The sequence below is a fragment of the Toxotes jaculatrix genome, chromosome 3 (genome assembly GCF_017976425.1).
Source record: "Toxotes jaculatrix isolate fToxJac2 chromosome 3, fToxJac2.pri, whole genome shotgun sequence".
NCBI classification, from domain to species: domain Eukaryota; kingdom Metazoa; phylum Chordata; class Actinopteri; family Toxotidae; genus Toxotes; species Toxotes jaculatrix.
In genome coordinates, this window is record NC_054396.1 from 10,292,760 (window position 1) to 10,577,427 (window position 284,668).

General features: G+C 41.3%; 15 protein-coding genes, 1 long non-coding RNA gene, 1 other non-coding gene and 1 pseudogene across 30 annotated transcripts in view; 13 read left to right on the plus strand and 5 right to left on the minus strand.

The window, feature by feature from the left end:
* Positions 1-1,460, minus strand: part of LOC121179763 (RNA-binding protein Musashi homolog 1-like) — a 23,498-nt gene extending 22,038 nt beyond the window's left edge. The window contains exons 1-2 of the mRNA XM_041034784.1: positions 1,334-1,460; positions 768-808 (exon numbers count right to left, since the gene is read on the minus strand). Of these exons, the coding sequence (XP_040890718.1) occupies positions 768-808; positions 1,334-1,398 (106 nt within the window). The 5' untranslated portion in view covers positions 1,399-1,460. The remainder of the gene's footprint in view (positions 1-767; positions 809-1,333) is intronic.
* Positions 1,461-8,985: 7,525 nt separating this feature from the next.
* LOC121179346 (protein unc-119 homolog B-like) lies at positions 8,986-13,830 on the minus strand. The gene is made up of 5 exons (XM_041034138.1): positions 13,510-13,830; positions 12,451-12,564; positions 12,092-12,191; positions 11,705-11,877; positions 8,986-10,149 (listed from the first exon to the last, which is right to left on the minus strand). The coding sequence occupies exons 1-5, from the start codon at positions 13,739-13,741 to the stop codon at positions 10,037-10,039; spliced, it is 732 nt and encodes a 243-aa protein (XP_040890072.1). The 5' UTR covers positions 13,742-13,830; the 3' UTR covers positions 8,986-10,036.
* A 1,387-nt stretch (positions 13,831-15,217) lies between these two features.
* On the plus strand, positions 15,218-34,105 carry tnks1bp1 (tankyrase 1 binding protein 1). Its single transcript, XM_041033451.1, has 11 exons — positions 15,218-15,543; positions 17,660-18,682; positions 19,595-20,423; positions 20,805-21,671; positions 29,497-29,609; positions 31,077-31,173; positions 31,404-31,548; positions 31,696-31,829; positions 31,932-32,104; positions 32,242-32,327; positions 33,266-34,105. The coding sequence occupies exons 2-10, from the start codon at positions 17,670-17,672 to the stop codon at positions 32,315-32,317; spliced, it is 3,447 nt and encodes a 1,148-aa protein (XP_040889385.1). The 5' UTR covers positions 15,218-15,543; positions 17,660-17,669; the 3' UTR covers positions 32,318-32,327; positions 33,266-34,105.
* A 175-nt stretch (positions 34,106-34,280) lies between these two features.
* On the plus strand, positions 34,281-36,706 carry LOC121178943 (annotated as a pseudogene).
* A 962-nt stretch (positions 36,707-37,668) lies between these two features.
* cita (citron rho-interacting serine/threonine kinase a) lies at positions 37,669-72,055 on the plus strand. Of its 4 annotated transcripts, XM_041034670.1 has the most exons (50): positions 37,669-37,754; positions 37,971-38,093; positions 38,235-38,376; positions 38,783-38,958; positions 39,486-39,587; positions 41,930-42,072; positions 42,405-42,498; positions 42,584-42,790; positions 42,990-43,143; positions 44,518-44,707; positions 48,697-48,802; positions 49,363-49,506; positions 49,702-49,821; positions 51,195-51,365; positions 51,465-51,518; positions 51,616-51,669; positions 51,872-52,012; positions 52,156-52,281; positions 52,787-52,882; positions 53,533-53,649; positions 54,360-54,469; positions 54,842-55,016; positions 56,703-56,900; positions 57,066-57,119; positions 57,458-57,655; positions 57,995-58,188; positions 58,312-58,447; positions 58,628-58,732; positions 59,044-59,184; positions 59,417-59,524; positions 59,681-59,873; positions 60,292-60,453; positions 61,304-61,327; positions 61,839-61,976; positions 62,386-62,566; positions 62,658-62,749; positions 62,898-63,002; positions 63,208-63,377; positions 63,754-63,798; positions 64,991-65,071; positions 65,201-65,336; positions 65,472-65,611; positions 65,743-65,835; positions 65,979-66,087; positions 66,281-66,409; positions 66,622-66,702; positions 66,819-66,897; positions 67,120-67,302; positions 69,057-69,444; positions 69,886-72,055. In XM_041034670.1, exons 2-50 carry the CDS (start codon positions 37,992-37,994, stop codon positions 69,907-69,909), a joined length of 6,411 nt encoding a protein of 2,136 aa, XP_040890604.1. In that variant the 5' UTR covers positions 37,669-37,754; positions 37,971-37,991; the 3' UTR covers positions 69,910-72,055. The 4 variants fall into 4 exon arrangements, with proteins under 4 accessions (XP_040890604.1, XP_040890605.1, XP_040890606.1 ...); XM_041034671.1 differs by lacking the exon at positions 61,304-61,327 and having other exon boundaries at positions 52,153-52,281; XM_041034672.1 differs by lacking the exons at positions 61,304-61,327; positions 63,754-63,798 and having other exon boundaries at positions 52,153-52,281.
* A 1,910-nt stretch (positions 72,056-73,965) lies between these two features.
* myl2a (myosin, light chain 2a, regulatory, cardiac, slow) lies at positions 73,966-76,955 on the plus strand. The gene is made up of 7 exons (XM_041033671.1): positions 73,966-74,048; positions 74,655-74,747; positions 75,282-75,357; positions 75,658-75,762; positions 75,851-75,929; positions 76,126-76,174; positions 76,450-76,955. The coding sequence occupies exons 1-7, from the start codon at positions 74,046-74,048 to the stop codon at positions 76,552-76,554; spliced, it is 510 nt and encodes a 169-aa protein (XP_040889605.1). The 5' UTR covers positions 73,966-74,045; the 3' UTR covers positions 76,555-76,955.
* A 4,935-nt stretch (positions 76,956-81,890) lies between these two features.
* Positions 81,891-109,608, plus strand: LOC121179872 (paxillin-like). Of its 2 annotated transcripts, XM_041034963.1 has the most exons (14): positions 81,891-82,094; positions 97,237-97,418; positions 97,594-97,679; positions 97,933-98,072; positions 98,276-98,471; positions 98,601-98,748; positions 99,698-101,062; positions 102,003-102,272; positions 102,551-102,877; positions 104,169-104,327; positions 105,119-105,292; positions 106,440-106,521; positions 106,650-106,798; positions 106,888-109,608. In XM_041034963.1, exons 1-14 carry the CDS (start codon positions 82,082-82,084, stop codon positions 107,152-107,154), a joined length of 3,558 nt encoding a protein of 1,185 aa, XP_040890897.1. In that variant the 5' UTR covers positions 81,891-82,081; the 3' UTR covers positions 107,155-109,608. The 2 variants fall into 2 exon arrangements, with proteins under 2 accessions (XP_040890897.1, XP_040890898.1); XM_041034964.1 differs by lacking the exons at positions 99,698-101,062; positions 102,003-102,272; positions 102,551-102,877.
* Positions 109,609-111,922: 2,314 nt separating this feature from the next.
* Positions 111,923-115,101, plus strand: rplp0 (ribosomal protein, large, P0). The gene is made up of 8 exons (XM_041034965.1): positions 111,923-112,022; positions 112,322-112,429; positions 112,565-112,740; positions 113,005-113,092; positions 113,743-113,889; positions 114,066-114,251; positions 114,383-114,523; positions 114,744-115,101. Exons 2-8 carry the CDS (start codon positions 112,376-112,378, stop codon positions 114,897-114,899), a joined length of 948 nt encoding a protein of 315 aa, XP_040890899.1. The 5' UTR covers positions 111,923-112,022; positions 112,322-112,375; the 3' UTR covers positions 114,900-115,101.
* Positions 113,501-113,630, plus strand: LOC121179967. Its single transcript, XR_005893912.1, has one exon. It is a non-coding gene; the product is annotated as a small nucleolar RNA SNORA63 (small nucleolar RNA).
* An 897-nt stretch (positions 115,102-115,998) lies between the features above and the next one.
* Positions 115,999-119,357, plus strand: LOC121178876 (golgin subfamily A member 7-like). The gene is made up of 6 exons (XM_041033311.1): positions 115,999-116,083; positions 116,571-116,693; positions 116,773-116,925; positions 117,062-117,163; positions 117,708-117,766; positions 118,027-119,357. Exons 1-5 carry the CDS (start codon positions 116,075-116,077, stop codon positions 117,753-117,755), a joined length of 435 nt encoding a protein of 144 aa, XP_040889245.1. The 5' UTR covers positions 115,999-116,074; the 3' UTR covers positions 117,756-117,766; positions 118,027-119,357.
* A 602-nt stretch (positions 119,358-119,959) lies between these two features.
* Positions 119,960-127,813, plus strand: r3hcc1 (R3H domain and coiled-coil containing 1). 6 transcript variants are annotated; one of them, XM_041033304.1, is made up of 9 exons: positions 119,960-120,075; positions 120,350-120,521; positions 121,518-121,655; positions 121,988-122,561; positions 122,776-122,951; positions 123,277-123,347; positions 123,444-123,539; positions 123,710-123,840; positions 125,952-127,811. In XM_041033304.1, the coding sequence occupies exons 2-8, from the start codon at positions 120,478-120,480 to the stop codon at positions 123,817-123,819; spliced, it is 1,209 nt and encodes a 402-aa protein (XP_040889238.1). In that variant the 5' UTR covers positions 119,960-120,075; positions 120,350-120,477; the 3' UTR covers positions 123,820-123,840; positions 125,952-127,811. The 6 variants fall into 6 exon arrangements, with proteins under 6 accessions (XP_040889238.1, XP_040889239.1, XP_040889242.1 ...); XM_041033305.1 differs by having other exon boundaries at positions 120,354-120,521; XM_041033308.1 differs by having other exon boundaries at positions 119,966-120,239.
* loxl2a (lysyl oxidase-like 2a) lies at positions 124,141-152,923 on the minus strand. Its single transcript, XM_041033303.1, has 14 exons — positions 152,836-152,923; positions 150,543-150,856; positions 147,857-148,032; positions 138,206-138,414; positions 135,638-135,854; positions 134,673-134,856; positions 132,576-132,727; positions 132,322-132,489; positions 129,538-129,703; positions 129,096-129,336; positions 128,697-128,812; positions 128,304-128,440; positions 127,751-127,862; positions 124,141-125,628 (listed from the first exon to the last, which is right to left on the minus strand). Exons 2-14 carry the CDS (start codon positions 150,823-150,825, stop codon positions 125,558-125,560), a joined length of 2,232 nt encoding a protein of 743 aa, XP_040889237.1. The 5' UTR covers positions 150,826-150,856; positions 152,836-152,923; the 3' UTR covers positions 124,141-125,557.
* LOC121178877 lies at positions 128,679-129,244 on the plus strand. The gene is made up of 3 exons (XR_005893832.1): positions 128,679-128,805; positions 128,926-129,000; positions 129,120-129,244. It is a non-coding gene; the product is annotated as an uncharacterized LOC121178877 (long non-coding RNA).
* A 2,589-nt stretch (positions 152,924-155,512) lies between the features above and the next one.
* Positions 155,513-183,390, minus strand: tacc1 (transforming, acidic coiled-coil containing protein 1). 3 transcript variants are annotated; one of them, XM_041034688.1, is made up of 13 exons: positions 183,253-183,390; positions 165,949-166,058; positions 162,566-163,931; positions 161,584-161,647; positions 160,776-160,965; positions 159,849-159,913; positions 159,240-159,380; positions 159,052-159,128; positions 158,877-158,920; positions 158,186-158,349; positions 157,989-158,095; positions 157,754-157,874; positions 155,513-157,098 (listed from the first exon to the last, which is right to left on the minus strand). In XM_041034688.1, the coding sequence occupies exons 3-13, from the start codon at positions 163,858-163,860 to the stop codon at positions 157,033-157,035; spliced, it is 2,334 nt and encodes a 777-aa protein (XP_040890622.1). In that variant the 5' UTR covers positions 163,861-163,931; positions 165,949-166,058; positions 183,253-183,390; the 3' UTR covers positions 155,513-157,032. The 3 variants fall into 3 exon arrangements, with proteins under 3 accessions (XP_040890622.1, XP_040890621.1, XP_040890620.1); XM_041034687.1 differs by lacking the exon at positions 183,253-183,390 and adding an exon at positions 179,112-179,263; XM_041034686.1 differs by lacking the exon at positions 183,253-183,390 and adding an exon at positions 167,733-168,640.
* aggf1 (angiogenic factor with G patch and FHA domains 1) lies at positions 172,342-178,131 on the plus strand. Of its 2 annotated transcripts, none has more exons than XM_041034690.1 (15): positions 172,342-172,552; positions 172,764-172,957; positions 173,329-173,428; positions 173,528-173,733; positions 173,997-174,128; positions 174,253-174,453; positions 174,638-174,707; positions 175,798-175,906; positions 176,188-176,239; positions 176,341-176,442; positions 176,534-176,699; positions 176,804-176,883; positions 176,978-177,105; positions 177,186-177,285; positions 177,397-178,131. In XM_041034690.1, exons 2-15 carry the CDS (start codon positions 172,772-172,774, stop codon positions 177,634-177,636), a joined length of 1,872 nt encoding a protein of 623 aa, XP_040890624.1. In that variant the 5' UTR covers positions 172,342-172,552; positions 172,764-172,771; the 3' UTR covers positions 177,637-178,131. The 2 variants fall into 2 exon arrangements, with proteins under 2 accessions (XP_040890624.1, XP_040890623.1); XM_041034689.1 differs by lacking the exon at positions 174,638-174,707 and adding an exon at positions 175,185-175,617.
* Positions 178,404-192,228, plus strand: LOC121179716 (neuronal vesicle trafficking-associated protein 1-like). Its single transcript, XM_041034693.1, has 7 exons — positions 178,404-178,505; positions 179,206-179,328; positions 186,439-186,775; positions 187,094-187,247; positions 187,533-187,649; positions 189,197-189,307; positions 190,869-192,228. Exons 4-7 carry the CDS (start codon positions 187,119-187,121, stop codon positions 191,067-191,069), a joined length of 558 nt encoding a protein of 185 aa, XP_040890627.1. The 5' UTR covers positions 178,404-178,505; positions 179,206-179,328; positions 186,439-186,775; positions 187,094-187,118; the 3' UTR covers positions 191,070-192,228.
* On the minus strand, positions 192,182-209,922 carry stx18 (syntaxin 18). Its single transcript, XM_041034694.1, has 11 exons — positions 209,735-209,922; positions 199,386-199,453; positions 196,336-196,451; positions 195,996-196,073; positions 195,741-195,807; positions 195,527-195,618; positions 194,703-194,797; positions 194,228-194,286; positions 193,663-193,732; positions 193,476-193,556; positions 192,182-193,361 (listed from the first exon to the last, which is right to left on the minus strand). The coding sequence occupies exons 1-11, from the start codon at positions 209,885-209,887 to the stop codon at positions 193,266-193,268; spliced, it is 975 nt and encodes a 324-aa protein (XP_040890628.1). The 5' UTR covers positions 209,888-209,922; the 3' UTR covers positions 192,182-193,265.
* Positions 209,447-212,843, plus strand: LOC121179715 (myb/SANT-like DNA-binding domain-containing protein 4). 2 transcript variants are annotated; one of them, XM_041034691.1, is made up of 4 exons: positions 209,447-209,558; positions 210,315-210,616; positions 210,790-210,922; positions 211,169-212,843. In XM_041034691.1, exons 1-4 carry the CDS (start codon positions 209,494-209,496, stop codon positions 211,545-211,547), a joined length of 879 nt encoding a protein of 292 aa, XP_040890625.1. In that variant the 5' UTR covers positions 209,447-209,493; the 3' UTR covers positions 211,548-212,843. The 2 variants fall into 2 exon arrangements, with proteins under 2 accessions (XP_040890625.1, XP_040890626.1); XM_041034692.1 differs by lacking the exon at positions 209,447-209,558 and adding an exon at positions 209,970-210,083.
* Positions 212,844-284,668: the final 71,825 nt, after the last annotated feature.

Consider the following 284,668-nt stretch of genomic DNA (forward strand, 5'->3'; position numbering starts at 1 on the left):
GGAATGAGAGACGTGTCCTACAGGCCCATGGTGAGGTGGTGTGCTGGCAGAGGCTGGAGAGAGACAATGGGGTCGGGCGGACCACGTTGTGTTTGTGTCCCTCCGGCCCTCAGAGGTTGTACACGGGCTATCTGAGCGCTCAGCATAATAGCCCATTAGGCCCTGCGGACCGCAAACAAAGCTACACTTGGTGACGATTGCTGTTTTGCAGCAGCAGCAGCAGCGGCGGCGGTAGCAGCAACAGCAGCAGCACTGGGATAATAACACGGGCCATCGCAACAAGAATAAACTGTATTCATGCATCAGTCTGCGCTCGTGGGTCTTAAAATAAATGAATGGACGCAGCGGAGTGCAACAATAAGGAAAACAACACACGAGCGTGGGCACCGATGTGAGCTGAAGTTCTGCTGAAACGCCAAATAATCGATCACCTCTCTACTACAAATGCCCTTCTCTGTTATTAACGGTGTAATGAGTGCACAGGGGGGGTGTGGGGGGGTAAGGCAGGCAAGTCGTTGTACGTGCACGCATTTCCAGTGTTAATCTCCCTGCGTCTCGGCAAGTCTAAATCCTAAGAGCTGATCCTTACTGAATAGGAGGCTTTGATTTAACTATTTACAGTGTTTATGCTTAACTTCCCGGGAGCCTCGCAGGTAATATGGGAGCTATAATTGAGCCAAATGTATATACGGGGGGGGGGGGGGCGGCAAGGAGTAAACAGGAGCCTTTCATTGAGACTTATTAAAGTAGCGTGCGGGACAGCTCACCTTGTGTTGTCTGCCAACTCAGACCCCCGATGAACATTTTGCTGAATGAGAGAAACAGAAGCTGTAAGTCACACAGAATAACACGCGTCTTTCAAGCACAACACAGGCACATTGAATGGGGGGGAGAAACTGGAGGAATTATCTGTAATATAGCATCAATAAAGTAAGAAGAAAGCATCGGCCATGTTGCGAAGTCACCAATCGGCCAGTCGGGCCGTTATAATCCCCTAGAGGAGGAGGAGGAAAAAAGGAGAGGATTTTCCAGATGATGGAGGAGAAGTTGCAATGTGGCCTTCTGGAGGAAAACCGAGATAAACAAACAAACAAGAAGGGGGAAAAAAACAGGCGGAAAGAAGCGGTGCGTCTGCGTCTCCTCCGCTGAGTGGATCCATCCCACACATACACACACACACACACACACATACATACATACACACACACACAGCGTGCTTGTCTTTTGTCTCGGCGCGGCTCCGCTCCCGCACTGAACTCAACTAAAGTCCAAGGTGAACTCAAACCGGGCCGAGAGGCGAGCAAAAGGCAGGCGGGCGGGCTGAGGCTGTTACCAGGGGTCGTGGGGGGAGTTGTCCGTGCCGGAGGACAGGCTGCTCTGGCTCCCTTCCGTGTCCATTCTGCTCTCCGCTGGTATATTCCCGCACTGTGAGGCGAGGAGAGGCAGTGAAGCTCCACTGCTGCTGCTGCTCCAGACTCAGGGGCGGGCAGCCGAGGGAGGGAGGGAGGGAGAGAGGGGAGGGGAGGGGGGGCAGCAGAGATGGGGGTGGGGTGGTTAAAAAGAGGAGGGGTGAGCGAGGAAACACACACACACACATGCATACGCGCTCGGTGAGAGGCGGAGCCTCTACCTCGTTTTCCCGTAGCCTACCCCAGCCTCGGACCTCCCTCCCTCCCTCCTGCACGTTGCTTGCCTTTATTCATGCTGCCAGTGGCGCTCTCTCTGTAGTGTTTCCCCGCCGTTCATGTCATTGGTTGATCGCAACAGCATGGTCCATTAAAGCATTTTGAATGGTTTGAGATCTTCAGTAGCTTTTTTCAGTTCAACTCTATAGCATTATAATAATAATTAAGAAAAAAAAAAGATTAAGAAACAAAAGCAAGGGAGCAAATTAAAAGAGTGAAATAAAATTATACAGCACCAACATTCACTCTATGTATATGGACAAAACAGGTTTTTTACTAATTTCTTGTCCCTTACAAGTAATTTGCATGTCAGTTGAAGTTATGAGCAAGCTCCGAGGCATGACTAATGGGAAATGATGTCTTCCGGTGGTGCCAGGTTAGGCCTCAGGTGAAATGAGGCATCTGTAACCAGGATACTTGCTCCCAACCCATTTAGCCACACACTGGATTACATATTCAGCAAGCTGGCAATGGAGTCACCTCTGTAGTTTCAGCCCCACCGTAGAGATCCTGCTTTCTGACAGGATGTGATCTTATATGATGTAATGTGATGTAATATCTTGTGATGTGATATGGTATGATGTAATCTTATATGACATAATGTCATGTGATATGATGTGATCTTATATGATATAATGTGATATGATCTTATATGATGTTATGATGTAATGTGATGAGATGTGATCTTATCCAATGTAATACGATATTATACAATGTTGATGTTACACGACTGGATGTGATGTGATGTTATTCTTACCTGGTGTCAGGCAATGTAATATGGTAATACATTTTACATGATGCAACATGAAACAATGTGTTGTGATCCTGTATGATATGATGTCATAGCATGTGATAGTATTCATTACCTTCATTCAGTTCAACCCTCAATGCAATCCACAATGTGTTTTAAAAATTTCTTTGTAGTCACCACCTGGACCCATTTTCATCAGCTGCAGCTCTACCTCCATATCCACAAAGCCTTTCAAAGCCTCATGAAACCACACTATTTGAGGCCATCTCCATCCATCAATCATACTTGCCTGGTCCAACCCTCACACAACTCTCTGCCCACCTGCTCCTGCTGCCCAGCTCTCAACCTAATCCATCACATTCAAAACAGCTGCACTCGACATCTTTCATCCCATTCTTACCCAGTTACAGTTCAACCCTCCTCTAAACCCGATCATCTAAACCCACTTCCCCTCTCTTTCCACCCACGTGACGGACTGCCCTAACCAGCTAAGTGGTAGATTAGCAGCATTACCTCTAAGTCAGCCACTCTCTCAAACAGGGCAAGCCTGGTCAGCTGAGTGGCCTCATCATGTACCTCAGCTGCACTGACAAAAGTGAAACAAGTGAAGCGCTCGCAAAATCATGTGAAATGCACTTTGCTTAACTCATCAGATTGTGACCTTGATACACAGGAAAACCAAAGGCTTGCAGTATACATACAGTATAATGCAGTCAAAATACTGTGAGTGAATACAGACAAATGTAACTTGTTGGGATTTCTATTAATTTTCTGATTACAGTAGCACAGAACATCCCTTCAAATTAAACTACCTGAGTGCATGTGTGTCTGTAACAAGTTGCAAGTGAAACTAATCTAGAGCCCTCCCAAAACCCCTCATTCACTCTGCACCTGACTAAAAGTTTTTTGGTAGTGATGAGTTAACATTCCCAGCACCACATGATGATCTGTGCATGTGTCTGAGACGGGCCGCAGGGTGTTTGTGTGTGAGTGAGTGAGTGAGTGTGTGTGTGTGTGTGTGTGTGTGTGTGTGTGTGTGTGTGTGTGTGTGTGTGTGTGTGTGTGTGTGTGTGTGTGTGTGTGTGTGTGTGTGTGTGTGGCAGTGGGGGAAGTCAGTGAGGGGGGGGGCAGATCAGGGGGAGGGTGTGACTGTGGCCTGATGGACCATAGCAAGAGAACAGTATGTAGGACAGGGCCTTGCACCAGCTAACCTATCCTGGCTGGAGCCATGGTTGGGCGTGCTGAATTTCTGCATGCATGATCAATGGCACCGAATAAAAAAGAGAGGAGAAAGACAGCGGCATGGGGGAGGGGGAGGAACAAGTTGGAACGATGTGAAAGGATACCGGTAGGAAAGAGCATAACCACTTGGCTTTTCTTTTGATTATAACACTAAAGTAAGTAAGTTGTGTTAGTGATTATCAACTTAAATACAAGAGTTTCAAGATGAACTGTTAAGAGGAAGATATTTTTGGTGTTTGAGAAACTTTAACTAACTTGTTTTTTAGGCTTAAGCAACAGTTTTGGCAGATTTTAAAATCTGGTTAAGTATACATGCAAGTAAAATTTATACAATTGTATTTATATGTATATTGTGTATGTGGTTGGGTGGATCAATGTGAGAGAGAGGTTTTGCCCTTTTTGTGTCTGCCCTTGCTCCATCCCATCTCTCTCCCTCTGTCTTGTTGTCATTCTGCCACCTTAAAACACTGTGATAGTTTGTCCAATCCAGTTCTTCACTGCTTTTGTTTCTTTGACCACAGCTGACCCAGAGTGGGAAACCATTGTCTGTGAGCAACCTTTGACCTGCCAGGGCCTGGGACCTGCTCTCCACCACCCCCGAGGCAGTTTGAAAGAGAACCAAGAAGGAGTTTGGAAAGAAAAGAGTTAGAAAGGCAACCCCTGACTTTCCTGACTTTGCCAGCCATGTGTTTCAGTTGCAGTTTTTAGAGCCAGAGGCTATCATTTGCATTTGATGCAAAATGTAAACAAGCGACAAGTAGTTCCAGTATGACCTTACTGAATTGAATGCAGTTAATGGATAATGAAAAGGATAAAATGAACTGTTTGTTGATGGATAAAAGACAAACAGAACAAGCAAAAAAAAAAAAAAGTCTTTTAAAGCGGAAGCCAGGAGGCCATTTTAAAGCGCTCCATTTGCAGTGGGTGTTTTCTCCACCTGCCAGGTGGTGAGCCAAAGAAATCATTACATGAGAGAGGAGAAGGGAGGAAACAGGCACACCTGTGGTAGCGCCAGGAGCCCCACCTCCGTTCTCCGATCACAATCCCTCCATCCCCCAGGGGAAGGTGTGGCAAAGGGAGAGAGACAAAGGGAGGAGAGAAAGGGAGAGGAAGGAAGAGATTGTGAGGGAGATTTACAGACCTCTTCAGCAGTTGACTGAGGGTTGAGTTAACCTTTTATTAATCGTGCGCCACACAAAACAAACTGGACTGACGGTGCTGAAGAGGCTTCCAAAGGCGGCTGTTGGCTTCATGCGAGCACAAACAGACCACAACCTATTCTCTGTCTCTGTCTGTCTGTCAGCTGTATGAGTGTTAAGAAGCAGCAGAGGTCTACGCTGTTAATACCACACAGAGAGCTGAGGGGACGAACACAGGGAAACACACACACACACACACAACACGGAAGCTGCACAAAGGCTTCTGGTTGCATTTCAGCAGAGACCTAACACTTATAGACAGATTGTCAATACTGCACTTGCCACCATGAAAATTTGTATGGGAATCACAGTTAGTTAAAGGACTGTCTATCCATCACTGCTGTACTGAGTGCATTATTAACTCTCCTGTAACTAATTATGTGTAATCTCTTGTCACATCAAAGCTTTGCTTGGCATGACGTTAAATTGCAGCATCCACACAGTCCAAAATGAGATGTTCATTCAAAAGTGACACATATTTAAATACATATTTCATTTTTTTTTCTAAGGATGTTTGTTTTTATTTACATACACCGTCCTGTATGTTTGCAGCTTGTTGTCTGCCCTGACTTCACTCTGGGGTTATGAGGTGATGCCGCACAGCAATTGCTGGAAATGACATCATGACACATAGAGATGGAGTCACGACCATCTTTGAGAGCATCGTTGTGCCGACCTAATAGAGAGGACTGCGCGGTGACTCATCATCTCTTTGTCGGAAGACGTGCTGCGGGTAATGTTAAGCGTTAACACATGATGGATTTCACACCAGGGCCTCAGAGGCAAGACGACAGAAGAGGGGTGGGGGGGTCTGGTTGGGGGAGAAAAGGGAGAGTGAGAATGATAGTGTGTATGTCAGAGAGAGAGTGGATGGATGAATGGTGTTTTTTTTTTTTTTTAAGTGTGTGTGTCTGTGGTGGGGGGTCCCAAGAAATCCATACCACCTCTTTTCAAAGTACCTTACAGACACACACACACGGACAAGTGGAGTTGCTGTGAGTCCCTGTATCTCTTTTAATCCTTTTTCCACTCCCCCCTCCATTTCTTTTCACAGGACCTATCAACGCCATTCCTAGCTGCTATTTATAGGCGACCACTGTCGCCCCTGTCCCCCTGCCTGACTGTAGATCTGTGTGAGTGTGTGTGTGTTTCAGGGGGAACCTCAATAAACCAGTGCTTCTCACTCCTAATCTCAATGTGGTGTGATTCACTGAACAGGATATATGGGAAAGCCAGTTACAAAGATAGGTGTGTGTGTGTGTAGGGGGAGGGGTGAATGAGGTTGATTTATCCCACCTGTCCAGTTGTTTCCGGTGCGTGTGTGTCGATCCACAACTGACTGCTGAAATGTATTCCACGAAGGCCTGGGAACACACAAATCATCCCTGGAAAGTTGGAAAGTGTGTGTATTTATTGCTGTGAATGTGTCTCTGCATGTGAATGCTAATTGTAGACACTAAAATTGGATATATTGAGATTCCTGTTATACCAACACATGGTTCAACAGTACAGCTGCTTTACTTGCGTGCTGCAGTGTGCAGGCCCGACAGCCTGATAGAAGGCTGTGACTATTGATTTATGAGCACACAGTTAAATTGCGCTCAGCTTCGTTTTCTAATCTGCTACTGACACATTAGTTCTCCGCCCCATTATTCTATTTATTTATCTATTAATTTATCTATCTATTTATATATTTATTGCATTTTAAAGGGATACTTAATTCTTTGGGGAAAGGTGTGAGTTGAGTGAACTTATGGATTCCTTCCTCTACAGGTTGTTCGAAGCTTTCAGTGATAAATTGTGAGGTTAGCTTAGCTTAGCTTTTGCTATCCTTTTTTCTTTTACTCAGTGTCTGTACAATCATGTAGGAAAGTAGTAAATTACACCTTTAAACTTGTCCAATGGTAGCACAATAAAACTGCATTTTGTAACTTATGTGTTTCTAAAGTTGTCACCATTAAAGCTGCACAAGTCAATATTTTTATACAAACAAGGGATCAAAAGATTAAGTGTACTTTGAGAGGAACTGTTCACAGTGACGCGAACCCTCACTCAATTTTGAACCAACTCATGCTAACAGAGTGTCTTAGCATCTCTAAGCTTCTTGTTTTGGTCCAGTCACATAAATAATAAAATCACTGCACACTTCCAGCCCAGCACCAAACAGACTCTGTTATCGACTATCTGGTGAACACAGCGGAGCATTTAGCAGTTAAAGGGCCAAATATTGTTCTCAGGAGTTGGTGGAGAACAAAAATGCGGTAAAATGAGAGTGAAAGTTTGACTTAGATTTGCCTGATGCACACAAACCCTACTCCAAGTAAGATAAGATAGATCTTTGTCATTGCACAATTATACTTTGTACAAAAGTACAATGAAATTGAGGTACTCTCCCACATCAGTGCAAAAAGAAAGGTGTACAAATCACAGTATAGTGAATGCTAAATTTGGTTTATGTCTGTTGGATGTGTAAATAAGGAACTCTTTGCTAACATGCTGTACGGCTGCTGAAACATTCTGACACTTTATGAGCTGATAATATGCCAGTGTTATTTTTATAGCTTAATTCTGCTGCCCCTGTCATTGCTGTAAGAAAAGAAATGCAAACTTCTGACTACTTCTTGTTTGCGCGGCCTCTCTACCACAGCTGCAAAAACAAAGATTCCCAATAATATTTTAAGATTACTGGAGACCCCACCAGGCCACCAGCAGTCTTCTTGGCTAATTGTGCCACAGCCCACAGCAAGACTGTGACAAATGAAATCTCAGTTTTATGAGGATGTAAAAGGAAGAGTAGGGTGGAAATTGATAGCATTTGTCAAATCATACATTTTATAACTGATCAGTGTATCAATGAGAGCACCAAATGTATAGGATGACAGAACTCATACAGGAATCAAATACAAAGGATTTAGCTGAGAAAAAATATGAAGGAAGGAATGAGGAGGTAAGCAGGACAAGGTAAATAACAAGCAGAGGGTGTATGTATTGTTCTGTATTTCAGTGAACTGTGTGTTTCTGTGTATGTGTGTGCAGCTGTGCAGTGACAGAGTGAAGGGAGGAGAGAGAGCAGAGGGGGTCCATTGTGGGTCTTTGTGTGCCTCAGATTGTCCTCTTCTCTGGGAAAGTGGAAACTCAACACTCCTCTCCAGAGGTCTGGTTACCAGGTGAGAGAGGAGGAAAGAAAAGAGAAAAACAGAGCGGGAGAGAGCGAGCGAGGGAGAGCTGCATAGGTGTGGAGAGAGAAACAGAAAAGCAGAGGCAAGAAAAGAAAAGACCATGAAAGTTTGGGCATGGGAGCTGGAAAGAGAGATGGAAACTGAGAGAGGCTGAGAGAGATCAGGAGATGAACACAGAGATAGGAGGAAATGGCCTGAGAAAGAATAAACAGAGAGGGGCTCAGATTTTGGTTTAAATCCCGTAAGACGCCAAAAATGGATGATCAAAGTGTAACAATCCTGAACGAATTTCAAAATGTTCTGTGTGCTGTGTTAGCCCTGTAGATAAAGTAATGATGAGGAATTAAAATATTACCAGTGTTGCGTCCCCTCTGTAGTGAAACCATAGACAGAGACAAATAAAGGAATCAGATCATGACCTCATCTGAAGTAATTCAACTTGTTTTAAAGCAAACACCAGATATGAATGTCAACATGTCCCAACATCATAATAAAAGCCTCTGCTGTGATCTTTTCCACAACCAAACATAAAACTAAACCGAAACCAGTGCCACTCTTCTGTAGCTTAGTTATAATGCAACGCCTCCTAGTGGACACTTTGGGTAGTTTTTGTCCTTGAACTAAAATGAAGTCGACCCTCTTCAATTATTCTCATCCTCTGAAATGAAACAAGAGTGACACATCTTGTATCTGAAAATGTACATTTATTTTCTTTTATCACTTTTTACAAACTATATATATATATATATATATTTTTTTTTTTTTTACAAACACCACCTTTAACCCTGAACACCAAAGTTTACAAAGTACAAAGAGGAGGTACACTATCTAGACACTCATTTTCCCAACATATTCTAACTTGGTTTTGATGTTTTAAGACATTATGTAATAAGGGAATGATTTAAAAAAAAATACACCTAACTAAACTAAGATGGAGAATAAGAATATTTGATGTGACTTTCAAATCAAGAAACCCAAACTCTTCCTTGGACCAAGTACGATTATTTTTTTTTTTCCATAATGAATACAAAGTGATTTATAAAAAAATCTTTCCCTTTTTTTTGTTTGTATCATCACATGTATCATGATACCGAATATGTGCCCCTCTCTGAAATGATGAGCATTTTCTAAATGAAACTTCTTTTTCGTTTTCTTGCTGTTACCTGATCTATTCCCATGCTGCTATCAACCAGAGAAAGCTGTAAAACAAAAATGAAAAGTAAGATCTCAGAGACCTCTGATCAAAGTCTTATACAGTACTATTTTTGATGTGTTTATGTGTGCATATGAAAGTGAAAGAAGAGAGGGAGGTGGGGAGAGGATCACAGGAGTGACCATGTGGGTTTGACAGGAGTGTTTTTGTGGATGGCTTCTCTCTTTCTCCCCCGATATTGTCTGGAGTGGATTGTGGAGGCGGTAGCTCTGAGAACAGCTGCTCCTGACAAACACTGCGTAAACACTATGTGTGTCACTTGGGGATTGAGTGTGTGTGCGCAAATATGTGTATGTGTGTGTGTGTGTGTTTTGAGTGGGTGGTAGGACACTTTTAAAATTGCTAAGAGGAGGCTAACCATCTATCTAATAACCATTTGGTCTATTTGAGACAAACAGACATGGCCACTAGAATGATGAGTCCTCTTTGGTTACAAAGCGATCTGTCCATAATTAAAAACAGATTAAATTAACCCGATTTGTACCTCTTGCTAACAGCAGCTTCCTGTTTGGATGTCAGAGTACAGACTGATATTGGCCTTATGCAATATCAAAAACATCCCCTGAACATGGCAGCAAAGAATGGAAATTCATCTTCACAAACTTCAGATATAACGCAACCATGTCTGGAGATGCTTGTGCGTGTATAAGTGAATGATCTGCGTGTATGTGCATGCATGTGTGTATATGTATATCTATAAATGAGAGTATGTGTGTGCATGCACATGTTTGTGTGTGTGTGTGTGTTTGCATGCAAACAGGCAGATATCACTGTCCTCCATTATAAGCATAGTCTGCCTTGTTGTGCATGACCAGTCTGTTCTCAACGAAGTAGAAGCTGTCTGACCGGGTCTCATAAGAATGCTCCACCATCTGACGGACTGCAAATCAGACAATATATACAAGTCAGTAACTGCAACAAAGACTTTTTCTTTACCGTTCCTGCAATTAGAATCGACAGACTACAAAACACCTGAAATAACTGGGTCAGTATTATTGAATTTTACCTATATAAACTGTTGAGAAAAATAAAAGTTTGTACATGAAAAAGCACCATTTCAGATTTTGAGACAGAGTAAGCAACAAGATTCAAATTCTGAGTAGTAAAAGACAAACAGAGTCGGAACATACCGCATTTAAATCATTAACATTAAAATGAAAATTTGTCATTGAACAATAAAACTTATTAAATGAACTTCATAAGTAACTTTGTTAACTAATTGTAAATGTAATTAAATCTGCTTATTGAAAGACTTTAAGAATGTGTCCTTTTCATAGCAGGCAGATGATTGTCACTTAAAAGTGTCTGGCATGTCCACAGGGGTGAACCTCAGCTTACATGCATCCAGCATCACTCATTGTCTCACCAGATTCCCTGGTACTATCAAAGTGTGGAGACTTCGCAGAGCACAATGTTGAAGAAACAACACCAGTAACAAGACAAGACAAGGCACCCACCTGACAGAACTGTAATCATACGATCAGCACTCATCCAATCATATGAATACTGATCATGGTTTCAGCTCTCTACTCATTTTGCCTTTACTTAAAATGGGAGTGGAAGGTAACCTCATCTAGAATGAACAAATCAACCCCTAAGTTGCTTTCAGAGAGCCAAATTAGCTGTACAAGAGTAAACAGGATTATTTTAGCCTGATAACACCGTGTTAGCCTGACTTAGTTAAGCCACATTTGAAGCACAGGGCCATGAAGTTTCATGTTATTTCTGACTGAATTCGAGAGTGTATTTTTTGTACAGGATGACAACTGTGGATTTTCTCCTCTGTCTTTTACAGTGTAGTCATACTATGAAGGAATCTCTTTATGGTCAGTAAAGTGATCAATAACTCTTTCAACAGGGAGCCAGTGATATGAGTATCATGTATCATGTGTTTTCACAAGAGTATGTCTACACACAGTCAGACACACAGACCACCATAAAGCATACCCCATTAATAAGGGTCAAGAAAATGCATACATTCACAGTGCAGGATGTTATTTTGGATCAAATTATCCAACACACTGCTTAACTACAGTGTAACGGGGTGAAGAAAATTGTGAATTTCATGTGGGTAGCACAAGCTGCTAAAGAATGTGTTGCCCGCTGTGAGATGCGTATCCAATTAGTATCCAAAGAGTCGCCACAAAACGATGAGCTCACCACCAAAACGGCTTCTGAAATATAACCTAATGTTTACGTTTGTCAAGTGTTCCACTGTGGCACATGACAAGGCAGGAGTCAAGGATCTCCTGGAAATATCATTAGTAGGAACTCATCTGTTTTCCTTGTATTTCCATCGCTTCTAAATGGCAGCATATCAAACAACATACAGCAGTGTACTTTGATACAATCATAATATTCTTTCATTTTCAAAATGACACTAACCAAGGCATTTTTAGGTTTTACCCATAATAGTCATGACAAATGAGGCTCACCCAGACTCTCAGACAGCTGAGGGAACTCGTAGATGTGCTCACAGGTGTTGCGGCTGTTTGGGATACAGAAGCCAAAGTCAAAGTCAAAGCTCTTCAGCAGGTGATCACGGAAGTAGTGTCTCTCGATCATCCGGAAGTTGTTTAGAGGCCGGTTTCCAACTGTGAATTCCACCCTAATGGAAGAACAGGGAGAGAAGGGAGACGCTGCAACATCAAACCCGTTCTTGTGTATTTATAATGTTATTACAGTCAGTCCACAGGTAAGACAAATTGTCTGCGAGTGTGTAGCTGATACAAGACAATGCAGCAATTGTCTTCATTGTTTGTGCATGGAACAGGTGAGTGTGTTTTTCTTAGCTGTGTGTTGCTGATGTGTGAGTCACTCACGTAGCTCCCACGGTCCTCAGTCGCAGGAAGGCTGGGGTGAACTGGTAGCGTACGAAACGGCCTGCGCTGACGTCTGCCTCTCTGTTCTCCTCATCATCCTCTGAGAGCCACAAAAGAGGGCCGACACTTTTCACATCATTCAGACAGAGGACAATTTTCAGAATAACCAGATATGAATGTTTTTGAACCTGGTAACCTGTTTGTAGTCATTCATTTCAAGCGAATAACAAGCTGCCAGCAGAGTCAATACATTGATTTTTTTTATGTGCTCCATAGCCACGTACTTCACAGGCAACAGATGCATGTGCATTACAGAACAAACACTTAAACTAAACAAGAAAAGGGCTGATACACAGTACCTGTATGCGGGGGTTTGGCGATCTCAAACAGGACAGTGCCGGTCTCAAGGTCTCTGATCTTAAAGCGCACAAAGTCGATGTTATAAATATTGTCCTCGGGTTTACAGAGGTACCCTGCAACAACGACAGGAAGATGACAGGAGTGTTATAAACACTGAAGCGATTTTCAAGCCAATCTAGTTAATATGCACTCTGCTGAAGCACACACACACAGGCTGCTCTGACATGCACCAAGGTTACATGCAAAACACTGTGCTTGACTGTGTTAACACTCAGATGACATTGTTTTGTTTGAACACAGACAACGCACACAACGTTGCAACCACAAGCTGTAACGATCACTGTGGGGTTACTGCGAGTTCACAACGATAGAGCCAACAGGAAAATCCGGCATTAATGGAAAATAATGGAAATGACAGAGAGATTGAAAACCTTGATCATGATTTCATGATTTAACAGCCATACACAGTGCTGTTCTCTATTAGGAGGGAAATGAAGCATTAAATTCAGTCTCTCTTTATTTCCTTTCTGTTTCTCCTGTTTCCTTTCCTTTCATATGTTGCAACAGCTGTAGGCCACTACACTGACTATGACTACATACACACATACATGGTCAGTCCTGAGTGTGATGTCTTGGTGTTGCTCTGTGAGTTCATTTTATCGGACATTTTAAAGAGTTTTAAGTGTAACATATTTGTAAGTTAAACTGACACAGAAGAGGACATTTAATATCACAACCATCATTAAATAAGTATTCATTGAGCTGCTTCAAAATACAAATAACTGTTTTTTTTTTTTTATGAGAGGAAGATTGTCCTACATTTGTGATGTCAGATATGTATCCTCTCCTATAACAAATGTAATATAGAACCATATTTGTCTTATCTCCATTTTTAAATGACAGCCACGTAGGACAGTGCTCTGATTTCATGTGATGTGCAGAGGTGATGTGTGCAGAGGTGATTCTCTACAGTAAACTGTAGAGAATCGGTCACATTATGTTCAGCCTGGGCAGCACATTGAGCATCAGTGGGGAGAGAGAGAGAGAGAGACTCAAACCTCGCGTAGCCACCCGCAGTCCTAACACATCCTCCGGCGTGATGTGTCCACTCTGTGTCCGCAGGTCTTCCTCCGTCACGGGCCTGCTGTCCACCTGGCTCCTCCGGGACTTGAGCCTCTTCAGAACCCCTCCGCCGGGCTTGCGGTCCCGCGGAGGAGCCGCAGTGCTGTGCCCGCCGCTGGAGACATTTTCAGCAACAGGCGCGTCGCTGCGGGCTTTGGCTCCGCTCATGTTCGACTGTCCTCGGGCTCCTCTGTGCCTGAAGGAGCGTCTGCTGTCTCCCCCTCTGATAAAAGCGAGAAGAAGAAGAAGAAGATGGCGTCGTGGATGTCGAGTGTCGAGAGAAGTGTCGGTGAACGGTCAAGCTCTTGTTTTTGTAAACACATGCTGTACAGTTGCCATGACAACTCGTCCGATGAGCCAGAGCAGGGTGTGAAGAGGTTCATCGAAATGTCCACCAGGGGGCGACGGACACAACCCCTTCACACAGCTCTGGAAAACACTAATATGTCATTTAATAGTTTTTATTATTGTAGTAGTAGTAATAATTATTATTATAATAGATATTATATTATAAAAATATGAGCTCCATACATTACAGTAGCATACAGATGTACCTGATTGAGATGAAGCTAATTCTACTTATACAGTTAGGTAGTTTAGTTCGGGGGTTTCAAACCTAGGGCTTGAGCCCCTCCTCAGGGGTCACAGGATATGGTTGTGAAAAGGTTAATGGGGGGTATAGCGAAGGAGAAAAAAAAAAACAAAGTTGTGCAACATAAATCTGTCTTTTTGTAAAATATTACACCATACAGACATCTCAAACATGACGAGGGGCCCAAGTAGAAACTGCACTTTGACCCAAAATGATTGGAAACCATGAGCAATGTAATTTATAATCTCTTCACGTGTTTTTACCTTATGTAAAATAAATGTGTGTGTGTGTGTGTGTGTGTGTGTGTGTGTGTGTGTGTGTGTGTGTGTGTGTGTGTGTGTGTGTGTGTGTGTTCATCTAAGAAGTCCTGTTCCTCAGATTTGTTGAATCCTGGTCACTTTTACCGGTGTGGTGTTTCCTGCTCTGATACAAATGAATGCAACGCAAATGAACGTTGTAAAGGCCCAGGTGTTATGCAAATGAGGGTTTACACTGTGTGAGAGCCGATGGGCGCTTCCTGCTGTGAAGATGCCAGAGGTAGCCTCAGCACTCTCCATAAAGAAGAGAGAGCTGCATGGATCCAATTCCTTTTCACTCTGGGTAAATTAGCTTTTCGCCTCAGTCAGAACCTGTTTGTCTGGTCAATTGAACTGAGTACAACCACCAAGTTATTGAATTTACAGAACACTTCCGGTCCAAATTTTCATAAGAAAAGAGTCTGCTGTAAGAACTGTGCCGTTTAGCGTTCAGTTAAATTAAAGCCCATTCACTGAGTACTTTTTTTGTGTATATTCCTTCCATTATATGTCAGCACGAATAGCCCAGCTTTTCCAATGTATTGCCTTAACTGTCATATTTTCTTTGCTAATATTACCTGATATATAATAGTCACTGCTCTGTTAACATAGTTTGAAAAAGAAATTAAAAATGCGCCGATGCTTGATATTTGGAAGTTCCTCTTGGGAATCAGGTCTTTAATTTATTTTAAGTCTGTGACACACAACTGATGAAAACATCTCCTCAGTGATGGGCTAGTTTAGCTGTGGTGATCTAAAAGTCCGTGCATTTGCCTAACCCAATTTAATGTGGTTTTATTTTGAAATAAACACACCGCGCTTCCCGCCTCCTCGTGTCTGACTGTGTGTGACTTGACCCCGGAGCAGCGTGGTCCGACCTGGGGGCGGCGGGCAGAGGGAGTGTCTGCAGGGTGTAGGAGCAGTCTGACGTCTTGTTAGTGTGAATGACTTGAAAAAAAAAAAAACTCTGACAACAGCTCAGCAGGCGAGACCATCACGGAAAACTAAGAGCCAATTTTCTTTTGTAAACTTCTTCCCGCTTCCTTCCTTCCTCAACCTGTATGACTGCGTGAAGACAAAAGGTAAAGACAGAAAAATCAAATACTTTTACTCTGCTAACGTAATGTAAATATCTGGACCGATGGGACAGAGGTTCATAAAGCTATTTTTTTCCCTTTGCAGCAAGTGCACAATCCTTAGGATATATGTTTTCCTACCAGTGTCGCGTAGATATTTTGGGTAACGTTATATCCAGACATGAGTATCTACATACATGTATCCTTACAAAAGACTCACAGTTTCCTTCACAAGCCTGAAATCCTCGCTTAAATTTAACACAAAGTTACATCCATTGATCTCAGCTTTCTTTCTTCAGACACAGAGGACGCGCTGCTGGTTCAACGACTGGGAGTTCATTGTTGACGCGTTTATTAGTTACTTATTAACAACCCGAGATGAAGCATATGTATTGATACGGCGTTAATTTCGCCGTTTAATCTGCGCTACAAGTCACTCCATCGCGATGTTTTGGCTCCACGCGACTCAACTGATAAGAGTTTAGCTTCGCAGCATCACTCAGAGGAGTAAACAGATAATATAGAGGACATCAAAAAAACAAAAGGCACCGAGTGTAACGACAGCCTCGACAGGGTAACAGGCTCTAAAGGCAAACAAAGATAAAGCAACTCTCAAAAGCCCACAAGCTCAGTGCTGCTGCGGAGTCCTGCAGCGCATGAATGTGGCCTAAACTAGCAAATCATCTATCAGCTGAAGCTTTATCTGCTAGACAGTGTTTATTTCTCAGGAATTCAGCTGTAAAGAGGGAAAAGAAGAGGAAAGCAGAAACAAACAGAGCGCATTATCTGACCTCACTGGGTGGTGTTGCACAGCTTAAGGAGCCCAATCTGATCCCATTACACAATATAATGCACACCCAAAGGTGCCCTGTGTTTGAGCAATGATGCAAAAAAAAAGGCAATAACAGCACATATCACATGCAAGAATAGTTTTGTGCATCAAAACTGTTCAGGCTCACCAGCTGTAGACTGATAATGTGAAAGTGACACAGTGAGCATACTGCTGACACACTGAGCGTTGTACAGTATTAAATTGTGGGGCGTGGAGTTACCGGTTTGTGCAAAAGTCTTACAGGTCAAACCAGATGACATGCTGATTACAATGGCTGTGGTATTTAGTGTAAGCATTACTGTTATCTTTTTTTTTTTTTTTTTTTTTACAGGGTGTAGAATAGAAACTTAGTAGTTCTGACACCAGTGTTCATGTGACGTGTTTGTGTCTGAAGTTGCTTGCAGCTTTTCATCTGTCAGTGGTTTCAGTTCAGGAGATCTGACTGTGTCATTACTGCAGATCATGTTGTAGATGTGTGATGACTCATCAGGTCCTCTTCAAGTCCCCTGACAACATGTCTCCGGCCTGCCTGCTGCGATTCCTATTTTACCAAGTGTTTCATCATGAGTTTTCTAACGTTTTGTGGACCATTCAGCCAGTCAACAAAGTAATGGGCGTATTACTCTATAAAGGAAATAGTTAGTTGCAGCCCTGCAGATAATTACATGACCACAACCGTTTTGGATGCACTATGAAGTGATGGTGAAGTTATCAGAGACTCACGACAGAAGGTTAATGGCCTGTTATTCGTTAGCTATAACATGTTAGATTCATTCTTGTAAGGGTATATATAATATAATAATATAGAACTGAAAAAACGGACACACACCAAGTGTATGTACACACCTAATGTTGCAAGTGGCCTTTGAGAGACACTTGCAACATTACAATTATCCCCCAGGCTGAAGAAAATGACAGTGACGGATAAGACTGTGACTGTGAGGGAGAAACTGCTTGTTTAAAAGGTACACTAATAGTGTATTCATTGTCAATACATTTTTAGTATTAAAAAGGTAAAAAACTGAAGAAGGAAACTGAGTTAGAAAACAAATATGGTTTTAACAGCAAGACTTTTCATGGTTTCTGGTGTGTGTTCAGTGTAATTGATTAGTATCCCTTGGCTCCTGCAGAGGTAATATGCTTTCAAAAATCTAGACCGACCGGACTTATCTGGTTGTCTTTGTAACAACATTGCCAGCTGGCTGTGTCTCAGGTGAGAGTGGTAATGTATTTTCAATGTAAATACAGAGTTTTCTGAATGTAAACACATCCTCTCCTCTCCTGTTTCAGCAACTCAGTTATGGAGAGCGCCATTCAGACTTCCCAGGCTGTAGGTGCCTCAAACCCCAAGCCGACTCTGGCCCCCAAACCCCGGCTCACTCCCAAGCCCTTCTCTCTGCAGAAGAACACCACCATTCGCTCCATCCATGCTCCAAAGACAGTTGCCAAAACTATAACAGCAAACCAGACTGGAAAATCTGAAGCCACAGGTGTCCCCAAGCCAACTCTGACCACCCATGCTCAAAAACCTCCTCAACAAACCACCACGTCTGATTCCAAAGCCAGTTCTGTAAGTGTGCAACCCAAGGATAAACCAAAAACTACCACAGAAAGTAAAGCAAGTGCACATGAAGAGGATACTCCTGATTCTACTGTAGCTCCAGGAAAATCTGAGCCTGTCTCACAAACTCCTCCACCCAAAGAGACACCCAAAGACGAGCCACTCCAGAAAGACGATGTCATCCAGACAAACCACAAAGCATCCATGGATTTTGTAACTAACTCAGAGCAGAAGGACGGAGAAAAGAAAGAAAATGCAACTCAGGCTTTTGTCGTCCAAAAGCCTGAAGAATCAGGGAGTGACGGTTCTTCTACAGTCAATGCAACATGTCGATGGGGCGGCACCAGGAAGAATCTGCCCGTGGAGCTCACCTCAAAGTTCGAGTCAGGTGGTCCATCCCTGCCTCCCCAGCCCACTAGAACTGAATCTACAGGCAGCACCAAAGATTTAAATAAGCCAGCGTCCTCTGAACCAGAACAGATTCAGACTACAACAGAACCATCAAACAGAGAGAGTGACGAAGGGGGGCCGAAGGAGGACTATAGCGGAGGGGGAAGCATAAAACGCAGAATCAGTCTTCTGTTTGACTCCCCGCTGAAGCCAGAGGTCGGGACGAAGAAAGAGGAGCCAGAGATTGTAAATAGCACAGGATGTGTGAAAGAGCGAATTAAACACTGGGCGGTGGAAACAAGCTCTCCGGGTCCGAAGACTGCGAAGAAGCCTCAGGTTGCACCCCGACCTCGCTCTAGAAGGTGAGTGAGCTTTTTTTTTTTCATCTATACTGTTTGTGTTTGGTGACATGACCAGACAAGAATAAAAGGAAAAGAACATACTCTTGAAAGTGCAGCTGAGCAAGAAGCTTATTTTATGGTTAGGGGCACATATTATGACTGTTATGTTTATTACTGGCCATTGGTAATGTTTTCTTTCTGAGAACAATTGGTGCTTTTTTATTTTATTTTATTTTTTTATGGTATTATTTTCTTTTATTTTCAGAGCTGGGGTATAAAATACAAATATTATTTAGACCACAGTGCAGATGTGAGCTTCCTTAATGTTTTTTTTTTTTTGTTTTTTTGTCGTTTTGGTTCCCTTGGAAAGAGCAAGTCCAGAATCGCTGAGGCAGGAAAGTTTGAGTGACACCAGGACTGTTTTCTTTTCCTTTTTGTTTAATGTGCACAGTGTGTGGACAGTAATTGGGGTGTGGTAAATGAATAACGTTGCTTGCAATGTTAAGATTGTGGCCAGATTTGTGTCCTCAAATAACCAAGTTCAGATAAGAGTGCAAACCATGCCACCTTGGATTGGGACTTTTTAGATTAGATGTCCAGCCTATTACATGAGCACGCATAACAGTTAAGGAGTAGTTCACCGATTGCTTCTATCACCCAAAGTATGTGGATATGCGGATAGTTTTATTTTTATATTTTGAGCAGTAGTGGAATGTAACTAAATATATTCACTCAAGTAATGTAAATACCTGAGTGTTTCCATTTCATGCTGCTTTATTCTTCTACTTCACTACATTTCAGGGGGAAATATTGAAGTAGATATTGAAATACTGAAGTAATAAACCCTTCTGTGGATAATCCAGAGTAATAGGGACACTGTTTCTGGAAAGTTACATTGTCCTTGAAGTTTTTTTCTTGTTGTCTCCTCTACAGCTTTGAGCCTGCAACTTCTCCCTCAACAGAGAAAACCCCCACAACGTCACTTGTGAAACCTTCTCTAACCAGATCGTCATCTATACAGGCTGTGGATCCACGCTCAGAGGTCTCCCCAGCAGAACCACCCTCAGATTCCTCAGAGGAAACATCCAAAGAACTTCCTACAGAAAAGAAGTCTTTGAATAGCTGGTCAGAGACAATGGGAGAGGACAAGCAGAACAAATCAACAGAGGGTGAGGATCGACCACGCAGTCGCAGCTCATCTACAACCCAGACTGATCAGGGAGACTCAACCTCAAGTGAAAGTGCCCAACGTGCTCTAAAGAGAGACAATGTTAAACGTCGCTCTGTTCGCTTTGGTACCGTGGAGAGAGATGATGGTGGCCCTCCAGTGAGCCTGGGCTCACCGTCTGAATCCAGCTCAGAAGAAGAAGAAGAAGAGGCTCCTGAGGATAAAACTGAGGAGGACACTCCTGTTTCTGTGCCCGTCTACAAACGGGTAGGAATTTTTCAGAAGAAGGATGAGGAGATCCACAAACAAGAAGAGGAACAACTGAAACATTTGGAATTTGAACAAAGGCGGAGAGCAGAGGAGAACGAACAGGCAAGACTTAAGTTAGAAGAGGAGCGTAAACGAGAAGACGAAGAAAGGGAGAAAGAAAATGTCAGGGAGCAGGAAGAGCTTAGGCTCAGGGAAGAGCAGAAACTGAGAGAGGAGGAAAAGGAAAGAGAGAGGTTGAAGGAGGAGGAAATGGAGAGACAAAGGTTAAGAGAAGAGGAAAGGAAAAGGCTACAAGAAGAGATGGAAAGGGAAAGAGAGATAGAGGTGATGCGCCAGAGACAGAGAGAGGAGGAAAGAGAGAGGGCGAAGCAGAAAGAGGAGAGACTAAAGCAAGATGAGGAGGAGAGAGAGCAAGAGAGACTGAAGGAGGAGAAAAGGGAAGAGGAGAGACTGAGGGAGGAAAGAGAAAGACAGAAGCTGAGAGAAGAGGAGGAGAGGTCAATTACTGAACAAGAGGTATACAGATTGGAGGAGAAGCTGAGAGAAGAGGAAATTAATATAGAGAAACAGAGAGAGGAGGAGTGGGAAAAAGAGTGGGTGAAAAAGACAGAGAGTTTGAGAGAAGAAGAAGAGAGGGAGAGAGAAAATGCATTGGAGTTGATGTGGCAGAAACAGAAAGAGGAGGACAGAGAGAGGGCGAGGCAGAAAGAGGAAAGACTCAAACAAGATGAGAGGGAGAAAGAAAGATTAAGAGAGGAGGCTGAGGAAAAAGAGAGGGAGAGGCAACGGATCCTGAAAGAGGAAGAGAGGATGAGGGAAAGACAGAGACAGGGCGAGGAGGATAGAAAAAGAAGGGAGCATGAGAGGAAAATGCAGCAGGAAAAAGAGGAGGAAATGGAAAGAATGAGGCAAATAGAAAAACAGAGAGAGGAGGAGGAAAGGGAAGAGGAGAGGAAGAGGCAGATGGAGAAAGAAAGACTGGAGGAGCTGGAGAAAAAAATAGAAGAGGAACTGGAAAGAAAGCAAGAAAAAGAACTGGAAATGCTAAAAATGGATGAAGAGAGAGGAAGGGAAGAACTTGGGTTGACCAACAGGGAACAAGAGAGCACAGTGGACGAGTCAAATTTAATCAGCTTTGACTCTGACGATGAGACTCAGAAGTCAGAAACACCACATTCCCCCTATGAGCCCACAGAGAGTCAGATCGAAGTTGTTTACGATGACTTCTCCGTCAGAAAGCCCCTGATCGAGGTAGAGTTTGATGATTTTTCAGTCAAATCAAAGAGATGGGGCTCACAGGCAAAAGCAGAAACCAGTCCAGTCGTCCAGAGCTGGGCTGCCAGTCCCGTGGATAAAGACGAGGTGGAGGAGCTGGTGTCCCTGAGACCAGAGCAGGACAGCCCAGAGCCTACACCTACCATGGAGAGTCCAGAGAAGGAGGAGGTGGAGGAGAGGCCAGAGGAGGAACAGCTTATCTCCACTGAGGTGGAGGGAGAAGAGGAGGAGGAGGAGGTGGACGAGATGGAGAGGGAGGAAGAGGTGGATGAATCAGAAGAAGAAGACAATCAGAAGGTAAATACTAAATTCAATCCTGTTCGCCTGCAGCTTGATTGGGAAACCATTTTGTCATTGTTGTCGTGAGCACCAGCATATGAATGGCAGTTACACACAAAGGGTGATGTTCAAAGAACAGAGACAGGAGTGTACACGTAAATGTTATTTCACCTCTGAATCATATCAGCCAGGCAGCCGCACACACCTCACCTGCACCAGCGCAGCGCCGTTTCTGTAGCACGAGGGAAAATATCTTGTCATACTTGCTTCAGCCTGATTAAGTCACGACGCAAGAACGTGTGTTTGTGTTGTGTGTGTAGGTGTGACACTGAGGAATGAAACAAGCGTGGCCTGAGATCCAAAAACTAAAAATCGGAGTATCATAAGTGATTCAGGAGGTGTGAGGATTAAAAAAACATATTGTAAGTGAATGTGCACGGTCCTCATGTAGTACTTCCCTTGAAGATTTCAGGGTTGACAAAAAGTAAGGATTCACATATTTTACGTCCCTAATGCACTGTCTGAATCTTCCTGACATTTGCAACTGCATGAACTCAGTGTTCTGTGGTGTACGTATGTAGGAGTGTGGTTATGATAATCAGAAATCTAACAAGAACATGAGGTTTTGACTTCCTCTGCAACTCTCCCTCAATTTTCTTTCTACTGCTTTCGTTTTCTCCTCATTTGTGCGTACGGAAAATATTATTATTGCATGTAATACATAATTAGGTCTAATATTTTTTAAAAATCAGTCCAAAAGAAAAGGATGATGTTGGAGCATGTAAAGGAGAGCATGTATTTCACATGGGCATCTTGGATGGGTTATCTCCAGCAGCTCTGGGTGAGTGTTAGCACACAGAAATGTTACCTCGTAAGCGCTAGTGGTTTTGCAGTGAATTTAAGAGCCAGTTCAGCAATTTGCACTGAGAGAGTTCCCAGCTCACATGTTTTAGATTTATTTTTGGTGTTGTTTTGCAGTAATCTAGCCTTTATTTATTACTGTAATCAACAACTTGAAGAGGGATTAGTCAGCTGCAAAGACAACCATCTCCTGAACTGTTCAGTGCCTCGCCGAATACACCACATGTTGAGCACAAAGCCCATTCTTGCTAAGATTTAGATGAGAAAACTGATAACCACTCTCATATCAGTATGATATATATGAACCTGGAGCCATCAGATGGTTAGCTTGTCTTAGCATAAAGAGTGGAAATGAGGGAAACACCTAGCCTGGCTCTGTCCAAAGATAATAAAACCCACCTACCAGGACATCTAAAGCTTATTAATTAACATATATCTTGTTTGTTTTTAGTTTATTTTTTATTCATAACGAAGTTGTAAAAAAATTACTATTTTACATGATTGTGTCGGCTTACAGACTAAAGAAACAAACTATGCCAGCTGCTTGCTGTAGCTTTATATTTGATGCATAATCGTGAGAGTGGTGGAGAGCTTCTCATTTAACTGAGCATGCATGTGAGTAAGTATATTTCCCAAAATGCCAAATTATTCTCTTAAATTACTGGCTTAACCAAAAACAGACATTCATTTCTTTTTATTTCACCCATTATAAGTTTCTGAGCTGTAAAGCACAGTAGACACAAACAAGTGTGGGTGTGTGAACTTGTACATCTATCTTTGTGAGGACCAATTTCAGCATAAACCTTGGTCGGTCCTCACAACTTTAAAGGGCTCACAAAGATGTAAGTACAAGTGTGTGTGTGTAATTGTTTCAGTGGTGAAATGACTTAATTTGTGAATCTAAAAATGACCTTGTCAACTAATTTCACTCCACAGATTTCAACATCTGTGTAGTGAAATTCTTTTCATCACCCCTCCACCCTACATGTAATTCTGTCATTAGTTTGTTTTAAGTCTAAAAGTCCATAAGGTCTTTAATCTTACAAATTCTACAAGTGTTGACTTTTTATTCGTTCTAATTATAATTTATGCTTTAAAATGAACAAAAACTATGTTTATTTGTGCAAATTATCTCATATGATGAAATATTTGAATAACATAAGCCAGTTGCTAAGACAAAGTTTATTTTCTGGTTCAGCCAGTTCACATTCAGGCACACATTGAAGTTGTAGTGCAGGTGCAGTCAACAAACCATGTCCAAACTAACTTCTGGGTGGATTCACAAATAAATGTAATCGCTGCACCGCTTGAAAGAAGTAGTCCTAATCAGCTGGGAGTGTAATAGTCAGTTTGTTAATGTTAACTGTGAGATTTTGGCCATGTTAGCAATGTTAGCCTTGCTATAGCTAACAGAGTAAAAGGCTAAAGTGGAGATTTCTGCCTAAAAACAAACCCACAAATGGCCTGAACACAATTTAAAGTGCAATGTCATGTCCAGTAATTAAATAATTAAACTAACATGACCTACAGTACAATCTGTATCTCACACTTCGCCATGAAAAGCAACAAGGCAGCAAACAGAAATAATTCAACGTGAACAGTGTGAAGAGTTTGTGCTTCAGAGTGAATGAACGGCTGACGGGGCCAGTGCTGTCGGGACAGATCAGTTAACCACCTGTTTGAACATGCAGCATTTTTGCAGAGTTAATGAAAACACTGAATTCTGGAGCCCTAAACTGCGTGAATGTACTGTACTTTGTGACGTTGTGTGTCTGTTTGCGGTGTGCACACTTTAAACAAACAAGCAAACAAACCATAATCCAAGTTACTAGTAAGGGAGCATTGTATATAACCACTTTTCTAGCATAAGGCCATTTGTATTGAAGCTGTGTTGGTTGTGACTGTGTGAGTACATGCTTGTTTTAACCACTGAGTGGAGCTGCTGCTCTTAAACATTGTACTTCCTTATGCTTCCTTAAGTTTATCTCATATACAGTAGCTTACACTATAACATAGTCACCGCAACATTAAACAGTATGGTTTAATGAATTAAACGTGTCCTCTTTAGGCTACAAGTAAAATCTCCACAGCAAAGACTCTATTGTGTTGCAGAGAAAAGCATTTCAATTTGACAGAGCAGAATGAGGAAAATGTTTACTGGGTAAACACAAGCTGTGCAGCCGACCGTGCACCTTCATTCAGGCTACTGACTAAAAGACAGACAGACAGATGGATGGATAGATCTTATAGCGAGTAGGGCCTAGGTGCTATGTGGTCATCGTGTCCTCATTTGGATCTGTCCAACAGGGAAGCGTGTCAGAATGACCATACATGGTGCCCCTGTCTGCTTTCTTTCTCTGTCTCTCTTCTCAATCTCTCCACTCCGTTTTGAGAGAGAGTCCGTCACCCGCGTGCACATATACACACACTTTCTGGCACACGTACACACAAAGAGGATGGGCTAAACCACGGACAAGAAAGTGCACTTGTCCACTGTTCATTTTTTCAGTCATCTATCCATTGCTCCGTGTTGCTCAAACTTTCTGTCGACTGTCGGAAAGTCTTCCTGTTTTCTGCTGTCCTCTCTTCCCCCTCCGCTCACAAAGACCTGGTTCATTCATTACCTGCATTTAGCCACTGGAAGAGAGCAGAGGAGAGGGAGGTACAGAAAACACCTTGGCCCAACCTGCCACACCTTCTTTCTCTCGGGATTTTCCACATCTGAGCACAGACCTCCGCTTTGTTATGACATTCTCTGAAATCACTCAGGTCTAGAGGAGATAAAAGGGGGGGGCGGGGGGTGATCTACCTCTCTGTACCTGGCTTCGGATGTTTGGAGAGGAAGATATTTCCCACGCTGCTTTTCCTTTTTTTTTTCTTTTTTGGAATGGAAAATGAAGTTGCGACGTGACCTGGGACGTAACTTACACAAGTAAACAGGCTTGACTGTGGCAGAACAAGTCTCAGCGAAAAAGAAAAGAGGTAACACAAAATAGTTTTGTGCAGGACTGAAAATCGCTTTCCTGTTTTTTTGCGAGCTAAAGGAAGTTTTTGATTGAAATTTGAGACCTGTCAGTGTCTTAAATGGATGATAATGTGATTGTGATGATGGGACACTCTTTCTTTGGGACACTTCTGTTTAGCATGTCACATCCATCACTGTGAATGCTGCAGTGGAGCAGTGTTGTCACAGTGTAAACAAATGGCTGGTCAGATTTACTTCTTTACTGATAGCAAATAATAGACTGTTCCAGGAAATCTGTGTGACCTGAACCATAAAAATATGGGAAGGATGACCTCACGCTCAAATCAAATGAGGACTATTTTTCGCTTTGTATGATGTCAAATGTCGTCTTTCTGCAAAAGACTATTTGAGTTCTTCACCTTCTGCTTTCTGAAAATGACAACTGAAAACCAGATCACACATCCAGCTTTGTGACTCACCCACAAAATCCCTTCATCTCTAACAAAGCTGAACTTTAGTTTCTCTGGTGACCCAGTTCCCATGGTGACCCTAGTGCTAGGACGACCAGCTGTGTGAGCTTTTCAACCATGCAGTACTTGGGAGGGAAACTCTCGGCCGCCCAACTGCAGGTGGCGGGCTGGGTGGGCAGCGTACGACGCTCCTTGCAGGAGGCTCTGGAGCTGGTGTGGGGCACTGCAGAAGAGAAGCAGGAGGAGGAGGAGGAAGAGGAGGATAAAGAAGAAGAAGAAGGTGGAGACGGAGGAGGAAGGTTTCAGAGAGCCATGTCACCGCTTCGTAGCTTCGCCAGACGTAGCAGGAGATCCCTGCGCCGCTTCTCCGTCAGAAGTCGGCAAACTCTGCAAAGGAGAACCACTGAAACCTGCTCAGTAAGAGCTGATGCTTTAACCCAATAGATGGAAATGAATTCTCTTAAATGTTCTGCACCTATCACATCCAGGATAAGTTTAATTGTAATATACTGTTTAATGAAAATCCTATTTTACTTAGCTCATTTTCATTGACATTAGGTACAATGATAAATGAACACAGCGGTTTTTAAAGGTTGGGTTCATTGAAGTAATACATAAGTGTAGGCATTTGTTACTTTTTGCTCCATGTTTCCCATGTAACTCATTCCTTAGTCTAATATTTCCACACCCATGTGTCACCAGATGACCATGCAAATAAAAAAAGAGAGAGTGCAGTAGGCAGTGGCAGTCTGTTTCAGGAAGGACACAGTTATGTGATAAAGTTGTCCAAATGTGGGGTTTTATCAGTGTACATGCATGCCGGTTCCATCTTTGTCTGTGGTGTGTGTCAGAGATAAAGCAGAGGACTGTAACAAAGTGCGACACACACAGACAAGGTTTATCCAAGTCCAACTGTTTATCTCTGCACCCTCTGTATCTACATCTGCCTTTTGTTCCCGCTGCACATTTAATTTCACTCAGTCGTGGCTGTTTTTCACAGCAGAAATTGATAGTATTATCACCCAGTTTATTACATTTTTTACATTGTAATATATTACTTTTAAATGAAAGGATTAATGAGCATACATTTTAGAAGTATGAATGAAACCTTCACCCCAGTATAAATGTTTATCTGTATATGATAATATTGTCTGAAATTTTGTTACGGCCCATAAATAGGTGTCAAGATAAAGCATGCACATCATAATAGACTTCATGATGAAATAGCCCTCAATGTAGCACTTTGTCCAATGGATCTACAGCAGATATGATGATGCCAAGTCAATCATCTGCTCTGAAGATAAAAAAAAGGTATACTTGGGTGCCAACTGCAACACATGAGGAAGTTTACTTATTCATGTTTAAGACATATCTGTCTCTAAATCTTATTATTTTTTCAAGTGTTAACTATTGTTGTTGCCTGCATGTGAGTGTGAATGTGTGTGTTTGTTTGTTTATATGTAGGTGCACATTCACAGAAGACAAAGACATTAAAAGGGAAAATAACCTGCAGGCTATTTCCACTCTTAATTTGCTGATCCATCACTTCCCTTTATTAGAGGTGATGTTTTGTCGACGGTCTTCCTCTATTATCCTGGATTAGAGTCTCAGTTAGTCGTGCTTGTGGCATCTTTCGGATGTTGTCCTCTCCACATCGTAAACAAGCTCTCCAACACATTCCACTGACCGTGACAAAAATGTGATGCAGGTAAACTATAATGAAGCCGACTCTGTCCTGACTTGTACGTCCTCTACCCGAGCACATACTGTTCTGTACATTCACACATACACAGGCTCAGTGAAGCATACATGTGTAGTGTTTTTGTGGTGAAATTTTTAACTTGTGTCTGTACAAAGTGGATGTTTTTGTCTTAAATGTTCAGTTATTTGTAGGAGTATGTCCAAGGAGTCCAACAGTATCACAGTAGAGTTCCCATAGTGTGGGTGCTTGCACCTCTGAATTTATATGTGCATATAGCAGATATTTTTATATTAACAATGGCTCAAATGACAGTGTGTCATGTGAATGGGGCTGCTCATGGTGGAAAAAACAGCTGGGTTTATCACAGTTCCCCTCAGCTTTATGAAGCATTTTAGCATCTTTAAGCTCATTGTTTTGGTTTTTTTCCAGCCACAGCCAACAGATGTTTTTAGTGAAAAGTCTTTGACCCATTACTTGCCCAGAATGTAGTAGAGCTGGTCAACACAGTGGAGCTTTTAGCAACTGAAGACCAAATATTTCCCTCAGGAGTTGGTAGAGGCCAAAACAGAGCTAAAAGGAGAGAAATAGTGGACTTAAATTTGACTAAAATATCTCATTTGCTCTGTGGCAAAGTAATCTTTTGCTTTTCTCAGACATAGGCTTGAGAAAAGTGGATTGGCAGTTTCCTTTGCATCCTCATATCTGAGACTGAGACACTCTGTCCTGCTCTGTCACTCATTGCTGCATTCATTGTTGATGCATACCTGTACCACTGCCAAACAGGAATTATTTAGAAGTTTGATGTAGTTTCTCTTTGAATTCACCAGAGGCTTTTTGGAGTAGTATGAAAGGGAGGCGATACAATCATATGTACTGAAAAATTATCAAAGTTTACAACGTAAAAAATTTTGTTAGCTGCAGTAGCAGAAGCTCTTCCTCAGTGAAGGTAGGACATGCATGATGGTGGAATTGTTCTACTGTAGACTGAGCCTCTGTTAGACCAGACTTTGTTTTCCTCTGGAACTAAACACAGTCTGTGGTTATAGGAAAATCACTAGAAGCCTATTCATTCATGCTGTGATGCTGCCAGATAACAGGCATTGTGCAAATGAAGCTGCTCTGTGAGTCCTGAGTGATAAATGGACTCAGGAAGGAGATGAAATGGCTATGAGATAATATGGAGGGCAGAGGTGTTTACTCGAGTGTTGTCTTGTATCCAGGTGATAATATTAGACAACACAACACTGGGATGTGCCCCTTGACAAAATGTGAAGAGAGCTTAAAGGAATGTTTGTGAGGACGTGCACAGTAGTTGCTTTTGTTTTGAGTTTGTTTGTGTGTGTGTGTGTGTCTGTATCTGTGTGTGTGCACCCATGCATTCCAACATGTGGGCGTGACAGCATGAGTGTGTTCAGTGCGTCTCTGTATACGCATGTAGGTGTGTGTTGCAGAGCGTATGTGTGCATACACACGCTCATGGTGTTTATTGAGGACAGCCCAGCCTCTGTGACCGGCTCATTAAAAGATGCATGCTTGGCTGGTCCTTAGTCCTCTCTCTCCCTCTGTAGTTAGTGATCTTGGCTCAGCACACAATCCATTTTCTCCCTGCTTTAGGTCCACAACGTGAGGTCCTAATGTGCTGATTTACAGAACGACGAGGTGCATTTCACATTATTTGATTTCATGTGATAAAGCAGTAGATCCAAAGAGAGGTGAAATCAAAGTTTACAAAATTACATCCCACAAAATCAAATTCTTCTTCCTTCATGTTTTTTCTGGCTATATTGTATAATATGTTTCTCTTATTCATGTTCAGATTAATTTAATAGTCTTTCTATCTCTCAGGTACAGGTTAACAGTTACTGTATAAGCGGAGGAGACAAAGACACTGATGCGTTGATTGACAGTGAGCCAGACCAGCAGAATGGGGGCCGTGATCAGACATCTGACAATGACAGGTAGGAGAGAGCTTGCACTATAACACAATACAAAGCCCCGTTAATGTGGACTACAGACTGATGTCTGTGTTGTATGTTTAAGTGACTTCCTTTCCTTCATTTACTCTGACAAACAGGACAGGACAGGTTTAAGTGTCTTTCTTTGTGCCTTGTGCTGAAGGTGTGGCTCCACATTAAAGTGATTTGATTCTGACTGAGCACTCCTGACAAATTGAAGCCCTATAGCTATTTGACATTGGAGTCTTAAAGTATGTAGCCCAGAGGGAGTGCTGGGCGGTATACCGTTTCCCATCGAAAACCGGTTTTTATTTTATTATTTAATTATTTAATTATTTATTTATCTATTTATTTTTTTACCTGTTTAAATGGCCCAAACATGTCCGGAACGCTACGCGGTGGTAAATTGTTTCACGGGGGACGTTTTTCATTGCTGCGCCGCTAAGCACACATGGAACAGAGTAGGAGTATTAGTGGAGTTGTTGAGCGTGGTGAAAATGGACAGGGGAAGTTCTGAACCAGAAATGGTACCAGAAGTTGAAGTAGAAGACCCAGGAGAACTTTTGCCGAAAAAAGGAGCCGTGTCTGTTGTCTGGAGGTACTTCGGGTTTAAAAGGTCGGACGTGGACCAAACAACCATGTACCGCAAATGCTGTCAAGCTAAAGTTGTCGCCGGAGGTGGTAACACGAGCAATTTGCTGCACCACCTTAGCCGTAAACATGCTTTGGAGTACCAAGAATGCCTTAAACTAAAATCATCGACTTCCACACCATCAGGTAAAAGTGACAAAGCTGAAGGACAGGCGAGTCAGGTGTCACTTGTTGAAGCGTTTGCTAAAGGTACGCCGTACGAGAGAAAATGCAAGCGGTGGATGGAGATAACCAACTCCATAACACTTCATATAGCTAAAGACACGGTTCCTATAAGCACAGTTGAGAAAGACGGGTTCAGGTCGTCAAATACCGTGAAACCGATATAATTTTGCAAAATACCGTGAATTTTGGTCATACCGCTCAGCACTACCCGGAGGTGCAGGTTGAAGGGCCATGTTTTGCTCTGGTTTATAAGTAATCAGTGGAGCATGTAAAAAATGGCCCAGTGTGATTTTTAAAACCAGTTATTTTTCCGTTTTCCATTTTTTTTGTTTGACATTTACACCATGTGTGATTTGGACCTTACAAATGTTGACATTTACGTGCTCAACAAAAATGAAACATGCAATTCCTGTTTTTGAAACGGAAATCCTGTAACAGCATAACCAACTGCAGCTGCACATTAAAAGGTGCCAACACGTATTTTCAGGAGTTGAACTCCCTGTGCCCCCTTGTGGTCAATAGAGCACAACACACAAGACCAGAAGAGTAAAACTTGGACTAAAATTAACTGAGAAAATAAATGAAGTGAAAGCATCTCAACAATACACTTTGCCTTTTCCTCTTGTGATTCTAAATAACTTTCTCTCTCTTCAGTCCAAAGCCGATCCCTGACCAAGTTCTTGAAGCCTCCTCTCAAGATGCTGACACTACTGATTTACACAGAGAACCAGAGTTTGCTCCATTCCCTGAGGTTGGTGACTCTTTGTTTTGTAAACTTCCCACTTTGTGAATGGTGACAGTTGATTCCTGCGTCTTCTGTCGCAAATATTTAAATGTAGTTTGGTTTTTGCTTTGCATACCCAACTGGGAAAACATGCGCTCTTGTTAAAGTGTGGTGGAACATTAATACACACCAATGAATTCAGTCTACTCTGTATATTGCTTGCTAGATTCTGTGTCTGTGTGTGTATCTGTGCACAGAGCTCTGCTCCTCTCCTCGACACCAGCGCACAGAGATCCAAGGCAGATGTGGGTAAGAGGCGAATTCGAACGCGCCCATCACGCTCGCTCCGTGCAGGGTTGAGTCAGAGGGAAAGCCCAGACTGGAGGGCTCATGACTCCACAGGTTATTACAGCATCCATTACATTCTCTAATCTACACTGAGTGCTGGAGCTCAGTGATTCTTTTAATTTAGAGTAAACAAGCAATTTACACCATATACTGGAAATATTGATTTACTCTCTGTTTTGATTCTTAACTCTGTGGATTTAGATGGAAAGGAGGCATCTCCCAAGCGGAGGGAGTCAGATTCAGAGGAGGAAGAGCCAAAACCGAAGATCTGTCCTCCTCCTCCCACCTCTCAAAGAGTCCCTGTGTTTCCTGGTCTGAGCCCCACAGACTTTATTGTGAGCTTAAATATAATATGTTTCCTAGTTTTTAATAAATGTAACATGATGTAAAAGGGCAGCATTTGCATTGAGTAAAGTGTGCTTGACTTGTTCCCCAAGGCTCAGCTAAAAAAGAGAACAGCTGTAGGAGGGGAGGAAACAGAAGAAGACAAGGGCCGAGAAGAGAAGGGAAGTCAACACGAGGAAACAGCACCAGCACCCTCTCCTCGCTCTGCCGCTCATCTCGCTGGGGCTGCACGGGTGCTGCCCCCCTTAGGCGGCACGGACAGTGGGTAAGAACAGAGCATGACAGCACTCTTCCAAAAAAATATATATTTTAATGAATTGAAATGATGAGAAAATTATTTTAAGATGTGGTATGCGTTTTAATTGTGACACTGAATGAACTGTGATTCTGTGCGTCATTCAGTGCCAACTCTGCTCCTGAATGGCTGAAAGAACTGAAATCTAAGAAGCGTCTGAGTCAGCATGACAGCGAGGCTTAGCCAGACACAGGTGAGTAATATGGATAAGACACATAATATAATAAAATGAAAACTTAAAATAATAACCTCTTGCTTCATTCGTAAACATACCTTTCTTTCTTTTTCTCATTTTACCAGCATTCTGAGTTTGTCAAAGCACATTTCAACTTTGTCTCACAGAGGTGATCGAGTGGTCACCGTGTGTCTCAGGAAAGAATGTCCTCCTTATTTCTCAAATACCAGTATAGTTTCGATACTGGTATTTATAAGATGCACATTACAGGTTCATAACCAGTGAATGGTTTGTAAATGTAGAACATTATAGGACTTAACAGGATCAGCCATAGATGCGCATCGACCCGTGAAGGTTTTGACATTTGGCTTATACAGTGAATTACTGTAGGAGTGAAGGCATTATTTAACAGGACTAATTTGCTTATGAGTCATAATGCAAGGCAGCTGAATAGGTTCACAGTAATAGAGAGTGAATGGTTTAAACTTTTCTGCGGTGCTCTCGGGAACACTCTTGTTATTTAATGCAGACTGTGACTAAACTGACAGCAAAAACAATAAAAGGAAATGGTCCTTATTATCTCTGCAACACTTTCACCTGTCATGTCTGCACTGTGGGTAAAACGTCCTCATTGAACCCGAGTGCAGTTTCCTCTGCTTGATGCTCTTTTACTTTTCTGTGCAATTACTGCTTACAGCCATATTTTACTCTTGACTTCATTGTTTTTGTTATGTATAGCTTAGTAAAAAAAAAAAAGGTGGATGCTAGTGTTACAGGTTACAGGGTTATGGATTTAAGCACCACTCAGGTCATTGATGCTAAAACTGAATGCACTTACGATAGCAAAGAAACCTAACAAATGTTATGTGAAGTATTTAAAATAGATTGCATAAATTAGATGCCTGCTTTGGTTTGAAACTTTATTCTGAACCTACTGTCTCTTCTGTTGCGTTTAGGAGCTGTGTGCCGTTGCTGTTAAGCAAGAATCAATCCATCTCTGCTGCTGCTGCTGCTTCACCCTGCCATGATTGCTCCAGTTTTGTGCTTTGAGTGCCTTATTTTGGACTTTTTTCTGGTATATGCAGAAGGGGAATTTGCTGAATATAGAGGCCATCAAGAACTTTGCATATTGTAAATGAAATAATGGTGCCAAGGCCATGTGCCGTCTGTGACACGTTAATGCCAAGTACGTTTTGTCAGCTGTTGTACAGAGGCTCAATGGAGGGTGAATACCCCAAAATATTTTAGAGCAAAGCCGTCTCACACACTTCCACTGTATATACAGGAAATAATGGTTTGCACCTTGTGTGTATTTAGTTGAAATTGTATAAAATCCTCTTTACATTATTTTACCAATCACAGATCGTCTCAAGTAAAACTACCTAGCACTTTAAGAAACATCATAACAAATGACCGTCCATACAGTGTATCTAAGCAATAGAGTAATTAAGTACATAACTGTAGTTAACAGGGTCAAGGGATATTTTCTGTTCTTTTTGAAACACCATGAATGCCTGTCTCTTTAAAATAAGGTTCCACACTTGGGTTTTATGAAGACACTGAGTTGCTGGTCAGAGCATCAACAGTGAGCTGAGAGGAAATCTTGGCATGCTATAACAGATTCAGGAAATGTGTTTTGTAAAATCTTTAACCCAGAAAAATGCCTTTATCTGCTTCAGAGTCTTTTTTGAGTGCCTTTTTAATGTTGACAATTGACTATCATTAATGCTGTTAAGGCTACGGTTAATCATGTAAGATCAACATACTGTATGATAAGAGGAAATTGAGGGAATTTTATTAAAACATTTTCTATGAAATGCAATGGAGCATGTGTTTTTTATGGGAAACTTGCCCTGCATATTTGTGTGTTAAATAAGATAAGTGACTGTGGAGGATGAAGAATCATGAACCTATGCATCACTTTTAAGTTAGAAAAATGTATAGTCTCATTTTTATTTTGGCAAGCTGCCTTTTCCACACCCATCACAGCTTTTGGCCAAGTCAGTAATAATTAAAGTACTAAGGGAAAGAGAGCTGAGGAATCCAAACATGGAAATATTATTAATACTAGTATTTCGGTGGATGGCACCAGAGGAAAGCAAGCTTTCTGGATGCTGAGTGAAGAGAAAGATAAAGAAACAGGTAGAAGACAGGAGAGTGGAGAGCAAGATAGCTGGGTGGGGCCGATAGTGCTGAGTGAGACTGATCTCTTGGCCGGCAGTCAGTGCGTGTGCCCACTATAGGATCATGGTCAGGATGGCAGCATGGGCAGAGCTGGGCAGCGTTTGCCAGTGTGCCAGGGACAGAGGGGCAAGCCTATTGAGAAGCAGTGTGATGGACACAATGGGTGCGACAGACTTGCTGCATCAACAGGCTTTTTGCTGCTGTGGCCAGAAATAAACCATAAATACCCCCACTGGCCTCAACCGACCCGCTCGCCAGGCCTCCACACCCACACACGCCCTCACACTGAGACAGACAGAAAAGAGAAAAGAAAGAGGAAAGACGGAGAGTGTGGCTTGTACGTGGTGCAGTGAAGCACAAGCCATCCAGGTAAAAAAAAAAAAAAAAAAAAATCATCCCTCTCCCTGACAGGCCTTTCTCTTTTATGCTCTCTATTCCCTCTTCTATCTGCAGCCAAATGCTTGCTTCTTAAGTAGCATTTTGTGTGTGCACAATTGATGTCTTATTCTTACATATACAACTGACACAACTAGGATTTGAGTAAAATAAAATATGCAAATGTCTCGCTGCTAAATTTGATTTGTGACTGAATAGATTAGGACCAAGCAACTCTATTAAAAAGGAATTATTTTTGTCTCTGCAGTTGTTTAAATCCTACTTGTGACAATGTATTAAAGTTAAATGAGTTTTCCAGCGTTGCAGGAAACACAATTTTCTTGTATTCATTTGACAAAATAACAACATGAAATCACTAAACAATGTGCTTTGTAGAGGGAAAATGACAGAACAGCAGGGAACCCCAGACCAGCTGCCTGCAGAGAAGGGCCAAGGAGGGGCCGGAGCCACATATAAGGTAGCTATCAGAAAAGCCCAAATGTATATATAATGTATGAAGTCTGTCGACTTCACAAATTACACACACAGAAAAATAGGGTGTATGGAATGAAATGAAAAAACCACCAAGGAAATGGGACTTTGCTGATCACGCCATCGATGATCCGTTCCTGTCTTGCAGCTGGCGGTTTTTGAGTTTGAGAACTTTCGTGGGAAAAAGGTGGAGTTGTCTGGTGAATGTAAAGATGTGCTGGAGAAAACACAGCGAGTTGGCTCAGTCATTGTGGAGTCAGGACCGTGAGTGATTCAGTTTACCTTCATCACGTGTCATCAGTTTTTGCTAGATCTGCATCCTGTTTTCAACTTGCTTCCCTTGCTTAGGGCATGAGTGTGTGCGTTTATATGCGTGGCATTTTCTCCATGTGCTCAGGTGGGTGGGGTTTGAGCGTCCAGGTTTTGCAGGAGAGCAATTTGTGCTTGAGAAAGGAGAATATCCTCGCTGGAGCACTTGGACCAACTGCCAGACTACCTACAGCCTGAGCTCATTCAGGCCTCTGAAAGTGGTCAGTATTGTGGATGTAATATTGGCAGATATAACCTCCTGCCAGACACACTCAAACCTGTTGTTTTTCTCTTCCAGGACAGTGCAGATCACAAGCTGCACCTGTTTGAGAATGCAGGCTTTGAAGGCAGAAAGATGGAGATTGTTGAGGATGATGTCCCCAGTCTGTGGGCTCATGGTTTCCAGGACCGCGTGGCCAGTGCTAAGGCTATCAGTGGAACGTAAGCTGTAACCTTCACAGTGATAAATATTATTTATCCTAGTTAGAATTGTTTTGTTTCCAAAGAGGATTTAATAGATTTGATTTTTTTTTCATGCATCCTGATATTATTTTGCCCAGTTCACTGTCACAGGAAGGTGATATGCAATTCTTTCTCTTCCCTCTGAAGATGGGTGGCATACATGTATCCAGGCTACAGAGGGAGCCAGTATGTGTTTGAGCATGGAGACTTCAAGCACTGGAATGATTGGGGAGCCACTGCACCTCAGATCCAGTCCGTCCGACGTGTGCGGGACATGCAGTGGCACAAGAAAGGGTGCTATATTGCCCCTGCCCCTGCCCCTACACCTCCCAAACCTGACCCCAGCCCTGCTCCTAGCCCTAATCCTAATCCTGACCCTACTCCTGCACCCAATCCCAAATCCCAAACTCAACCTCAATCTTAACGCCACACCTCCAGCACCTCCTACAGCAACTGGGGCAAGATGAAGGCAGTCTCTCCACCATACCCCCTGTTAGTTTAGACTATCTGACCATGCAATTTTGGAAAACTGGAACAGACAATAATGAAACATGTATCTCTGCTGGAAATAAAAGTTTTGGCCCTGATTTTGGTAATCTGCAAATTATTGCATCTTATTTATTATACGTAAAGAAACTAGAAATGTGTGGTATTGATAGTATTATAGCAACTCCAAGAGTGTCTATGAAGCCGAGAAGGAGCAATACTGATCATCTAAACTGGAATAAAACTATGAAAAGATTGGGGTAATTATGGTAGGATTTAGTGGATTTACTAACCACAAAGGTTAGTTTACTTGCCATGAGGAGTACCTCTCAACATGTGAAAAAATTGCATAATGTTTTCTGTGGCTGTGGAGAATCTTTGTCAAGTCTAAGAAAAAAACCCTCATGATGTCATCAGGAGTATCTTGGCTTTGGCCAGAAAACGTTTTAGGATATGGTTTTTGACATGGGCACTCATCAAGCAAGGAGGGCCGAACAAAATGATGCTTCTGGTTGAATTATGGGAATTGTAGGATCCAGTGTTTTTTAAGCTTGACCAACACCGGGGAAGTGAGGATATCTCAGCCTCTGCTGCTTTGATTTGGGCAATTCTTTTTATTTTTAATCAGTTTTTTTGGTCCTCAAACTTTACAGAAGTGCAACACTAAATGACTGGAATACCCAACAAATAGGCCTATTTCATGCAAACAGAAACTTTGTTAGATGGTCATAGTATTTTTGTCAGAAAAACAGTGTGCTAATGCTAATGACACAGTCGTTGCTATATTACATTTTTTTCATGTGCTCATTTTACTGTATATGTTTTTTACAAATAACAAATATTTCTATTTCCTTGTGTAAGAAACTTTAATGGGAATCCCTGCTAGATGCGGTGAAGAACAGGGGTGAACCATCTGTCATTGGTTAAGAACAACCGTTGGACCCGCCTACAAAAATATAACCGTCCAATCAGACACCATCTTCATTCAGCAAGCTCGAGGAGTGGGTGGGGAACGCGCAAAATTTGAAAGTTAACCGGAAACGACGTTTACTACGAGGAAAACAGTGTAGTGCTCTTAGCCCATCAATGTTTTGGGTGAATTACAAAGAATATTATATCTACCTGCATGGCACTGTGGTGAGTACTCTCATAATTTTCTGGTAAGGGCGTATATGTTTGTCGTGTCAATTTACTCGTTTGTGTATGTTAGCGGCGTTAGCAAACAGACGTTAGCCAACGTCAGTTTAGCTTATCAAAGGGACACATTGTTGATATTTGTTGCCCCACTCCAGTCTTTACCTTTGTCCGTACAAACTCCCATTCACGTTGACCAAATTTGTGTCATTTCTCAAGGTTATTTGTTGTTAAGAGGCCATGCTGAAGTTCAAATACGTGAGTCAGGGAAGCCTGAAAACGCTGCCTTCCTCCTCGGATCCCATCGCCAGCCGCAGCTTGCGACTGAACCAGGTGTTTCAGGTAAAGTATGGCGTATGTGTCCTGATGCCATTAACTGTTCACATGTAATGTCTCAACTGCTTTAATTTTACAGTTTTAAATCAGCCGCACTAGCTGTTAGGCAGCTAACTTCCTCTTCCTGTGTTTATGCGCTGTCCTCAGGGCCGAGCCAGCCTGTGCGGGCAACAGGGAGGATGCACTTTGGGTCGGGAAGAGTTTCTGGAGGCTCTGCTGCTCCTCTACCAGGAGTGCACCTCCCCAGAGCTTATGAAGATACATCATGTGGCAAACTTTGTCAACAAATGTAAGCATACATTTTACACGTGAAGATCATTTCTTTGTGTGTTGTTTATTTTTGAGGCCGTATGACAGTTCATACAGTTGGTTCAGCTTTTCATACACGCTTACTCACAGTAAATGAGTACCTGTCTCTAGTTTTTTAAGTCTAAGTCTAAAATGACTTTTATTAAAGTGAACACTAAAATGCATAGTCCACAAAAACAAAAGTGATTCATTCATGGAACAGACCATGTTTTTCTCAATACCTGTCAGATAGACTAGACCATATATGTCTGTGTATCTAAAGGCATAAAGTGCTGTATTTTTGTTGTGGTATGTTTAGAAACTTACATTCTAAAAGTTGTTTCACTTCATTTCTCAGAAACAATGGGCATAAAACCTCTGTGTTTTTGTTTGTATTTGTGAAACAGTTTCTGAAGTGGTCTCAGAGCTGCGGGCCCTGCAGCCTGGCGCTCATGACTTTGAATTGCGTGCAGTGGTGGGCCGTGGTCGCTTTGGTGAAGTCCAAGTAGTCAGAGAGAAAGCCACTGGAGACGTTTGTGCACTGAAAGTCATGGACAAGACAGTTTTACGCTCTCAAGAAAATGTAAGATTACTTTTTGTTTTATTGCGGCATTTTTTCCACTGTCTTTGCAAGCGTTGTACTGTGTATATATCTATTTTGTGTTCCAAAGTTGCAATCTGAGAAGAGTCCACTGGGGGGTGCTGTAAGGTTGAATGCATCAAAACAAAATCTGGGTACATTATTTCACAGCTGTGCTCTCTGGCATGTGACTAATAGAACAGATCTCAGTCAGAATAGTACATGAGCTGTGACAGGAAGAGATCTGAAGTGAGCAATACAATGAACAACTTGTATGTACAAGAAGTGTTTTGCTCATGCCACCTGTGACTACTTTGCATAATTTTAAATGACATCTAATTTCATTTTAACTGAATAAATTGCTGAGATTCTGGATCACATTTAAACACCACTGAAGCCCTAAACGTGTTTCCTTCTCAATGTTTTAGGCCGAAGAATTTATGTGGGTGATACACTACTGCTGTTGCATGTCTTTGATGTATATACTGTATGTATATATGCTGATTGCATGCCTTTTCAATTCCTCTCAGGTGGTTTTTCATGAAGAAGAGCGGAGGATCCTGGCTCTGAACAGCAGTCCCTGGATCCCACAGCTTTTCTGTGCCTTCCAGGATAAAGAACATGTCTACCTGGTAAGACTGCAGGTTTTTTTCTGATCTTGAGGATGGACTGAAATCGTTTTTTTTTTTCCTAGTTAAACTAGTGTTTTATAATGGAGGCAAGTAATTAACATGTAGTGCCAGCTGGATGAAGCGATATATGTAGTAGTACTGCCTAGTGCAGGGCAGGCTTTGTGCCAGAGTATAGGCCTGGGGCTAGCTTCTTTATTTAAATATACTAAGTGAGATACTGCTTTAATACCACTGTGGTTCCTCGCTCAGCCATTGTTTACAAAAGACACTGTTTTTTAACTGCATTTTTATGTGTTGTCTGAATGTATTCGTAGCCCTAAACTAAACCAAGCTTGGGAACAGTGGTTCCCAGTCCATATCTTCTGTATGAGCTGTTTGGGAAATATGCTTGTTTGCCATCAAAACCATAGTTAGGTGAGAGAAGAGGAATAGATGAGTTTAAAAACTAGAGACAGGGGTAAATGGCTGGTCTTCTTCAAAAGTGAAAAAGAAAAACTTCCAACAACTCCAAAATTGTAGTCACTGGGTTCAGACATAGTTAAAGACAATCAGCTCCAATGTATCTAACTTACCTGATCCTAATATATGTCTTCATGTGTTATTCACAAAGTACAATACAGCTTTTTTAATTTGTATATAAAGCAGTGTACTAGAAAGCTGTGCTGCAAAGTGTCTTTTTTTTTTATTTTCTCTCACAGCTGTGGTTTCCAGAATGTGACTAATAAAACAGTGGGATCAGTCAGAATAGTACATGAGCTGCCACAGGAAGGGATCTGAAATGAGCAATGAAAGGAACAACTTGTTCAGGGAAGAAATGCTTTGAAGCAGGAGGGGAAATAGTTAGCCTCCTTCAAAAGTGAAAAAAATTAGAGTAACTGGCTGCCAGTACATTCAAGAGTCTTCAGGATTTCGTTCATATTAATGACAGTATTCAACGCTGGTACCTCCACTGGACAGGAACCTCTGATTTGCTGTTGGGCAGTCTTTGGGCCTAACTGTTATTGTTCACAAACACTGATTTTTGTAGCTAACTGCTACTTAAATCACAGTGGCACATTCCAGAAACCACATCTGTTTAAAAAAAAAAAAAAAAAACTCAGAAAAATAACAACAAGAGCTGAGCTAAGAGTTTCCCAAAGCTTCCAGTGTTTCACGTGTAGGTAAAACACCTCTGTACTTAATGCAGATATCTATTATGAATATATAATCTTCTCATTTGACTTTGACATAAGGAGGTGATCAGGCATTTTTTCCCCAAAAATGTTAGTGTATGTCTAATAGCCTAATCTTCAGACATGAAGTAGTGTCAATTTTCTCTTCACATAGAGCGTGCAGTGTAATCATCATGATGGCTCTTAACCTCACAAAGAATTTATATTTTCTCTCTTGACCCATTAGACTGGCATAGGGTGTAGGAAAAGCATTTCCTGTCTAGCCAAGCCTTGTACGGCATACTGCCCTTTGCTTTTCTTTCATCCCTCATCTCCTTATACCTTCCTTCATGCCCCCTGCACGTCTGTCTCCATTCTTCCTCATCCTCTCTTTTCACTCCCCCTCTGTCTCACCCTGCTCCCTAACTGAGCATGGAGGAAAATACAAAGCATCCATCTTTATCCGTGTGTCAGAGAGGCACCCAGTCTCCCTGTTGCTAGGTAACACTGGAGAATGCTCCCGTTCATTCAGACTTGCCGACCATTCATGCACCAAGGGCTCTCGCCTGTTATGGCTGTATGACTGCCATCATATAGCTGAAATCAGCCTGACCAGTGCCTTTCACCTCAGGATGCAGACAGTAGAAAGGAGGATTTGAGTCAAACATGACCAAGGTTGATTTGTTAATTTGTCCTCCCAGAGTTTAAAAATGAAATACCTGAGGATGAGACATGTTTTTTTTGTTGTGGCATGTTGCTTGACTGAAAACATGTCTGCTTGTTGCCTGAAATCACATACACACAAGCAATACAGGGATCTTGCAGTTATTATCGGTGTATTTTTAGCTATGGAAGACCAGTTCTTTGACTGCAGTATCACAGATAAATCTGCAATAGTCTCTGGTGTTACATAACTGAATCTATAATGAGGAGAACCACCCTATTAGCTTAAGCTAAAGAGAGCTTTGATGTAAGCTCAAACACATGTCATCTTACACTTGTTGCTTCGTTTTTTTCTTTCTAAATATAGCCCTATTTATAGGCACTCAGAAATGTTTCAGCAGTGTGTAATTCATTTTAATCCTATTCAAATACACATTCATTCCAATTCCAAGTTCTGGTCATACTTTTAATGCTTCCACTTATTATTGGCAAACACTTCAACATGTCTCATTACAAATATGTCTTCAGGCGATGGAGTACTTGCCAGGCGGAGACTTGATGTCCCTGCTAAACCGATACGAGGATCAGTTTGATGAATCCATGGCTCAGTTCTATTTAGCTGAACTGGTAGAAGCCATTCATGCTGTCCACCAGCTGGGCTATGTCCACAGGTAAGACACCGGCCACTGAATTCAACAAACGTTTGTGTAAAGGCCATTCGAGGCTTCTGTAGTTTTGTCCTTTTCTTAGATTCTCACTAAATCATTTATTTTCACTGGAAAGCCAAATGCACACAATTCAAGAAAACGTTAACTGGACATGACAAATGTAGCATTATAATTTAACCTAGAGCGCTGACTGTGATGTTGTGTAATACAAAAACATTGCAGGACTTTCTAAATGTATTCCATTATCATCAGAGCGGTAGACATATTACTGTACTCAGGCAACAAACAGCTCTATAAAAGCAGTATCACATCTCCTCTAAACTATCCGCTTGCAGAGATGTCAAACCAGAGAACGTTCTCATCGATCGGACTGGTCACATTAAGCTGGCAGACTTTGGATCAGCTGCCAGGCTGACTGCTAACAAAACAGTAAGTAGATTACAGAGTTGGCTCTGTGTATTAACTTCAGTATCCTTGACAGTGACATCATTGTGTTTTATCAATGCGTTTCCAGGTGGCAGCTCCCACAGTTCCTGTTGGGACCCAGGACTTCCTCTCCCCTGAGGTCCTGATAGCAATGAATGGGGGCTCTCACAGCACCTACGGTGTTGAGTGTGACTGGTGGTCCCTTGGGGTCATAGCCTACGAGATGATCTATGCCAGGTCACCGTTTTCTGATGGCACTTCTACCAAGACCATTCACAACATCCTCAACTTCCAGGTATGTAAACTGCTGTCTTGACTGTTATTGATATTGATCATTAGTTGTATCTGATCAGTTATTTTCTGCCACAAATAATTCCAGATGATTGGAATAATCAACTGCCTGCTTAGCATTCCAGTCATACTCAGGGAAAATATGCAGTCTGATCAGTCTGTTTATTATGTAATGAATCCTTGTCCATGTCGTTTGCTTACAGCGATTTCTAAAGTTTCCGGGGGAGCCGCAGGCCAGTAAGCAGTTTGTAGACCTGGTGCAGAGCTTGCTGTGTGGAGCCAAAGAGCGACTGGGTTTCCAGGGACTCCGCTGTCACTCTTTCTTCTCCAGTGTAGACTGGAACAACTTAAGACACGGTGAGGAGATTCCTCTCCCTGGAGACTCTGTTCTCCTGTCTGTCCAGTAAAAATGCTCAATTTGGCTTGAAATGACACAGTGACGCTGTAATCACGTTACTGGACAGATGATATAGGACTGGTTGTCAAACACTAATGTTTTTTTATTATATAAATAAGTGTAATGTGTGTGTGTGTGGTTGCACATAGACAACAAACAGCGATTGCGCTGCCAGTGGTGTTGTCGGTAGTAAAATAATGAGATTCTGTGCGCCGTTGGCAGTAAGCCAATTCTTTCCTGAGGAGGAGAATGGGAGGGAGGCAGAGACAAGAAGCGACACAGACGGAGTAAAGAACTGCAACTCATCTGCTTCTCAACAGATGCAGCACAAAATCATTTATGCTAGCGACACCAGACAAGCTCTCTGTGGCGGAAATACATGTGTGTTTGTTGAACGTTATTGTTGCCATCAAACCTGAGACTGCACTGAATGACAAAGAGTTTGACATTTTCACCTGACCAGCTGTGGGAAAACACACCCGTAACATTCACATTAATGGACATTTTCAGTGAAGCATAGTCACATTAGAGAGCCGCAGCACTACAGTAGTTCTGTAATTCACACAAGTAGCTGCAGGGGTGATGAGTGTTTATTTTGCTTTGCAGAAACCCTCATTTTCAGATGAATAGATCCTCCTTTTTGTGATTGTGAAGCGATTATGAAACATTGCTATGCCAGCCATTTCCTCTGAGCTGTTTACCAGTTATAATATCCCTATCATCGCTGAATATTAATGAATCTAGTTTTTTTTTTTTTTTTTTGAGAACCACATGATTATTGTTTGACTATGACACACAAGCTTTTTTGCCTCTTTTAATGTGTGTGTGTGTTAGAAATGTTTACAGATGTTTCTTAATATTAACTGATTTACTGGTTGATATTTGTAGAGTTATAATTCTCAAATGCAACATAAAGAAAAGGATCACACATAGCCATGCTTGTATTGAGACAACAGCCCTGGTTTATTGATAATTGGGCACAGATAGAACTCTGTGTTTCAGCTTTGGCTCCAGCTGATTAGCTTGCTCTGCTGCAGTGAGGGAGAGGGAGTGAGCATGTGTGTATGAGAGAGAGGGAAGGAGAGAGAGAGGGAGGGAGGGAGGGAGGGAGGGACCGAGAGGCAGCATGTGCATCAACGCGCGACTTACCGCACTCTAGGCTCCCACCGGTCTGCTCTGTACCTCCTCCCTTCCTTTCTCTCCCCTTTCTCCTTGTTGTATTTTATTTTTATCTTTAACATTTTTTTTACTGCCTTGTTCATAGCTGCCTCCTTTGTTTGTTTGTTTTTTCCTTGCCCTCTCTTACTCCCTCCTCTGATCCCTTTCTCCTGCAGTTCTCCCGCCTTTCGTTCCTGCGTTGCACACTGAAGATGACACCTCTAATTTTGAGGAGCCGGAGCAGGCAGCCCCCCGGCCAGCCTCAGCAGCCCAGCGAGGAGCTCAGCCAGCGGCCTTCCAGGGCCAGGATCTGCCCTTTCTAGGCTGGTTCTTCAGCAGAGCATTGACAGCATTGGCTAAAACTGAGTAAGTGCTACCTGTTTACAAAGCATTGTTTGGCTTTTTTTTTTTTTTTTCCTGAAGACGACCCCCCCCCTTTTTTTCTGTAGTCAATGCAGAGACCTCCTGCATACACCTCTCTAGCACACCTTTGTTGGTTAAAGACCCTGTAATACCCTTTCCTGCTGTTCTGCCATTAGACTCCTCATTACCACGGCAACAAATTCCAGGTAGCCTTGTTTCAGGTGACCTAGTGCGGTGCCCTGGGCAGTTGGTGTGGTGTCCCTGTCATTAGTGTTGTGCCTGTTGGGGCTGAAATGGGTTTGGCCATATGCTGTGTCAGACAAGGAATGAGGGAGGGGAGGGATCCCCCTCTTCTCTGGTGCTCTCTCCTACTGCTTCTTGTTTTTGTGCGTTGGGATCACACATAGTGAATCCGATGCAGAGATAGATCAAATGAATGGACCAGAGGATGTGAGCTGGCGTTATCTTGCCATCGGCGCTGATTGGTATGCGGCTGAGTGTGTCAATGAGGTTTGCTGAGAGGTGGAACCCCACACATAGACACATTCCAGCCTTCGCTGCTGTTATTGTGCTTTCTCTGTTACTGTGCGGCATAATGGGCTCCTGACTTTTATAGTATGGGTTTTGGGACTGTAATTATCCCTAATGGTGTTTGGCTTCTTAACCTCTGATGATAATAATGCAAGAGGATAGGTTTCATTTCTGTAGCCCCATGGCAGTGTTCTAGCAGGTTAATGGTGCTGGAGACTGCGGATCATGACAGCAGCAGCAACAGAAAGGGAAGAAAAAGCATGAGCAGATTAGACAGGGAAAAGGATGAGAGCTCAGATTGGGGAAGAGAATCTATTTCTATGGTTACTACCGTGGTGTTTTTTTTTCTCTCTCTCTCTCTTTCCCCAGTCCCCACCCCCATATTTACTCGTCTCATCTCTTCCTCTTATTTTCTCCCTCTTCTAATGTCTCTGTCCCTTGCTGTTACACCATCAGTCATCTGTTCATGGTTTTTATCTGAAGCCAGTCATTTTCTTTGCTGCATTTGATTAAGAGGAGCTCAGAGCTCATAGAATGTGTCAGATTTGTGTGTGGGTGCATGCATATGCGTGTACACATTCTTCATTACAATGCCAAAAAGGAAGGAGAAATGAACCCAGAGCCAGGCATAATGAAATGCTAATCATGTGTTTTGGGGGTTTCTGCTGTTCTTTTTTTTTTTTTTTTTTTTGGTTCCTTGTGAACTTGTCTGACTCCTCATTAGTAAAACTCAACAACAAAATCCCCTTAACAGCTTGCCTCAAATTTATAAGAAGCCGACTGTGGTTTAGTGTCAGAAAATCATCTTTGCAAGATGGCTTGAATGTAGGCTCATAGACTTCCACTAAAATAAGCCTTTTTGAGCAATTTTCAGGGTGATATGGGACGCTCTGAGGTGGAAAATGTATATATATATAAAATATATAAAATATATTTAAAAGAAATATATATGTATATGTATATGTAGACACACACACACACAAATAGTGGGTATGTGTCTGCTTTTTGCTTATAAGTTGTGCATAAGGACAACAGTTTCAGGTTGTCAGTCTGTCTGGTCAGTCATTTGACACTTTGGTCAAGAGTGGAATATCTTGACAACTGCTGACCAGATTGCCATGAATGTATACTGCCAGATGGTTATGATATGGGTGTTCATAGTCCCCAGAGGATGATTCTTGATGAGTAGATGATCAACTGGCTTTTCGTCTAGTGCCATTATCTGGTCAGAGTTTCTGCTTGGGTGTCTCAGCAACTAATGGCCAGATTTTCAAGAAATCTTTATATTTGTCGTCTCTGGAGGACGATTTCTTACGTTTATACTGACCCCCTGACTTCTCCTCTGCTGCTACCGATGAGGCCCAGCGGAAATTGCTGACCACCTTTATGCACCATAGAAGATAAACGCTTTTGATTTTAATGACCCACAGCCATCTTTTAATAACACCTACAGGACGCACTTTAATTCTTAAACCTCATTACTTGTTAGGAAAAGCAGATTAGTGAGTATGTTGTTCTTAATATGTAATCCTTCTAAATGATGTTTTAAAGACAGACTTGTTCTTGTTTGTTTATGCTTATTTATAAATAAATAATAAATAGACTTGGTTGATAGACTGCTACATGTAATTTTTAGGGACACATTTCGACAAATATGATGTTTCTGTACACAATGTAAAGACATTTATTTAAATGCTCTCTTTAAATACAGTTTGGCCACAGAACGTGAGGAATTAGTGAGGAAATATATTTTAATTATCTGTGACATCTCAGGTGGAATATTCTCTGCTTCAGTCTGCTTGTGTTATTGCATGTGGTCTGTTCTGTTTGTGTACCTGTTTGTGCTGCTAAGCCTTTAACTTGCACACTTTCCCTCAGTCCCTGTCTTTCTTTGATTCTCTTCAATAATGCAGTCTGCACTGGCTACTCATTTATTTTCCCTCCACATTACAGAGACATGACAGCTACCATATTCCTCAGCCAGGAGAAAAAAAAAGTGGCCAGGGTATTTTCTCTCCTGTAAAAAATATTTATTTTCTATTCTACCTACATGATCTTTATAGCAGTAAGAATATTAGACATGTATGTTTCCTCCAATTTATGGTTTAAAACAAGATGGTTGAAGTCATTTGATAAAGGTGAAGAATAAGTCCCATCCATCTGTCCTTCATACAAAATTCACCTCGTCTTTTTTCACATTTAAACACCTGTAATGGAGAAAACACTGCAACTCAGTGCAGAAAGACCCCAGCTGAGGAGTTCTAAATTGCCACATTAACTATATCCCCCCTAAACTGTTAGACTAGGCTCTCAACTAGGCGCTGGGGAGCTTTATGAATTTTGATGTCTAACATAAATTTTTAATTGGCAATAGTTTCAACTGGCTTCTTTTTTTAATGTAGATTCCTATGAAAAGACTGGTTGGGGTGTTGTGTGGTTGTGGCTGTGTTTGTCAGTGATGTGAGCCACATCTCACCCAGCATGCACACGCACACACACACACACACACACACACACACACACACACACACATATATATATACATAAATACATAGTGCTTGTATTCATGCTTATTTTTAACACTCTGACTCAGTGTGAGTCACTTTTATTAAAGATCCCTCTACGGTATTTGTGAACTCATTCATACAGACCCATTCATTTATTTAGAAGACTTCTATTCAGCATTGCTTTTTTTCTGGTCAAGAGATGGAAAATTGACTTTGTACTCTAAATTATTCCCAAAGAATGGAAACAAAATAGGACATCACCTTTAATAAACAAGAAAAATTGGTGCATTGGACTCACTTCAGAGCTCAGTGTAGATAAACCCCAAGCAAGAGCATAGCCTAAATTCTCCTGTCTCATTATTTTGTTGGGCAAACAGCAAATATTCCCGGGTCTACACAACTGTTATGTTCATATAGTCTATTTCATCCTGAATAAACCACGATGAATAAAATATACTCAGCTCTTTCTCACTTCAAAAATGCTCTGTTGAATGCCTTATTGTTATGGGTAGATATTCCTCTGTGTACTTTTCTTAAAGTAGAGTCGGTGCATATTTTGCTGCTCTCGCGTCTGCTGCTCATTCATGATGTGTGGGTGTTGTTTCTGCATTTCAGCCAGCTTAATTACAGCTACAATACTGTCGAGGTTTGCCGTTACACGATGCCGCTTCATGTCATGGTATGACACTGTCGGTCGTCCTCATTCTGGTTAGCTGATATGATTGGAGAATTTGCGATACCTAAAAGTTTTTGTAATGTTTTTACACAACAAGACACATTTAGAGAAAGCAGCACTCATGCTTGCTTACATGACGTGGTTCAGAATATGTTCGAATGTGGCACTTGACCTTGATGGATTGGTGGACATTTCTGTGTAATACAGGTGAGGTATTGTGTATTTGTGGCTTAAATGGTACTAAACAACATCTATACTGTATATGTTGCTGTCCTCAGGTCAGTGTCCGCAGGCCTCAACTCTCCTGCAAAGGCCAACTCCATGGAAAAGAAACTGCACCTTAAAAGCAAAGAATTACAAGAAACTCAAGACAAATGTCACAAGGTGAGCATGTACTTTGCTTTTTCAAATGTGTCTTATTAAAGTTCTTCATCTCTAGCTTTTATGACAAACACTTCATTGCTACTGTATTTGTAAATGCAAGAGTAAGTTAGCCAGAGATGACTGGAATAAGATGACTGCTGGCTGAGTGGAAACTGTAAATTTGTTATTTTTTTATATTCATGTTGTAGAAATTTGTTATCAGCAAAAATGATTCCATCATGGGTTTTATTAGCAGACGTCTTGTGTTTATTCTGGCTGACTGGCTTAACACAGATCCAGCAGGCTTCTGGTGGTGCTGTAATAAGCCAAGTTAATCTTGTTGTGTGTACAACATTACAGCTACTTCTTTTTTTAAGCATTCACGGTTGGTTGATAGGTCAAATATATCAGCTGTCATCAGAACATTTCGCTGATGGATCCTTTTCACTGATTTAAGTCACCACTTTAAGGACCTTTACATTTCTGCCACACAGTCCATCACCATTTCTACTGTAATTTGCTAACCTTCAGTAAAGTTGCAGTGAAACTGGTGATTATACTGTTTTCTCCGGTGGATTCAGATGGAGCAGGAGATCTCCAGGTTCCAGCGTAAAATGACTGACCTGGAGTCAGTACTCCACCAGAAAGATGTGGAGCTGAAGGCGTCTGAGACTCAGAGGAGCATCCTGGAGCAAGACCTTGCCACCTACATCACTGAGTGCAGTGTGAGTCACAATAACAACTGTATGTGTGTAGAATTTAAACAGATGATCAAAATATAAGAAATAGTCTTACACCAATTTGTGTTTTTGGTGTAGTTTTCTGTTGCTGCCCTCAACACTAGTCACAAAGCTGCTGTTGGTTCAAAAAAATTTGAACCAACAGCAGCTTTGAGTTTGTGAGTATGTACGTGTTTGCAGAGCCTGAAGCGAAGCTTGGAGGAGGCACGTGTGGAGGTCTCCAGAGAGGATGACAAGGCCATGCAGCTGCTGCACGACATCCGCGAACAGAGCAACAAGCTGCAGGAAATTAAAGAGCAAGTATGTAAATCTTCTCATTCAGAAGATCTTCTGTCTCCTCCCTCTCATCACGATAATGATGTGGTACATTTGGAGATTTTTATAAACACTTAAAGGTGCTTATACCCCAGAAAAAAATGCGTGGTGAAAAAGAAAAAAATGCTATATACTGCATCCATAAAGCCGTCGTCTTATTTGTGGAGATTTTTCTGCTTTCCTCAGTCTCATCTTTGCACTGTCATAACTGATAACAGAGTCACTGAAGCAGCCATGAGATTATACTTCTCTTCAGTGTGTCCCTGTTACACAGGCAGGGCTTCCCCTCTGAGGACTCCCTTGTCCTTAGCACTCATAAAGGTCATCCCTGCAGATGGCATCCCTTCAAGGTAGAAAAGTGAAGGAGACTTTGATTATTACTCAAGAGATTTGCCCACCCTACTCTCAGGGGAATAACACACTATTTATTTTTATATACATTCATGATTTAAGTCACAGGTTAAAGTTTAACTCAGAAATTTACTTCGACACAAAAAAACACATTTATATAAAGAAAATCTGAGTTCTGATAAACATTTCACCCCTTGTGATAAAAATCCAGACTAGTCGCCCATTGTAAGTAAATGCATTTTTCTTTCCATTTATTCTATCTCAGTATGCAGGAAGTGTCAAATCAAAGAGTGAGCTGTTTAACAACATCAGTGTAACATGTTGTCAGGGACTTTTACAGACTTAAGCAGTTATTTTCCTTTCATTTGGTGCTCTGTAGTGCTAAGTTGCCAACTACAGCTTTAAAGTGGTAATTCTTGAGTTGTTATCTTTGATTTTGACACTTTGGGTGATAAATGGTCATTGCAGCAGTGCACTGCAGTTTCTATAGATCACTGCACAATGAAACAGTGTCAGCAGATCTGTGAAGTACATCTTTGTCTGTATAGCACTGGCAGCAATTGCTGCCTACACTAACAGCACAGTTCCTCTGTTCAGGCGGATTCAAACAAGCTCTCGCTGCTGTTGCTGCTGTTCTTTGAAAAAACATAAAAAATCTGATAATTGATTTTTTTTTTCCCCAGGAAAAGCCTGAATAGAACAGTTGAGCATTTATTGAAGAAAAACACACGAAGCAGCATAAACCAAATTACTGAAATTTGGTTTATGCTGAAACACAGCTGCGTTAAATTATTTTACTATAGCACAACTTGAAGAGCTGTACAGCTGGGATATAAGATGATCACAATGATTACAACACAAAAATGAAAAATAAGATCTAGAAATGTGAACTTGTCTTGTTTATCAAAATGTAAGTTCAAACTTGACCTCATGTGTTAATGAACCCTTTCTGTTTTTGGAGTTTCTTTTCCATATTGGTCACCACTGTGTGCTATCTATGCCCTCAGGAGTACCATGCCCAGTTGGAGGAGATGCAGGTAACCATCAGGCAGCTGGAGGAGGACCTGTCAGCTGCCCGACGCCGCAGTGACCTCTACGAAGCTGAACTTAGGGACTCCAGGCAAACAAGTGAGGAACTGAAAAGGAAAGCTGTGGAATACCAGCAGAGAATCCAGAAGGTATGTTTGATAATGCAAATGGAAATGGGGGTCAAGCCTAAGGCTGAGAATATACCATATATATATATATATTTCCAACATATGCTGTTTATTTTTCAGGCCAAAGAGCAGGGCAAAGCCGACGTGGAGGAGCTCCTCTCCAAACTTGAGAAGGTATCAGTTCTTCTTTTCTTCCCTTGCTGGATAGATCCTCATGGCTAAAGCTGTGGTGACTCTTCATGTCTGAGCTTACTCTGCTCTCTCTCTTAAGACTAATTCTGAGCAGCAGGTGAAAATCCAAGAGCTCCAGGACAAACTGTCCAAGGTAAATTATTTTTACAGCTGCTATAATCTCTCTTTTTTAGTGTCTGAAAAGTGGTGAGAACAGTATTTTGCCTGCTTTGTGTCTCTGTTTACGGTCCAGAGAAGCTTTTTTGCAATGTCTCAGGGGATAGGAATTGCCCAAGCATATCAAGAGGTTTGTCTTGGGATCCACTAACAGCCTTTGAACTCTTGACCTCCCCAAGGCGGTGAAAGCGAGCACAGAAGCCACTGAGCTGCTGCAGAATGTTCGGCAGGCCAAAGAGCGGCTGGAGCGAGACCTGGAGCGCCTGCGAGGCAAAACCGACTCTAGTGACACTTTAAAACGCCGCCTGAGAGAGACGGAGGTACCAAACCAAACCCATACCACTAAAATGATGCAGTTGTTTGTTACATACCATTTCTCTATCTGGGCCACACCAGCACAAGTCACTCTTGGGAAATTTTCTTTGTGGTTAGTCTTATGTTATTCTCTTTGTTGTGTAAGCAGGAGGGCAGGAAGACCCTGGAGAATCAGGTAAAAAGGCTGGAGATGGTTGAGCGGCGGGAGAATAAGCTGAAAGATGACATTCAGACCAAATCCCAGCAGATCCAGCAGATGGCTGAAAAGATCCTGGTGAGAGAGCTACAGATAAGGCTTGCTAATACTCTGACCCACTCCACCCCTAATTTCACCCCCCCCCCCCCCCCCTGCCCACCTCTTCCATTCATTCCACCCTTTCCCAGTCCATCCTCCTCAGTTATCTTAGAGCACACATGTACATACTGGACACACTTGTCCACAGAGAGCTTCTTGCTAGCTGATCTCACAGAAATGGCTACTAGTCAATAAGTGTCAGTGCATACATAGATTTTACCAGCGTCAACATGAGCAGGCACCGCTGCAGCCGACTTGTGGATTTCCAGCTTTTCAATGCAAGTTTCTTCTTCTAGCCTTAGTAGAACAGCTTTCACTGTGCTGTCATGTCTTTTGTAACTCCAGGGTTTTAGGCTACTTTAAGCAGTCGTCAGGGTGGTAGTTTGTGTTTTTTCTTCTGTATTATTTACATAAATGAGCAACTTGGAGTGCATTTTATTGTGTTAAATGTCTCCAGTTACCTTTACAATGTTACTTCCTTCAGGAATTGGAGGAGAACCTGCGAGATGCCCAGTCGACAGCCCAGAGGATGGAAACCCAACTGGTTCAAAAGGAGAGGCTTTATGAGGACAAGATCAAGGTGGGGACCTCTAATATTGTCCAAATTTAATAAACGGTCCTGCAATAGAACCTTCATTCATGAAGGTTTGGTTCAGCTGTTGAAAGAGAGGTGCTTTTGTTATTGTGTCCACCCCATTAATACCAAATAACAGAAACACTTCTCTCTACCGTGCAAAACAGTTTAACAGTATTACAGACTACAGCCTACACGATGACCATGAAGTTGAATCAACACCTCTCTGAAGCACTTTCAACAAAAGCCAACATTATAACCTGCATGAAGGTTGGATTTATTGCAGGACTGTTGTACTAGTTTGCATTAGTTTTAGCTAGATTTTCCTAATAAGCACTGTGTTTATGCAGTGTATTTAAGTGTTGTACTTCCTAGTCATTGCTGCCATTTTAAATCAGCGTTGAGGTGGATGTAAGTCAGAGCTGTCACATGTTTTACAGTGAGGCTTGACATCGCACTAATTACTGCTTCCACACCAGGCTGTACATTTACAACCATGTCAGTATGTTTTTATTCTTCTCCGTGCCAGTGGAATTTGTGATGAAAAGGAGGGGTGTCCTCACCACACTTATAATGTAGCAGATCATAGACTTCAACCTAAATGTGGTCAAATCAGCATTGTCTGGTCTTCTGTTCACTGATTCCGTCTGATCCAGGTTCTGGAGGCCCAGATGAAGGTAGACTTGGCTGACAAGGAGAGTCTTGAGGCCAGAAGAGCCCAGCAAGAGGAGGAGTCGAGGGAGAACTGCAAACTTATCAGTGAACAGAAAGCAGTAAGAAAACACAGCGGGCTTTTCAACACTTATATCCACTCAGACATTTGCTAGTAGATTTAAAACAACTAGTGGGTTTAAAATATTACGTAGGTCAAATACCATTATTTTTTTATTGAATTATTTTGCAACATTAGAAAGTGCAGCAGCAGTGTACATAACTGTCTGATTTTAAGTTTGTTTATTTTTTTTTACCCTATACCAAAAACAGTCCAATGTACTTCATAAGTCTCACTGAGTGAAAGCAGTTAGTGAACACGTGATACCTTCTCATGCACCTATGAAGTTGTTCTGAGAATTTGACAACTAGAATCCATCAATGTTTGTTGTTGCTTGACACAGTAATTTGCTGTAGTGGTTCAGCTGTATTGGAATGTACAGTTGGATTAAATTGTAGTATACTTCATGTTGCACTACAAAGCCTGGGCTCAAGTCCTAATCTGGTTAATGTGGTAGAATTGAAGCGGTTAAGAAGCTTTCGGAGGCAGTCATCTGACATTGACAGTAGAGGAGTCAGGCAACACCTTAATGGACTCTAATAGGATTTTGCTGGAGTATACAACTCTCCTATAGAAAAAAAAGTGCTGCTGAAATATGTGTCTGCATCTCAGTAGGATTTGGTGATCAGTCAAAGTGGAATATATCACTTCATTCGCCCCTGTTTGTTTGGATTTGATTTCCACTGTTATTGTATCTCCGTCTTCCTGCAGACCATTAATGCGATGGATTCCAAGATGAAGAACCTGGAGCAGCGCATCGCCGAACTGTCAGAGGCTAACAAGCTGGCCGCTAACAGCAGCATCTACACCCAGAAGAATATGTGAGTTAACTAGACCTTCTGCCCACACTGTGCTTTCATGATTGCCCCCACCCACACTCCTCGGGCCTCAAATTGCTTCATTAGTGTGCACTTACATCTTTGTGCACCATGGCTGATCCATCTCCCTTGAGTGTAAACTGTGACTCATCTCTCAGGTTAATTGCAGAAAATATATTTTCAACTAATCTTAACTTTAAAATGTACTTGTTTAAGGAATTTTTAACATACTTTTGTTAATATAATGCACATGTCGTCACCTGAATTAAATTTTGTTTACCAAGACGAATTAGTCACAGTGAAGGTAACTATTTGAAAAGTATTTGAAAGATTATAAACAGTCATTATAATCTCGCCTCTTTATATTTTTGCCAGGAAAGCCCAGGAGGAGATGATCTCAGAGCTACGGCAGCAAAAGTTCTATTTGGAGTCTCAGGCAGGCAAGCTGGAGGCCCAAAATGCCAAACTGGAGGAGCACCTGGAGAAGATGAGTCAGCAGGAGCAAACCAAGAGGACCCGGCTGCTGGAGCTGGAGAGCAGGCTGCGGGAGGTGAGGCAACAGGACACTGAAGATAAAGTACCTCACTTTAAGTAGCATACAGTGGAGCCTCATTACGATCCACAAAAGGGATTACAGCAGCTGATCAGCTACCGAGCTCAGATCCCTTTCAGATAAGCAGCTAATTAAATACAGGAGGGCTGCAACGGCACCTCTACAAAATTGCCATTGGGCCTGTACTCAAGCTGTATCTGGTCTATTGGAGTGTACAGAATTCATTTGATATCTCTGAGACAATGTTGCTGCATTGGCTGACAACAGGTGAGACCCCAGGTGTTTAACTATTTGAAAATATAACAGGACGTTGAAAGGTGAACAGTTTACCCTTAAATCAAAGCACTGAAGTTAAAGCCCACATGTTGGCAAGCATCCACCTTGCAGAGGTATCCTAGAGGTCCATGAGCTCTGCTTCTGAAAGCTTTATTATCATGAAAAGCTTTTCAAGCCTAACATCTTTAATTTTACATTAAAGTAAATTACCAAGAAATGAAGTGCTTGTTTAAACCTATTTCAGATGTTTGACAGTCACCTGTAAATCTTTGATGCATTACATTCGAGTTAGGAGTTGTAAAAGCACAAAATGGTTCTGAACCACAAAACCCATCAGCTGTATGTGCATTCAATACAAACTTATTCTATAATAAGATGATTGGACACAATTGAGGACCATAACGCCCCTTTTTCCTGTTTGAGAGCCCTCACCCCCCTGGTGTGCTGTCTCACCACCTCACTGGTGGACAACCTGCTGACTGGATGTCATAGCTCTACCTCCACACACTCTTCCCCGCTGAGATGTGATACATAGACTGGCACTAATTGCTGGCCTCTCTGCACATTCACTTACAAACACACACTCTGTCCTCTCACACACACACAAATATGTACTTTCAGTTGAGATCAGCCTTTCCCTCTCTGTAACAGTAGGATCTTTATGGAGAAGCTAAATGCACCCTTGTGTTTCAGCTTTATGTTGTTTTGAACACTGCCAGCACATAATGTACATGTGTTCTTCTAAGAATCTTGAAAAGGTCTCAAATTATTTTATTTTTAGGTATTAACAAGTACAACAGTTTATATCCAGTCACCAGAGGTCTTTTTTTTTTCATCATACACTTTTAGATTTCTCTGTGCTTTCCTATTTTTAGGGTATGAATCTGCATTTCTTTATCTGCTGGTGGGTTTTGTGTCCCCTCACATCCTCTAATTAATCTTCTTTTATCCTTTTTTAAATACTGTCCATTTGGCTTGCATTATTTCAGAGTAATGTATTATTAATTTAGTAATTTGAACCTTTTCAACTTTTTATTTGCTCTGTTCTTTCAATGGCTCTTAAATTTTATGAAGGCCTTAAAAAGTTTAAAAACGTCTTGGCTGTAACCAAAGAAAAGCAAAGCTATCTTATATATAGTTATAGAAGTAACTGCAGGTTTCAAATTCATATCAGCCGTATTACAAAGTGTTAGCACTACAGACAAATGCAAGTTTCAAGCAGTCCACTATGCTGACTTTAACCAGTATGAGTTTGCCTCCAGTTTCTAAATTGCCCTGATGGTCCTATAACATCTATCATGTGTTACTCTGAGCATGTTAAAAGAATTCCGTAAATGATGTGCAAATACAGTCATTTAGGTCTGATGTACATTTCACAACATTGACATTAGTCCTGTCCCCTTGTAGATGGGCCTCGAACATGAGGAAGAGAAGCTGGAGATCAAGAGACAGGTGTCGGAGTTGACCCTCTCCCTGCAGGAGCGTGAGTCCCAGATTAGCAGCCTGCAGGCTGCACGTCTTGCCCTGGAGAGCCAGCTGCAGCAAGCGAAGACCGAGCTGGAAGAGACCACCGCTGAGGCTGAGGAGGAGATCACCGCCCTCAGGGTAAGACAAACAAGTGCAAGCATGGGTGTGCAATCGGAGTCACTCGTAGAAATATAGGTGCACATACATTCTGCATAAATGTATTTAGATGTAGATAATCTGTAGTGTCCTCACTATATGCAGCAGTCGGATGTGGTTGTATTTTTGCTTTCTGGTTTCTCACAGAATCACAGAGATGAAATTCAGCGCAAGTTTGATGCCTTGAGAGACAGCTGCTCAGTAAGTGCAGCCACAGCCTTTTTGCCTGTTTTCACGCTCAAGAATTTTGTGCATGCAACATGGAGAACTTTAGATAGTTTTCAATTATTTATTTTACTGCTTTTCCTAAATCCTGCATGCCAAAGATATTTCTCTTACCAATGAGACACTGGAAGTAACGTCAGTATTAGAACTCACATTAATTAGAGTGATTGTAAATATCAGTTTACAGTCTTTATCAGTAGCCCAACTGTGCTATTACTGAAAGGATTCCTTTTCCCTGGCTTTTTGGACAGAAACTAAAATATCTTTTCACTTCCATTAGCAGGGCTAACACAAACTTGTCTGTATTGCCTCAGGTGATCACTGACCTGGAGGAGCAGCTTACTCAGCTGAGTCAGGAGAATGCTGAGTTGAACCGCCAGAACTTCTACCTGTCCAAACAACTTGACGAAGCGTCAGATGAGAGGGAGGACCAGCTACAGCTCAGCCAGGAAGTGGACAGGCTGAGGAGGGAGGTGGCTGACCGTGAGATGCACCTCAACAATCAGAAACAGGTAATGCGCGTACAAGGAAATGCTTGAAAGTACTTGAACATGAAGAACTACAAACCCACAGTCCCTCATATTGGTAGATATAGTGGAAAGTAAAATATATTGTTTTTATGTCTATTTTTTTTTCTTTTTGCTTTATTAAATTATGTTCCAGCTAGGGATCACACGGTAACAAGCTTATTCATGTTCCAAGCCAAATTACTGTGCATTATATCATGTAACTTTTCAGCCTCACAATAATGAGACTGTGTGCTGTTATCGAAAATGAAATGCAAGTCACATGGTTTCACCAAGAAACTGAAAAATGCTCTTTTCAGTCTGGTCTTGTGTTTATCTTACCAGAACATCGAGACACTGAAGACAACATGCAGCATGTTGGAGGAGCAGGTGGTGGAACTGGAGTCCCTAAACGACGAGCTGCTGGAGAAGGAGAGGCAGTGGGAGGCTTGGAGAGCAGCCCTGGAGGATGAAAAAAGCCAAGCCGAGAGACGCACCAGGGACCTGCAGAGGCTGCTAGACAATGAGAAGCAGAATAGGTAAGATTCAAGCATGAATACTTTGGAATTTATTTACAGTGTGTTCATTGGCAGCTCAGTGTTATTCAATACATTCATTAAAATATATTACCATTTTAAGACTTGTTATTCTGCTGTTCACAGGCTGCGTGCAGACCAGCGCAGCACTGAGTCTCGCCAGGCAGTGGAACTGGCAGTCAAAGAGCACAAGGCTGAGATCCTGGCCTTACAGCAGGCTTTGAAGGAGCAGAGACTGAAGGCTGAAAGTCTGTCTGATACTGTGAGTCACACATGTTCATATGTCTTACTTATAATTTAACTTTAATCTCACTCTGTCGAGTGAAATGTCTTGCCTTGCCTCAACCAACAAATATTTGTCTTACTTGTGAGACAGAAAATCAGCGCTGTGTTTGTGGCTGTGTTGTGTTATGTTTTAACATGCACTCACATGTTCTCACAGCTCAATGATCTGGAGAAGAAGCACGCCATGCTGGAGATGAACGCCCGCAGCTTACAGCAGAAACTGGAGACCGAGAGAGAACTGAAACAGAGGCTCATGGAAGAGGTAGAAAGTGAAATACGACCGCCCTATATAAAATACCTGATATTTTAATTTTAAGTTGCATTTATGTCCCCATAATTCCTTAAAATATACAACCAGTAGGACTTTTTAATCCAACTGTTGAAATGGACTGAAAGGACTTTTTATTTTTTTTAAATGGCACTATTGGGGAAATCTGTTTGTGCTGGAGGAGATGGTCTGTGTGGATGCATGTTCTCCTATTTGAGTTAATTAGTTTTGTGAACACTTTAAAATCTTGCTGGTTTTGAATTCATTGTCCCTATTTAAATATGTGTGTGCTGGTGTCCCAATAGCAAGGGAAGCTGCAGCAGCAGATGGACCTCCAGAAGAGCCACATTTTCCGTCTGACCCAAGGCCTGCAGGACGCCCTGGACCAGACCGACATGCTCAAGACAGAGAGGACTGATCTTGAGTACCAGCTGGAGAATATACAGGTGCCCAGTGCAACACCTTTGCAAACTGATAGAAAACAGTGGTCTTTAGGGAAAAAGGGAGTCCTAGTTAGATATTAGAATAGAGCAGCTAATGTCGACAAGTAATAAAATATCTCAGGGGGACCAAAAGGATAAAGTAATCATAACTCATGTGTACTCAGAGGGAATTCTTTTAAAGTTGTTCAGAGGTATTTTTTGTGATTTCTGTGATCTTCTATTTTCTTTCCTGCAGGCTGTGTACTCCCATGAGAAGGTGAAGATGGAGGGGACAATCTCCCAGCAGACCAAACTCATTGACTTCCTCCAGGCGAAAATGGACCAGCCCACCAAGAAAAAGAAGGTCTGGGAAAATCTTTTAATGCTAACTATAAGCCATGTTAGACTGATAATCACCTTCAAGTTAAAGATTTGAATGTACTGTAGTGTTCATGTATAATATTAGTAATGTCAACTATGCATCTATAGATGAATTCAGTACTGTTCCCTCTCTGAACAGGGAATATTTGGGCGGCGGCGAGAGGATGTAGGTACCACAACTAACGGGGCGCTGGCTCCACAGGCCCAGCCAGCAGTTCCCATGCAGTACAGTGACATGAAACTTGCTTTGGAGAAGGAGCGTTCAAGGTGTGCAGAGCTGGAAGAGGCTCTGCAGAAGATGAGGATAGAGCTACGGTCCCTTAGAGAAGAAGGTAGGGACAGCTCTCTAACTGGACCAGCTGTAGCGCAGTCTCATATGTTTTATATCTGAATGACATCTCCTGACTCGGAGAGATGTTGATTTAACTCTGGTAATCATATTTTCCATCAAAACCTACACCAGTATAAACTGAGCCCTGCCATCTGAGATGAGAGATGACAACCTCACATGACAAAGTCAGCTCAGGAAATCCTGCTTTGTGGCCCCTCAATTATCTGTTCCCAGACATCTTTTAATAGAGTTACCATGGCAGCATTCTGATCCATTGCCTACACCTGTCAAGTTCTATGAGATTATGAGACCCATCTCAGAATCCATGATTTTTTTTTGCTAATGGATTAAAATATTTCCCGCTAAATGAGTATCACTGATCTAATATTAGGTTGTTTTATGTGCTTGTGGTGATACAGCGGCTCATTTCAAAGCCCAGGAACATGTGGCTCCATCCACACCGGCTCAGGCCCGCCACCAAATCCTCATGTCAGCCATTGTCAAATCCCCAGAACATCAGCCCAACCCCAGCAACCTGCTCAACCCTTCCACCCGCTGTAAGGAGACCTCCACACCTGAAGGTTAGTCGCACACACACAGATACACAAACACCCAAGTAGGCTCAGTGCTACTGTCAGCCTCAATTTGGACCTCAGGTTTCCTGTTTTGAAGCTGCATATTTCCCCCACGCCAGCGTTCACCGTTATACTATCAGTGTCAACACAAGTGGAACTTCCTGTTCACTTATTTTGTTCATGTGGTGTGTTTATGTGTGTTCTTTCTATGGTTTGTCTCACCAAGCAGGATTATGAAGTTAAATAACGTTGGATAACTCTGTTCAGCACATGTTAAACCAGGGACATGGACTCAAGTAAAAAGAGCTGTTTCAGGTTTTATTCACTGTGCATTTATCCAGCTAACATTGTAATCCTGCTCGGGCCTGTCTCACAAAGTAAGAATAGTGGATTAGCTAGGGAACATTACTTTTAATCCAGGCTTTCCCCTATTACAAAGCTAAAGTACTTTTTGGTGGGGGGTTGGGGAGGTCGATCACCATGGAGACTGAACCTCTGTCGCATATATCATTGCTTCGTGGCAGGTTCAGTGACTCATATCAAAACGTGTGAACAACCCATCATCTTATAACAAAAGAAAAATGGAGAAACAATTTGAAAATTATCTTCCAGTGACAAAAATAAAGAATTCATATGCAACTGAATTTCTAAACACCATGGTGTCAGTAGTTATGATACCATGAGATACGCATTAATGTGTATTTTATCAGAGACAAATGTTTGGGTAACAGTTGCCTACTTGCAGGTTGAACTTGCTTTGTGATTCAGACCCCTGACTCTCTGTGTTCCTTTGCTTTCACCTAGCTATTGTTAGACTGCTCTCTCCTTTCTGTCTCTTTCCTCTTGCTCCTCACAGAAAAGAGGAGGGTCACCTTTGAAAGTAAGTTAGCAGTCACCACAGTGTGTCTTCTCACATGCATGAGCTCATCTACATGCATGACATACTGCAAACGCATTATGTTCAAATCATACTGTACATCTGTCCTGTTGTCCTCCTGTCCTGTTGTCCATAGACTTGTCTCTTAAAGGTCAACTTTGACGTCCTTTTTTTTCCAGCCTCATTCCTGGAGTCATGATTTAGATGGCATTTGGCAGGATAGGTAGCTTCTCACCCAGGAGCATTTTAATGCATCCCATGCTCATTGGCATGCATAATCTGAAACTGATAGACTATTTTAAAATACGTGAACATTCATACGCCCCGTACCTGCAATTAAAATAATTCATTCATTATTCAAATTGCCCCATGCTGCTTGAAAAAAACTGGAACTAATTCAGTTGTTGCTGACTTCTGAAGCGATTAAGCCTGTAACAAAGTGTTATGGTCCCACATTTCTCTTACAGTAACCTCCTGTCCCTGCCCACGTCCTTCCTCCCTCTTTGTATTACAGAGTTTGGTCGGCGTGTGAAAGAGAGAATGCACCACAACATCCCTCATCGTTTCACTGTGGGGCTCAACATGAGGGCTGCCAAGTGCGCCGTCTGCCTGGACACTGTGCATTTTGGGCGACAGGCTGCCACTTGTCTAGGTCTGCATCCTGCACTGTGGCTGAGAGTACCACATTGGAAGACATTTCAAAGGACAAATTATTGGCCAGCCCTAACAAGAATGCTGGAAATAGTTCTTGTAGTGTGGCCATCATATTAGTCTCCCTCATGTGATGGAATCAGATTTGTTGGGACTATCATTAGAATTCCAACTGTTATGAGTCCTAGAAAATAAAAATGTGGGATTTTGATTGATTCCCAAACCAGAGGCAGTGTGAAAGCACACGGTGACTTGAAAAACACAGTAGCCTTTCTCATGTCATCATCAGTCATTTGAAAGCTTGAAAAAATATAATATAAACTCCCATAGTAATGATAAGACTATTAAAAGAGCTTTTTAATAAATCCTAATCAGCTTGATTCACCCTCTCTCTCTCTGCCTTATCATAGAGTGCCACACCTTGTGTCACCCTAAATGCTCGCCATGTCTTCCGGCCACCTGCGGTCTGCCAGCTGAGTATGCCACTCACTTTTCAGAGGCTCTGTGCCGAGAAAAGGCAAACTCACCTGCGCTGCAGGTCAAAGAGGCCAGTGGGCATGTCCGCTTGGAGGGATGGATGAAGCAGCCTAGGTAAACTAATTCAGTCCTTTACTGCCACACTGACCATATGCACTGTGTTAAATTCACAGCATTCAAGGTGTGTCTGTGTTTGCTCACTTAGAAATGGAAAGCGTGGTCAACAAGGCTGGGAAAGGAAGTATGTGGTGTTAGATGGCACCAAAGTGTCCATCTATGACAGTGAGCCCAGAGAGGGTCAGTACTAATTTTCTAGATTGCATTTCTTTTTTTTTTTCATTTTTCTGAATGAGACAGTTTGTCATCATTAAACTGTTTATGATTCAATGAAGACCAATACAGCAGAATTCAATTGAAAGAAAATCATGTGGTGTTTTTCTTCTAGACTGTGTAAAGGCAGAGGAGGAGTTTGAGCTTTGTATGCCTGATGGAGAGGTGACTGTTCATGGAGCTGTTGGAGCCTCTGAGCTCATCAACACTGCCAAGTCAGGTACAGGATCAATACTGCCTAATCCTGCTACACTCAGCCTTTTTGTAGGATTTTAAGTGTATCATCCTCTCCCTAAATTGCATGCACATATCCCATCTATTCTTTTAATCCCAACTTACAATAAAATGTTGACCATTCCTGTCAGCTGTGAAATGAAGCTTTTAGCAAGATAGAAACCAATCCATCTTTCTGTGTTTGTACACAGACATCCCATATGTGTTGAAGCTGGAGTCACATCCCCACACCACCTGCTGGCCAGGCCAGTCCCTCTATTTCATGGCTCCCAGCTTCCCTGACAAGCAGCGCTGGGTGGCTGTACTGGAGTCTGTGGTGGCTGGTACCCGTGGATCTAAAGACAAAGTAGACGCCGATGCTGTAAGTACCGTGTGTATATTATATGTTTCTGCTTGTGTCAGGTCTGATTGTGTTCAGAATTTGAGTTTGCCTATCAAAGGTGTAAGAAAGACAGCTCAGTGTCTCGCTTATTACAGTATGCACATTTCGAATAGTAATTTAATCCAAGGGTGGCTGTAGTGCTTGGTGTGAAAATTGGGTAAAATATATTGAATGCCTCCATTAAACATCAGCCAGTGCCTTCACTTCTTTTTCCTCCCCCTCCCTCTTCTTTCTCTCTCTCTGCATGTTCTCAACATCCACGTCTTCTATTTGTGTGTTATCATCGTCTCTGTCGTTGTGATTATACTGTGCGTGTGCATCTCCATTCAACTCGGTTGTGTGGATCATATTATAGGCAGGTGTTTCTAAAAGACAGAAGAACCTATCCCCTCTGGTTCAGGTACAGTAAGTAGCTGCACGTATGCTTGGGCTTCAGTCGACCGACCGACTGAGCATGCAGTAGCTGTACACATCTACGCATACAACACTGATGCCGGTCAGTGCGGGTCAGCACGGTCCCGGGCTCAGTTACCAAATATGGTCCGTGGGAAGAGCTGCTCTTTGAAAAATAGCTGCGTTAACACATAAAACGTACATAGTGCATGGATGTGAATAGACGCTGCTGTGCACCTTTGGCCTGGTGTCATATGTTCTGGCATGCCTGTTTCTGCAAAAGCCATGAGCTGCTTTAGCCCGCTTCCACTGAGACACAGACACATGTACACACTCCTCTATGCAGCCTGAGCTTAACTTGAGTCTGCAGGCTTCAGTTTTTTGGTGGTTGTGTGTTTAATGCTGTTTTGGAAGCAGTTTGTCATCTCTCTTACATTCTGTGCCAAATGACCCTTGTAAATAGTATTAGATTTTCTCTAAACTGTATTTCAGTGTTTCCAAACCCCTGGCTCTTTAGTTGTATTACCTGTTCAAATAGGCATTTAAAAGTTCAATATGCACCTTTTTTCCCTAAGGGAGAATATACTACATGGCTAAAAATATGAGAACACCTGAAAAAACACCCAAACATTTACTTTCTTCTGGGAAGACTTTCCATAATATTTGCCTGCATGCCTACGTGCCATGCAGCCACAAGAAGATTAGTGAGGCTGGACACTGATGTTGGGCAGTAAGGCCCGGCTTACAATGAGTTTCCAGTCCATCCCAAAGGTGTTGGATGGGGTTGAGGTCAGGGCTCTGCCAACATTAAACCAATTTTTAATGAATTTAACTACTTCCCACTCTTGCTTTTGTCACCCACACAAGAAGTTGTGCAGCTATAAACATACAAATTAATTTGCGTTTGTAACTGAGTATCAGAAACTGCCAAGAACCAAAAGGTTTGAATCAAATGATTTGTGGTTTTGTCTTTGGAGGAAGATCTGACTTGTCTGGTTCAGACATCCCCTGCTTACATTCGCTACTTATTAATGTCAAAGGATGGCTTAACTAATTTATTGTTTGTGAAGGCTCCCTGGCTGTTGTCCTTGCTGGGTTAGCTTGTCTTGCTCTAAAGAAACTGATTTGCAAAAATATCCTCCTAAATTGCCTCCTTCCCCTGCTCCATGTCTCTGTCTTTCTACCTCTTGTCTTAATAGAAACTTCTGGGGAACTCCCTGTTGAAACTGGAGGGTGATGACCGTTTGGACATCAACTGCACTCTGCCTCTCACCGACCAGGTACAAGAGCAAAAACTTGTAGCATAAACAGAGTAATCAGTCATCCTTCCAGTTTCCTCTGACTGCTACACTACCCTCCTCTATGTTCACTTGTTAAGCCCTCATGATCTTTCTTATCCTTTACCTCAGATCGTGTTGGTCGGCTCAGAGGAGGGTTTGTATGCTCTAAACGTCATAAAGAACTCTTTGACCCACATCCCTGGGCTTACCTCCGTCTTCCAGATCCAGATCCTGAAGGAGCTTGATAAGCTGCTAATGATCACTGGTCAGTACATGACAATAGATGAGGCCCAGTATACTCAATTACTCAGACTTCATAAACTCCCTTTAATTCTGCTACATCAATGTAAGATCACTCACTCACTCATTCATTCATTCATTCATTCACATTCTCCTCCAGGAGAGGAGAGGGCTCTGTGCCTGGTGGAGATCAAGAAGGTGAAACAGTCTCTGTCACAGTCCCATCTCCCTGCTCAGCCCGACCTCAACCCCTTCATCTTTGAGACAGTAAAGGGATGCCACCTCTTCTCCTCTGGAAAGGTAGGTCAGGTTGTTGTTAGTTACACAGAACAAAATCATTCTAGTCAGGCTGTTATTTAGTCAGAGTTAATGATCAGGGTAATAGCCTAGCGGTGTTCTGTCCTGATTGCGGAATTGTTCCTTCTTTACAGATTGATAATGGGACTTGTATCTGTGCCGCCATGCCCAATAAGATTACAATTCTGCGACATAATGAAAGCCTCAACAAGTTCTGCATCAGGAAGGTGAGTGGGCCTTAAAGACGCATAGATAATAGACATGATGAAGATGAGGTAAGGTTTTGTAGCAGCGTAGATGGTCTAGTTTTGCTTCAGAGAGTAATGAGTTTGAAAAAGTGTCACTGTTGAACATTAGTTTGTATTTGCAGGAAATCGAGACGTCAGAGCCCTGCAGCTGTATCCACTTCACTGGCTACAGTATCATAATCGGCACCAACAAGTTCTATGAGATTGAAATGAAGCAGTATGTGCTGGAAGGTTGGTCAAATTCTGTAATGAAAAAAAAAAAACCAAGATATATATATATATATATATATATATATATATATATAAATTTCTTCTTGTCAACCAGATGGTGTTCTGAGCAAGTCTGCACAAGTGTGTTTATGTTGCTGGGAGGTTTGAACGTTCACACCTGAATGAGCTGACCGATACAGTTTTCCTTCCGCAGAGTTCCTGGACAAAAACGACGTTACGCTAGCTTCAGCTGTCTTCGCTGCATCCTCCCACAGCTTCCCCATCTCCATCATCCAGGTCACCACTGCTCCACAGAAGGATGAATACCTGCTCTGTTTCCATGGTTAGACGTTTATTTTCTGTCTGTGTGGGCACATGTGCTCAGTATGTTGTGTACGCAGTTAAGCATGTCGGCACATGTAGCAGGAAAGGAGCCGAAATTTAACCCTTTGTGCGAGAAGATTTCTCATCAGGAAAGAATTCTTGTGGAAATGTGATTTTGTCATTTATGTTTACAAATAGTTTTATATGATAACTGAAATATCTTTCTTGCAGAGTTTGGCGTGTTTGTGGACGCATACGGCCGCAGGAGTAGAAGTGATGATATCAAATGGAGCCGTCTGCCTCTCTCATTTGGTGAGTGTGGATCAGAATTTCCTCAATCTCTCTCTCAAATTTTCATTTATTTTTCCATTATTTAATGGTCACTGTGCTCTATAAAAAGATTTTAAGTGGGTTTTTTGGCCTTTCAGCCTACAGAGAACCGTACTTGTTTGTGACCTACTTCAACTCACTGGACGTTATTGAGATTCAGGGACATGCTGCTCTGGGGTAATATTGCCTTCTGTTTCTTTGTTAGCACCAGTGCCTCAGTTAAGGTTCACACCAGTAAATATATTATCATCATTTTGAGGATCTTTTCTGAGTATTATTGTTTCTTGTAGTGCTTGAATTACTAAGTTAAGGGCTCAGTAGAGAAGAACAAGAATCATCTATTTCATTTTCACTCCTGTTTTAATTGATAGAATGTCAAATCTAACTGTTTCTTTCCAGGCCTCACTCATATGCACACCTGGATATCCCAAACCCACGGTACCTGGGCCCAGCCATCTCCTCTGGGGCCATCTACCTGGCCTCATCCTACCAGAACAAACTGAGGGTCATCTGCTGCAAGGGCAACCTGGTCCAATGTCAAGAGGGTGGAGGAGACCTGCAGCGTAACGGCTCCGGGCGAAGGTGAGGACTATTTGCTCACACTGACATGCTCACATTTTCATGGTAGCTGATAAAATCTGAAATGTCTTTATTGTGTCAGCGACACTTTTAAACTACCAACACTCATCACCCTTCTTTTTACTCCAAACCACGTCTTGATCTTCGTTATTACATGTGCAGATGCAGATGCACATGCACGTGGTTTAGGAATGAATGAATAAACTAATGGAATTAACAAAAAATCAATAAATATTGTAAGTTTTCCATTAATCAATAAATAGTGTAAGTCATTTCCTAAGTGGAATGTGATTCCTTCAGCATATTATTTATCAGTGTTACAGCATAAATGTCTCCCACACAATGTAATGGGCACTGCAGCCACAAGTGGTAATTTACTAGACGCTGACACATTAAATTCCGTTTAGCTCTGAGTCAGAGCAGTTACCGGTTCTTAAAGCAGTGTACCACTAGAACAGCTCATGTACCGAAAACAAAACCCATCAATCACAACAAACACACCCATCTTTCATCAAAAGGGTTGATAAATGAAAGAAAAAATGACTGAGCTCGATGAAGACCCGTTGTTTGAAGTGTGTGACATGGTGCCATAAAGCGTTACACACTTCTCGCAGGAGCTCGTACCCGCTCAACCCAAGTGGCATAGTGCAAGAACAGCCATTCAGGGCACAGAGTGGGAATGAAAGAGGCAACATTTTCCATGTTAGAAGTCACAGTCGCTTATTTTAAGGTAAAGTAGTTGTACGATATTGCTTTAGAGAGTTAATTTGGCTTTAGCAACTGAGCTGGGTTTCCAACCCATAATAGTCTGACACCTTCATTATTTACATATTAATAAATAAATAAATTCTGCAATGCCTGCATTTGTCTGTTGAAGGGAAATAAAAGTGATGATCACCCAGAGGAAAATCCTGCTCAGTGGAAATTAATTTTGCTGCAGGAATAATAAATCCTGCAGACAGTAGATAAATCTTAAAGTAAAAAATACGACAATTATGTGCATTTTATTTGTTTGATTACTCATTTCTCGGTTTACTTGAGCATCTTATTTATTTATTCTTTCATTTCTTTTGGAGGGGTTTGGTCTTCCCTGCTACGCAGAGGATATAGAGTAGGAGTATTCCACTGCACTTCCTCACTCCATATACACTCTGTGGTGTTGTTGAAGGGTCACGGGGACCAGCTGGCACTGAGGGGCACAGGTTGACATCCACAAGTGGTGATTTTTAAACCGTGGCCTTAATGTTTGATTTGGAACAGAAGAGTAACAACTTCATTTTGCTCTTTGCAGGAGGAGGAGTTCATTTTTTATCTGTAACAAATCATAAGATTTTTCTTTTTAAATTCCAAAGTGCTGTTTAAAGTGTCTCCTGTTAAATGTAGAAAGTAACTTGTTGAATAAAGACTGACTTCCTCCTTTTATGTTCTGAGACTGGTCTATTACAATTTGATGCTCATTCACAACTGAGCTGTTCTCGCTCATCGTGGCTTTGCAAAACCGTCAACACTTTGTGCCTGACCTGTTGTCAGCCACTGTCTCTGTCTTCTCATTTAGAAAACCAAACGGAGTAGATAAGATCAGTCTAGTATAATTACAAATAGCAATGCATCCTATCAAATGAGCTTGATTATGAGCCCACCATCCTCACCACATTAGCTGAGCGACCTGACTCCCACAGTGCCAAGCAAAGCCCGTTTCCTCTTTCCTTTAACCAATGCTCCGTGCCCGTCTTTATGCCTCGGTTCCTCCCTAACAGCCCTAACAAGCGCGGGCCTCCATCCTACAATGAGCACATCTCTAAAAGGCTGGCAGCCAACCCCCTAGTCCACGGAGATCCCGGCACGCCTCACCGCTACCGAGAGGCTCGCACAGAGTTTAGACGGGACAAGTCCCCCAGCCGTCCACTGGAGAGAGAGAAGTCTCCTGGCAGGATGCTGGAGAGTCGGATAGTGGGGTCTCCGGGCAGGGCCATGGCCGACCCCCGGTTAGAGCGCTCCCCGGGCAGGGCCATGGCAGATCCGCGCATGGACCGCTCCCCTGGCAGGATGATGGACGTTCGCAGAGAGAGGTCCCCCGGACGATTCGAGGAGCGCCAGAGGCTTCACACTGGCTCTGGACGCACACCCATAAACCCTGTTAACAAGGTTTGTCAGTCATTTCTGTTGATTCTCAGAATTTGTTCAAGGAATAGGTTGACATTTTGGGTAAGACACTTATTGACTGAGATACAACTCTCACATCTGTCTGTTCAATATGAAGCTGAAGTAGCTTAGCATAGCATAAGTTAGCATAAGGACTGGACACACGGGGAAAGCAAGTTGTGGTTTAGGGGGGGTTATGTCCCAGGCTCTGTCTTCACTGAGAGCAGTGACTACCCCATGTCTCCCCTGGTTGCCTGGCAACCTGAAGATGAAGAAAAACCTGCAACTTTCTGTACAAGCTCTGAACAACTGTTCAGAGCTTGTACAGATAAAAACATGAGCTTTAGAGATGCTGGTAGCCAATTATCATAACAGCTGTTCTTATGCAGGTATGTATGTAGGTGTTTCTGTAGCTGACTGTATTTTGTTGACTTTATCCTCCAGGTATGGGACCAGTCATCTGTTTGAGACACAGCAGAGCCACATACCCGGCATGGACAGCGAAATTCATCTTTGAAAAGGGAAAGGAAGAAACCGAGAACCAGTGAGAATGTCACCAACTCATGATGAAACACTGCCACACATCTGTTTTGCCTGACATCTAAGCTGAAAAACCCACAGGGGAAAACAACTGTAGCTGTTAGAAGAGAGTGGGAGAGAGAGGGAATGAGAGAAATAAATAGATGTCATTAGAATCAGGTTATTTTTTCCTCAATGAACTGACCCGAGTCAATAAAGGTCAACAAAATGCCATATTAACAATTTGAGCAGGGTTTTTTTTTTGCGATGTATTTGAGAACGTGCTCTATCCTCTGAGATGGTAGGTAGAATTTGATTTGATTTCGTCAACGGCAACAAAAACAAAAAAACATCCCGGATGTGAGTTCTCACCTTAAGACTTGACTCATGGGTTTCAGTAGCTTCAGTCAACTCCAGACAGTAGAGACTATAATAGATAAGCACAGCTGTAGCAACTTTATCTTAAAAGTCAATGCCTAAATGTTTTCAAAGTCAGTCACTAGTGAAAATGGTAGAGGTTCACTCAAAGTAGTATTATTACAGCTGGCGCCTATCCACACTCAGCTCAGTCCACAGTAGCTACAGATCAGGGCAGGAGAGTAGCATACATCTAATAGCATTTCTGGCTCCAGCCCGGCGCTGACATGTCTACACACAATCATTATCAACTAATTACAATCATTCTCACCTAACCTCAGTCTTCTGTCGAGACTTTGGTTAGTTGCAGTGACAGGACTTGGCTGGAGCACAAACAAATTTAAATCAAATTTAAATACATGAACTCTCCCTGCCCAGTAGAACCACACACACAGATGATTGTCTGCCCTCCGATAGGTCGACACTAAAACTGCACTACCAACAAGCCCCAGCAGCGATGGAGCAGGACCTTTCTAATCCTTCAGAACGCTATCTGACTGTAAATAGACAAGACATAATTTTATATATATTGAGAAGGAATTTCAAGGCTGGATAAGCCATGTCTATTTTTGTTAAAGAAAAAAAAAAGTGATTACGTGTTCTCTTGAATGTCCAATGAGTATTCTTTTAACATGTCCAAACGTCTTTTATCAAGTGAGTGATTGTATCTGGATCCAACTCATGTATGCACTTCCATCTGTCAAAGGCAAAACCTCAGTGCTGAATTATATGACAGGAGGGAAAAAAAGATCATGTTTGAAGCTTACGACATAGTACTTGAGCATTTCTTTTTGTACAATGTCCCTTAATATTGTATATAACCCAAAATTGTTCAAGGTGAAGATGAAAATAATCTTTCTTTTTTTTTTTCCTGATTCGTATATGGCATGGATATGTATATCTGAAATGAAACGGAGTGCTGTCTTCTGCTTCTGCCTCATTCAGGTTATATTTTTATTCCACAATTTAAGAATGAAGCACGTAAATAACATCTCCTTTCTTTTAACTAATACCTATTTGCACAGTAAATTCTTATCATTATAATTAATTAAGCTCCTCTTTTCTTTTCTTTTCTTTTCTTTTCTTTTCTTTTCTTTTCTTTCTTTTTTTGATAAGGCACACTTGGCAAGTTAAGCATCCAGTTCAGACAGACACTAAAATCAGCTATTTTAGCTCTCGCTGAGCTCATTAAACTAATTGTATTTCTATATATCAGAATTTGATCTATGGAAATAGAATATTTTTGTGGTTCGTATTGATGTTTTTAGAATATAAACAGATAAGAGGCCACATTTTAACTTGTCCAGTGTGTCTGTCAACAGTAGGGCTCTTAGTAGGAAGATTTTTCTTCAAATTTCTGAATCCACAATCGTTCTCTTTAGAAATCTTCCTGAATGTATTTAAGCCAAGAAGAAGGAACCAATTCATTGGTAACAAATGTTCAACAGAAAGCACCCAATGCTCCAGATTGCACAAGTTTTCTACAGGTCTCTATAGGACTCCAAACAAAAGGGTTTCCCATCCTGTTTTATTTTGTTGTTATAGTCTTTTTAATTTGTATTTCTTTTCACATGATCCTGAACCACAATGCCGTAACGCTGGATATGATATTGATGTCTGCTAACAAATGTTTTATTAGCGTTCCCTGTAGAGATTTTGTCACAGAATATTAAATATTATAACCATTGTCTTTCACTTCTAATTTGTCTTCTTATGCTCTGCTCGGGTGAATTTAAATTGTAAACACAAACCCTCATTCACTTTATAAGGTAAAGGAAGTGAAACCTGGTAGTAATTGAAGCTCTTTTCTCCATCACCCTGTGCTTTTTTCCTCAACACTCAGACTTGAGTCTGCCAGTGAAATGGCCATTTGTCCATGTCCATTGTGTTAGAAGAGGTTAGCCTATTTATAGGTGTCTGATCCACTCAGGCAATGCGACAATGGCCTGCCATTCCAGTCCCGGTAACTGCAGCGGCTGCTCAGATCACAAACTGAGAGCAGAGCTGAAGGGGAGAAGTTTTCAACAACAACAGCCGCTGCCTCGTTGGTTAACAATAACCCGTCTAATTCTAACCTCCTTGTACACACCTATGCTGTGAGATGACACCAGTGACATCTGCTGTTAGTTCATCAACAAGCGTTGTGTTTGACAGTGAGTGGTCCGAGTGCAGGGAGGCTTTCAGCCCCTCTCTTTATATAGATCACACACCCGTGGCGTCACCTCCTGACCCCGGCCCATTCAGCTCATTTTCACACACTGTCACTTTTCTTGACCTGGGAGCAACAAGTGATACTGGACCACTTGTTAATGGCGCAGAGAGACGTGGCAACATTGTAAGGATGCGTTCAGTGTCAGCAGCGTGACACTTAAACATGTCGCACCTACTGCTGTTGACATCACTGAGCTTAGTTTCACAAGCACTTTCACTCTAACACCAGTGTAGTGTAAGAAGTAGATCAAGTGCCATCTTTGCCTTTTTACTTTCCCTTTCATGACTTTGACAGGTCTCTATGTTAATCTGTTGTCATGGACACAGTGGCTTCTCCAAATACTTCCCATCAAGTGGTTTCAGCCACTTTGCAGTTTAATTGCAGATCATCCAACCACTACAACTTGGGCTGTGGCAGCTTTTGGGACCTACATGCTCCAGTAGAGATGAAGCCAACAGAGGAGAGACAGTCAGACATTTCACTGGCACAAATATCAGCAAGTACATTCACCTTCACAGAATAAATTAAGTCACATTAATAGTTTGTGCTATGTTTGTTGTGCCATACCGTGCCATTACTTTGTCAGGGAAAGGTAAGCCAACGCCAAGCGTGTGAGAAATGTGGCAGAGGTTGGCGGTAACACGGTTCTGACAGGTCAATAAATTACACTAAATAAGCTGTTGATTTCCACACGCTCTCATCATGCCTCTTATCAGATCTGGATATGAGTGATTGGTGCATAGATCAGAATTGTAAAATCAAGAGTTGATGAAGTTTTTGTTACAGGTACATTGTCTCAGTTGCCTGTGCACTAGATGAGTGCTTTTCCTAACTTTCAGATTCCACCTTAACATTGTGAGTTTCAAGAAATACATCAAATGTTGTTCAATATAATTTAAAGAAAAGTGAATGATCATAATTATATTACTTTTGGAAACTTTCCAATTTCTGAATTGCTGTTGAAAAACTTCCAGGGTGCTGATCTAAGCAGTAGAAAGGTGAAAGATGAGAGACTGCAGTCCAGAAAAAAAAACCAAACTGCTTTTGTCTTTGCATTTACAGTGTTACTCAGTGTGTTAATACCATTGTTGTCTATAGTTTTGACAGTCAAGACAGTCGTCTGTGAGCAGAGAGCATTTTACAGTGATTAAGTGCTTTAACCTTCAGTCTGCTCTTGATATTCTAGACCAGTTATTCCACCCTCTTTCTCCAATGTCAATCATGGCAACATGGGGCAAATGGCTTCTACAGGGCTGTGTGTGTGTGTGCACTCTTTTAGTGAGTATGCAATACTGTATGTTGTGTATGAAGCATCATTTACCTGTCACTTCCTAAAGAGGACATAGTTTATAAATATCATCCAGTAGAGCTGAGGGTTGGAGCTACAAAAGGCCACCCACAATCTCCCCATTGTTCACTGGCATCACTGTTGGTCTGACCTCCCAGCTGCTCAGCCATGGTAAGTCAGTGTGTGTATGTGTGTATGTGTTTGCTGCTTGATGGTGCAAGGATAAACATGGGGTGTGCTTTTTATTTTGGACACATGAGTGCACTAAATCAAGTCTTATCTGTATATCTGAGTTTCACTTAAAACTAAATGTTTTCTTTTTACCAACAAATATTCAGCATTTTCTGAGCTTCAGGGAAAGATTAAAGCATCTTTGGATGGAAAGTAGCCTCCCGCTGCAGAGGTTTCAACTCAAGCAAACTTTTCACCAGACAGTAGATGCATTGCAATTTACATTTAATGCATCCTAAATTACAGGCCACATGCTGTATTTTACTGGGATATTCAATGAAAATGTTCCATTTTGTTTGACCCGTTGATGTATTTGTGAAATTGTCATCAAATTGTTACTGCCTCCATATGAGTTAGTCAACTCATTTTTAAAGATTTTATAATGCAGTTGTTATTGCCCAAATGCAATTTTCCACCTTTCATGAACGCCATCTTCACCTATTAAGCCGTACAGTACCTTTTTTTTTAATGTTGTCTGCCGTGCAGATTTAATTTAACTGCCATTTAGTGTCTGCCTCATCCCTCCTCCTGTCTTTATGCCAAAAGGCCCCCAAGAAAGCCAAGAAGAGGACAGCAGAGGGAGCCAACTCCAATGTGTTCTCCATGTTTGAGCAGGCCCAGATCCAGGAATTCAAAGAGGTGAGAACTGCTGAACCAATTTTTTTATTTCACTCATCTACATTTGCCTGAGAGTGACATGAGAATTGTGTAAATGGGGCAGGAATATGCATGTTAGCGCACAAATGCAGAGGATTATGATCCGAGAAACACACAGCAACACACACAGAGGTCTCTATTTCTTCATCCCTCTGTGTCTTTCCATTTCCATTGTTCATCGTTGCAGTATGCCCACCTGTCTATTTTCCCCATCCCTGGCTTGACAGCAGAGACACATTTGGTATGTTGGTATGAGGGGCAGTGGTTCCCAGACATCCAGACTGTGTCATCAGTGATTAGGCTGCAGATAAACTGCTGGGCATGCCCTGGATGCCAGGCTAAACCCCGGTGGACTTGCAGGTTATAAATACTTAGTGGTATTCATCTATAAAGATGGCACAAAAAAACATTTAAAGGAAGATGTACATGAGGCTGAAATCTGTTCTTGACTCTTGCTTTTCAAGGCAGAGGGACTCATTTACATGTTCCATAACCTCTCCTGTGCTCTGACCTCAGGCCTTCACTATCATGGACCAGAACAGAGACGGCTTCATCGACAAGAATGACCTGAGGGACACTTTTGCTGCTCTGGGTCTGTTGACATCACATTGTACATCAGTCATATTCACTCTAATAAGACACTGTGACTTGGTGATTTTCTATTTACAGACTTTTCAAAGGTTCAGTTCCTGTTGAGCCATACAAATCAATCAGCATTTTGCCTTCAGAGTGGTTGCAGATATAAGATTGTAGTATTTGGCAGCTAAGAGCTAAGGTGGAAAACAGATCTTAGATCAGCAACAATAAACATCTGTATTTTTCTTGACAGCAGCAACTGAATCTGTTCAATACGCTCATGTCTTTTGCTTCATTTGAATGACTGGCACCGTAGGACGTCTCAACGTGAAACAGGAAGAGATCGATGAGATGCTGAAGGAGGCTCCCGGCCCAATCAACTTCACCGTCTTCCTCACCATGTTCGGTGAGAAGCTGAAAGGTAAAGATGAAACTTTAACCATACAAACAAAATCTAAGCGGTGCATTGTTCATTTCGAGAAGTGTAAAGGCTGTTGTAATGCATCTAGGTGCTGATCCAGAGGAGACCATCCTCAACGCTTTTAAAGTCTTTGACCCTGAGGGGAAAGGTGTGCTGAGGAAGGATTAGTAAGTAGCTTAACACTCTCTTCGCCTCACACCACCTTAGTTTGTAAAATGCAAATTCATTGCAAGGAATGTTATGTCAGCTTTTACTCACAACTCGTGCCTCATGCGTCTGAATCTAAGACCATGATGACCTGGTGTGAACACAGGTCTCGTCATCTCACTGTGTTTTTTTTTTTCCCCCCTCTTTCCTGCCCAGTGTGACACAGATGCTAACAACACAAGCCGACCGATTCTCCGCTGAAGAGGTACATTGCAGTCCTTTTACACTAATTATCATTATTATAGCAGATTGCTTTGTGTGTGTGTGTGGGTGAGTCCAAAAAGCACAGAGGGATGAACGTCATCGTGACGATCATCTACATCCCCAGCAGACGCATTTTCATACCAAAAACAAAAAGCCTCAGTGGATCAGTGAATCATCACACCTTTTCACGCACTCTGAGCTACAGTTATGCGTTGTTTTTGTGAGGGGATAAAGCTGTGATAAAAGTGGTGATAATATCTTCTCTCTGTTGGTAAGATGGAGCAGATGTTCACTGCCTTCCCCCCAGATGTGGCAGGAAACCTGGACTACAAGAACCTGGTTCACATCATTACCCACGGAGAGGAAAAGGACCAGGAGTAAACCTTTTTACCCACGTATTCACCAAATAGAAAGTCTGTCTCTTGCCTGTACATGACCCACTGCCCTTGAAGGAGAAATGGACTGTTGTTTATTTACTCAGCCCTTATGTTGACTGCATTGTTTCTGTATAATACTCATTCAAGAGCACAAGAAGATCAAGAGAAAGTTTTTTTTGCCACAAGCCACCAAAATCGGACAATTGACATCATCAACATATTGATCTCTCTTGCTCCCTTCCTGCTTAATCCACAGTATGTTCCCACCTTCATTTGAGACTAATTAAATTATTTTTCCTTATCATTTTGTACAGACTCAAAACTGCTTGCCTATTGTTTTTTTTTTTTTTCATAAAAAATATCCATTTGTTAGCTCTGTGCATGTTCATCTAATAAAAGTTTTCCAAGACAGTTACCAGCCTCCTTTCTTGTACTGATACCCAAAGACAGTATATGCAACACAGAACCACAGTATATTCCTGTGAGAGATGCTCACAGGATCATGGGATTAGTGCTTGAACACATGGCTATACCAACTACTCTTTAATTCCATGTTAGGTAGTGAATGTGTGCACTTGAGAATGAATACCACTCGGATGTGCCGTTGGTGGTCCTCTGAAATCCCCCAGAGATTAATCCAAAACATGAGTGTGGCATTGTTTGTGTGTATGTGCCTTTGTATATTTGTGTGGATGCATAAAGTAGGATGTGTGTGTATTGTCTCTGTGTGTGTATTGTCTCTGTGTGTGTATATATATATATATATATATGTTTGGCTACTGAAACAGAGGGCTTTAGTGAAACAAAGCCCTGTTGTTATTTTGGTGCTGTGATGATCTGAGGAGGGTAATGCTATACTGAGGAGTTTGGGCAGCGGGAACACAATACGACACCATTAAGTAATTCTTATCACCCTCATCCATCCCACTTGCCAGACCTTGGCAGGGTGTTGGGGGAGGGCTGGGGGTGAAAATCCCTGGTTGTTCCAGGTGGGGGGTCTGGAGCAAGGGGGGAGCCAGTTTGCCAGACACCAAAAACAGAGTTTAAAAGGAGAGTGAATGCTGACATGACATTCATCAGGTGCCCAGAAACATATGAATATGTAAACTACATGCAATACATGTTTCCTGGCTGATCAAGCAGATTTTAGGGAGTGTGGAGACTTGACGCCCTCTGTTTCCACACCTGCTTCAAACTTCTGTGACAAATATACAGCATACAGCTCATGGTTGTACAGGATTATGTAAAAATGGTTATATGCAGTATTTTTGCTCAAGAAAGGTGTCAAATTTAGCTTTTATGAAATTTTATCACACAGTTTCACCATAGGGATAAAGGTAAGGTGTTTCATACCTGATAGCAAGTAAGAGTTGGCCAACAGCAGCTTCTGAGGAGGAAACTCCACCTGCTCATCTCCTATGTTGCTGGCCTGAATCAGCAGGTTACTAATTCTCTTCTCAAGGATACCTGAGGTAGAAAGAAGGTGACAACAAGGGTGTCAGCATGTGGAAAAATTTATATTTAGGGCCAGGTTCAGGAAGTTAAGGATTATCTCTTCCTCTTACTTAGAAGTGACAGTGATGGATGCTTGCATTTTCTCAGTAAAAAGGCCGGTGACGGCGGTTTTCAGCTGGTCCAGACTCTTCTGAACCACAGTGCACTGCTTTTGGCCTGGCAGTTATACCTCTCCAACAGGACAGGACGAAAAGAAAGAAAGACAGTGCAGGATGAGGTGATCTTTTGATAACCAAGGTCTCATTTTCTTTTCTTTATATAAAGTTTAAACACATATATTGTAATGAACAGATGTCACTAACACTGGGACATGCATACAACAGACCTTTAGAGCCCACATTTCAGGTCTTCCTTTGACCTCACTGTAGACTTGGAGGCCAGGCTCAGGATTACAAATTTGAAATTAGGGGACTAACACTTTCATATGTGATAGTAAACAGTCAATAAAAAGCTGCATAATATCAGAATGGCAGGGTCAGACTGAATATTTGGTCATTTTCATGTTTTTAGATAAAGACATGCCCAGAGACAATTCTCTGCTTTCCTGGGCTCATCAAACCCTTTCAAAGTGGATTGGATAACATCAAAAACAATTTTACAAACATAGCTGCTTTTTTTTTTTTTTAGTTCCATAAGAGCTAAGATTAGAGGGGATACAAGGTTTGCACCTGAAAACATGTTGCTAGGAAACATCTTGCATCCAAGTTTATTTCTTGTGAGCTACCTAACATTATACAATAATTATATGCTGTTATTATCCTAGTCAGCTGCAGACATTAGCAAACACTGCAGCAGAAAATAAACCAGGAGACAGTTGTAACATTTACGGTATGTGTGAAACTATTAAGTGGCCAATACATATTATTTGTGTGCGTAGGTCAGACAACATGACTCACCTGTAGCTCTGCATCGTACTCAGCTCACCGTGTCTTTTGCTCTTCCTTCTGGATAAACATGAGGCCTATCTGACACAGGCCTCTTTCTCCAGTGACTTCCACCAACACATGGAGACGCTGCATGTACATCTCGAGCTTCTGAACTCCATTCTGATTATGTCTGAAAAAAAGAAAAAACACGACATTGCTTAACATCAACTCATTAAACTTAATAGTAGCTGACATTGCAGTATGAAGGTGTGTATTAAGCAAAGTCAGGGTTAAGGTTGTGTGGTTTCATTAGCATTGTTACCTGGTTGAGTTTGTTTTCTAAGATGTGAATACATTTCCTGTGGCGGCGATGCTTCCTTCTGTGTTTGATGATTCCACCTGGGACTGTTAACGTCTCTTGAATCCTGCTCTCTGCCAGATGTATCTGGAGCCAACACAGAGAAGAAGATACAAGACTTACAATACACGCTGTGCAACATTTTCTTTTTAGTTGTCTGCCTGTAGCACGTGGAATCTAAAAGGAAACACCGACTGTGACTTTTAACATGCAAACTAAACACTTGTCTCATCTTTAGCCAAGACCTTTGGGTGGACCAAGTATACAGTATGTACATGTATCTGTCTAATAGATTACCTCCCTATCCAGAGAGACCAAATAATCCTTCTGCTGACTGATGAGCTGCTTATATTGGTCATTTTCCTTCTGGATCCTTCAGTGATTTCCTTCAAGATTGTGCTTTGTTCTCTTCACTCAAAACATGAGCAGCTTGGCAAACAGTCAAATAAAAACTGACACTGAAACTTCTGAAGAGAACCTACCTTCCAAATATGGAGAGAAATCCTAATTAAATCAAGGAAAAAATATTACATAGAAGGAAAATATTTTTTCAGGTTGATTTTCAATTGTTCTCCAGTCCTCAGACTGCGGCCTGCAGCATTTCTCAATTTCACATATAAACATTCAAAAAGGGTCTGTGTTTATTTACTGTTGAAATGCTGGAAGTACATGAGCAATAATATTAATATATATGTAACAGAATAACAATACTGTTATCTTGAAATGGATAAGATCAGATTGGAACTGAAAGTCCAAACAAAACCCAAACATTTCTAAAACATGTGAGCACTGAAATAAAAACACACTGAACCTAAACTGAAAATGAAAAACTTTCTCTGAAAATAAAAGCATTTCATGACCACAGCAAACTGAGTACTGAGTGGTGAATCTTAATTTAAACCTCTGCATAAATTTATACATGAACGCCCTCTAGTGTCCACTGAAGAAAATGAAAGATGAAATTAGCCAAATGGGTATCCAAAATTATTAAACCCCCCCAAAAAAATAAAAGAAAGAAAGAAAAAAAGGAGGCACTCATCACAGTATGCACAAAATTAAACTGACAGGCCTAATAAGTCCTAAAACTGAAGTACTTCCTCAAAAGCAAACCTGTAAATCACCCTGCAGCAAGATAAAAGTGATAGCTTTAACAGATCTCTTGTCAAAATTACACAAATAAAACCTGTTAAACCATCATTAGGTTACTCTAATGTCACTGCTGAGCACCACACACTGTAAATCCCTGGAGCAATATTACCAGAATATTACACCAATCATTGATCAGGGGAAGCATTTTACAGTGTGCTGAGTGTGCAATTCATCGTCTCTTACAGAGGTTTATATTGAGATTTAATACAGTGCTTAAGTGGCATTTAGTCTGTATCCACCACTGAGAAATAATGGATGAATTTTCTTTGAGATCCATCAATGTGAGCTGAGTTTGGTACGTCTGTTCAAAGAAGGCTGACTTCAGCTGTGAGGAAACTGGGTTAGGCGTCAGCTCTCTCCTCATTCACGGGTGTTAGTGTAGTATCTGTATTTAGCCTACACTGTATTGTGCATGTGTTTGTAAAAGATTTTCACTTCTACAAATTTAATTTCCACCCTTGCTCTCGTTGTTCTGATTATTAGTGGAATATTTCTTACAACAGATTTAAAAGTAAAATGGTTGGTCCATTGACCAAGACAGTCCACAGCACTTAAGTTAAAACTGTTACCCTCCATAGGTGCCTACAGAGGAAGTGGTTTAAATGGTGGTTTTTCAAATGTATTTATTCATTTTGCATGTTTTAGCTCAAGTTCTCCACTTTGGTGATCAGCAGGTTTATATGAAGGGCTTCATCACAGGTTGTTCTATTTTTTTAGCAGGGTGTTGCTGTCCTATTGTGGCAATATTAGACCTATTGAGAAGAATATACCACTATAAGGTTGCATGACCTTTCCGGGGTGACCCTGAGCAGAAGTACGCGCTAGAGCTGAGCCTTGGTCATCTCAGCCCAGGCTCCAGTCCTGCTTTGGGTTAGGTTATAGCTCAGAGGACAGAGGGCTGGCAAGGTACTCTATCACGATGAACGACATCATCAAACTATTCATATAAATAAAATTAAACTAAAGTAAAAAGTATATGAATTCATACACACTGTATAACCAGCATTTAAATAGAGCCTTTAAATAGAGCCTGTGCAAATGAATTGTGTAGGTATTTGTATTTATAGACATACATACATACATGCATACATGTATGCGGGTATATATGTCTACGTGGATCTATATATAGCTATATGAAGATATATAACAAACAACAGCATTGTGAAGTGTCCTACTAATCCTACTAATTCCCTGCACATCAAAGCCGTGGGACGTTCACATAATGTCCGTTATTTACTGAATGATGGAGCTGTGATATAATTGTGGGCTCTAACGCTGCTGAGTGCACCATTAGCTGAAACATACTGCACGGTTGGTCTTTAGTCTTCAAGTCTCCGCTAGATGTCGCTGGTCCCTGTATGTTCGGGCCGGTGGGCAGGCGGAGGCAGGGGGCGGCAGGATTTGGACTGTTTGAGACTCCGGGGGGTGGAGGTGGGGCAGGGGTGGCGGGGGGGAGTAGTGTGTTTGTGAGTGTGTTTGAGGCTCGTCGAGCAGCAGGGGCAACTTGAAAACTTCGCTGCGTTCAGCGACCGGAGATTTGGCGATTAGGAGCTGAATCGGCTGCTCGGTGCTCACAGTCCAGCTGTGATCGACAGAGGAGGACCGGTCCGGTTCCCAGCATTAAGAACGATTTCCGGCACAACATGGATGATTTAGGTAAGTTCTCTGGCCGTGAACGCAACATAAAAGCGGCGTGTGTACGTGCGTGCTGTTAGCGCAAACACACAAGGCTCGCGCTTGTGGTATTATCAACCGAATTACTGTTTTTATTTATTTATTTATTTATTTTCCGGAGGGCAGTGTTGTGTGTGTGTGTGTGTGTGTGTGTGTGTGTGTGTGTGTATATATGTGTCCAGGTAGGTTAAGTTATCCGGGTTCAGCTGAGCTCAGCGCGAGGTTACGTGCCCAGAAAGGCCCCGCGTGCTGACAGAAAACCAGCTGGCACCAGGCTCGTCGCCGTAATTAGCTTAATTAACATGTCTGTTAGCTGGTATTTGTACCGTAGAAACATACTGGAGTGGACGTGGTGCTCTGGCCGGTGCACCGACAGTGGTTTTGCGTTGAGTTATTCCTCTCGCAATTCCTCCACATCACTTAACCGGGCACGAATGGCAACTGCGGTGCTGCCCTTAACTTTTCCATGCTCAAAAACTGGTGGAAGAAATACACAAATTACACCGCACCGGGTCGTTTGGCTTTTGATGGGACGCTGACCTATTGAGCCTCCTCCCGGTGATTGTCAGGATTACATAACTGCCTCCCACTGCAGGTGGTAACAGTGAAACCTCCATTTGTTGAATGATGCTCGGTTTGGTCGGGACATCATTTTAAAGCAACTAACTTTAAGCTTTGGATTCAGCGGGTTCACACCGGTGCTGCATCCAGCTCGCACATACTGTGCAGCAGATGAAAACCAGGGGAGCTGTGCCGTCGTCCTGCCTGTGAGGACGAGGCTAACTCGGTGAATTATGGCACACTTAGTGACAGCAGAAAATGTCATGCCTGAGGGCAGGTTGTGGTGACAGGGAGAGAGTGTGGAGCTCAGCACAAGGCTCTGGATACACACAATACAGCTACAGTGACAGTCGTTTTGCTGTTGTTTTAATAGTTTATAATTCTTGCCATGAACCAAACACTCTTCTACTTGCTTTGTTTTAGCAATGTATGTGGTGTTTGTTGCATCTACTGCAAAGCTTTCACAAGTCTATTTCAATAATGTAGAGTAATTTAAACAAGAAACCATGCAGACCACATTAAATGATGTAAAAGTGTGCAATGTAACTAAAAACACAAGGAAGACTGCTGAAGTAATGCAGCTTGCACAATCCTATCAGTTTTTTCCCCCATTAATTTCCTTCCTACTGTTTGTGTTTACAAGGCTTTGAGTTTTACCCTGGCAACTGTAAGGTTAAGTTTAGCAGGACATCCGTGAAATGCATTGAAGGAGTCGGGTTCATTGGATGCTAAAAAAACACCGAGATGCATTCGTAAAGTCAGAGATGATAAATGTGTTGCAGAAGCCAATCCAGAAGTATTACCGTCCTGTGTCAACTGCAGGTGGGCTTGCTCTCAGACACGAGACAAGTATGTTAACATTTCAGTACCATTCCATACAGGACAAGGCTGTTCAGAACGGTTTTATTTTGTATGTTGAATGGTTTTGTTAAAAAGCAATTTGAGTGCAGTGTTCTTTAGCGTTTTCACCGTCTTTCTGAAGAGCACCTGTATGTATTCACTTTGGGCCAATACCCAGTTCTCTGGTTCTCTGCACTGAGAATATTGGTCACTCTATATCCAGCCAATATTCATGGATACCTTCTCAGCTTACACGGGTGAAGGGCTTTCCTTAAAGTAGCTGCTTAAAAAAGAGTGTTACACAACCCAGTGTAATTACCATGTCACAGGGTTGTAAATTCTGTCATCGTTTTAGCCGACACTTGTAAAAAATATGGCACACAAGATCCAGATACAGTTGTAGGCTCTGTCATTATGGATGGTGTTGGGATGGGGGTCACAGAGGGAATTTTTTTTTCCTCCGTTTATTTATGAAAATTGGAAGTGTTGCTGTTTTGATGTGGTTTAAATGCAGCTGGGGATCTAACGAAGCACCTCCAGAAGATTTGAGGTGAGGCAGCGCAGGGATCCATGCACCTCAGACGCCACAGAGGACAACGAAACCTACATGTATTTTTAGCAGAGTTCTTCTCAAGTGCTAAGCCAGCAGCACATAGTAACCTTCCACCAACTCTCTTTCCCCCTTCTCCACACTTTTATTTTTCATTTCTAGCACTTTTCGCTATTCCCACATTGCTCCGACACCCCTGATATGAAAGCAGTGACTCTGGTTGGCAGGTGTGCTGCCTACCCCTCCACCCCCCACCCCCCGAAAGCATCTTCCCTGTGATGTGTACACACACTCAGTTTGTTATATCCTAATGCTTCCTCCAGCATGCTGCTCTCAGGCAGGCTGGTCGGGGTGGATCAGGCCCACATGCAGGGATTGGGCCTCAGCCAAAATTTATCCTCCTTAAACACTGCACTGCCCCACCCTCTCTCTTCCCACTCCCCACCATTCCTGTGGTGAACCACGTAGGAAACTGCAGGCTGCAATCTATTGACAGTTTAAAGCTGGCTGAGTTTGCAGGAGCGCAGATTAGCATTTAGGAAGATTTGGATCAAGGCAGTCTGAAATGCTTGATCGCTTGCAGTTATCAGGTTTTTAGCTCCAGTCAGAAATGAAAGTGTTAGTATCTGAAATTATTGTAGCTATAATAACACAAAAGTGTGTCTTTTATTATGCTAGACATGGACTTGTATCATTTGTGTCTCCTTTTATCGGTGCAATCTTTGCAGTTTAGATGCTGTGGCTTGTTCTGAGGCAAACTTTCATTGACCTCCCCTTCTCCAGCTATCAGCGCTGCCAAGTGTTACTCTGTGCTTCACTGCTCTGGGCCTGCACCAACAAGACGTGAATGTCAGATAGCTTCCGAAGTTAACGTCTTTTTACTGACTTTGATCTGCAGTACCTTTCACTATTTCCTTTTTTATATATCTGCAAATACAGTAACTGCCCTGTTTCTTTCTCGTTGATTTGTTTCGCAGTGGCTTTGGTGGCATCATTTGAAGTGAAGTGATTCCCCAGAGCCCTGTCAGCGCAGCAGCTGCAGCGTTTGGAAATGTCACTCACGGAGTGGGCGTGGGTTGAAATAGTTCTTTACTAACTCTAAGTTGGATCTAATGTAGCCTAGATACACATTTGAGTCTAAATTTAGATTTGTTCATTGTTTATACACCAAAAAGACGGCTCACGTGGACATTTGTCATCTCGTCTATGTAGTAGACTGTGACCCAGATGCCAGTTATGCCTGAGTGGTAGTTTTTCACTCTATCAAGGACACGGTTTGTGTGAGAAACTCACTTTGCATTTCCGTACTGGCAGCAAAACCTTGTCAGGCATTGTGGTTTTCAGCAATAGTCAAACCTCTTACACATTTAAATTACAATGTAGTGATGCACCAGTAACTCTACAGTGTCTACAGTGTAATAACCAGTAAATTAGAGAGTTGAAGGAATTTGTTGAAGGTTTGTTGTTGGAAGTGAATTAGCAAAATTCATAAATCTTATTGAGGAATCACTAACATGTTTGAGAGAAAATCAGTAGCACATAAAATTACATATCAGACTTTCCTGTATTGTTATTGTGAACATAAACAGTTGCTGTTTTACATGTGGTCTTTCATAGATAGAGGCTTCAGTTTTTTGAAAAATATACTTACTGCATTTTTGTTCCTGCAAAGCTTAGCCAGTAAGCTGTTTTTTTTCCCGCTATTTTTTAAAAATATTTTATTTATAGACAGTATAGAGACAGACAGGAAACAAGGCCGCAGAGACAGGGGGGTGATGTGCAAAGGTCCCTTAGTCGGTTATCAAACCATAAACTTTGCTGTCACATGGTAAAAACCATTAGGTCACCAGATGCCCCTGCTACAGACACACTGAAGAGATGTGAGAGTGGTGTCAATCTTTCTATCTCCAAGAAAATGAATATGCGCATAGGACTTGAATGCAATAATAAATCGCTGGAGTACTGGAGTTTGAACTTGGAAATTCCCATGATTAAAAATCCCCTCTCTTTTTGCTTGAGCTAAAAAAAAAAAAAAAAAAAAAACCTGGCAAGTTGTTGTTGCGTATTACATCTCCAGTGACCCTCGGCTTAATGCAACAAAGGGCCTGCCTCCACTGGATGATAAGTCTCTTGTGCCTGACACATGCACCTAAATCAAACACACAGAGAATCAATGTAGCATCCGAAGGCTTGAGACAATCCCCTGTATCTCTTCTAGTCCATCTGTTTGACTTTAAAATAAAAATGCTGCAGGGTATTGAGGCATATGGTGTATGCACACACGCACACACCCACACACACAGACTCACAAAACACGCTCCTGATCGCAGTCTGCTGGTGTGGACAGACAGCTCTGAAGGGGAAGCTGACTAAGCAGCAACAGCTCTACACTCAGCCAACCGTCATGTCATCTCTCATGGGCCCAGCGCACCATAACAACAGCCTCCAGGGTCGATATCCGAACAGCTACTGTAGGTTTTTGGAACCACTCTTTAAGCGGAAATAAGCCTTCATGCCTAAAAACATACGTAGGCTCACAGGGACTGGAGCTAAATCTGGCCGTGGTGAGGATCTGTACAGTGCCCTCAGTGACATCTGTTGTAGTGGCAGTCAGAAAGTTTCTTTGCTGCTAACATCACAGACATTATGTTAGTCATACAGAACTTGTGGACATGCCTCATCCTGTCCTGTTTTTTTTTTTTTTTAACTTCCTTAATGTGAGCAGAAGGGACTGGTTTGCGTCGGTTCTTACTAAATCCTGGATTTCTTTCTTGTTGTTTTTGTGGTTTCCTACTTTCTTTCCAGGCAGCCACAACGGCCCCTTAGCTCAGTGTAGCATGTTGTCAGTGAAGAAATGAAGCAGAAGGTGGAGAATTTATATATATACTATATGCATAGATGCCTAAAGCTGTAATAAGCCTTCCACCATCCTGGTGTGCTCTGATGATTTGGGCTCCCTGCTGACTTAGTAGGATTCTCATCCCCCACTCTCAGCCTGACAGTGACTGACAGCTCGGCTGATGTGATGCTGCTGATCCTCTGATGTGAGCTGTAATGGGGAAAACAACTGGTATAACAGCTTTGCACAGAAGAAGAAGATGCCACGAAAATTGCTTAATTTGATTGGTAGCACACACAGGAATAAACTACAGTGCTTCAGTAGGAAGCTGCTGTTACAATAACACATCCTTTGGTCCAGTGTAATAATAAGTTTGTCATTGGAAATGGAGCTCTTGAAATGTCAGATGGCCTTTCAAATGCACCTGCGTGGCTTTTCAGACTTTCCTCTAATTGGCTCCTAAATGTCATTCTTCTAAGAGGTTGTATGGTTGGCACGGCTGCAGGCTCAGATAACACATTGCTGTTTTATTAGGAAATGGGTTTGTGCCCAGCAGCTTTCCTCTGGCCTTGGCACAGGTTTCAATAGCCACAACACGCTGCTGCTGCTGCCCTATTTGGGATTTGAAGCCGCCACAATGAAGGCCTTTGATTAATTGGGAAGCTAGGGGCGTGGAGGAGCAGTGGGTGTGCACATGTGAGAGAAAGTGAGCCAGCGTGTGTGTGTGTGTGTGTTTCAGATTGCTTATGCCACAGCTGGATTTACAATCAGCATCTGGCTTGTTAAAGAGGATCATTCAGGACGTCTGATCTAGACCCCACTCGGCTTAATGACAGCATCAGTGATGCTGGGTCAGGATTACAACCCCACAGGTTTATAAGGGTGTAGCTTTAACAAGATTTTACACACACACACACATATGTGTGCTCTGGCACCCGGATAGAGCTGATTGTTTTACAGTGGAATTATTTGGCCTGCTTTGCAGACCTCACTATTCCTTCCTCTCCATCCTCTTCATCCTCTTCCCTCTGTCCTTGTGCTGCTGGAGGGGGACAAAGAGCAGCTTGTTTCTGGTGCTGTGACCTACTTCAACCCAGAAAAGACAGAACCAGACAAAACTGATTAGGGGGAAAAATGTTCTTCAATCCATCTATCCGTCTGTCTCTCGAGCCGTTCTACACTTCACTGGGTTATGATCGTAGCAGGCTGAGCAAAGAAGCTCAAAAACTGAGGGTCATTGTTGACTTTGGAAAAAGTAGTTTGACATTAAATATCTTAACTCAGTGTCTTCCTAAATGCATTTCCCCACAGATCTTTCAACTGCGTCTCACAATCGTAATAAATGGGTGGAGTATGCTCGGTTGAAAGCATTTTACACATTTTTGTATCAGAGGAAAAGAAAGAAGCTTATGTACAGTTTGTCGTCCTCTGTTGTGCTCTCAGTTGCTCTCTTATTCAGTAGGCAGAGTGGCATCGCCACAGGACAAACGCTGAGGATTTCCTGTCTGGCAGTCGAGCTGAAGAAGGTGTCCGGATGAATGAATGAATGTCTTTAGTATCACAACAGTGGTCCAGACTTGTGTACTTGACTGTACACAGACATTCCGCAAAATTCATATTAACCTTTGTTCTTCTTTTGGCTCAGTTAAAAGTTTGTGCATTAAGCCATAGACGGTATTTAATGGCAAAAGCACAATATCAGATTTTTATGTGTTGTTCAACAAAACCCTCAAAAACCTCCACAACACGGTTCATACTATCTTTAAGAAATGCAGCACCCTCAGTACTGCTGAAACATTTTAAAGGTGGTTTCACTGCTGTTTCATGCACGAACATGACCACGGGGCAACGTATTAACCACAGGAAAACTGGTGTGCCCACAGACTACCTTTGGTTTCCTCTGTACATCGTCTACTGCAGGACATAAGAAAGTTAATTTAGGTAAGAGACAGAAAGAGAAGAGTTTATCTTTTGATTGATAATATTAATTACAGATACTCCCGTCTCTCTTTTTTTTCTCTCAGTTCTTGCAGTCATACATGGAGGTTGATACATTATTCATACGTTCAAATATCCTTTAATCAATGATAATCTTCTTTCATATGAAATAATTCTTTGCATTTTCCCTGTGGGCATTAGATTTGCCTCAAGGATTAAAATCTACAAACACATCTCATGAGCCGAAACAGAACAAGAATAAAAACATAGTGGAAAAAGCATCAAGCAAAATGATCTAAACTTAAACGCAGTCAGGACAGGAAGTGAGAAGTGCAAATGGTTTGGTGTGATAAAGATGACAGCACAAAATGTATTCTTGAGAGTGATCAGAGATATGATTTGCAGTGTGTTTTGCTCCTGAGCTGCACAAAAGTGACAATTTCAAAGCCATTCTAAAATCACGGATCACCTTCACACTTAAGTAAATCTGGGAGGTCGCAGGGAAGATATAAAAATATTAAGAAAGCATCCAAAATCTCACATTTTTCCAGTTTTTGACTGTAACAGCCGTGGATATAGTTAAAGATATAGTTGGATGCTGGAATGTTGAACAACAGAAAAATCCAAGGGAAATGAAATGTGTAGAGTAAGGTAAATGTGCAAAAAAACCCAATTACCATAAAAATGACTTTCTTAGGTGAAAAGCCCTCTAGGAAGGCAAATACAGAAAATGCCCTCAAGTTGCATGAGTTACATAGATAAAAGGCTGCCAAGAGTGCTTGAAAGCCCTTACTTTCACACCTTGTAGATTGCAGCTTTATTTATGCATATTTGTTGAGGTCATGCACACAGTCATTTCTGGGAAAGCAGACTCATTAGCCGGCTCAAAACGTGCTATTTTCAGGGTGGAAATGTAGAGAGAGAGAGAAGAGGTGTCAATATAAGCAAACAACTGACTACAGACTGTTTCTCCAGTCAGCTGTTGCTTGAGTGGCTGAACCCTTGTCAGATTTGTACTTCAAATAGTATATCTTCAGTTTCTTCAAATTTCTTTATAAAGTATGTGAATAAAGTATGTGAAAATGAATAAAGTATGTGAAAACCAAAGTGGCTGTTACACTCGAATTAAAGATGTAATTATAGGGGCGGTCCAATTTCCTGATTCGATTACGATTATTGAGGTCTCAATTCAATTACCAATCGATTATCGAGTTTCCACTTGACAACAGTGACCCAAAATACACCATAAACGTATTGCACCATTAAAAAAAAAAAGTCAGCTGCTGATTTACTCAACTTCTCTTTTATTGAGAAACATCTCAAAGCACCTTCAGTATTGTGTAATATCGCTGTAACTTCCAAAATTAAACTCATTGTAGATGTAGTCTTTCACTGGGGCTAATTTTGTTGTCACCTCATGGAGAGGACGTTGGTTCAGTGGAGTGACAGGCTTCAGCTGGTTGTCTTTAGCCCACGCAGCCTCCTCTGGATGGAAGCACAACATGTGAGCCCTCATCCATCCATTCGTTTTCTGGAGCCTATCCCGGCTGACTACGGGCAAGAGGCGGGGTAAACCCTGGACTGGGCTGACACGCAAAGACAGACACACACGCAAACACTCACCTAGGGGCAATGTAAAGTAGCCAGTTAACCTAATGTGCATGTTTTTGGGATTGTGGGAGGAAGCTAGAGTACCTGGAGAAAACCGACGCAGGCACAGGGAGAGCATGGAAACTCGGCGCAGAAGAGCTCAGACTGGGGTTCAAACCTGGAGCCCTCATGTTGCTAGCATAGTAAGCTCACTGGCTCTGTTACAGGGTGTTTTTGTCCAATATTCACTCTCCTTTTAGCTCTGCTTTTGGTCTCCACTCACTCCTGAGGCATATGTTTGGCTCTTTAGCTGCTAAATGCTCCAGCTGTCTGCTGTTTGGTGCTGTGCTGGTTAAGTTATCATAGCTTTTATCATAGCTTTTTTTTTTTTTTGGCTCAAAAAACCTGCCTGCTGGCATTTTGCCTTTTCCAGAGCCTTATCTGTTAAACAATTAAATTTGGAGCGAGAGAAGGGTACGATGTGCAACAAAGCTCCCCCGCCAGAAATGAATGCTCACGGACACTTTGCTCGTTTTGCATTTGTCTAAACCAGCAAGCCACCAGGATGGCCGCTGCTTTATGAAGCTGATGCTTTTTGCTGCAGCAATCTGCTAAAAGCAGAACATGTGTGTGTCAGTTTTCTCTTTGTGGGTGTCTCACACACACACTACACACAAAAGAGCCTTGTTTTCACGCAGAGGCAACACGCGGTTACACTGTAATTTAAGTCATAATGATATGACCCATAGTCACAAATACCACTTGCAGAGTGTTTTATCAGGAATCACTTGCTCCGTTTATGATAGGATTCAGTCAGTTTGCTTTACTTCGGTTCTTGATTAGCAGACATTCTCTGGGCCTGAGTCCAGGTTTTAAGTTTTGGATTGCGTGTGTCTAAACAGATTTGCTGTAATCGTACTGAGTAGTTTAAATCGGAGTCCATCCTGCCTTGTAAGCAGTCGTATTCTGTGACTTAATTGCAAGTGTGGGCTGTGGTGCCATTTCCATTTAACAGCATCTGTAGCAGCGCTTCATTGATCTTAAGGAAACTCTAACCAGGCTCTTCTTCACACAGTGTAGAAAGTGTATGAGAGTACCGCAAATGTAATGTAACACATAGTGCAGGCCGGCTGGGTGGTCTGTACTGTCCTGCTGTTGCCTTGACCGTCCAGGCCATCCATCATCTACTGTACATCTACTCCCACAGGTCAGGGTCAGGTGGGGAGGTATTTATAGTGGGCCTAGATGCCTCAGTCTGTCTCTGGTATGCGAAGGCAGCCTGGCTGAGAGGCACCTGTATGCAGTGTTGTTGCTCCACTGTTGTACCTGTATGTATGTGTGTGTGTGTGTCTCTGTGTGTGTGTGTGTGTCTCTTGTGTGATTTAATTTTGCGCTTGTGTGCCTGCTGAAGCGCTCCGAATGAACACAGGCACAGGCCTTCTGCTGTCTAGCACAAGCCCAGAGGGGAGTAAAGCATAAGTGCATGTGCACCCATCTTGTCCTGATTTTTTTTTTTTTTTTTTTTTTTTTTCCACTGTGGAAGCAAAGAGCAGGGAAAGGGTTTTATCATTTCTGTGATGGTCTGTCAGCTTGTGTCACATTGAAAGGCCATCTCTCTTACAACAGAACATGAAAGGCTGTCACTTCACCTCTGTGTACACTCACATTTCCAACCAGTGGAGCTAGAAATTGTTCTGTACAATAGAGATTATTTCTTATGTGTTATTACAGTTATAAACATTAGACTGAGACGCTCCGACACTCCTTATACGCTAAATGTCTTTGCCTAACAGCTGACATTTTTTGTTTTCTTTTCATCTGTCCTATCTTGCCTTTAGTTCCCCCTTTTTTTTGTCTTACTGCGCAATATGGCCGTGAGCCTCGCGCTTCTCTGCATCTCTCACTCTTTCCCTCATATTTGGAAGACGAGCCACGGCATGTAAGGAATTCATATCAGCCACCCTGCACCTTGCAACACATCAGATACAGAAGGGAAGACATGAAAGGAATTGAGCGAGGCGAGATGTAGAAAGGGGGTCAGAGAGCACAGGTAAACTTGCTGGACAGACAGAATCTCGCAGGTTCACTGCTGATATTCATCCTCTTAGTTTCACTTTGGTGAACGCTCATATCTCGGTAAATGCTTCTGCATTTTTGAGCCTCTTAGATAAAGCCCGTTCTGTGTATCAGCCCCGAGGAGCAAAAAAAAAAAAAAAAAAAAAAAAAAAGCCAGAAGTGTACCAGGCTCTCACACACGACTCGACATCACCCCCTGCAGGTTTTTAAAGGCTGTGGTTTTCTTACTTTACTTTTCATAGGACCTGTTCTCTGATATAAGCTGCTACCAGCAGGGCTAAATAAGCAGCGGATGTGTTGAGCAGTAGACAGCATTGATTCACTCTGTGCCGCGGTCAGCATTGATAAGAGCTCAATCAGTGTGAGCAGCGGGAAGCAGGCAGGATGTCCTGTCAGGAATAATGGAGGCTTTCCTACGCTGGTCAGACCTCAGAGTAACAGTAGTGCTCTAGGATTGCATTGTCTCATTAGATCCCATTTATATTTCACGTTGCTTTTGACTGTCAACGGTTGCAATATACATGCTGATCTAACATCTGTCCTGGTGTTTGCTGTCAACATACGTGACTCTTCAAATGGTTTGCTATCCACACCCTCATTTTCCTGCATCCCCCGCCCTTTATTCCCAATTTTCCTGTCTTTTTCATCTCCCCTTCTGCTAACCCAATCTTCCCAGTCCCTTTTTCGTTCTCCCTTTCTCTCCCTTCCTCTCCGTCTCTCCTGTAATGAGCCCCATGCAGAGCAGTGTTCGTGTAATTAAAATGCACACCATTCATCTGGGAGGAAGGGAGTCTCCTTAATCTGCGTCAACCCACATTTTAGCCTCTGAGGATTTGCCTGCTGCGCGCCACGCACACACACTCTAACCAGTTTCACTCGCTATCTCTCTCACACCGCCATTCCTCACTGTGTGAGCCCAGCTGTGGCCTGCCCTGTCATGCTTAATGTTGTGGACATGGAACGTGAGAGGATGCTGGTGTTTTTTTTCCGTGTTCATTAGGTGCAAATGAAGAGGTTGGACTGTGCTTAATTGATGTAGGCGGATTGCAAGATCTAGGTGCGGACTATTTTAGGGAGGCAGAAGTAGATCTGTCTCCTTATCACAGCTGCCTGCTTCACAGGAACTTTGGTCTCTCGTGGTTTTTACATAGCTTTGCTTCTATAAACCCTCAAACAAGTTTTATCCCTTATGAAATGACTTTATGGTAGTTCGCTCTTACAGAGCCTTTTCAGTAATATATACCAAAATATACTCATATAAAGTTCTCTCTCTAAGTTGTCTCTCCTTACAGGATAAGAATGATTCAGGAGGCTGATTTTTAAGACTGTGCACTCAGAGGTCTCATGAGTTCCTCATTTTACTGTAGTTCCATTTTTGGTCACTGGGGAATGAGTCTGTGCTTTGCACTAGAGTCTGCTCATCATGGTATGTTCTCTTGGCAGAAGAGGCCGACACACCTCTGTGTGTTTGTGTAGTTTGCGGATGGGTCAGAACATGCCAAACATGCAGCGTTCAGTGAACAAAGGCAAACCTGAAGCTGCTAGTTTCTATATTTTATGTTTAGCCTATTTTCTTTAAATTATAGGACTTCGTCCACTTTGTTGAAGGAAATGAGCTGTTGATTTCAATTAACTTGCTTTATTGATACAAAGCCTCTTAGATGTTGAAGTTAAAGCACAGATCTGCTATAAGCTGATGCCAAACAGAATATTTGTTTCATATAGCCTGGAGGTTCATGTTTGAGCAGTAACTCTATTTTGGAGCAGCAGATTCTTTATAACCAGAGTTAAGGCCGGTTCAGCTCGAGAGCTAAGTTGATTAACATCTCTTGTGTAAACCATCTGGACTAACATCTGCTGACTGAGGTCTCCACCAGCTGCAGTAAAACTTTGTTCAGACATCAGCAACAGATATACTGCGTCATCCAGATGTACTCACCATGTATTTATGCAGTATTTCAGTGATTGCAGTTTTGATGAACTCAAAATGATCTTTTGGCCAATTCTTATAGTGAGAGCTAGATGAATGTCTGGACTTGCTCTGATCAAATTAGATCTCTGATCTTTTCTTTTTTTATTCTGAAAGAATAAAAAAAGAAGAAGTTGTCTTAACCTCTAAGTTTTAAAGAGAGAAAAACCTCCTTACAATAAATTCCCATGGTGTTTACTTCCTCTTCTTCTGGACCACAAGCAGAGCTCAGACACTGAAGCGTTGGGTGCACCTGTCCGGTGTTGGTTTGAAACATCTTTGAAACGTTGCACAACTTACTTGGTATGGACTATAAAGACTGATAATTGTGTTGGGGTTTTTTTCTGCCTCTTTATGGCTGTGGCTGTGTTTTTTTGCTACCACCAAGTAAGAGATGAGGATACAGACACACTCACAGATCTGCCTGCAGTAGTGTAAACACTGGACAGTGCTGTATCCATAATGAACCTCTGTGGAATGTGCCAAGGCCTCTGTGTCGAGAGAGGAGTCTCTGCTGTGAAACCCAGTCAGCTGGCATGTCAGCCATGATAATCATGCTCACCATGCGAATGCTGGTTTGGTCCAAGTGGATCTGGTATTGATCTGGCTCTGCTTCTGCCGTGTCTCCTCTCTGTCTGGGAAACACGGCAGTCCCAGTTACAACTGTGCTGATGATACTTTGGTGTAGCTTGCGGTTGTGCTCAGGTTAAAATGTACAAATGCATAAAGTTTCCTGATGAAACCTTGTTGCGCTTGGGGTGGGGGTGGGGGTAGGGGGGGGGTTGACGTTGTAAAAGGGATCATATTTTAATCATCTGATCCTTGTTGTACTCAAAGGCCAAGATTAATGCAACATGTAACACTAAGATGTGTTAAAATCGAGTGTGAGTCATGGGTAACCTAAGCAGAGTTTGCGCTGACGGTGTGAAGGAGGGGCTGATTACACCTTTATATACCTTTGTGATACCACTCCCTTAGTTGGGCATGGCTCTGTTGATAAGATCTCTGCTTGCTCTCAGCCTTCCTCATTTCACAACAGCGTGTACAGTCCTTCCTCTGCTGTAACGAGCTCTGCCTGCCAAAGTTGGACAGCTCCGTCCTCAGAGACTGTTTTCAGAGGGTCGTCATTTGCGTGAGTAGTATCTCTTAAGTTGAGCTTTCAGGGCAGCTTGGTTGGAACTGGTATAGCAGTGGGGGAGTTTGAAAGGGTGGGGGGGTTGAACCTAACCCCTTGCCATTCATTTTAACCCCTCCATCCCCTCTATACCCTCAGCCTCTCCTCTGCGCTCAGTGGCACCCTACTCTTCCCCCTCCTCCTGTACTCTTATGCTGATGGTAGAGTTAAGAAAGGCAGTTCCTGCCTGGCAGACAGTCTGTTTGGGTTGTCCTCTTCCTCCTGCACTACCACTTCTTTTTTCTCTCTGTTATCTCCTCTTCATTTCCCTGGGTGTAACTGCTCGTCTTCTTCAAAGGTACGTCTCATGTCCATGTTAGGTTAGCTACGGTTTTGTCTTTCTTGACCTAGTGATTTATTTTAGGACGGAGGTTGAGTGCCGTGGTCAAGTTCAGTTTGAATCATTTTAAATAGGCTTTTCAGCAGTAAAGAATAACACTTGATAATAGCAGCACTGTACATTTGCTGTATCTAGCTATGGCTTATTTGGCTTGGACTTGAAGTTTGCCTGGACCTTTGATAGCCTGTCATGTGTTGGTAGGGTGGTAAATGTGTAATTATCTATAAGTAATAATTAAAAGTAGCCCTTTACTCGTACAAGACATTTCTCATGAGATTGTGTTTATTATTAAATTTAGGGTTTTATTTTTCAGGACTTGTGAAATTCTGCAAGGGAAACTAAACCCTGCTGTGGTGAGTGAGCGCGCTAAAATAAGCCCAAGTATTCACTAATACAGCCTGTGCTCTTCATTAAATCCCCTGTAATGTTATATGTCCTTCTACCTACTGGTTAGGACTGCTAAATTAGTAGTTGTTTTCTTGGAGCGTGTTGTTCTCAAAATACCAAATAACCCCTTCACTCAGAAATGGTAGCTGTTGGCGTGTAAACGGTAAACATGAGCATGTGTGCCTCGCTGCAGACTTGACCTGCGCCTCTTGGATTTAAGACATGTAAAAGGCTGCGGGACAGACGAGGGTCAATGAGTAACCGAAGGAGCGGCTGTGACAGTCTGCATGATTCACCTTTTACAACTCCACCTCCCCTGATGTCAGTGCACATGGGGTTTTGGCCAATTGCGAAAAAAAACCCTGTAATTATTTGGTTGTGTGTGCATCCACACCAAACGGGTGATGGACTGCAAGAAGTTTTCCAGTGCTAAATACTGGACATAATGAATAATGAATAATGAATCTTAATTTTTGAGAAGGGGTGGGCAAACACGGTAAAAATCTATCACAGTTTACATGATTTCATGTTGAAATGCTTTTTATTATTGTGATATTGTAAATATTTCTGAAGCCGTATCAAATAACCAGACTGAAATGTTTTTAAAGCAAATTCAGTGAATGAAATACATGAAAATCTTGTATATTTAATGTTTCTATGTGCCCTCTGCTCATAAATTTGCAGCTTTGTTCACAATGACCTTATATAGCTGGAGATATTAAAATGATCTTTGATATCTCTATACAGTTTTTGTGTATAGATTTTCATATATGCTGTATTTGTCATCATCATATTGCCCTTCCCTGTCTGTGGGTGCAATAATCTTCAGACCTGTGATGATAAATCTTGTATTTCCATAGATGCTTTGTTGGCGGACCTTGAGTCCACAACATCCCACATTTCCAAGCGCCCGCTTTTCCTGTCCGACGAGAGCCCCTACTCCTTCCCAGCTGGGGGTCAGACCCAGCAAGACATCAGCTCTCCGCCCCAAGTCCCACCCACTCCCTCTGAGCAAACCCTGAACGGACTAGATGAAACAGAGGTACATGCACACTGTACATACACTGTTTATGTCCTGGGCACAATATGAATGATCTTACACTTAAAAATAGTTTAATTCACTCATAAATAAAGGTTTATGTAAATTAGGTGGTTCATTTAAGAATGGCCTTCTGCTTATACTCTACAGCAACTAAAACTTTACTTCCTTTGCTCAGTCCTTCAGCTCAGCTCAGAGAAGTCCCTGGTCTAGAGGTAGCAGCAGTCCAACCCAAGCCCCTGGTGAAGAGGACCACGTATACAGGTAGAATTCCCCATAGATTGTACCCCTGTGATTGAAATAGATAAGTCAGTGTGGTTACCATGGTTTTCAACCCACAGTGAGAACATGGTGTTTCTATTTAACTTCAGCTGTTAAATTATACCAGAAATCCCCATTTTGGTTTTGACCTTTTGACTCACTGATTAAGCAGACACACTGTTTGAAAACATAGCAACCTTTCCGTTCCATAACTCTGCAGATGATTAGTATTGGTTCTTCTTTCTGCTCTGCACAGTTTCCCTAATAAGCAGAAGAGTAGTGAGTCATCAGCTTCTGCCATGAACTCATCTCTGGGCAGCAACCTGTCTGAGCTGGACCGCCTGCTGTTGGAGCTCAACGCTGTGCAGCAAAGCACCCCTGCCTTCCCCACAGAAGGTACACACGGAGATTGATTTGCTGTTTATGAAACACACACTCATGTTTCTCTGAGGGAGCTCAGATGTCACACTATCTGACTTGGACATCTCTGTTTCTGTGCTACTGCGCAGGGATGTCCTTTCTCTAATTTGTTGTCTTGCACTTTTTTGAAATTTTTTTTTATGATAACCTAGCTTGTTTTCCCCCCACCCCTGTAATAGAAGAAGCAGCTCCACCACTGCCTTCCAGCAGCATCATCCACCAAGTCCACGAGAATGGAGTCTCTAATGTTGGTAAGGCTGCACCACCTGTAGTGGAGAAGCCCAAACGCAGCGCGACGACTCGAGGAATAGAGGATGTACGACCAAGTGTAGAGAGCCTTCTAGATGAACTGGAAAGTTCCGTGCCCTCATCCATGTAAGAGGCACTTTGTTACAGCAAGAAACCAAATTACACCAGTGTATTGAAATGTTTTTTTATTACTGCTCAAGTATCATTTATGGTTTCATGCTAAATATTAGTCGATTGTGTTCTCTTCCTCTTTAGTCCCACACCTTTGGTGGTGTCAGAGGAACAAACAGATGGACAAGAGGAAACACCAGCACAGCAGCAAGCCAGGATGTCTGCCTCCTCTGCCACACGAGAGCTGGATGAGCTCATGGCCTCCCTGTCGGACTTCAAAGTCCAAAGCAATGTGAGTATGGTTCACAAGTGGATAGAGTTTGGGGCTCTGCAGTTTGAACACTTGATTGAGGATGTTTATTTTTAGCAGTGTGTGTGTGACTGTTTAGGACCATGCTCCACATGTTTAGGGGTTTGCACAACTGTTAAATTAATTGTAGAGACGGATTGGATCAGACTAATTTTATTCAGTGGTTTTGTGATGATACATTGGTTGCTGCTGGCAGTGGGCCACAGCAGAAATGGCAGAGTTTTCCTGGAACTGATGTTCTGCTGTTTTGCTGTTTCACATATACACATATTACATCATCATCATCATCAGCAGTTTCCACACATTTCATTTCCAGATGAAACCTTTGCTATCATGCAGCTGCATGACTATAGAGGGTGGGGCTTTTTTTTATTTTATTTTTTGTTTATCTCAACGAGCCTTTAATTCAAAATGTACTTGAAATTGTTGTCACAGTTGACCAAAAAAAAAAAAAAATATGGACAAGATGTCATTTAGGTTTTGTTATGCTTGGTTTGGATGACTGTGGAATATAATGCTCTTCAGTCCAATTTCCTGTTATACCCCACTATCTCATAGCAATAACTGGTATCTATATTTTTGATCACAGTGGTCAGTTTTGCTGATATTGAGTCAAAGAAAAGATGTTGATTCACCACCCTAGTAATATTTGAGATTTTCGGTTATGGTGCCTGGCTGCTTACTTTGTTAAAATGAAGTTTATTTTTTGCATTTTAAGTTAATTTGTAGTATTTTTGAAACAGTTACTTTTGAGATAAGACAACTGAGAAAACTCTACCCTTGCTGGATTTTGTGTGTGAGACTCTTTATTGTTTATTCCTTTCATTCTCAATCTGTTTTTTTCCTGGTCTCTTTCTCTTTTCTCTACCACTGTATATGTCTTGTCTTTGTATGTACATTGCAATCATTCCATCATTGCACCCGCATTCAGTCTGGCTCTCAGTTGTCTGTAAATCAGGAGGCAGTAGACACCTCACTCGTAGCTGGTTCACCAGCTGTTCAAGCTGTAACTGCCCCATCTATAAATTCTCATGCTGGTTCAGTGGATACTCTTCTACTTTCTAGTTACACAACCCCTTCCTGTACCCCTCTTCCCCTGGAACTCCATATAGATGAAGATGGTTGTTCCGTCCCTACAACTTCAGCTGGTTCTACTGTAGTGATCGCTTCATCCAAGTTCTCCCAGATCCAACAAAAAGATGATGGTGTCAGTGTCACCTCTGAGATCTCTCACGTGGAGAGCCTCAGTGTCTCCAGTACTCAGAAAACTCCTGGCCAGCCTGAAGTCCACAGCTCTACACAGGTGTCAGCCACTAAAGTTGTTGCTAGTAAAGTCTCAAGTCCAGCTGAAAAGAGATTCAGTCCAATTACTGTTGGCAAAAGTTCTAGTCCAGGTCCCGCTGCCCAGAGCTCCAGTCCAGTGGTTGTTTCCAAGAGCCCTAGTCCTGTTACTGTGTCTAAAAACACTAGTCCCATTCTTAGAGCCAAGAGTCCTAGTCCACCTGATCTTAAATGGTCCAATCTAAGTCAGTCGTACAAGAGTCCAAGTCCATTTCCCATTAGTCATAGTCCAGAAGCAGCTGCAAAGAATCCAAGTCCAGTAACAATGCCAACAACTACAGAGGCAGTGCCAAAGAGTGAGAGTCCAGTCATGGTTCCAAGGCTTTCAAGTCCAATACCTGTCCCAATGAGTGCTAGTCCAGAAACAGTTCCCAAGTGTGCAAGTCCGTTGTCACTTCCAAGACTTTCAAGTCCTGTGACAATCCCTAATATTCCTGGTTCACCAACTCTACCTAAGAGTTCTAGTCCAGTTACAGTTCCAAAGAGTGAAACTGCAGTTCCTAAGAGTCCTGTCTCAGTCACTAGAAAAACATACACAGTTCCAGGCACCAGCAGTCCCAGAGCTTCACCAGTTTCACTTCCTACTGTACCACCCAGAAGTCTGTCTCCCCCACCCACAGAAAAACAGGCAGGGGAAGTACTGGATTTAACATGGCCGTGCCGGGAGCCTTTACTGGATGATGCTTTAGGCAAACTCTTATCCCCTGACTCCCCCCAAGTGGGTGAGAACCAGCCACCTGCTTCTGTTATTCCTGGAGATGAAGACAGATCTTGGGAGGAGGAAGATGGTATTTACCCTGATCTGAGCCGAGAGGGAACTCTGACCCCCCTGACCGAGTCCAGCTGGATGGACGAGTGTTTCACCCCCTCCACTTGCCCCGGGACGCCAGATGCGGCGCTGGACCTGCCCATACAGCAGCCCTCTGCTGTAGAGCGGCTATCTGCTTCTGGCCAAGTAGGAGGCTCAACTCGACTCTTCCAAAATAAGTTGCTCGCATAAAGCTAGAGAGGCTTTAGGACCCCATGTTATCTTTTTGTTATTTGGCCATGTGGCCTAAGATAATAGTTATCTCTGACAGCAATGTCAAGATGGCTGTGTCAGATGATTGTTCAAGCTTTAGTTTATCTCTAGTTGCTGAAACAAGCTTATTTTGGGAGAGCAGCTCCTACAAATTCTCCAGGAGCTGTGCAACAGTATGAAATTGTCTTGATGCGGAGAAATTCCTCCATCTTTGTGGTGTGATGCATGTGGTGTCATTGCATAGCAATTACAAAATGGCTTGAGGGAGAACTCTCCCTGTAGAGACACTATTTGTGGTGGATGTTGAAAGCTTTGCTAAAAGGTTGTCTAAGCACGCTCTTACTTGCTTCAGTCGACATTGCTGTGTTAGTCACTGGGCCTGGCCTCTCATGTTTACACAGCCAACGAATGATGCAAAGATATGTTTTCAATCACTGCAATGAGATGTCACCGAGACTCCACAGCAGAGCCGATATTTTTGTATTTATCCTCTAAGAAGAAGCACAGGCAACTAAAAAACATACGACATTTTTGCTTCTTTGACCTTTGACCTCGCTTTGGCATGTGTAGACCTTTGTGAAAGCGTTTTGCGACCTGTGTTGTGCTGACATCAGCTATCCAGCATGCCACGCCACAGATTCCTGAAGTGGACTTGATAGATAATGGACTTGAACGGAAGGTTGTGCTTAGCTTTAGTGAGCAACATGAATTAAACACGCAAGTGCCTGACAAAGCCAGTGCTTGAGCATTTTTTGCCACTTGAGTGAGACGTCCTGTGCTGGAACTGCCCTGTTTGCGTTCATAACCCAACATGGACTTTGTGGTGAATGGCACAACCCCAGCTTCCCACGCCTCCTTATTATCTACCCTCCAGCTCAAGTCAGTTATCCGGCGCACCAAAGAGACCTCCAATGTGCATCCGATGTACAGGGAGGGACTGCTGCGACGTAAAATGGGACCGATCATTGTGAATAAAAGCAACTCTCAAGACCGACTCATTGAGGAGCTGCAGGGGAAACTGGGGATAGGGCGAGTGGAGCGCCGGCGCAAACAACAGCCAGATGATTGGCTGACGGAGGGAGTCATCGTCATGTCCAACCCACAGCGAACACGTGAGGAAGGGGTCCAGCCATCTGTGGATAAGGTAGACATCAGAGGCACACAGCGGGTAGTAGTCAGTGCTGTTCCTGGACCACGTTAAGCCAAGAGTTGGAACTTATATGTCCCTTTGATATTTTTAATTTATTTTTGTGGCCTATAGTCAAGGAATTAACTGGTAGATATTAAATTTATCTTAAGTTTTCTCACATTGTTCCAATTTTGCTTCATTAGCGTTTCCTTTTCTTCATCCTGACCCTGTTTCTGTACCTTATGTGTTTGCTCTCCTCTTTCTGCTGTTTCCTTTTTCCTTCTTTCCCCCAGATCATCATCCCTCCTGAATCACCTGCCCCACAGCGAAAAGTTCTCCCCCCTCCACAATCTCCCCCAGCACCCAAAAAGCCACCCCCAGTTAAGCAGACTCCTCCGCCACTACCTCCTCCCCCTCCGACCCCTCCTCCTCCCCGAGAACCTACCCCACCACCCCCTAAAGAGCCAACTCCTCCCCCCAGGGAGCCCACACCTCCCCCCGTCCAGCCCCCTCCATCACCTAGCCCCCCTCCCAAGCCCGTCACGCCACCTCCGCCACCCAAGGTCTTTGTATCAGTGGGATGTCAGACCGAGTACGACCCCATCTTTCCACCAATGCAGGCACGGATCACCTTTCTTCATCTCTCCCTCTCCTCCTCTCTGACCTCATATTCTCTTTCCACTTTCTCTCACACTTGACCTGTTTGAATCTCTTGTCTGGTTTTTGCTGTGACTTTGAGTCAGGTTATTTATTTATTTATTTGGTGCAAATCCAAGCAGTTGCTCCTCTGTATTAGCGTGAGTCATAGACTTTGTCTGTTCATTGGCTTTGATTTTGACCGCTGGTTTCCATTCGTGCCAAGTTGCAACAGGTAGCCTCTTTAAAGCTTTGTCTGAAATCCAGTCAGTCTAGGTTATGAGGGGTGCCAACATCCAGGCTAGCAAGACTGAGCCCCCTTTTCTAATTCTGACTTCTGATGGCGCCAGCAGCCGTGTGTTCGGAGTGGAGTGGAGAGTTTAAGAGCTTAGAGGCAAGAGGAGTGTAACCCCCCCCCATGTTCCCATAACACTAACTGTCCTGCCATGCGCAGGAATGGTAGACTCACAGTGCAACTGAAACCTAATCTGCCACATGACAGCACACTTACCACCACAATTATAGCATCTCCCATAGGACTTCCGTCAACAGGTCCCACTAGGTTAGACACCAGCATGTCCTCGTGCCTTTTACCATGTACCATCACATCTTTTAGAATTCCTAATAGTTTTTTGAAGTAGTTTTAGATTTTTGGAGTAGTAGATTAACCTGGGTAGTGTAAGATATGCAGCCAAGTTAAAGGCCTTATGAGAATCCTGGTTATTTTATTTGGTCAAAGGTAAGATGGGTCATTTGTTTTTGTGTGTGTTACACGTGTGTGTCAGAGAGTGTGTGTGTGTGTGTTTGTGTGTGTGTGTGTGTGTGTGTGTGTGTGTGTGTGTGTGTGTGTGTGCGTGTGCGTGTGTGAGTGAGAGAGAATACATGGATGCTATTTTCTCTCTCAGTGGAACGTAGGAGTCATGAAGCTCCAGTGTCCACACCAAGTGAGAAGGTGTGTGTTCGCTTACATTACAGAAGTCACATGCACCTAGATGCACATTCACAGTCATCATCAAACCTTGATGACATGGATTAAGTCTGACACAACCTATTTTTTATATCTACTGTATATATTTTTATTCCTTATAATAGTGAAGAAGGTCTTCCTTGTTTGTGTTGCTGTGTAGGTCTCTGACTGAGTATCACAAGCTTCTCTGTAGAAGTATTGTCAGCAGTGTTATTTCTTATAAGACATTTGTTGTTGTTTTGTCAACCCCCTGCACTGTACACCCGAGTGGTGTAATAAAACCATTCTGGGTCTTCCATCTCTGCCAGATCCAGTCCCAGGGAAAGACGTCTCCCACTGCGCTCCCCAAACCAGCCAACAAGCTGGACAACATGCTGGGAAGCCTGCAGTCGGACCTCAACAGACTCGGAGTCCAGACTGTGGCTAAAGGCATCTGTGGAGCCTGCAAGAAACCCATTGTTGGACAGGTGAGGATAATACTGAATCACACAAGTCAGTTCACACTGAGACAAGACTTCAGATGGTATACATACTAAATAAAAATGTGTTTACATAGGATTTATGTGGCATACAAAGAGTTGAAATATTAATTTATGACATAAACACCCAATTCAGACTTAATTTAGAATACCCAGTGGGCTAATAAAACATCGTCATAGCTGTTTTTCTGTTGATAATGTGGTGAAAGGAAGATTGCACACTTACAGATTTATTTGCCAAAATTGGATGGGTTGTGCAGTGTTGGCTTGTGCTCTGCATATCTCGCGATGTGCTGATTGCTTAAGGTCAAAACAACTCTATCTATCAATAAATCAACTTTTTATTGAAGTGGCAGTCACTAGTCTGAGAAATGCAAAAACGTGCAGCAAATCTGTTTTATTTAAATGTCACTTTGTGAAAAGACAACGTTCATCAGTAACTTATCAGAAATTATGATTTTACCATGTTTTCAATTTGAAGATAACCCAAGATGGACCAAATGAAAGCACCTCTGCTCACAAGAAGCATACAGATATTTCTTGTGGAAATAAAATTCCACTAAAATGAACTGCGGTTATCATAAATTTGCAGCCAAAAATGGTTGTGTAGCCATCCTCCGTCTTTTGAGACACTGAGTTATGAGATCTACATCTGCTGCTGCTGCTTGCAATATCCTCTTTGCTCCTTGCATGCAAGGCTGCAGTGATTTTCTCTGCTGAGCCAGGCCGTTCCCCTAGCAGCTCATTTCTGTTTAATGCGCTGTGTCTCCCCACGCCAGGTGGTGACTGCCATGGGCAGAACGTGGCACCCCGAGCACTTTGTGTGCACCCAGTGCCAGGAGGAGATAGGCTCCAGGAACTTCTTTGAGCGAGACGGACAGCCTTTCTGTGAGAAAGACTACCACAACCTGTTCTCACCGCGATGCCACTACTGTAACGGACCCATACTGGATGTTAGTAATGCATGCATTACCACAAACACACACACATACACATATGCACACTAACAATAATGATATTTATTTATTCATAACCTAATGGATTCAGGCCTTGCTGTCCAGCAGTAGAAGGGAAGTGACTTGTAGTTGTGTTGTGAATGCAGACAGACTGATGCATATGTCCATGTCACTGCATGCTACTCTCCTCTCTAACTCGTCAGCACTCAGTCCAATCTTCATAGTGACACACTCCCTTCAGGGGTTTTCAGCCATTGCTCTTACACACACACGCACGCACACACACACACACACACACACGCACACACACATACAGTGCCAGAGGTGCTGGAAGGGAAGAAGATAGTGGACAGTGGACTTTGGCCAGGGGAAAGGCCAACATGAGTCACTGCCAAGGCCTCCAGATTCATCCTTGCAGAGTGTGTTTCACACAAAGGGACACACACACACATACAACTAATCTATCGGTTCTTCCTTCCTTTGTCTTCCTTCTTATTTTTGAACTCTCAGTCTTTGGGTTTTTATCAGGGGTGTTGAAATCATCCTCTAATGGTCTGAGGAAGCCACTGACATTTATAGTATATAAACTTAATTACAAAATATACATAGATTTTCTAATTAAGTTTTATAATATCCAGTTATGCCTGTTATATTTTCAGTATATTGTCGGTAAGGTTAATCAGTAGTATTTGTAAAAATTGTCCTCCCTCTTTTTCAACATTGCACCCCCTGGTGGCAAAGTTGAGAAACACTCGTGCACTCAAATGTTAAGGGGTCTGTAACTGTGGTTTACACTGAGTGTTTCTAACCCTGCTACAGAAACATAGTAGTTGTGGATGTTCTAAAATCTTGTGTTACATGGACAGTATGAGTGTCCCTCCAGCTGACAAATGCTATCATGGCTGGAAAACATGAGCTAAGAGTCACAGCATTCCAGCACCTCCCACGCTGCCTCTGTGGACTTTTCCTGCCCTGTCCGTGCCTCCCACTCACTGATGTATTAGTTTCTCCCATAACAACTAATATACACACTTGTATGTTGACCTGTTTTTTTTTTGTTTTTTTTTGAGAGAATCATAGTTATGGGTCACACATTAAGGAGATAGTGAAAGTTTGACCATTTTTCTTCTCCTTTGCTTCACAGAAAGTAGTGACTGCTTTGGATAAGACCTGGCATCCAGAGCACTTTTTCTGTGCCCAGTGTGGAGCATTTTTTGGACCAGAAGGTATCAGCCACTCATCAATTAATGACGCAACTCGCAGTTTGTGTAGACTCTCGGGGAAGAGTTGAATTTTTATTGTTAGAGGGAGCATGTAGAGAGAGTCAGCGTGTGTCTTTTAACCTGCCGTCTAGGTTTCCATGAGAAGGATGGGAAGGCGTTCTGCAGGAAGGACTACTTTGACATGTTTGCCCCTAAATGTGGCGGCTGCACCCGTGCCATCCTGGAGAACTACATCTCTGCTCTCAACTCCCTCTGGCACCCCGAATGCTTCGTCTGCAGGGTGAGTCACTCGTCTCTCTGCACTGAGTCTGGCCATTTTTGTGTCAACCCCTCATCATAAATCCTACCTCTTTCCCCCCGATTCTGCAGGAGTGCTTCACGCCATTCATAAATGGCAGCTTCTTCGACCACGACGGCCAGCCGTACTGCGAGTCGCACTACCACGAGCGGCGCGGCTCGCTGTGTTCTGGCTGCCAGAAGCCCATCACCGGCCGCTGCATCACAGCCATGGGCAAGAAGTTCCACCCGGAGCACTTTGTGTGCGCTTTCTGCCTCAAGCAGCTTAACAAAGGCACCTTCAAGGAGCAGAATGAGAAGCCCTACTGCCACGGCTGCTTTGTCAAACTCTTCAGCTAGATTGCGTGTCTGTGTGTGTGAATGTGTGCGTACACGTTTGCGCACATTTATTCTTGTGTCTAAATGCATGTCTGGATGTGTGTGCACTCACGTGTCTAACATGAATGAGTCAGTGAGGTGGTTTATAAGACAGAAGGTGTTTTAATGCGCTGGTGGATAACATCAGAAGGACGGGAAATGTCTCTGACTCTTGACACTGAAGGGACTTCCCTGGCTGTCCAACCCTCTCAGGCTTGGCATTTCACACTTTTGCTAAACATTTTTAAGAGAGCCCAAAGAGATTTTTATTTAGAAGTTTTATTCCTGTGTGTAGCAAAGAAAAGATGCAAACCTCCCCTTGTGCGTGTGTACATATACGAGCATATGAGAGAAGTCGTAAGACTTCCTCAAAGCTGTGATTTGTAAATGATTTTATTCCCCCATTGCAGGGCTAGACCTTGCACCATATGGTGGTTTTACTGTATGCAGGTATGAGACAGCTGCTTGATTGCATGGACCACGGAGAGTTGACTTAATCCGTTTTAAAATATGTTGAGTGTTGAATACCCAGTGCTTGGCCAATGAGTGTTACTAATCTATAAAAAAGATGTATTTTTCTAGTTTTGGAAACTATTGAGGTGCCATTTAAAATAACACTCCATACGTACATGCACATAGACACACACTGAACTCAGTCTTCACTTCTTTAAAATACCAGTTCAGACTCTCTTTGCACACACTCCAGCCACAGATCTCTTGATGAGACCGTCTTAAAGGTGCATTTTACAAGTTAGTGTCATCAAGATGTCATTAAGTTCTTATTTTTCTACTGTTTTACTATAAAAAAATATAAACCCAGATGTTTTCTCAGTTTCAGCATGCAGTACATTCACGTGTGTTTATGTAATTTCATTGTTCCCCATTGGAAGTGAAATCAATCATTAGGAGAAGAACCACACTGAACGCTTTTTTCATGTAGCAACTGGGAACTTAGTTTTTATTTCAGTACTGCAAAACATGTGTTGTCACGTACATCAATAATGTTTAAAGGAAATTAAACCTTTGCAGGATAGTACTAGGATGTACTGTGGTTATAAATGTTGAACTTTTGCTGTTTTTGATTTAAAAAAAAAAGAAAGAAAGCCAAAACCAAATTCTTGAAAGTGGAGGTTTACTGCTATCAAGAAGAATTTTAAGCTTCAGTTCAACATTTTTTTGTCTTCACATTTTACTGTTGCTACTCTTGTGAATTTATCTCTGTATTAAATCTATTAATAAGGCTGGTTCATGATTCATAATTTGGTTGTGCATTTGGATTAGAAGCATGCTTCGTTGCTTTTTTGTGGAGTTTTATCAGCACTAGCTGCCAGTTGCTGTTACAATCAGAATCAAAATTTCTATAGACTCAATGCGACAGAACTGTGTTTTGTCACTGTTTTGATTAAAATATATATATGTATTTTTTTTTTTTTGAGCTGTTCTGGCTCACACTGATTTGCAAAGAGCTGGCTCTATTGGCAAGTAAGCTAACAATAGTTTCACACACACAAACTTAATAGGAATCCTGTGCATCAGACTTCCATGGAAACACAGCCCTCAGTATTTTTAGGATGAGTCATGAAATATGATCCTTCTGTCCGAGTGGATATCTGTGCTTTGGTCACTGATGGAAGCTGGATGTTATGTGTTGGCTGGTCAGGAATCAGAATATGACCCCAAGCCAGGGCCAGGCTTTTAGCAAAATTTACAACTCATTGTGGGTTTTGTTTTTTTTTTTTTTTTTTTTTGAGAGTATTGTTCGCCATTCATTTTGATCACTAGGTGTGCAAGGAGTTCATATGCAGTATCCACATTCAGATTGCTTTTACTTTGAAAGGATATTTCTTGCGTTCTTGTGCCAAATGTGTCAATGCAATAAGGTCTTACACACTGTGGAGTTTTCAGCCTTTCCTGTGATTTGACTCTTTCTGGGCTGAACTCCGGGAGAGGCTTCATCTGCTGTGATGCATCTTATCTCTGAAACCTTACACTGTAATAGACAAGCCAAGGAGAAACCCTCTGTACCGAGTCACTCAGCAGACCGTGTAGTGTAAACTTGTAGCAGATTGAGATTTACAGGTAGCAGGGGTGCAGTGTGGCTGTTGGAAAGACATTTGCGCCTTCATTCAAACTGTGTACGCTGAAGAAAATGAACAGGAATTGTGAGTTCATTTTGCCCCATGTATATTTATCTTCTTACGGTATATTGCCTTATAGTTTTTTCTTCTGTCAAAGAATTAAGGGAAATAAAATCAAAGCTGTTTACTGTTAATGAGATTAAGTGAACTTTGCTTTGTTAAATGGAAACATTCATGTGATCTTTTACCATTTGAATTTTCTCTGAACTTTTTTTTTTCTCGCTCTTTGTGTGGGTGGGTACTGATTACTGATTGATTAATATAACTGCTGCAAATAAAATAATTACTTTATTTCTGGCATTCTGTCCGAGAAAAGTGTGACTTCTGTGCATTTACTTTTCACACATGCTATTACTGTTCAGTGTTTTGCATCGAATCATATCATATCATAATCAAGATTTTCACAAAATATTAAAACACAGAATGGAAGTAATCAGGCCTATTTTTTAAAATTACTTTAATTACAGGACCGTAGCAGATTACAAATGTTGAGTTATGAGCTTTAGAAATGAACAGGTGTTACCGTTAACTGACTGTTATGAACACTAAAATAAATGCTAGCTCCACACTAGCTGCCTGTTTTTCAAAAAGAGGTACAAAATCAGTCGTTCATACAGAGTTTAGTAGATTTTACATTGGCTCCTGACTCCTACAGAAATAAAGGATTGGTTACTTGGTGAAGTAATTCACAAGAAAAAAAAGACTAGAAGAAAATCTGACAACAATGTAAATAGCTTTGTACAGCAGAGACATCTTTCTGCTATCTCCTCAATCATCTTGTGATCAGTTAACAGATTTAGGTTAACAATGTGGACTATAGCAAGACATTACGTATGTCCAAAGCAGTCACTACTTTCTGTGAAACAAATGAGAATAAAATAAACTATATGATGAACCTCCGTGAGAACTTTTGGAGACTCCAGATTATTCTGAATTAGACATACGTTCAAATAAAATTAAACATTTAAAGTCAAAACTCCAGACATAGATTTCATCTGGATGGATACTTAACAGGTCAAACTATAATCTTTCAACAGCCCAACTGTCCTGCTAAAAGACAGTAATTCAATACACCTGACAAACACACGGGCAAGACAATATGTCTCTGTGGCGAGGAGAGGTTGTGACCTCAAGTCTGTAGTTTGTGAGAGCTTGGAGCTTGCCAGTAAGCTCAGAGAGATTTGGCCAGTTATCCAGAATCTCCAAGTTTTCCAGGTCCTGCAGCTGGTGAAGGTGTAAGAAATGTTCCTCCGGCACATGTCTGTGTCGAAGTTTGAGACGTCTGAGCTTTGGAAAAAGTCGTGGGATTTGAGAAATGTGATGTCCCAAGTGTGAAGGCCAGGGGTCTATGTGAAGGTGGAGGAGGTCTGGTACCTGCACTGCTGCGGCTGTCATGTCCTGTGAGGACAATCCTGAAACGCAGAGTGTGAGACTGGTCACTGTAGCTGGAATGGAGGTGACAAAGCTCTTAACAGGCGGGCCCTTGACAATGACCAGGGTTGACAGCTGAGGGAGGTCACTCAGCCATGTTTTCAGGTGACACACAGGCGACAGTGATCTATCTGGCCGCTCCTGGTGTGAGTGCCTGTAGAAAACAGCGAGACTCTTCAGGCCAGGCATCAGCCTCATGGCATCTTCTGGTAATGAGTGATCCATGCAGTCGATAAGCTCCAAACTGGACAGGGCAGGGACACCAGCTTGTCCGTGTGCTCCCTCTAAGGTACCTGGGTTGGGTCTAAGAAAACTGTGAAAGGTGCACTGTCTGTGCACAACAGACAGTGACAGATGCTTCAACTTGGGTAGACAGCTAAGTATGGAGTGAACCATTAAAATGGTCTCTTCAAAGATTCCAATCTGATGACAGACCAGAGATGTAAGATTTGGAAACTGGGAAACAGCAGAAATCACACTGCCCATTGCTCCTGTGGGCAACGTAACATCACACATGCTAAGGTGAGTCAGCTGCTGGGGTTTAGACACCGTGGAAGCATCTATCAAAAGAGAAGTGCAGCTGTTTCTTATAGCCAGACGCTTCAAATGTGGAAAGTCCTTTAAGCAGTCGAGGCTGTTCTGGGAGCTTTGGTCCATAACCACTGTGGTGAGCGCTGGAAGGGACTGGGCAAGCAGTTTCCAATTCTTAGCTTTGGTGCTCCTCACCACCACACTGGTGACATTCCTGCGACGAAGTGTGGACCAGAACTGACCGTTGTAAGAGCCATTTTGAAAACCCAGAACTACAGGCCAGTCTTTCCAGAGAGACCCGTGGTCAACGAGTTTTTTGAAATACTTGCAGGATGCCCGGACGTTAAACTTATCTGCCGTTGACAGGTATCCAAAAACGTAGCACCAGATCTCTGACGGGAGCTGTTGAGGCGGTTGTGCCATCGTTTTGCTCTACTAAAGCATGTGCTACTCAGCTAGTCGCCTCTCACCGGTGTGAATTTTGCGTGTTTTCGTCTCTATTCGAAAGCCGGAAATATCATTTTTGACACCACATTTGTTAGTTGAAGTTCACTCTGAGCATGGACATCGCTGGATGTCATGTTTTTTTTCTTATTGGTGATACTGTGGCAACAGACGTGATCGTCACTGGAACTGACCAATAGTTGTGAAGCTGTCGCCCATACTCCACTGTGATTGGTCAGTTGCTCAGCATATATATCCCCTGGCGTCATTGTTCGTCCTCTTTCTTTCACGCGACCCTTGTGCGCGGTAAGGATTACTTCTCACAGCTTCCTTAAACAAAAATAAGCGATTCTCTCGTGAAATACACACTGTTTAGGATTTTGGGTCAACTAGATAAACATTTATAGCAAATATGGATATGTATTTTTTGTCCCTTCAATGTGCTGTGGTGCGACTTGACAAAGTGCGGCCTGTTAAAATATTGCTAGCTTACCATTAGCCGGCTAACGTTAGCAGTCGACCACATGTTAGGATGTACTATGGAAATCGTTTTGTTTGTTGTAGCGTTTTTAAACTCCGATTGCTAACGTTTTCATTCTTTATAGGTACTACCTTGTCTTTAAACCAGCTCTCTAGCGATCCTTGGAAGCACTGCAAAGATGCCCAGGGAAGACAGGGCCACGTGGAAGTCCAACTATTTTATGAAAATCATCGTAAGTATTGTTTCGCGTACGTGAATCCACACACGTATTTAATTTCAATTTTTAAACTGTATACAAATTTCTTATGAGGTTTGTCTGTTTGTGTGTGGTGTGTGTGTTTTTTTTTTTTTTTTTTTTTTTTTTAAGCAACTTCTGGATGACTATCCAAAATGCTTCATCGTCGGGGCAGACAATGTGGGCTCCAAGCAGATGCAGACCATCCGTCTGTCCCTGCGTGGAAAGGCTGTGGTGCTGATGGGCAAGAACACCATGATGCGCAAAGCCATCCGTGGCCACCTGGAGAACAATCCTGCCCTGGAGAAGTGAGTTTACTGCCCCCCTACTTTTGTTTCCCTGAGCCATCAGTTTCTGTATAGCAGGATTAGTTACAGTGCAGCTTGTGTGGTGCTGTGTTGTCGTTCCCCCTGCAAACAATAATCTGTTTCCAGCTATCCCTGTCTGTCTAAATTTCCCCCGGCAACCAGGGACGCAAGGTCTCAGACACTTATATTTTTCCTCTCTGTAGAAATGACTGTCTGAATGAATGTCTGTCTGCACGATTAACAGTTGATCCCGTGATTTGACAGGCTCCTGCCCCACATTAAAGGAAATGTGGGCTTTGTCTTCACCAAGGAGGATTTGGCTGAGGTCAGGGACATGCTGCTGGCCAACAAGGTAAGAGTCCTAATGAGAAACCTGGTTGCAACTGCCCAGTGCAGCTTTACAGCCATTTACCCTGGTTCAATTAGTGGTAGGCCACATACAACCATTAGCCCTAGATTTCTGTCAGTTATGTTGTGAAGGAGTTTTAGGCGGACTTAGCTAATACTAATGCAGTATAATTGTATTGCATTCAACAGCAGCACAAACTACACCCTCTGAAATGACCAGAAATTTGATTTAGCACCTCAAACCTTGTAAAAGGGTTCATGTTAACTGGAAACATTTAAACTTCATATTATCCAGCTGTCAGTTCTGGCTCATGGCTTTTGAAGGTAGAAAATGTGACATGCAGATCCCATCAGCAACACTGAAGGACCATAGGTCCATTGGTAAAGTCAAACGCTGGTTCACACTGTCAGCATGCAGGATAAGTTACAATGCAGCTTGTGTAGTGCTGTGTTGTCGTTCCCCCTGCAAACAGTAACCTGTTTCCTCGCTATCCCTGTCTGTCAGCACCACTTGACTGCCAGGGACGTAAGGTTTCAGACAGTGAATCAAAGTTGTGTCAAGCCACAGGCACCTATGTTCAAACCTACCATTTAACACTTAAGTTCAAGCCTATAGCAAAGTAGTGTACTGAACTGTTACACTTAATACTCCAGGTGCCTGCAGCTGCCCGTGCTGGAGCCATTGCCCCCTGTGATGTGACAGTGCCTGCCCAGAACACTGGTCTGGGTCCTGAGAAGACCTCTTTCTTCCAGGCTCTGGGCATCACCACCAAGATCTCCAGGGGAACCATTGAAATCTTGGTGAGTGTGAAAACCATTGTGCTATTGTAGTTGAGTTTTCTCTTTTCTTCACATGCAGGAGTAGTTGCCACATGTTCTATAAAAGCAAGGCCCCAGACTTACTGAATGAAACAGTCTTGAAGCAGATTTATCAAAGATGATTGCATCAGTAACTAACCAGCATTTCTCTCTCCCAGAGTGACGTCAATCTGATCAAGACTGGCGACAAGGTTGGTGCCAGCGAGGCCACGCTGCTCAACATGCTGAACATCTCGCCCTTCTCCTTCGGACTGATCATCCAACAGGTGTACGACAATGGCAGCGTTTACAGTCCTGAGGTGCTCGACATCACAGAGGCTTCCCTGCATGCCAGGTTCTTGGAGGTGAGATGCAGTGCCTTTCTAAAGACACCAGTCTTGTAACAAAAAGTTCACTAAAATCACTGGTCATGTTTACCTGGAACATTGGCTGTAGCTGTAAAATTGTTAACTTTATAAAATGTGATTTCTTTTAGGGTGTGAGGAACATTGCCAGTGTGTGTCTGGAGATCGGGTATCCCACCTTGGCCTCCGTCCCCCACTCAATCATCAACGGCTACAAGAGAGTCCTGGCTGTCGCTGTGGAGACAGAGTACTCCTTCCCCCTGGCAGACAAGGTATGATGCCACTGGTTCACTTGCAGCATAGGTTTCAGTGTAACCTGTGTAGTGCTGTGTTGTTGATCACCTTGTGGGGTGATCAACAACGCAGCAACATTTCTGGTCAGTCAGGGACTATCAAGGATTATATATATATATATTTATATTTATATTTATATTTGACCAGAAACCACTCAGTGTAGATGGAAAACTAATGTTGTGTCCTTTGTCCTCACAGGTCAAAGCCTTCCTGGCTGACCCATCTGCTTTTGCTGCTGTCGCAGCACCTGCAGCAGCTGCTGAGACTGCTGCAGCTCCAGCTGCTGCTAAGGAGGAGGCTAAGGAAGAGTCTGAGGAATCAGACGACGACATGGGCTTCGGTCTGTTCGACTAATGCAAATACAGTGAACAGAACTAGATTTGAGTCAAACAAGACCATGATTCAATAAAAAGAAAAAAAACCCATATCTCCTTGTGGCTGTGTCATTTTCTCCTTTGCAGGAAACTGGCAGATTAAGTTTGGTTAAGCTGCAGTGGTCATTAACTGATACATGCAGAGTGAATACTAACATAACAAATAAAGTATTCGATTTGTAGAAGGTCATTTATTTTATTTATTTTTTTAATTTAATTGTCAGATGGGTTCAAAAATAGGGAAATGGGTGGGTGTGGGATGGTTCAGCTACGTACCGGAGATGACGTTCTGCATTTCTTAAGCATTTGTTTTCCTTGGAACCGGTCGGACAAAAGCCACCACACACTTCCTGTTGGGCGTGTCAGTGTTTCAGAATAAAACTCCTAGAGTTGAATAGGCATATTGTCATTTGCACTCGTTATTTAAAGGGTGCGTATACCTTGAGTGTACAGCAATCTAGAAAAGTTGAGTAATGCAAAACTACATACATGACACTGTATTAATGCATACTGATTGATCCAATGTGTTTTTCTTGGGCGCTTGATACATATCGACGCCTTCCTAAAATAATGGCCTATGTCATTTTTTCAGATTTTTCAGTAAACACAAAAAACTCAACCAAATACTGAATATATGTATGACATAGGCCATTATATTACAGGGGAAAAATAATATTTTTGTTCAACTGAGAATGTAGGAAATTTTACCAGTGGTGGCCAGCATTATGAGAAGATGATTTAGGCAAAAAAAAAAGGCCATTATTTTAGGAAGGCGTCGATATGCTACTCTTATAGCCTATGTGAGTAGTACCAATTTTAGCAGACATCACTGAAACCGTGTAGTTTCAAATTCAGAATTAAAGTGTCACAACTGTGAATGTGATTTAAAAAAAAAAATTGAATGTGGTTGATCCGACGGACTGCCAGTATTTTTCGTCTCCTGCTATTTATGGGTCTAAATGTTGAGAAGGTGAAAGTGCATCGCATCCTTGAAACCACACAATGTAACAGGTGTTAGTAATCCCCTATTGCAATTCGCTCATCAAAATCTCCGTGCTTTAAGCACTTGTATTGTGAAAACAGTGGGCCGGAAGTCGTAGCGGGCTGGTGGAGCTGGAGAACGGATGCGCATCAGCTACAGGGGAAGCGTCCACTATGGCTGAGGTAAGGTTTTATTTAGGGGGTTTAGTGATTTTTAAAGACTGACATGTAGCTGGATGTCTACATAGTTTTACATGTTTACGGTGGCTTGTTGATTTGGGTGTTGATAAAGGTTATCGTACTTCCCAGCGGCGTTGATGGCTCAGCAAACGTAAGCTAACAGGTCACTAGCTAACGCTAGCTACCATTACCCCATATTATTAGCGAACCGTATTATTCAATATTTTATAATTTGCTGCGGTGTCAACATAACATAGGTGGTGGTTGTCATTGGATCAGAATGATATAAGGGAAGAAATTAGACGTTGTGGTAGCTAGTAGCTTGATAACAACATTAGCTTATGTAAGTTATGATAATTGGCTAGATAATATTAGTATGAGCGTCATGATTTCCCCTAGTTCAAATGTTAGCTAGGTTTACAGTAGATGCCACTGTTAGACGGATTTTACTCATGAAAGAAAGTCGCATCAATTTAGATTCTTCTTCCAGACCCACAGCTTACAGGACCTACAGCAGCCAGCTGTCTCCTCCAAGGTGTTCATCCAGAGAGACTACAGCTCAGGAACCATCTGCAAGTTCCAGACCAAGTTCCCCTCTGAACTTGAATCAAGGGTATGCACAGTGTTTACATGGATGTTATCACTGCTGGCTCAGTATTTTCAATATGCCTTTAAACTTTGTGTTTTTCCAGCTCGATAAGCAGCAGTTTGAGGAGACAATCCAGACTCTGAACAACCTGTATGCAGAGGCAGAGAAACTTGGGGGGAAGTCTTACTTGGAGGGCTGCCTGGCTTGTCTAACTGCTTATACAATCTTCCTCTGTATGGAGACACACTATGAAAAGGTAAGACTGCTGCAGTGTTATGTTGTGTTTGTCACCAGCTCATATTTTTGTCGGTGGTGGGTTGGACAGATTTTATTATCACTCTATATCCTGTGGTTGTGTACTACTCTCTGAGTGTGTATCTGTCTTTGTACAGGTCCTGAAGAAGATTGGCAGGTACATTAAGGACCAGAATGAAAAGATATATGCTCCCAGGGGCCTGCTGCTGACTGACCCCATTGAGAGAGGACTCAGAGTTGTATCCTTTACCAGGCAAATGCCAGATAAATTCCATTCATTTTTTCCACAGTGCAGCACATTACCATATGTTACCATAACACAGAGGTCAAATGAGGCTTACTGTTAGGTTATAAATATTTCCATCTACATGTTTGGTCAGGGTATTCTAGGACAGCTTAAAGTACACCTAATTTTACGCACCAATTCCAAACTAGTGTCTGCTCAGCATGCTCTGCTACAGTTGCCCCACTATTCAGACAGTGACAGTTTTCACCTGTGTCTGTTTGATGGTTTGTTTGTTTGTTTGTTTATTTGTCTGAACGGAGTTGCACCAAACTCAGTGGAGGGATGGGGGCATGGGCCGGGGAAGAGCCTATTCAGTTTTTGTGCGGATCCAGTTAAAGGGGCAGATCAAGAAATTTCTTTATCACTTTCCTTAACATTGTGAGTTAGGACATTTTTTTTGCCTTGGCTGAGGTATGCGCAGTACTGAGTGCCATTTCAGTTATACAAGAAAATGTGCATGTAACATTGCGTATTTTCCTTGACTTGCAATCTTCCAGGTTGAAATCACAATCTTTGAAGACAGAAGCATTGGCTCTGGAAGATAAAGAATCTGACGGTATGTTGTTACTCAGATGCATTATTAATTTGTGAAATGACACATCAGAATTTCAGGGTATGGGGTTTTCCCATAAACTCCAACTTAAAGCTTGTTATCTGAAGTCAAACTGATTTCTGACCTCTTGTAATTCCACCATTTGATGGTGACTGAAGTTTACTTACCAGGACTCCGTAATAACACTGAAGATTCTATTGGCTTTATAACCTTTGTTTATTGTCTAACAGATTTTTCACTTTTCTTCTTTACTCTTTGTATAGACTGGTGACTCTGACAAGATACTTTTCCTCTCTCTGACAACACATATTCAGATATCTGCATCATCTGAATGGATGTATATAATTTTGATCTGATCCTTTTTTCTGTAATTTATAAGTATTCTACGGTCTGCCTATCCTTATGTTTGTTAATGTGATTTCATGTCTTTTTATACATGCGGTGATGTACTGTCCAAACTGCAAGTACTTAGACAGTGACACATTTTTTCTCCTCAGGCTGTGTGCTTCAGCACATTCAATTTGAAATAAAATAATGGATTCTGCATTTGTGTTAAGTCTCAGCTTTAAAGAAACATTATGCAACTATTTTACCTTAAAATAAGAGTTTCAAAATCATTTTGATGTTGCACTGACTTGGAATAGTGAGAACGGTGTCTCTCTTGTTCCGCATCTTGAACCACGCACCATATAACTTGGGTTCAGTGGGCAGTGACTGACTGCAAAGGATTTTCCACAAAATATTGAATATGTCTATTTTGTTTGACTTCATGTGTATCTGTCCAGTGGGTTAAAAGAGCTAAATCTCCCTCACAATTCTCTGTATGTTAATCTACTCAAAGCTAAGACTTGGCAGTTTAATGTAGTATATTTTGTTTTATTTCAATTTAAATGTACCGAGGCACAGAGCTTGAAGAACAGGAAACTGTCCACATACTTTTAGTTTGAACTGGATAAATCATGTCCTAGCTGATCAAGACCGGTGAATAGTGCCATTGTGTTAAATGCCACTTTTTGATGATGATGATAAGGTAATCATGAGTAATTTGACTTGGGTATTGTTTTGCAAATGATTTAAATAGAAATAGGTGGGGTCTGCATTTTTGGCACAGTATGTAAACAGTAATTCTGTTATGGGTTGTGCTCTACAGTATTAACATGCTGGTTGTAGCCTTTGTTGAGGCGAATGTTTTCTTATTTGTGCATGAATGTGATTCTTTTGGGGGAAATCTTGTCTTGTGAAACACACACATTAGAAGTTCTGAACTGGAGATTTTTGTGACTTCAAAGACAGAGTATGTTTACCATTAATGAATCTATCACAAAACAATAATGCGACCCAGTGCATTTTGAGAAATGTCCATCTCTGTCATGTCATTGTACAACTGCTCTAAATCTCCTTATCCTGTTACATGTTTCTCCCAAGATTCACTCTCTATGTTGCGAATGTCATGCCCTTTTTCATTATCACCACAGGAACCTTAAACACTCTGAACTCCACAGATGATTGGCATAGTTGGTGTTTGATACAACTGGTCTACTTTTCTTAAAATATTGTTCTGTTTTGTCTAAATAAATAGTCTTTTTTCCTGAAATATGTAGAGCCTCTTTTGTTTGACCTCAAATATCAGAGTACATATGCAGTGGTGGAAAGTAACTAGCACATTTACACAAATACTGCATTTTTGCGTACTTTGAGGTACTTTGCTTGAGCTGTCGTGCTGCTTTATATTTCCACTCCACTACATTTAGGAGGGAAATATTGTACTTTTGTCAGCTTAAGTTACTTTGCAAATTTAAAACTAGACACACGCATTATTACCAGCAAAGAAAAAAATATTCTTTTGGTACCTTAAGTATATTTTGATGCTAATACTTATGCACTTTTACTTGAGTAAAATTTTGAATGCAAGACTTTAGCTTGTGAAAGAGTATTTCTACACTGTGGTTTCAGTACTTTCACTTAAGTAAAAGATCTGAGAACCTCTTCCACCACTGTACATCAGCTGTTTGGGCAATGGTTCCAAAACCGATATTTCTCTCTATTTAAAAGGAGGCATTTTCAAAACATTGCAAATTTACTGTCTTGTTTAGCTGGACCTGTAAGACCTTCGCTTTTATTGTGAAGAAATCGGACCGGATATCGTCCTGCCTGTAGAAGAACCACAAAAGAAGAAAAAAAACATCTGCTTCCGGAAGCAAAGTAACGCTAGCTAGCTTCGGAGCTTCTGCTGCCTGTCATCCACGCTTCTGCGGATTCACTATTTCACTTAAACAAATCCAGATCAAAATTAATACACTTAAACCACAACGGTAAGCCCGCTCAAGTTACTGCGAGCATTAACTAACGTCTGGTAGTCTGACAGTTACAACACGGAGCTGTCAGCTGGTGGTGTGAGTTTCTAACGCGTGGTTCTGGGAAATAAAAACAACATAACTAGCTAGCTTCATGCTCAACTTACCTTTGACTTACGCAGGTATTGTTATTTTGGCTAACCTTCCTAACCGTGGTTGCTAGCTAACGTCACAGAGCACAGTTAAATTTGCATTTGGCTAAAGTTGTATTTATTTTTGACGTTTCTGTTAGTTAGGTCAGTAAGAAGTTAACTTCATCACACAGTCAACAAGACCCACCCCTCTCTGTCCACCCTGGCGTTTCCTTGTTTCGATGGCATTTATCTCCCAAAGCAAGAAAATGAATTCGTGCATCATGTCATGGATGAGCTGGAAACATACCAACAGAAGAGCAACCGCAAGAGGTAAGGCTTCAACCATTCGGACAGCTCGCTGTAAAATTAACCAGCTGTGTTATTTTGTACCATTTAGTCACGTAACTGACTGTTTTCACCTCAGTTATACTAATTTACTGACCACACAACATGTGTTTTGTTTTTAAGAACCCATATTTCCATTTTACATCTTCCTCATCGTCACCCTAAAGTCGTACAGTCAGAAATATCTGTGAATTTTAGTTAGATCGTCTTTTCACTGAACATAGCGGGAAATAACTGGCACAGAAACTAAAGTTTAAAAATGGCTTTATTGTATTGGAATAAAGCATGGTTGTCTCTTGAGGACTGGAAAACCATTGTGCAATCCACGATCATGTCTGTGCTTCACTTGCTGTAATTTCTCCTTTAAAACAACATGGCACAGTGTCACTGTGTCCCATGATTCATTATGTAAATGCATATTCAACTCAGGACTCATTACTGTGTAATTTATGGAAAAGTAGGGTTGGTCCTCACCAGCAACAAGAGGAGATCTACACACCAACATTTTTATTAATGAGCGTATCCCACTAAAGCTGCTGCAGTAACTTGCATCTCATCTCAGATTTACAACTTTTCCTCAGACCTGATCCTAGCACCGGCCAAATCTTGATACCCCACAAGTAAATACTAAACTAGGATGGACTGCCTTCCAGTACTTTGCTCTATATAATGAAGTGCATTACAAAAGGCTTTAAAACGTGAACATCCCATCCTTTGGGTGAACTTTAAGTGTTCGTTTTGGACCCTTACAGAGATGTGTGTGATTGTTTCTTCTGTGTACTTATTTTTTTCTGCTCTACTCAGCCAAAGATATTTTAGTGAGACTACCTGATTAAAAAAAAAAGATTAAATACAATGATGTTTAAGTGTCAAAGACAATTTTATGTTATTAAAAAAATGAAATTGTTTGTATATTCCCTGAGAAAATATGGCCCTCTCACTGTCCATCTCCTTTGTCATACCCTCTTTGTCCCTCTCCAGTGTGCTCCTGTTCCCTCCTCTACCCAGCAGACTGCGGTACCTGATTCACAAAACCACAGAAGACCTTCCAGAGCTCACCACCTTCTCAGTGGGAGAAAGCTGGTGTCGCAGGGTGGTGATCTGCTATTCGGAGCTCAGGTACAGAATATAGACATGTTGATTGTGTGCACAGTGCTTTAATTATTTGTTCTGTCCATTTTAAAACAAGTGAGAGAAACTGACCTGGTCAGGTGTGATGACAAGTGATGCACCTAATCATGACATGTTGGAGTTAAAGATTAAATTTATCAGTTGTGTTTTAACCAAGTTGTCTCATAAGAAGGAACCACAGCTGGTGCCAAATGCATAAGTATAATAAAACTGGTCACTAAAGTTGAACTGAAATGAGGGAAAGTCTATCAAAGTAATTCGTGGCAAATTTAAGGTAGGATTTTAATACAAGTATCATGTTTTGTTGTTTTTTTCTGTAGGGGTGAGATTGAGGAAGAAAGTGACTTGGAGAGCAACAACAGTATGAATGAAGAGCCTCTAAGAAGTAAGGAGGAGATGGACGTCTTTGCTAAACCTAAATCTTCAATACCATCCCGAAGCCGAGGACCTAAGAGGCCGGACAAACCTCTTTACATGCCGCGAGCTGCTCGGGAGAGACTGTCCTTGCAAAACCCGCAAGAACCTACGGCGTACAAAGAGTTGCCAAGTCCAGCCTCTAACAGCTGTATCAGCTGTTCCACTGACTCTTGTTCCTGTTGTGAAACTACAGAAAACTCCTCATCCACATCCAGACAGGAATCTGTCCCCAGTGTAACAGACGGTGTCCTCAACCATACTGTGGACAGTTCAGCTCATTGTCCTCAGGAGGAGAAACAAAACTTGGTGCTGAGCCTGCATGAAGCTGAGCCCCTTTTATGGGACCAGACTGTGTCCTGCTTCTCTGACATGAGTCTGGAGGAGGGCGTGAAAGACAAAGAAGACCTCGCTAGTGTGGCATACAGCTCCCAGATAGAAGACATCAGCACAGACGCAGATGATGATGTAACTGAAGAGGTAACTCAGCCATGCACTTAGTTTTGAAAGTGTGATTGTTATTATTTTCTGTTATTTTCTTCTTTTTTATATATATATGATTATTATCTCTTACTTTTGGGGTATTTTCCATTGCTTTGTACTGAAGTGATTTTGAACTTTTTGTTCTGTGTCACCTTGAGGCCACATTAACACTATTAATTGTAACCAGCGATTTATGTGTTCGCCCCATCAGATTAAGGCTCACCTGAAAGAGGCAGTGTCTTTTTCCATCGAGCACGTCCACAACGACTACTCTATTTATGAGAATGTGTGCATCAACCCGCATGAGTTTCGTCATGTGATCGAGATCTATGACTTCCCGTCTGTGTTCAAAACAGATGACCTTCTGGATGCTTTCACAGACTACAGGTGTGAGCATGATGCTAAATGTTTAAGATGCTAAAACTCTTCACAGCTCGGTTTGTCTTCATAGCGACTGTATTTCTGTGCTTTAGCTCCTTCGAATGTTAGTTCACTCCGTCTTAAACATGTTTTCCTCTATATAAGCACGTTGTCCTCATTTTTTCATCTGTATTTACTCTGCAACAAAATGTTCTCCTTGAGATTTGAAGGAAAAATATACTCATCCTATTGGAATATGTCCAACATAATTAAATGATCTCAAACACTTCATCTTGACAGTAAACACATAACTGAGATTTACTCAAACCAGCTGCTCTCCTTTGTGTCTCAGTGATGGTGGGATGAAGATCAAATGGGTGGACAACACACATGCCCTGGGGGTTTTTTCCAGCGAGTCAGCAGGTATGTTGCCCCTCAGGTGGGTTTTAGGTTAGCGGCTAACATGTATGTGGCTAAAAATGTACTAACATGAAGCTCTGTTTACTGTGTCACACGCAGCACTCCATGCTCTCTCCATCTGTCACCCGCTGCTGAAGGCACGAGCACTGGCTGAAGGGAGTAAAAAAGCCAAAGGCAAAGCCGTTAGACGAGCAGGTAGGAGATTCATTTATTTGATCCTTGTGGCTACTTGAAATAATATGCTTGCTGTGTTTTAGTAAATATCTTAATTGCTAATGTTTTTTTTTTTAAATCAAATTTTTAGTCTGGGACTTCGTTTTTGTTGTAATGCCGGATCTGATGGTTGTTTCTGTGCCGTCCTCCAGAGTTTATCCAGCCAGTGAAGGAACGTCCCAGGACAGACTGTGCTGTTGCCAGGCGGATGGTGACCAGAGCTCTGGGGCTGCAGGGACGAGGCAGAGTGCAGCGATACTGAAGAGAAGGGCTTACACTTCAGGTGAACAGACTAATGAAACTCACTGATTTTAGGTATTATAGGTTTACACAGCCAGATTTGTGGAATTGTTGAAAACTTGTGACATGAACGTCGGTCTGTGTGCCTCCATGGCTGTGATTTTCTTGTTGTGGGCAGGGAAAAACTTTTTATTATCTTTTTTCCCTAGCTAGTTATATGCTAGGATTCTTGTCACTTTTACTTTAATTGTTTTAAAAGTCTTTGTCCAACCATAACCACCATGGTGATTTGATTGCTGGTGATCACAGTGCTAAACTTTGGATAGCACACGTAAAACCTGCGGAATATAGTACTTTTATTTCATGTTACTCCTGTGTATCTCTTCACTTTCATCCTGGCTTCATTTGAACCTTCTAAAAAAGGTTCGTCATATACACTGGTGTCTACTTTTACTGTTTTTATTTCAAAAAATGTAATGCTTTTCCACATTCACCCATGCATACAAAATAAAAACAGTCAGGCAACAACTAACAAGTACCCTTATAAAAAGAGGGGTTGCAAAAAAAAAATAAAAATAAAAAAAGAAACAATTAATTTACAAAACACTGAAGAGGCATTTTCACACACATTTGTGGCTATTACAGTACAGTCCACATTGTTAACATAGTCCCTGATGGTGATATTTTAACAAAACAGAAAAATAAGCTGAGGGGATGTGCACTTCATGAAGATGAAAATGTGTGTCTAATGTAACAACCAAGAAAAAAAAAATCAATAAATAAAACACTTTCAAAAGCGAGCTCAAGTATGTGGAACACAAAATCCTGGAGGCAAAAAGCACTTTCCCTCTCTGCTTAATTCTGACTTTAAATTATGACTGAAAATCTTCACAGATTGTCAGAAATACTGCAGGAACCAAATCCAAGCAACTGTTGGCATAAATAAATCTACTCTATTCCGCTGTCTTTCACTTGCTTATTTTGCAGTTGTGTTCATGAGTCATAATTTGTAGAAAGTTAAATACAGTTTTTCTGGAAATAGGACTTTTTTTGTCCTGTCAGCTGTGTTGTTGCCATAGACGGTGGCTTGTTTCTCTGCAGTAATTACCATAATCATGTACTGCATTTGTTTTTGGTTTTCTAGTTCAGGCCTTTAAGTGTCCAACATGGTGGAAGCAAATATGATATATACACCTGTCTTTCAATTCAGCTGCTTTCGGGAAAACAAAAACATACAGTGCAAGATTCTGACCACCTGTAGCACCAGATTTAGCAGCAAACTGATTTCATCCATCCCAAGCAAAACCTAACATGCAGGTGAAGGTTTCATTTAATTGTGTTTTGTTTTTTTTTTGTTGTTTTTTTTTTTTCATTTGAAGCTTTCCCCAAATGCTTGAAACTTTGGCTTAAAACTCGACTGTTTGCACAGTTAATTTAATAAATTATTTGGCTGCAAATCCTCCCTGACATCCCTCCCAATAAGCACCAGGTCAAAACCTACTTTTCACTGACAACAAAGGCAAGAGATACTAAGAGATAAGAACATTTTTGTACAGCTGAATGTGGTTAATAAATTTAGTTAGCAAGCAGGTCTTTTTCCCCATTGAATCATTGTCCATTGTAGCTGCTGTGCCCTGAGCTCAACCTCAATCCAGCACTTTCTCAAGGGAAGCAAAGCAGTACAGCCCCCTCTAGTGGTTGTCAAAATATTTATATTCGCTTCCCTAATGTCCGTCCGTCTGTGATGTCCATCTCGGGGTCTATCTGTGTGAAAGCTGGTTGGTCAGCAGTCCAGGGAACATTTCGTCTGTGTCTGAGCTCACTGAGCCACCTGTGAGGTCAAACAGAGAGAGGAGGATGAAGAGCAATACTGTGTAACATCATGCAAATCAAACGTTGATGCTCCCAGTCAAACAAATCTAAACTTAAAACAGTACCAGTCTTTTTAATGTGATATAATCGCACAATCCAAACAAACCATTCTGACATTACCTACATACCCCCAGCTGTGAAAAGCGATGGCTCAACTAGAAAAACATTTCATTTGCAATTTATTGACAGAGGTGTTTTCTTAAAATGAGGTTTATTTTGTGCCATGTTGTGGTATAATACCTCTTTTAAAATATCATCCAACAGTCTTTGTGTTTTCTACAGACAGGTCCAGCAGAGGTCTGCCTGCCTCTGAAGAGGCTCTACAGTGGCCACAAACCACTTAGCTGATCATTAAGAGTATGACTGCCGTCCACCACTGTTCGCCTGCTTCACTGCTTCACTGAATCACCACCAGCCTCAAAGTTGTTGTTCTGAAGCTCAACTTGACCCCCTGACCTTTGGTCATGACTGTTGTGGTTTCTGTTTTTTATTGTTAGGATCTCTCATATTAAGGCAGTGTTAGATCAGAGTTAGATGTAAAAGAAACAATGAAATATGAAACATTCCAACACAAACAGTGATTTCAGATCGATAAAGGGACAACGGAAAAAACTGGAGAAGCTTGTGCGCTTGTTTTAATTTGATTGCATGTTGCCTTGAAGCTAAAGTGCATTTCAAGGTTGTTTAACTTCCAGGCAGGGTGTGGTTTTTTGTTTCCTCCTTCTCCAGGTGATCCAGGACTGGTCGCATAATTTTATGTAAGCAGTAATTCTTTTCTAACTTTATGTCAGTTTTCTCCACAGATTAATTCTCAGGATTTGGTTAAAGGAATCTATTTTGTTGTGTGCTGTAGTTACAGACAGATTTTTATATGGAGTGCAAAACTCCCTGCAGATAAATGTAAGGTAGATCCATTAACAGAAGCAGAAACTGTTTAAAAAAACAAAAACAAAACAAACAAAACACTAAATATTGTTTTCAAAAGCCAGCATCTCAAGAGAGATATAGTTATAAAGAAAAACACATAACAAGCAGTGTTATACTGGACTCAGTTGATATTTTCTAATGTTTTAGTTCATTTTAAAACTTTTTATTTTTGTAAACAATTTTAAAGATTTTCGGTTGTTCTTAATATTTATTTTATTCCTCTAAATAACAAAAAAAAACTACCTTGCCTCAGAGGCAACGTGTTCAAGTTCACTCCACGTTACAGAAAACTAGAAGATTGCTGAATGTTTTGCTCAATTAAAGTCTGAACATTGGAAACTTGAATGTTCAGCCCTGTGAACATGTTACTGTAATGATATTGAGGAAAGTTTGTCTTTAGTACAACTGAAATGGGCATTTTTCCTGAAATGATATTTTGTGCCTGATTTGAGTTTGACAGCACCCGTTCTGTGGTATGTCTATGCATTACCATGTCAGTTACCTGTAGATTTGAACTAATCTACAATATTGAGTAATGTCAGGGAATAGAAAACTTGATTGTAGCATTAAATGCAGCACGGTAATATAAAAATATGAAAACTGTACATGGTTTTTAACTTGATAGGTTGTAAGTTTCAGTGTTGTAAATTTTTCTAATAAACATACATTCACCAAGCACTTTATTAGGAACACCTGACACCAAACCTGCTTATTCGTGCAATTTTATCCAGTAAGCCAATCATGTGGCAGAAGTGTTATGCATCAAACTGGGCAGATATAGGTTAGGAGCTTCGATTAATGTTCACATCTACCCAGTATTACCCAGTCTATCTACCCTAGCCAGTGTTTGTATGGTGCTTATAATGTGCTATGTTTTGGTTCTAATTCAGCACATTGGATTTAAAATGAAACAGTGTTAAATGTTAATTATCTTAAACTTTATTAAGAGGATGTTTACACCTAAAGCAGATAAATAGTGTAAAAACTGGTTTGGTTTGAGATTCTTTGTGTTCAAGTAAGTTGTGTTAGTAAATGCTTTTATGAAATCAGTTCTAATGCTGCCTAATTTTATGAACTTGATGTATTATGATTGCAGTTAATATCATTTTAACCCAAATGCAGAGCAGATTATCCTTATAAGATAGAAGTCTCACCTATACGACAGTTGTACGTCCATATCCGTTGTCCATCGTACCGGGAGCGACACTTCATAATATTGTTAGTATAATCTGATTCTGCAACCTCATAGTTGGGATTTATCACAACCTGGAAGAGGGAAAAAAAAGTGTTAAAGATGTGAAAGAAAAATGTTTCCCCTTTACACATTTATACACTGTGAATAAATCATTTTAAGTACTATTAAAGACCAAATAATACAGCTGGAACTGTCAGAAGACTGAGAGGGTGGCAAGGTGACATAACAGTGACTGTCTCAGAAAAAGTTAAGTTGCTGCAGCTGCTACAGAAGGTTGATTTTCTAGTATGTTGTAAACAGCTACAGTGTTCATCAGACAAATCTGTGTCCTTCAACAACCCCCGCTCAGTTGTTTAAAGTCTGAGTGAGAGTATACTTAGGCTGAGTGCCAAACAAAAACAGAGGCAGACACATGGAAAGTGTCTGTTTGGTCTATAAGACTGCACTGGCTGGAGATGAGATAATCTTTCCAGCAGCAGATGTGCCATATCCACCACGGCTAACAGACTAACCTGGAAGATGTAGTCGCCGGGCTTCACGTCTGTGATGTCAATCCACTGACAATCAATGTCATGTCTGTAGGTATCCCAGCAACCAACTGTGATTCCTTGTGCGCCAAAGTTTGCGCATTCGTACCGTTTCTGGATACCTGTCAGCAGTGAGAGCGGTTTAAATTTTCTTTTTGTATTTGTTTGTTCAGAAAGTTTTATCAGATCAAACATTCAAGCACATGGTATATTATTAGCAGAATCATTGATAATTTGATAATAGAAATTTTACCATGGTTTTACTGTATTATATTCATAAGAAAGAAAACGTTGAACCAGAACTCGACATGGCATAATTATACATAAAGCAACAGCATGTGACATAATGAAAAAGGAAAGGAAGGTGTGTGTATTTACCCTCGTCACAATAGGTGTCCTCCAGACAGAAGCTGGCTTTGTGTCCCTCTGCCACTTTGGTGCCATTCAGACTCAGCAAGTCATAGTGGGTGAAAACCTCCATACTATGGTAATGTCTAACAAGGTCAAAGGCAAAAAAAAATAAATGTTGAAATATGTATTATACATAACCATTTTTAGCTGCTCCACAGTAACATATGTGCTCTTATCCATGACCCACCCCAAACAGCATTTACAGCAGGAGCACAGGGGAGAAAGCCTAATTGCCAGCAAGATATAGGGATTTTCAGGACAGCCGGCTATGGTAAGTAAGCAAGTAAGTAATTAATTTAAAGATTCATTCCATTTGATTTCATTCAGTCTGTAAACTATCAACTGTGGGCTTGGTTGAGGTCTCACCTGTGACATTCATGCCAAATCCAGGACTGGTGTGCAGCCCGCGGCCTGAAGTCTGACTGGCCGTTGTTGTGGATCTGGGAGGAGAAGCGGAGAAGGCGGCGGTAGGAGCTGGGGTCGGCTTTGTCAGCAGTGCTGGAAAGGCAGTTCTCCTCCTGGGCACACTGCAGAGCATACATGGGCCTGTCCTCCAGGTAGGTGGTCTGCTCTACAACCTGAGCGTTCAGGACCAGGTCTGGGGCCGCTGGGAGGGAAATAACAACAAGGAAGTGGTTTTTAAAAAAAGTTTACAGTATTTTTTGCATATTTCATTGAATTTCAGAACATTTTACAAAGCTTATGTGCTTATTTATGTGTTTAGCTCATAAAATGTACCTCTTGTAGTTTAACTCTTAAACTACATTAAGATTCTACATTACAGTATTTGTATACTGCGGTTTCTTACTCTGAGTACATGAGACCCCGGCAGCGAAGCGTCCACCTCCTCTGGGACAGTGGATGTGTTTTCCATGATGTAGACACTGTTCCAGAGTCAGCTCGGTGCCTGAACACCTCACTCCACTCATCACCACCGCATCAGCTGAGGAATCTCCTTGCCAGTACCACGTTTCCTGACGAGAGAGAAGCACAGAAAAGAGAGGGGATGTCATTCAGCTGAATGATAATCAAGAAATTCCAAAGACTTCAAGTCCTAATTGTTCTGATTTAAAAGAATAGTTCACAGTATGAAGCCGGAGCCAGGAGCTGGTTAGCTTAAGTCAATACAAACACTAGTAAGAGCTGGAAACAGCTGGCCTGGCTCTGTCCAATGGTAACGAAATCCACACCCCTAAAGCTCCCTAAATTAAAAATCTAATTTATTTAATCTGTACAAAAACTGAATGTGTAACCTAGCTCTAGTTTGTGCCTCTCGTGTAGTATCATAATACATGGGAGGGATTTTGCTTCCTTCAGACAGAGCAAGGTTAGCTGCTTCCTGTCTTTGTGCTAAGCTATGTTAACTGTCTGCTGGCTGTGGCTTCATACTTAGCGTACAGATGAGAGAGTGTGATAACAATCTACTCATAAAGCGAATAAGTAAAGGAATAAGGAATTTTCCATATTATCAAACTACCTCTTTCAAACTAATTTGAGTCAAACTCTCAAATCCACATCTCTCTTATATAATTTCATCTATTTATGCTAGAGTCAGCTGGAAACAGGGAAATGAAGATTGTTCTGATTAAACTGTTTTGGAAAACAAGATTTGTGTGGGATTGTTATGAACCGAAACATTATCTTAATTTTCCTCCTGTATTTAATTTGCAGACACATTATCCCAGTTGTCCCGCAAAGCAAATCTAATCAAAGGGTAAGTCACACATCACACACACAGCAAGGGGTGTTCTGATGTCCTCACAGTCCTGACTCAGCCTTAACAGTGCATTCTGCAGACCACAGGGAAACCTTCTGTAAAAGAAGCTCATACTTTCCGTCATCTTCCAAGGAAATGGAGGATTCATGAGAAAGAAACTGAGCTGAGGGATATGGATGTGGGAGTACTTTGTGTGTGTGTGTGTGTGTGTGTGTGTGTGTGTGTGTGTTGGGGGGGGGGGGGGGGGGGGGGGGGGTTAAGGAGTGGGACAGACATACAGGGGTATAGTTTAAGCTCTGTGTCATTTCTTCCATCTGGTGGTGGGATTTTCCTGCAGAAGCGTTTAAAAGTCAGACGGGAAAGAGTCTCTGGAGAAACCGATTCCCTACTCTGCTATGATAACAAAGAGCAGACGTTTATCACTCCTAAACCTGCTGTTAACATGAAAACTCTTATGCAATGGCAACTTGCTGTATGTGGTGGCAAAGAGACTTGTTATTATGATACCTTGACCTGATTACTGGACTTGGCAGACAGAAAACTCTTTTTTATTAAGTGAAATAAGTACTTATAATCACAAGTACACACTTTATTTCAGATAGTGGATCAGAAAAGCATAATTTTGAAATGCACTTGGCTAGAGGGTGAGTGCTCGAGCAGTGACCACAAACACAAGATGACATGTTTTCGTGTTGCTCCATTAAGAAATGCATCACACGTAATTGTCCTAAACACAGCTTAGCGAGATAAACAGCCTCTGCTAGACCCAGTCCAAGTTCCACTCATAAAGCCCCCCGCTGTCATCATGATTCACACATACTTTCCAGACCTATATAATCTTAAACCACAAATGCCACACTAGTTTCTACCTTAAAATAGGAAAATATAACGAACACAAGGGGGGTGTCTTAACCTTTACCAGCCTCTCGCCTCGTGATATAAAGGGAGCACAGGGGTCTCCTTTAAAAAGCAAGGGGGAAACGTAAGCAGGACAGGACTGTGACGCTGCCAAGTCACGCCACGGGCTTTACTGTCGGAGGGTCCACTAAACTTCAAACGAGACATCAAGGCTTTTCCCGTCACTCCTGCTGAGAAGCTGAATGCTCATCTGTGTCATAGGTTTAACCTGCCTGACGATGCTTTCTGTGCTGACTGCGTGTTTGCCGTCTTTATTTTGCCCTCTGGGATCAATAAAGCTCGAGTTTGTCTGAGTGAGAGTTAACGGCCTCCACTGACATGCACACAAGCACGTAGACATTAAAATGGATCGTGCTGCCAGACTGATTTTATGTCGTCCATATTACGCATGTTGTAAATTTCTCAGATTAGGTCCATCTCAAACAATCTAATACCACAGGTATATTTTCTAAGCTACAAATGAACCAAACTTTGTTACGGTGAAAGGAAACTGCTTGTGCGTGAATGTTTTTCCTTCCATTTTAGCAATTTGAAGTCGTCGTCAAGGTAAATTTACTTCTTCTTTACAATAACTAATCATTGTACAGAAAAATATATTGCTGTTGTTAAAAACTCTGCTGGAGTTTCTGCAGGGCCAGTGTGAACTTTGGCGTACTGAATAATGTCACAGTGGCCAATCTCACACATATAGTATTTTATATAGATTTCCCTCCTAAATGAAAATATTATGGCCACATATTTGAGTGACTTACCACACATATCAAATAAACTGGAATTACACCATAAATTCTGAAAAGTCCAGTTTGAGTGCCAGGGTTGTGTCAGAGTAGAAACTACACCCTAAGTCATGTCCTTTATGCTGAAAGCCTGTGCGATAAAGATAAGCTCATCTTTAAAAATGATTTGACGGAAGTGGGCATAGAGGGAAATTTATTATAATTATTCCAGAGGCCTTACCTGGAAAGCGTGGCTGGCAAAGCCCAAACCCAGCTGTCTGCACACTACCATGGCCTCCATGGTCCCCCAGCTGTCACTGCACACTGTGCCCCACACCAGAGAGCCGTTCCTCTCTGCCAGGACCTCCACACGGCCTTCGTAGGGGTTACGGCCACCACTTAACCGAAGCTGAGGAGGGAGACAGACAAATGTGTCTTGCAGTGCCACACAAATAAAAATTGTTTTTGTTTTTTATAGGAGACAGAGTTACTCACTCTATTTTGGAAACCCATGGCAGGAACATTGCACCTGACGGCCGCATCTTCCTCATGGCTGCAGCCCAGTGAGTCCCGGTTGAAGTAGCACTCGGTCAGTGACTTCTCAAACCCAGAGCACTCCACCTCATTCATGTGGACAGGCCCGATCCCTATAGGGAAAAAAACCCAACAGGCACTTTGAATATTTTCCATTCTGTTGAACTTGTTACGAACCTCACTGTGACTAAAATGAGCTGCAGTCAACATGTCCAGAATTGAACAGAAAATAATCTTAAAAGTGTCATTCGCTTCCAGGTATATTATATTTCCATTACTGGAAAGAAGAAATTTTATCTTTGGATTACACAGTAATTTCAGGAAATACAAGCCTGTACAGCCCACTGTTCCTGAGTAAAACAGCAGTAGGCTCGTCTGCCTGAATGTTTTGTCATAACAAGTGTGTCCAAAGGCAGATGTAAAATTTCATCCTCTTTCCTAGAATTAGGAAACAAGCAGTCAGCTATGTCAAATGAAAACGAGACACTTGAGGCCTTTAAAAAAATATATATCTGCATTTTTTTTCCCCAAGTTAAAAAAAGTCATCTGAGCATAGAGGAGTTACCACAATACCATGTGTGAGTACTCCCTCCATGCTAGTTTTCTTTGCGTGTGAGCAGGAATGTCTGTAGTGTAGTCTGTGAGCTCTGAAACTACAGCCAGAGACTGAGCTGGACCCGGAGCCAGCAGAGAAAAATCAGTTCACAAGAAGAAGAACACAGTTTTGTTGTAAACACATAGTCAATTTCCAGGTCTGACTGATGGTTATCATAGATTAAATAAATAAAATATTTAACTTATCGAATGCATGACAGAGAAAATCAGTATGGGTCAAGCACAATGAGTAAAAAAAAACTATATAAAATTAGATTTAAAAAATACATAGATATAGTATAATGAAAAAGAAAAACGGATTGTATTTTATTGCATTTAAGTGGTACACATTCTTTGTGTCCCTTATAACGGCACGAATCATGTTCTAGTGCCATTTCATTCTTTTTGACATTCTTGTCCACTCCAGTGACTTCTGAAAACAAACATAATCAGTTATTTCAAGTCTACCCCCCTGTGTGTGGTACCATTTTTGAATCCAGTGGTCAGCTCATAAAAAAAAAAAACATCCCTCAAATAACCTTGTGGACTCTCCAACAAAAAAATTCCTCCTCTGAAACCCGTAAAGGCTGTTTTCTCTGCTGGAACATTTTGTGCACTCTTGAGTTTTGCTGTGAGAACAAGGCGGAGGAGAAGACAACTGTTCCAATGAACATATGCTTCTTATAATGCTGAGGTATATTGCATTTCACAGAATCAGTTTCCTAAGTCAAGGTATAAAATTAATGTTCTACACCATACATTCCCCGATGCATTCAAGTGCTGACTTAAGGTCTAGACTGACTGAAGTGAGACACAAACAGGTGGTGATACAGAGGCCAAAGATAAGGCGGAGGTGGAAGTCCTTGGTTTCACTCCACACCTTTCATTTTCACAGCTGGGAATGAATTCTATACTGATGTTGTGCTTGGACTCTTGTTGAGTGATGGTGCTGTAAATGTGAAATGTACTGAAAACTAAAAATCTGTGAGCAGTTGAGTTCAACACTATGTCAAGATGATCCTTAAATGTCTGGAGGAACTGTTACAGTCCACCTGTACGGGTGAAAGTTGTGACTACTACACTCAGGAGTGTGCCAATTATATGATTTCTTCTTAAGTCCAACCAGTACTGGATTTTTGATGTTCTGTTTAAAAAACAGATAAAAATATATATTGGCTTATTTTTTATTTTATTTTAGATTTTTTAAGATAAATGACATAAATAAACATAAACAAGGATCTGTTAAATTTGGATATTAAACAACCGTTACCATCATATTTGCTGAACTATGTAATGCAGAAGCTGTTAAAAACGAACTCATATTTTTGGCATTTCTGTATCGCAGTTTTGCCCCAGCCAGTTTATCCGACTACACTGAATTGTTTCTGTGTCTAAAGAGTAACTTAACATTAAACCCACTTTTTTAAGATTTTCAAAAATGTTTGTCAATGTATCACCATATACCTTGTCCCAGTCGGGCACCAGTCAGGGCCTCTTTGGCGCTACCAAATCCCAGCTCTCGACACACCACAGTGGCAGCTCGAATGTTCCAGTTGTCGTCACAGACTGTACCCCACTCGCCGTTCTTCAACACCTCCACTCGCCCCTCGCCTATCATAGCTCCGCCTCTGAGACGCACCAAGGGTTGCTATGGAAACAGTTAACCAAAAACTAAAATTAGTGCCAACGTTAAAAACAATCGTCTTGTTAATGATTGTTGCTCAAATCTATAGTAGCTGAAGAAATATGAAGTGATTGATTTTTCTCTCATTAAATTTGATTGTATACTATACAGGTTCAGCATTATTCCTTGTTTTGTAGTATACAGAAAAAGTAGGTGTCACCTTGGTAATAACTAAACAAATAAGCAATAAACTTCAAGAGGGAATACTGATATTTCGACTGTCTAATGTAACAGATGTTTAGCATTCACGCATTCAAATGTTTCCAGATGCTTGACTACAGGGTCACTTGGTTAATAAGCAGGAAATGTTGTAATCCAGAGCTGGACTAGAGTCAAGACTTGATTATAGGATAGGGTAGCTTGTACTTACTGACCTCTGTATTTACATTTGAAGTAATTCATGTAAAGAATGACGTCATGTAATGATGTAGCAACACACTGTATTCGTTGATCTTACAGATTTTGAGATGTACATTAATGTCTTTAGTTTTAAAATGAATGATAAATCATTGGGGTCTGATTCAGGTCAGAAACAAACATCTGCAATATGTCCACTTTCACTTGCTGAGAGAGTCAGGGAGGAACATCTGCATGAGCCTATTTAGCCTCTGTATCTGACTCATCCTAAAAAATGTATTTCACTGCATACAATGAAGCAACAAGAAACTAACTCAGCACTCTTTATTGCAGTCATGGCCCTGACCACCAACCCACCGCGCAGCCAAGCACGTATGATCCGACCTACCTCCACCCTGTAGGCCTTCCTGAAGCCGATGCTGACGCTGGGAGCAAAGGCACGTCCAGGCACACAGCTGACCACTACAGGCATGCCCTGTTCACAGGTGCTGTTGCCCTTCAGCTCTATCTCCCTGCCCAGTTTACAATCAGACAGGTTGGCCTCGTTGCCTGTGCAGTTGACAGCGAAGCCCCAGTAGTTCTTCTTACGACGCTTGGCCAGCAATCTGAGAAGGCATAAAATGACAGGGCCGTAGGCAACACACAGTTATATACTGTAACATGTAGTTTTTACTGTACATTATTTGTGGTAATTTGTGTTCGTATCTGCTGTCTAAAGCATGTCATAGGTTTTAAGTTTAATAAATGAAGAACAACATTCCAACCTTTCAGGTATCAGTTCATGCCAAAACCTGCAGACCTGAGTCTTGCTTCAGAGGCACCATTCATCACAGTCAACATTTAGTCAGTCTCTGTTATTTTATGTTATTTCATTGTTGCATTGTAATGCTGTTGCAAGTGTTTTGCTTTGTGTGTTCAAGTGCTGGTGAAAAAATCTGACACTGAACATTTCTTCATCACCCACTGAGCTCTGTAAAGATTCATGTCAGCAAAGAACAGTTGATGACAACAATGACTAAGCATCCCTACGAGGAATTTTCAATATCAAGTAAGTTTCTGAAATTCACAGCAATGAAAGAATGAAAGAAAGAAAGAAAGAAAACAGAGGTTTGGTTTGGAAAATACTTGTCCACAGTTTTAGCTTCTTTCAAAACTGCATTCATCAGAATCTGATTCTGATTCATGAGGTATTTTATTGTTCTTTCTCACACTTCACTGAAATATGTTTGTTACTGTTTTATGTTTTATACTGTTTTAAATGAGATTTATTTATTTTCAACAAAGGGTCACTGAGGAACCCAACAACAGTGGACCTCGAAGCAGGTTTGAGCCTTGGAAGAGCCAGACCATGTAATGAAACCAGCATGAGCTACGTTTACAAGCCTTTCACTTCTTACAGCTTATCCAGATGCTGTGCACAGAATGAAGCTCTGAGTCTGTTTGAATACAAGAACAATTTGTGGTCCGTAAAATTTGAAGAAACGCTAAATTGGACTGAGAGTTTTTAGTTTTGTAGCACTGTTGTTGACATGTTTGGGCAAGACAGACTGACCGTGATCTTTCACCTCTGTAAAACAGTAAACCATTGGAGACCACTGCATCATCACACGCTTAACAACCACACAAGCCTTGTGACCCTTTGTGATAAACAAAAAAACAAAGCGATCATTGCTGGTTTGTTGCGTCTTATATTTCCTTCAGTTAAGATGCATATGATATGTATGATTAGCATCAAATCAGATAAGATTGTGTTTTCCAGGGCTATAAAGGAGACATTTTTAATCAAAGTCACCTTCTTTGACTTAAACTAGAACCAAATTATAGACATTTCTAACCAAACCCACAAGGATGTGAAGATCCAGGTGCAAACCTTCCCACATTACACATGACCATCATAGTGACTCATAGTGTTTGTACATAAATGTATTTCTGATGTCTGTCTGGTCTTCATTTGACTGTGGTTGGACTGCCTGTCCCTTTCAGAAGATTGTGGAGACTAACATTGGCTGGATGTGCATAGTGAATAGATTAGAATAAGAAAACATAAACTCATGGCCATCTATATATGTGTAAATTTCAACTTAAGACAGAACTATCCAAGAATATGTTCTTTTTGGAGAGGAGGTAGCCAGATATTTCTAAAAAAAACTTTGAAAAAAAACTGGTTCTTGGATTTATACCTCAGCCTGAGCTGTTTAAGAGAGAGGCATGTCTCTTTCATGCAGTCACCAGACAGAGACTTGCTCGTGTAATTATTTTCTCATGTGCAGAGAGCATCTGCTTTGTCTTCAGTTCCCATGTTAGCAGATAGAAAGTATTAGACAAAGTGTTCCAGGAAGTAGCTGGCTTCGCGTTAGGCTGCATCTTGACTATGACATTTAAGAATGGCAGCATGTTATCACTCATGATAAGGGGGAAACAATTAGACGTAGCCAAAAGAGCCACTGTTTCACGGCGTATTACACTCAGTTGTTTCCCAGCAAGGCCCATCATTCATCCTCTAGGACTTCCTAAGGCAGTGTTTGGCTTCTTGTCAAGAATCTCCAGGCCTAGGTCTGTTTATTCTCAGTGTGGAAAATGGACGAGGGTGACCAGTGTAAACAAACTCAGTTATGCAATATTTCCTAACATCAATCTAGTATGGTACAACATTCCTAAATAGACTAACATCTAAAAGGCACCCACAGGATATGCAGTACTTTTTACACATAAAGGAGTTTGTATTATAAAGGAATGTGTGGTGTACCTCAAATGATAACATGCTTTTCACACAGGTGTGAATTTAAAAGGATTCATTGTTTATGTAACATCACTGTATTCCCAGAACCGAGGCTGTAATTAACTCAGCTAAAAGCCAAATGTTTATGTTTTATGTTTAATTTAACTCATGTGAAGACTCATTATATCAAATTGGCCTTATTCAATCCCTGCTGCTGGCCCCAGCACCATTACTCACTTGTAGGGTCGGGTATTGAAGCGTTTCACCCCAGGGAAGCCGTACATGCCACAGATGACCCTGCTATTCATCTCCGTCCAATCCTCGTTACAGATCTGTCTCCACTTGCCTCCGTCTTTCACCTCCAAAAAGCCCTCAGTGATGGGAATCCTCTTCCTGTGAGAATAGGTGGCCCTGATCCTCACATCCTCCACCTGCACTGTAAAACCCTGAGACAGAACAGAAGGATGTTTCATCACTGCCCTTATGTTACAGATGATATATAAAAATTTGACCTCTGAAAGTAGACTTTAGTCCACCTGGAGACCACTGTGTCGAATATAGATCATTCAACAGAATCACTTATTTCTTTTAGAGTCACTTTTACTGTCATTCATTACATCAGATGGCAGCATCAGTCAATGGATGGATTAAAATGAATTTTTGAATAGCAATTCATGGTCCTCAGGAGATAAATCCTACTGATTTTGGTGATCCCCTGGCACCACCAGCAGGCTGATGTTTATAGTTATAAATGAAATGTGTGTACCAATTTTGCTATGAAATTTGGTACACACATTCATGTCTTCAGAGCTTTAATGACTCACGGTGCTCTGAATAGTATTTGTAGAATATAAAACATAAAATTAGGCAAAAAGGGAATTGGTAACTTAAAAAAAGTTAAAAACTTAAAGATATTGAGGATAGAAATTATCAAGCTATTGGTAAGTCATAACAAGAAACACCTGCAACTTTCACCTGCAAATGTCCTTCATAACATCAGTTATGTCTCAAGTGATACACTTGACTAGAATCCTGTTTTCATGCTACAAATGTAAAATCAAACAAATGGAGTCGCTATAAAGCCCAAGGTTAAAAGCTTTGTTTGTGAAATTCTTTGTATTTCCATGCAAAAGTGTCTTCATTCCCTTGCATATTGTGTTCCAATGGAGTTGTTTTCTTTAATTTGCTCTAAATGAAGTTAGTTAGAGTGAACATACTCTCAAATGAATGCCAGACAATAATATTACTTACAGGATGTATGCTCCGAACTTTACATGTACTGTTCCAAATGATATATTGTAAATACTATACAGCCTATGAGTCATAAAGGAAGACTAAAATCTGAGCAAATACGGGAGTGTTTCAGGGAAAAAAAAAGAAAGAAAAGAAATCCCACTGTAAACTTTTAGGGAGTGCACAGTTTGCACATATGCTTGAAAATACAAGTCAAGTTGAAAAATCTGAAGATGAAATCTTTGTTTAAACTTGCTAAGTGTTGGCGAGAGGCCTTAGCATGTTGGATGAATGAGTGGAATTTTTCCTCCATCTTTGCTGCGTCTTCAGAGTTTAGAGTGGCGACTTAAGGCCTGTGGGGAGTTGGTGGACCGCATATATCACAGCAGAAATCTGTCAAAACCAGCTTACTATGTTTTTGTTTCCCCCACAAAAAAATCTTAAAGAGAAGACTTGGTGAAAAGTTACTGAATATTCACGTTTGAAGTGAAATATATCATTGTTATTAATTTCACTGGTGCAACAATAAGCCAAGAGTCTGAAAAGAACCACTAGAGCAAAAAAGGAGAAACATTAATCTGTTCCCTAAGGGGAAGTGTGGTGGGATTCTGGGCCAAATGTCTCTTGCATCTCAAATTTCATGCATGATAAGAGCACTGATAGGAAAAGTTCAAAAAGAAAGTTGTAATCCATCAAACTTTCATTCTAAATCAAGAGATGTTAAAGAAGGAAGCTACGGTGAGCTGAGCAGTTGACAGGTTGGGAGAGTGTCTGCGGGTGGTCCACAGTCTACTATAAAGGGCTGTAAAGCCAGTTGGTCAGGCGGAGGATCACCAAACATAGTTAGCCTTATGTCCCAGAGACCCCTAAGTCAGGAAGGAATGGTAACCTTTGACCTTCAGGGCTTTATGGGAAAATGGCTACCAAATAACTACCACTGTTAATTTCCCTCCTTAAGCCAAGTGCTGCAGTTTGTTCCTGGCTAGGTGTGAAGTTACACTGTGGGTGCCAAAAAGAGCCAAAACTCTGAGCTGCTCTGTGGTATGCAAATGCTGATCTCAGTAATTTCGTAACAGCCAGCTTCTTTAACTCTGTATAAAGAAAAAACGTTCAGGCATGTCTCCCAGAAGTATTAAATGCTTGCCCAGAGGGTGGTTTCCTGACATGGCGTCAGCCTGAGGGAATGTTCAAGGCTTCAGGGCCTCTAAACACTAAAGACTGCAATGCAGGAGGAGCCATGACTAAGTCAGACTGTTTCTACAGTGACCCCAGTCCTCCCACTGACCACAGCAGTTAGAGCGGGTTAAAACCACTCTTTCATGAAGAGATTCCTGCTAGCCATAGCATGACAGAGTGTTTTCCGTTGGTGCCTGGCAGGATGGGAAGGTGAGGAGATGTGATCATGATCAGGGATCTGGTTTTCTAAAATTTTAGGGCCTATCTTATTGTTTTGCTTCAATATAAAAGCCAGATGGGAATAATGTAGAGATAATTAGTTATGGTATTAAAAACATGAAGTTAATTAAAATATATAACAATAAGAAGAAACAAAGAAGACCATACTCATAAATGGCTAAACAAAAGCACACTTGATACAGAAAAATTGCAGTACCAAAGTGAAGCCAGGTGTGAAGGTTAAAATCCCAGACAGGACAGAAGGTATGAGGTGAGTATGAAATGGGGCACTGAGAAGGGTCTGACCAGTGTTACATTTGGCTCGGAGAGAGGAAACTGGCCGTCTGAACATGTGAGCCTAAAGAGGACAGATACCCACAGCTGAGATCAGTCCAGGCGTCCCCCACCCCCAAACCCAGACCACCAGACATAAACTCAGCAAAGTCCTGTTTGGCCGAGGCCCAAACTCTTTTGTAAAGCAATGCAGGAAAATTACAGCGCAAAGAACATGGACCCCTCATAAGCTGTTTCACATTGCATGACAATCATGAAATCAAGACTTTTCTATAGGAGGGAGTACAGAATTGTACCATGAGATGCATGGAAGAAACAGTTTGGCATTTTGGGAAATATGCTTTGCCGCTTTCTTGCTAAGTGTAAGATTAGAAGACTGATACCACAATAACCATAGCCAGCAGATGGTCAGCATAAAGACTGGTTCCGACCAATGGTGTGGTACAGATTTAACAAAGAAGATGCGTGAAGATACTATGTTAATCAGTAAGTGTCATGATTAGCCCCTTAGGGGGCTGTTTTCTGAAAACTTTTATGTTTGGAACCCCCTTTTGGACTCTGGGACTCTTGTCTAGGTTGTTTAGTTTGTTAGTAGTTCCTGTTTTATTTTGAATTCACTGCCCTTGTGTATCTGGTCTTGTTTTACTTCCTGTCTTTGTCTTGTTTCCCACTTTTGTAATTGTTTTCCCCGCCCTAATTGTTTCCACCTGTGTCCCCTTACCTGTTGTGTATATATAGTCTGCTGTTCAATCTTCCTTCTCTCAAAGAGTGATTCTGTGTTCACGTTTTGCATTTTTGTTCTCGTGCCCTTTTTCCCCTTTATGGGTGATTCTTGTTTGTTACTTCGTCCAGTTGGCTTGCCTTTTTCCTTTGTGAGAAATTTTCTGTTGATACTTTGTTAGAATAAATAATTATTATTTTTGACTACGTCTGAGGGGTCGTGCATTTGGGCCCTAGTCCTTGCCTCCCAAGCCGTGACAGTAAGATGTACACATGGTGATGGTGGATTTTGTTATGTTTGGAAAGAGCCAGGGTAGTTATTTCCCCCCCTTTTCAGTCTTTATGGAAAGCTAAGCTAAGTGGCTGCTAGTGGTAGTTTCTTAATAATTACTGTACAGACATGAGAGTGGTATTGAACATCTCGCCTCATTCTTGGAAAGAAAGTGAATAAGGTTATTACTCAAAATATGGAATTGTGGGTGGATATCATTAGGATCAACGTCAACGTTTGGCAATCGGATCAGCCTAAGTATGTGATGCAGGGACATAAGCACATTTGTAATGAGTGCAGGCTTTCCATCCTGCAACTCATACTGAGGCTATTTCTCAATTGGACATTTCTATAAGGTTGCCTCATCTTCCAGTCACTCAGTAACTGTGGCACTTCAGTGATTCATTCATTCTTTGGATTTTTTTTCCCAAATTCTTTTTTCCTGTTCAAATATAGTCTCACATCCTTGTTCTTGTTTGTAAATGGTGCCTGAAAAAACATTCTTCATTTAACTCTATTCAGTACTAGTCTCTGAAGTGAGCTTTAACCATTACTGAACTATTTCCAACAGCAGAGCAGACTTGTTTTTCTGACCAGGACCCCCTCAGAATGTAGATGTGTGAGCATGAGACTGTTGTCTAGCCAGTGTCTGACTAATGCTTCCACTACTGTGCATTTCTTCCATTTTACTCAGCTTTCCACTCAGCACGTTCATCTACACGTGCCCCCACACACCCACCCACCCATCCACTACCCACCCCGCCTTACAAAACACGGCAAGTATGAATGATAATCACGCCACAGTTCAGATGAAAAGCAAGAGAACAGCAAGGCTCTTTGAAATGACTTTCACATATGCCCCACCCCACTTTCTGCCTCACCGGTCCCCAGTCTGCGTGACTGACTTGACTGAGGAAGTGTGTGTCTGTGTGGGGAGCAGTTGTGTGCTTTGCATCTGGAATATCTATTAGAGCGTCCCATCATGGCAATGAAAAAGGATCATTACTGCAGGTAGACTAGACATACCCATATACACATAACTGAAATATATAGACATCGTTGGCTGGACCTGACTACAGTATGACTTATCACTGCATATTAATCAAATTCAAAGTTTTAAGCAATATAGTCCAAATCATAAAGCTAAAGGAATAGTTTGGCAGTTAATTTTTTAGTAAAAAAATTACTTACACGCTTTCTTGCAAACTTCCAAATTAGATGAAACAACTGACACAACTTTCATGTCTGTCCTTTAAATATGAAGCTATATCCAAGACATGATTAGTTTAGATTACCATGAACACTAGAAGCAGGAGGAAACAGCTAGCCTGGCTCCATCCAAAGATACAAAAAAAATATCCTGATACCAGCGCCTCTAAAGCTCTCTAATTAACATCCTCCATCTCCTGCTCACTGCTTACAGCCAAAAAACAGTCCAGCACATAACCCCCCATTAAACCAAAAGCTGCTCTTTTTACACTTCAGGATAAAAAAATAAGATGTAGAGGTGCTAACAGGCAGATTTTGTTTCCATTGGACAGTGCCAGGTTAGCCATTTCCCTGTTCCAGCTAAATTAACCTGGTTGTAGTGTAATATATAATGGACATGAGGGTGATGTTGATCTGATCTAACTCTCAGCAAGAAAATTAATAATCATATTTTCTAAAAACTCAAACTATTCCTTTTTCCTGGTATGTATTGGAATGTTGAAACAGCAATGCACACCAAACTGTTGACTGGAGATTAAATATCTACCACTCCAATAAAAAACATTTAAAATGTTTACTCCATTATAGTAGCATTTCTCTGTCAGATGTTGTTTTTAATTTATGCATTGGCGTCATCAGCTTATATCTAAATTGTTTAATTTGTGTTATATCTATACTTTTATCTTGCTGCATGCCGCATGTGATGTGCACATACAATAATTCACATCTACTGAGGCTGCCCGAAGTGTGAATGTTAAATCATAAAGTGCAGGTATGAAAAATAGCAGTCAGGGCTTTGGGCACTGTGCAGCCAAGAGGAAAACCGAGGCCACAGTGGGATCCAGCTGTTGAACATGTGGCGGATCTGTCTGCTAATCTATCCACAAGAGAGAGAAACTGGCTTCAACTCCCTGACATACATCAACCTTTTCTCCCTTCGATCATTCAGCTCCTCACAAGCCTCTTGCATACAGAACGAACTTTGGCTCAGGTTTCCTTTTGTTGTATAGCACAGAATGTTAGGAACTGAAATTCCTGTAAGGGGACACCATCGCGCCTCATGGAGAAGCGCAGCCTTTGCCCTGCAAAGAATCAAAAGGCTTTTAACTGCTGCATTCTGTTATTACAACTGGCTTCTGACGGATTTGTGTTGATTCAAGATCTAAGTGTTTGGTCTAAGTAAACACACTAAATGGTCTGGTGGGCAACTGCTGCTGCTTTTGTAGCTGATTTTTAAAGATGAACTCATCTAGACTTGTAATCTGTTTATAATGATGTAAGAGCAGTGGGTTCTACAAGAAGTAGTGGGTGATTAATTTGTATGAAATTTTCTTTTTTCTTTACCTGCATTTGTTTGTGAACAATCAAAAAGGTACGAATATGAGTGATGTGACTTCCCACTGGAAACTTCTCTTATGTAGGCGACAGTAGAGTAAAGAACATCCTGGAATAACTCCTATCAAACCTAACTGTGGATCTATAATTATCCTTAAATGACACATCACGCTCTGTCATAAACATCTAACATATACAGACCGAAATTTCAGACATGTCCTAAAGAAGGAAATGTATTCAGCAATGATCCTGTTAACTAGTATGACACGTGCAGCGTGCCATTCCCACGTGAACAGCAGCTGAACATGGCTGAGTTGGTTAAAAAGTCCCCACTAACAGATGATAAACAAAGCTCCGTGCCATCCTAGTGTTTGGTTCTGATGACAAATATAATCCCCCCTACTGAAAGACTCAGGCCTCTGTGAGACACAAACACATGCTAATTTATAAGGCAACTGTCCTGAATTAGACAAATAACAATAAAAAAAAAAGACATAAAAGAAAAATTGTGCATTGTGTGTAATTAAAGCATTTCTGGGTTAGATGGGAAATTACATACAGCATATTAAAAGAATTAAAATTATCCATGATAATGATTCAGTCACACAGGAATGTATGTTCTGTCGTTGTGTGTATTGCATAACCAGCTGAGAAAGGTTGTAACGGTAAGAGTGGTGAGAGTCTCCTGAGGTCAGATCAGTAGCAGACAGCATTAAAGACAAAAAATACTTAGACAAAGCAGCAATTAAGAGGGTCAGAGGTTAAATGGCGGCTCTAACAGGCGCTTGGACTGAGAAAAACACATGAGTTTTCGCCCTAATACTGTATTAGTTGTGCTTGTAGGATAACACGTCTCTGAATGACTCTGCCAGAATTCTAGACGTGCAGCTCCTGCCAGTGGAAGCTTCTGTTTTCATTAATGACAGACTCATGTTTTCAGTAGACTATTATTTGTGGTCAAAGCTGAACTTGCCAGAGTGAGCTGCTATGGTCTTATCAAAAACAAAATAATTACTGTTTGAATCAACTTTGTGACCTGTACATTTACCCTGAAACACGTAAAAACTACTCAGTACTTACCGAAAGACACTGCTGGTAAAACAAATACTGTGACTCAAATTCAAATTTTAAATGTAAAGTCATATCAAAAAGGTCAAACACATCACTGACATTACAAGTTAAGAGCCAAAAGGTGGTGATGATGAGCTGGAAACCTCTTCATTTACCAGTTTACCTTGTTTAAAGTTTAAAAGTATACATATAGTGGTGAAGTTGCCCGATTGCTTCACCCTATTCATATTAACCTACACTTGGACTGTTGTATACACATGCTTAGGGTGTTAACTTTCCAGATTGAGTACAGAATGTCAATTCATGCTGTGAATAAACAGATTGAAGGAACAGTGCTGCCCATTGCTGACGTCAGCTCGAGCACGGTAACAGAGCTGTATGGCTTTGGCCAGACCGAGGAAATATTTACAGGGTGGGGGACTGAACTGCAGTAACACCTCAGAGACCCTAAATACACATGACAAATAGGGAACAAGAGGGTGCTGCTTATATACACGACCTGTAAAAATAAGAACATTGTGAATGGGGTCCATTAGTCTATAATGAAATATTTCAGCGTCTCCTTTCTTCTATTCCTCCATTCCAATGACTCAACTAGTCATGAGAAAGATACGCAAGGATTTCAGATGATCATCTCCTCAGACGTGTTGTCTGAAATTAATCCAGTAAAAAAAAAAAACAAAAAAAAAAAAACAGCCACTGTTTTGGCTGTTTTAGTGAGAAGGATAACACAGCCAAATCTACCGCCCAGCATCTTGTATGGACAAACAGAAAACTCTAATATGAAGGCATTTACATAGTGTTAGATAAGCTGCCAAAGAAATGTTGTTTCATCTCTATGTGTCTGGTTTTAATAAGGAAACCCTGTGTGGCAGTGTTTTTAACAACATGCTCTCAGACAAGCTAAAGGAATGTCTCTATCTTCTTTTCTCCCTCTCTTTCTGCAGTCACATCCACAAACCCACACTAACTTTCCATCCGGTACAGAGGCGTTCTTTGCAGCCAGACAGGATGGTCTTCCCCCTCTGTGAGTCATCTCCAAAATCTCCCAGGCTGCAGGAGTGGGGGTCTGGTGAGGGCAGGGAGAGACTAATAGGAGCCTGGCAAAGTCATTAGTGCAAATGGTGGAGTGGACAGTTTGACATTATATGCTATTATTCACTGACTAGTGGATTATTTTAATGGCATATTGTCATGGCAGATGTGGCTGCACAGATGATCTGCTGTCTCATTTTGTCCATACATACTGATTTAGTATCCATTAGGCTGTTTTATCATAACTTTATTCATAGTTATAACCATTTAATCATACAGATTATAAAACGATGGAGCCAGTTTAACTACTTATATCGTAAGTGAAGATTTGCTGATCACTGAAAGGGATTGCACACATATTAGTTTGTATGTAGAGATTAGCTGGTACTAAACATTTACACTTATAAACTGCCAGGTGTAACTTGTGTAGCTGGCTAGCTAGCTTAACTAACAAACGTAATGTTAACTTGCTAATATATTAACCAAGAGTAAAGAATAAAAGAGGTGATGGGACATGGTTGATGCATCTGACCTGACACTGGACGAAAATGCTGTTAGACAATAATGCACACTAGAATATTTAAAGTACATCTCACAAAAACTGCTGTTAGACTAAATGAAAAAAAAAGTCTGAACTATATGAATACTACAAACTCTGGTACACATATTTCTTCATGTATGTATATAGAGAATACATATACACAAGAAAGTCACACCTAAGTAAGTTTAAAATATTGTAGACTTTATCAGCACATAGTGGTGGAATCACAAGTAGCTGCAGCAGCTGTGAAAGTTATCCAGTGTACCAAAAAGACAAAGGGATGATGGATATTTCATCACACAACACATTTTTGGTGTTTTGTTTAGGACATGTTTCATTGTTTTACAATGGTAAGCCACAACAATCTGAGGCCTGTGTTTTGATGCAGCAAAATATTGTTCCTCTTAAAATCGCCAGACAGACAACTCATATAATCCATGACCCAGTATGGAAAGTTGGCAGGATTTGAAGAAAATAGTGCACTTTGAGCTCCTTGGAGCAACGCACTATGATAAGGTTTTTCTTTCATCCCAAGCCTGTCCTCTCTTCTTTTTTTCTTTTTTTTTTATTGTACTGAACATCTGTTCAGGTTACGTGTGCGTACTTGAACCACATGTGGATGTTACATGAAAGCTATCAATTATGTGATCAAGTGATCCCACCCTGGTGTTAAAATTAGTGTGAGTTTATTTGTGTATATGCACTGATAAACTGTGAGTGTACAGTATTTATGCAGAGTTGACTGTGTACAAATTTGTGAGTGTGTTGCTCCATGTGAACCTACCGTCTCACTGGTGGCCTGGTTCCGGATGAACTTGAAGCCTGGAACGCGCTTCTGGTTGCACACCACCCCGACATCTTCTGAATGTTTGCAGTCAGACACCCCAAAGCCATTGGACTCGCACTCCGCCAGGCTCTGCTCTCTACCAGTGCAGTGCACATTGTCTAGCCAAATACGGCCTGGAGTGGACAGAAGCAAAGACATGAGTGAATGGACGCATACTCGGGTGTGGATGAAGGTTTTCTTGTTTGTTTTTGTTCATTTTTCAATCTAAAATGACTCAACTGTGGGAGTTGTTGCTTATGTGATATTTCTACATTTGGATTTTGACGATGCTTTCTTGGCCTGCAGGTCTCACTCTATGAAATGAGACTTTTGTTTGGCATGCATGCCATTGTTAGAGATTACATAACATAAAAACAAAATGTGAATTGTTGTACTTTAGGACATTGTTTATGCTTTACCTCGTGAGTTTGACCCTTGTTATCAGTAATCAAACTTGTTGCAGTGGCAGGTCCGGTGCCACACTCTTCAATTCCCCATAACTTTCCCTGACAGGAGGTTACTTTGTTTGAAAACTAAAATGAAGGAGTAGTTTCAAAAGTGCACCTTGACAGCCTAAGCCATGTATCATACCCTGATGACACTGTTATTGATCTATAACAGCATTTCTCACAGAGACAGTAAACCTACTCACGTGGAGATGTGTTTGGTCTCTAACCTGATGCATTTTTTTCTGCCAAAAGCTGGCCAATAAATGTTGTCACGGCTGAAGCGGATCATCTGCTGTCCAGCTGGCTGTTCTGAATCAGCCAGCTGAAGGAAACCACATAACTGTGGCCATGGAAACCACCAACGGACTGCTCGTCAACCTGGCAGTCTCAACATGTTGCTGAGGAACATCCTGATCATACCAAGAACGTGACTACATGCTACACGGTCACGTAGCCTCCTCCTGGCAGCAGATGATTACCACTGGAAGATTTTTTTTTTTTTTTTTGCTCTTGGAGCTGAAATACAGCCGAGATTCCAAGTGAGAACCAGCTTGGCCTCAGTATACCTCTGTCTAAACAAATATATAAATATATAAACATTACTCAGCATTGCCAGTTGTGATAAATTTGAATTGCTGTGTTAAAAAACATTATTTACAAGTCTTATGGGAACATAATTTCACGAGCCGGTGAAAAAAGCAGGGAGCACAGCTTGCAGGGAGCCATTCATTTTCAGATTGGCACTTTAAGTCAACAACAAGCCAATAATTCAAAATCATAACAAACTGGACAGAGCACAGTGTTCCTAAGAAGATCTGAATAAAGTGGATTTTCTGATGCTATACACTTGATGCTTTACTACAAATAATAGCTGTGCAATGGCAGCTGGAGATTGGATTGAGAACCAGGCAGGAAAAACACTGATCCAAAAGGGATGTCCTTGTACTTGTTATGTAGTTATGTCTTGAATTAAAAACATTTGGTGGTTTCATTCCCCAGTCATCATGATGATGGGAAATGGAAAACACTCCTAATCACTTTTATAACCATGTGTCTCCACCAACAACAAGAAACACAAATAAAAGTAATTCCCATTAACGCACATGCACACAGCCTCAAATGCTCTCCTTTCAGAATGATTCTCCTACAAAATAAACATCTGTTTGTCAGCAAAAGAGGAACTGTCCTCATCATTATCTAAGAAATATTTAGCAAATGGCACAAGGCTTTTTCTGTCCACATTTTAAGTTAAAATTAAACTTCCTGTCCTTCTCACCCGTCTTAAAAAAGCAATTTTACTACATTCAAAGGGACAGTGTCTTTTAGTAAACTTTCAGAAACGCTGGTCGGGCACACCCTAACCCAGTCCCAAATGCTTACATCTTTATATACCCAAACCGTTGCTAAAATGAAGTGCAAACAGTTGGCTTTCTGCATAGCCAGTCCATGAATATACATCAAAAGAGTTGTTAATTGCTTCTTGCAGAATAGTTTGTGCACACAGCACTATATGGAGTGTATTACCTCATGAATGTGATTCTTGAAATTGCTATAATGACTGTGATGCTTTGGGAAGCAAATGACTGAGTTAATTACTTCACTTTTGAAGTGGCTGGCTGGATGTGGCCGACCCAGTGGGAAAACATGTGCCTTTAACAAGGGACACTGTTTTAATTAACAGCTACAAACTTACATATACCACCAGCGGCCAGCAGCTACTGCACATACAGAGTTCATCTGTTTTTTTTTTTTATAGTGATGGAGAAATTCATACACGACAAAGAGAAAGGAGATGAGATTATGTCTGTGTGTGTGTCTGGTTTACACACCCAGTGTTTCCAGTCTAGACCCCCTCAACCCCCCTACATCTCATGCCCTGAGCTGATTGGCAAGTCCTCTAATGAGGAAACCAGTACCTGAGGGTATTAGCAGTCAGACAGGGGGAAACATGAACCTCATTCAAGGATTTCCATGGAACATATGACACTGTATGAAGAGATATACTGCATTTGAAAATGTGTGTGGGTGGTCGATTGGCAGCTTGCTGAGATGAACACCCTATATCCTCACCACAGTTCTTAGACAGCTGGATAACATGATGCTGAGATCAATTTTCAAGAATTTTGATTAAATAATAAAAGATTTAGATCAAATTTTGGCAAACACTAAATACTTCTCCCTGCTAGCTTTCTTACCTTCTCCTCTTCCGAACTTGGCCGAAGGCAACCAGGACTCTGCGTCCATGAAGCCAAGCTCTCTGCACACAACTTGGGCAGCGTAGATGGAGAAGTCATCATCACACACTGTCCCCCATTCTCCATTGTAGAACACCTCCACCCGGCCCTCATAGTGTTTCCGCTTCTCCCCAGCTAATCGTAGCTGGATTACAGGGGTGCCAGAGTCTGACTGGGCACTGCACAACGCCCACATGCACAGCAAAGCGGACAAGAGACAGTGGATGGTAACTGGGCGCAGCATGATGCAGGATGAGGGAGGAAAAGATAGAGATCTAGTGGGAGACAATGAGACAAAAGACTGTTAGCATCATTATCAAAGGCTGTTTCAAATCTCTGTTTTTGTACACTGCTGCACTGAATTATGCTTTTGAATATTTCTACATAAGAGGGAGTTTAAAAGTTGCACTTTCCAAGTCCAAAGAGTTAAATTGAGGGCTGAAAGCTGGCTGAAGACAGGAAGAGGCAGACAGTAATTTGCGGTGTGTGGTAGTTTTGTCCATAATTTGCGCCAGTGAGCAGTTTCAGTATAAAGTTTTGTGCAGTAAGTTTGGTTTGGCCATCATCAGCCTACCAGAGACCCCTCACTGGCCTCTGTGGAGTCATGAGTATAAGAGAATCACTAACAGAGTTCACCACAGTTTCACTGTATATTGAATAAACAGTGAAAGTACATTTTCCTGCCAATAAGAGAGAGAAGAAGAAGAATTTGGGAAGGTTTGGGTGAGGATGAAAGTTATGTTGCTGAGACAAGGATGTCTCTTCTCTCTGTCTTACTGACAGCCTAATGGAGAGCAAATGTGGGCTCCTGCAGGGTGGGTGCCACCCCTCTCATTTATCTACTGATCTGTGCCTGGAGGCTGTGCAACTGAGGTTCAGAGGGAAGGTTGACTCCACCTCGATATTTCATGGCAAACCATGAAAGTGTCAAAGGAGGGACCAAAAGCCCCCAGGGAGGAATGTTCCTGGAGTTAAAGGAGGGAAGGAAGACAGTGAAAGTAAGGAGACCTCCACGTCTTTAGTGTGTGGAAGGAGGAGGGGGGTGATTTCCAAGTTGACGTCATAGTAACAGTCAAACAAACTGCATAACACACAGGCCTGAAAAAACACCCATGGAGTACACACTCAATAAACTGTTCAACGTCACTTGTGATCCTCGGAGTGAAACATCTGGTTTATTTTCCCATGAAAGGAACATGTTCTGCAGGAGGCAGGAGCTGCTTTAAACTGGCCTTTTCATATTCAGTGTGTCTCTTGACACAGGAGTTAATTTAACACAGAAAGTGAAAGAGTGAGCAATATGTGCATTTTAAATGAGTCCACCTGAGTTCAGAGTGCACGTATGAACATATCTGAGTGAACAAACATCAGCTCAATCAGCACGTGTCAACTCTGTATACCTATTTGTGAAAAATGAACACTTCTGAATATCTGTTTTGTATGATCTAGATAATGCTTCTTACAAAACCAGTGGAGACACACCCACTTCCTACAGAACAATGTTCACAGTTAACACTTTAATCTGGCTCACACATTTGGCTTATATTTATAGCAGTTTATCAATGGAGAACTTTTCAAAATTTCCGATTTAAAACATGCAAGTCTTGCATAAGAACAATGAGGCCAAACAATAAGTGAAAGCTGCCCGTCAGTGAAAGGTTGCCAAGGGCTGCCAAGTCAACTGGAAAATCCAAAATCCCACATACTGAATTTATTGCTTTCTCCGTCAAAGCCAGCGCTTTTGTATTATCTGTTGTTCATTTGGGCAAAGCATAAATCAACCATTAAGAGCTAGTTAAGCCCTGACCAGTCCAGATCCACATGTTCACATGGATGTCTGGAGATGGACAGAAGAGTCCCGCAGCTTGGCAACATAGGGTATACCACAAATATACCATGTAAACATAGATGGATTATAAACATAATGTCATTTAATAATTTTATATTACAACAGTGCAACTAGCAGCACATGTTCTGATAAAGCTAACTTTTGGTGGGTGCAACAAAAAAACAACATAAAAGTAAAAATAAAAGTAAAATAAAAATGTTACCACTTTTTGCAAAGAGGAAAAAAACTGTAAATGTACATCCTACTTGAGTTCCAAGTCGTAAAATGGGACAAAAAAAAAAAAAAAAGAAAATACAGTTTAGAGACAGTGTGCTAACTGGAAAAGTTTTACACACTCATGCACGTGCGCAACATGTCAGTTATCGACTGGCCTGATAAATGTTAAAGGTGAAAAGAAACACTTACACTGACAGAAGAACAAGCACTACAGCCGGTCCAAGGCGCAGACCTTTAGTTTTCCAACCTGCAGGAGAAGATGAGATGTGAGGCAGCGGGTCTTTGTCCCTTTAGTACTCTCCTGGCTGTTTTCTCTGCTCCCCTCACAGCTGGCAGCGCGCTCCCGTCCCACTCCTCACCACACCAAGCAGCCAATGAGAGGCCGCCTCAGCATCCTGAACCCGCCCCCTCGGGCCGATTCACCAGGGTTACAAAAACACTCTGCAGGCGCTGGAAAGATCCTGGACCTGAATCTGTGGATTTTGAAACCCATCGATTTCAGAATCTTATGTCTTCATATATTTAATGCCTAAGACTGAAACTGCTTTCTTCATCAGAGATTTGTAGATTAATGACGTCCAGAGAAGTCAATCACTTTTTGATTATTTATTAAAATTATATTTTATCTAGTTGGCTATAGTTAGCAACTGTGGACCACCATTTTATTTAAAGAGCCTCAAAGTCAAGTCCACCCACTCTCTTCATCACACTATGGCTGACAGACAAAGTAAAAGAGTAGCTGATGAAAGTATCTAACAAGCCAAAGAGAGCCAGATATTTTCTTGAGACCATGTGGATGAAATCAGCGCCAAAGCAACAGTGAATATTCTTACAAAGGAGCGTGATTTAAAGAAAAAATTAGGATAGCTAGGTCTTCACTTGAACCCAAAGCATGACAAACAGGTAATATGACTCAAATATAAGGAATAAAAGTTTCTGGATTGTATCTGAGAGAGATCATGTCCCACCCTTTAGCAAGTACATTAAACCATTCCTGCCATGCTATGTCTAAGCCTCCTCCCTGAGAATGATGTTGGCAGTGAAATGACTGATCTGTCAGAATAAATTCTGTCTTTCTAAAGCTGATCTGTCTGAAAAGGATCCCATCAGGACCACCCCTGTACTTGTAGTACTGTAGTGTCAAAGGACACCACCATGTGGTGAGAAGGTGCTGCCAACACTGACCAAGGGATGTGGCAGACAAAATGATTAAATGGACACAACTTCAGACAATTATGTCCATGGTACATGTAATTAAGAACGTCAGTGTTTGTGTCATACTTGATGACAGGTGTGTCTTGAATTTACAGCAATGAGAAATGACTAAAATTAGACCAAATGTGTTTTTCAGCATTTTTCAAATTGCTTGCTATTTTACAACTACTTTTCTTCAGAGAGGAATTTTATTTTTTTATTTTTGGCTTCAATATGTCACATTAATCTTTCTTTGATTTTTGATGTTTACATTCTTAAAAGAATCATGTGTGTCAGCAAATATCCAAATTGCTGTGGAATGCTGGAGCCAGACAATGAATTTCCTTCAGATCAAATTTTACATTATATTTTTACGTTAGAGTTTAAAATGTGATTTAGTGGGGATCAGGAAGCAATATCAGCGGGAAGAAGTGTCACACTCTGCTCCAGCCCATGGACTCAGTACTTTTCCACTGCCCTGCTCACACCACACCCACTGATCACCACACCCACTCTCAGTCACTGATCACACACCTGCTCTCACTCACTAATCACACACCTGCTCTCACTCACCAATCAGCTCACCTACCAGTATATATTCTCCAGCCTCACACTCACTCAGTGCCAGATTGTTCTCTGCAATGCAAGACTTTCCAGCGTTTACCTGCCTGTCTTCCCGGTACTGACCCTGCCTGAGTACGACCTGCCTGTTTTGCCTGACCCCCGGTAAATTACCTCTGCTTTCTGTTTTGACCACGAGCTCAGCCTGTCTCTCTCTGGACTGTTGGCCTGATTCTGCCTGCCTCCCTGTTACTGAACTTTTGCCTGCCTCGACCGAGCCCCCTGCCCAGCCCGTGAACTGTTTTGTGTGCCAGTTAATAAACCTATTAACTGATCATCAGTTCATTGCCTGTTTTGTACTGCACTTGGGTTCATACTACACCTGTCACAGGAAGACTCTTTTGCTAAATTGATGTTGTAGAGGGTGAACCGTCTTCAAAATCTACAAAATAAATCAGCGGAAAACATTAGATAACAGAGTCACTTCTCTCTTCTTTCACCACATTTAGCTCCAAAATGTGTTTGACAGTCCTGCTGTAGCACAGGGGAACAGGAAGGAGATTATCTTTGCTGTGAAGTTGTAACAGAACAGGGGAACATTAAAGCAGAGCAAACACACAACTGAAAACATAGCACTGGTAGAGGTCCAAGTTATTAAGTCCCTCAGTGTCATTTTTCAATCTACAATGTATAAATGTAAACATTTTGAATATTTTTAATTCACTTTTACATCCTAAATAAAGACTGAAATGTTTAGCAAATTGGGCAGCTACTTATAAATTACTGGACAAAACCACATGTGCTAAAACAGATTGTTTTGTTGACACATTTATAGCTGCATTGTTGTAATTGTTAAATCTGACTGCTGGAGGAAACTGCAGGCTTTTGACTCACAAACAAAATGCCACTAATGACATGTTTGTTAAAAGTAACAGTACACTGGCTGTAAAAGCATGAAAACAGTGATGACATTTGGCTTTGGGCTGAACAATGAATAAAAGTTGCATCTGTTTATGTTCATCACTGCACTGATTCTGTTTCTGGTTTGTCATGCACAGTTTAAATGATTTGGGCAAAGGAGGACACTGGCATAATATTAAATCTTAACCATTTATTCAGGAATGCACAAAATATAGCCGTTAACATACAATCTGAGTATACTTAATTCTTCAGTTTTACAAATATCAGGAACAAAATTCTGAATCTTTTCATAAAGTATAAAATTTACACATATTGTACTGTAATGATGGATTTGCATTGAAAAGCACCTTCACACTAATGCAACACCACTACAACAGGACACAGTCACTGAAATCCATCTCATTTTTACGCTGACATTTGGCAAATGATTGTGCTGACGTAAAAGGTTTCCATACAAAAATCTGTCCTTTGTATCTGGTACACATCTGACTTGTGCGCTCCTTCAAGTTCAACCAGACCAGAAAATGTTCAGTGGAGATGTTTATACATAGTGATCATCTGCTCCCACATCACAGACCTTTACCATAAAAGTAAACTGCAAACCCATTATAACTCACTGTTGTTCAAGATATTTTGATCATACAAGAAATATATTGTATACAGTACACTTTGGCAGCAGAGTTTGGAAACAACAGCATGGAGGAGCTAAAAAAAGCTAACTTTTTTCTTTTTTTTATTTCTACGTAATAGACAAAATAAAGGCACACCAGCAAAATGTGGGCTCACAGATAAAATATGAATACAATCCCAAAATATCTACAGAATGTGCTTTTAACTTTTCCGCACTCAGATGCAGAGTGAGAGAAAATGGAACATGGCACATGGACATGGCACAGATTACAGTATAATAAGAGCAAAGTTTTTACTACTTTGAACCTCCATCTCCACCCATCACTGCCAAACTCCCATCAAACAAAGGTATCATAGAAGTTAAGTGCTTTTCAAAATTAACAATCCCAGAGATTTATGGGGCATAATGTACAAGAAGTCAAATCTTGGTGGTTTAACTTAAAAATCTGCATAATTGAGGGACTTTATCACACACTGTAAATGTCATCCTGTGAGACAAGAAAGACAAACAAAGTAAAAGGCAGATTAAGAAATGCTCTGCAATATCACTCACAGCTCATTTGAGGATGAAAGAAGATAATGAGCAGAAATGTCTGCATCACAAAAGAAACGCCAGCAAGAAATATTTAGCCCTGAAATGAATACACCATGATCAGTTTAGGCACTCCATGAAGTGATTTGTCCTTTCTGAAAACTGCATCTATCCATAATACAGTGTAGACATGCTGTGGTAAAATATGTATGTCCACATTTTCTTTCCCTTAGTTTCCACATCATTTCCTACAGTTTTGTGTGAAACATGTTGTATAAAATGGTAAATCATGGCTGGAATATCATCATAACGCGTCTCCTTCAAAGTAATTAAAATACACCTTATGATAACTCCATGCTTCTTGATTTACCCAATGACATTATTGTTCTGGTTTCATATTTCAGTCTGAAATAATATGAGTAAGTGCAACTAATTTGCATTTCAATAATATAAATAAAAAATATATATATGAGCTGACAGAGAGAAAGTTGAAATGTGTTGAATTGTGTTCATGTACAGAATTTACAGACAGTTTGATTGAAGGCCTCTTATTCAGTTCCCAGTTTGGCGATCAGTTCGTCACAGATCTTGGTGAGCTCCTCGATCTCTTGATTCTGTAAGAGACAGAAAGACTTTTTAGAAACTGGTGGCTGAGCTGACATCCCAGGACAAAAACACCTATTTTCACAATAGGTTCAATAAAAATCTCTGAATCTGTATGCAGAGAAAAGGTTTAGGTAGACAGTGTGTACTCCCACAAAATTTAAACTGGTCACATCCACTGTGATGCATTTCAAACACCAGTTTGAAATGCATCGAGCAGGGCCAGGTATTTGCTATTTGCTGAAATTCATTAAGAAAGTACAAAACAGCAAATAACATTCATTTCCCCTCTTTCCACCACATTGTGGGTTTAGTAAATAAAATGCTGCCCCCTAGTGTTCAGCTACATGTTGACAAACAAGCATTTATACAGACTCCCAGGATGTCACACTGAGATCACTGTAAATAACAGACTTTTAATATCACTGTAATCAAACAGACTTAGCTAGAAAATCTGACAGATTATCCAGTTTAACAAAACAGGAAAATGTACTTTTCCCATGTAAGAGGAACATAAAGTTTTTTAGTTCCTCTTGTTGCAATAAGTTCTGTGGGAATTGTGGTGGAGTTGTAGTAGGTCGTATTCATTTACAGTAATAATATTTAAACCTGCTGTGTTTAGCACCTTTTACCTTTTCACCTTTTACCTTTTTTCAGTTATTGTACCTTTTGAAGGACAGCTCTTTCAAGTGACTCCACCTTCATCTGCTCCTTCCTCAGGCTGGCGTTCAGTGCGACACTCTCAGCGTTAGCCTTAGTACGTACCTGGGCTATCTCTTCATTAGCCCTGTGTGAGTGGAAGAGACGGGAGACAGAGTGAAAGATTGTCAGAATCTGCCTTGAACTCCAGTGGTTTTTTTTAAATTAAAAAGCAGTCTTATGATCAAAACTTGACACTTACTTGTCCAGTTTCTCCTCAGCATGCACCTTGAGGGTTTGGTACCGTTGCTCCTCCTGCTTGATCCGCATCAGGTAGTCCTGCGCACACTTCTTCAGCACCTCCTCATTCTGGAGAGATACATGTAGAGATTATCTAGTGATCTGGTAGTTTTCATTATGGACTACACTCCATAATGAGATTTTTATAGCTCTGCTTACCTTCTTGAAGCCCTCCAGAACTCCCTTCATGTTCTCATACCTCCTGAAGAGGTCAGCGAAGGAGCGCTCCACTGAGTTGAGGTCAGCCAGGGCCTGATCCCTCTCTAGAGTCAACTGCCTGACTGACTTACTACAGGACAGGGTCTTCTGCTGCTGCTCATCCTCTGCAAACAACAGGGTTAGGATTAGGGTTAGGAGAAGTGAAGGCAGCTGATATACAGGCCTGGCAAAGCCTCACCAGTCTGTCATACCTGTCTGCTAATGTGTTGCTACAGACGCTGACTACAAAAGATCTGCAACCAAATATTAAATATGAGGATTTTATTTACATTTAAGGAAACCCATCCACTTACTTTCTGTCCCCTAAGATGTGGAGGACTATGAATGTAAAAGACTATAATTCCTACATTGTTCCTCTGATGTGAATGTTAACACTGTCACAATAAAGCTGAGACTTGGTTGACATTTCAACCTTACTCATTGTTTCCCCTCAAATCCAATGTGTTTCAGCAAAGCCAGTACAATGAATCCTCATGCAATGTAACCTTAGATTGGAATTATCCTGAAGCTGTCATTCTTTTGGATGGGTAGCCATGAAATACACATGATTTACAAAAAGCCATGTTGTGCTGTGCCTGTTGAACAAACAAAACCATACAGAAACTACCGCCACCAGGTGGCAGCAAATTACCAATCATCTGTGCAACCGTCTTCTCATATTCTGCAACTATTTTCCTGTCAAGATAAAAGCAGAAAGATGTCCTTTGTCAACATTGTGCCTCAAAGTCATTCATATTTTTTTCTAAATTTGTGCTATGTTTTGTAAACAGGAAGCAAGGTGCCTGAGTACTAGTGAGGCCTCATACCTCATCTCAAAAACCTCTGCTCTGCTCTCCTCGTACTTTCTCTTCCACTCATTGACCTCAATCTCTTTAGTGATGATCTGATTGGAAGACAGGGCATGAAGAGAAAAAAAAAAGGTAACTGATGTGTTTAGATCTAAAAAGGTTATCACCATCAGATTCAGTTCACTGGGTTTGTGGGAGTGACATACCTCTTCTCTGATCAGGGTGAGCACTGCAGCCTTGTCCATCTCACTCAGAGGAATGTTGTCCTGGGTCAGGGCTGTCAGGGTTGCTGTGTCTGTGGCATCACTGCTGGTTACCTTTGTTGTTTGGTTCACGGATATCTCACTCTGTGGAACATGCAGGAAACACCATGTGTCTGACATAAACATCTATGATCCTGATGTGTTGTAAGCAGATCCCAGGTGTCATGTCACGAATCAGTTCTTCTGCTGTTTTTACTTTTCATTTCAGACATTATTCACATGATATCTTTGCAAAGATTGCTCAGGAAAAATTTCTCGTTTGTGTTGATTTTCCCAGGCAAACATTTGTATAGCTCCTACGGTTGCGAGTGTGGTTATCTTAGATAAATATTGTGTCAGTAATAACTATATAATTCTTGAAGAAAAAATAGCTAGTAGGGCATCAGGCTGCAACACAAGCCAACTGTTGTCTCAGTATGAAAAAAATAAAAAACTCTAATTATGGCTAAAGTCTCTTATTCCCTATTGAGATGAAGAACAGTTGGTGCAAAACAAGCTGGTCATGTTTAAATATTCATATGACTCCCTGCCTGTGGTTCCTATGGTACTTACTATATCATCTTTCAGACTGCAGGTGTCCTTGTCCTCCTGATGATCTGCAATCTTGGTCTCAGGACCTTTGAGGAAAAAAAAAAAACATAATTCAGTGACAAATGACAAAGTTGTTCTCTATGTTAAAAATATACCTGGACTTCAACATTAAGGATTTGGGCTCAGTTTGATTAGTTTTCATGAGATTGTTTTATTTTCATGATGAAAAGATGGTGTGATTCTTGCCCCACTGACACAGGCTGGTTTTAATGCACAACTGTGGGAAGCAGTAGTTCCCCAGTGTAATATTTATAACTTTATAATATCCAGGACAGGGATTTTGCAGAGTATGCATGCTCTATTTTTCTTCTTAATAATGTTTGACACATTCTTGGGGCGGTGCAGTCTCCAAAATTCCAACAGTAGATGCTGAGAAAATCATGTCACTGAATCACTCTCCTTGTTCACATTTTCCAATTCAGCTGGCACAGGTCTGAGGATGCCTGCTGCTACAGTATCAAGCACTATGCATACTCTGATCTAAAACTGCCTTTCCTACGGTATCTCCTATAAAACAACATTAACAATACATCAACAGGGAACTTGTGAAGGTCAGGTGGATATTCAGAGGCCAGATATTATGACTGTAGATAAAATAATTTAGTCTGCTAGTGCCGTTTGCGTCGCTTAACAAAAACATGCACTTCTTTGTGAACACATAGGTCAGACAGCTCTTCCACTGAAGTGGGCTTTATGACAAAAACGCATATCTTTAGCCTGGGTGCTCCTTGTGCTTGTTATTTAGCACAACACTTGAACTTGAGAACCGCTTGGCAACCTGCAGCATCAGCACATATCTACTAACTTAATAACAACCTAAGTCATAAATTATAAGTTATAGCTGATTCCTATCAAAACAGACAATCTGAAACTGACTGAGAGCCATACCATCCATAACAGATACATCACAGATTGGCTGTTTTTTCGGAGGTGCTTTATTGCATTCGGGTTCTCCCCTCTCCTCCTGGCTGTCTGTGGGCTGGCCCATGATGCCAGTGGAGGCCAACTTCTCTTCATCGGTGGCGTGATGAACCCGCTGGGTGATCTCTGGTGTCTGAACCACCACCTCGTCTTCCCCCTGGGGACAAGAGAGCAAGATATGACCCACATTGCTATAGGATTTATTACATAGTTAGACAAGCACCACCTAGAAAAACATTCCGGGTGAGAGAAAAGATATTGTTTACATAAAAAGTGACTCATTATAAAAAATAAAGACATTTAGTTTAGTTCAGAATCTTAGTCCCAGAGAACCAATGTAATAACAGTATTAAGAGAATACATTCCTACTTCTTTATACTAGGGAAGTTACAGTAAGATGTTAAGGCACCTTAGGTGCTCTATAGCTATAGAATATCTTAGGTGTATCTGCTAAGCTGATAATGTTGAGGGCATGTGGGAGCAGCAGGCTAATATGTGACTGAGGTGTGATAAGTCTCATATCTGTCACTGTGCCAAGCCAGCACTGCAGAGCTGGAGACACTGCTGATGCTCCAGCAGTGTGTGTGTGGGTGGGTGTGTAGGTGTGTGTGTTTGTGTGTGTGTGTTAAGAGGTGAGGCCAAGAGGTTGGACAGCTGCTGAATAATGGACATTGCAGTGTCACTGCAGTAAGATGAAACATTTCAGCTGACACAACACTCACTCACACACACATGCACGTGCGCGCGCACACACACACACACGTGCGCGCGTTACCTGATTACACACGTCAAGCACCAAGGACTGGCTTTCATCATATTTCTGTACTTTACAGGAATTCCTACAAAACAAGCACATGGCAATAATACAACAGTTAGAATCTATCGATTGAAAATTAGTGATCCTTTAAAAAAATTAACTTATATTCACTGTTTCTACAACAAAAAAGCTGCAAACATTTCTGTTGCTTGTTGCATAGCCCGACATCAGATGAGGTGCAGCAAACATACATGTATAACCACATTGGTGCTGCCCGACTTCTGGGGGTAATCACAGGACAAGACAACCTGAGGAAGACATTTATCTCCCTCACATGCTCCTTCAAAAGTCAGTTCTGACACAGCACATGCCAGGATGAGAGTAAAATGGGAAGCGAACATGCATGAAAGAGAGAGTTGATAGTGAGAGTACTTACAACAGAAAACAGAGAAACTTGACTTGTTCAGATGTCCTGAGGCCAAGAGAAGTGGACGAAAGCAGAGATTGAGGGGGTTGCGCAACAGACAAGAGGAGGAAGGATGAAGGATGTAGGGGATACAGCAAGGTATGTAGAGGGAATGAAGAACGGGGGAAGAGACAAAGGAGAGCGAGTGAGTGACTAAAGGCGTTCAGCTAAGCATGTTAGACACTCAGCAAATAGTTTAAAGTCTGAGCATAAACACAAGATGCCGACAGCCCTTGAAAAGCTGAAACTAATTTGAACACTGCAGCTATAAACACTTTCAACAGCCTATATATAACTGGTTTGGGAATTGCATCAATGGTCAGTATGCAGTGTTAAGTGTCTGGTGTGTGTGTTCAAAGCATTGTTTGGTATGCATCCAGACACCCTCAGCCGAAGAAAGAGCAATGACCAAATATAAATTATATTAACTGAAGTCTGAATTTTTCATTTTTGAACTTCTGGGGAAAGAAAGAAAGAAAGATTGCAAACATATGGGTGGAAATTTGATCTCAGGTCATTTCTCTGTAGACTTACGTGATTGTCCTCTCTTTGCTTTTCTTGGGAATCTGCCGCACTTTCTTCTCACTAGACGAGTGTCCTGCTTTTTGTTTGCCTCCGTCTTTTACTTTTTTCTCAGGCTGCTCAGCACTACTGGACAAATCCTCATTGCTCAGGGTTTTGGAGGATTTAAAAGGGTCCACAGAGTCATCAAAATTATCTGGGTCAAAGCTGTAGGAACCCTTAGGGAGAACAGGAGAGTTGCTCACCTTGCTATTGCTACCAAACGGATTGAAGTTCGGGTCATCCCACTGACTGGGATCAAAGTTATATGCTCCTGTCTTAGGAATAGGAACATCGTCAAGGTTCAGAGGTGCAGAAGAGTCTGAAACTGGCAAAGAAGTTTCTGGAAGAGGATCTGAAACAGGTTCTGATATTGATTGGGAAATTGATTCTGGTGCTGGTTGAGAGACTGGTTCTGACACTGTGGGTTCTGGTGCAGGTTTGCAGGGACCCTCTGATCCTTTGGGCCTTTGCTTCTTAGCTGCGAGTTTGCTCATTGTCTTTTTTCCACCTAATTTCCTTGGAGGTGGCTTGGTGACCGACCCCTCATCCAGACCAAACTCCAGAATCACAGGTTTGGCCTTTGATGCCGACTCCATCATCTCTGCTTCTGCTGCTGAGCTGTCCGCACAGACAGGCAAAGAGCTACCAAGTGGCTCAAGTCTGGGTAGAGAGTTTGAACCGCACGGAGGAGGAGAGTTTTGTATTTTTGATCCACCGCTGGTAAAGGGGTTAAAGCTGACATCCAACTGGTCAAGGTCAAAGTTGTATGTGGCCTTGGGAACAGGAATATCTTGTTCTTCATTTGTTTGATCCAGATCGTTGACTGAGGCCTTCATTTCCAGAGAAGGAGGCTTAGATTTTCTGGTTTTAGTCTTTTGAATAGGTTCTGTCTGGCTGGGGAGGCCATTGCACTCTGGTTCTGAAACAACAAAAGTTTTTTCCTCAGGGGGCTCCAGAGCTTGGCTGGGTTCAGGTCCACTGCTCTGTACTGAGTCTGGCATTGGGGTTGGAACAGAAGCTGGTGCTAGAGCTGGATTCAGATCTGGGAGAGGATCTGCAACTAGAATGGGGACTGGGGCTTGGGATGGCTCAGTGGATGGTGCTGTGCATTTAGCCACTTCATGAGTTTCCATCACTGAGGATGAATCAGGGACAGGCACAGAGCCCAAGGCTTCTGGAAGATTCTCTGTTTGTTCTGCTTCCAGTGTCTGCATGTTTATTTCTAGTGGGCCACCCATGGGGGCTGCAGGTTCACCCTGACCCATGCTGCGCCTGAGCAAAATATCTTGATCCCTTACAGGAGCAGTCACTATCAGGTGCTCCTCCAGATCCAGGTCTGAAGAAGAAATGAGAGAAAAAAAACACACAAATTAACCCTAAAAAACATATGAACATGTTCAAAATGCATCAAATGACAATCTCTCCAATCAAATCGAACCTCAGATGAAGGTGATATCTGATTGGCTCTCTGAAAGCAGGTTACTAGCCAGCCAACTGTTCCAACTGCTGCTGTTGCCATGGTGATGTTGTACTATGAGAGCCATCACATTTAAACCGAGAAGTGCATTAGAAAATACAAATAAAAAGCGCTATGATTTGTTTTGTGTTGTGTGTTGAGGACAACAGGCACAGCGGCTGCCGTGGTGCTGTTATTACCTCTAGGGCTGTCTTCGACACAACATATTTCAGTATGCCTGTCATACTCGCCATATTCATGTAATATTAGGTTGCTAGGAGACTAGCACAGCCTACTGTGTTTCTACCTACTTCCACTCACATTAGCATGTCGCCTGAGTGTTGTATTCAAAGTATTCCTGCCACCCAACATGCCCATGCAAAGGTGTCCTCATCCATGTCCACATGTACATATTCAATTCAAATGTTTTGTTGTAGAGCTCTTGTTGTTCTCTCACTTTTGTGTTTGTGTAGAGGCAGAACATGTCACAGCAAGAATTAAACTCACTCAGCTGCAGAGCCTGTTTGCAATAATACATAAATCTTGCAGTCCTGCATTAATAAGATTGATTGTTTTTTTTTTTTTTATGCACATAGTAGTAGTTTTGTTATCTTGACCTTTTTCAATTTCTTTAGAAAACTAAATGAGAAACACCAAGTTGTTTTTAAGCTTTGGGACTTTATGTCACAAAGTCTTCAGCTATCTGTTAAATATTTATTAGGTGTCATCATGTACAGACAGACGCTGATGTAGTAATGGAGACTTTGGATGGGCGCAGACAAACACAGCCATCAGCATGTTTACATTCAAAGAAGCTTCTAGAAGCACTTCAGTTCCCGTCTGCCAGGATTCAAACTTCCTCCTCCAACAGCTGCAGGAAGGTATGTTTGTGGTTGAAACAAAAGTGAACTCCCTCCCTGTTCCATTCTGGTTGACCTTTGCAACATACACTTTTGCAAAATGTTGCTGGAGCTGTTTTACCGGAAGGTTTTACTACTGCCAAAAAAGCAGCACCTTCACGTCAGCATATGGTCTCCAGAAAATCTCCTTAAAAACACAGTTGGTTGATGGTTTCACCCCGATAACAAGCTTTGTTCAGTCACTCCCCTCACTGTGACCTCTGTCTGTGACCAACACAAAACAGGGTGATCCAAAGCTTTTGTTGAACCTGCTGAATTTCAGAGCAAAGGCCATTCCCACACTCTGCCACTGACTCCTCCTCTTGGTGTTCAAATGACAATGACAGTGCTTCCGCCATCATCACACCCAAAACCCACCCAAAATCCCAACTCAGTGTGCATACCAGCTCACATACCAAGCATGCAGGACTGCTCAAGTATTAGGTAACCTTAGGTACCTGTAATAAAGCGATGCATTGTGCATTTGATAGCATATACTACATAAGAAATTTGATTACTTTACCAACTTTTCATGGAATTTATAGTTTAAAAAGACAGGAAAATTCTTATTGAAAGCTAAAATGCAGTCGTTAGGTACATTCCTGAGACAGCAGACTGCATATGCATCCAATTACTTTGGCATGGTGAACTTGATACACCATGTACACAGTTCAGATACCACAGTGGAATTCATATATACCTGTTTATACGTTTTTTTCTTTCGTCGAGTACAAAGACAAACACATGCACACATGGAATGTCTGAACATTTAGTGCAACATCAAAAGACTTGTTTCCATGGTAACTCTAAGGAGGGACATTGTCTATTGTATGTGCTATGCACTTGAAAAAAAAAATTCTGTTGTGTTTAATATTTATAATGTTAATGAGAACCTTTATTTATCCTGCGGTGTTACTTTAGCATGTTTATGTCTCGGACACCTTATGCCTGCTGACTCCCTTTGTCTCCGTCTGTTATTTGCTCAGCAGTGGCCTCACCTGTTTTGTCTGCATCAAGATTGTTATTCTCCAGCTCTCCTGGGATGGTCGGAGGGGCACGGACAGGAGTTGCTGCTTCAGGAGTGTCAAAATGACCCTCTGAGTCAGAGCTGTGGTAGGCAGAGAGAGAGAGGGACACAGACAGAGAGAAAGAGAGAGAGAAAGAGACAAGGGGCATGAACTTTCCAAAAATGCAAAAGATGAGAGTGGAGGACAGAAAAATCCTTATATAACTGAGTGATCATGTTACAGCTACCGAGAACAGGGGATATTACAACTAATGATGCCCTAAAGCAAAACAGTGGTTTAGCAATGTGAACCACAACAGACCTTAACAAACCTGCATAAACAGAGGTGCACTAACTGTGCAATGTGTGCAAGTATATGGACAAGTGTGGTGCTATATTTCTTTTCCATCTCAAACTTTAATCCCACAGTGATATTCCTAGATTCCAGATGCTGTGGGATTCATGGCATCGTGGCTTGTGACCCTAAAAAGCAAATGTATGTCTACTTGCAAAGCCTCATCACAGGTTGCAGTCCAATTAAAGAGTGGTGTCCCCATCATTTGTTGATTCATTTGAACAGAGGCATGAGGAGGTAAAACCAGACTGTATTACATTAAAAATCAGAGAGAGGTCTCTTCATCTTGCACTCTGACAGACAGAATTAACCACCCAGCTTAGGCAACACTGATCTAAGGGATGATGCCACAAAATCTGTCAGCGTGTGTCAGTTTTGCATGTAAATCTGAAATATACTAAATGTAATCATGCACACGATTTAATATCTTTAGCTTTATGTTTCATCAGATTCACACCAGTCAGTGAGAGACAGTGTAAAATGTAGATAAAGTGAAAGACATATAGAGGAAGAGGAAGTAGAGCGGCCTGCTGTTTCCTGTTAAATTGTAAGCAACATAAAGTTAGGGTTATAACTTACGAGCTATAAATGATGTTTTCATTTTGAGTGAATGCATAAACAGTGCACCTGAATACAGTTTACAACATGTAGTACATGTACCCTTTCCAACACTAACTCTTGATTTCTGCATTACTGTGTAATGACATTCAGTTTGATCTGATCACTTCAAGAAGTTACAAAGATATCGACATTACTCCGGTTAAATAACTACTAATCTGCTGAGATAGTAAACAAGTAAACAAACATGGATTCTGGCATTTAATGTTTTAACAGACCAGGGTCGTGATACTGTATCTGGTCAATAAAATGTTAAAGTGAGGAAGTGAGCACAAAAAAGTAGTGGTGGATTTTTGCGTCTTCTTGGAACAATGACCAAGATGATAATGATAATGTTATCAAAGCATACATGAGGAGCAGACACACAAATGCCACAATGCCTGGAGCATGTGTCATCCTTGTGTGTTTGCAGTGATTACATCATTAAACTAAACTGTACCTGACTGCAGTGCTGGAGAGTGTGTTATTTCTTTAAAGCCACAGAAACGAGGATGTGCCGTTGAGGCTGATCAAAACATTCATTTTGAACAGTTTAAGTCATAGCCACACCAGAAATGTGCATGACAACTGAACACATTTGTGCATGTGAACAACAAAATGTCATTGTAGAAGAGACAACAGATACGTTTTTCTCCTCTCTTCCTCTGTCCATTTCATCTAAACCTCATCGCAGTTCCTCAGCCTGACATGGTAGACATTCAAGACACACATTCATGCACACACATGTAAAAATGCCCCTTCCTCCAATCCAGTCAGTGTGAATCACAGTGTCGGTTGTCTCTGGGCCCCGGCACAACACTTGCCTGCAGCCTTGAGATCTCTCCTCCTCCTCTTCCTCCCCTCTCTCTCCACGTTGCTCCCTCTCCTCGCTGGCCTCCTGCCCCTCTTCATCCTCCTCTTCCCCCTCTCCCCCTCTCACCGCCGTCCACGTCCATTTGGCCCATGACACAGGTGACAGCCAAGACATCACTCCTCTTTCCACAGGGGTTCCTAAACCCTCTGTTGGACACACTGATGGCCAAGGATTGGTTTCCTGGACTGATCTTTTTCTCCGTGTTTCGTCCTCAGATTTCCACCATGCCAACAGCTCTCACATCTTTCCACAGAGCTTCTCTCTTCACATGAGTTCCTAGTTTCCCATGAAAGGAATGAGACATTTCTTTTCCACACTTTCTGTTTTTGATTTTCTCAGTCTTAAAATCACAAAGACTTCAGCTGCTTTCTCTATCTTCTTTTTTTTCCAGTCACGCTCCTTCTCCCCTTTGCCTCTGTGGCAGAATACCACAGCTCTGATCAGCTGGTTTCCAAAATGCTGTTCTCACTCTCTCCTCTTCTGAACCCCCCTCCAACCTCTCCCCTCCACATCAGGCCAGTCCACTGACAGAAAACGCAGAGGGGGAAGGCAGGAAGCTTGAAAGCAGCTCTTCTGTAACTCAGCTCAAGGAGTTCCCCTGTGGTTGGAGAATGGTACTTCCCTGTCAGGCTGCTCTTCCACTCTGAACCAGAAGGAGGGTGTCAGAAAACAAACACAGGAGGAGGAGGAGCTGAACTGTTGGGGCTCCACATTTTATAGCCCAGAGAGAGGTTAGGAATGTGGGGCTGGATCTTAAAGCCTTCTTTGCTCCCCCAGGCTGTTTAACAGTTGACTGTTTCTCCCATCCAGTCGCAGGCAGGCATGCGTGACCAGAGGAACCAGTTCTGTTGGACAGCCTCAGGTTATCTACCTGGCTGGATTCAATTTGTCCGAGGTAAAAGTACAGACCACAGAACTGACAGGCAACCATGGAAATCAATGCACTCATTAATGGCCGGTAAAAACCATCTGACACAGGTACATTATGGGTGTAAATGAAGGGAAAGAGGGTAAGGGTGTCTGAAACACCTCAGTGACCGGAGAAACAGTTTTCAAGTATAACTAATGCTAAAAAAAACCAAAGTCATTCACTAGTGTCAACAGAGGGTTCTCCATGTAGACGCTTGTATGACAAGCTTCTGATACAGCTTCTGTGCTTAAAGAATAGATTCACCTTTGTTTAGATCCAGAGTCTAAACTGAATGTAGCATAGTCCTCTGAGCAAAAATCTGTTCCAAAGATTAACCAGAGCAAACATGAGGCTTCAAAAGCTGCAGTTGGTCAATGGGCACCTTTAAAGTTACACTCTGATAAGCACAAAATGAACTCTTTTTGTTACTGTGCCTATGCTGCAGCTCTGCAAGGACACACTGTGCAGGGAAAATAGGGCATTTTGTTCTAAAGTGGACACACCTTTGAAAGAAACCTACACTTCTCCGTAACTCAGACAGCTGAAGCCTCATGTTTGCTTCAGCTGAACTAATAAGTACATTTTTTTGAGGTATTTTAGAAACAATGTCTGCATTACATTGTTTGTCCACCCATGACCACAGAAAAGTTGATTTGTTTATGTTGAAAAGATATTACTAGTGGATGAGGGATTGTTGTTGTATTCTTTAAATTTGCACATACTGACATCAGTATCAGCCTCAGAAATCCGTCATTGACCAGGATGTACTGTGGATTGTCTTTATGACGAGCACTGAAAGGAATGATTAGAGCCGTGAGCCTGATTATGTCGAAGGGAATGGTCTCAGATTATGATACATACAAAATCAACTGACAGTGAAATGCACAGTACATCAGCAAATACCTTATAAATAGCTTATATGACCCATGTTTGCAGCAGTGTTTACAATGATATTTTAGTTACTTAGTGTTTTTAAAGTACATCTGTATGGTATATCTGATGTTTTGGTGCTGTGATTCTTGTCGTATCACAGTGTTGCTCTGTGTTGCTTTCTGATATTGTGCTCCAGTGTCAGAAACTCAAAGGTTTGGCTTGGCCACACAGCAGCTCAACTCCTCCCAAGTTCCCATCGAGGAGCAGACACACAAATGCCGTCAGTCAGCCTCAGAGTTTCCACATTTGACCAGAAAGGGTGGAGTTTGTCCTCTGCCCACTTATTTACTGTCTGGGTTTGGTGGAACTTGTGAGGCTTTGTTGAGAGCTGATCAGTGCATTCTGGGATCCCACAAGCACTGATTATTTTGTGGTAATAGTCAAGAGGTAGCTCAAAGAGATTATCACTGGAGCATGAGCAGCAGTTTGTGCCTTTATTCTGAGGAGTTAGTGTCTTTTTCTTGTCTGTAAAATGTTTGCTCACAAAAGCACCTTTCCTGTTTTTTAAGTTACGGAGCCACAGCGGAGACCTTCAGCAGCTCAGGCTTTTTAGAACAAAAGACTCCTGTCTTCCCATGTGTTATGAGTGGTAATGTTGGTCAACAATCCCTGCTCAACAGTTGGATCACATGTGATTAATAGATACAGCTACAGCACATTAAAGGGAAGGTGTGATAGACAGCATCTGTTTTAAAACAATTAATTGACGTCTAATAGTGGAAAAAGCATTAAAGACTTTGTTTCCATGGATTCAATGTTTTTTCCAAATGGCTCTCTGCACCAGTGGTGAGGGGCCAGTGAAAACTCATGGTAGCCATAGAGGAGCGCTTTAGGACTGTTGCTTTTCTAGTCTAAAAATGGCATCAATAAACATCGGTAGGTAGCGTGTGACACACACAACTGTGTGTGTCTCCAAATAAAAGACCAAACCATTCTTAAAGGCTGCTCTCCAAAAGGGCTGCTCTCCAAAAGGGCTCAGATTTCAAACACAGTGGGAGGAACCTGAAAGGCTTTTTTTTTTTTTTTACTAAAAACTACACTAATACTAGAAGGAAAAACAATCTGGCCTCCGCAACTTACTGTGGAGTTTTTCTTAGTTCACACAGCAACACAAATTCTGCATGTCTCATTACAAATGTAACTAATGACACATTTATGTTTAGTCTTACTTTCAGCGTGTCTCAACATCCAGTAATAATATTTTTCCAACACGACTCCTCAGTGACTTCACAGCTCAAGCGTCAAGAATACAAGGATAAAATGTGCTTATATGCAAATAACATATTTCACTGTGTCTGCAGCATAATACTTTAAATACACTGTTTCCATAAATAGAGAATGTGTTTCAGTTTTGGAGGACAATAGTGGAGCCACACTATTACATAACAGCTCTTCCTCTGGAGCCCAAAATAAGTGCAGACACACGGAGAGAAGGCCTGGTCTTGGCAAGTGTCAGTAAAAAGAATGGGGGAGAGGTTGACGGCAGAACAGGAGAAGGAAGGAAGTGAGTCAAAATGTGACCAGAAGAGAAGTTATGTGTGTGTTTGAGGAACAACGGAGGGATGGGAAGGACAAGTAGAGCATAGGCCACTGACAGAGATGATGTGTGTATCAGCTGGCCTGTAATGTAGCATATCGTAGTCCTCACTTCTGCCTTATGAAAACAACAAGGGGATCTAACATGTCAGCCCACAAACGCAAAGCAAATATGGACAGCTGGAAATTACACAAACTGAACAACAAGCAATGAATATTCATCAGCCCGCAGAAAAAAACTACTATCAGTTGGTAGAAACCGTTTAGCTTTGACTTAAAGTTATGACCACATCCTGCCAGAAATGAGCGCAAGCACCTTCTCCACTGTCAATGGTATTGTGTATACCATGGCATTCCTCTCAATACTACTCAGCTGTCAGAAGGGAGAATGAGTGTGTTGTGATGACATCTAGTGACCAAAGTGCATAATAACACCTCGACAATACAACATGAGAAACAGCCATTGCACAAAAGGCTGTTTACACATTCTGAAAGCAGTAAACATAATCAGTTCAAATACTCGATTAACGGTGCTCATACACAAACCTAAAATAAGCATATGGAATATATTATGCAGTACAAACTCATATTCAACACAGCACACTAAAAATGCACATATGTACACATGTACAGTTTAGTTATGTACAAGGTATTCAGGCCCATTCATCTAAATATAAGTCAGACCTTATTCACAATGCACACCACTGCAAACTGGCCAACGAGAGCATCAACCGGCCATTATGATGACATGAACAATCCATGAATACTGTGTGGGATGCATGATGTATTAAAGTTTTTATGGTACCAAAACAACTTTTAAACAACTTAATTCATCAATTTTCATAATACTCAGTATTTACCTACAAATATAAAGGAGTGGAAGAGTGTAAAAATTGAGACAGAGCGCTGTTTAGATTTATGTCACTTGTTGGCCCCCGTAGTGAAGTATTTCGTTCGTATACATAAATCAATATGTTCGTAATAGTGCACTTACTTTGAAAAAAGGGAAATGGAAAGAAAGGCAAAAGATAAATGGGGTGTTCCGCATTTTCTCGTTATTTAAAAAGTATGAACATGATTCGCCGTTGGGTGGCGGTAAAGCTCTTCGCGATGTGGTAGACCCACGGAGGGAAAAATGAGTCCGCTAAACCTGAAGAAGAAATACTTCCGCTGTGACGCGGTTAGCTTGTAGTAAATGGCGGTCGTGAACAGGGTGGACTGTAAACGTTTCCACGGTTATAACTCTAACTGTCTAATTATCTTCAAAACATGTACTCGACTGTGTCGGAAATGCAAGGTGGTTACAAGATGTTTATTCTCAACTTTCAGGTTGGTTCATGTGCCGTGCCGACAGGAAATTCACTGCCAACGAGGCGAAAACGAAACAAACGGTAAGGAGAACAGTGTCGTCTCAGTCAGTGTTAGTAAATATAGTTATAGAGCTTTAATGAACATTTCATATTTCAGTATCTGTGCGATAACCCTTGTAACTGGTGTACTGCGTCCAGCAGACAGGCGAGCTAGCTGCCGTTATATGTTAAACTCTACCACCCGTATTCTGCTCACGCGAGTAACTGACAAATGTTATATCAACGTGCTCAGTTTGACTAATGGAGAACGAAGATGGAGCAAAGGACGCGGAGTCTGAAGTGGCCGAGCTGCGTCTGAAAGTGGACTCGCTGAAGCAGGAGCTCAAAGAGTGCAGAGCCGAGCTGGCGAAGTTACAGAAGCAGCTGAGCCAGTCTGAAAGGCTGCAGAGGAGCACAGAGAGCTACAATGAAGACCTGAGGAAACAGGTCGGTCCAATTGTCTGTCGATCGACTACGTGATTAATCGAATAATTGTTACAACTCTTATTGAATAATTGAAAATGGAAATGTTACCCAGATTAGATAGGGTGTAGCTTTATACACCCTGAGGAAACATTTTGATCCCAATATTCTTGATATACAAATGCACTGATGCACTCAGATCCAAAGACACAGCCTAATGACCTGAAAACCTTGCTGTGTTAAATATAATATCTGCTCTGTTTTTCTAATGGTTATGATTTTAGTTACTGGAAGTCTTAATTTTGTAATTTTACTAATTTATGTTATATAAATGTCATCATGTTAGGTTTCAAGAGTGTCTGCTAATTAAATTAATCTGAAATATATTGTTTCAGGTTGATCAGCTGAGCGCAGAGATTCATGAACGGAAGAAGAAAGATAAAGACAGAGTCAACTGTGAGACTCAGACAGAAGAATATGTGTGGACAGAAACTGGTGTGTTACTTTTATATGTACGTTAAATAAATTGGATGACCATGTTACTTAATCAGAAAGTGAGAAAATTGTGGCAAATATGTTAATATTATCTTCCAGATTATTACAACTACTACTATGGAAGCTATAATCAGAACCCTGAGACAGGTGACGCTCAGGAGGTCCTGAATGCAGCAGCAGCAGCAGTGGATGGAGCTGATGCTGATGCCGATGTCAGCGAGGCAGCAGACGTTTCAACAGCAAATGAAGCAGCAGCTGCAGAGGACTCAGGTCAACCTGACAGCAGTGTTACAGTCACAACAGAGGTCAGCTTTACTAAAAAGTTATTTATTAGTGAGCTATATTAAAAATGTTCTTCATCAAAAGTGCATTTACAAATACTTTGTGTTTTTAGTATATTAATGGCTCAAAAAAAATTGGTATCAATGGTTCAACTAATCGAATAATTGGCTAATTGTATCAACACTAATCCCAAATACTGAAATAAGCTGATACTGCTATGGGTGTGTATAAACTAAGTTAAGAAGTTTACACTTTATGGATAAATATATGATGTTGTCTCTTCCAGGAGGGTGATGCAGGATCTATAGCAGATATGTTGAGGGCCACCGCTGAAGAGGCTATGACACAGACGGGGTTTGTCTTTGATGAGACTACAGGGATGTACTATGATCACAGCACAGGCTTCTACTACGACTCGGTTCGTCAGCAGCTTTTATGAAAACTTTGTCTATATCAGAATTAAATTTAGTTTTTTACAACAGACATTACATAGCAATCATTTGATCTTGTATATGTCTTTTTTTTTTTTAAATCTTTCTCAGGCCAGTCAGTTATACTACGATGCCAACACAGGCATTTATTACTACTACGATGCAGAGAGCGGACGATACCAGTTTCACTCCAGGATTGAGGTGCCTGCTGCACAGACCGGTGCAGAGTCTTGCACAGATAAGAACACTGCTGAAAAGAAAGGCAGGAAATCCAAGAAAGGGGTCAAAAAAACATCACACCAGGATGATAAGGTATGTAAGGTTTTCTTTCACTGATGTATGGAATTGAGTTGTCATTCTCTGTGGCTGACAGCTGGCTTTTGACTTTGTAGTTCCTCTTAAAAATCCTCTTGACTTTGATGGTCTCAGTCTTCAAACGCTTGCTTTTTGTATTAATTTGAGGCTAGTTTACTAAAAGATTATTCCTCTGACCTAGGTGCAAGAAGTGACTAGCTCATTGGCTAAAATGAAGATTTCTTCTTACTGGAATACTGCTTCCCACAGAGGTACACTTTTAATACCAACATGCAAAGCATTTAAAAATATTCCTGGTTATTTTGAATCTGGGACCTAGATGCACAGCTTCAACCATCACAAAAGGTCTTTTTACACATTTACAAAAAAAAAGACTTACAGTTTCAATAAGGCAGCAGCTTCTGTCATTCATACAAGCTACACCTGTAATAGTATTGAAATGTAATCTGACTCTATCATCAGTTCCTGTCAGTGAGTTGAGAGTGTAACGAAATCTGAAGTAACCTGTCACCTGTGTGTGTAAATCTGGGTCCAAACTAATATCTGGATGACTGAGGATATTCCTGTTAAACTCGAAGTAATTTTGGTGGAGGTCTATAGTGAGTTGTCTTTGAAGACTGAGACCAACACTGTGCCAAAAGACATGAGATATAGTACAAAGCCAGCTGGCCTGCCGTCAGTGAACATCACCGGAGGCGGTAATCACACCATTGACTGTCTGATGGCAGGAACCCATACTTGATGATATTCAGTTCGAAGAAGAAACTGACAGGGTTGAACTGCAAACGTCTAAGAGGACCACAGAATCACGAAAACTGAAGCGAAGGTCTCGCAGTGCAGACTTGGCTCCACGTCGGGAGGAGAGCGACAAATCTTCGTCAAAGAGGAAGAAGCAGAATAACGGTTCACACCACGATGATAAGGGAAGATCAAAGAAGAAGAAGAGGAAGAAATCAAAATCAGCAAAGCACAAGAAGAAAAAGAGCCCGGCTCGGAGGGATGACTCGGAGGGTAACAGTGAACCGGAGGAGGGAGAGATCACAGAGTCGGAGAGAGAAGAGTGGGAGTCCACTCCTTCGTTCTCACCATCTTCTGGCTCCTCCTCCAAGGAAAGCGAAGAATCAGAACCAGAATCAGAGACAGAGACTCAGAGTCAGGAAGGTGAGAGGCAAAACAAGCCAAATTTAGCGTCTGTCCTGGGCCTGTTCACGTGCTCACTATTAGTTATTTGGGAAATTTGCTCTTAGCTGTCAGTATCTTTATTGTTTCATGTGTTCCTAGCACTCTCTCTGAAGCCATCATACCATATCTTGACTATTTTGGGGTGTATTTTTCTTGCAGTGAAAGACATTTGGCCGCCCTGTGTAAGAGTGACAGTGGTCAGATCTCCAGTGCTGCAGGTGGGCACTCTGTTCATCATCACAGCCGACTCTCCAGCCACCATCGGCAGGTTTGCAACACTTTCTCTGTTATCATGACGACACGAGTATGTCTGAGCTAAAGATTGATACTTTCATACCAAGGATTTAATACTGACTGCATGCAGTTTCAGAATGGGGAAACGTTAGTGCTGAAGCTGCTATACTGAGCCTCATGGCTCTGTATTTGGCTTTAACCTAGAACTGAAAAATACACCTTGTTTGTGAGTAGTGTCTCTCTGAGTGAAAGTATGAGTACTTGATCCCCCTGTATGTCATTATAATGGCTTAGAAAGCTGTTGTTCTCTTGCAGAGAGAAAGATATGGATCATGCAATCCGAATACCAGAAATGGGAGTCAGTAAGGTACCCCTCTTCACTTTTATGTTTCCCAGGGACCAAAATAATGAATTTGTTTCATGTAGGGTTATGTGATGTATCTAACTGTAAACGGTGTTTGGTTCCAGTTCCATGCAGAGGTTTACTTTGACCAGGAGCAGCAGAGCTATATGCTGGTGGACCAGGGAAGCCAGAACGGAACGGTCATCAATGGCAACCGAATCTTACAGGTCAACATTTTGTCTCAGTTTGCTGTCTCTGAAATAAAACAGGAACACTGCAAGTTAGCAACGAGAGCATCAATGAATATTTCTTCTGCAGCCCAAAGCCAAGTGTGAGCCGCACGCGCTGATACACGGTGATGAGGTGAAGATGGGAGAGACTGTGCTCTCCTTCCATATCCACTCAGGCACCGATACCTGTGATGGGTGTGAGCCTGGTCAGGTGATGGCTCACCTCAGTAAGCACAGGAGAGAGGATAAGGCGGGTGAGCAACCTCATAAGGAAACACGTCTACAGAAAAACAAGGACAGTGTTTTTGGTATGGATTCATAAAACAGCAGTGATAAATTTAGCTTTTTTCCCCCAAAGGCCCTGCTCTCACCAAAGAGGATAAAGAAGCTCTGAGACAGAAGGAGCTAAAGCAGATGAAGGCCAAATATGGCCTGCAGGTGAGTGTTATCAGGACTAGCAGCAGACAGTTTTAGTTTAAATCGTCTTCTTCTCATTGCACGGTCTGTCACCTCTGTGCTTTTCTGTAAACAGAGCAGTGAGTATGAAGAGGCCAAAGCCCTGAGAAACCCCAGATACAAGGACCGAGCCGAGTCTCGACGACAAACAGTGGGCAGCGAGGGGGTTTTCCAACGAGACGATGCACCCGCTTCTGTTCATGAGTAAGTCTGCTGTCTTTAATTGATGCCGATTAATTGATATAATGGATGCAAATCTTAATTGTGTGTTTTTCCTCTCAAAGGGAGATCAGTGAAGTCAATAAAGGACGGAAGATGTTGGAAAAGATGGGCTGGAAGAAAGGAGAGGGACTGGGCAAAGAGGGAACTGGAATGAAAGACCCGGTGAGACCACTTTACAAGCTGGAGGTGTCTTACTGGCCCATCTGTTTTTACGTAGGCATACTCTCAGACAGCAAAATAATTTGTCATTCTTTTTCATTAATTTCCCTACAGATTGAACTGAAAATCAGAAAGTCTCAGTCAGGTTTGGGAGCTGGAGCCACCATGTCGGTAGACAATGTCTCTATGAGTCGATCAAAGTCTCAGAAGAACTGGGAAAAAGCCCGAGAGAGATTCGCTGATTCATGCCAGCCTGACATGTTGGCACACAAAACACAGAACAAGTCACCCAAAGCCTGGGTCAGAGCAGAAGAGACTGAGACCACAAACACACAGACAGACAGCCAAAGTTAGGGATCAGCGCCAGAGCATATATTTATTGTGGACATTAAGAGCTGAGTGTTACTATGACTCTGTCTGTTCTTTAGTGTGTTGGCTGAAGAGCAACAAATTAAGTCTACACTAATTTTCTTTTAGTGCCTAACCCTATGTTCTGAAGGTATCTGAAAACCACACTGTATTATTTTGATTTTTTTGACTGTGTCTAGCTTTAGTCAACACAAACTAAAGACACTTTAGTCTGGTTTTCATGCATTTTTAATTTTTAACATCTAAGCATTATAAGACCACAGCTGTCGCCATCTTTGTGTGCAGTCATCATGTTTACAGGTGGCAGCGTTTTTTTGTTTTTTTTTAAATAAATGGTAGTGCAACAGGTCAAGTGGCTAAATCAACAACAGCTTAACGAGATATTTTGGGCAGCGGAGGAAATTGTTTTGCTACAGTGTGTGTTTCTACAGATGTATGCAAGTTACTGAATAAGACTGCATTAAAATCTGTTTGTCCGTCTCACATTATCCTTTAGCTGTTATTGAAAATGAAGTACATCTCATCATTGTTCCCCTTTTTCAAAGGTAACTTTTTATTAATTTTAATCTTAGTTTTGTCATCATCAGATATTTTCTTTGTCCTAGTTTTCATCGATTAAATGAGCACTACTGAAGTATTGTATCACCATGAATTTTTCCATCCATTTGTACGAAACTAAATAACTGAACAATAATAATGTGGGATGTTTACAGTCCACAGCACAAGGAGTGCAGTTATCAACCTGAGTGTTTCACAGTTCAGTGTATCTGTGGTCCAGCCTACAGAGGGCAGATCTGCCACAGAGCCTCCCAGAGCACAGAGGACATGGATCGCCTCAAGCAAATATTGACACGGTGAAGCTATATTTCTCACAGTGAGATCATACTGTGATGAGACTGTTCAGACAATCCCATAAACTGATCATGTTAAACCGGTCACAGTTGCTCACTTTTTAAACTGTTGCACATTGAATCTTTCATCTGCTCAACATTTTGGTTCTGTTTGATTCACTGCTTATTACGTAAGATCGGATCCTATTTTATTGTCATTGGTGTGTTTGCTCAAAAACCCAGAGACGCACATGCACGGCCACATACTTGAGTAAGGCCAGTGAGCAAACATATTTTACAGTCCATCTGTATGCCCTCTTAACTGTGGATCCACTTTGAGGGTGTGTGAATATTTGCATGTGTGTGCAAGTGTTCGCTTGGACACAGGCCAGCCTTAGACCAGATGGAGATTGAATGCAAGTGTAGCCTCAAGTATTTTACATGATATATATTTCCATGTATTAATGTAACTGCATACAACTTCACAAATATTGACTTGTGAGAGTTAAAAAGCCTCACGTTGTTAGTTCAGCTGTAAGCAACACAGATTTTAAGTCAACAAATTAAAGATGAATTGATAGATTGTACTGCATTGTAAAACTCTCCCATCAAACGAGTGATACGACTCACATGATACTGTTGGTGTGACTCCTTGAGCTGGCTCGCCTGCTGCTCTTCTTCTGACTTATTGTGCCACCCATTTTGATCTTCCCTCTCTCCTCAGTCGATGGACAGACACCGCCACCAGTACAAGTGTGTATTTCCCTCAGCTAGTACGCATACTCTCCTGAGACTGTTCAGAGGGCAGAGGTGGTGCTCCGTTGTCAAGATTTCTTCCTCTCGACAGGTAGGTCCTCTTGTCCCTCCCTTCTCAAGTCTCCTCCCTCAACCTGCTGTCATTGAGTGGAAGTAAACTTTCAGCAGCTGATACTGGAGTGTAATAAATGTTCATCAGCTTGTTTCCTGTGTGCCCGTATTGTACTGGGTAGAAAGTCTCAGCCATAAAAAGATGTTGTGAGTCATGAGATAAAAGTGGGAATTTGTTCTTGTGTGAAGATGTGGCTCAGGGCTTTTGAGAGATCTGGCTTGACCAGTTCCTGACAGTGCGAGAGCATTCAGAGGAACACAGGGCCACTGTTCTTTCAGTTTTTTTTTTCAGAAGTTATGCAAAATGTGAAGTGATTCTTAAAGCCTTAGGATAAAATCAGCAGATTTGAGTATTATCCATGGTTGTGTTGCATTATAATGATATTATACCAGTAACTGATTCTCTTCTGTTCTGCAGGCCGTGTTGATATGCATTTTCCAGAATGCTAAACTGAACAGTGGAGTGTATAGATGCTATGTAATCTGTGCAAGTGCATGTTAATCTTGCAGAGAGTACACTTCACTTTTCTCATTGGGAGAAAATGTGACTGTTCCTGAGCTGACTGTTTTTCTTTGGCTTGTACTCTCACAGGCAAGTGGCAACAAGTTCTCTTTAAGTTTTAGTTTGAAACTGAAACAGAATCTGGGTTATGTGACAGACAGAAACAGTTTTCACATTCACTGTTAGTTTTGTTCTCTATATTTTTGAGGACATTTTGGTTTGAAGCAGGAAAGATAAAAGGTCAAATATTACCAGCTGTGATGAGAGTTTTTAAAGTTATAACCAACTGGAAGGTTTTACTGACTCTTGAAGATGCCTTGTTTTTCATCCTGTCCAACTTTGAGCTGAACACAGGTCAAAGGTCAAGGAGCAAGAAAAGGTCATCCCCTCTGTCATACCACACATACATAAACCCAACCACACAGACTTGTAAAAAACTGTGGTGTGTACTGTTTTTTTGTTGTTTTTTTTTTTTAAAAGATCAGACAAAGAAGAAAGCATGTCATATCTGCAGATAACAGAGGTGTGTCACTCACTCGTTACAGTGGTGTGTTTCAGGTATTCAGTCCTCACTCCCAAACTCGATAGTTAAGATAAGTCAGATGTTACTGATGAAAGAAACTTCTTGCCATAATTTGTGTTTTTGCCTGGTTTAATTTACAGCTACAGTGCCACGACATATAGCATACAATGAAATGCTTATTTTACTCTCAGTATGCTGTTAAACTAGTAATGGACACTTTAAGATATTTAAGAATTGAATTAAAATTATAAAATTAAATAAAACAACATTGAATTAAATCAGTTAAATAGAATTGAGTTAAAGTTGGATTCATCATCTAAAGATTTTATTTAAAAAACAATTTTATCAGAAGTGGAAAGCTAATTCTTTGGTTGGTCTTGATCTGTCATTAAGTGAAGCCTGACATCAACTGGTAGACTGTGAACACTACCAGAGTCTGTGTGCTGTAGTCTTTCCCTGCTGTGTGTCAGAGTAACCACGAGGTATAATAGTAAGAGCAACTCCTTCATCATCATCATTCATAGTTTCCCTACATGGGACAGGACCTCATTCATTTCGATGGCTTTCCATTCTGGTCAAGGGCTGGGCCAGGCTGTGCTGCAAGCATTGGTCAATGGAGCCTGTAATTTTGGAAAATATACCTCAGAACAACAGTTCAGTGAGAAATACGTCATGACGGTTTCACTATTTAAAAGACTTGAATTGGAGTTGCATGTGTTTAGAGCTTGTCTGCTGTGTTGCATTTCTCAGAGCTGACCACAGCTTGTTGTGCTTTGAGAAGCCAGTAACAATGTGTTTATCAGAGCGGTTCAAACAGCTGCGAGGCAGAATAAGAACTTGTGCAATATATGGTGTACGCATAAACAGACACAAAATGAAGACAATAGCTTTACACATAGATGGGAGATGTCTCTTTGCAGTCCACTCTGTGAGTGGATTGCAAAAATGTGGTGTACAGATCAGGAAATGAAGAGGGAAACATTTTGTACAAGATGAAAACAATCAGGATGAATGAGGTTCCAAATGAAGTTGCCAAGTATGTTTTGATTGTAAGGACCAAGTGTGTTTTGAGCAGAACTTTGATGCCTTTGTGCTCTTTAACATGTTAGATATAACTAGATATAATACTGTAAATATTCCACTGTGGTAACGCTTTCTAAAGGATATTGAATAATGTTTGTGAAGTCTCATTCAGTTACACATTCTCTCTTTGATCCAGACAAAGGCAGAAAATCACCCTCCCCAGCCAAACTCAGCACACTTTCATTTCACTTTAGCCAGACCATGGCTGTCTGTTGTCCCCTCTAACTCTGTGTTATCGCAATCTCAGTCTGTGACTGTGATTCCATTGAGAGGCATGAGACCAGAAGTGACACAAGTCAGAGGAACAGTCCTGTGTTGACTCAACAACCCCCCCCTCCCCCCGTTTCCAACACACACTTCACTTCCGGCTCAGTCAGCCCTCCCCACCATGTCCGTCTACACTGCTAAATCTGAGCCTCTACAAATCAAAACAGACCTCTCAGGCTGAAAAACACAAGATTGTACTATTTTAGAAGTTGACTGTGATCCTTGGATGGCAGTCAAAAGAGAGTCCAGCTCAGAAAAGAGCACTTGTTGGATGAGAAGGTCCATGTGAGGAGAGGAGAGGTCAGGAAGTGGTGGTTTAAGTGCTTCTAAAAAGATCACAAGTCATTCAACTTGATCTTTTTAGCTGAGAGGAAATGATTCTCATTCCGACCACATTTCAAGGGAAACGCTTTTTTTTTTTTTTTTTAATTAATGATGAAGAAATTAGACTAAACTATTTGGAAAACGAAATCTCATGCAAACTTATTGTTTGTGTGAAAATAAAGCACTTTCTTTTAGAGCTGTCATATGGCTTCTGTTTGTGTATTTTGAGTGGGAAACGACCCTTCCCACGTATGTCATGTCATGCATCCAGACCGAAATTCTTCTCCTCCAGACTGAATGGAAATTCCAACAAAACAGCTTCCTCCGGGCAAATGACTCAGTCAGAGCCACTGTTGAATGTCTTCCACCCATGGCCTTTCCTGCTCAGAGCCCCGAGCCTCTGGGTGTGTCTCCCTGTGACCTCATCTTCCCAGAAAATCCTCTAGAAACCTCAGCAGCACGATCGCTCACATGATGCAGCCTCCGGGCAAGTTGTCCACAACAACGAGCCGGTCAGTTTGTAGAGAAACATCTCAGTTTGATTATTACATCAGCAGTGCTGATGGTGGTGCCTGTGCCCCAGCCTGATCATTCAACCAGAGTGTGTTATGTATGCAGGCTGTAGCATCCTGTTTATGTAGGCTGCTCACTGCTGCCTGCTGTGAGAACTTTAATATTTGGCTCAGTCTGAAGCTTGAACAAGCCCTCAAACTTTCAGTCTTAACCTCATTGTTCTTGCCAAAGTCCTTTCCATTCAAATCTTTGTGACTAATTCTTCCTCTAGGGGAAAAAAAGAAAAAAAATCTCATGTGGGCAAACTTTCAGCAACCTGCCTTACCTACTGTAAGTCCTCACAAGAAAAGCTTTAATGAGCAGAGCTGCAGCAGCTCTGAACATCACACCCACCACAAACTGCTGGGTCAACCAGCGAGGGGAATTATAGATTCATGAAAAGGGGCTTTGTGTTTATGCAAAAGACAATAGCTCCCGCACGGCAGCAGGACTTTTAAACCAGACACAGCACATTCAGTAAGTCATCTGACACACTGTCCAAAAGTCAGCATATCAATACTGGACAACTAACACTACAGTTTACTAAAGCAGACATACTGTATGGTCTTCTAACAGCAGATAATGGCATGAATAACGGTGCACCTGACTGGCAGACAATCATCTCACTTTGAGTGTTAGAGTATAAATCATACCTCGACTTCTCTGAGAATTGACAGGCTTTATCCGGTCCGCTGTGATGTCCTTCGCAGTGGATGTTAAGTCCCTGGTCAGTGACTGAGGTCCTTATGGGAGTCAGTGTTCAGACTGCTGTTGGAGTTGCCGCTCTCTGAGTGAAAATACTTGTTCTCTCTGCGTGGCGGAGCTTAGTCCATGTGGCTGGATGGGAAATGGGAAATGAACTTTCTGGGCAAGGAGCCAAGAACAGAGTGGATTTTAAAGACACAGCAGTTTCAGTGCTATATAAGGTTTAGTCATACTTTACACAATGTAGGTTACAGATAAAGACATTTTAGTTGTTGTATTTGTCAATTCCAAGCATAATGCTGACTTTATTTGTGAATGAAAACACAAGTCCATTTCCACTGTCTGCTGTTTATTTGACAAATTTAGCTACTGGTCATTTGGTACATTCAGAACAACGGTACAAAATTGAATCAACAAATAAAGAATGGTGTGTTATTATAGCAGCTTGTGAATGTACTTGAGGGGATCAACCAAGTCTTATCTTAACCTATTTTTTTTTTTACATTCACAAGCTGCTCAGCTGTGAATGAAGTAATTCAAATTAAATGAACCTTCATCTGCTGCAACATTAAAGTGATGTACACTTTAATACGTCAGCAGCTCTCATCCAATATAACAGATACATTATTCTGATATGGGTTATTCTACTTAACATGTGTTTTTACTTTTTATACTTTAAACATCTTAGGGTGCTAATACTTTAGTAATTTTACTTAACTTGTATTTTGAATGCAGGATGCTGTAACAGAGTTTGACTTGAGTATCATAATCGCACAGTTGATTACAGTGATGATAATGATCACACAATAATTCATCAAAGAATCATAACACTCAACAAGAGCATTTGTAGTTGTAAATGACTGATCTGGTGTCTCCCTCTAGTGTTTTTTCCTCAGAAGGCAACTGCAGCAGAAATCCCTGCTACACATTTTCCTGCTTCTGCTGCTGCTGCTCATTTGCTGTTCATTTGTATTATCAAACCTAATGATGTAGATCAAATGGGTCTGAAGTGGAATTACAATAAAATCCATTAGTATCTCACTGAAAGTTTTAAATATGGTGCAATTAAATAAAAAGGGGTTTGGATTTATCAACCATCAATGCAATACCTAATTTGATACAGCTCAGGTGCTTTTTCACATCTAAATCAATATTGTCTACAATGACAAGCTGTGTCACTGCACACACTTCCTCATCATGCAGTATTTAATTTCAGGAAATACATAACTTCACCTCTTGGGCCCCAGGGAGGAGAAATCTGATAGCTAATGACTTCGTACCATAGACTCATCGCATAATCACCTGGAGACTTGGCAGCTGTCATAGCCACCAGGCTAAGTCACCTGTCCACTAAAGAGCCACGGTTTCTGTCTCAGTGTGTGATGAGATCACTGTCATTTTCTCCTCTGCTGTTTCCTTGTCACTATGGATTAACAGACTGGACTTGATCATTTATGCATCCTCTCCATACCCCCTTTCATTCACACTGTAGCCAGGCAACGGGCCACTGCATAATATGCACAGACACAGCTTCATTTCACCACTTCTAGATACATGATGCGAAGATATAAAGGGCTTGGTCAAATCAAAGAGTCGTGTATTTTAACTAGGATTATGTTCTGTATCCTTGGAGGTACGTTTGTTAATAATTCAAAGTGATTATTTGAGTATATTGTATCTGAGCCTAATGGATCCCTATATTTTTGGATATCTGGCTGATTGATGGCATGATGGTTTTCCTTTTTTATTATAGGCAAATCTGATATATGTGATGGTACACACAGTATGACCAAATCAGTACAGGTGACACAGTCACTGTAGTGCAGTGAAAAGATAAAAGTCTGTAACTACTGAGCCAATTAATATATTTCCTGTCTGTTAGAGGCCCTGAAAACTAATTTTCTCAATCAGCTTCTTATCAAGAGTGATGGGATCCAACATTAACACACTACCTTCTGATGAGCTTATAACAGTTCTGCTTATTTGATGTGAGAATTTTTTTAATTTTTGATTTGTCCCTTTGTTGTTCTCAGTGGTTTGAAGTGGGCGGGACTCCTTTAGAAAATGAAATGTCACCAATCATCTCTGCACTAATCACTACTACTCTGGTGACATTTGACTGGTTGTTTAATCATTATCACATCAAATCTGATCAAACCACACTCCCACACTCCTGATGTAGTGGCTGTGATTTTCTGTATTATTGCTTTTTAGCCTGCATATAGGCTACATACAGCAGTTTTGGAGCAACATATGCATTTATTTGGAGTCAGGTTTACAAATGTAAGTCCAATATTCATTCTATTTTAGCTCTGTTTTTGGTCTCTACCAACTCCTGAGGGACATATCTGGTTGTTTATCTAGACTGTGGCACCACTGTGCCACTCATTAGCTAGTCACTAACTGTGTTTGTCTGCCATTTGGTGCTGGCAAGGCAGTGTACAGTGGGTTTTTAGTGTTTTTTTTGCTGACAACAACTGTCTGCTGTAGCTGAAGATGGCACTGTGAGAGTAGTGAGAGTGAACCACAACAGTATGCTTTGTTTTGGGCCAGACAGGTAATATTAGCGAAACAAAAACTTGCAGTAGAGCTGAGTAAAGTCAGGGGGAGCTGCATATTTGGGTGATAATGTTTTGCAGGAGCAACTTCCTTTCACATTTATTAAAAATGCTGATTATAGCTGCTTTAATATTTGAAGCCAAGTTTTTAGAAGCTTTATAAATTATCATCATGCAGGCAGTCAGCCACCAATATACACTAAATCCATATTTTCTTTGAGACTTGTGTAATGCTTTACTTTCAAATGCTTTATTTCCAGATGACTTCAGTTTTTATAGCCTATGAATTTATGTCAGTTTACCTTCCACTTAATCTGTTATAAAAACCCAGAAGAAATGAAAGATTACAGAAACCAGTTTATTTTGCAGGAGACACCATCTATTGGCTGTATGCTGAAAACAAATTGAAATGTTCTAGATGTACACAGCTGCATCATTTACACAATTGCCCCACAAAATAATCTTTATTTACCTGGATTACACACACACACACACACACACACAAACATACATACATACATACATACATACATACTCTACATACTGATTGTTTCTGAATGTTTTTCTAAATTTAAGGTGTCTATGGGCTCCGGGGTCCACTGCCACTGATCACAGTATGTGTATGGATGGATGCGATGAGGATGTTACATCACTTGCAGTGCAGCCAGACGCCAGCAGCAGCATCCAGCTCGAAGGGAACGCGGCGCACAAACCCAGCTGGCCATATTGTGCACCAGCTCTCCGCAAATCGGCTGCGTCACACCTAAAAAAAAAAAGGAAGAAAGAAAAAAAAAAAACACACACACATACACGCACACACACACATACACACACTGACACACACCGGCGCTGGAACAAAAAGTCACCACATCAGGAGAAATACACTGATTCAAAAGGCGACTCGGCTGAGCTGGTAAGTGTTCGGATGCGGTGAATCGTATTTTATTTTATGTTTCCACGGTGATGCATCAGTCTCATTTTGTCGAAGCCTTGCGTGTCCTCTCTTGCGCTTTTATGGTTAACAGGCTTTCTCATGGCCCATAAAGCACCTCACATCATGCACATCATTTTTTTTTGTTGTTAGATTTGCTCTGTTGTTTGCATGTGTAAAAAAAAACAAAAGAAATCTACATGTAATGTTTCTTTGAACGATTTCCTTTACAATCACATAGGGGTAGAGGACAAAAGCTTTCGTTTAGGCGTAATAACCGCTCGTTTCTCCCCCTCTCAGGTTGGTGTTTCTTCGGGCAGGGAAAATGGTTAAACTGGGGAATAATTTCAGCGAGAAAAATAATGGAAAGGCGGTTTCTGAAGACGGATTTGACACCATCCCTCTTATAACACCATTAGATGCCAGTCAGCTGCAGTTTCCTCCACCAGATAAGGTAAGATTTGATATTTTTCTATTGATTTCAAGACTCACAGTGAGGGCCCCTGTGCTGTACTCCAACCATTCCAATTAGTCCAATTAAGGAAACATTTCTTTTTTTGTGGGGGGGGGGGGGGGGGGGGGGTATGACCAGTGTTCATCTGTACAGATAATAATTAATAACAATTTCACCCATCTTGCTTATGTGGACTCTCATTTCGTCATGACGCTATAACATAACTGTAAGCTGATTAGATCCTCTCTTATGTGTATGCTGTGTGTGTTAATGTGTTTTTTCCAGGTGGTGGTGAAGACAAAGGCGGACTATGATGGCGAGAGCAAGAAGGGGAAGCTACGATCTCCTAAAATCGCAGAGTTCTCAATAAGCATCATTGAAGGCGTATCTGATCGACTCAAAGTAAGAATAATGTGGCTGCTTTTGTCTGCATTTCATGCATTCATCATCCCATTTCCAATATCTCACACTTCCACACATATACATACGGCAGAGAGCAGACGGCTGTCTCTCAGCAGCTTGGGAAATTTGTCACTGCAGTCATAATATTGCCTCTCCAATCCAAATAATACTCTGTGGCTTCTTTGCTCTGGTCACCTTCGTGCCCTGTGCTGCCTGTCATGTTGCCGGGCTACACAGGAAGACATAATTCATAATGATCCACTTAACCCCGCCCTGAAATTCTCATTAATTCAGCTGCCCACAACGGCAGCATCTCTCTCCCACCTTGTTTAAAGCCCCTCTGGCTAACAGATGTGTTTAGCTCTTCACACGGCATAGAATGATCATTAAAACGTGATTTTGTACAAGAAAATGTAAAAACACAACCCTGGCTCCAGCTTTGATTGGGTGACTGAATTGCAGATGTAAAAGGCTTCCTTTAAGATTCATCAAACTGTGCATTCTTTGCATGCAGAGTTTGCACTGCTCTCCCTCTGCGTTCAAAATCAACAGATGAAACTGTCAAGCCTCCTTTAGGAATTGAGCTTTAATTCTCAAACATCTAAAAGCCAAAAAGGCACATGACTTTCTCTGAGAACACAGCTTGTATCCTCACATTGGTGCTTTGAAATGCTGCAGGCAGCCCTTTCATCGCAGAAAGCCTCTTTCATAAGCTTCTGTTGCTTTGCTTTATACGTGTTGTACTGTCTGCTGTTCAACTGCAGGATTCACACAGACATAAAAAAGAATATTCTTTGATTCATAATGATACATGCTGTTAATCTAATAATCAAAATTTACTGGGATATAGTACAAAGAGTACTTGGATACAAAGCGTCTCGATCCCCATCTAAGAAATCCTCAAAACAGCAGACAGCATTCAGTGAAAGTCAATATTTGCACCAGAATTTCTGTTGCAACTGTTTAATCACACTAATATAGAACAGTTTCTCTGATGTTGCATTAAATAATCCAAATTTCTTCACAAGCACTTGAGCAAAAAAGCAAATTCATTTCTATCGACTCGTATACTCGCAGACCTTGGGGCTCAACATCGTCGACAATAATGAGGCAATTTCTCCCACACCTTGTCTTATCACCCTCCCACATCCCAGATACAACACTAGCTCTTACATAACTCCCCTGAGAGGTGAGAGCTGGGCTGTACAGATGGTCACACAAGCCATTTCCCTATTGAGTTACTACAGGCAGAATATCCTGTAGCTCTGAATGACTGTTAGTCACTGCTATATACGCTCACAAATTCAGATATACTGTATAACTTGGTACTCCCCTCACTTACGCCAGTGTGCGACTCTTCCATGGATATTTTTCTTTCAGTTTTGCAGCCTTGCACTTCTGTTTGATCTGTAATATAAGGAACTGAGAAAATGACCTGAAAGTAAAATTTGTAATTCCACTCTGTTACAGTACATGTGCCATTTTCATAGGCTGAGCTGTCACATGTGTCTCATGCTGACAAAGAAGCTGTTGTGTGTCTCCTTAAGGTGACCTTGCTGGTGATCTGTGCCCTGGCCTTCCTGGTGTGTGTGGTATTCCTGGTCGTCTACAAGGTCTACCAGTACGAGCAGCCTTGCCCTGACAGCTTTGTTTACACGGTAAACACTTACGAGCATCATTGTTGGTGACCCTGTCTGATGTTGATATATATGTTCGTTTCATTGTCCCACTTTACTGTTTAAATTTTACATCAGAAAACCTTTGTCCTTGATTTTATAAAGCATTTTTAGCATTGTATATAAATAAGGTTTATCACTTAGTTCAACACGCTAAAGGGATTTTCTGCTACAACCTTAGAATACCTGGTCCTCGGCTGCCACTGGGGGCTGGCTCCAGAAGTGAGCAATTCTCAATTGACCCCCATGTTAAAATAGCCAATGGGGGGGGGGGGGGGGGGGGTTAAAATTCGTACATAAATTAGGGCGTGGTTACGTTGAGTGACAGCTCCATAGACAGGCGCCTACATCCAGAGGCCTCCGGCTACCTCCAGCAGTTGACAGGGGCTGCAGTGTCCGTGTTTGTTTGTTCAGATAGGTTTTTGTGACAGTATGGCTTGTTGTGATGTAGACTGTACTAACCGACCGTCTAAGGAGTCTGTGTTGCAGTTTTTTCGGTAAGTAAATTTCTCACTATTTTACCTGGATGTTTGCAGTAATTAGCATGTATTAGCATATTTTGCTGCTGGCTTATGACTTAAATGCCCATTTATGGTCGCTGCTGATACAGATAGAGGACCGGAGCAGCTAATGTTAGGAACGCTGTTGCGGTGTGTTCCGTGCTCTCAGAGTCCGTTTATTGCAGGAATACTAGGCTACAATTTTATTTCGTCTCATTTTTCTGTTTAAAAAGTCCGACATTGCATGGACAGAGCAGCTCCGTCAGTAAGCGGCTGCTGCTGTTTGTGTGCTGCTGTAACTGTAAGTGGATTTGCTCCGAGCTAAGTGGGCGGTTTCTCAATTATGTAAAGTACAGCTCAAATGCCCATGGTTTGGTCACAAAACCGACTCCCCGAAACCAATATGTGACGTCACGGGTGCTACGTCCATGTCTTATACAGTCTATTGTATGATCACAGGCTAATGTTAGCAGAATTTTAGTAAATATTACTGTATTACACATATTCTTAAGTTTTCTTACTTTATTACCAACTAATTATAACATTACTAACTAATGCTATTACTTACTATTTTTTTTCCACTTCTGTTGCTGTTTTAATAACTTAACATTATGGCTAAATGCTAAACAGTAGCAAACAGCTAGCATGTGTAATACACTGTCTCCTGTAGCGTCAGTGGTCTCACTTTAAACTCTGTGGTGGTCAGGTTAAGGTTACTGAGTGTTGGCTTATTTTCCCTGAACGCCTTATCCATCTTGACAGTCACCTGTATAGATTAGATAATGAATTTTAGCTTGTATTGATTTTTTTTTTCTGGTCCGTTTTTGCTCTGCTGCTTAATGGCACAGCTCCATTTTATCACCTTTATCTCAGCTTTCTTCTCATGTAACTGTGAACTGTGAATCACAGTTTGTCTCAGAATGTTATTATACTTTCCTTTATAGTAATTTTCACACCTTGTGGCTTTCTGTTCACTTAATCATAGTGCAGATTGACTGATATATCACCTCTTGGTATTTTTAATCTTCTCCTCTGTGGAGCAGCAAGGACGCTGCATGCCGGCCGGGATGTATGGCAGCTACCCCCCTCAGGGCCCTGGGGGCCGTGGGCGCCTCTTTACCCTCATCAACCACTACAACATAGCCAAGCAGACCATCACTCGGTCAGTATCACCATGGATGACTATCATGTCTGAGGAGAAGGTCACCCAGCAGGAGACGGAGACGGCACAGAAACTGGCTTAACCAACCTGGGATCAGGAGGTGGCCTCACCTGCTGCTGAAAAAAATAAATAATATGGTTGTGCCATTCAAGTAAACCTCAGAGTCCCGTGGCTTTCTGTGGGTGAAAAATCAACTTCTCTTTCCTGAGGTGCTATGCTGCCTTGTTGATGTAGTATGGTCAGCTGGTGTGTACTGTAGCAGGAAATATGTGGAAATTTTGAACATGTTTTCATTAAGGCGAAGGCTTAATGTTGGGTGGATTCGTGGTTTGTTTGAATAGCATATGTTGTTATTTATTTACACTTCAAAACAGGGTGGCAAACGTGTGGAGAACGCCACAGAAACACAAACACCGACACACACTCACTGTCTTTGTACATACACATATGTAAGAGAACTCACTTTAGTACTCAGATTGTGAAATGACTGTGAACCATCTCCTGTCTGCGTCGCTTGTTTTAACGCACATGCACGCACGACTCTAAAAATGATAGTTTGCTTTGAACCTCTCTCTTTTCCAATACATCGAGTACTGATAGCGCATGTCAGACCTCATGAGGTCCAGCAAGTTTGCAGCATATTTGCCACTGAGGTCATCTGTGTCAACATATTTTACTGTCATGATATTGTGAATAAATGAGGGTTGATCTAGAAGAAACCTTTTAACCAGCAGAAAAAACCCCCCAACTATTTTAATCGTATTATTTTGATTCAGCCGATAATGCTCTCTGCATATAGTGCTGTTAAGGCGTTTTTCGTATTTGCCGCATCAAGTCTTTTTAACCAGCATTAATGATTGTCTCCATTCATTTGAACTCTTTGTGACCACCACGTGCTTTTCTTTGCTGGCTACACAAGATTTATTCAGTGGTTACTTTTAATAGCATAACTTTTATGCTACTCTATTGAATGTTTTTGCATTGCTAGTGACGACACTGTATTGTGCAATGCTTCGCGTTGATTAATGTCACCATAGATGGCCATTGGTAGCCATCGCAGATGCTAGACTTAGGTTGATGTAGTGGAACAATCTGACAGTAGTTGCTTGTCCTGTTGCTTTATTCTGTATTTGTCATTTAACTTAAACCGTCACAAATTAAGTACTTTTTTTCAATGTAATGATTACCATTGAAGTGCATTTGCTACATAAAAAATGTTAAATGAAAAACTGAAATAAAGTGCCCACATTTCACACCAATGTTCAAGTGGAATCCATGTATGTGAAAGAACATTTTCTTTAACTATTTTAAGAGTAAATCTTGTCAGTAAAGCTGAAACTCCCATAGAGCAGAAAATAAAATACCGTTAACAGTTCATGTTCTCTTGAGATAGGATCAAAGAAACCGTTCTAAGCGCTGTACCACTTTCACTAGAATATAGGTTAATCCTAATAAACAGATTAGCAGAAATATCAGGGGGCTGTGTGAATCAAATCTCATGTCGACAGCCTCATTTCTTTGGCTGACACAAACTGAGACAGGCCATGGCTTTCTGCTGCTCTTGATGTTATCTGAAGGCTTGACATAAATTTGAAATGTATTAACTCTTATGAAATGTCCCGAGGTAAAGAAAGATACAGAATTTAATTAAGAATATTGCTTAGTTTTACTAGAATGTGAGTGGTGTGTCAGTACAGTTATACTGTGATAGATATCAAATAATTGCCTGGAAAGCAAAACATTCTAAACGGCTTGACAGTGAAATATAACTTAAACGTCGATGAGGGACACAAGTTTGTAACCGATTTAAATACATCAGACTGCAAGGACAAGATGCAAGTCTACACGATATCCTAGTGCATTAAAGTTGGTTCCAAGTGGGATCAACAAAAACCAAAATCTGTTGTTTTTTCAGTCAGATAAACAAAAATAGTTGCAGCCAATCAAACCATTATCACTCCCTTTAGTGGTAGAGAAAGACAGACTGTCCAACCATACACACACACTTAAAGTGGATACAGTGCTCCCTAGAAGTTGGCCTTCACAGAGGTGCTTTTAAACACTGAAGCAGCCCTAAAAGCACTGGACAAAGATTAACACGTAGTTATGATCTGAGAAGGACAAACTGCCATCTCCACTTGGATCCAGAATCTTCATGAAGAATAACTTGTCCGTGGGGAAACTACAACCAGTCTCAGTGTTGTCGTGACTTTTTAATGAAATAACCAATATGTGCCAAGGCCAGGCGGTTTCCTTTGAGTCCACGCTGGCGGTTGTGTTAGCTGTCATACCAGTCCAGAAAGAGGAGAGAGAAAGAGCACATGACAAGGAAGAAGAGGATCCATACCCGGAAGCCAGCGTTGTTTTTAATTGCCTTGTGATAGAAGATAGAAAAAAATTTTACTAATCAGATTTATTAAAACCAACCAAGGGAAAACATAATATAAACCATTTATAAGTACTGTTTTTTTCATCAAGCAAGCGTTACCTCTCGTATATCCTCATTGCCTTCTTTCACGTTCTCTGTAGCTCCCACAACCAGCTGATGAATACTGTCTATCTCTGTTTCCTGTCGTGGACAGAGAGATGGACAGTATCAGTTTATGTGTGACTTATTCTCAAAATACTGTGCATTTAAGTGGCCAGGTGGAAGAAAGAAGAGGAACTCAGCTCACTTGTTGCAGGACTTTCTCAGCAAAGATCTCCTGAAGTCGAGAGATCTCCACCACCTTCCCTTCGATTTGCCTGATGGGCACAAAAAGGGGAGCGTGAAATATCCCATGAAAACGGTGTGCCTAGCATATTTAAGCCCTTCCAGATGGCATTAGCATTACCGGGGCAGGTCTGGTGTTCACCTTAGGACCTTAGAAGTTTTGTTCCATCTGGAACAAACATGTCAGTGATTTTCTCTGGCAAACATGGTAATAATTTAATCTGCAAACACCTATGTCCTTGGGTCATTTTAATCCCGTCTGGATCGACATCTGGTGTTTCATGTAAGTCCTGTCTTGCTCATTTGGCATTTCATTCTCTCGGGGCATGTAATTTAGTGGGAGGGGAAGTAACTGTCTCTGCATTACTGTAGTTGGCCTCCAGTAAATAATTGTACCGCTCATATCACTGATTCACAACACTGATGTGTGAACAGAATGAAATAACTGACTTCCCCTGGTAATAGGTCATGCTGCTCGGACCAGACTTATTAAAAAGGGAAAGGAATATGTGCTGAGGGAGGCTCACCTCACTTCATCCACCAGGCTGTTCATCTCGCTCACCAACCTCTGGTTTTCCTGCTCAAACTAGACAGAAACACACGGCACCTCATCAGTGATACTTATGTACACGTCAGATGTTAATTCAGTGTAACAACAACTTTGCATATGCTGTGTTACTGGAACCTTTAAGGGACCCATCCAGCAAAAAGGCTAAATTAATTTAAGTTATTGCTTGTGTGAGAATATACTTGACTGACTGTGCTATTTTTGTAATGATAAATAACTCAAAAGTCCAAATTAGTTTTTTATTTGGACTTCGACAAATTTAATTCTCCCTCAAAACCTCCTTGGTAAAGCAATAGATATGTGCCTTACTGAGTCCATGTGCATTTAGATTTCATCTAAGAATAGCTATACATTCATTAAACACATCTGAATCATACAGATCTGCATATACTGTACATCATGAATAATAAATAATCATGTCTGAGGTGCCCTACCATCTGGATCTCCTCAGGAGAAAGTTCATCCTCCACTCGGCCCTCCTCCCACAGGTGTTCCACAGTGTTGTCCAGGACCTCCGACACACTCCTCTCTACAGGAAGGAAAACAGAGTGAAAGGGCTTCATGTAGCTGCAAAGAACTCCCAACATTTCCTCAGTCATTCACTTAGATTGTCTGAATCGCTTGTTTGGAATATTTCTGTATTCTGGGAGGTTCAGTGGCAAGGTGACAACATACAGCACAGCAATTTTGCTGCCAGAGGCAAATGCTGACAAGCCTTTTTATGTTGAATGGGTTTGTGGAGCTACTTAAAAGTCCAGTTACCATGTTTTCCCACACATAATGAGACACGTTTCTCAGTCTGAAACACAGTGATAGCAATATGCACAGCTGATAACTCGAAACTTTTACAACGAAAGACAATTAAAGGGTGTAACACTTATTTTGGTGCCTTTTCTTAGTTTTTCTGAAGTAATGAAAGGGTTGAAGAAGCAGTTTCAATGGCTCACATAATAATGTCCTTACTTTGATATTTGATATAGAGAGGACTGAAAGCTTGTATTTATCTGTGTATCTGTACATGTTAAAGATTGGTCAAATCCTGTTGGCTTGGATCACATGAAATTGTAGAACTACCAGTTATTGGATGTGATTTAATCAAAGCACCCACAACTGATCATCATGTGTTAATGACACAACACTTTTCAAATCAGAGGCTACTGATAAAACTGCAGCTGCGAAGATGTGATTTATGAAAGGTTCCTTGTGCCAGTATTTCTGCTATGACAGAAATACAGTCTCAGGAGACTCACTGACTTACCAGAGCTTTCTTCCTTGACAGTTTTCTCCTCTGTGGGCTCCACCTCTCGTGTTTTCTCCACCCGACTGTGGTGTTCTGGTGCCAGTCTTGACCTGAAACCAAGTGAATCCAAAGCAAAAAGTATTTTAAGTCACTATGGTCCTAAAATGATATTAAGAAATAATACATTTTGTAAATAGGGTATGCACAGAATTTAATCTATGCCAACACTCACAGTCTCTTCTTGTCCACCATTCTCTTGACTCTGATTGCTCTCTGCTCAGAGTAAAGCTTACACACTCCTTTAAGACAGAAGAGATATGTACAGCTCACAGTGACACCAATGCAACGACGTGCTGGGTTCACATTCATCACTTTCTTAGCCAGTAAATGTCCTTAAGATAAACAAATGGATGCATACAAAACAGTCCACAGAGGACTTTGTAGAAGACAAGTTCTGTCTGAATTGTAATGAGTTGAATAAACGCACCTTTCAGATACATTTCAATGAGGTCCAGCACTGCCCCTCTGTGCTCCTTTATCTGGGCTGATGTCACCTTCTTCTCTGCTACATTGACAACAATAACACATTCACTTATTAAAGATAAACTCACTGGTTTTGATATACTGCCCAAAAGTAACACAAACATACTTTCCTCTCAGCTCACTGTTGATGTTTTGTAAGTCAACACAGCTGGAAGATGAGTTTAAAAACTAAAATCTGAGCTGTATCTTTCATGTATGTCTTTCATGTTACACTAAACTAGCAGCACCTAAAAGGACATTTCTAATAATATTTGTAATTCATTAGGTGTACAGTAATACAACACCTTCATTGCGTAGCTGCTTGATAGCTTCAGAACAGGTCCTCATGAAGATCTGAGCGTCCTGGTCAATCTGATCTCTTTCATTGTCCGTCATACGGGTAAGATCTGACGAGATCAGACTGCAGAACACACAAGAACAAGCACAGTAAGTTTAAATGCTTTATGTATCAGAAGTTGCGCATTTACACTAATAAAGACTCTTTAAAGCACCTATTTATTACAAGTGGCCTAAATTCGCCTAAAGACGTCTTCCTACTCCCTAATTCATGTCTACCTTCATTTTTTAAACTCCACACAGGAACGAACATGACTGCAACTCAAACCCAGGACTGTCATGCTGCCAGGCCGTAATGTGGACTTGAGAATTAATGTCTCCCTCTGGTGGACTTCTAAGAAGCAACAACAACGCCCCTTAGCGACAGGTCTAGAGAAGACCCTGGCCCTGAGACAGCTCTGATTCTGTTCTGGAGTGAAGGTGATTTTGACTGGTTAGACTGAGTTTTGAATTAGTGTGACTGGATTAATTATGGTGATTCTTGCAAAAGCATCACCATGCTGTCTTTAGATTAAAAATAATATAAAAATTCATAAGTGGTAAGTGTTAAAAAGTGTAAAAATGTAAAAGACATATTTTTCTTTAGTTCATGAAAATTGTGTCAGAGTGAGTGTTCGGTTCCTCTCTTGGGTCTTGAAAACGGCGACAGAGTGAGCGCTCTTCTTGTCAATATTACAAATGGCATCTTTGCCGCTCCGCTTAGATACACTACCTGAGTGAACGAGAAAAGACGGTAACGAAGAGTCGCGTTGTTAAAGTTGGTGAATGTGTTTACACACGCTTCAGCCTGTGACCACTACAGTCTGTGAGTATTGTATGTGTATAGTTTTAAGTGGTAAGTTTAGCGTGTTGTTTCTAGCATTTAATGTTAGCGGCTAACTTGCGTATTGTTTAGTTTAGCTTGCTTGCTAGCTCCATTTTACTTGTGTACTGTTGTTTACGATTTTGTGCGGATATTGCGGATTTGTGTTGTTTTTTCTGTTGTATTTCAGTTTTACAAAATAAATGACGGTGTGTGTCTGTGACCAAGTGAAGCATGAAAAGTCGCCTCGCATTCATCATTTGATGTTATCTGGCCCAAGGGGAATTGTAGGTTTCAGCAGTGAGGATCACTTCCGCGTTCAAAAAGCTGCAGTTCCTCGGCTGCCGCTGGGGGCTGGCCTCAGAAGTGAGCAATTCTCCATTGACCCCCATGTTAAAATAGCCAACTTTACAGCTTAAAAAAAAGATATTTACAGCCTGGTACATTTTTTGTTTTTGGTCTCTGTTGATAGTTTCCACCTCTGTGAACACTGTGTGTTGGGGCGGTGGAATTTTTTTTGTACCATTTCCAAATTCTTACATAAATTAGGGCGTGGTTACGTTGAGCGACAGCTCCACAGACAGGCACTGGCTGTTAGCTCTTTGCTAAAGCATCGGCTGGGGTAGGCGGCTACATCCAGAGGCCTCCAGCTACCTCCAGCGGTTGACAGGGGCTGCAGTGTCCGTGTTTGTTTGCCTATGTTCGGATAGGTTTTTGTGACAGTATGGCTTGTTGTAGTGTAGACTGTACTAACCGACCGTCGAAGGAGTCTGGAACGCTGTTGCGGTGTGTTCCGTGCTCTCAGAGTCCGTTTATTGCAGGAGCACTAGGCTACAATTTTATTTCGTCTAATTTTTCTGTTTAAAAAGTCCGACATTGCATGAACAGAGCAGCTCCGTCAGTAAGCGCCTGCTGTTGTTTGTGTGCTGCTGTAACTGTAAGTAGATAGTGGATGGAGGCAGCGGTGAAAGCCGGTAAATATTAAATATTGCTCTGAGCTAAGTGGGCGGGTTCTTGGCCGGCTGACCCGTAGAGTAACCGCCTCTCCGCCAAATCTGGAAAGTACACTCCCACTAAAATCCAAGATGGCGCAGCTCAAATGCCCATGGTTTGGTCACAAAGTCGACTCTCCCGAAACCAATGGGTGATGTCACGGGTGCTACGTCCATGTCTTATACAGTCTATGGTCTAGCCTCGCAAGGGTACGCTTGGTGAGGGCAGCACAATCACTGTTGATGCCTGAAATGATTGTATAACTGAAGTAGAGCTGAAACAGTGAGCTGATCAAAAGAAGACTGACCAGCAACTAGTCTGATATTTATTTTCATGCTTTAAGAAATCAAGTTCTCTTTCCACCTTCTCAAGTGTGACAGTTTGTTGCTTTTCTCTGTTTCACATCTTTATATCCTTGAGGTTTGGGCTGTTGGCTGTCCAGAATAATCTACCTGAAGATGTTACCTTGGAACCTGGGAATATGTGTTGTCACTAGTTTTTAAAGAAAATAATCACAAGCTATAATCCACAGTCTAAGTCATAATCGACAGTCCGTAATTATTCTTTCAGGCAAAGTCAAATGGTGTGTAGAGAAAAAGGGAAGAAAATAAGAAAACTGGAAGAAAGGAACGGCTAATGATGTGGCTGAACGTAGACGAGACTTGTGCACATACCAGTGATGGCATCTTGATGGATTTTCCCACCACTAAATACTACTGCACTCCACCCACTGACATCTCTAATGTTTGTTAATGTGTTCTGTTGGGACTTTATCAACAAACCTAACAAAACACGGGCTTCTCCACACACCCACACCTACAGAACACAGAGGGGGCCTTGAAGGGAGGAAGGCCTGGATTAGTCCCAGGGCGTGATTTGTTCTCCACTTGGTTGCAGCTCAATTATTCCAGACAATTAGACTGGAGCCTGCCGCTAAAGACCACCCTACTCGCTGCTGACCTTGTGCCAGCAGCAAGCCCCTGCAGCACACACACACACACACACACACACACACACACACACACACACACACACACACACTAAAGACATATTTGAAAGTCCCCATCAAATAACCCTGACCTCTAACCCCTTCTGACTTTCGTCAGAATCTAAGTGTTCGTCCCTCCCCTGCAGCCTTGGTGGGTTTTTCCTGCTGCTGTTGTTGATTGTGGTGGATTATGGCGACTGTTTGGTGAGGCTTACCTTCCGGCGCTCACGTAATCTTTCCTGTGTTGCAGCAGAAAGTCTTTGAGTTTGGTGATGTTCGTGATCTGCCAAGATAAAGTGAGAAGAAGCATTATTTGACTTCATTACCTTCACCTCAATGAGTCTCTTTAAATGCGATGCCTCAGTTGCTCCTTCAAATATGTCAACAATGTAAACACCGCTTAAGAAAGACTTTTTAGACGTGTACCAGGAAACTATTTTCTCCACACTACATTTAGACAGAGCCAGAGTAAATGTAAAGTTTAATATTTATTGGATGTGACAGGCGGCCAATGTCTGTCTATCCCTGTGAATTCTCAATATTTACTTTTGACAATTCATCAAGTCTGGGACACACAAAAATCAGACCTGCAATTTCCTCCTCAAACAGCTCTCATAAATAAAGCCATGAGCTACTGCATACAGAGCACTGACAGGCCGATCGCTAATAAGCTTTAAATTCATGATCTGTTACTATTTATCACTGAGAAAATGTCCAAGTGTATGTGTGCACAGGGAAGCCAGAGGAAACTTGGTTTAATCCAATATTTGCTCCTGTAATTCGGTCAAATATTAAAAAAGAAAGTGGGTGTGAATGTGCACACAGCAGGCTCTGTGAGATCCAGAAGAAGACAGAACTGAGACAAGCCCAGGATTGAAAAATGACACAGAGTTTGACTGTGACAGCGACCCCAGAGCATAGGAGATTATTTTGATAGCGTAATGACGCTGTCTTCGGCCTTCAGCCTTTTCACTCTAACAGCCTCAATTATCAAATTGCCTTGGCTGTAAGGAGTAACCTGGCACCAGCCATCTAATAATGTCTCTAAACATTCATTCCTAGCGTCACGGTGACCTGAAGCAGTGTTTTATTTGAGCTGACGTTTGAAAAAAAAGGACAAGTTTTTCAACGCTGAAAGAAGGTGTCAAGATAAACAGAGCTGAGCAATTTGTTAAAAACCAAGCTCTCTCTTCTCTGGTTTAGAGAGTAACTCAGTGACGTAAAACACTGCTGTGGGGCACATGCTAACTCGGGCAAGCCAACCCTTGTAATAATACAGTTATTAGAGGTCAAGAGTTAATTGTTGTTCAGAGCAGTTGAGCTTAGAGAGGGATTCAGGGGAGAAGAGAACCTTTCTTATGGTTCAAAGTCTTTCAAAACATTGGACGTAATGTAGTGTCTCAGCGAATGAGAAAACTTTGAAGCGAGCTACTGTGAGTCCCAAACTACTGACACTTTATTGGTACAATTTTCCAAACCTACGGCCATAAAACCTCCAATGAATAGCCTCCTTTTTAAAATGTTCTTGGCGATCTTCAGTTGGAAAGAATGGGTTGTCTTGCAGCATCAGTGTAGTCACTCACATATGTATCTTAGAGTAGTGACAGTGTTCAATGTGAGTAAAGGTTATTGTTAAATTGTGTTTATCAAATTATAGTCCTTGTTTTTGTTTTTAATAGAGAAAGTCAAGTGAAATGGTGGATATGTGTTAGTTCTCACCTCCTAGATGAACAATTCATTTTAAAGTTCTTTAAAGTTCGATATAACTTGAGCGAGAACAATTGGTTGATTAATTGATAAGTCAGCTGATTGAAAGTTAATCAAAATATTTTAATAATAGACTAATGAGTTAAGTAAATTCAAATATCCAAAGTTCATGGTTGCAGCATTGAAAATATGAATATCTTTATTTTCTTAGTTTTCCATGATAATAAACCTAATATCTTTTGGTTTTGGACTTGGTCAGACAAAAGAAGAGACCAGCCTTGGTCTCTTGGAACTTGTAATGAGCATTTTTTTTTTGCTATTTGCTGACAGAGCTTTGGATGCTTAAGACGTAGCATGGTTAGGTGACTGTCATGCTGGCATCTTATTAAGTCTTCATCTTCAGAAGTAATGTAAGTAATCAGCTCTAGTGGTATAATTGTTATTTATAAACCAGGAAAACTGCTGTGGACGCACATTTTTGAGTTTCAGTAATTTTCAGTTTTTTCAGACTAGCCTTGACATGCCACAAAGTGGAAAACAGAACCTCTTACATGGCATGACTAATTTATCTTTTACTATAAACTGTATTTTCTGTTTGCAATTAGCACTTGGCGTGAGCCTTTTTATTTATATACAAACTGTATTCACTTGAAGAACTGCATTCATGGCACTGAACCTTTTTGACCAGCAGGCAGGGCTAAATCCTCAACATTGGAACATGCTGATTTAAAGAGCAAACCAGTAGGAGAAGAGAGTGTGTGTGTGTGTTTTGTGGGGGTGCCGGGGAGTGTCAAGAGTGCTGCTCTGGGGGTTGAGCCGTCTCCTGTGTGTATACATTGGAGCTCGGATTCCCAGCACAACCTCAAGGGTTTGCAGGGGGTCAGAGGGATCAATTGCTCTTGTAACTTAAGACCCTAAAGAGCAAGTAATTCCTCAACAATGAGGAAGGGGGTGGCCCTGTGCATGCGGCTCACCGTATATGTGTGGGTATATGTGAGTGTGTGCACGCTTAACGTGCAACAGCCATAGGTGTGTGTGTGTGTGTGAGGCAGAGCTCGTAGGGAAGGCAGGAGGAGACAGTCTGCCGGGCTACATCTAATCTCGTCATCATCAAAGACCCCCACTTTACCTCCTCACTTTCTCCTTCCCCCTGCTTCCCTCCAGCCCCGACTGAGCCCAAACAAACCATCAGGGGGGATTATTATGAGGAAGAAAAGAGAAAAGGCTTAGCTAGCAGATTTCCAAAGAGTTTGGATGGCTCTTTGTTTTGTTAAATCCAGGTAACTGACAGAATTTGATGATGACTGCCCTGCTTTGGTTTAAGCCCCTGTGTGTCCTGACCGAAGGCTATCCATACTGACGCCATGCTATGTTGTGTTTAGGTATGAGGGCCTGATACAGAAAGGATGTTTCAGTGGAGAAGACTGTGCCACATGCTGATTTTATTATCATGTTTATGTCTGACTCTCTAATGGGCTCAGTTGTGTCTTCTTATGTATATTCACAGTTAGAACTCTTTAGTCAGATCTATAAACAACAAAAGGAGCCATCAAACAAAGCTTTTAAGATTACTTATGAAGAGAATCTTTGACCCTTTTTGATATGTGCTAAACTTGTATTTATGTGTTAGGATTTTTTCTGGATAGTTCATTCATTCGTTATCTTCAAAGCTGTAATAAGCAGCTCTAGTATTCAGTCATTTTTGATCATGCAAGTCAGAATATGCATGAATGCAACATGTCAACTTACAAAACCATTTATTGTTGGGTTATTTATGAGCAGTCTGAACGATACGAGCAAAGACTTTGTGACACAACGGCACACCAGTTAAGGCTGCATGATTATTATTAAGGTTAAAAAGCTGACAAAACTACAGCACAGCTTATGTATTGCAAGACTGTGTCACACCTCTAAATCTTCTCACATTTACATCAAATTAAAAGTATTCAATAAGCGACCAGTTATTATCTCTAAATGTCGTGCAGCTGACGCTCAGCGAGATGGACTGTGTTGGTGACATCACTGGTTTGACAGTTCTTGAAGTCTGTTTTGGACAGATTTTTAATGGAAACTACGCTGCTGCATTTCGAAGCAATCACATCACATTTCAACAATCAATTTCATGTGAAACAGATGTATTGGCTGGAGCTGCTACATTTATCTAACGAAAAAACCTGGACGCTTCAGTGGACAAAATATATGAATAAACACAAGAGCAATGTTGCCAGTGCGAAGGGGCAACAGGTGACATCCAGTGATGAGTCAGAATCAGACAGACGTTAGTAGTTATTTAGAAAAGCAAACAAAACCTTGTATCCATGTATACTGCTCATGAAATTCAAGTAATGGGCAACGTCTGCCAAATAGAAGAAGCTGCAGTTATTCCCCAATACCAAGCGCAGTATTACCTGCGATATATTCAGTGGTTTGTGTCGCAGTTCTTTAAATAACGTGATTATGTAATACTGCAACAGTACTGTTTGTCATTCTTGCTCTTTATTTCTGAATAATATGAACATGTTTTACAGTCATGTTTTTGGAGTGTGTTATGGTGAGAGGCAAAGCTCATCACACACCTGGTTTTTGATTTCTCTCTGGTAATTTCACCTGCATGTACCTGCAGTTTCAGCATTGTTTTACCCATTTTCAGCATAATTCAGATAAAAACAAAACAAAAAAAATTATGTGATGTGATGGTAATACCCAAAAGTTAAATCTATAAAATTGTCATATCTGTGACAATCTGTGGGATTTTACCATATCCCTGCCACTAAGTATCAAATATGCCTATTAATGAAAACTAACTATGCTAAATTTGGTATATCAAGAGTTTTGAGCCAAAAAACACCCTTTCTCTCTTGACTCTAAATTTCAAAGCACTTTACATAAAGACTGAAACCAGAAACACGGTGAATCTAAAAAATCTAAAACAGCATGACTGATTTAAATAAAGCATTTTAAGAATTTGAGGAATGGAGAAAGAAACTAAGCCAAGTGTGTATGTCTGGATGACAGATTCTAACAATATTTCAAATCTCAAACCTCATTAAAAACAGAGAATTAAGAAGTTTCCACCTCTAATGCAGCAACCAAACTCCCTTTGTGATGACCTTTGCCTTAAACAATGCCTTTGATCTACTATAGATGAACAATTACCACAAGTAAAAAGCCAAACAAAACCATATGTTTAATGTTATAAGTTTTTTCACTTGACGTATTCAGTATCAACGTGAAATGACATTACATAATTAATATCCCATGCCTTCTTCCACTTAACATCTTAATCTATTATAAGAGGCACCCTAGTGTCATTTAGAGCTGTCATCTGTTTGATGAGTACACATCTGTTGTAGTTTCATGGTTCAGACTCTGTGTTTTGGAGTGTCAGGGTCAAGTATGCAGCCTGCTGTCATGTGCATTGGTAGTACTTCAGCGATAGTAAATCACAATAACTATGATTTGTCTGAAAACAGAGCCTTACAACATTCTTTAAAGAGGATCAACAGCTGCTGCTTCAGTTTTGCTGCATGTTTTAATGTTTAAATTGAGCCTTTGTCTATTGAGCTCAACATTACTTTTGTTCCGCTTAAACAATTTAGTCTGCAGAGTATCTGGTGTCCATCTTGTGATTTAGAGTTTGACATACATCTGTAAATCTGCGTTTCACCACTTTTTCCTTTTTTATTTTTGTTTTCATGAATCATGCAAAGACCACTTTGATGCACGCAGTGAAACGAAATCAAGATTGTGCTTGGGCCTGACAGCAGATGACTCAAAATTCAATTTGCCTGGCTTTCATGGGAAAACAGCGCAGAGATTAGGCCAAATGGTAAAGAGACCATTTAGCAGCTCGTTCATCTCAGGGTGATCCCTGCAAATCACTTCCCCATGGCTACAGTGCTGAGTCAGTATAGACTTGGTTCAAACAGCTGTCTGTGAGCATGTTTTTACCTGTGTGCCAATGTAGTTTGTGACTTAATGAGTAGAGACATTAAAGAGGAAACTTTATTTGAATGGTTGTACATTGGAAAGATTATGTCAATTGCCAATTCAGCCCTGTTTTCGTAAATTATGAACATAAAATTACAGACTGCATGCTTTCATGCAGTTTGCAATGTCTCATTAGAGAATGTCATATAATAGTCAGGATTTAGCTTTAGATCATTTACTATGTAAACAATTGTTTTTCTATTCTCTAAAACATTTGTTAGACCTGTGTACGATTATTTTGTGAATATTCAAGAAGGCAAATTTTAGCCATGGCACAAGCAGGCTGTGTGCTTCTGTCTGACTTTTTTACTTTTTTATTTTACTGACAATAACTTTCCAAACTTGTCTCTTCATTCCCCAAATGGCTGACATTAATGACAACTCATAACTGTCACTGCTGTGCACCAGCAGGCCAACATGACCTGTTAAATGCAACAGATCTGCATAAGTTTCCTCTGAATGACAACACCAATACAATCATAACAATTATCCTGCAAACCAAAGTTTGGTCTCCATGTTTAAAATTTGCTCATCGCTGATTTAACACATTCCCAGTGTATTTCATAGGGAAAATATTTTACTTGCACATTTGTAAGATGATATTATTTGGGTCCATATAATCCAGAGAATGCCCAAAAAACTTTGATGAAATTCCAAATGTTTAAATAAACATCTTGGACTTTGAAACTTGATAATCACTAACAAAAACACAGAGTAAACCAGATTCCTGAAATTCAAACTGTTGTTTTGAGAATAGATGAGCATACTATTTCAATGTAAAAGTTGTCAGAGGGAAAAGCCCCCTCTCCAACGGCACAAAATACTTTCAAGTGCTGGCTGAGGGCCACACTTTTCATGGCTTCTAAGAAAACACTGTGAGAAGGAGCCAATTTTGGAATACCAATACTAAAGGCACAGTGGGGAGCCGAGCACTATTTTCTACACGCAATTTAACAATTTTGGAGTGACCCCCTCCATTTAAACTCGAGAAGGGCAGCATGCTACGGAGAGAGAGACGAGGTGAGCAGTGAAATGGAGATCACAGTGCCCCAAACCGACCCCTATGAGGTAAAAGATTCCCCTGACCAAACCCCACCCTGCAAACACTGGCCCTCTTATTAGTCAATCAAGCCTTTTTTTTTTTACATTGCCTTGAAAGAAGCTACATTTCCTTTCTCATGGCACTGCTTTCTGAGTGGAAAAAAGCCTCACAGGACCACTGTGTATTTGTCAACTTTGATGTTTGCTTTCTATTTTTGTGAAGCTTCAGTGGGAACTTGGAGAGTTATGCATGTCTAGAAGGGCACCCACATCTGTTGTGCATTTGGTGCCGGCCGTCAACATTGTTACTGGGGACCTAATTTAATATTTTCTCTGTTTTGATCTTCCACCTTTAATCACTGGCTCTTGGGAAGATCGGCTTTCCCCAAGAAATTGCTCGAGAGCCGAAAGAAAATGTTATTGCAGCATGTTTATGGAATCATACATGTAAAGAGGGGACTCGCTCAAAAAAAATGTCAGGCTGTACAGAGAGAAGAATGGATAGTTGAGCTGGGGGAGATGTGGGTGAAAACCGCGACATAACTGTAAGCAGTCAGGACATTCCAAACTCGCAATTTCAATTTCTACAAAAGCTGCTTCACTGAGATGGTTTGAGATGATATCTGCAGTGCGAGGGAGACAACGGTGGAGGCGGGGGGGGGGGGGGGGGGGGCAGGCACCACAGGATGGGTTTGGGTTTCTTTTGACTCAGCACCAGTGCTTTTATTAAACCACCATTCCTAATATCAATGTAACAGGACATAAAACCCTGCTTGTGCAGAGCTGCTGAGGCTGGGCTCAGACTGATGGTAGGAGACATCAGGTACAACTTAAAGTCCTGACTCCCCGAGGGAAAAGTGAAGTGGTTCTTCAAGGTGCCTTTGAAGAGGTTTGTGTTCATGATATTTATGTCAGGCCAAGGACTTCTGGCTGCATAAGCAACACTCGTGACATGGAGTGAAACCTTTTAGCTGCCAACGATCCATCTCCTCCTGCCAACCGTTGATGATGTCTCTGTACTTCAGTGGAAGGATAAAATTGGAGATGTTTTGTGAAGTTCCCTGAACTAATTAAATGCCAATGTTACCTTTTCTGCCAAGTTTTTAAGGTTGGTGTCCTTTGACAAGAGCTTCAAAACAATTTGTTTTCACCAATATATTCAAGATTATGTCAAATTTCCGACAATCAGTGCAAGATTAATAAGCTTAGTTGAGTCTTTTAAAAGAGGCACTGAAATCAAAAAAGCCTCACTGACAATGAAAGCAATTACAACCTGTAATTGAACATCTGTCTAAGATTAAACCACCCTTTTAATTAGTTCAGGATCTTATACAAAAACTTGCCATGTCTATAATAAAAATGAGGGGAATGCTCTTTGCTATTTTTCTAAGTCATCTGGCTTACTCCAGCTTAAAGTCTAGATCACACTGGGCAATTTTCCGGGTCACTTTTAGACCCAGAGTCCTGGCCTGTCAGTGTCGGAGGAGGAGTGGCTCACAGACCTGACAGCTGGCACAAAAGCATTTTGGGCTCAATAATGCTGAGTCTGGCCAGTTGGCCGAATGTGATTTTTCTTTTTTCAAACTACATAGCTTTTGTCTGCCCAGATCTCAAGCAGAGCAGTCATTTATTCTGAACTTCCCACACTGGGCAGGATTTGAAAATTCCTCTCGTCTGACCCAGGTTCAAGTCGACAATAGTGGCATATTTACGAGTGCTATTTATTTCAATGATCTTTATGTCTCTGTGTGAATGACATTTGGAAAATTATTTCCAAAATTGCTGTAATGTTTTTTGCAGGCTTCTGTCCATATTCACTGATGTCTACTGGAAATTAGAATAAGTGCTGGCTGCAATATGCTCACACTGCTGGAATATAATGGCCCAGCAGGAGACGACACAGCAGACCACAGCTAATTTGGCATTCAAGAATGACTAGGTTGCCTTGTCTGAAATAAACTATTTTAAACTTACTAATTTTTCCTTTAATTACACATCCAGGAACCTGTCCTTTGGTTTGCACAATGCAGCAACATCAATGTCTCCATGCATTGTGAGTGGGTTCAGAGAGGGGCTATATAGAGAAGCAGTGCTGTACAAAATCTGTGACACATGAAACAATGGCCTGTCAGTCAGTCAGGAGCAAAATGTGTGCTGAAGATATATAAGACCAAATCCCAGCTGTATGATTTTAGAGCTGAAGCAGTGGGCCTTTGGTTAAGAGCAATTTATAACCTGATGCCAGGACAGCTGGCACACCACGAGATGAGTCGGAGAGTCAGGCAGAGAGTATTAAAGGCAGACGTGACATTCCAGCCTTACAGTTGTGAAGGTAATGCACAAGTAACTAAGACATTCACAGGGAGAAAATAAAGCTGTGACTCACTGAGTAATGGGATCATGGTTTCTGGTTTGTATGGATCCTCTGAAAATGATTAAAGTAAAGTAAGCAATACTTGAATACGCTGAACCAGTTTACATCAAATACATTCTCACTGAATAAGTTGTGACATCTCAAAGGTGAAAGTACTCGGGCCTTTTTAATAGCTGTGGTTATCATGCCCTCTCCAGTGCTGCTGTTAAATAATACCATTATGTGACAGAATTTTAAGATACATGGACACATGGATCAAAACATCAATTCACTTCTACTAAACCTACACGTACAGCAGTAATGAGGATGATTCCAATTTTTCCACTCATCCACCATGAAATGCTGGTAATTCTCAGCCCAGCTCAAGCTTCTGGCCTTGCTTCTCCTCCTAAGAGATGGTTTACAAACTGCAACTTATCCTGTGAGTCCACTACAAGACAGCCTTCATTTCACAGAACTTTTACTAACTTGAGTTCTTAATTTAGCAAACTCTGTATCTGTGAGGGAACTAAGCTTACAACATATTGATCTTTTAATCGGGTGGTGACTTTTGGTCTGCCTGATCATGCTTTGGATACAGCTGACTCAGTTTCTGCAAAGCGTTTGAGTTGCATGCACTGTTTCCTTACAAACATTTAGTCTAGCCATGATTTGATGCTGAGAAAGCACCTGTTTGTTTAGAAGAACAATTGGACTTTCACTTCGTTCAGATGCCATTTTCCCTCTATCACAGTTCTATTTAATAAGCAATAATCTGCTTGAAACCTGAGGCACAGCCTTATTTACAACAGGTGAACACAGGTTGCAAGTTGCATTAATTGAACGAGCCTCTTGTAAAATCCAACTGTGTCATCTGAATGCAGGCTTCAAGGGATACAACTCAAGGAACTTCAGAGTTAAGTTGGACAGTGCTCAAATTTGTTAAATTTGGTTGCTGACCCAGAAATAGCGCATAACCTCTACATCAGAGGTGTCAAACCTGTTCCACAAAGGGCCATGTGGCTGCTGGTTTTTGTTCCAACCAGTCAAGAGCACACAGTTTGACCAATCAACTGTCTGAAGACTAAAATCAGTTGATTAAATGAGTCAAGTCTGGTGTGCTGATGCTTGGTTGGAACAAAAACCTGCAGCCACACGGCCCTTTGTGGAACAAGTTTGAGACCTCTGCTCTACATACAATATATACACTGCTGACAGAGGCCTTGTTAACTATGAAGAGCTGCACTGCAGTCAAGCTTTCAGTTTCTGAGTTTCAGTTTAGCAGCACCAAACATACGTAAGTATTGTCCAACTTGCTTGTACATGCTTGCTTTCCTTTGCTTGCTGTCTCTACAACACAGCATGAAGTAAACTTTGGTTGAAACAGGCCAGTATTCAGCTGTCATTAACTACAAAGTCAGCGTATGTCGGTGCTAGCCCTGTTAGCAAAAGCTAACTCGGGAAAGCACTCACCACCTCCTTCGCCTTCGGAGAGAAGCCGCTCTTCGGTCTGCTCCGCTTGAAAATGTCATCTTTGGTGGAGTCAAAGCCTATCCCTATCGCCTTGTTTCTAGTTTTCACTGTCTTGACACTGGCTTTGAAGAGTAAAGTTATATCCACAGCCATGTCCGTGCAGCTGCACCGCTGTAAACAAACCGACACGTCACCAAAAGAGGACGTCATTATCCTGCGACTCGGTGGAGTTTTCCCTGAGACGGAGCAGAAAGCCTTACGTTTTACCTTAAGGTTTTAATTGGGATTTTTTTTAATTGTAGCGCCTTTTGAGCCAAATGGTATTTACATCCCGGAGGAGCCTGAGCTGGTACCAAATTACTCTTCGCCTTAATTCAGTGCCAGTTAACGAAAAGCTTAAAATTTCAAAAAATCTCTTAAATATAATAACTTAAATTTTAAAATGACTTAAGTGAAAAGCTTTACCTGTCAGTCAGGTGATCATGTCTCCACTGTCTGCGTGTGTGTCAACGATGTAACAGGGACCAACTGTGCATACATTTAATCAATCAGATAACCAATCTGTCTGTCTCTCTTTCAGAAAAATGCCTCTCCAACTTCTTGAAGGGATGTCCAGCAGGAAGCGAAGACCTAATTGGACAGACCAGGAGTGTCTGCTTCTTGCCCAGTTAATGCAGGAAAGGAAAGACATAATCAGAGGGAAGTGCAGCACTGGAGTGTCAATACAAGATAAAAGACAAGCGTGGGAGGAAGTAGCCCAGGCCATCAATATTGCCTTTCCTCAAATTCAGCGTACAGTTTCTGACTGCAACAAAAAGTGGGAAAATCTGCTAGCAAAGTCAAGGGAGGAGATCAAACGACAGAAAAGGCAAGCGGGTAAAGGTGAGGAAAATATGCTCTTTATTAGCAGAAAAAAAGATCTTATAATTAGTATCATGACATCTGCAATCTAAGACTTGAGGGTGCATGTGTAGAGATGGCTGCAAAAAAAGCAGAAGAAGAAATGAGCAAACGCATAACAATAATTCATGCATAACATGATTTTGCATTCACAGATGAAGGCCTGTCCCTTGAAGAGCTCAGCACTGTGACCCAAATAGTGATTTCTGTGATGAACCTCTCAGACATGCTGCAACAAGATCGAGAAGACTCTTCAGTGTCAGAGTTGGTGGAAACTAAACAAAACAGGTAATACAATGTTTTTTTGTATTTGTTGGCTTCTCTCATGTGCTTAGAAAGTACAAAAGTCAGTAGCAATTTGTATTGTATCTTGAACCTGGACAAATTTAAACCACATCTATCCACATCGCTGGAGAAGTGAAAAAATGTGTTTTTGTTTTGTGTAATTTGGATGAACTGGCCCTTTATGTGTTAAGGTTGAAATTTCAACTGCTTGTCAAACAAAGTAATGGACAAACTTTTTTTCCATTTCAGCTGTGATAAAGATGGAAACGACCCCACAACTGATGAAAGAATCACAAACAAACGTCCACTGATCGAGCGTAAGTATCCAGATCAATCCGCCTCTCCAGGAGAACAAAAAATGTCTGCTTTTACTAATGTTCCTAAATCACTCGCAGTACAGTTCAGTACTCCCCGTGCTGCTGTCTTTACTGTCTCTGGAGAACACTCAGATACTCCCTGCTCCACTTCTCCAACCTCAGTGCACTGCACAACTTTGCAAGAGCGAATGGATTTGGAAATGTCTGTGCTGAGAAGACAAGAGGCTGTACTCAAGCTGCAAGAAGAATATTACACACTAAAGATCAAGCTGATGAAAAAGCAATTGAAAGAGCCACTTCAAAAGGACTAAGGTAGTTGTAGAAAACTCCCTGTTGCACCTGCATATGAGTTGTGCCTGCTTGTGAAAGGTGACCATCATGATTTGTCAGTTTTACAATTGAAATCTGTAATAGTTTTTTGTGTAGTGGACACAAGTATAAAACTGCAAACATCACATTTAATCTGGATGAAGACGTATTCCATATTCTGCTATTGTGAAACACTGATCAGGTTTGTTCTGTCGCTCAAAGTAAAAAATATCTTCATATGAGCTGGTAAAAATATTTCATTGCAACATGCATTCGGGATGATATCTATACATCACTACAAACCAGACCTTACTAAAACTGTTTATTTATGCCAGAAATATTGTTGTTCTGTAACAACTAAATTTCTATTTGTAGTTATTACCAAAGTCTTTCTAAAGTCACTCTACAGTACTGTAATTGTTATAATAGTGAGCTATAGTCAATTCAGTGTTTGCTGTAGCCCTTATAATCCTATAATAATGCACAGATTGAGCCATAAAGTGTTTTTTCCTCACAGTGGTTTAATTGTCTTTGTGCAGCAAATCCTTTTTTGTGTTTTCGGTTCATACTAATGTACATCACTATAAATATTACAGAAAAAGATATATCATGAGATACATTTCTGCTTTTCTTCCTGACCATGTACTTTTGTTATGAATGACAGTGAAAGTCAAGGGATTCATTATGTTTGTCGCCTCACGTTGCCTTATTATCACTTCGCTTTTATGACCAAGTCAAGAGTGAAATTTTTTTGTGCTGTGTAAATGATTTGTTGCTTTGAATACATAAATAGTTATGGACTCGAAGCACTGACCAGCTTTTAATGATAGTTTATATCATAAGTATTGATATATAATATGAGTTAGACAGCCTCTAATGTGATGCATTAATATGTCATGCCTCGTGCCATATACAGTAACTGGAATTTCACACAGTAAAGTCTTAAATTCCTGAAATTGATTTATAATTTGTAGGAAGTATAATTTGTGTTTTTCTGTCAGTGGAGTCCAATTCACATGTATAGTTTTACCCTGTGAGAAATTTTGTTTATTGCCGATTCATGTCATTTACTCTGTAAGTGCAAATTTGGAAGCTGTAAATGTTTGACATATACCAATAAACATATTTATGAAAATTGAACTTGATCATGCCAATGTAAGTAAAGCTAAAATAATGTCGTGTCTAGACAAATGTAGTAATTTGTGTGTAATATTTCTCATAAATCCGTTTATTTGTAAGTGACTGAGTTTGGCACCCAGATGTAAGCAGTGGGGCCCAGAGTGTTGAATAAAAGTCTGTTATTTGCTGTGTGGTTTGCTCATTTCCTTTGTTAGTGTTGTGCCAGACTGCGTTACAGCTGAGTGCTGTGACTGTCTCTCCTTTTCTGCCGCCTCAGCATTAACTCCTCGTCATTTCTTTTTTTTTCATTCACTCTTTTAGCTTTCACTGTGGAAAGAGAGCAGCTTTTCAAGCACCACGGTTATGGGCACAAACTAAAGCATGATTGCCCTTATGATACTTAACGTGTTGATGTGAACAGCCTAACCGACCATTAAATTTTCCCAACTTTTATCTTACCATGGGATTAAACACAAATTGAGCTTGCTGCAAGCATGTACTGTATGTACTGGGCCAGAATGGGAAGCTGGATAATGGGCTGCTACTTTAACAACAGATTTTCTAACTCCCTATATTTGATACAGAGCATGTTTACATGCACACTGGTATCTCGGTTTTGTCTTCTGTCCTGGTTTTCATTTTATTTGAGAAATGGCGTTTACATGGACATGAGAAACCTGGTTACTCATGAGTTATTCATGGACTCTTTATTCACGAAGTATAACAATGTCAAGTGTTACACCCAGTAGTTTTTTCTAACATTACCCACTGTTTATCCATTTTTATTTAAAGCTAATTTAACTGTTTATGTATTGCTTTTAGCTATTTATAGTATTTCTTCACTCTTTTAGCTAACTAGGTCAAAACTGTTATATCCAGAGCTTTTAACTATTTCAACTTACAAGTGTCAAACACACTTGTCTTCTTTCTCACAATGTGTTTATCGGTAGGATTTACGGTTTTTGAATAGTCTGCCTTTTACCGACATGAGTCGCTCTCATCTGCTCCATTGACTCCAATGTAAATTGAGAAGAGGATTTTTGGAGAAAAGCAGAAAATACTCTTTTAAACTCGCCGTATTATCCACATTTTTGACACAAGGATCAAAAAAAAAAAAAAACCATCACTGTGTTCCTTAAGGTCTCGTGGCTTTGACGGTGAAATTTGTTTGGCGATATCATGTTTGGTTTTTTGAATAAATAGCAGTAGTTTGACAGGCCCGAATCGGCCGATAATGAGCCCGTCGGAGCAGCTGTGAGGTGCTCCAAAAATTTCCCAAAGGCAAAACATCAGCATACAAGAAAACTAGAGAATACAAAGTCCTGTGAGGATTCCAGTGTCCTGACATGGTGCAGGCACATTAGATCCATTCATAGGATCAGACAAATTATTACTGTGATTAGCACTGATAACAGTATTCATACTAACTACAGTAAAAGTCAAATACAAAATAGATAAAAACAGTAACTAGCAGATTTAGTGGTCAGCAATTGCAATTGCAGCAAGTGCAATGAAAGGGAAAAATGTAAACATGTTATTGTTTCTGAACAAAAACCTATAAATCCGTGGCTCTAAACATGGGGACAGGGCCCAGGGACCTTAGCCAAAGGTTGTGAATGACAGCCAATAGTAGTTTTTGCTTTTGTTTAGTTATTTGCACTTTTTTATTAGCCCTGTTGATTTTATTTTTCACAATTGTCTGTAATGCAAGCATTTTTGTTATATTTTATAGTGTTGATATTGTTATTTTGTTATATTGTTGTATTTATATATTGTCATTGTTTCGGAATAATAATAAATTTCGACTTAAAAAGTATTTTTATTTGCTTAAAACCTTTGTCCTGTGTTTTCTTTTGATCAGAATCATGATCAACTAACTGAAAATTGAAAAATCCCAAAATCATTCAATGATCAGGCAAATGTAGATTTCAATTTTCGTTCAAGTTTGTATATTGCATTCACTTTATAAATTATGACTCGTTGCTCCGCCCTGCACAAAAGTAGATAAGCTGATTTTCTAAAAAAAAAAAAAAAAAAGTAAAAAAAAGTATTGATAGTGGTATTGGTATCAGCAGTACTGGCCCTGTATTTACTTGGTATGGGATCATACCAAATTTTGCAGTATCGCACACTATTGGTTTCTATGTTTTGTTTCGTAATACATGACCTGTGATATTTTGGTCTGGTCCAGTTATCATTGGCCAATCATTAGCCAATCAGAGATGACGACCCACCTGGTTGTTAGAGGGGTTGAACTTAAAAGGGGCAGGTGAAGGCCGCGAGGACGCTAGAAACAGGTGAAGACGGAGACGCTGGTTGTGAGTTCATTCAAATCTGGGAAATACTGTCGTTCATCAGGTGAAGACCCGGGACTTTGAGTCAGTGTGTAACCTGATAAAACCGGACGCCGAGCCGTGTGTTGGAGCTGGTTTCAGCTCTTAGTTCAGCTAAACCACGGTGCCACAGCGACCACCACTGCGACCACCGAGTCCGCCATTACCGCGCTGGTTTGTAGGAGAGGAGAGCGCGTGTGCGCGGAACGCAGACTTCCACCGAGTTTCAGGGTGAGTATGGAGACAGTGTGAGCACACAGAGGTAAACAGACCAGGTGTATCAGCCTGTGAGTCTCTGTATTTCAGATGCTGCAACAGAGGCCTTTCCACCGTGTGAGCCACAGTCGCCACTTTGTGCCCGCGCACACGCTCGCGCACACAACCTCAGTGCGCGTGTCTCCATCGCACCACGCACCTTGGACAGACGGCTTGGATACGGCTTTCTGGACTTTATACAAAAAGTGAGTACACACAACATTTCAATCCAGAGTATCCCCAAAAAGCGCGCCAACGACATGGTTCCGGAAACAGTCACAGTTTATGGTGCCATGTTGCGCTGGTGCCACCTGGGCCTATGTTTTAAGGTGGAGCTCACCTGGTTCTGTAGTAAATATTCCTTCATTCTTGGTGGTTTGACGTATTTACATTCTGGACCGTGATGTGGTTCATGTGGCAAAGATAAAGGCTGAATATGACAGGCGCGACAGTGCAGCTGCACAGAGATAATTAGGCCTCAGCGGCCTCCTCAGTTCACGTTAGTAAACCCTCAGTTCACCTCCCACGTGCTCAGGTTATCAGGGGTATGTGGAGACAGGCCTGTAAGTCCTCAGAGTTGGACAGAGACACAGTTTTTACCCACATAAACCTTTATTAGTTATATTAGAGTCCAGAGTTACAGGTCAGTGCACGTGGACTGTGGCTGTCTCGAGCACACCTGCTCCTTTGGCTCACAGGTGCAGCAGCGGCCTGGGTGAAGATGAAGCTGAGGCCGTGGTTCGCTCTGACTGCAGCTGCACCACGGTCATCCTCACTCAAACATCACAGTTTCCAATACGATCAATAACTATGACAGGCAATGATTATTCCCTGATCAGTCTGTGTGTATAAAGCTTCACACAGATGGATTTATATTCAGTGAACTGATGTCCACAGAGTGTGAGTGTTGGACAGGATCAGTCCAACCGCCAGTCTTCACAGGCGAACTCTGACCTGCAGACTCAGACTGAGCTGGTTCTTCTTCTGCTTCTTCTTTCAGGTCCACAAACAGATCAGCATGAGAAGAAATCAACAAATAGTAAGACGTTTTTATTCTGCTGCTGGGGTGGTCGGCTGCTGTCCCGACCTGTCTCTCACATGCACATACACGCATACACACGCACACACACACACACACACACACACATACGGCGACTATGCCAATCTGTCTCACCCTCTTTTTCTTTCTGTCTCACACACGGCCACTGTGCCATGATTATTACTGTCCGCCCGACCAATCGCCTGTATGTCTATCCCAGGGGTTGGCAACCTTGAATACTCAAAGAGCCATTTGGACCGTCTCCCACAGAAAAAAAACCACCTGAAGCCACAAAACCCTTTGACATCTAAAATGAGGATAACACTGCATATAGCTTTTTTTTTTTTTTTTTTTTTTAAACCTGTATGCTTTGTATAAAAAACTATAGTGTGTTGCAGTTATGAAATAAGTGAACTGTGTGAAATTTTATTTCTGCATGTAACAAAAACATTTTGAACTCAGAAAAAAAGACGGTTTCATATAAAATACCCAATGTCTATTTGAGTCCTCCTCATATTTATGAAATAAAAATCCAAACTTAAATTATCCACCTCCAGCGAACCATAAATGCCGTCTGCTTCTGTGTTCCATCATCACTTTATCAAGTGTACTGGAGCATGCAGTCAGCTGTCAACCTGAAAATGTTGCCACCGGGTGTCGCACAGCGGCGTTGGTGACGCATATTTTGAGAGACAAAAAATTAAAAAGTGTTTTAATGTTACAAGATCACTGTAATCCTCAAATTTAGAATTACATTTAAAAAACAAATGAACTAAAAGAAAAATACATTAAAATTAAATACTCATTATTTAGATTCCAAAGTCACATGTGGCTCTGGAGCTGCGGGTTGCCGACCCCTGGTCTATCTCTCCCCCCCTTTTAAGATTTGTAGCGTCGATTTTGACTACGTGGGATGAAGAGGCTATACGAGGTATTTGACATTCACTTTTTTGATGCTGGGATGTCTGGCCGCCGTGCCATAACTTTTCCTCCTAGAGAATTTGTTCCTGTCCATCCATTGTGGCTGCCATCGGGCATCTCTCTGTATCTGTTGGTCGGGCGGTTGATTGTTTGTTTGCTTGTTTGCTTGTTTGCTTGCTTGCCTGTTTGTTTGTAGCGTCGATTTTGACTACGTGGGATGAAGAGGCTATACGAGGTATCTGAATTTCACTTTTTGATGCTGGGATGTCTGGCCGCCGTGCCATAACTTTTCCTCCTAGAGAATTTGTTCCTGTCCATCCCTCCGACGTGGATTTTGAGAGGTATGAGGTTGTTTGCTCTGCCACCGTACCATCACTTTACCTTCTCTCTGTCCTTCTGTCTCTCTCTGTCTCACACACACAGACTCACACTCACACTCACACATCTGTCTCTCTCTCTCTCTCCCTCTAATCAGCCTGCTAGGGGTTGATCTGGGGGCCCAGCATTGGGGCAGTTTAATGCCTGTCTCTCTGTCTGATATGGTTGATTTTGGCCTTTATCAGATCATATAAACCTAAACACCAAATTTCCAAAGCAGACAGATGATTGGCAGAATATACAGTGATATATAAATAGCAGCAGTTACTGTATATCACATAACAAATTTCTTCAGATAAGACAAATTAACTTAAACGTTTGACCATATTCACAAGTGTGGAAGCACAAATAACATGGCCAGCTGTAAAATACATTTAGTATGTGTGTGTGTCGGGGGGGGGGGGGGGGGGGGGGGGGTTAAACACATACACAGCCTTAGGGGAAAAAAAGGGAAAATCATTTTGTGAAGTCAGACTGTCCTTTCAACTTTCAATTTGGATAGTTAAGGTTAGGGTAAGGGGTTTAGGCATTATGTATTTTAGTTTAAACAGAAACTTTATTTATTTATTTATTTATTTATTTATTTTTCTTCTTTTCCCTCCTGTCTCCACAAGTGCCTCCCTATAAATTCTTTTATTCTCTTGATTAATCTTGTTAATCCCTGGTGATAACCGCTCTAAGATTAACATAACTGATTAGGACCAAGACTTTGATAATGACTTGCTTGTATTTTGACTGGTCTAAATGGAATTATTAATAGAACATTGCTATTCTGATCTGGTTGTAAATGTGTTTCTGATGTTGGCTTTCTCAAGCAGTTATTCAGCCCATGGACGATATTTTCTTTGCATTTAAAATCTGTATTGGCATCTGAGATACATTTGTGAGCACACTTTTTGATATTGAGAAAAGTCATTGTTATGTCAGTAAGTTGCTAACTTTTCCATCACTAAATAGTGGAGCTACAGGGGCAGGTCTGATGTCAATCGATTGGGGATCCTCCAAAGAAAGACTTTTTTTTTTTTAATATTCAGCCTGTGTCCTGAGCATAGTTGCATTGCTGTTTATCACCACCCAAATTTTGATCGAAGCTTCATTGTACAGGGAGGGTGAGTTGGACTTTGAGGTCACACTGGCTCGTCTTGCTCTACCAAGTTTCATTCCAAGGGGAGACAGGAGTAGGACCTTTCTGGATTGAAGTAGGTGTGAGGAAAAGTTTTGCGATTCTTACGTCTTTTGGCGTCAGCACATAGGGAGGCCTCCCAACAGGGGAATTTTTCTTGCCCCTGTAAAGCGCTACGCATGGTAAATCGCAGACAAGATTCACTGCTGTATCAAGTGGCGTGGGGTTATTTGGGTTAGGTTTAAGTGTAGGTGGGTTTGTATTTTTTTCTTTTCTTTTTTTTAAATTGCGTGATGGACAGAGTAAGGGAAGGAAGCCTGGCAGAGAGACGACTCAAATAGCTCAGACAACTGTAAAGTTGCACCCAGTTTGGGTATATTTGCTTCATTTTCCATCTAGTGGTGATGACGAACGCAGTGAGCACTGTGAAAACATAATAGATGTGTCTAAGTTTACCAGGTTGAACAATAATGATTAATTTGCTCCTACTGAGCTACGTGTAACATACGTAGTAACATACTTGAAATGAGGCATTGTCATGGGCTGAATTGAAGAGAAAGTCTTAAGGAAACAGGCTTTGTCTTGAAGTACAACTGCTAATCTTTATAAACAAATGTGAACAGAGTGACAGCCATTTCAGAAGGCAAACCTGAAAGGATGTTTACAGATGGTAGAGAAACCTTTTCAAAAACACTTGAAGATACAGTTAAGGCCTTGTTCTGGTGCTTGAAGAAACAGAGTGAGGAAGACATGTTGAAGTTTGGACAGACCATAAATTCTGCTTAAATTATTGTGTAGCTGCTGTAGTTTGATTATGAGTGAACCAAGGCTTTATTCTGTGGCTGAACCTCCAGTGATGGTGTTACTCTCTTTATCCATTCTGTTTACTTTTACATGGTCTGTTGCACACATTTCTCCCACATTGTCAGTTTTCTGTCTTTTAGCACCTTTTTCATATACTTGTCATTTTGTTTTCATATTTATCCTTTTTCTTAAATTTCTTTGTCAATGTGAATTTATATAACTTTGTCACTTGGATGAAGAAAAGCTTGTACTCTGTAGTGCTATAATTTCTTACTTTACATTTGGACTTTTCTGTCTCTGAGCCCAAGACATGGAGCTGTCAACTTGTTGATGTTAGTCTGCAAAAGGTGTAAAGTGCAGTAGGAGACAATAGTGTCTTCTCAAACTGTTTCCATGTATGTCAGGACATTGGACTTTGTAATTACTGCTGAGCCTCTGTGGAAGGGTTTGCAAAGATCACAAGACCACGGCAGTACATGCTGAGGAGGAGTTCCACAGACAATACAGAACTGGAGTGTGATGAAGTTTCGAGTTAACGGACTGATGGATAGATGTCTTCGGAGACTCCCAGCAGACTTTCCACCCTGCAGGAATGGATGCACTGGACTGTCCCACAACACAACTGTCTGTGAAAGCGGCCGACCAGAGTCAGGAGAAGTGAAAGAGCGGCAACCAAAGGTAAGATCTGACGTCATGTTGAAGGTTTGCTTTAGTCTGTTTGCATTTTACTTATTGCTAATGATTGTTTTTTTCTCAGTTCGAGTCATATGTCCAACCCAAAGGAAGGCTGGAAGGGGAATGTTGTGGCCTGACCTGATCCACCAAGCCCTGGACACCGCCAAGATCTCCGGACCTCACCTTTGAAGGACTGTTGCACCCCACATCGCACAAGTCTGCAAGCTGCTCTTCAAACTACAGGACACAACCAGGAAGTGAGTCTGCTGCATCTAGGAGGTGGATGGACTGATTTTCTGCATAGTGAAGCTCAAGTGCTGATTAAGCACAGACTGTGACCATTTATTAACTCTGTTGTTGGAACCAAAGTTTTACCAGCACTTCACTTTTAATGCCTCAAGAGGAGACGGTCTCAGGAAAGTGCAAACAAAACACAGCTGGATCTGTGATGTTGGCTTTGTGAAGTACTTATTCAGCAAGGAGATGCTTGAAGAAACAGTGAGGAAGACATGTTGAAGTTTGGACAGACCATAAATTCTGCTTAAATGATTCTGTAGCTGCTGTAGTTTGATTATGAGTGAACTGAGGCTTTATTTTGTGGCTGAACTTCCAATGATGTTGTCACTCTCTTTATCCATGCTGTTTACCTTTGCATGGTCTGTCGCACACATTTCTCCCACATTGTCAGTTTTCTGTCCTTTAGCACCTTTTTGATATACTTTTCATGTTATTTATTTTAGTTTAACTTTACATATTTATGCGTATGGGTCTTTTTTTTTTATTTTGTTTTCATAGTTATCCTTTTTCTTATTTTTGTTATTGTGAATTTATTTAACTGTGTCACTTGGATGCAGAAAACCTTGTACTCTGTAGTGCTTGATCATTTGTATTTTTTTTATTTCTTACTTTACATTTGGACTTCTCTGTCTCTGAGCCCAAGACATGGAGCTGCCAACCTGTTGATAAGATTAGTTGGCAAAAGGTGTAAAGTGCAGTAGGAGACAATAGCATCTTTTCAGACTGTCTCCATGTTCGTCAGGACATTGGACTTTGTAATTACTGGTGAGCCTCTGTGGAAGGGTTTGCAAAATTCACCAGACCACGGCAGAACATGCTGAGGAGGAGTTCCACAGGCAATACAGAACTGGAATGTGATAAAGTTTCAAGTTAATGGATTGATGGATAGATGTCTTTGGAGACTCCCAGCAGACCTTCCCTGCAGGGATGGATCCACTGGACTGTTTCACCACAGTCTGTGAAAGCAGTGGACACCAGAGCCAGGAGAAGTGAGAGAGCGACAACCAAAGGTAATATCTGAGTTAACGTTGAAGATTTGCTTTGGCTGTTTGCATTTTACTTATTGCTAATGATTGTTTTTTTTTTTTTTTTGTTTTTTTTTTTCTCAGTTCAAGTCATATGTCCAACCTTAAGGAAGGCTGGAAGGGGACTTTTGTGGCCTGACCTGATCCCCCAAGCCCTGGACACCACCAAGATCTCCGGACCTCACCTCTGAAGGACTGTTGCAGCCCACATGGCACAAGTCTTCAAGCTGCTCTTCAAACTACAGGACACAACCAGGAAGTGAGTCTGTTGCATCTAGGAGGTGGATCGGCTGATTTTCTGCATAGTGAAGCTGAAGTGCTGATTAAGCATAGACTGTGACCATTTATTAACTCTGTTGTTGGAACCAAAGTTTTACCAGCACTTCACTTGTAATGCCTCAAGAGGAGACGGTCTCAGGAAAGTGCAAACAAAACACAGCTGGATCTGTGATGTTGGCTTTGTGAAGTAGTTATTCAGCAAGGAGACGCTTGAAGAAACAGTGAGGAAGACATGTTGAAGTTTGGACAGACCATAAATTCTGCTTAAATGATTCTGTAGCTGCTGTAGTTTGATTATGAGTGAACTGAGGCTTTATTTTGTGGCTGAACTTCCAGTGATGGTGTCACTCTCTTTATCCATGCGGTTTACCTTTGCATGGTCTGTCGCACACATTTCTCCCACATTGTCAGTTTTCTGTCCTTTAGCACCTTTTTAATATACTTGTCATGTTATTTATTTTAGTTTAACTTTACATATTTATGTCTATGGGTCTTTTTTTTTATTTTGTTTTCATAGTTATCCTTTTTCTTATTTTTGTTTGTTATTGTGAATTTATTTAACTGTGTCACTTGGATGCAGAAAACCTTGTACTCTCTAGTGCTTGATCATTTGTGTTTTTTTTATTTCTTACTTTACATTTGGACTTCTCTGCCTCTGAGCCCAAGACATGGAGCTGTCAACCTGTTTATAAGATTAGTTGGCAAAAGGTGTAAAGTGCAGTAGGAGACAATAGCATCTTTTCAGACTGTCTCCATGTTCGTCAGGACATTGGACTTTGTAATTACTGGTGAGCCTCTGTGGAAGGGTTTGCAAAATTCACCAGACCACGGCAGAACATGCTGAGGAGGAGTTCCACAGGCAATACAGAACTGGAATGTGATGAAGTTTCAAGTTATTGGATTGATGGATAGATGTCTTTGGAGACTCCCAGCAGACCTTCCCTGCAGGGATGGATCCAATGGACTGTTTCACCACAGTCTGTGAAAGCAGTGGACACCAGAGTCAGAAGTGAGAGAGCGACAACCAAAGGTAAGATCTGAGAAGGTTTGCTTTAGTCTGTTTGCATTTTACTTATTGCTAATGATTGTTTTTTTTTTTTACTCAGTTCGAGTCATATGTCCAACCTTAAGGAAGGCTGGAAGGGGAATGTTGTGGCCTGACCTGATCCACCAAGCCCTGGACACCGCCTAGATCTCCGGACCTCACCTCACCTCTGAAGGGACTGTTGCAGCCCACATTGCACAAGTCTGCAAGCTGCTCTTCAAACTACAGGACACAACCAGGAAGTGAGTCTGTTGCATCTAGGAGGTGGATGGGCTGATTTTCTGCGTAGTGAAGCTCAAGTGCTGATTAAGCGCATTTATTATGGCCATTTATTTAATTCTGTTGTTGGAACCGAAGTTTTACCAGCTTTTCACTTGTGATGCCTCAAGAGGACACGGTCTCAGGAAAGTGCAAACGAAACAGCTGGATCTGTGATGTTTTCTTTTCTCAAGTGGTTTTTCAGCTCATAGATCATGTGTTATGAATGAATTTTGCAGCTGTGTTTTTGGTTTTTTGTTAGATTGAGAAACAAATAATCTCCTTTGTATGTGTGTCAGATTTAGAGAAATTATAATAATCTCTGGAGGGAAATTTTCTAATTACAATCAAACTCCCAATGGAAAATGAAGAAAATGCAACATAGTATACAGAAGAGTTGGAAGACAGAATTAAGATAAAAATGTTTTCTAGATAAATTTAAATTTAAAGTAATAAATTAAAAATAATAAAATACAGTATCCACCCCTTAGAATATACATATAGCCCAATATCAGAAAAAATAAAAATGTCTCCATATTTATATTTACATATGTACATCATAGTTCTGCTGTTTATATAAGTGATTACTGTTGAGGTAAAAAGGTAGAGTGTGAGCAAGGAGACTGATGACTGGTTTAAATGGAGTTATTGATAGAACATTGCTGTTCGGATCTGATGAATGGATTGTAAATGTGTTTCTGATAATGGCTTTCTCAAGCAGTTATTCAGCCCATGGATGATGTTTCATCAAAGCATTTAAAATCTGTATTGGCATCTGAATTACATTTGTGATCACATTTTTTGATGTTGAGTAAAATCATTGTTAGGTCAGTAAGTTGCTAAGATTTCCATCAGTAAATGGTGGAGGTACATGGCCAGGTCTGATGTAGATGGATTGGGGATCCTCCAAAGTAAGAGTTGTTGTTTAATAGTATTCAGCCTGTGTCCTGAGCATTGTTGCATTGCTGTTCATCATCACCCAAATTTTGATAGAAGCTTTATTGTACAGGGAGGGTGAGTTGGACTTTGAGGTCAAACACTGGCTTGTCTCGCTCTGCCAAGTTTCATTCCAAGGGGAGACAGGAGTAGGACCTGTCTGGGTTGAAATAGATGTGGTGAGGAAAAGTTTTGCGATTCTTACGGTTTTTGGCATCAGCACATAGGGAGGCCTCCCGGCAGGGGAATTATTCCTGCCCCTGTAAAGCGCTACGTACGGTCAATCGCGGACAAGATTCACTACATTATCAAGGAATGTGGGGTTATTTGGGTCAGGTTTAAGTGTATGTGGGTTCGTACCTTTTCTTTTTTTTGCGTGGTGGACAGGGAAAGGGAAGGAAGCCTGGCAGAGAGACGACTCAGGTCAGACGACTGTAAAGATGCACCCAGTTTGGGTATATTTGCTTCATTTTCATCTAGTGGTGATGATGAACGCAGTGACCACTGTGAAAACATAATAGATGTGTCAAGTTTACCAGGTTGAACAATAATGATTAATGTGCTCCTACTGAGCTATGTGCTATTAACATACTTGAAATGAGGCATTGTCATGGGCTGAATTGAAGAGAAAGTCTTAAGGAAACAGGCTTTGTCTTGAAGTACAACTGCTAATCTTTATAAACAAATGTGAACAGAGTGACAGCCATTTCAGAAGGCAAACCTGAAAGAATGTTTACAGATGGTAGAGAAACCTTTCACTATGTTTTGAAAACCATGTCAAAGACACCAGAGGGGAAGACACAGTTAAGGCCTCGTTCCAGTGCTTGAAGGAACAGAGTGAGGAAGACATGTTGAAGTTTGGGCACACAATAAATTCTGCTTAAATGATTCTGTAGCTGCTGTAATTCGATTATGAGTGAACTGAGGCTTTATTCTGTGGCTGAGCTTCCAGTGATGGTGTCACTCTCTTTATCCATGATATTTACTTTTACATTGCTCCTTTGTTGTCAGTTTTCTGTCCTTTAGCACCTTTTTCAAATACTTGTCATGTTATTTAGTTTGACTTTACATATTTATGTTTTTTTTATTTTTTTGTTTTCATATTTATACTTTTTCTTAATTTTTCATTGTGAATTTATTTAACTCTGTCAGTCACTTGGATGAAGAAAACCTTGTACTCTGAAGTGCTTGATCATTTGTGGGGGTTTTTTTATTTTTTATTTTTTTAATTTCTTAATTAATGGACTGATTGATAGATGAGTTCAGAGACTCCCAGCAGACTTTCCACCCTGCAGTGATGGATGCACTGGACTGTTCCACCACAGTCCGTGAAAGTATGTGAAAGCAGCAGACACCAGAGTTAGGGAACATTAGTCAGAGGAACTGAGAGAGCGGCAACCAAAGGTAAGATCTGAGGTCACGTTGAAGGTTTGCTTTAGTCTGTTTAGATTTTACTTATTGCTAATGATTTTTCTTCTCTGTTTTAGTCATGTGTCCAACCTTAAGGAAGGCTGGACGGGGAATGTTGTGGCCTGACCTGATCCACCAAGCCCTGGACACCGCCAAGATCTCTGGACCTCACCTCTGAAGGACTGTTGCAGCCCACATGGCACAAGTCTGCAAGCTGCTCTTCAAACTACAGGACACGACCAGGAAGAGAGTCTGCTGCATCTAGGAGGTGGATGGACTGATTTTCCACGTAGTGAAGCTCAAGTGCTGATTAAGCACAGACTGTGACCATTTATTAACTCTGTTGTTGGAACCAAAGTTTTACCAGCTCTTCACTTGTGATGCCTCAAGAGGACACGGTCTCAGGAAAGTGCAAACAAAACAGCTGGATCTGTGATGTTGGCTTTCTCAAGCAGTTATTCAGCTCATGGATGATGTTTTATGAATGCATTTAAAATCTGTATTGGCATCTGAGATACATTTGTGATCACACTTTTTGATATTGAGTGAAGTCATTGTTAGGTCAGTAAACTGGTAAATTTTCCATCATTAAATGGTGGAGATACACAAGGTCTGATGTAGATCGATTGGTCAGCCTGTATCCTGAGCATAGTTGCATTGCTGTCCATCATCACCAGCCAAATTTTGATAGAAGCTTTATTGTACAGGGAGGGTGAGTTGGACTTTGAGGTCAAACACTGGCTCATCTCGCTCTGCCAAGTTTCGTTCCAAAGGGAGACAGGATTAGGACCTGTCTGGGTTGAAGTAGGTGTGGTGAGGAAAAGTTTTGCAATTCTTACGGTTTTTGGCGTCGACACATAGGGAGGCCTCCCGGCAGGGGAATTATTCCTGCCCCTGTAAAGCGCTACGGTCAATCGCGGACAAGATTCACTACATTATCAAGCAATGTGGCGTTATTTGGGTCAGGTTTAAGTGTATGTGGGTTCGTACCTTTTTTTTGCGTGGTGGACAGGGAAAGGGCAGGAAGCCTGGCAGAGAGAGACGACTCAGGTCAGACGGCTGTAAAGATGCACCCAGTTTGGGTATATTTGCTTCATTTTCATCTAGTGGTGATGATGAACACAGTGACCACTGTGAAAACATAATAGATGTGTCAAGTTTACCAGGTTGAACAATAATGATTAATTTGCTCCTACTCAGCCACGTGCTAGTAACATACTTGAAATGAGGAATTGTCATGGGCTGAATTGAAGAGAACGTCTTAAGGATAACAGGCTTTGTCTTGAAGTAGAATTGCTCATCTTTATAAACAAATGTGAACAGAGTGACAGCCATTACAGAAGGCAAACTTGAAAGAATGTTTACAGATGGTAGAGAAACCTTTCACTATGTTTTGAAAACCATGTCGAAGACACAGTTAAGGCCTCGTTCCAGTGCTTGAAGGAACAGAGTGAGGAAGACATGTTGAAGTTTGGGCACGCCATAAATTCTGCTTAAATGATTCTGTAGCTGCTGTAATTCGATTATGAGTGAACTGAGGCTTTATTCTGTGGCTGAACTTCCAGTGATGGTGTCACTCTCTTTATCCATATTTACTTTTACATTGCTCCTTTGTTGTCAGTTTTCTGTCCTTTAGCACCTTTTTCAAATACTTGCCATGTTATTTAGTTTGACTTTACATAGTTATGATTTTTTTTTTGTTATTTTCATATTTATCCTTTTTCTTAATTTTTTATTGTGAATTTATTTAACTCTGTCAGTCACTTGGATGAAGAAAACCTTGTACTCTGTAGTGCTTGATCATTTGTGTTTTTTATTTATTTATTTTTTTTTAAAAATTTCTTAATTAATGGACTGATGGATAGATGAGTTCAGAGACTCCCAGCAGACTTTCCACCCTGCAGGGATGGATGCACTGGACTGTTTCACCACAGTCCGTGAAAGTATGTGAAAGCAGCAGACACCAGAGTCAGAGGAACTGAGAGAGCGGCAACCAAAGGTAAGATCTGAGGTCACATTGAAGGTTTGCCTTAGTCTGTTTAGATTTTACTTATTGCTAATGATTTTTCTCCTCTGTTTTAGTCATGTGTCCAACCTTAAGGAAGGCTGGACGGGGAATGTTGTGGCCTGACCTGATCCACCAAGCCCTGGACACCACCAAGATCTCTGGACCTCACCTCTGAAGGACTGTTGCAGCCCACATGGCACAAGTCTGCAAGCTGCTCTTCAAACTACAGGACATGACCAGGAAGAGAGTCTGCTGCACCTAGGAGGTGGATGGACTGATTTTCCGCGTAGTGAAGCTCAAGTGCTGATTAAGCACAGACTGTGACCATTTACTAACTCTGTTGTTGGAACCAAAGTTTTACCAGCTCTTCACTTGTGATGCCTCAAGAGGACACGGTCTCAGGAAAGTGCAAACAAAACAGCTGGATCTGTGATGTTGGCTTTCTCAAGCAGTTATTCAGCTCATGGATGATGTTTTATAAATACATTTAAAATCTGTATTGGCATCTGAGATACATTTGTGATCACAGTTTTTGATATTGAGTGAAGTCATTGTTAGGTCAGTAAACTGGTAAATTTTCCATCATTAAATGGTGGAGATACACGAGCAGGTCTGATGTAGATCGATTGGTCAGCCTGTATCCTGAGCATAGTTGCATTGCTGTCCATCGTCACCAGCCAAATTTTGATAGAAGCTTTATTGTACAGGGAGGGTGAGTTGGACTTTGAGGTCAAACACTGGCTCGTCTCGCTCTGCCAAGTTTCCTTCCAAGGGGAGACAGGATTAGGACCTGTCTGGGTTGAAGTAGGTGTGGTGAGGAAAAGTTTTGCAATTCTTACGGTTTTTGGCGTCGGCACATAGGGAGGCCTCCCGGCAGGGGAATTGTTCCTGCCCCTGTAAAGCGCTACGTACGGTCAATCGCGGACAAGATTCACTACATTATCAAGCAATGTGGGGTTATTTGGGTCAGGTCTAAGTGTATGTGGGTTCATACCTTTTCTTTTTTTTTGCGTGGTGGACAGGGAAAGGGAAGGAAGCCTGGCAGAGAGAGACGACTCAGGTCAGACGACTGTAAAGATGCACCCAGTTTGGGTATATTTGCTTCATTTTCATCTAGTGGTGATGATGAACACAGTGACCACTGTGAAAACATAATAGATGTGTCAAGTTTACCAGGTTGAACAATAATGATTAATTTGCTCCTACTCAGCCACGTGCTAGTAACATACTTGAAATGAGGAATTGTCATGGGCTGAATTGAAGAGAACGTCTTAAGGATAACAGGCTTTGTCTTGAAGTAGAATTGCTCATCTTTATAAACAAATGTGAACAGAGTGACAGCCATTACAGAAGGCAAACTTGAAAGAATGTTTACAGATGGTAGAGAAACCTTTCACTATGTTTTGAAAACCATGTCAAAGACACCAGAGGGGTAGACACAATTAAGGCCTCGTTCCAGTGCTTGAAGGAACAGAGTGAGGAAGACATGTTGAAGTTTGGGCACACAATAAATTCTGCTTAAATGATTCTGTAGCTGCTGTAATTCAATTATGAGTGAACTGAGGCTTTATTCTGTGGCTGAACTTCCAGTGATGGTGTCACTCTCTTTATCCATGATATTTACTTTTACATTGCTCCTTTGTTGTCAGTTTTCTGTCCTTTAGCACCTTTTTCAAATACTTGCCATGTTATTTAGTTTGACTTTACATATTTGTTTTTCTTTTTTTTTTCATATTTATCCTTTTTCTTAATTTTTTATTGTGAATTTATTTAACTCTGTCAGTCACTTGGATGAAGAAAACCTTGTACTCTGTAGTGCTTGATCATTTGTGTTTTTTTTTTTTTTTTTTTTTTTTTATTTCTTAATTAATGGACTGATGGATAGATGAGTTCAGAGACTCCCAGCAGACTTTCCACCCTGCAGGGATGGATGCACTGGACTGTTTCACCACAGTCCGTGAAAGTATGTGAAAGCAGCAGACACCAGAGTCAGAGGAACTGAGAGAGCGGCAACCAAAGGTAAGATCTGAGGTCACATTGAAGGTTTGCTTTAGTCTGTTTAGATTTTACTTATTGCTAATGATTTTTCTCCTCTGTTTTAGTCATGTGTCCAACCTTAAGGAAGGCTGGAAGGGGAATGTTGTGGCCTGACCTGATCCACCAAGCCCTGGACACCACCAAGATCTCTGGACCTCACCTCTGAAGGACTGTTGCAGCCCACATCGCACAAGTCTGCAAGCTGCTCTTCAAACTACAGGACACGACCAGGAAGAGAGTCTGCTGCACCTAGGAGGTGGATGGACTGATTTTCCACGTAGTGAAGCTCAAGTGCTGATTAAGCACAGACTGTGACCATTTATTAACTCTGTTGTTGGAACCAAAGTTTTACCAGCTCTTCACTTGTGATGCCTCAAGAGGACACGGTCTCAGGAAAGTGCAAACAAAACAGCTGGATCTGTGATGTTGGCTTTCTCAAGCAGTTATTCAGCTCATGGATGATGTTTTATGAATGCATTTAAAATCTGTATCGGCATCTGAGATACATTTGTGATCACACTTTTTGATATTGAGTCATTGTTAGGTCAGTAAACTGGTAAATTTTCCATCATTAAATGGTGGAGATACACGGGCAGGTCTGATGTAGATCCATTGGTCAGCCTGTATCCTGAGCATAGTTGCATTGCTGTCCATCATCACCAGCCAAATTTTGATAGAAACTTTATTGTACAGGGAGGGTGAGTTGGACTTTGAGGTCAAACACTGACTCGTCTCGCTCTGCCAAGTTTCGTTCCAAAGGGAGACAGGAGTAGGACCTGTCTGGGTTGAAGTAGGTGTGGTGAGGAAAAGTTTTGCAATTCTTACGGTTTTTGGCGTCGGCACATAGGGAGGCCTCCCGGCAGGGGATTTTTTCCTGCTCCTGTAAAGCGCTACGTACGGTCAATCGCGGACAAGATTCACTACATTATCAAGCAATATGGGGTTATTTGGGTCAGGTTTAAGTGTATGTGGGTTCGTATTTATTTATTTATTTATTTTTTTGTTGCGTGGTGGACAGGGTAAGGGAAGGAAGCCTGGCAGAAAGACGACTCAAATAGCTCAGATGACTGTAAAGATGCACCCAGTTTGGGTATATTTGCTTCATTTTCCATCTAGTGGTGATGATGAACGCAGTGACCACTGTGAAAACCTAACAGATATGTCAAGTTTACCAGGTTGAACAATAAAGATTAATTTGCTCCTACTGAGCTATGTGCTATTTACATACTTGAAGTTGAACACCTGAATACAGGCCTTGGAGAAACTGTCTGAACACTTGCTGGTATCTGTGTTTTTTAAAAGAAAAGATATCTTAAAAAAAAAAAAAAAAAAAAAATACAGGTTGAAGTCAAAAGAGTTTTTTTTTTCCCTTTTCTCGTATGTTTCTCATTTAATTTTGTCACTTGGTTGAAGAACATCTTGTACTTTATAGTGTTTAATTCTTTGTATTGTCTTTTATTTAGTGCTCACATTTTGGCAGTAATTTGGTGTCATTAACACGATTCATTTAGCCAGAACTTCTCCATTATATAGTGAATAATGTCAAACTCAGGTGATTCATATGACATAAAATGTGATACTAATATGACATAGTGCTGTTGTAAGTAGTTATTGTTTTTACCAAGTGAGCGATTTTAAAAATGAATTTCAAATCTGTATTGGCATCTGAATTATGTGTATATTTAACAGACGAAACCATAGCAAATTATTGTTCTAACTTTAGGTTCTTATGATATGGGATATTCTGCTGTTTCCAAAGTTACCATTCTCAGTTTGTGCTGTGAGGTCAGTATTAGCTGTTATTGTGCTCTCTCCTGATTGTTAGCTGATGCTCTGTGTCATTTCCAGTCTCTGGTCAGTCTGTGTTGAACTGTTATAAGTATGTTAATGATATAACTGAATGGGATGTAATTAGAGACCCAAAGTAATTTGTTCATATTTTATTTAATTTTATTTAAATGACAGACACACTACTGTTGACATTATTCCATCCTTTATCCTCCCTAACTCCTCTTAAGATCTCCTACTCATTTTTATCTCTTTTCCTCCCTTTCCTAACCCCTCTGTGCCCCCATCCCCATCTATCCATCCTTTCTGTATTGTTCTTCTACCCTCCCTTTCTTCTTTCCTTCCTACTGTGATTTTCCATACTAGCCCATTTTTATCATTCCTCTCCCCTCTGTGAATCGGACCCTTTTCTATCCGTCCTACGCTCCCTCTCTTCTTCCTCTCCCACCCACTCTATTTTCATTCTTTCATTTACAAAGGTCATGAATATATTTTGGTTTCTGCTTTACAGTAACATTACAGACAATGAATGGGACAGCACAGCACACCGCACCACTCTCGCGGTTTCCCACAGGGGAACTGTCTAGTGATTTTTACTATATTTATTGGATTCTTCTAAATAACAATTATCAGCATTTAAAAATTTTAAAATTCATGTAAAATTCAAACATTCTGTTAGATTCATAAAAAGAAAACTACAACACATTAAGCATTCTTTATAGGCATTCCTAGATAGTATCTATCCCTAGATGAAGCGTCAGTGATGGTATCCATTCCTCCCGTCTGTGACAGATGAGCCATGTTTTGGAGTATCCTCTGGGCAGTCCACTTACTGCCTGAAAAGGAACCCCTTAATCTCCACTTTCTCTTTGTTTGGACTATTATCAGACCTGTCAGTCCTGGCTGCTTTATCTTCATAGGACTCATCTACTGGCTGTTTGACGTTGGCTTAATTCTATCAAAGGCTCTTATCTCTGCTTTGCCTGAGGATGCATCCTTCCTCTGACTCGCTAGAATGGTCCTGGCTGTGATAAGAGGATCACTTATTAGGGTGAATGACACTGTTTGGACTAAGGGCTTTTTTTATGCATGTCGCTGGCTCATTGGGCTTATGTTTTCCTGTTGTACTTTGCTTTGGTCAGTCCATTAATCTGCTTTTTCTCGGTTTGTATTGTTTATTAGGGGGGTGTAGTCTGAAACCTGAGCTAATGACACAACAACATCCCATCAGCCACCACTGATCCAGATTGGAGATAGTCCCCTTTGATGGCAGTTAGCTTTCTGTCTTTTGGCAGTAGTCACTTGAAGCAGTCTGAAGGAATGTTATGCATCTTGATCTGATGAGGAGCAATTACATGGGAGGGAGCTGTTGCCTTTGAGGTGGAAGCTTACCTGCCACACCCTGCAGGCTTACAAATAAGCCTCTGGACACGTCCCAAATGTGTGAGAATGGTCCCTTTTTCTTCGTGTCCTCCTCGTGACATATGGTCTGAAAGGATCTGACAGGTGGGGACAGAGAGGGAAGCTTTTGCCAAGGTGCTGAATTAACTCATCTAGTTTGCTTTGGTTGGCGTTGTGTCAACAAGACAAATAGAAGGCTTTCTAGAGCCCAGAAGAAGAGATATTTGCAGTAGATGTTTGACTCAGGTCAAGTGTATTGTTTCTATTTATTGTCTAACAAGTGGTGATTAAACAGATATGTTACTATTTTAATGTAGGCGAGATGATTCTGTGGATACTTGTGACTACTTGCAAGTCTGTGAGAAAAGGACACGGTTCCTGTGTACATATACACACAGTATCTTTAGTTCTGTACTCTGTGCATGAGTTTGCATGTCTGAGAATATTTAGATGTTAATTCTTTTTTACCACTATAATAACCAGAACCCAGTTTTGCATATGAATCATAAGCATTGCATGCAAGGTCATGTACATGTAAGTTTCCTGGAAAACTAATCATGGAAAAGACATGCAGCTTAGCTGCTTGGACCAACAAAGAGCTACCCATAGGTTAAGTAGAGATGTTGCAATCACAAATTGGATTTTCCATAATGCAGTTTCTGTTACAAACGCTTAACTTTATTTAGATTAAAAAGGGCATTGCCCATTACCAACAAGCTTCAGGCACAATGTCTCTGCTCCAGGGATTAACCACAATTTATGCTTTTATTTTGCTGGCGTGGTGACAGCCAAGAAAGGGAAACTTTCTAAAAAGGCACAGTTACAAGGCAAATTATCCCTTACCCACTTATTTTATTTTGTCCTACTCCTCACCACAAGCACAAACAGAATGGTTATTAAAGAAACTAGTTTTTGAACACTGAGCGATTGTACTATGGCCATCAGTGTTATCATTGTGTCTTGTATTGTTTACCCTTGGCACAAAAAGTCATGGTTCTATATTACTGTCATTTTGAAGGCTGTTTTACAGAGCCTGTGGATATGTGAGTTTCAAATATGATATAATCATGTCATGGCCACTCCAAGACAGTCCACATTTAAGCGTTCTGGATATGCTTGACTTGATAATTTTCCACAATGGTCTTCAGAAATGGACAGCAATTGCCCCACCAATGAAAGGGGATCCTCTTTGTAATTAAAGCCAGTAGAAAATTGGATCATTTTTTGCCTGGACAGCTTTCACATTCCAGCCTAATATGGCATTGGAAGCTTTTGAAGTTGCTGTCTTGGCAGTCCCAAATTATACCTTTCATCAGCCAATCATAAGAAAATGGCAACCTGACATTCCCAATTGCAACTTGCTTTTGAGCTGGAGTCCATGTAATCAACGAGGAGTGCATGATACCCACTGACAAATCGACTATGAATACTAGAATTACAATTTCTGTATCATAATTTACGGAATATTTTATTTTTAAGATCAAAGTCACATTTTTACTTGATCCACCAAAAGTCATATATACTGTATGTAATTATCTCTTTACTGAACCCTGACTAATTCTGCTTATTGATTTCCAAATGTCTTGTGTGATAAACTGTCAGATTTTTTTTTATCATAATACTATTTATAACTGTCATTAGCTTAAGTCTTTTGGTATCTTTGGGGCATTCACTCCAATAACAGTATAAAGGTCAGTTTATACGCAGACCATAAGAACTGTGAATAGTCATACACACATCTTCTCTCTTTTCTGCGTTGCCATAATTTCAGTACAAGTAACTGATCTTTGACATTTACTAGCTCCAACATGATTCTGGTTTCAGTTGCTACTGTTTGAAGTACACGATGAAACCCCAGACACACGAACATACAATTCATCAGTCCTACGCAGAAGTATAAACCAGCCATGACCATGAGCAATGTTATAAATTTATGCTTTCAAAGTCATTTGCACAACCAAAATTTTGTGTTTATTTTCCTGTGAGTCAAGGAAAAGAGGCTTTGGCCGGACTAAAAAGTCACATCTTGTAACTTCCTATAGAAATATGTAAGTCTGACCAAAATTATGAACAGGCTTAGTGTAATATTAAGTCAGCAAGTTGCCCAGGTCAGAATTAATCACCACTTTAATGGACAGTTATATTGCTTTGCCCTCTGAGCTCAAGTTCAACATGTTTGTTGGGGATTCAAAATGCGCTCATCATGTTACTGAATCACTTCTTGCAACTTCTGCACGCTCACCCAATTATGACTTGACAGAGCAGACACAGATGAGTACATTCACACTGACACAATGGTCTTTGAGGGGTAAAAAGCTCCATGGAAGCATTTACACAGAAGGTCACTGGTCGCCCCATTGCCTCATCCTCACTGGACAGCTGTAATGTTGAAAATGTAATGTTGAGTTTGAAATGAATTATGGGCGTTGGCACAAGTCAGCGGGGTCACTGAGAAAATCTATTTTATAGTGACAATGTTATACTGTGGTAACATAGGTAACATACAGTGTGCTGCAATATTCTTCTCCACCAATATAAGAGTCTGTAATTTTTGTATCTTTGTTGACCCCTGGCTTACAAAAGATAAACTCTGGCCAGTTGAGGTCAATTAAACTTGTGCTCTTCTGCTGAGAGACTGTTGGCTGACTGGTGTAACCCTGAAACAATGGCTACTATTATGCATCCTCAGGCACGTCTACTGTACAGGCACATACTTCTGCCCCAGAACAAACCAACCTCCTCAGAGACACTGAAATGAAACATGAACTAATTTGTGTCTCGGTGGTTTCTCCCATTCTTAACCTCGGGCTCTGGCCAAGGCCAGAGCGTTGCGAACGACTTCATGCATTTATAAATAGGCAAAGAGAAAAGGAAAGAGAGAAAGGAGCCCAACAGATGACTGAAACCATATGGAACTGGTAGAGAGTAACTCATCCTGTGACAACTTAGCACGCAGCTCACCCCCCCACTTCAACAACCTCCCACTCCTCCCCCCAAGTCCCACTCTGTCTCATGTCACAGCCGTTCACGAAAAACTGCAATTGGAGAAGGTCAGCTGGTGGCTGGGGCCAAGAACAAAGTGATCGTGATTTTCAAAAAGTACATGCGGGATCTCAGGAGGAAATGGTTTTGCCGCCAAACACTCAATTACACGTAATTACAATAATTCAACCTTGGAGGATGGTTTATTCCATTTTATTATGAGGTTTGCTCTTTCATGTCTCGTGGGGGGGGGGGGGGGCACCGTGAACAGTGACAGGGACTATGTGAAACAGATACTTGGTCCCTCATACCCTCATATGAATTTTTTTCTTTTTTCTTGTGTCCTGCAGGACTTTAGCCCATGGACGATTTTTATTTCAAGATTGGATGGGTCACTGTCCTCCACATGCTAAAAGCCACATGCCTGTCATGACCCTTATCTGCTGCAAATGTTAAGGTCAAAGGCTGAGTAAAATTTCTGTTGGAATAGTACAATTATTTGTGCAGAAACAATTAGTCAATTAATTATATACTCTTGAATCTCTTGAAATTGAATATCCTGGGTTTTTGACTGTGGGTGAGAAAAAAAAAACAAGCAATTTGATGATGGCACATTGTGATGAATATTTTTCAGTGTTTTTATTATTAATATTTTGTATCAGTCAGTAATTGTGGATCTATCAGGATCAATCAGTAATAATAAAATGATTGATAGTTGCAGGCTTAAAATTAAAGTACTCCAGAAATTTAGTTTTGCACTTCAGTAAAGTTAGGGGACTTACATAAGACAGACCCAAAAACCCTATCCTGTGTACATCATAATGCAACGCAGTAGCATCTTTAATTAGACCCTTCCTGCATCCTGAAGGTGCAGCTGTTAAATGATGCTTTTATCCAAAGTATTTCACAACACCTCTCCTTCACCCACTCACACACACACTGGTGGCTGCAAGCCACCATGTAAGGTGCAGGTCTGGCAGTTTGATGTCTAATGTCTAACCTTGTCTTGCCCACGGACACTTCCACATGTGGACAGGGATTGAATGGTCAACCCTGTGATTAGTGGACAACCTGCTCTACCTCCTGAGCCAGTCTTTAAAAACTCATCATTTCTGTCTCAAGTCCAAGCCCACAAAACCCTGATGACATTATCAGGGTTTTTTTTTTTTTTTTTTTCAAACTTCAGAAATCTCATCCAGAACCACAGACGACAGTATACAGCTATTTTCACAGGCTGAGTAGCACTTCTTGTAAACTGCATGTCAGAGGAGTACCCTCTTTAAAATCTTTTTTCTGAAAATCTCAAAATAAAAATACACAAAAACAAAATCACAGGAGATGCAAACGCTCATATCTGATTTTCACTTATGGGCATTATCGGATTGCAGAAGCTCTGACTGACATCATGTTGTTCATTTGATTTGGGCGTTTTCCATTCAACAGTGGTTGATTGTGCATTTCCACTGAAGCATCTTCACAGAGGACAAAGGCCTACTCACTGCTGAAGCGACCGAGCTTCGTGGCTCTTGGCTTTTGGAGTTTACAGAACTGCCCAGTCTCACTGCAAATTTAACCTTCTGTTACAAAAACACTCTCACACTCAAATATCGGAGGGTTAGACCGTTGAGCGCCCAGGTCCATACGCCACACCCCAAATGGAAGACTGAGAACTCTGTGTGATTGATAGTCACTTTTAATTTTGCTTAAGGATTTCTGTGCGTTTCTGTGCTGAAATATAGGCCCCTTAACAAGACCGAATCACAGACGTGGGCAGACAGGAGGCTTTGAAATGCGGCAACCCCTGAACCAGAAAATAATCAAGAGGACTTAGGCATGGCACTGTGGCCGGAAATTCACTGTGAATACTGGTTTCAACCATGACCATTTGAAAGCCCAACTTTTTGGCTTTTGCATTGATTTCAAGCCCCCCCCTCCCACCCACGTCCTCCAGTCTCCTTCTTGGCTGTTCGTCACACTCTCAATTTGGGCTCCCTCTGACCTAAAAGTTGATGAGTAGCGTCTCTGTTTTTGGGGCAGCTCTTGTCAGCAAAAAATGAACTGGTGCATGCCTTTGGTGCGTTTGTCACACACATAAGTGCGTGCGCGCACACACACACACACACACACACACACACACACAAATATACAGTGTGTCCCTTTCAGACCTGTGGCTTGCCTCCGTTCTTAACAACACATCACAGGGATGGCTACTTTTCTGCTCGTCCAGCAAAAAAGTTCGCTCACCGTTTCCCCTTCTGGTATTCCTCCTCGTCTTCTTCCACTGTGGAGGAAGAAATTGCGGTTGAGAGTTTAGGCCAAGTCTCCCCACAGCTTGTCCTGATTACTAAGTAGACAAGTACCCATGGTTAGACGGAACCAAGTCTCTCTGGTCCTTGTTCCCCCTTCCTTTATATTTTCTGTGAAGGACAAGGGACCCCATTGGATTGTGGATGGTCCTAAAATAAACTTGCTTTTAATCAGTCACCACTGCGGTGGTCAATATGTGTTATGTAGACATTATGATTGTACGCAAAGTGATTGATAAAGTGGGTCATGACTTCATTCAGCATAGGGGAGTACACACAGTGTAATTTAGTTTTGAACAAACAAAGTTCAACCACATGTCACTGTCTGGCATGTCCTTATGATCTTAATGTTCTCATCAGTCCTCAGAAAGCCAACCAACCATGGATTTTTTAATCTGCAGTTTCCACTCCTCCTCCTTTCCTTTTCCCCGTCTCCTCCTCTGATCACTGTTTTCCCTCTGAATTGTATCAGCAGCTTACTGCCTTCCAGCCAATTAGTAAAGGCAAACACAGCAACAATCAGCCTCTTGGCTTAATGCACTCCACCTCTACAGCAGTAAATACCAACTGGTTCCTCAAAGTATTGTCATTCAGAAGGGCCCTGCTGGCTCTGGTCTTTGTCAAAAAGAGAGGGCCCCCCTTTGAAATGGCAGGCCATACCAAAAACACAACTTGTTTAAGTGGGAGACAAAGGCTAAAGGGAGTATCACAATGGCTAATGGAGCCCAATAAAGGCAGATTACAGTTAACTGTCCGATTCATCAGCCGAGCAGGTTGTGTTTTGTTGTGTAACAAGGACAGTTTGTGTCACAGACCGCTGGAACTGTCCGGCTTCTCTGATCTGAGTTCAAAGGGAAGGCTGTGGCCTTTTAATCGCAAAGACTGAGAAACGGTTGACTTCAAAATCTAGAAATGTAGTTTCATAGAATCCTGTTTTCACATTATCACGCCAACATTTAGCTTCTTGTGTGTTGCTGTTACATTTTAATCACAGAGCTAAGCATCCCAGTTTTCTAAAAATGTACAACTGGCAATGTTTGAAAAACCCAGAGAGCTATTTAACAATACTTGCTACTGTTTTGAAGGTATTTCCAGAATCCTCAAAGACTTTTCTAACCATTTAGATGAAATGTGAAAATATAAGATTATCTGGAATGAAAATTGTACTTTATAAATATTAATCCGTTTGTCATGTTGTGATTTTCTAGGTATCTGGAAGTGACCTGTGTTACTCTATAATATGAGGAAAATATTAACGTTTTGTTTTGTATAAAAACATAAAATATTACATATAACTATTAACATGAACTAATATACCTGAAACCAAAATTATTCATTTTGGCTCGCTTTGTTGAAACTGAGATATTATTTCCAGCAACAATTTTTCTTTGGATTAGGAAAAAGAAGTGCACCTTGGGAACTTTGATTGAAATCTTTTTTTTATCGAGTAACTTTATTTATTTTTTTTACTTTCAGTTAGAAATTGATTATTGTGGTAAATAAGCTTTTCTCTGGCTGTCATTGTGCCGTTAGTACATGCACCATGAGCATCTCTGACTGACTCTATTTGTATATTTAATGGTCTGTGGGCCTGGAGAGTAAATTGAGTTTATGGCCTGCTGACAAAGTCAGAGGTAAAGGATGAGAGTGCTTCATGACAATAACAAAGAAAAGGTAAGAGAAAGAGCATGACAAAAGGAGCATGCAGTAAAAAGAAAATGCTTTGTATGTAAATCATGAGTTTCCTTGGCGCCATGTGAAAGTATGCACGACAGTACAAAGAATCCTAGGCATGTTGCTGGTATGGGAAGGCCCTGACGCCAGACCAAGTGGCGGTGCCATTGTCAATTTGTCCATCAGAAACACAGAGAAAGAGGGAGGGATGGGAACAAAGGGAAGGATGGGTAGACAGACAGAGGGACAAAAAAAGGATGAAAGAAAGTAGAGTATAATGTAACAAGAGGAAAGATAGAGAGAGGAGCTTCGAAACAAACCATCGGGTGGAGACAGGTGCCCGGAGGTTAGACTGGAGACAGAGGGGTGAGGACGAGGCGAGGATGGAAGATGGATGAAGCAGACCCCTGCTGAGTGTCCGTCTCAGACTACTGTCTCAGACTTTTCTTTGCTTCTCTGAGCACAGCGGGAGAGAAAGAAGAGGACAGTAACTCCCCGTCAAACATCCTCTGATTCATCTGCATTTCACATTTTCTCTTTGCTCAATCATATAAACAGGTTTACATTCAGTCTTCACACATATAAACACCCTTGCTGTCCTCCATTCTCTCTTGCTTTCTCTCTCCCTCTCTCTTGCTCATTAGGGGCCATTTTCACTTCAAAGCGCCTCCATTATCTGCCATCTCTGAGGGCAATTAGGAATGGGGTGACTTTGAGCGGCAGGCACGGCCACTGCATTATAACTACTCATCCCCTGTCATGAGGGCCTTTGTGGGGGCCGCCGACATTGATGGAGAGAATACCGGGACCCCATACCCCCAGCCCATCCCCCCACCCTTCCACATACCCCCAGCCGGCCCCTCCTTTTGACTGGTAAACTGTGGAGTAAAACGGTGTGTAATTAAGTGGCAGTCAAAGCAGGTCCTGTTTGGGTGTGTGACGGGCTTGGCAGGGGAGAGATGGGGTTGAGGCGGCAGTTTGGGGAGGAGGGAGGAGACCAGAGTCACAAGGCTTGTGGGGCAGTTGGGGAAGGGGGGCAAGTTTGGGATGAATGAGAATGGTGAATACAATAGCGAGGCTATGGAGTGAAGAAGGGAAAAACCCACTTTGGATGAAATGAAGTCAATGTTTACTTACCTACAGTTACTTACTGTGAGAGAACGGAGGTAGTGTTGTAAAATGTGCCTGCTACTTGTCTGTATGTTTGCAAACGAATGCATATAAACGTGAGTAACACATTTAACAAAATCAGTGTTAAATGTGTTACCCCGCGCCCCCCCCCCCCCCCTTTGAAGGCCCATTTTCAGAGTTATTGCCTCTAAAATGAAAGTATAGTCCATGTTCACGACTTCCATTTTGTCATTTATGGCATCTCTTTATATGAGTGTGAAACAGAGGCACAGTGAGTGAAGCTGTCACCAAATAAATGTCTCATTATATTCGCTTTCCTCTCTGCAACAATTTTTACCGCCCCACACTGGTAGAAGTATACACGCACAGGGCCCCTCAGTGTATGTGCTGAGTGGTATATGAGATTTTTTTTTTTTTTTTTTTTTTTTTTTAAAAGGATGGTGGTTTACTATGTTACTGCTGCCAAAGTCATGAAAGAGCAAACAGTAAAGTACAAAGTGAACACAGCTGTACTGTTAGACTCAGCATTGTTAAATGGTATGTTTTACAAAATGTATCAAGAGAATACATTTGAGAACAAGTTTGAGGAGAAAATTGAGGAACAAAACTGAAAAATTGCAGGATATAAACTCTACTTATCCAATGTTGTACATTTTTTTTCCTCTGTAAAATCTACAAAGCACATGTTCCCTTTCATATCTGCACCTTGGAGGAATGCGGTGACTGTGCTGTGGTGGATGGGAGCTGATTTAGCCGATCTTTGATGCTCCCACTAGTGAGTCGTCTCCCACTGAGCACTGACATCCTGTCAGCATGAAACCTCTTCTCATCCCCCGGGTTAGTCACTACATGACCACAAGATGTTTGTGTGTGTGTGTGAGAGAGAGAGAGAGAGAGAGAGAGAGAATAAGAGACAGAGAAGGAGAGAGTTTGTATACAGAAGAGGAAGGAACAGGAACAGAATAAAGAAAGGGTCACATATTTCCTGAATTCCAGGTATAAAATAAAATAGTAGATGTAGTAGACAAAAAGTAGATGTTACAGCTAAAATACTGTAAAACTGACTTTACAGGAGAGTCTTGGTCATAACATGGATACAGAAGAAACCATGTTACACTGAGCTAGGAGCTATCTAATTTTCAGCTATTTTTTGCATGTTAACAGATTATCTGTTGTTTAGCTTTACTAAAATTGATGTGATGATTTGAACTTCTAATATCAAGATTTAGTAGCTGCTCATTTACTGAACACTTTTCATTATTATTATTATTATTATTATTATTATTATTATTATTATTATTATCATCTCTTGAAAGTCCGAAGAAAGAAAGCGAGATCTTCCGAAGCTAGTGGAGCAGCTAACTAAGAAGTAATATCAGGACTTAGGAACTTTATTATTACTTGGGTCTTAGTTTTGTAGTTTTGGCCATCATTCCCAATGGTAATAATAACTCTGTGCTCACAAAGTTAACTGCTTAGGTCTGGGAATTAGCAACAACCCTAAAATATGCCAAATGGAATGAGAAACAGGAGCGCTCAGATGATCAGCTAGGTTGTAAACAAAGCCCCAGGTAAGCCAAACGTATTTAGAAGAGAAAATGATACAACTATTGTTCTGTCCATCGTAAACATTCATCACAGTTTACAGACTGATTTCTTTGGTTAATTTTGACCTACTTCACCGGTTGTAGTTGTGAGTTCACATTAATGCGGACATTTTGGGTGATTTTGTGTAATAACCTGATGAATGATATGATGGAAAAAAATGTACAGGAGCTCACAAAAAGATGTCTGTAATCAGCGTAACTCCATTCACCAAGGATCACATCTGCATAACTGTTTTGCCATTTCAAACATGAACTTTAAAACACTTTATTCCACTTTCCAGTATTCACAGCTCTTTATAGGCAATCAGAGACTGAACACCTCAGCTTTCAGCTAAACACCTAACTTGTAATATCCCGAGGGCTGGGTGGAATTAGTTGCAATTACTTTTTCAGGTAATTATAAATCCTCAGCTATCCAATAAAGCCACTCACATATCCCCCAAGGGCCCTTGATGCTGTCATTTAAACGCGGTATGGAATTAGTGTGAAGCAAACCCAGGTCTCACGCCACCTTAATTGTATGGTGGAGGGAGCCTGTGGCTGGTTGAGGTTTCAAATAGCTTTAATTGATGCTGAGGTAACAAACAGGTAACAGAATCGTTGGGAGAGTACTGCCAGGGGGGCAACGATGGGAAATGGTGAAAGAGTGTCAGTGTCAGAACTTTGTTCACCAAAACAAGCCCTTAGAAGTAAGCTCGAGAAAATTCAGACTGAACAACAGTAAGCATGTGATTTAATTTTTGTCCATTTTTGCCTTAAACTTTACTATGAGCATGTTACGAAGATGTTTATCCTTTTTTTAATCACTTTGTTCTTTCTTTTTTGACCTTCTCACACACACTCAACCCACTTTGCTTTCTCCCTTGTGTTTGATGGGCAGAACTATGCCTTAAGACCCAACCTCCACACACAGACACACACAGACACACACAGACACACACAGACACACTCCCCCTCTGCCCCCACATCTCCAAACATCAAACTGTGAAGTCCTAATGAGTAATAATCTCTTTTCTCGCCCCAGCTAAAAGGAGAGAGTCAAGCAGCGTCATTGACACTGGTTTTTGACAGCACGTTCCAAAGATTAAGCAAACACTGGTAATTGCCCCCGAGATCGGGTTCTGTTTTGACTGTTTGTCATCCTTGCTGCCGCCTGATGTGTATTTGATCTGCAGTAGGATGGCAGCAGTGCTCCTCGTTCACTCCTCACATCTGAGCTCCACGCAGAGAGACAGCAAACCACCGGGCAAGCAAGGAGCCTGGGCTCACACACACACACACACGGGGAAAAACGTAAATTAGCAGTCACTTACAGCATGATGTGCAAGCTGTTAGCTGTGGTCGTCTTCTGACCAAGTCATAATGATGATTTCACAAGTGTCTTCTAAAAGTGGTGGAAATCCCCACACAAACAAACAAACAGATCATGCATGTGTTTGCATGCAAAGTGCACATAAACACCCTTGATCAAAGTTAAATATTTACTCAAATGGTGAGACAAGAAAATATATTTCTGATAAAGTGTAATTCAGTTTCATTATCTCGTCTTGAGGTGATTTTTGGAGGTCTCAGTGGGAAAAAAAGACATAAAATTTCATGCTTCCATGGTGGATAACATGGTAATTAAAAACGAACAATTCCTGTCCACTTTTATTGGTGCAAACAAATCATGTCCAGACAGCCACAATAAGCTGTCTGGACACCAAGTAGTCGCATTTCTTTGCTTGAATAAATCACATGGTGTGAAAACAAATCCCAGAAATTAGAAGGCAATGAAGACAGAGATCAGGTTGACTTTTTGTAAACTGCAGACAACACCCTATGAAAAGTTTGTTTCAGTCAAAATATATTTTTAAATTAAACAATGAATTAAATGCCTTAAAAATTAAACATCTCTCAGTAAGAGGATTATAAAATATGTTCTCTTTGCCAACAAAAAACATCAAATGACATTTTCAGATTGAACTCATAATGATTTTTCGACTTTTTTTTTTCCTAGCCAACCTTCATTTTAAGCAACATGACATGCTGACAAATGATTGCACAGATGAGTCAGGAGTGCTTTGCAGTCAGTCATGGCAACCTCTCAGCCAGTTACAGCTGACCTTGTCAACAGGCTCGGATCAAACCAGTCAGGAGAGCGGCTGTTTCAGTAGCGGCGCCTGACCTGAGGAGATCAAACCAGAGGTGGGGTTAATACCTGCTCCAGCAATCAGCCTGCTTTTCATTTTCAACCTGCTGGATCATCTCAGCCCATTTCAAAGCTCTCTGTCAAAGGAAAAAAAAGTCAATTTTTGCAAGTAATTTTGACATGTCAATTATTGTGGATTTACTGTTATTAGGATGATTGCCCCAATGAATCCGCCCAGTGAGCTGCTTGGATTAAAGGAACATTTGAAATTTTTTTCCTGAGATGTTTAACAAGGGAAGCCTGCATGTATTTTTGTCACTCCATCTCTGTAAAAGAACATATGAAAATGTAGTTTTGTTTTAAATCCTGATTTGCAATTTGTTGTTCAGACATTGAGAGTATTTAACCATTTAGTATTTTCTATTTGGAAAAATTAGAGTGCAGTTTTGTGGGTATTCTGAATTAGACACTCTGTTTTTAAAAACAATTTAATTATAATATATTCAGTGGTTTGTTTTAGGTTTGGTTGATTGGATCAATTAGTTCATAATCTTAAACTTGCTTCACTGATTTGATGATTAAGTTGTTAGTGGTTAACAATATTCTCAAACAGTTATGACCTGACAGCCATGGGAAGGGTTTGGGTTCTAAATGAGGCATAATGACAGCCTGCAGGCAAAGCTAATACTAATAAAACTGCCTGACAACGCTACAGGAATGTTGCCACAATTAATGAAACCTACCGGCCTCTCTTCTGTCTGGTGCCAAGGCACATGTGGAACCTCTAAAAGCCTGTGTTTCTGGTGGAGTGAATTACCCCCTCAAACCAGTCACACCAGGAAATCAGGATGCAGCGCTGACTGAAGTTAAAAGGCCCAGCGCAGGGCCCAGTCCCCTAAAAGTATTATTGTATACACGCAAGCTCACGGGGATGGCTTGTGTAAGCTTAAACACAAATACACAGACAGGAACTTGGTTTACTGGCAGATCAATGATAGAGTAAACAGTGAGTTAAGACAGAGATGGTTGAAAAAGGCTGATGATGCACTCGGTGTTAACAGTTCTCACTCAAATCTCCTGTGAAACTGCAAAGACTCGATGTTTGGATGTGTAGTAAATAGGACTTTGGTGCTGAATATTATCTCATACTTTGTGTTCAGCATCAGTCATGTTTAATGTTTGAGTTAAATGCGATGGAGAAACAGAAAGCAAAATGAAAGCGGAGGAATGTGAGAGGCCCGAGTTTAGGAGACACAGCAATGTGGCAGAGAGCAGCAGCAGGATGCGGAAGACCAACAGAGGGAGGGAGGAAGAGGGACGAGAGGGATCCTCCTGTAATTGCTGGAGCGACATGGGGGCCGATTTAAGGCCTTGGGCTGATATTAAAGTGACCTGAGAGACTCCAGACACAACAGGCCTCTAAACAGTTCTGGCTCCACTGTGGAATGAGCCTCCCACACCGGCCTACCCACTTCCCAAACATCACTGTCCTGCCAGCTATTGCCAGGTCATCTGACCAGCGTCTTCAAAGTTGCTCATGTGACTGGTACAACATACCAAGTTAACCTGAGGTATAGACCATTAAAAACTGACAAAAATAGTAATGTCTTACATGGAAGCTTTGTGTTTGACCATGCTGAGTGTCATTTTTAAAACTTTTAAACATCTTTACAGAGACTCGTTCAGGTGGTCTGACCACGGCACCAGAAAAACACCAGTTTTTTGATTAAACTAAAACTCCATGTAATGAGAAATGAAGCAACATGCTGGCATGGTTATTGTGATGAGCAACCAGCAATTACAATGTACCATAATGAATTACAATATGCCTCAATGACAGTCATTAAACTGAATTCTAATTAAGTATAATTTTCAGTTTTTATATAAACAGGCAAGACTGCACCTGATTTATAATTAATGGGAAGCAAAGCTGTTTGGCTGCTGGCTATGACTGGAAAAGAGTTTTTTTTTTTAAAGTCTCCTAAAAATGTCATAACCGAAAGACGTCACAGCATGTCTGAGAAAGTTTAATCTCAAAGACACAGCAAATCAGTGTTAACTGATTTAAATAAATAAATACAACTGAATTTAGCAACAAGACATGAGACAGAACCGAGATGAGCAGGCAAGATGCTGTAAACATGCCAAACTAGAGACACTCAGATACTGTATACAAACACTGTGATATTCTTTAGTCTTTAGTTTGGCGTGTGTAGGACAAACATGCAAACAGTGATCATACAAACTGACTGCTATACCCAACATCAAGCTTAAACTTAAACCGACTCTTCCTCTGTGATTGCAGAATTTCATCCAGAATTTTCCATAGCGTTTAATTTTGGAGATAGGGCCACCTCACCTGAAACAAAACTGAAAAACCTCTGCTGAAGTCATAAAGAATTTATTCCCTTTTACAAAATAAAACCTTAATATTCATGAGGAAAGAGCAGAGGTGTAGTTTCACACAGCAAATACCACAATCAGTTTATCACAAGATGAGATGTGTCAGGATCTGGTCAGCTCTGCCAAACAATTTAGTGAGGATCCTCGCCATTCCAAACCCTTGAAATAGAAATAAAATACTAATTATTATTATTATTATTATTAGATTACTTATTACTGAAGCATTATATGTTTGATTTGTATGCAGCACTTGTGGCTGTTGCTATTGGTCAAGGTTTTCAATTGAGTCAGATTTAATTTTTTAATTTTAACTATTTTATAAACTGTTGGGCGGTTTAGTCTATAACAGTGCAACATATTTTATATGTTAATTATATGTGTTGTCTTTGTAAATCTTGACCTGTGAAGTAACTAGAACTAAAGCTGTCAAGTAAATGCAGTGAAGTGAAAACATTAAAAGTTTTCCTCTGAACTGTAGTGCCATAGAGGTATCATGAATCACAAAAGCTCTAGTAAAATTCAAGTACCTTATATTTTTGCTTAAGTACAGTGATGTGAATCCTCAAAACAATGAACACCTTGTGCGTGAGTATACGTGTGTACATGCTGAAAAAACCCCAAAACATTTCCTCCAACCTAAACGACAACCGGGTCGTTTCTAATTACCCTCGGAATCAATCCCTGGGAGGGTCCCAGATGCACGTGTACTGGATGTTTGTCATTGTGGTAACATAATAAATATGGTTAGGGTTGTGGATGGATAAAAGAAATAATGCTGACCATAGGTTTCACACAGGAAATGGACGGTGGTCTCCTGTGAGAGAGTCCTGTGTTTTGTTGGCCAACCCACCCCAGAGCTCTCTAGTGTGGACTTATTAACTTGATTTACTGCATCACCTGACTTCCTCCTTTGCTCTTGTCATAATTACTATGACTACTAGAGGTCATTTAACAATAGAATGTAACCGTGGTTCATAATAAGCTGCACAGACGACCTATGGCGTCGTCTTTTCACCTCGGTGAAGTTTGAATCAGCCTGTGTGTATTCCTCTGTGTGTGTGTTTACTGGTGTGAGGTCCAGCGGCGGCTGAGTGATGCCTACCTTGGTCTAACACCATAGTTAACACAGTCACTCTGGCTCCACAGTGGGTGGAGTCGCCAGACAGCATAACTGGGCCCTGCAGCCCACTGTAATTAGCCTTATTGAAACTGTCACTCAGTGAGCCGCCCCGTTCTGGTCCCAGAGCGCCCCGGTGCTAACATCAAGGAGAAGGTGCTGGGGGTGAGGGCTCAGAGCCGCTGGCCATGCGATGCTAAGAGCTATCAGCTATCTGTTACTGCTTTAATAATACTCCTGACAGTCCCTTCTGTGTTCAGCCACCCCCTCCCTCACTAGCTTTTCTCAGCCCTTCTCTCCGAGCCTGGAGATGTGTTTTGACAAACTGATTGTTCGTTGGCATGACGTGATGTAACGAGGGACACATGTTGCCGGGGAGGAGAAAGAATATGAATGTAACATCAAAGTGAGGAAAATCAGATCTCAGGCAGGACCCAAATGTAGACTGAAATAGGACTTTTAAATCTGTTTATGTATCTCAATGAAGATGTTTTCAATTGGGGGAAATGTAGAGCTCAGATATAAGGGCATGCTTGAGTGTGGGTTTGATAGAATTACAAAGTCCACATGAAATAAAACATGCTGTGTCTAATAGGCTCATAGCTTTGGAGGGAAATTTCTGTTGTCCCTCTTAAACTCACAAGAAATGTTTTTTTTTTCTTTTTCTTTTTTTGAATCTCACCGTTACTGTGGCTCTGACATCTGCTTATTAATACTCCATGTCAGACAAACACAAAATGTTCAGTAATTTTCGCAAACAAGCACAGACCCACACTAAACACACAGTACACACACACACAAACACGCAGTGGCACTTATGATTTTCATTCACAGTTTCATGAATTCAGTTGAGTTACTGTTATCACACTAGTGCTGAACAGCCATGTTTGACCACGTCCAAATATCCTGAGGGTGAGATGAATAGTGCTGTAGCACTTTATTTTCGTTGTCACCTCCTGATATCCACCAGACATAACAAACTGTGTTTAAACCGTCATGACAGTTCAGGAACATAAAAAAAAAAAAAAAAAGTATTACTGTAGGTCATATTAAGTCTGGTATCTTTTATTTCTATAGCTTTCCAGTATTCATTTAAAATCCACTGCTGCTTCATGAAAGCTGGCAGCATATTCGGCTTTCATGATGTACAGTGTTCAAAATATTGGGGATGTCTTTCCTCTACTTTGCATCCCCTCCTTTACAACTAGTATTGATTTATTAAGTGAACTCATTAAAGGGTGACCTTTACTTCGTATGCACCTTCATGTAAGAATAGGCTATCTCTTAATTTAGTGCATTAACATGGCCGTTAACTATGTTTTAACCTAACATTAACCTTATGTTCAGAGAGAAAAAGACACAGTGATGGATTTTGTAACAGATGAAGGAAACTGTGAATCTTACACTGTGACACAACCCTGTTGTGTAATGGAAGAACTCCACAAGCACAAATCTTCTGTTTATGGAGATTTAAATTCATTATAGTATCTAAATTAACAATATCTCATGACTGACAAACAAATATGCAACAAGATACAAATGGCATGTTGCACTGTACATGAGTGATTCCAGAGTCATTCCTGGCAAAAGCTCTTGTATTGACTGCACAGTGTGAAGCGAAGTACTCACAAAGGCAGTAAAACAGCTTTGTTAAAAAAAAAAAAAAAAAAGCCAGAGGTATTTGTGGGCTTGATCACATTCATTTTACTCTTGGCATTTCGATGGTAAAACACTTAGCTTAGGAATTTTCATTCCCTTTGTACACCATTGTAATGAACACAAACCCATAATTGTTTCTCACCCATAGGCACTAACTGGGCTTTTTAATTTTCCATCGCTCGCTCAGTAGCTGTGCCAAGTTTTCTTCAGGTAATGTTGAAACTCCGACTCACAGGGGTGCAGGCCATGAGAGCTGAGCCAGTTCTGAATGGAGCTAAATATACACTATATTCATAAATGCTTCCTGGGATTTGTTATACAGGCTGACTCTACTCACTGAACCTTTTTCAGGAGGGCACAATAGAATCACGTGTATTGCTTTTTTTTTGTAATTAGAATTGCTATTTAATTATGTCAGCATCATTGTGCTTTGTTGAAGGAAAGCAATCACTCAAATGTAATTAAAGGCTAAACTCAAACAGTCACATCCATCACAGCTGCACTTTAATGATGAAAACACTGTGTTGGTCTCATAATTATTGCTTTTGTATTGTCTCAAAAGAAACACTGAGCAATATCTCATGTGGATTGTAACCAAAGGGGCAAATCAGGCTCGGTGGCAAAGGGCTGGACAAAGTCTTTGGAAAAAAAAAAAAAAAAATCATGAGCAGAGAAAGTGGCCCATTGGCACGAAAGGAGTGTTATTACCTTGATGCTTAATGCTGAGTCACTCCCTGACAGCTCATGATGATTAACCACATGTGCCACCACACAAAAAACACCATCACTGTAGGATTTAAAATAAATAAATAAATAAAATAAAAATAATCTGTCATTTTTTAAAATTTGAATAATCATTTTTTCAGCACTATTTTTTGTGTTCGGTTTTGTCAGTTTTGCATTTCATATGAGTTATCCCATAAAACAAAATCACAGCTTTTTTTTTTCATTGGAATAACACAGAGTAAGTAAATATCTATTTTAGGCCTTGGATGGTTTTATAAATATATTCCAGTTTAGTGCTAAATTCAGCTCACTCTGAATGTTGAAACGGGAGCCCAGCAGAGAGAAAAACAAGCCTTTTTGTGTATCTCTGCCAAGGAAATCATACAATCTGTAGTTTTTATGAGGTATGTAACTAAATACTGAGCAACCTTTACTGTAAGTTATTACCATTTTTGGCAGATACTTATATGCTTCAAGTAAAATATCACATGCTGGTGTGTTTATTCTCATCATATGTACAAGCTGTGAAACAACTAAAACTTAGTCTTGCATATAAACTTTGTGCTGTGATTAAGTAAATCTCTGCACTGATTAATGTATGGTGGTGTATGGATGTGTGTGCCAGCGTGTGGCAGGATTTGAGGTTATACTGAGTGATATTGCTCTCTGCAGCACTGTGCAGAGAGGCCTGCAGTCCTCTGAGTGAACACTGGGGAGAGCCCGTCTGCTCAGTGTGAGCCCAGCTCACTGCTCCCTCCCCTCTAGGTGCAACAGCAGTCGCTCTGCTTCACACTGTGGTTTCATTTGTTTGTTTTGACAAGAGCATTAACTTTCAAAATCACACCTTAAAAGTGTGGGATCATTTTGGAAACATACACAGACGGCATTATGAGATATTAATGCACTAGCAGCAGTCAGGAGATGATGTTGACAGATGTTCAAATCTGTTCTCCCATGGTGAACTCTTAAATATGAAGAGATAAATCACTTTACTCAACTTGTGAGAAAAATACGATGCCTGAAGATATTGGCAAATGTTCTTCATCAAGCTTTTACTGTATTTAAAACCATTCTCCGACACGAAGTGAAAACTAAGACCATGCAAAGAAAGAGCGTCAAACTGTCTGCCACATAATGAGCATCCCTTTTCTTATTTTACATGTGTGATTGCTCTGTTTGGGTGGTCTGCCATCATGCTCTCTTATTTAGGTGTACAAACATGAGAAACGTTGGAAAATCTAATCAAGATGCAAAGATAATGACGTGCTATGTACATAAACACATGCTTTACACGGTAGACATTCTTCCAAACAAATTTCAAGTCTACTTAAATCATGTATGGTTCCTGAGGCCCTGTGAGAATCATTATCATGAGCCAGATTCACTGTGGACACTGAGATGGATTAAGACTTTGTCTGCTTTTGACAAATGGAAACGGACTGCATGTTAAGAACATACAGGAATAGAAAAGATCACACACAAACATGACAATATGCATGCGGCATGCAAACCTGCACAAAAGCATGCATGTGTGATTGGAAACACACACTCACACACACACTCAAATCCACAATGGCTGTTTAGTTTCTGAGTCATCACCATGTGACCAGTGTGACAGATTGCTGAGAGACAGGGTGGTGCAAATAAAACACTAATGACAATATAATGGCTCATTAGCTTATGATGTGGGTAGAATTGTGTGCATGCAGACGTGAATGTGTGAGCTTGTGTTTGTGTGTGTGTGTGTGTGTGTGAGTGGAAGAAATGCCTGTAGTATGAGTGTGTTCCCAGGCTAACCTGACTAGGTGAGACTCTCTGGCACCAGCGTCTCAATGCAGCCCTGGGGGGAGCCGTACAGTGCTGCAGCCTACGAACTTAGGAATGCACACACACACACACACACACACACACACACGGAGAAACACATTAAAGTAAAGGCAGAGGGTGTTCAGGCTGTGCTTTCTTTCCTTGTATCTTGTCTCATGTTTTAGCACGGCTCCCTTCAAAGCCATAAATGTCACTTAACGTGATGATATAACATACTGTAAATACCTGTTTCTCATACCGCACTGCACATGACATATTACTGATGCATAATTCTTTATTAAAACCTGTGAGAACACAACATACTCATGCTATTTATGTTCCCATTACCACAGTGTGTTACACTGAACACTCAGGTGAAAAGGTAACCTACTGCTCACTGTGGTGATGGGTGAGTTTCGGGGTCAGGCCTCTTCATGTGTTTGACATTATTAGCAGAGCTACCATGTAATCCAGACTCAATCCTCAGGCCAATGAGACTTTATTGGGGGTAAAGGGTGATGGTTATGGAAGCTATTAGACAATAATGGAATAAACTCGCCTCCTTTAACTTATTCGGTCCCTGGAGGATTGTCCTTTTTCCACTGAAGTTCCTTATCGCTCAGTACTTAGACAGAATTGATGACATACCCTAAAAGGTTTGGGGAACTCTCATTTAAAAGCTAATCTCTGAGTCTGATAATCCCTGTTTTGAGTTATGATTTGAAGTATGGTAATCTCGGAGAGCGCTTTCCCAGGGTTAGAGCAGGGGGCGATGAGGAGATACGATCAGTAACTAAACTATGAGGATGTAAGACATTAAGTTTTTAATTTTCTCTTTTGGTAAAAATGTTTACCCTTCTCTGCTTTATTATTTGCTGAGGTTTGTGCGTTAATTCGAGTACAATGCGCTGTGTGACTCACTGCGAAGATTACACAGAGGAATTAAAAGTGACATGTCTCTAAGTCAACCATCACTGTTCTAATTTACTCTTAAGAAGAACAAAAACACAACACATCCCCTCTGAGTGTAAAGTCGCATCACACATGCATAAAAGACCCAATTATGATGAGTCCTTTCTCTCTCGCTCAGTATACCCATGTTATTATCCAACATTAGCGTCTATTACACACAAGGTTGTTGCGCTGATCATCGTTTTTGAAGAGGCCATAATTACAGGGGAGGTTGCCAGGAAAGGTTTTGAAACATCTGAGACAATGTGGTCTGACGAAGACAAATTCACTACAGGTTGCCTCCGCTCTCTGGAGCCTGTCACTGGAATTTTTTTTTTTCTTTAAAGGAGAATGGTTCTTCAAAGTGCTTCAGAAAGGCCGGCCAGCTGCTTTCACCAGCTCAGACTGTACAGTTTATCTGTCATAAGTCTGCTGCCTCTTTCTTATGCTTCAATGAGGAAAATACTGTTGTTGTTTTTTTCAACTCTGTGACAATAGAAAAGAAACTTTGTAAATTTAAGTACTGACATTTATAAACTACAAAAAATTAACAGTACAGTAAACAGTTCAAACTATCTTCTCACTTCAGAATAATGTCCTAGTTACTGTCTCTTTCCCACCACTAGTCATTCATTCCCAGACTGGAGGAACAGAGGTAAGCAGGAGTCCTCAGTCTAACCTGTGTGAGTCCCTGGGAGCCTGTGGTGGGGCGCTTGGCTCTGTGAGAACGTGGCGTGGAGGCTAAGCCCCCTGTTCCACTGGAACGTGTTTTCCTTTCTCCATGTTTGGACACACAGCAGACAAGTGGAGGTTAGGACAACACTCCGCTAGGAGCCAAAAGACTTATCCGACAAGTAATTAGGAGCGGGGTCAAGTTGAGAGAACTAAGCCCCGTAATTCCCACTCCAATGCCATGGGTGAGGTAAGGCCTGTCTGGAGATTCTTTTTCTCCCGAGAAGACCCTCAAACAGAACTGAGAGAGAGAGCAGTGAGGACTGAGAGATGCATGAGTGAGTACAGATACAAGTGGAGAGAACAGAAGATGTTATGGCATTTTAACATAACACTTTTAGATTTTACCAAAGAAAACAAAATATCGAAAATGTACCACTGTAACCCCTACATATGGTGTCTTCAGTTTTTCACTCACCCTCTTAATCAGAATTTTAACGTTTTTCTTTTTGCATGGAAATATTGTGAAGGTGAGAAGTTCTTGTCATTGGTCAGATTGGCTGAGCTTTACGAACAGTTAAACGTCTTTCTGAAATATGATGAGACAGTGAAATCAGCTTGATATTGACAATTTGCAAGCTATTTTTCAAACATACAGTGAGAATGGGAGGTACATGTGGCATCATTAGAATAGAATAGAATAGAATGCCTTTTATTGTCATTGGACATCTTTTACATGTACAACGAGATGGAAAGCATCTCCTTCTCCTGTGCAACATGTATAAATATACAACATAGAATAGAATAAAATAAAATAAAATAAGATTAAATTAAATAAGTTTAGTGCAAGTCAAAATGTAAAAGGAAAGCTGTACAACAATATGAAGAGAAAAAAAAAACAAAATGCAAGGGGGGGTAAGGTGCACAGTTCAAGAAGTATGGGTTATTGCACATTAATGAATATTGCACAGTATACGGATATTGCACAGTGAGTGGATAGAAGGAAGGAAGTCCGGGGGGTCAGGGGAATAGACTGTGGGGTTCAGTGCATGTGTGAGTTCAGTGTGGTTATGGCTTTTGTCTACTAACAATTAAACTGTGATTCATTTCCTATAATATACTGTAGTCGACTGTGTGACCATGTTTTATAGTTTGTGCTCAATAAATTATACTTTTCATCTTGTTCACCAAAACTAACAATCAAATTTTTTTTCAGCTACTAATACGAGCAACAAAATAATTACACCTTAATGCCACTGCCACACACCATGACATGATTTTTTAAAATCCTACACAAAATTTAGCGGTAACTGTACTTTACCTGAATATTTCCAGTGCTTTATATTTCTGCTCCACTACAGGTCAGATTTTACTTTACCTCACCTACAGTTATTAATTATCTTTATTCTACATATAGAACAAATAATTAGAAAATAATGACATGCTGTTAACAAAATGACCCAACGGTATGAAGTAGTTCAAAATTTGCTCCCTTTAGCTTTGAAAGAGAATTAAAGTGATGCATAAAAATAAATGTTAATGCACCAGTAATAACAGTCCAGTAATATATTACATATAAAAACTATCACCATCATTTGATTAACAGGTAAAGAACCAAACATTAACAAAGATACAAGCAACTCTGATCTGAACTGATAAGATATTTTAATATCAGGCCCTTCAGCATGTAAAACACCATGTGAAAGACACACAGTCACCTCTTGGATTGTATTTCTGCTTTAAGGTGCACGTGAAATTGCCTGGTGATGAAAAATCCTATTTACATTTTTGGGTGAACTCTCTTTTTGATGGTGCCACTGCAGAATGCACGGTCTGTCCTTGAGCCCAGCGTGTTCGTGTGAGCCCTGGCGAGAAAACACCCATGATGTTTTCATAGCCACAGTAGGCCTGTGCTATTGACCTTCACCTCGGCTTTCATGTGGCTCAATCTTAAAGCAAACCTCAGAACCCACAACATGTTCATAAATCAGTCGCCCAGGACAGATACAGCAATAATCATTCAGATTTGAAGCCACATAAAGAACAAAAAAAGAGACTTTCCTAAAAATGATTTGCAATTTAAATCACTTGCGCTATAAACTGTTATTTTGCTGCCAGAAAATTCTCTTCCTTTTGCCTGAAGACTACAGATTCCTCTCTGTAAATATTGTTTTGTTGAAAACTGTATTTAAATATCATTTTCAGAAGTTCTCTCGTCCACCAAGTTTTCTGTTTAGCTCTTCTGGCCTTGTTACAAAATCCCTTTTATCCACTTAGACAAGTGCAGTTGCATAAACTTGTAAAGCAGCTTCATGTCAGCAGATATAAGGTAATTTGCTCTTTTGTTTACATATCAAATTAATACCACAAGATTAGTGTAATGTAGAAGTTATGAAAAATAATGAATGTGTCATTTCAAATGCCAATTTCTTAAAAAAAAGAAACAAAAAACAACCGTAATATACCAACCTTAAGAGGTATATTAAAGAAGTCCTATGTACTACTGTCTATATGTACCATACTGTAAAGGAAGATTGGCTGCATGATAGCGAGCATTGGTCTCTGTATTTGGACATGCCTGCATGGTGTTTGTTGTTTCCACTTTGCGGTGGTGGCGGAGGATGTTATGGAAGGACGGATCAGCCCTCTCAGGGATGGATTAGACCGGACTCGGAGGCTCTGCAGGGAAATACGGCCTTCATTAGAAAAATGGGAAATAGACCTCGGTTTCATAAAGAGCCATTAGCGTTTATTGATGAGACTAATGTGTGTGTTTAAAGTAAATTAGAAGGAGAGAGGCCATGCTTTAGGGGAGCTGGTGATGAAAGGCTTGCATTAATGTACATGGTAGAGGGACTGCTGTTTTCCATTTCAACTAACCGCTTCCCCTCTGCTCAATACACCAAACCTCACATACACACTCACGCACACATGCACACTTACACTACCTGCTTAGATATACTGTACACTGTACATACTGACACTCTCTCTCTCACATACACACAAACACACATCACTCCTCCCTCTCAGCAGCCTACACATGTAAGTCATATACTAACCAGAGTAGGCCTGGCGCCCGGGGAGCGCAGCCTGGAATTGCCCCTAAGAAACCAAATCCACTTTATCAAACTGCCAGATGTCACTACCAATCCTCTTCCACTGGACGCTGCTTTCACCAGGCAGCGGCACGGAGACACGGAGCCTGCTGGAGCCTGCTGGAGCCAACATGGTGACACGGACACAGAGCAAAAATGACTGAGAAAGATATATGTCTGCACATTGAATACAAGCTCATTACCTGTAACTTTTACCTGAAACAATGCACTTATGTATCATTTCACAATAAGAGACACTTAGCAAACTTTACTGTGCACCTGTACATGTCAGTTTGAAATCCTCACACATGCTTTTGCACCTCTTTGTCAAAGAATACACATTCATGCCCAATGCATATACACAGAAACAAAAGTACACACATGCACGTAGTCTGTTTTTTGTTGCAGAATCAGTTTTATTCACTCATATGTTTATCTGAATTTAAAAGCCCAATCAGGGATGGAGGCTGCAAACTACATTGCAATATATCTGTTGAAATTCTTTTTCCCATGTTTATCTATATTGTCTCTGAAAAAAAAATCAAGTAAATTAATATAGTGTATTGTAATAGCGAAACTTTCTTCCTCATTGCGCTTAACTATGAAATAACAGGCCAGCACACCATACTTTTAGTTTAAAACCAAAACATTTCTTAACTTTTTTTTTTCCATGTCAAATCAAGAAGATCATTTCCTTCACCAACTCTCATAAGTGCCATTTCAATTTACCCGTTTACATTACTGGATCTGTTCCATGCACCATTGGGATGTTGCTGTTGTAAATAAGGCATGCACGAAAATGAACTTTCCAAAATGGTAAATTATTCTTCATTACAACAGGGTCACGGTTACCGGAGATGCCAAGCTAAGCAAACACTTTTCAAAGTCCAACAGCTCCCTTGACGGCTCAAGTGCCCGCTCAGATTGAACAGGAAGTGAGCGGTAATTTGCCGTGAGTTCTGTCCAGCCTCAGAACTCCCAGACTTTGTGTCGTTCAATTAGAGCAGAGTCGCGTGGTTACAGAGACACGGAGCCAACAGGTCGCAAAGTTGAAATGGATTCCTCCTCTTCGCCAGACGGTTGTTGATTGAGTTCCTGGTAATCTGCATGCTGAAATCACTCTTTCTCCATTGTCATTTTTAAGTCATGAGCTTGTGTGCATGTGTTTTACATAAATGAGTCGGCCTCATGAATCTGAAAAATCAACTGCAAATGGGATGGCCAGAGAGAACGGTAAATATCTTTTGAAAACAAAATACTGTATTACGGGTGCTTTGAGGAATGGAAATGGGAAATGGGAACATGCAATGTGCACAATATGGTTTGAATCAAGTCAACCTTATTTTGCCATGATTATGTAACTAATTACATTTCAGGCTTTTCCATTCTGAAAATGGATGTTGTCTTCAGTGGGAGAGAGGCATTTTAACGCATTTCCATGCCTTAATTAATTAGTTCCACTTAATAGCTTGGAAAAGGCCCCTGATTGTACTAACAACATGCTATCTTTTCCCCATCACATCCAGACACAATCAATTATTGACTGGTCTTTACTGAAGGATCAGTGTTCTGCATTGTTGGGGAGCACAGTCCACCTGAAAGCTACATTTTTGTTTCAAAAGGCTGGTTTTGAAATATGGAAAGACAAATGATTTTACACATATTTTCCCAATTGAATTTTGATCTGATACCAGAATTTAAAAATGATTCATGTGAGCTTATTATGGAGTTCTGTTTTGAAACAGAATTTTTTAAACTGGATGCTCACTGGAATGAAACGGACCACATATTTCTTCCCATCTCTTTTGTACGAATAGATAAAATGTTCGTTAACAGATCTCAGAGCGAAGGTCTCACATATGCAAATTACGGAGGGGGGGGGGGCAGCCAGTAGCTAATTAGCTTAGCTTAGCATAAAGATTGCCAGACTATATCTAGCTTTGTCAAAAGCCAGGCTAGGTGGCTTTTGACAAAACCAGAAATAGTCTGGCATGTAAGCCTGCAGAACCACAACACATTGTTTTTACACTTTGGTTTTCATTTGGATTAAATCAATAAGACATGATGGTCATTCACAAGCTTCAGAGGAGCTAGGAGGCAGAGTTTCCCTCTGTTTCTAGTCTTAATGCTAATCTAAGCAAAGCTGACTGGCTGCTGGATGTAGCTTAAGCGCAATGCTAATGTGCATATATCTCAAAAATTTGAACTATTCCTTTAAGACAAACTGGTCTGTCTGCACACAGAGCAGCTCTCAGGGTTAACTCATGTTCTTACTTATTCTCATATTTTCACAAACACACACACACACACACACACATACACACACACACATACACACACACACACAGTGCTCAGTCTGTCCAGACACTAACAGTGAACTTATGCAGTTTTCCCATCATACACAGGAAGTGGTTTCTCCACCATCACCATCCCCAAGTTGCCATGGGTAACATGGTGTTTCCTTACCACCTCTTCACCGTCTTCATCTTTTTCCCCCTTCTCTCCCTTGTTTGTTTGTTTCCCTGATGTTTTTATTTAAGGCATCAAAAGACACCCCCCGCCCGTTCCCTCCCTCGCGACGTCTCCCCCAGGCCCCAGAGCAGTCAGGATGATTTGTAAACTTCAAACGACTAAGAGCCCCAGCCTGGTCTCCTCTGCTCATTTAGGTAATTCAATAAGCCAGGGGGGACAAGCACAGCGGCGTACTGCTTCCCCCTCCTGCCCTCTGCGCCCTCTCTCTTCCGACTGAAGCCTCTGTGGACTATCTGCAGCAAATGCAGTGAAGGGAGCTTCCGCTAAGGGAGGATCCAGTGTTCAGAAATGACTATCTTAACCACCATATTTTATTGTATTTTTTTTCTTTTTAAATAAGGCTCATTGATGTTTGTGTGAGCGATAAGGGTTGTCCCCGTGCTGACCTGTATAATGAACTTGAAGTTCTGTCTTTTTTCCTTTTCAACACTCCCCTTATATCATATACTGCTTCTGAATGCAAATGCAGCCTTCATGATCTAACCCTGATATTAACGTCTGTGTTTGATCCGATAACCTCATCAAAAGACAGTGGTTTGACAGAGGCACCCTGGGGAAATCCTCTCTGCAACTGTCACACCTTCACCTCTTCATGGTAAATGCTTTATCAATGAGGTCACTGTATGCATGTGACAGTTCATCGAGCCAACAGTCTATCAGGGTTTGTTCCCAGTTGCCATTGGGGAGAGGAAGGGGGAGGTGATAGAGTGGGAAAGGTGGGGCAAGAGGGAAGGGAGCCGTTAATGATATCTGCCTCCCTCCCAGCTTGTCGAGACAGAGGTGGCGGCAGATCTAAGTAGGCATCGTCACAATGTCCCAGACCCATAAACGGTGGAAGAGCATAAATCTCTATCTTTATCAAAACCACACAGAGACATTGGTGGCCACTCCCCACCGTGGCTGCCTGTACCCACCAAATCTGCATCTGATAAAGTCCCCACTCCCTCCCTACCTCACTGCTCCACATCAGACATGGCTAATAATGCCACACAAAACCTGCTAGCAGAGTAAAAGGCTGCTTACATTGGCACCACAGTCCGCAGAAAATGATTTGACATTGCATGACTTGTTGCAACTCATGTTGAAACATAAATCACAGAGTCTTTATATTCCCACCAACCCGTTTTAATATAAATAGCAATTAAGGACAACACCAAAGAAAAGTGGTCTAGTCTTTCCTGGTATTACTGTGGGATTTGTGTTTTCTTGAGCTTGGTTCTTCTCAGACTGACAATTTTTTTCACACTAGACAAAAATCCAAATTAAAGAGACAATTCCCAGCACTCGAAATAAAGTGAAAGGTTACGTTTTGACCCTTACAAAAACTGGAAAAGAGAATCAGAGCATCGTGTTCCCCAGGCCTGCAGCGTCTCCCTCTCCTTGCCTGAGAGGGAGCCCACCCCCAAAGGAGGCAGTAAATGGGCCATTTTATCTCTTTTCTGTCAACCATGACTGCAAGAGCACCAGATAGTAATCTGGAAGAAAAAAAAAAAGAGTAAAAACAATTTAAGTGCCCCCTCAAATTTTTTTGCACTTTTGCAATTTACACTCGTTCAAAAACCTTTCAAAGCAAACTATGATTGGGATGAAATTGCAGAGCCACTTCCGCAGGAAGGAAAGGCTGACTAATCGCTTCGTCATTAATGCTGAAGCTCATCAGGGCCCTGTCGCCTGCTGGCATTGCCCACACGGCCACGCTGACTGCTGCTGTCAAAGCGAGGTTGGCGGATGATTTGCTCCAAAGCAAAAACAGCTCATGGAGAATATTTGGATTGTGCTGTTCAAATATTTGGAGCGCCCTGACACGGCTGCCGCCATGTAGAGCTGGCAAGGCAGAGACTGCCTGTAATTGATTTAATTATCAGTAATTACCCAACTGTTTTTGTGTACACTCTGTAGTCCTGGGTTGGGGAGGAGAACGGAGAGAGTTGGGGGTGCAAGTGGGGGAGTCAGAGTTAATGATGTGTTTCCATCTTAATTAATGCTGTGGTCCAGTCTGATTAAAATGCAGCCATACAGACACATGTAGATGTAATTTCCTGGAGACTGACACAGATCAACGCTGAGGGTGGCAGTCTGAGGTGAGTGAAAGGAGAATTAATTTGTTGAGCTGTAGAGAAATAAAATATGAGGTGTTAGTGTTACTTTGGGTTCATCAGGGTTCAAAACACTTCAGCCTTTTCTTGTAGGTCACCAACAATCAAACAATAAAGGTGAACATAAAATTGCAGTGAGTTTTGCAGAATTGCAACAAATCTATTTTGTGTGTGTGTGTGTGTGTGTGTGTGTGTGTGTGTGTGTGTGTGTGTGTGTGTGTGTGTGTGTGTGTGTGTGTGTGTGAGTACCATTTGCATGCACGTGAGCTCCCTGCAATATCTGTCTGAGAGAGAGGGTGGGGGGAGCTGTTAAAAGTCTTGAGTTCTAGCCTGTAAATGTCATGTTTGGTCGAAGATTTCCGTTTTTGCCTTCTAATTGGTGTCGGGGGATTTTGGGTTTTAAAAGGGAGGGTGAAAAAAAGAAGAAAAAAAGCGAGTGAGGAAAGCATGGATGGGGGAAAAATAAGCCCACAGATCTGCCGAGTTCCACTGAACCCAAACTGGGTTTTAATGGTTCCTACTCCAGGGGAGCATAGCTTGGGTCATTAAGACGGGAAAATGGGGTCATGCTAGAATAATAATCTCCCGCTTTTATTTGACAGCACAAGAAAAATATTGTGTCAACACATAAAAGAGGTTACTGGTGATCATAAACCACATTCACTGTTCAAAACCTGTGGAGAGGGGAATAAAATGTTGAAGTAGTGGCAGGTTTTGGAAAAGGTGTGATCTTGAAGAACCTTTCTTCTTGAGTTTGTAGGTGAGAATAAGAGGGAGAAAAAAAGAATTCTTCACCAGGACCTTTTTGACTTACAGAGGTACCTCTCTTGATGGAGGTTCAAAGGTGATGCTGCTCATCGCTGCTTATAAATCTGAAAGCACACTCTATGTTTCATCCACAACTGCTCTCCAACACCCCCACTTCCCCCCACCCCACCCCCACGGTCTTGGTCCCGACAGTGAGTGGGTTACTCTACTGTTTACAATATTTCAAATTCCCTCTCAAGTGTTTGGCTTGGCAGGTTGTCCGGCCTTTTCCCTAGCAATTACAGGCTTGCGGGGTTTCTCAAATGGGGCTTTTGAAGAAATAACACTTTTCTCCCCAAGCTCAAGGGAAAAAATGGAGACATTTGGCCAGCAGCTCCCACAGTCAATCTCACAGACTGAGCTCAAGCTCCGTCTGACGCACTTGGCTACTAAAATATCCTCATACCTAGAGTGTGTGTGGAGACACACACACACACAGTTTCAGATGCTCCGTTTAGATTCAGTCAGAGACTTACAGTGACTAATGAACTGTAATGGAATATGAAGACTTGATGCAAAACGGCCAATTCTTTAGATTTAGTAAGCTAGCATAAAGCATGTCCTGTTGGAGACATGAATGTCTATACCACATTTCATTGGAAATCCATTCAGTAGTTGTTGAAATATTTCGGTTTGGATCAAAATGGCTGAAACAGTGGCATGGCTTTAAAAAAAAGTTTGCTTATTAGGATAAATAAACAACAGTATTTCCCATATCAAAGTTCTGCTTTGTTCCTTTGTATTGACTCAAAGCAAGCTGATGACTGAGACTTTCAGCTCCTGTTTTCAGAACGTACCAATTACAGAAAAAGGGAGTGAGGGAGGAGAAGGAGATGAGGGTTCGGAGATAGACGTTGATTGTTTATTTGTCCATAATTGGCTAAGATCAACGTCCTGAGGTTCCTTTATCTCCCAGAGCACAACAAAATTATATATAATGTGTGAGGCTGTCAATGAGAGAGAAAGAAAGACAGCAGAGAGACAGATAGAAAGACAGACAGGGGGAATTTGTTTGTTTGTGCATGAGGGTGCGCGTGCAGATGAGAGCACAACAGAGAACATTTTAAGGACATAAGTCATTGCCGCTTCTCATTCTGGTAATTACAATAAACGTAATTGCACAATTGCCCTACTAAACTTTCTCTGTGAAGATTATGATGCCGAGTTCAGATGAAAGGCCCAATAACATCAACATAGTTGGCCTTGCATTGTCAGAGGGCAGAGAGAGGGGGTGGGGGGTTAAAGGAGGAGCAGGAGTAGAGGCTGGGAGGAGGGGGGGCTCTTGAGTTCCTTACCCTGAGGCTAAGAAATCTCCCCTCCCTTTGCTCCTCCACCTCCCCTCGCTCTTCCACCCACACAAGGGAGTTAAAAATCCCATTTACTCTGACTGGAGCCAGGAGTTGGCTTGAAAAGGCCGGGGACAAAAAGCGATTTTCCACGGAACAAAACCATTACAATGGTCCGGCTTTGATCTGGGCCCCCCCTCCTCTCCTCTCCTACCAGTGCCAATTGAACTTTGTCACCATGCAACTGTCATCCGCGAAGGGAAAGCCCTCATACTCTGAATGAAGCGGTCCACAGCAATTTACTCCAGACAGCGCTTTGAAGTGTCAGGGAGAAGTCCGGCTCCTAGACTGCACTTTTTGGACCGCTCACTCTCTCTCCTCTCCTTCCCTCGTTCTGTTTCTTTCTCTTGCCAATTTCAAATGGCCAGCAGGACAGCGTGGACAGTCCAGCAGGGCAGCGAAAGAAGAGAGGGAACATTAAACGTCCAGCATCTTTGCTTTCTCTCTCTCTTTCCCTCCCTCCCTCTCGTCTAAGTAACAGAGGCATGCAGCGCTGGCATGTGGATAATCAGCCATGGGGCCCCGCGACATCAAAAGCTTGGAGAGCCCCTAAGAATACAAATGTGAGGCCTAATGGTACACTTCATTAATGTCCTCCCATCAAAGGCCACTTTACTGACTTGGGAGATTGACTAATTTACACATTGTGGGAAATTGCTCCCAGCCATGCGTAAAACTGCCAAGCATTTATATAGAGAGAGTCAGAGAGAGAGCTGGGGGGAGGTAAGTGGAAGGGACAGCCTCTGTTCTCTTCTCTTGTGCTTTCTTTAACTGTTGGAAGTGGCTGAAGGCCAAGCCACATTATCACAGATACGAACACTGGGGAGTGCACGCCTTTGTGTCTCATAAGGATTATTACTTTAGGCATTTTGATGTGTTCTATCGCTCTTCCTCCCCTTCTTCTCTTTCTAGTGCTCTCCTCCTCCCTCTGTGCTAGATCCACTTCTTTTTTTATATTTTGGGAAATATGCTTCTTTGCTTTCCAAGAGTATGATGAGAAGGTCAATATCAATTTCATGTGTGTTTTAAGCACAGGCAAGATGAGGTCAGTTTAGCATAGCATAAAGACTCGAGGGGGGGCAACAGGTTACTGGTATGACTGCCACTTTTATATGATACCTTATAGCTACACTGCAGGTTGGTGCAATGAAGCAACCCAGGAAACATACTGGATGACTTTGCACTTCACAATTTACATCCAGTGCCAAGCTTTATTGCGAAAGCAGAAAGAAGTGTGCCTTTTATGTAGCTAGCTGTAACGTAAGGGTGTTGTCCTGAGGAAGACCTGCAAATACTTGCAATTAAAGATCCCCTCCACATGTTTTTATTTCTTAATTTTAAATTCTTAAATTAGATCTACCCCTTCTCTCTCATTGAAAAATTGGGAATCTATGAATATGCGAACATTTTTTTTTTCATTTCTAACTACTGGACACAAAAATCTCCTACTTCACCAGAAGGTCCTTCCTCAGTGTGTGTCCACTGGCGGTTACATCACACCTATGTAAGTTGTATATCAGAACATTTTGGCTTTAAACAAATCATGTTTGTATCTGCATGCCGTAAACTAAGACTTAAAGTGAGCACAGCCAACAACTCAATCAAGGATGAAATGTAAACAACAGGCGTTGACAGGCGTATTTTGGAACTCTGGACAAAACCAAAGTTCTGCCTCCCGTTTCATCAACTTTTTATGCTTAGCTAAGCTAACTATGTCTTGACTTGAACTCTGCATTTAATCCACTGACATGAGGTTGATACTGATCTTTTTATCTCACTCCTGGAAAGTAAGCAATAAGCCCAAATGTATATCCCAAAATGTTGAACCGTTGCCTTTAAACATACACAAATCAACTAATCCCAATCAATCCAAGTCTCTATGTTCCTCTTTGGAGCGACACATTTATATACATATTTCACAATCACACACATCATCTACACACACACACACACACACACACACACACACACACACACAAACTCACAAACTCATATTACTGTCATCACCAGTTATTACAAGCTGGAGCCGCGTGCAGGCCCGGCATGTTTTACAACCACGTTAACCATGCTACGGGGACTTAAGTGACTGTTTGAGCTATTTTTTGTTGCCGTCTTACATACATGTTAGTGTGAGCATGAACCATATGTGTATATGTGTATGTGCTTATGTTTGGGGGGAGAGAGTTAACGCCTGCTTTGGGCCTTAACACCTGCGATACAGAGCAAGTCTTTCAGCAGGCAAATTATATGGCTTTAATTTGTCTTCTTGAAACAGTGTAGTCGGCCGCAGACACTGATGCCAAGTCCCACTCGACTGTAGCACTGAGGAGAATGTTAAAAGTGTGTTGAGTGTCTGTACATGTAAGCATAGCCTTGACATAAGTAAATACACTGGCTTGGGTGGAACACCTGTTTATGTTGGAGACTGGGGGAGCTGACAGATATTATAAAGGAGTTTTCAATGTTTTCCATGTAGCCAGAAAGTAGCAATGAAAGTTTTTTAAGGAGCTGCACAGGCAAAAGTGCTGTGCCACTGGACTGGGCTTTTCTGGCAGCAAGGGAAAGCCTAATGTGTCTCGTTTGCAATCTGGACAGAGTTTTGTGGTTGGCCCAGCCTGCAGTAGTACACACTTCAGTCATTGGATGGTCAACAGAGGCGATTTGAATATCGTGACTAATTCGACCAATTAAACTGTCACAGGCCTTTTTTCAAAGGGCTTTTTGCGCAGGCTGCTCATCCATAATGCTCTCCTCTGTTACCCCGGGCTTTGACTTTAACTCTCTCTATTCACAGTGAAGTGGTGCAATGAGCTAGATCACAGAGTATGTAAAAGCATGGCCAGAGGCACTACTGGGCCAAGCCACAGATGGGGGGGGGGGTCTTTACAAATTGAACAATGAGGTCAGTATAAACAGTTTGAGACACTGTTACTTGGCTGCTTTCAAATCAGAAGTGGTCAGGGTGGTCAAAACTAAATTTACTGGACTTATATGGAAGTCATAAAATTCAATTTACAACTTTACCACTATCTCTAATGTGATAGCTGTACTTCTACTAGTCCCCTGAGTGTGTGTGTGTGTGTGTGTGTATTTACACATATGACTTTGTGCTACTCATTATTTATTTTTAATCAGTCACAGAGCATAGATAGATAGAAAGGATTTTGCTCAGTGGCAGCCATACTGCACAGCCCTGTTCCATCTTTGCTGCTTACTTTCTCATGACCCTATGAAAAAACACAGGCGATTCAGGTACTTAAACTCTTTCACTACTGAGGCTACAACTGTCCTGAGTATGCTTAAAGAATAGGTCGTTGAATCACATGTAAAGACACAAGTGTTAATACCTGTTCCTGATGGCTTTTCTTAAAGGTGGGGTGGAAAGGTTGTCGTAACAGAGAAGGACAAGACCTGAAGCATCAGGATAGAAGCGTACACTTTTGGAAGGTCTCCCCTCGAATGTATCCATAGTGTTTTTACTCAGCTGTTTGCATGAAAAGAGACAAAAGTAGTTAGTTGTGAAGAGTGGAAAAAAACAGTTTGAGAGTGAAGTTCAGATCTTGTCTGCTTTCAGACCTCTGCACACCTAACCAATCACTATGTGTCAGACCATGTTCGCACTGACAAAAGCACTCTGCAAAAAATGTGGCCTTCTTACTTATTTCAAAAAGGCTGCAAACAATAGGTGCATCATCCAGCGACGTGGTTAAACCTCGCTTAAATTTTGCTGCAACACAACTTTATTCAGCCCTGCAATGCAATGACTAATCAAACATCTACAAGGGGACATTCCTAGTAGATTAATCTGTCATGTGAACATTTTAATTCCTCTGTTTACCTGTTGATCATTGCAATAAAGGATAAAATGATTGTCACTGTCAATCACTGTCGCTGTTTCCAAGAGTTGAAATCCTTCCTCATGGTATTGGTAATACCTGTGCCATGTTTTGAAGTCTAATAAGCTCTCAGGCTCATGGATCTTTGGTCTTTTGTTCAGACCAGCCTCTCTGGCTTCTATTTCATCTCACTGGTACCTGAAATGCCCAGTGTTGCTTTAAGTCTCAAGTTTATTTTTGGTAATCATTGAAATGCCATCAAAAAAAGCTGACCTCCACACTCCCGAAGAGTTTGGATTGTGGAGCTTGGAAGAGTAAGAACTGCTGTCAATTCTTGATTTCAGTGTTACAAATTGTTTAAATTTTAAATTGAAAGTGCAGATGACCAATTAAAGTCGGCATGACTACCATCACCACAGACTCAGTTGATGTATTGATTAAATTACACAGAAATTGTAAACAAATATTTTCTGTTTTATTTCCATCAACCACATCATTTGACATCTCATAATGTGAGTTGCAGTGCAGTCTGTTTTCAACAGATTTCTCAGATTGGCAACCACATGAGGCTCATTGTATAACCTTGCAAAACGTGTTTTATTGTTGGCTCTGAACTACCCTGCAATTAAAATATTTAGAACAAACAAACGCGGCATGTGTGTGATCCAGAACTAGAAGAAGAAGGTAGTTATAGCCAAGATTAAAGTGATAAAGGCAGATAGTTGTGGGAATGCTGCACACATTCAATCAGTCAAACATGATACTGGTTTTGTGCACGTGGATTTTAGTCATTCTGTCAATATGATTTGGTTTGTTCTAGATGACTGAAGTGCAACCAAACTGTTACAAAGGTTGTCCCGAGACACAGCCGTGATGCCTGACCAATGGAGACATTTTGGGAGACTGAGGGGAGACTTGGCATCAATAGACTAGAGTCAGGTCTCGTGAACCTCAAAGGGAGCGCTTGAATTCACCTTTTGTCCGTCCCTAAACGAGACGCTGGGGAGACCATGCCAATCTAGTCCGCAGATCTGAAAGAGAGGGAGAGCCACGCTTGGATTTAAGTAATGCGGTGCTCCTTGTTGAACAAATTCACCATTGTGACTCGTTAGCCTGATACTATCCACATACCTGCTTTTGGGGAATGCATGTGAAAAGGCGGTCTGGAGTCTCTGCCAAGAGGAGGGATGGAGTAGTGAGGAAAGAGGAGGGGCTCTACTTAATGGGTCACAAATTCACATTGAGAGGAGCCACATCTGCATTTTATCAGCAAGGCCCAGATAGTGTTACAGGGGACGATTGTCTGCAGATTGGCCATTGGGCCTTTTAAAGTGGTAAATTGTTGAGCAAAAGCAGAGCTGCACACAGGATGACGTAGCATGGTGCCGCCTGCCACTCACAGAAGCTGTCAGGTTAACACCATTGAAAAGGGCCTAATGAGTTTGGAAAGGTGTATTAAAATATCTATATCTAGATATTGTTCGTCTCACCAGCTGACTTTTCGTCTTCATATACTGTGTCATTGGGGTGCATGTTGTCTGTTCACTTACTGAAGTGCATGCAGGCACTGGAGAAACTTAGTTTAAAGTCAGACTCAGATCATTTCAGTAGTTTCCAGTTCTTGGTTCAAGCTAATTCTGTTTTTATTTACACTCCCTGACATCAAAAGCAACAGTGGTAACTTGGCAGAAAGCCGATATCTGTTCAGACATTGCCTCTTCCCATGGCTGACCCAGAACATCTTCTGACACATCTTCTCCACAGGGAGCTGTGGACGTGGGGGCCAGCGTGGTCTGACAGTGAAACAAGTCCCGTGAGGCGTCAGAGTCCCCGCAGGGACTTCTTGTCTCTTCCCTCTGCTTCATTACCATCTTCCCCCTTCTTTCTACCCTTTCATCTGCAGTCTATCGCTGGCTCCAAGCCATCGCATCCGGGAATATGTTGAATAGTGGTGGGAGGCTACAGACGGAACGGGAGCGGATATGGGAAAAAGCAGAATAAACATTACGAAGAAAGGGGATTTTCATTTCGGTTTTAAAGTGTTTTTAACAATGAAGATGGCCGTGGGATGAAAAGGGTTCTTGTCTTTGTTTCAGCTCAGGTGGTTTTAAACAACAGTCATTCATTTTTCTGTTCATATTTAGTATTCTCTGCCAGTGACAAGGTCAGCTGGAAACTGGACTTCATCTTATAAAGAACATGTAATTAAACATGACAGGCCTGTAGCATTTTAGTGAAATGAAGTGAAGTGCACAAATAGAAAAAATTACAAACAGGGATAAAAGCATAAAAGGCTAAATGTATCTCACTAGTCACATGCACTTTAGTGTTGCTGCTTCTGGGGTTCATTTCCAGGTTTCTGATGATTATTTATTGCTCATTATAACTTCTACACTTGCATAAAAATGTTGTCATTGATCTTGCTTTTACTGGTGCCATTTATCTTTGCTCTGAAAGACATTTTGATAATTCCCTCCATGACAACAAAACCCAGCGAACAAATAAATCAGTGAGCCACATTGCACAGCTCAGCAGAATCAGCTGCACAAAAGCGACAAGGGAAAGTTATTCCAATTGTCTTCAAAGTGGAGGCCAATAAAGATGTTCAGCTGAATCTCCTCACTTTATCTTAATTGTCTGAGTAAATGGGAGGGAGAGCCATTACAGTTTATGATCACCTATTTGCCCTCTAATGGTGTTTATGAAAAGGATAGGAATAAACAAATTAGGGCAGATGGACAGGATAAGGCACACGCATACATATATACACACAACTTTTCCAGAGTTCAGAGGTATTGCATGACTTAAAGCAAAATTAAAAATTTAATTCCCCTAATTTTTCTGTGTAAGAAAGTATGTGCGATACTGCAGGTATTGTGCAGAATTTAAAACCTTTTGGGATAAAATTTGTGTAAACAGTGTCTAACACTGATACTTGCATGGGTGTTTGCCATGGCAGTTGTCGACTGACATTTGAGGGCCAGTATTTCTAGGAGACATGCTATGAACTTTTGTGTTGTGCTAACTGAGTGGACCATATCATAGCCCTTTAGCTTACGACTGCTGATACAAGACGTTTTTCCCCCTTATTCAACAGGAATACATTAGCATCAGTTACTGAATGGAACGGAACATGGCTCATAGCACTGACTGTTACTATGTTTCTTTATGTTGACATTATTTTAACAGCTAGCTACAACACACAATTATGAATCAGAGTAACTTATCAACAAGGTCAAGGAGTAATGTAGGGAGTGCTCAAATCACAAAGTGATAAAGTAAGGGCTAACAACATTTATCTCTCAGCTGGTTAACTGGCTGTATAGCTGTTGGAAATTAAGTGACATTACGAACCATTTTAATGCCTGCCCATGCAGAGACCACCCTAATCAAGTTACCATTAGTTATACTGATTTGGAATCAAAGTTTCATGTCCTGTGAAAAACAGTAATGTAGGGGCGCTATCATGGTAGAAAAATTTCTTAAATTTCTATTATTTTGATATTACAGCTTTGACTAAACAAAAGCCAAAGAAAAACACCAAAAATATGTGCATTCATTTGATAACTGAAATGAAACTAATCTAAGTTTAACTCTAAATTGTAAACAATAAACTGGTTTAGAAAGAAAAAAAATGTAAATGATCTTACAGAAATTATAGAACAAATATCTTGTTCTGTTAGTAAGCAAAAGAGTCTGTTTTTTAAAGTGTTGTAATACTCTGATAAAGTAACCATCTTCGCTAATGTATTTCAGATACATTTTATTGACAATAAAAACGGGAATATGCACTGATTCACTGGCCAGAGATATGAAACCAATCCAGCAGTTTCATTCGGCAAGCATTAGGTAACTGAGGCTAATTTATTGCTTTCTCATTTATTGGGGGCAGCTTTGAAACACATTTTCCCATGACTCTCCTCTTTGATTTCTTTGACCTCTGACAGACACACACCTTCCCTAAATGCACACATAAATCTACGTCCACATCCATATCCACATCCACACACACACACACACAAACATGTACACACACGCTTACCTCTGTTTATGTGCATTTCTTCTGCAATTCTCTCACATAAACACATGCACACACACACACACACTCCCTGCAAGCAGCCTTATCGCCAGACTCTCATGCGCACCCAGACTCCACTAATCAAGACAAACTCCAGCCATGCCCCTCACACCCCAAAGCCCACCCTATCATATCCTTCTCTCATTCCTGCCCAAAACCCCCACCCCACTCCACCCCCATCCTCCCTCATCCCCTCCCACTTGGCCCTTGTGGCCGTTGGGCCGCACAGGGCCCCGCTGTTATTGGTTTAGACATAATTTACTGCCCACTTGGTAATGTAGCATTTCAGCATCTGATAAAAATCATATCAAGTCACAGCAATGGGCGCTATGGCTTGAAAGGGACTCATTGTGATCATTTAGATACCAGAGTAGGTTCCTGCTCTCTCTCACTCAGCTTCACTCTCTTTTCTTCCCCGTCTCTGTAGTCCCGTTTCTCTGTAGAAAAACTAAAATATCAACTGAGATATTCTCATGTATGTGTAGATATAAAACTCCCTGCTGTCATTTTCCTCTTTCCTCCTCCACTTTACTGTTTTACTGCAGGCCATTTTCAAGGGTCAAGACAAAGCACTGTGCCCATTATGGTCCAAAAAACGTGGCTGCAGTTTCTCGCTTGACTGTTCGTAATAATATTCTTATTTCCCCTTTTTCTTGTGAAACCAGAGAGAGTGAGTGGGAGAAACACTGAGCCAGAGAAGGAAAAAAGCAGACTGAGGAGAAAATCTGTCTCTGAAATGGTAAAGTAAGGAAATCCAAATGCTGTGACAGTGAATTGATGAACGTTGTAATTATCATAATTAACTTAGTTTGGGGTTCATATGGAATTGCAGGAAGCGCAGCTGTCTTTTCTCTCTGTACTTTCAGTGAGCCATAAATTGAGCCCCAGGCTGATTCTGTTGCCACATTTGTTTCCACACCATCACTGCTGAGCTACTGTTGCACTGTGGTTAAAGCATGATGTTGTTAAACTGCGCTAGAACAGATGTCAATGGGAAATGTGCTGTTGCTGGGTAAAAATATACCTGTAATATACCAAACAAGCTGATTACACAAGATTTTTATTTATTTATGAAAGGGAGTTAATAAACAACAACTGAAAAACATTTTTAAACTGACAGAAGCAAATTTAACATAAAGAGCCTGCAATGATAGGAACATCACCTTTCATCACCTTTTATTATTCATTTAAAATTTATTTAAACTGTCACTCCCTTATTGGAACCTTTCACCACTATTAACATAACATCTTCCACTATCAACATTTGTGGTATATAAATAAGCACTCAGTATATTGTTTTAATTCCTCTTTAGTGAGTTTGGATTAGCCATACTCCTTTGGTTTAAAAGCTCTATATGACCGGATATTGAGATAATTGGTGTGATGCATAAGGATATGAACTTTGGGTTCAATTGCGTGTGAAAGGACTTTTCTTCCAGACCTATGAGAGCGGAAAGGGGGCTTATGAACCAGCTAATCCAGTGATAACACTTATTACCCCTTAGCCTGCAGATTTTGGTCTTGAAGTATGTCTATGTGTACTGGAGTATGTTCAGGGCTATATTTGTAGTATTATCCAAAATTCAGATAATGTGGAATTCTGATAAACATTTTACATTTTTTTCTTGTCAGACAATTACAGTGTATAGATTATGAGACAATAAGTGCTCATAGTATGTTTTGTTCCATAAACAAACATTAAAAAAGCAAGTAAAATACTATTGTTTTCACTTTTAGCAAGACTAATAAAGATTCAAAAATTTGAAAAGAGTAAAAAAAAAATCTACCTCACTTGGCAGTGGTATTTAAGATGGAAATTTAGTGTACCCTATTACCAGGTCCTGAAGTAGATAGCTATAAGCTCACAATTTGCCTTGTGTTTTATGAGCAGCATTAAATCTGGATTTTATCAGCTTGAGGGAGAATTCTGATGTGCTCTTCGGGTTTCACTGACATTCAGCACGTTCGCCTCTGAAGTCCTGCAGCTCTCTCTTCAACTCTCATCTGCTCCACGCTTGACCACACAAAGGAAGAAGCCACAGGGATAACAAAAGACGTTATCTAAACACTAACCAGAGGCCTCGTGTGTAGAACAGTCCAGATAAGTAGACAGGTGATCGGGTTGTGATCAAAGACGCAACATTACTTCCAAGGAGATTCTTTCCTTTAAAACAACACAACTGTTAATGCTAATTATCATCTGTCTACTCCCATTCAACAAGATAAGAACTCATTGCTCCATCTGTATGTAATGTCTGTGAGTGACGTTGGAACTTCGTCAGATGTTTTACCATCTGTTTTTTGATACCACATTGTGTGCTAACATGCAAACTAAACATATGGTTGAAAGTCAGCGTGAAATTACAATAAGACAATGTGACAGTGCCAGTATGTGGAATACACTTTTGGATAGCTTATAAAAAAGCAGAAACTGGACTTTCCACCTTAACACTAATTATGCTGATGTACAGTCAGTTTTGCCATTTTCAGCTGATCCATACTTGGAACATGAATGTTTTTAATTCTCTGTAGTTTGCGGAGGAAAACAAGTTATATTTTAAAATGACAAATTAAGTACAAACTGAAGACTCTGGATTATAAATGTAGTTTTGGCTTGTGCCAGTTACAAGGTAAATACAACCTGATACTAACTCACTGCAATTATGAAAATGAGAGGTGGGTGAGCAGTTCAAAAGAATATCATTATTTTTTCCTTTCCTTGACCTTTGAAATAAGATTATTATCTCTTTATGTCACTCTGTGGAATGAGTAGCCTTTGAGCTGATGAAGAAATGGGTTTTATACTGGCTGGTTTGCTGGTTTGTTCGCTTTCTCTCATTTTGACCATTAAAAAACTTTAGAGGTTTCTTTTAAGACAGTAATTAGATAGTTTAATGTCTCTGCACAGCAGGTTTTAGCCAAGATCCATGTTGAGAGTGACCACAAACCACTGCTCAGGCTTGCCTACCCACCGTTGGGAAGTTACTGTTGTAGGCCTGGTTGGCGTTTCAGTCGCCACCAATAGTGACTAAACAGCGGGATGGAACAAGTGGAGGCCTTTGTGCAAAGAGCCAAACCCAGTGTCGTCTGAGGTTAACTGACTTGTCTGAGTGTTGTTTGCTTGCAGTGGAGGAGGCCGTCACTATGCAGCAAATCTCACACGCCGCAGGGCCGCTATCCAAGGGAGAACCATTAGTATTCATTGTTAAGTAAGTCACTGAAGTGCTCACAAAATTAAAGGCAGACTTATATCTTCCAAGAAGTAAATAGGTGGTTTTCCCGATCGTTCCAAAGTAAATAAGTTAGAAAACTGTTTCCATCCACTCACAACTCAATCGTCTGGGTCCTATTTACACCACAAGCTATTTAGCCATATTGCACCAGAACATCCATGACCATATGCACAGCTGAAAGGTATTGTACACTTAGAGAAAAACCTTGAGAGAGGCCAAATCTTGTCGAGTTGAAATAACAGAGAGAGGATTAACAATGCGTGTGGCTATGCGGTTAAATGCCCAACCTCTGACTTGATAGTTTTAACAACTTAATAATATGTACAAAAGGGCAAAAAGTGAGGCTCCAATTATGGCTGGACTGGAGAAAAATACAATCTGTTCGCAGGATTGCTTTAGGACTGGAAACCATTTCAGAAACCAAACAGCATGTTAAGTGTTTTATATTGCTGCGGCTCGTTTAACAGAGCCCTTAGAAATCAGCTCAGGTGTCACTGGAGGACAGAGTAATTGCATATTAATCCCATCTAATATGTCTCAAAACTGTGTAATGAAACAATTAATTCACAACACCACCTCTTACCTCCCACGCCTGGAGTCACTGGAACATTGTCAAGCTTTCATAATCCCCTCAGCCCAAATGAAACAGCACAAGGAACTGAAACCTTATATCACTCTGCACTGTGGTCCTGACATCATCATTTCACTGGTGTGTGGACTCTTACAAGGCGTGCTCTTCAAACAAGAGCAAGTGCACTTGATAAGACTTACAGACCACTTAAGGAGCTTTTTAGTGGTTTTTCAGGCCCTGTCAGGAGTCAAGTGCAACCCTTTGGCTTTGTCCCACCAAAACTCCTCTCACTGAGGCGATCGTGAACTACTCCAAAACCACGGAGCACGCCTCACACACCCGCCAAAACTCACTCCAGTGTCAAGCCATGGAGGATTAACTTCAGACCAATAACATGCAATTAGATTTATTTTCCTCTCTTAAGCCTATTAGGCTGCAGCCGAGCAGTCAGTGGTCCTGCTTTAGCTGAATTTAATTGTGTTTCTTATGCCCAATGAGCTGTGTGCTGCAGGGGGTAGAGGAGTGGTAGAGGCCCCTGTGTCAGCCTCAAAAAGGCCACGCCTGAAGGGTTCACGAGCAGCTGAGGCGATCTCAGCTCCGGGGCAGAGCTCCGCTGAGCTTCCTTCCCCTGGAAGTGAGACCGGGAACTCTTCAAACTGTAAAGTGAAACTGACACCGTCCGTAATCATGTCACTTTGCGTGCTGTCCCCCTTTCATGGGCTCAGTAATCCTGTTACACTAAAATAAAGACATGGCCATGTCTCCCACTCTGAGGCCTTCTGCTGTTCGTTTGCGGGCCCTTTTTTGCCTTTGTATACATGTAGGTTTATCCACCATTGTTGCTTGAGTGGGTCCCCTGCTGCTTTGAAACAAGAAAATAAAGACGGACAGGGGAAGGCACAAGCTCACTTTCACAAAGAATGTGGCACATATGGCCCGCAGAAACTAGCAGTTTATCTTTGAAATTTAAAGGCTGGAGACAGATGGTGTAGTTCCATCTCTGAAGCTGAACTTTTCTATAATTAAACTGTTTTATAGGGAGAAATTAACACCTAAATCTCTTGTGAAAAATGCTAACAGCTATCAGGTATCAACACATACAAATACAGCTGGTTAATTGTTCATATTTTTAGATTATTTAATGGTTATAAATCAATACAACAAATGAATAAAATATATAATTAAGCTTTCCTATCACTTTTCATGCAAGTGCAAGTATCGTGCACGTAGGGCTAATGATTTCAGGAATGTAGACATGGTCTTGCTAACAAAGAGAAGGATCTTTTTCTGGCAGACAATAACTTAGTACCTATTCTTCTGATCATATTCATAGTCGAACCAGAAGCTAAATCACCTTTAAAGCCCCTCCTCTGTACCCCCTTTCTCTTCTATTCCCCTGTCTCCTGCTCTCTGTTCAGCTACATATGCAACATCTAACTCCTGCACAATTAAAGACTGTGACAAATGAAAGATCCATCCTTCCCTGTCAGGTGGATGTAACACCTTTGCCAGCAAACAGAATGAATCCATAAAACGAGCGCTCAATCACATCCTCGTCCATGTGGAAAGTGCAGCAGAGGCTCCTCAGTGGAGACAGTCAGAAGAGAAGAAAAGAGGAAGTTATCATCTCGGGTTGTGAGAACAGATAGACAAGGTAGAAGAAGGATGTTCAGAGGTTCCTGTAGTGATTTCTCCCTAAACAGCAAACACGATATACAGTATATCACCAAGCCACCTAGTCAACAAACAAGATTGCTGAATGACATTACATGGGTCCAGAACTAAGGGCGCCTTTGCAATCTTGTATATAGTCCATGACACCAATCCTGGTATACCCAACAAATTGCTGCTATTAAAAGTAGATTTCTACACCCATAATGAGACCAGTGAGCACTCCGAGACACATCAAGCCTCACGCAATCCAATCAGAAGAAAAACAAACATCTGAAGCAGCAAACTCTCATTACACCATCATCCCACCAGACCCACACTTCAGTTTGAAACACTTCTTGATGACTGAACAAACAAATCCCAACATTTTTAGTGTTTGGCTTTTTGGGGGGCAGATTAGTAATCATATCTCTGTCCTGTTATTCTATGTCTGGGCTGGGAGGAGGAGGTGTGGGGTATAGATGGGAGGGAGAGGGGTTGGTGGGCTTTTTGCTGAAAACATAATTGGCATGGCCCCAGTGACACTGTCCATCAGATTGTGCTGTGCCTCTCTGTGTGTATTCGCAGGGCCCCTGCGATGTTTCATTAAACAAGGAGCAGGGGCCTCTAAGGAGATGTTTGTGCAGCCTCAGTGGCTCCACCACACAGTGAGGAGCGCGCCTTGCCATCGTGGCTCAACACAACCATAATTAGCTATGCAACCTCTCATATACATATGCTTAAGTCTATGTATGTGTCGGTTCATTTTCATCAAATCAAACCACATTTTACTCTAGTTATGGTCAACAATTTTTCAGCCACTCAGTGAATTTGCATTGAGTAATTATCTCTATGTAGTAGATTGCATTGTTAGCAGCTGCCCTTCCTGTGCTGGATTCAAGTTGTCTTCACATACACAAGGGAAGAATGTAAGCGTGTAATCCAGCATTTCTGTTTTTAATTCTATCACACTGATATCAGCTTCAGTGTTTACTGTCCACTCTCCTTCATAGCTGTATTAAGTTTCTGCACATACAAACTGAAAATGGCCTGCCAGTTAATATTAAAAGAATTCAGCTGGCTGCAGCTTTTATTGTGAAGAAGTGCACAGGAAATACAATGCATTTGTCAGAGAGATTATGGTTTACACTTACATTTCTCAGCAAGGTAACACAATATAAGTTTGTTTAGTTGCACTGTAAACAGACACACCAGTTGCTCTTCTGTTGTATTTCTGACAAAGCAGACGCTCAAGAAGTGTTTGCTGCCCATAGAATTCTGGGACCTGTAGTATTAAACCAGCATCTTGAACCACGGGTGTCACCACATCGAGGAGCAAAATGGAAACCTTTCTTTGTGACTCACTGAGGAAAAATATTGCTGATGTATGATTTGATTAGCAAGTCAAGCAAGAATTAAAACATCCCTGGAATTATCTGGGTCACTGAATACTGGCAAAGCTGCTTCCAGTTTCTAAGAGGGATTTCAGGCCAAGTGAGCTGAATGGCTTTATGTGAGATTCAGTGAAGTGTGCTTATGTAAAGGTTATTCAATGATGTTGTCTAAGTTTGATTGTCATCACCTGGCCGGTGCAATCAAAACTCTGAAAGCATGCCTTCCTGTAAACCATCTGAACCTACTGAAGTAAATACAATAAATTGTAACTAAATCTGCATGTCTCCAAACAATCACTCCAGAGTGCGTAATAGTTCACAGAAACAGTGGACAACCATCTGCTGGAAACAAAACCAATTACACAACTGTTACACTATGACACAGAAAACATAAACTGAGATCCATTTGTGCATAAAAGGACCGAGGCTCCTGGTCATGGCCCTCAACTTCAACAAAGATATTCATCAGAGATATTGAATAAGGGGGATGTGAAGATAATACAAAGCATGCAAGCCTGAGGAATCCACGCTGCCTTATAAGGTCTCGAGTGGTGCAGAGGGGGCAGAGGAGTTAGCTAGGGCACAAGATGGTGGACAGTACCAGCTCATCCATGGGAAAAATTTCATCTACAGATGTGAAGTGAACAAAAGTTTAATAAATAATATCAAATCCAAAAGAGATTCCATTGTGAGTAGATCAGTTGTGTCTCATTGGCTGGATTTAATGATTCATGGTAGAGCCAACTTTTCTTCAACTTTTCCAACTTTTCATTTAAAAAAAAGAAAAAAAAGGGTCGATATCCTTTCCTGAATTACCCTTAATTCCACCATTCAAGTGGTTCTTAGTATTTTCCACTAAGCCATCCAATCCTGTCCTCCTACACTGTAGTTAACAGCTAGATCCATCACTAAATAGCACACTTGTACTTCTCACTATGCTCATCTGTCCATCAAGTGAAATTTAATAATCATATTTGTGTAACTCAGCCTCATAATTCCCATACACTCAACAGAAGCTAAATATATACCACTTCAGCTGGCTCCACAGGTCCAGTTGTGTCTGCTAGCAATTAGTATATAGGTTTGTGCGACTCCATTGTTTGGACTGTCGGCCTCTCAGAGAGATAATGAACCATAATTGTTGAGTGACGCTGTAATTGCCAAGGTGTATGGTGACACGACAGCCGACGCAATTACCCTACTTTTGACATCAATGCTCTCATTAAATGATGTCATTGAAACATGACGCCCTGCGTACACATACACACCCAGTGAGCCTTGCATTTACACATGAGCATGCACACACACACACACACACACACACAAGCATCACACAGTCTGTAAAAGGGTTTGCAGGTGTTTTGTGCCTATGCACTTATAAAAATCACATTTACATTATTAAAATGGTATGTTTCATTAATCTTTTGTGAGAAAAAGAAAAGTTTCCCAAAACTTTATTAATGATTTCTAAACTTAACAATATCAGCTTTGTAATTTAGTCAGAGTCAGCAGTTATACTTTGATTTATTTTATGTAATTACATTATTAATGGTGGAGGGGATCTAGCAAAAAAAGAAAAAAGTTACTTGTCCATTTTTTACACTGGAATATGAATAGTTGTTGGCTTCTTTATTTATTGCTCTTTTTTTTGGATACAAGTCACGAATATTTCCTCCAACAACCGTTGGAAGAAATAGTCATAATTTGAAAAGGTTCTCCCTCCTGGAACAAAGGTGTACTTTTACTTCTTAATTCAGTGCAGTGAACCTTAACCCATTCAAAGTGACTGCAATATTCATTTCTGTTTTCACTTAAATCTGGCTTAGAACTGCATTTACAAGGTGCCTGTGCAAAGCGTACAGAAGTATTTCTTTATTAAGTGTTAGAAGCTACTGGTGTTTTAGTCACCACTTAAATATATGCTGTAAAAAGGTGTCAAGCAAATAGCTTGTTACAGTTTTATTGTCACACCTAACACCATTCATCCAAATCACCTTTCTCCACTACAAGCTGAAGAAACTACAAAATAAGAGGCACTAATAATAACCCTTATTACCCTCTCAAACACACACAGAAACTTCTCATATTTACATACATATAACTCTGTTAATAAATATTTTCTTGTGTATACACATACACTTTATCTCTCTCATGAACACTCACACACCTCCTTGAAGTACTTCACTTAACCTCTCTCTCTTGCACACAAATACACACACTGCACTTACCACGAAGCACTGACAAACAGAACACAAGCAAAAGGCCACAACCATAAATAAACACAAGAATTTGTAAGGTTGACTTTTGCAATTAGGACCTCAAGAGAAAATATATCTCTGAGAAACATTTTAATGAGCTTCAGCTAAGCTACTGTGCTTTCTAAAAAGAGCACCCCAATAACGGTTCATCACTCAAAAACTGATGTAGGGAAAATTCTTGAGGGTGTGAGATATTTCACCGGGTCTAGTGATAGCTCAGTAAAGAGCCTCGGGCGTCATAAAACCTGAAGGCAATTAAAAGTGGTTATTTTTCACCCGCGTTTCTAAATTCTGTAGCAATTAATCTGCCCAATTTGATTACGAACGGCACAAATTAAACAATAAAGACCTGTCTAATGAGGGATTAATTATGGGTAGCAGGAGGGGAGTGGGACCGAGGCAATGGCCATACGTCAGTGTCTCCTGCAGACAGCACAGGGCCATAAGGAAGACAAAGAGGCTCCTCGTCCATGTGGTCCTGCGCTGATAGGGCCCCCTCATCACAGATCAGTAGATCCACAGCCCATGGAGCCCATAAACGGCTGAGCCATAATTGAAAGTGCCAAAATCAATAGCGTTGACAGGCCTTAATTAAATTAAATATGTCTCCCATAGGAGAGGGGTGGGGTTGTGGAAGGAGGTGGGTGCCAGTGCTGCTGCCCCAGTGAGCTCACTGTGTGAGGAACTGTGACTGCAGGGGCATCTTTGGTGTGTACGCCTTATGAGTATTTGACAACACCCTTAAATGATGTTGTTTTAAAGTGACATGCTATGATGCCATTAAACAGGCAGTGGCAAATGTGGTATCCCAGTGAACATATCTTTTTAATGTCCACTTTTTTATACTGACCTCAGAATGCAAACAGCATAAATTAACGATACATTAACACCCAGCGCTTCAGATTTCCTGAATTTTAATCGTCAAACTGCATGGCAACACAGCACAATTTTTAACTTGAGGAGAGGGCTGGTGCTCACTGCATACACATAAAATCTGTATGCATTTGGTCACGTGTTAGACACAGCTTTGCAGTGTGTTTATTGTTGGCAAACTCATTCAGGCATTCAACCATTTACAGGACAGGTCAGTACGATTTCACTGGCCTCAATACTCTACCCAATACATTATATAGAGCCACAAAACATCATAGTCCCTGTTGTATCATACCAAGAGTACCACAGCAGCTTCCAAACAAATATAATTTTAATACATATTTAACATTGTACAGATATAACTTTGACTACAAGAAGAATTTTCCTTTGATTACATTTTCCAAAATGTTCAATGTCTACCTTTAAAAACTTTTGGCCCCAGATTATCTCACAACAAACAAAGGGGATGTACTGTACCTACAGTAGTGACCTGCATGGCTGAATCTGACAAAAATCCTCCTGCATTCCTGCTGCAGACTGCTCGATGTGGGGTTTGCTGCCTGGCCCACTACAACCAGAGGATCTCTTGTGTCTTTAGGCTGATCCTGCTGGTCACAAGGAAACATAGAGAGGCAAAGGACATCACCTGTATAAAAAAAAAGCCCAACTCCTCATCATTTCAGGCTTTACCCACATTTAAAGGATTAGGCAGCCAGAGTCAGAAAAGGGTCACTGACAGAGAGTTCCTCTGGGTGGAGGCAGGCGGAGGACAGGGGCGGGTTAGATGGGATGGTGATGGGGGGGCTATGAGAGGCTCAACCCCCTCTGGATAAACTTGAGTTGCAGACTGTTGAGACTTGTGAGATTAGGATGGAGCCAAGTCTGCTACGCTGTGATCTGAAGGACAGGGCACGCAGCGGCTCGCTGTCCACAGTACGACTTCCCAGACAAACCCCCTGATTCTGTGCCCCCCCCCCTTGTTGTTTTGGTTTGCTTTTCTTTGGCCAGATCTGAAGCAGGAGAGAACAGCCCAAAATGATGGGCTTAAGGTTTTTGTGCAGGCTAGTTTATGTACATGGAAGGGCAAGGCAAGAGATTTTGCAGTGATATTTTTAAAATGGCTGACCCATACACCAGTGTATAAATCCTTATGATTGCATTTCAAAACCTATTTGTATCTGATGTCGGTTCCCACAGAATTAATTTCCAACTCAATTACCTACAGTTATTATTCTTGCTTATCTTGATGAAAATGTAACGTGATTATAGAATTCATAGGAAACACTGATTTATGAGTATTATCTTCAGAGGAAATAGTATGTGTTTAAAAACAATAACAAAAAAAAGTAATTTTTTTATATTAGGTTCAGCATTGTGTGATAACATGCTGAGCACTGTCAAATAAAAGAGGTGACACCTACTTTAACACATGAAGAATACTGTAATCTTCATTATCTTTTTCATTGCAATATTGTACATTTTCACAAAAGATTGTATTTATTTTAAGCGCAGCAAAGAATTATATAATAACTATGAATAACTTAATTTAATTTGACATTGTTGTTATTTATTAATAAGAATAATAATAATAATTTCAAAGTAGGGTAATGTTGGAAAAATAACTGGAGGAAAAGCACAAACCTGGTTGCAGCAGTACTTGTCCTAAAAGAGGATAGAACATGTTTTCATTATTCCTGCAATTTGTTTTGAGCGCTGGGTAATATGGGTGACAGCGTTTTGATGCTCTACATCATTTACTTCATCATTAAGCATCTTTTCAATCCCCGATTATAGAAATGATTTGTTGTTGAATCTATCGCTTGTTATGCGCTTATTAAGCATTTCATTTAGGAATCTATTTAGTTTCTAATCAACAAGAGCACTCGGCGTTTGGAAAAGCCCCAAATGATCAACTTATCAAAATAAATCCCGTGATTTGTCATTGGTTAATCAATCCATTTAGATGGCCTATATCATATTACCCAGGCCAGTGATTTGCAAATGATTTTAGTATGCTTCCTGTTTAATGGCGTGAAAGAAAGAAAAGGGGCGATAATTCAATTTCACACCAATACCTCGGGTAATTGAGATGTCTTTGATTGAACGATGGAATGTTGTAAATTTAAAAAGCCGCAGTTTTATCTAAGTTTTACAGAGGAAAGAACGGCAGGCAGAAACACTGATAGCACCGCTCACATGATGAAATTATTTTGATTTTAAAGTCATGCAGAGGTCAGGGTGTGGGAGTGATCCTATCTGGCTTTAAGTGTGTGTATGTGTATGTGTGTGTGTGTGTGTGTGTGTGTGTGTGTGTGTGTGTTTGTGTGTGTCTCTACCGACAGAAAACATTTATATGATTTTTAGCTTTTTATAAGGATTTTTAAATTTCCGTCGATTCTAATTATTTGTTCTTAATTTTTTTGTCAAATGACAAATTAGTTGTTCTTTTTTTTACATAAGGGAAACATGAATTAGGATAAGACTGTGAATTCCAATAATAATTATGATAATAATAATAATAACAACAACGTGTAAATTATGTAATAATGTGTAAACTAGGCATGAGTGGAATAAAGAGCCTGTATTAGACAGGTATATCTCCGAACAAAAATTAATTTAATACAACTTTTTAAGAGTTACTGCACAGAAATTAAACTTAAATTTAAATGAGGTGAAAAGGAGCCCTGTGTACATGGGTTTGATAAATATATTGCTTTTTGCATGCTGATTAAAAAGTAGCAAAGCACAAAGTCAAGCCAATGAGCCTCTGATTTCAGAAGTTATTAGTCGCGAAATGACAATAATACTGAACATAATTACCCAGATGTGCCACCGTTTATTTCATTTAGTCATTCTAAAATTAAATTAGCAACCTTATTATCTGAAAATAACATTCTTCCCACAAGTATCAGGACTATAGTTCTTAAATAACTTCGATGACAGGAGAAGGAAGTGGTTTTTAAGTGGCGCATTAATATTTAAACAAACAGTGACGCGGTCACAGGTGTGTCAGGTACACTGCTGCGGTTTTAAATGCGACTCAGCCAATCAGAGCAGA

What these genes read in the sequence shown, in the direction of transcription:
- LOC121179346 (XM_041034138.1), bottom strand. Translation starts at nt 13,741, where the DNA reads ATGAGCGGAGCCAAAGCCCGCAGCGACGCGCCTGTTGCTGAAAATGTC. An exon ending in ACTGCGGGTGGCTACGCGAG is followed by an intron (nt 12,565 to 13,509) that starts GTTTGAGTCTCT and finishes TCGTTGTTGCAG; the next exon opens with GGTACCTCTGTAAACCCGAG. An exon ending in CTGAGGACCGTGGGAGCTAC is followed by an intron (nt 11,878 to 12,091) that starts GTGAGTGACTCA and finishes TTCTTCCATTAG; the next exon opens with GGTGGAATTCACAGTTGGAA.
- tnks1bp1 (XM_041033451.1), top strand. Translation starts at nt 17,670, where the DNA reads ATGGAGAGCGCCATTCAGACTTCCCAGGCTGTAGGTGCCTCAAACCCC. An exon ending in AAGAAGAAGACAATCAGAAG is followed by an intron (nt 21,672 to 29,496) that starts GTAAATACTAAA and finishes TCTATCTCTCAG; the next exon opens with GTACAGGTTAACAGTTACTG. An exon ending in AGTTTGCTCCATTCCCTGAG is followed by an intron (nt 31,174 to 31,403) that starts GTTGGTGACTCT and finishes ATCTGTGCACAG; the next exon opens with AGCTCTGCTCCTCTCCTCGA.
- cita (XM_041034670.1), top strand. Translation starts at nt 37,992, where the DNA reads ATGCTGAAGTTCAAATACGTGAGTCAGGGAAGCCTGAAAACGCTGCCT. An exon ending in TCCTCTCCAAACTTGAGAAG is followed by an intron (nt 51,519 to 51,615) that starts GTATCAGTTCTT and finishes CTCTCTCTTAAG; the next exon opens with ACTAATTCTGAGCAGCAGGT. An exon ending in AGGAGATCACCGCCCTCAGG is followed by an intron (nt 56,901 to 57,065) that starts GTAAGACAAACA and finishes GGTTTCTCACAG; the next exon opens with AATCACAGAGATGAAATTCA.
- myl2a (XM_041033671.1), top strand. An exon ending in GTTCGGTGAGAAGCTGAAAG is followed by an intron (nt 75,763 to 75,850) that starts GTAAAGATGAAA and finishes TAATGCATCTAG; the next exon opens with GTGCTGATCCAGAGGAGACC. An exon ending in GGTGTGCTGAGGAAGGATTA is followed by an intron (nt 75,930 to 76,125) that starts GTAAGTAGCTTA and finishes TTTCCTGCCCAG; the next exon opens with TGTGACACAGATGCTAACAA.
- LOC121179872 (XM_041034963.1), top strand. An exon ending in GGCTATCTGCTTCTGGCCAA is followed by an intron (nt 101,063 to 102,002) that starts GTAGGAGGCTCA and finishes TCTACCCTCCAG; the next exon opens with CTCAAGTCAGTTATCCGGCG. An exon ending in CCATCTTTCCACCAATGCAG is followed by an intron (nt 102,878 to 104,168) that starts GCACGGATCACC and finishes CATCTCTGCCAG; the next exon opens with ATCCAGTCCCAGGGAAAGAC.
- rplp0 (XM_041034965.1), top strand. Translation starts at nt 112,376, where the DNA reads ATGCCCAGGGAAGACAGGGCCACGTGGAAGTCCAACTATTTTATGAAA. An exon ending in ACTATTTTATGAAAATCATC is followed by an intron (nt 112,430 to 112,564) that starts GTAAGTATTGTT and finishes TTTTTTTTTAAG; the next exon opens with CAACTTCTGGATGACTATCC. An exon ending in AACAATCCTGCCCTGGAGAA is followed by an intron (nt 112,741 to 113,004) that starts GTGAGTTTACTG and finishes GTGATTTGACAG; the next exon opens with GCTCCTGCCCCACATTAAAG.
- LOC121178876 (XM_041033311.1), top strand. An exon ending in CCTCTGAACTTGAATCAAGG is followed by an intron (nt 116,694 to 116,772) that starts GTATGCACAGTG and finishes GTGTTTTTCCAG; the next exon opens with CTCGATAAGCAGCAGTTTGA. An exon ending in TTGAGAGAGGACTCAGAGTT is followed by an intron (nt 117,164 to 117,707) that starts GTATCCTTTACC and finishes GCAATCTTCCAG; the next exon opens with GTTGAAATCACAATCTTTGA.
- r3hcc1 (XM_041033304.1), top strand. Translation starts at nt 120,478, where the DNA reads ATGGATGAGCTGGAAACATACCAACAGAAGAGCAACCGCAAGAG. An exon ending in CAGAAGAGCAACCGCAAGAG is followed by an intron (nt 120,522 to 121,517) that starts GTAAGGCTTCAA and finishes GTCCCTCTCCAG; the next exon opens with TGTGCTCCTGTTCCCTCCTC. An exon ending in TTTTTCCAGCGAGTCAGCAG is followed by an intron (nt 123,348 to 123,443) that starts GTATGTTGCCCC and finishes TGTCACACGCAG; the next exon opens with CACTCCATGCTCTCTCCATC.
- loxl2a (XM_041033303.1), bottom strand. Translation starts at nt 150,825, where the DNA reads ATGCTGCGCCCAGTTACCATCCACTGTCTCTTGTCCGCTTTGCTGTGC. An exon ending in CGGGGTCTCATGTACTCAGA is followed by an intron (nt 129,337 to 129,537) that starts GTAAGAAACCGC and finishes TTTCCCTCCCAG; the next exon opens with CGGCCCCAGACCTGGTCCTG. An exon ending in GACGTACAACTGTCGTATAG is followed by an intron (nt 125,629 to 127,750) that starts GTGAGACTTCTA and finishes TTGACCTCACAG; the next exon opens with GTGGCTCAGTGAGCTCAGAC.
- tacc1 (XM_041034686.1), bottom strand. Translation starts at nt 167,896, where the DNA reads ATGTCTTGGCTGTCACCTGTGTCATGGGCCAAATGGACGTGGACGGCG. An exon ending in TGCTTGACGTGTGTAATCAG is followed by an intron (nt 160,966 to 161,583) that starts GTAACGCGCGCA and finishes TCTTGTCCCCAG; the next exon opens with GGGGAAGACGAGGTGGTGGT. An exon ending in TTCTGGAGGGCTTCAAGAAG is followed by an intron (nt 158,096 to 158,185) that starts GTAAGCAGAGCT and finishes GTATCTCTCCAG; the next exon opens with AATGAGGAGGTGCTGAAGAA.
- aggf1 (XM_041034689.1), top strand. Translation starts at nt 172,772, where the DNA reads ATGGAGAACGAAGATGGAGCAAAGGACGCGGAGTCTGAAGTGGCCGAG. An exon ending in CAGAAATGGGAGTCAGTAAG is followed by an intron (nt 176,240 to 176,340) that starts GTACCCCTCTTC and finishes GTTTGGTTCCAG; the next exon opens with TTCCATGCAGAGGTTTACTT. An exon ending in AGGCCAAATATGGCCTGCAG is followed by an intron (nt 176,884 to 176,977) that starts GTGAGTGTTATC and finishes TTCTGTAAACAG; the next exon opens with AGCAGTGAGTATGAAGAGGC.
- LOC121179716 (XM_041034693.1), top strand. Translation starts at nt 187,119, where the DNA reads ATGGTTAAACTGGGGAATAATTTCAGCGAGAAAAATAATGGAAAGGCG. An exon ending in AGTTTCCTCCACCAGATAAG is followed by an intron (nt 187,248 to 187,532) that starts GTAAGATTTGAT and finishes TGTTTTTTCCAG; the next exon opens with GTGGTGGTGAAGACAAAGGC. An exon ending in CTGACAGCTTTGTTTACACG is followed by an intron (nt 189,308 to 190,868) that starts GTAAACACTTAC and finishes TCTGTGGAGCAG; the next exon opens with CAAGGACGCTGCATGCCGGC.
- LOC121179715 (XM_041034691.1), top strand. Translation starts at nt 209,494, where the DNA reads ATGAAGAGCTGCACTGCAGTCAAGCTTTCAGTTTCTGAGTTTCAGTTT. An exon ending in TTTAGCAGCACCAAACATAC is followed by an intron (nt 209,559 to 210,314) that starts GTAAGTATTGTC and finishes TCTCTCTTTCAG; the next exon opens with AAAAATGCCTCTCCAACTTC. An exon ending in GTGGAAACTAAACAAAACAG is followed by an intron (nt 210,923 to 211,168) that starts GTAATACAATGT and finishes TTTCCATTTCAG; the next exon opens with CTGTGATAAAGATGGAAACG.
- stx18 (XM_041034694.1), bottom strand. Translation starts at nt 209,887, where the DNA reads ATGGCTGTGGATATAACTTTACTCTTCAAAGCCAGTGTCAAGACAGTG. An exon ending in TGTCAAGGAAGAAAGCTCTG is followed by an intron (nt 194,798 to 195,526) that starts GTAAGTCAGTGA and finishes TCCTTCCTGTAG; the next exon opens with AGAGGAGTGTGTCGGAGGTC. An exon ending in AGCCTGGTGGATGAAGTGAG is followed by an intron (nt 193,733 to 194,227) that starts GTGAGCCTCCCT and finishes TGTGCCCATCAG; the next exon opens with GCAAATCGAAGGGAAGGTGG.